This window comes from Epinephelus fuscoguttatus, linkage group LG1 (assembly GCF_011397635.1).
Source record: "Epinephelus fuscoguttatus linkage group LG1, E.fuscoguttatus.final_Chr_v1".
Taxonomy (NCBI): domain Eukaryota; kingdom Metazoa; phylum Chordata; class Actinopteri; order Perciformes; family Serranidae; genus Epinephelus; species Epinephelus fuscoguttatus.
Window position 1 is genome coordinate 8680263 of NC_064752.1, and position 249110 is coordinate 8929372.

The window sequence follows — 249110 nt, forward strand, 5'->3', positions numbered from 1 at the left end:
TGTTTTCTGTAAATGTTAATCTCTGGTTACACAATGAGTTAATCTCTCATTGTGTAACCAGACTCTTCAGTGCGTTTCCACTAAAACAGTGAATTCCTGACGTGTAATGACTTCCCTGCGTAACCTTTTATGTGGTCCTGTTTGGTTGTAATTCACCACTTTGGTGGAGTAAAGACTCTGATCGATATGGGGCTTGAGGGCTTTAGGACTTGAGGCTTTTCAGCGAAACGTTAGCTCCACAATCTGCTGCTGTCCTGGTTTATCCTGTCCATCATGCTTTGTTTAACTTGGGATTCAGTATAAGGTCGTGTTTAGGATTCTGGATGGCTAGCGGTGCAGAGTCAGGGTGAAAGCACTGTTTCAAATATTCAGTCATGTTTTCTTCGTATGAAAAAAGTCTACATTACATGTTCACAAAAACATATAAATGCTCTACAGCAATTTCTTTGTGAAAAATTGACATTCATGTGGTGACCATGTGTGAATTACTGTGAACCTAATGCATTAAAACGTGCGATATTATGGTGCAAACCAATATATGAGATGATATTATGGTGCAAACAAATAATAATGTCAGTGACAGCGATGTCATTAAGAGATCTGATACAGGAAAGTAGGTTTATGGGGCATCAAAGGCATTTTCATTGTTGCTTTCCCAGTGGTGGAAGAAGTACTCAGCTCTTTGTTTTTATGTAAGGCGGGAGACAGAGATGGGATGACATGCAGCACAGGGCCCTTGGTGGGACTCAAACCTGAGCCACTGCAGTAAGGAATATCACCATACACAACACCAACCTATCACCATGTACAAAGAAATGTGTATCTACTTATGGATGAGAGGCTTGGGACCAGGCCCCAAGGAAGTGCACTGGGCTTTAAAGCCAATTTTTGTAGTGGCCAAACAATCAAATTACAACTTTTGAGTCCATCACATGATGCCTTTGGGTTTTCTCCCATTGACTTACATGGAAAAAGAGATGTCTGTAAATCAGTAGATACATTTTTCTGAGTGTTACATCCACCGCAAATTGACTTGCTTCACTATCAGGATTTAATCCATCCAGTCTGACAACAACTGAAAAGTCTAAGAAGACGCACATGATTGAATAATTGTATCCTCAGTCAAGTTAGCAGAGGGCCAAACCAGAAGTAGCCAGCTCAGCCAGTGGAAGTCTCTAGTGCGCCTGCGCTACGGGCCACACAGTGTGGGAGCAGTGCCGATCATGTGGGTAATTCTATACGCCGCAGTTGAATGTTTTTGGCTTCATCCGCCGCTGTGCAACTATCACTGGTATGAACAGGGTCCTGCTGTATCCAGGTCTCTTCACACATCCATGCTCGTGACAGTGCGAGATGTAAATCTTGATGGCGTCCTCCGCCTAGCAGTAGACGCACACTTCCCTCTACGTGGTGACAGAGTTGGCAGGAGTGGTTAGGCGTCTTCTTTTTCCATGATTTTTGGTGTCAGTGAAGGAGATATGGATTTTATGCCGTGCTGTGTATATTGTATGTACTGGTGTTGTGACTATTGTCTGTAAAGCAAATGGCCCCTAAGAGACATTACATTTTTTTTAAAACTCGACAGGAAATAGTTCCTACATGAAACTGCTCACAACAAGATCTGTGGACTATCTTGAATAACCAGGTCGTGATTTCTGCAAAGAGACATTGCTGTTGAGTTTTTCAGATCTATTTTTGATGCTTTGAGCACCACGAGCCAAATGCCATCTAGTATCTTCACGAAAAGTCAGACATCTCTACAGGCGACATCTCCAACACTCGGACACTCACACCAAAACAATCTAGACTGCCAAATAGCTCCACAGGTAGGAGTTAAAATGTTTATTTTTGATTATGGAGTGAAGTGACCCTTTAGGTAAAGTAGCAGAACACTGTCACCACTGTTAAATCAGAAAATAAAACAGCCTTCTAAAGTATGTTACTGCTGTTATTACATACCTGTTACATGTTGCATTACCTGTAGTTTCAAATAGGCTAGTTTTTTTAAAAGTAATTTTATATACAGTCAATAACAGGCATCAAATAACATTTGAATACAGATTACAGTAAAAATATAACTGAGCAATTTTACTTTTATACAATTTTATTTTTTCAGTTTTTCAGCATTTTACACATTTTGATCTGCTTTTATTGGTTGTTATTTTAACAGTCCATTTTTTATATTTGTTTTACATGTGTTTTAAATGTGAATCCTGTATTGTTGAGTCTTGTCAAAGCAGAATATCTGTCACTGCTGGGACAGATAATAAAGTTTATCTATCTTTCTATTTGTTTGTGTAGAATTATCTCATTTAGAAATGCAGGAAATATTTGGTTAGTCTTTCAAATACGACAACTGTGAATAACATATGTTGCCAAAATAATTAAATTATTAATCCCAAACTCTGCTTTCTCGCCCTCATGCAGCTTAGCAGTTTCAAATGTTAAAATGGCTGTTACTACGGTGACCAAGCTCATTTTGATGTGTCCTGTTAGCCGCTTAGCTAGTTAACATTAGTTGTCAAAAACAACTATTTTCTGTATTTTTTTGTGTCATGTTATTAAAATTACAGTGGTTGGTATCCCAACTAGATTTTAAAACCAACATGTTTTTAAACCGTACATGTGTTGTACAGATATCTAGCTAAAGTGTGTACTTGTCGCTAGCTGCTAACGTTAGCTACTTAGCTAGCTCCTTCATTGAAACATAAGTTGAGTTACGTCAGATTTAAACGTCGGTGGGTTCAAACGGTTTATCGGCGGCCATTTTATCATTCGAGGCAGACTACAGACATTATTATTATTATTATTATTATTATTATTATTATGTGAGATCACAAAAATACCAATAAATCCAACCATGTGCTGTCAAACTGCGGGACATGACCTTTATACAGTCTATGGACATGACTCACCTTGCTGTTGCCTGACGTTGATGGCGGACATGCCGCGGACACAGTCGCCCCCTGCTGGTGGTGCTCGTGCTCCTCGTCCTGCTGGTACGAGGCGTTCTCGAAGCCCCGGGCGGCGCAGCACGCTGTAGCCGCTGTCCAGGGCACTGAGGCCGGCGTCGGAGACAAACCTCGCTGGCCTCCTCCGCCCCGCAGCTCCCGGAGCTCTACGGCGTTAAAAGAGGACTCCATCGGTGTCTGCTGGATGCGCTCATGTCTTCACCATCCCTCCGCTCGGCGTTATCATCACTGAACAAAGACAAAGTAATGATTGAAGCGAGCAGAAATAATGCATAATATTCATGCATATGCATAATAGCCTGAAATAATATTCCTTTAAGGGCATGTGGTGACCAATATACTGTACTATATTTAAGGCATCACTCTTTAAACATTAATACTGGAGACTACATTGACATATTAGTAACCTGCAGACTTTCAGTTTATAAACAGTGCAAGCAGGCTACTCCTATAATATTTCCCTGGGTTATAGTAGCCTAATTTAGGTTAGGGACTGTTGTTACTTATGAGGGGGGCAGGGGGTGGTGCAAAAAGGGTGTGACAAGTCAAATATTTTTAAGCACTAGGTAGGGCCTTATGTTTTATATTTTGGCTTAGAGGAGGGGCATGCAAATTTAAATGGTTGTATTTATTTTACCAGCACAGGTTTGAAAGGCGTGTTCTCACCATTATCACCATTTACGATAGCAAGAAACTGTTAAAACAGAAATCATTATTGGATTTTCAAATTTCCGATGGCTGTTGGACACATAAATTGCGCCAAATGCTTCCCATTTCATTTAAAATTTGGCCAAAAATAAACCTTTTGTACAAACTTACCAGCACAACACAACAATCGTAGAAAAAACACATCTTTTTTCAATTCCTGGATTTCATCTTTAACTTTTAATGTTTAACTTTCAAAGGGTAAGTTTTCAAAATCTCTTAACTTTTCCCATTTTCCCAAAGTCACTCAGGGAGGCTCGAGGAAAAATATTTGTCACTTTTGGGAGGGTCGAAAAACAAAACAAACAAAAACAAAAAAAGTAACACCCCAGCCACCACCCTCCTCTTATAAGATAAGAGCCCAGTCCCTTATATAGTGTTCTACATAAGGGCTATACAAATAAAGTTATAATTAGTAGTACTGGTGGTAGTGTTACCTTTTTATTTCTGGATTATAAATGTGTTTACAGTGAAATGTTGTACTTTTTACTCCACTACATTTACTTCACGGCTATATTTACTTTTCAGACCAAGATGCAGAAATCAAAACACATGATCAGGTCATAAAGCATGTGCTGAACCCAACAATATATTAATAAGTTCATAATTTTTCACTGAAAAAACTTGAAAACATTAGATCTCACACCATCAGCAGTCGACCCCATTATTCACTTGTCCCGGAACCGCCAACTCACCAATCTTACTCTATATCAGTCCTCTGCTCATTTAGTTCAGTGTCACTAACTGATCTCAATACAATGATGATGCGCATGAAATCCTCCTCTTGCCCTCTGGATGTGGTCCCTACCAGACTACTGAAGGAGATTATGCCCACTGTTGGTCCCTTCATTTTATCTATTATCAATCACTCTCTGACCTCAGGTGTGGTTCCTGCTTATTTTAAATCTGCTCTAATTGAACCTCTGCTCAAAAAAAACAATCTAGACCCATCCATTCTGAACAACTACAGACCAGTCTCAAAGCTTCCTTTTTTATCAAAGATCCTGGAAAAAACTGTATTCAAACAATTAATAAATCATCTATCAGTCAATAACTTATTCGAAAAATTCCAGTCCGGCTTTCGATCACTTCATAGCACAGAATCAGCTCTCCTTAAAGTTTGCAATGATCTCCTGTTGACTCAGGATGCCGGCGACTGTTCCATTTTAGTTCTTTTGGACCTTAGCGCAGCATTTGACACGGTAGACCATGACATTTTAATTGACAGGTTAGAGAAGTGGGCAGGAATCACTGACGTGGCCCTGAATTGGTTCAGGTCTTACCTTTTTAACAGATACTCTTCAGTATCTATAGCTGGCTCTGTTTCTTCCCCCACTAATCTCTCCTGTGGTGTCCCCCAGGGGTCGATCCTGGGCCCTATTATCTTTTCCATTTACATGCTCCTTCTAGGTGACATCATCCGTAAATACAATGTCCATTTTCATTGTTATGCAGACGACACACAGTTGTACATCCCAATCAAGCCCGGCGATCAGTCTAATATAGCAGCCCTCCACAACTGTATCACAGAAATAAAATACTGGATGTCAAACAATTTTTTCCAACTCAATCAGTCAAAATCCGATGTCATTGTTATAGGTCCATCCACAACAAGAAAACTAATTTTGGAAAGCCTTGGTGATTTAAAACCTCCTGTAAAACCCTGAGCCAGAAACCTCGGCGTCATTTTTGACCAGGACTTGAACTTTGAACTTTTATGTAAAAAAAAAGTGGTAGACAGACATGTTTTTATGATTTGAGAAACATAGCCAAAGTCAGGTCTTTTATCTCAGCCACAGATTTGGAGAAACTCATCCATGCTTTTATTTTTTCACGCCTCGACTACTGTAATAGCTTATACCTGTCTCAGCCAGAAATCACTTCACCATCTACAGTTAGTACAAAATGCTGCAGCTCGGCTTTTAACTAGGTCTAAAAAATGTGACCACATCACCCCTGTTTTAGCATCCCTGCACTGGCTGCCTGTTAATTTTAGGATTGATTTTAAAATTCTTTTATTTGTTTTTAAGGCCAGACTTGGGCTGGCCCCTGCCTATATTTCAGACCTTTTAATCTTCACACAAACCAGCTCGCAGTCTGAGATCTGCTGATAAGGCCCTGCTAGCTGTTCCAAGCTCTAGGCTGAAAACAAAAGGCGACAGGGCCTTTGCAATCAGGGCCCCTAGACTCTGGAACGATTTGCCTGAGGAAATCAGGTTTTCAGAGTCCGTTCCTCGTTTTACATCGCTCCTCAAGACACACTTTTACAGGAAGGCTTTTATGAAGTAATGTTTAAGTTGATGTAATGTTTAATTTGTATATATTTTGTGTTGATATAGTGTGTGCTGATATTTTATGCTGTAAAGCACTTTATTTAAATTGAAAAGTGCTATACAAATAAAGTTATTATTATTATTATTATTATCATTATTATTATTGTTATCATTATTATTATTATTGTTATAATTTCCTCTTGACACCATCAATCAGTCAGTAATTACCATAAAACTTCAATAACAGCCCGGGCTTGTATTTGTTTAAATCACTGAAATCAACAGGCCTCTATTTGGGACCAGCCTTTAATTCCTTTCACACAAAACTGTTGTTCAGCAAAAATGAGAAATAAAATCAAATTGTTTATTTAAAACCAGTATGAATATCACTTGTTTAAAGCCTCAGATAATATATCAATAATAACTTGTTCATTTGATCCAGCTCCGACAGACAGCACATCACAGACAGAGAATTACGGCACTCAAGGATTACAGCACCAAGCACACTGACACAGCACCACTTGATCCTGTTAAAACAATCCTCACAACTTGGATTAATTTCTATGAAAATCCATTTTGATTCTTTTCATCTAAGGACCTGTTGTTTCTTAAATAGTGATGATGTGAAGGTGATGAAGCAGACTCCGATGACACTGTCTTGCTTGCATAAAGAAAAGGTTTATTACAAGAAGTACAGCATCTATCAAGCATCTAGAATGCTTGGAGAGGTTCTCGGCCAATGTGAACTGCTCTGTAAAACAGCTCCAAATTACCCCCATTATATAAACTCGCTGTTTCTGTGAAATGTGAGACAAAGTCAAACAGACAACAGAAAGTCACCCTAGTTGGACTTCACCAAACCTTGACCCTGGGCCATAAATATCTTCTTGACCCTGACCATACATGCTTTTGACCCTGGGCCCCTTACTGGTCATCTGTTCCAAAGCTTCAGAGTAAATGATAATACACTACAGACCCTTACAGACTAAAGGAATACGAATAACTTACAGGGTAATCGAGGAATGGACACATAACTGGAGTCAGCCAACAACATGGTTTTATACATCCGAAGAACATCTATTTAAAAATAGAACTGCTTGGCAACCAGACCAGGCGTCTAATTGAGACAGGCATTTATTTGTCAGAATATTTGGCCACACCAGGCTAGCAAAAGGGACTAGGCGTTTAATTAGGATGCAGCTTTTAACTGAAGTTTTAGGGTACATATGGATAAAAAATCCCCTCGGAATCGGACCACTATGCACAATGACTACCTTTACTTTTGACTGATGACTTTTTGTTTCCAATGTATATATTTTTTTCTCAATAGGTTACATCTTAACTGACTGGTTCATGAGATCATGTCAATAAAACCATTAAATTATTACGAATCAAGCAGTCCTGCTGCAACAGAGAGGTTTATCCTGCAGGCCTGGTTCCTCCAGAGAAACACGCACACACATACACACACATCACCTGAATCACCTGCATGTCACCTTGATAGTTATTTATTTCCATTTCTTCTCATCGCCACTATTGCTGTCACTTCCTGATGAGTCCTATGGAGAGTTAAAATCAGATCCTAAGTCCTAAACAGATCTGTAACACACACACACACGAGCACACACACACTGCATAAAACCACTAAACACATATATCTTCAACACGGTAAGTGATTTATTCATTTTTTTTTTTAAAACAATGAACTCGCAGTCTGTGCATGTTAACACCTCTGAGCTCTGGGTGTGAACCCTGTTCATGCGCATTTCAGGCGCCTATCTGTGTTCAAACAAAGGTTTCACACCCGGCTATTATGATCAGAAGCAATGTGAATATTAAAAGCAGGATGACAGCTGAAGTGCACATTACAAAGCTATAGCCGAATATATCCACCTTACACATTTATAATTTCCCATTTCATTAAATCAAACCTGAGGTGTAATTTCACCCATAAAACGTGACATTTGTGTTTGTTTGTTTAAAATGTATCCTCCCGGAAAACCTTATTTGTGTGTGTCTACAGCCGGTTGATCTCCGGGGAGCTCCAGGCTAAAGTAGCCCACTGACACAGTTCCCATTTATCAGCACATCAAGCCCCGTGGCCCGCAGAGAAGAGCCTGAGCGCCCGTGGGCAAGGTGTCCGGCCGTCACCACCACCGTGACCTTGTGATGCGCCAAACAGCCAAAAACCTGGACCACTACGGTCCGCCTGTGTGTGTGTGTGTGTGTGTGTGTGTGTGTGTGTGTGTAGGAGAGATAATATCAGCCGGGACTGATAAGCACCACACCGACTAACACGTTATTCATTATCCCGATCTAACGGCAGATAACCCGGACTGAGAGAGGAGGGAGAGTCCGAGTCAAAGAAGGATCTTATTCTGGGTGAAATTATGCAACCGAGCAACATAAGTGCCGATTTCTCCCCGGAGGGAAACACCGGGGATGGATTCAGTATCCAGGCTAGGCAGCATCCACCCCAGCTCCCAGCTCCTCCGAGCTGAATCCGAATTAACACCGCGGATAGCGTCGACCATCTGCAGGAGGGTCGATGAGAGGTGTTTGCGTAAAGCGACCGGGATGACAGCGCGGGGTCTTACCTGGTGCTGAAGCCGCGACCAGGCGGGAATCCAGACGGCTGTGGGGCATCGCATCCGGAGAGATGGATGCTGCTGGATCATGTGTGAGGAGGGTGCAGAGGGAGGGAGGGAGGGAGGGAGACAGAGAGAGAGGACCGGGGTGAGACTGACCATGCGCAAAACCAGCCTGTGGTTCTCTCTGCTGGTGTCTGAAGAGCTGGTGGAGTCACAGGAGAGTCACTCAGAGAGGTGTGGTGGAGAAACATTAATATATAAATAAATAAATAAATAGTGCAAGGCAAGTGTGACATCAATCAACACGAAGATAACATTTAAAGGGACAGTTCACCCCAAAATCAAAAATACATCATATTTTCCATCTTACCTGTAGTGGTCTTTATCAGTCTAGGTTGTTTTGGAGTGTTGGAGATATCAGCCATATAGATGTCTGCCTTCTCTCAAATATAATGGAACTACTGTAAATATTCAATTAAAAGCCTGGTCCCTTGTACTAGCCTGGTGTGGCTACACCTCTTGACAAACAAACCAACACATTCTCACTCCAACGTTGTCACATTTGACGTCTGGTCATTGACTTTCCACGTCCACATACAAGGTGTAAGGCACCCTGGGTGTGTTGGTTTTTGACGTTCTGGGACACTGTGTCAAGTTCTGCCTGTTACATGCATTGTCTTCTTTCAAAGTAAACTTCCGTTTTCACAGGAAATGTAATGTTTACATACAGCCTCTTTCAAAATAAACGCACTAAGTCGGAACAACACGTTTTTTCCCCAACAACAAACACACATGGTTAGGTTTAGGAAAAAAGAACAGGATTTGGAATTAGAATCTTACGGGTTGCAAACACTGCTCTCTTGGGTGAAGGTCAGTGTTGGTTGCCACGTTTCCCTCTGACGCTGCCGGGCGCTGAAACTATATCGGCAACCGGACACGTATCATGCTGACGTTAAAGGACACCTTTTATCGTTGACTTCTGATGCCTCAAGTCACTGCCCAAGCGCTAGATTTCGACGACTTAGGAGTGAGACCGGAGTCTATTTGTCAACCTAGATTGTTTTGGTGCGAGTTGGAGTGCTGGAGATATAAGCCAGAGAGCCGTCTGTCTCCTCTCAAATATAATGGAACTACCATAAAACTTAAATTAAACACCTAGTCCCTTGTACTGGCCTGGTGTGGCTACACATTTTAACAAACAAACCAACACATTCTCACTCTGAAAGTCGTCGAAATCCGGCACTTGGGCAGTGACTTGTGGCATCAGAAACCACGAATAAAGGCAGCCTTTAACGTTGGCATGATCTGCAGCCAGTTGCTGTTATGGTTTAATGGTGCTTGGCGGCATCAGGAGGAAACGTGGCGGGACAAGGACGAAAGTTAAGGTGATTATAAAGCCAAATCATGTTCTTTCTTCCTAAACCTTACCACGTCAGTTGTTGAAGGAAAAAAATATGTCAATATGCGGTGTTGTACCGACATAGTGCATTTATTTTGAAAGAGCCTGTATGTAAAAGTTAAATTTCCTGTGAAAACAGAAGTGTATTTTGAAGAAGACAATGACTGTAAGAGATATAGCTTTACACAGCGTCCCAGTCCCAGAACATCAGCAACCAACACACCCAGGGTACCTTTCATGTCGTATCTGGACGTGGAAGACTCCATCACCAAATGCCAGTTTGTGACGAGGTCGGGGTTGAGAATGTATTGCCATGACATCACCCACTGATTTGAGGACTGCCATTTATAAACCTTGAGGTTGCCATTTCGGCAAAGCAACTGTTGTGGAAAAGTGCAAATAGATTAGCCTATAATTAAAACAAGGATTTCAATATGCATTGCATAAGCATATTATTATCTCTCTTCTTTTTTTTTTTTTTTAATCGAAAAAGTAAATAACTATAAGTGTCAAATAATCGTGCAGTAAAAAGTACAATATGCACCTGAAGTAGAAGCCTTGATTAGTGCTAACTGGAAATAATTTCATGAAATACATTAAAGGAGGTTAAAGGTTAAATAACAACAAAGTGTGACATCATCTTCTCATGTCTTTTAAAATAATATTTTGCAAATAAAAAAGAAATTTAATTGTTTATCTTTAACACAGGAGGCAAGATTTGTCATTGGAATAAACTTAAACATATTATGCTTTGAATTCCACATTAAACTTTTTGATTTAATCTAATTTAATTTAATTGCGCCCATTGAATCTCCTTCAGATTGTCTAAGATTTTGGAAGATGAACTGAAAAACCTGCTCCGTGCTGGTGTGTGAAAAAAGATTATAATCTTCACAGAGAGCAAGAAACCGTGCCCGTTACCATGGCAACACATATCTAGTGCAGACATGACCAAGCCATCATCAAAAAAACATCCATTTTTCATCTCCTCTCATTCCAAAAAAATCTTTTCACCTGAATAAATTATTCTCTCTTTTTTTTTAATTTTTTTTTTTTTACAATGTATTGATCAGATCTGTTGCTTTAAAACACTCTTCTTCTTCCTATTCTTCTTCTTCATCCTCACGGTTTTAATCCGCAGCTGAACACTGATGAGGTTCATGACTGCAGCAGCATGAACAAGTTTGTCTGTTGTGAATACAACACTGTTTGATTGTCATACAGAATGAAATCCATCATCGAAGGGAACAGATAGTTTCTCCAAAGAACAGAATGCACTGCAGCTACATGGTATGGTGTTGAGTAGATGTTCCTCTCGGGTTCATTATGATGTTGACTTTTTATAGGTCACGCATGAGGTGATAAAAGTCCAGGAAACATTCAAGATGGAAACTTTCAATGGAAATGAACATGGGGATTAAAATGGAGATACAGGGGTAATTTGCTGAGACTGTGTTTACCATGTTATATGAAGATAGAAACAAATCTTTTACACATCAAGAGCAGACATAATTGTTAAGATGAGCAGAACGATTTTTTTCACAGTATGTTTCCTTGAGTTGATGCATGTAAATGAATTGAAGCTTTTGAGTGTTGATACTTTATGTAAAAATTTGGTGTCCGTTTCTGCAGGACTCTCTGGTACAGTGCATACACATTATACAGCTAGTGCTGCCCACCCAACCTGGCCTCATTCAGAGGTTGTTGAATACTGGCGCTTGGGAAGTGACGTCCAGCATCAAACACTGACTAAGAAATCCATCCTTTCACATCGGCCTGATACGCAGCCGGTCACCATTATTGTGTAACGGCACCGTCATGGCGAAGAGGGAGCTGAACCAGAAGGCGAAGCTTTTGATTTACTGGTCCATCATGTCCCAACCCTCATCTATGGTCATGAGCTCTGGGTAGTGACCGAAAGAATGAGACTGCGGATACAAGCTGCCAAAATGAGTTTCCTCCGTGGGGTGTCTGGGCTCAGCCTTAGAGATAGGGTAAGGAGCTTGGACATCCAGAAGGAGCTCGGAGTAGAGCCGCTGCTCCTTCGTGTCGAAAGGGGTCAGTTATTTGGTTCGGGCATCTGATCAGGATCCTCCTGGGCCCTGGGGCAGACCCAGAACATGCTGGATGGATTATATATCTCATTTGGCTTGGAAATGCTTTGAGGTCACCCAGTAGGAGCTGGAAAGTGTTGTTGGGGAGAGGGATGTCTGGGGTGCTTTGCTTGGCCTGCTGCCCCCACTACCCCGCCCCGGATAAGTGGATGAAAATGGACAGATGGTGCCTGGTGGTAACAGGGGGAAACACGTCCGGACAACAACAAAAATTAAGGGGACAAAAAGCTTTACATTATAGTTTGGCTTAAATAAGTTTGTTTGTCACTAACGCAATGTAATGTCATGTGACAAACACCACATGCTTCATGCGACACAGGTCATGAGCACAGTATGCCACAAAACCCCCCAAAAAGGCTGGAGGAGACGCCACAGGACACCAAAGTTTTTAAGGATTCATCCTCTAGGAAACCCTGAATGTCACAACAATCCATCAGACAGTTGTCAAGTCATATTACCAAATTAAAACGTTGACCTGCTGGTGGTGCTGCATGGAGGGAAAGTCAAAGGATCATCGAAGTCATTAGGACTCAGCTTCAAAGGATTTTGAATATCTGCACCAAATGTCATGAAAATTGTCAAAGTTTTGTATGAAATGTATAGTATTGCATATAGGGTTTGGCCAACGCTGGGATTTGAGGTTTAGCTTGTGGGAAAGTGGTTTACATTGATAGGAAGGACCTGAGACCCCAGGCAAACATTTATCTCGGGCCCCAGATAGTGTGCGAGTGAGATTTTCTCTGTATTGGAGGAACAGATATTGAACTCACTGCTCCGTCTCTCTCTCAGAGAAGGAAACATCGGCTGTCTGCGAGAAGTCATCCATGTAAAAAGGCAGCCGCCCGTGAAATGTTAAATAATCTCATGTCACGGCGGCTGGAATCACGTTCTCTCCAGCCTCGGGCAGATTATCAGCCGCTCACCTTGTGGAGACGTAAGGTCAGAGGAAGCGAAGTCAGAGTCACTGCACAGAGAAACCACTGAGAGCTGCTCACAGAGGTGGCCTCAATACTTAGCTGGGCTAATTTTAGATCAGGCCATTGTATTCAGTCTAACAGCATGGAGAAAGGATATTGTGTTCACAAGGATATGAAGCATTATGGGTTTCTTTTATTCCTAACAGTGTTCAATTACTAAAAACCCGCGGCAGGGATCTGAGTCTTTTCACTTTCTTATTACACTCAAGGATTTTTAGGCTTCTTTGTCACATGCACACCACAGGAAGTGACAAGCATCACAAACTGAATGTGCAAAACTCTGTGCTGACGATAGAGGTGTGGACTCAAGTCACAGATTTAATGACTGTACTCTCGACTTGACAAAAATCAAAAAAAGGTTTGAAACTCAACCTGGACTTCGTGACTTCATTTAGACTTGAGCCTTTTGACTTGAAAATACTTGAAGATTAAAAAGTATGTGATTTAAAAAGTGCCACAATCAATTCATTTCCCTCTTCCTGAATCAACTACCATTAACACTGTTCATTCTCAGCAAGTCTACACTTAATCTAAATAACTCAGATCCACTTTGCTTGCTATGCTTGCTAATAGCAAATACATTTTTCCCAAAGATGGTTTTTGTCTCTTTAGGTCGTTTTTAATCACGATGCTGTATTTTAAAGTGTTTTTCTAATAAGTTTGTTTTTTTTTTTTTTTTTAAACTTTTTATTTTGCTTTTTTCAAGTGACACAGGAAGGAAAGAGAAAAAATGAAATGGAAAATAAAAAATAAAAATAAAAATAAAGAATGATAATAACAATAATAACATCATAACAACCTGGGGGAGACGTTGTATATTGTCATTCTTTTCTTTTTTCCCCTTTCTTCTTCTTCTTCTTCTTTAAGGGCGTGGCTGGGATTTGGCCTTAAATGTAGTCCATTTTTGCCACTTTTGATTAAAATCCCTTCCTTTAATTCTCAGACAAAAAGTCAATTTTTCCATGGCATATATTTCTTCAACAATGTCCAGCCATTGTCTTGGCCCTGGGGGATCGCTTCTCATCCAGTTTCTTGTCAGGGCCTTTTTAGCAGCAATAGTCAATATTTTAAAGAGGTAAATGTCTCTCTTTTCAATTACTTCAACAGGGATAAGTCCTAGATATACAGTCCGTGGGTCTTTGGGCACTCTTAGATTTAAAATTTCCTCCATTGTTTGGATAACATTATTCCAGAATAATTGTATTTTTGCACATGTCCAGAAGATATGAGAATGATTGGCTACTACATGATCACACCCTCTCCAACATTTCTGTTGTTGTTGTATTTGTTTAGTCTTAATGTGTGGAGTGATGAAAAAGCGTATAAGATTTTTCCAGCCAATTCTTGCCATCTTCTCGAACTAGTTGAAGATTGTTGTGTGTTGCACATGGAAAACCAATCATTCTCTGACAATATGACATTGAATTCTTGTTCCCATTTTGATTTGATATATAATGAGTTTCTTCCATTACAGTTTTGGAGGCTGCTATACAGTTTTGATACAATCTTTGAGGGGGTTCTTTTATATGCGCCCATCAAAAATACAATCATCTCATTAGTCTCCGCTGATAAGTGCCTATTCACTTCCTTATCATAAAAGTTACGTAGCTGTAAATAACGGTACAGGTCTCCGTTTACAAGATTAAACTCCCCTTTGAGTTTATCAAAGTTCTTAAAAGTTTTCCCTTCAACAAGTGTACATATTGCTGTTCTGCCCCTCTCCGTCCACCTAATAAACGTGTCATCTAATACTCTGGGGCCAAAGTCAGGTGAATGAGAGGGCCACATCAACAACCTACTGTCACCTTCCATTTTGTTTTTCTTAACAATCTCAAACCATGTTTTCAAAGTGTTTCTCAAAATCGTGTTATCTTCCTTATGATCTATACATTTTTTCCCCCCTAATCTAGCAGGGGGTGGCACTTTATCTAAATTGAGTTCAATATTTTTCCACTTGGCTTGATATTCTGGGAACACCAGTAGACAATGTATCGCAGTTGAGCCGCATAATAATACTGTCTAAAGTCAGGCAGGGCAAGACCTCCTCGCTCTTTATCTAGCTGGAGCGTTGTGAGTTTTACCCTTGGTTTTGCGCCTGCCCAAATAAATCTAGATATTAATTTGTTCCACGCAGAGAACTGGAATTCTGGGATCCTAATGGGTGTGAGAGGAAGACGTATAATAGCCTAGGCAGTACATTCATTTTTATCACCTCTATCCTCGAACTGAAATCTAAAATTAATGTTGACCAACGTGTTATATCTTTCTGAATTTTGTTGGTCAAAGTACGGTAATTAAATTCAAACAGGTTATTTAAATTCTGTGTAATTATTACACCGAGATACTTAATCCATTTTGTGTCCCACTTTAGTTTATATTTACTCCTAATTTTACTGTTCGGTAGGTAATTTAAGCAAAGTACCTGTGTTTTTGATGTTCAGTTTGTATCCTGACATCTTGCCATAATTTTCCAAGGTGGTTAGAAGTCTGGGGATTGTTACGTTTGGATTCCTTAGATAGGTGATAATGTCGTCAGCAAACAGGCCTATTTTATGCTCCTCTGTTGCTATGTTAATCCCTTCCAGTTCATCATTTTGTCTGATATTCTGAGCAAGCGGCTCTATAAATAACGCAAAGAGGGAGGGGCTGAGGCAGCATCCCTGCCTTGTACCTCTGTTAAGATTAAAATTGTCTGTCAGAGAGCCATTGATCCTCAGCCTGGCAATAGGGCTACTGTAGAGAGCTTTTATACAACTAATAAATTGGTCATTAAAGCCAAATCTCTCCAGAACTTTATAAAGAAAAGGCCAACTAACTCTATCAAATGCCTTCTCATCGAGGCTAATCAAGGCTGTACTGAGTTGTCTATTATTAATATGTTCTATAATATGTAGTGTGCGTCTGATATTATCCTGCGTTTGTCTGCCCTTTATAAATCCAGTTTGGTCTTCATCTATTAAGTAAGGAAGAAGATGTTCCAGCCTTCTAGAAATGATGGATGTGAATAGTTTATAATCTCGTTTAATATGGAAATCGGTCGGTAAGATTCACACAACTCTTTGTCTTTGCCTTCCTTTAGTATCACTGAAATCACCGCTTCCTTCCATGATGGGGGTATTTTACCATATTTAAGAGTCCAATTCAAAGATTTAAGTAATGTGGGTGCAAGGTCCTCCCCAAAGATCTTGTACCACTCGTTTGGGAAGCCATCACTCCCTGGGCATTTATTATTTTTCAAATTGCTGATAGCTCTGTCTAGTTCTTTCTTTGTAATTGGAGCGGATAAAGATTCATTTTGTACCTTACCTATGGAGGGGAGATCCAGTGATAGTAAGTATTTTTTAATCATCTCATCATCCAGTGGATCTGGTTCTGAGTATAGTGACATGTAATATTTTTTGAAGCAATTTTCAATTTCCAGAGGTTTAGAAGTTATAACGTTATTCAATGGGTCTCTAATCTTAGATATGCAGCTTTTAATTTGTTGTTTTCTAAGGCGTCGTGCCAGGATCTTTGTTGCTTTAGGGCCAGATTCGTAAAAGGTTTGTTTTGTGAATCTAATTTTCTTTTCAAGTTCATCAGTCAGGATTGCATCTATTTGTTTCCTGATTTCTTTTAACTGGTTCGTCAGTGTTACATCTATATTCGTTTGTTTTTGTTTCTCTAATTTTTTCAATTCTTCCTGTAATTTTTCATATCTTAGCCTCTTCACTTTATTCATGTAAGCTGTCCGTGATATCAAATTCCCTCTCATAATTGCTTTAATCGTATCCCATACCATCGTTGGTTCCACTTCACTATTAGTGTTATTTTCAATACAGTCCTTAATTTCTCTTTTATATCCTTAACAGTTGTTGTGTTATTCAGAATCCCAATATTCATTCTCCACAGTGTGCTTTTATGTCTGTCATTTAATTGTATAGTTAAGTAAACTGCGTTATGGTCTGAAACATCCGAGGTTCCTATTGAGCATTCTTTCACCCTATGTCTATCTGTGATATACATCAGAAAGAAATCTATTCTTGAGTGAATCTGGTGTGTGGCTGAGAAATGGGTAAAGTCCTTCTCTGAAGCATGGAGATTCCTCCAGACATCGAACATACCAGTCTCTTTGATTAAGATGTTAAGGTTTTTTGACATATGCAGTTTGTGTTGTTTTTTACTTGTCGTGTCTAATGAGTAATTCAGGATTGTATTCCAGTCACCAGCACAGATTAATATACCCTCACTGAAAGTGACAATTTTATCAAAGAGCTGAGTAAAAAATTTTTTATCACTTTCTGGAGGAATATAGATACAAGCAAATGTGACCAATATGTTATCAAGTTTTCCTTTGACTAAAACATATCTGCCTTCCTTATCTCCTTCTGCTTTAATTAAGTCAAAATTCAGAGAGTTAGACACCATGATAGCCACTCCTCTTTTCCTGCTATTTTTGCATGCACTGAAAAAGGAATTCGAATACCCAAACCTCTTCAACTTATTATGTTCTTCATTAGACATATGCGTTTCTTGAAGCATTACAACATGTGTTTTATCTTTTTTAAACTTAGCCAACACTTTGCTTCTCTTAATCGGATTTCTTAGGCCATTTACATTCAAAGTTGTGATCTTTAAGCTATCCAATCTTGACATAAGCATCACATGTGACAATAATCTCCCAGAAAGAACACAGAACAGTAATAACGGTAACTATTTTACAGAAAAGAGATAAGAGAACCTGGGCTTCCAAAGGGGAGCTGTCTCCCCCTGAGTGACCCAGTTGGAGGGTCGTGGGTTAAGCCTCTCATCTTGAGAGGGCCCGATATTAGAGATGGTTATTAATTCTAACAGAAGAACTGTCCCCATCCTGAGTCCAACTAAAATGTAACAGTAGTGGAGACCACACTACCCGATGATAATCAAGTCATTAGGCCAAAAATAAATGATTTAGTAAAATATAGTAGTAATAATAATAATAATGAATTTTTCTTTCCCCCCAAAAGGCAGGGTCGAACCATGAAAAATTACAACCCAATTGTGAGAGTAGCATGTAGCCAAAAAAAAAAACTCAGGCGTCCTCCGCTGTGTTGTCCCTCTGGAACTCCGCAGTTTCTCCCTCGCTCTCTGTGAAGTGGAGTTACCTTTCTCCCGGCGGTCTGCTCTCCGCCTCCCGTCCGAGAAGCTCCGAGAGATATGAATTCAGCACAGACTCTCTCTCACGCGCCTGCGGCGGGTCCACTTTGTAGCCCCGTCTGTGTAACTCTTGCCATGCTGCGTCTGCGCTGCTGTATGTTCTGACTCCGGTGTCCCAGTGGATCCTCATGTTGGTATAGGGGGTTTGGAAACGTACTCCCTTCTCCCTTAAAGCTCTCTTGATCGGGTTGTATTCCTTGCGCTTCTTGACAATCTCAGCGGCGTAGTCATGGTCAAAGTAGATCACCCGCTTGCCCAGTGATATTTTGCCCTTTCTCCAAGCCTCCTTCAGTACCAGTTCCTTAGTTGTAAACTCCTGGAAATTGACAATAATGGGTCTTGGAGGGTCTTCGGGTGGAGGTTTCTGCGTCAAGGAGCGGTGTGCCCGTTGGATTTTCAGGTCGAGGTCCTGCGGTAGCGGTAGCTCACGTTTAAGGAGAGTAGTGATGAAATGGGGTACCGAATCTCCCTCCTCACCTTCTGCCACTCCAAATATGCGGATGTTGTTTCTTCTAGATCGGGACTCCAGGTCCGTCACTTTAGCTTGAAGAATCTTTTGCTGTTTGGCAAAGGCAGAGAGCACCACATTTACCTCCGCGCCCAGTCCTCCATCGCCCCACTCGGGTCTCCGCTCAGCAAGCGGCCGGACAAACTTTGCACCTCTTTTGTTAAGTTATCAAGTTTGCCATTAATTTCTTGGCTCATGTGGTTGATTTCTTGCCGCAGGGAGTCGTTACCTTTCGTCAAATCAGATTTAAGGTCCTTAATCGCCGCCATCAAGTCGTTCGAGTTCACACTGGTTTCACCCTCCGGGGTGTCCTCCATGCCGCTGCTAACACACCGTGCCTCCAGGTTGCTAACATTAGCTTTCGCCTTCACCCCTATGCTGCCTTTTTCTTGATTTTTAGACATTTCTTCTTCTCTTTTTTGGCCTCTTGTGAGTCTCTTCCCACTCATCTAACAAAGGTGCCACTCAAAATTTAGTAAACGAGTTTTTAGTGGGAAAATAATAACTTTTCTCGGGAGCGTGGTCTCAGGTGCGTCTGACTACTCCATGAGCTGTACCGGAAGTCCAATAAGTTTGGTTTTAATTAGTTATTTGTTGCTATAAAACATCATGACTGACAACTGTAGATGCTAGTCACTGTGCTCGAAATCAATGGTGCTCCTCACGATTGGTCAGATGGGTTTATCAGTGGGAACGCGATATAGCTGGGATTGCTACTGCACAGACTGTGGCTCCAAATGATGTCACCAGCACAAGATGGCAGCAGGCGTACCTGCGATATTTGTTTGTTAATTAAAGTGCTACGACAGCAAGTATTAGTACCTTAATTCCATAAAGTCAGGGGGCTGGTAAGAGACAGGTTTGGCAAGACATCTGGAGTGCTCTGCTCTGCTTCCATAGACCCTTTTACACTGCCAGATTTTCGGCAAATGTTGGGCTGTTTTGCCGGCAAGCTGCGAGCGTTTATACACACAGCGCCGGATTGGCGAGTTGATCCGAAGTGCCCAATTTTCTGCCTCGTAGGGTAGTCATACTGGTGGAACCCTTTTAGTTTAAACAGTCCGAGGCGCCCTTCCACCACGGGAGGGGCTGTTGAAGACTTGTGGGAGGGGCTGTTGATGACGCTGCATGTGCGACCCACTGGCGGTGGATAAACGGGAAACAGCTGATAGCAGGAATTAGTGAGCAGCTAGTAGCAAGAGGGAAACACAAACCTGACAGACACTGTAAAGATGAGCAACTGGGGAGACAAGGAATTGTGCGCCCTCTGACGGCCATTAACCGTCAGATGGCAGGGACGATGAAGGATGGGCCGACTTTTGAGAGACTCGCAGGACTGACCAGCCGCGGCTTCCCTCCCACGTCACTGTTTACGTCACACGCTGAGCTACATGGATTGTTACTTGCTCACGCCCCCCATTGCCAGGAAAAAGGCGCATTCTTTTTATACTGCCAATGCTGAAAAAAGACTGATTGGGCTTTCCTGCAAATTTGCACAACTCTTGTCTAAAAAGGGCTCATGATTTGTCATGATTTATAATCACTTACGTTTCTCTCTGTGGGTCAGAAACACTAACATGTTCATTTTCATGTATCTAAAAAAGTTAACATGTCCTTAGTCACACAATATGCCACTTTGCCTGAACTCAACCTGAATAAAATGGTAATTAAATTTAATTAAACCTTATTTTAAGGGCTGTCAAAATAACACGTTAATGGCAATTCATTAATCAAAGAAAAAATAATGTGTTAAAAAATTATGATTAATCACCTTCTGTGGTGCCCTGCGACCAGATGGGTCACTGAAGGCCACAGTGGCTTTGTCACATGATGGAGGCAAATGAGTCAATGCTGTTTGGCCCCATGAATGGAACATTTGCATTTAAAAAATGCCCAGATGGAACTGTTGAGCGCTTCAAGCCTGAAATATCATGTCAACGCAAAGCATTTAGCAGTGAACCTGGAAGTCAGAGCTCTGACGCTAGCGTTAGCAGCCAGCCTCGTCAAGTCACACTCGACCAGGCATTCAGAAGCAAACTGAGTAAGTCTAACTGTGACTGACTAATTAACTGCCTTGCAAAATGGACTGCGGACCAGTTTCAATGGTAGAGGACAGAGGGGACATTGAATTATGTGCAAAATCCAGCAGCTTTATGACACATCTGCCAAAATTCATTGGAATTGACATTTTTTAAATACTGTGTATGTATGCGATTCATTTAGATTCATTAGTCACAGAGCATGTAATTAATTAGATTAATTTTTTAACTGCTTGACAGCCCTACTTATTTTCATTTATGATCTCACTCTGGAGTTCTCTAAAAAAAACAAAGACCCCTGGAGGTCCCCGTGTTGGGAATGGACAGACTCAAATAATAAGGCCACTGCTGAAATACAAAACATCTCTGTTATTCATCAGCAGCCAGAGAAAAACACTTTGCACCTCCACATGTTGCTGCGTCCCTGAGTGAGTCATCATAAGAGGGACACATTACTTTTATTCACTGAGACAGTTTAAAGAGGCGTGTCGTCATGGTAATAAATGAGTGTGGAACCAACGGGAATTTGACGTACCAGTGTCCAGTCACACACTCACACCAAACAGAGAGGAAACACAGAATCTGTAACACAAGTAGCCTGCAGGTACATTTTAGACAGCAAACAGGAGAGCTGATTATGATATTGATGTTATAAGAAAATAAGAATGAAATAAAAAGAGCTGAGGTCTGATCTTCAATATTATTAACATTGCCTGAAATTAGTTTTTCGGCAAAATACTGAGAATTAAATGTGATATTTCATATTCACATTTTACCATGTAATGTATGTGGGGGTCAGACTCATTAATAAAAACTGTCCTGGTATCTTTAGGGAAAATAAAATGTCAACAGAGAGAGGAGCTCAGTGAGATTCAGGTGGCAGGGATGGAGACTGACAGGATTGCCATGGTAACCGGGTGATAAAAGCCAAAGAGGATGTATTATGTATGGGACCTCTCTCTCTGTGAGAGTCCTCAGCAGGAGGATCACATATAATCAATATTTTTTATAAAAACAAGGGATGAAATGACTTTTTATGATGTGAAAGGTGTCTCTGATGTCGATGTGCGCATACAGGTGACCATTTCCTAACATGATCGCCATAGTAACTTAATGAGGCGACAGATAATACGTCACGTAATATATCATATACGTTGCTGCACTGCCAAGAAGTGGCCACATCCCAACCCTCACCTATGGTCATGAGCTCTGGGTAGTGACCGAAAGAATGAGGTTGCAGATACAAGCGGTCGAAATGAGTTTCCTCCGTGGGGTGGCTGGGCTCAGCCTTAGAGATAGGAGGAGGAGCTCGGAGTAGAGCCGCTGCTCCTTCGTGGGTCAGTTGAGGTGGTTTGGGCATCTGATCAGGATCCTCCTGTTAGAGGTGTCCCGGGCATGTCCCACTGGTAGGAGATCAAAAAATCAATTAGTGCAGGTTTTAAACGACATAATCTGCTCATTTAAAGGTCCAGTGTGTCGGATTTACGGGGATACATTAGTAGAAGTGGAATATAATATTCATAATTATTTTTACATTAGTGTACAAACACCTGAAAATAAGAATCATTGTGTTTTTGTTACCGTAAAATGAGCACTTTACATCTACACACCGAGCGAGCTATCGTCCATCTTCCACGGAGTCCACCATGTTTCGGACAGATCGGACAAACACACACAAAATATACAAAATGTACAAGACACATTAAAATGATTAAAGTGAAACAAGCTTTAAGTAATGAGTGGAATATTTTGTCCAGAACATCTGTTTTAGAAGTACAAAAAAATAATAATCCACAAATCAGTAAAGGCAGTAACTGTTTCATAACATTTTTCAAAGGATATTACTTTGTTAAAGTTATCTTATCTAATTAAAACTTACACATGGTGAGTATATAATATCCCACCCTTCAGTTTTTTAAGACAAAACACGAATAATTTTAGGCCAACAAAAAGTCAATATACAAAGTTGAGAAAACAAACGATCTCACCTCGTGGTCCATTCAGTGGGGTTGTAAATTGATAAATATGTCGATTGATGTGATGTTATATCGGGTCTTTGGTCAACATGATACTTGCTGATATCACAAAGTCCGCCACAACATGATTTCGATTCAATTCAATTCAGGGACATGAGATCAATATGAGACAATATCAGGAAATATCCTCATTATCTTTATCTTGGCTGCCTGGTGCGAGGCCGCCAGGGGAAAGGTGACACAGGAGTGCCACGGCAAAATCAAGGCATATCTTGAAGACAAGATTTCAAAACTTTTCCACGAATTTTCAAGAACTCATACATTTTTCCCCCAACATATCAGATTTAAAATATTCAAACAGAAATTGAAGAAACGTATGATGGTAAACAAAACGACACGTCAACTCATATAACAGCGACGATGACAATATGTTTATGTTTTCACTTTGCATCGATGATGTTGGATAATTGACCGCTGAATTAATATATCGATCCAGGTCGACCATCTAGTGGATTTTTTAAGACTGAACTTCAAATCTGAAATATAAAACTGATTCAATATTTTTTGACCTAAACTCTAATCCTACGTTGGAGCTTTGAAACAGCAAATACAATAAATACAATAAAGAGAAATTTGTGCAGACACAAGGAACACAAATGAACACAAAGTGCTCAAAGTACATTTTATTTTACAAAACTTTTGACAGTTTGTAGAAAATACAAATATACTGGTTGGAAAGAGTTCAGAAAAGTTACAAAAATGACACAAATGCTTTCCCTGCTTTCAGATTCATTTCCATTACTGTACTTTTTTAAGCCATCTGGGAACAAAAGCTACAACTTTAATTTGCATTTTACAACAAGTGGTTAGTTTTTCTCTGTCTCCTTTGCTACTGTGCTTTTAGCAAACCAGGTGCGAACAAAACAGAAGATGTTAAATTGTTAGATTGTTTTCTAAAATGTTAAATTCAATAAAACTGATGTGTAGATGCTACACACTGAACATACAAAAATGCTGCTTCAATCAAGCACTCTTATTGCCTTTTATTACAGCATTTTACAACAATCAATGGTTCATAACCACAAAAATGAAAGTTAAAAGGAAACAGTAAGAAGTAGTGAGTAAAAGAATTATTCTCCCTCAGCAATACAATCTCTATAAAAACTAGAGACCTCTGAAAATATAGTAGTGGAAGACGTGTTTATACTAGAAAATGTACAATACAGCTTGATTTGGCAAATCCTGTTAAAGGAAACTATTTACACAAGTTTAAGGTTGAAAACTTTACATTTTTTCTTTCAAATATATTTCGACCTGACGAAGAGCAACAAGCTTCAACTTCTGTTTGAGAACGAGAATCGAACCATCGACCTCAGGCTTCTCAGTCTCTGATATATGATCCTCAGCATCAGGTTAAAACTCCACTGTGAGTTTTTACTTTTTACAACTTGAACTTTAAATTTTTAATACTGTATATGTATTTATTTATTTGTGTTGGCAGGAAACAGCGAACACTGCCAGGGGCAAGATGTTTGATTTTCACCCTGGCTAAAAAAAAACAAACAAAAAAAAAAAAAAAATTAAAAAAACAAAAAACAAAAAACAAAAACGTGCGCTGAACTGTTGTTATAGCAACCTAAATTCTGGTTTCACATCAGTAAAATGAAAGAAGATGAAAATGCCTGCTGAAGGTCATCAGACGCAAAGCTTAAAATAAAATTAAAGTGTTGAGTGTTTTCTTCTTTGTGGGAAACATCAGTACCACTGTGAAATATCTCCTTTCAACGCTGGGTTTTAATAAAAGTTTCTACCACACTGGCCTGAATAACAGACATGACATTATATTTCACTGGAAACTATGTTATAAAACAGTGGGTTGTATTATACTGTAAAACATTTTTGTAATCAACAGGAGCAGATATCCGACTGAATAGACGGAGTACCTTCTGCTGAATTATGGGCTGTTTGTAGCTACAAGCCTAATTTATGATAGGGCAGTCAAAACTATCGCTCCACAGAAATTAAATCATCGTACATCATTTTATGCTTCTGCGATTGGTTTTAAGTCATCTCCGTGGTAACCAGGGACACTTTGAGTGTATTTCTGTCTCGTTTAGTGAAGCACAATCTACACAGACAGCTGTTTGAATCACCTAAATATCCAGCTGTATCTGTGCTTTGACGTTTTTACCATGTAAGTCTGGTTTGATCAGCCCCCAGTCTGTGCGCTGCAGATTTCAAAGAATAAGTAAATACAAACACTGCTGATTTCCTCCTGTGGCACTGCCATGAGAATATTTTGGTTGAGTAAATGTCTGCTGTCAGTCAGCCTGGTGAAAACACAGCCAGCCGTGGGTCATGTCGATGAAGTAAGTAAGTGCTATATCATAGGCAGCTGGACTTGCTTGAGTTTCTTGAAGACGTTTCATCTCTCATCCAAGAAGCTTCTCGAGTTCTTAATGACTGACGATGCCTTTGGGACCGTACACATGCCGCGTCTTTTGCGCCTTCAAATTAATTATTTTCAATGAATATGCACGGGATGCATACACAAACACCAGAGCCACTCCGTTGTGGCACGTAGGCGTTCCTGAGCACCTGTTTTTCAAGGCGTGACGGCTGCGCCCTGAGATAAACCGAATTCAACATGCAGCAGCACGCATTGCATGTCATGTGATGAGGAACAACCAATCACAGCCGACAGTTGTCTCTCTCTTCTTCCGTAAATATCAGTCTGTGATAAATATGGAAGAGAAGTTGATAATTTTGGTGCAGGGCTGCCACAGCTTTTCATCTGTCTGACAGACGATATATCAACACACTTATAAACAGCTCCTGGAAGAAGATCAGCTTTGCACTCAGGATTTCAGGTAAATAGGATATGACCTCACGTTTTCAAGGCGGTTAATGTACATCCCCGTAGAACTGAAGAGGCCTCTTGGATGAGAGGCGAAATGTCTTCAAGAAACTCAAGGAAGTCCAGTTGCCTACGATATAGCACTGATGACAGATGTAGGATGCTGAGCGCAGCTCAGAGTCTGTGTGGATTTAAAACTACTATCTCTATGGCGATGTTAGTAACACTACCAATCACATCGCACAACAAAATATGAAGGTGGTCACGACATAAAATTCTTCAAGCGCGCGACATGAAAGGAAGCTGACACTTTATTGCTAAGACAGAGAGTTTCTTAATGTCAGTTCACAGAGGGCTGTAGGAGCTCAGCTAGTTTAGCCTAACCTATGAAAGTTTCTGTGTTTTGCTACCAAAGAGTGGAAATAAAATTCCTGCAAAGTGAAATCGAGTCAAAAGTGTCTCCTGACATCCTCACGGCAGAAACAGTCCATCAAGCTGCCAACAATCACAGCTGAATTTGATAATGAGGAGCTCAGAAAGTCTGAAAAATTTCCAGAGTAAATAGTTGAGACAGCTTCAAGAGTCCGACAGGAGAGAGACTGAGTATGTGACAAGATTCACGACTGTGGGATTTACATTCTGCTGTAATGTAAGTATTTCATGTTTCACAGGAGGACAGCTCTCTTTACAGTATCCCCTGAAAACCTTCCTATTTTCAATAACTATATTTCAACAAAAAATGATCTCATAATCAGTCTTATTATATTCAGGCCACTGTGGTATTTTTAACTTTTCAACATAAAAAATGAAAAAAATGTGAAACCATCCTTTAAAGAGTAACAGAAGTCTGAAAAACCTGCCTGTGCTGCCACCTAGCAGCTGCAACCAGTGAGTTATGACACTCTTGACTGTGTAACAATGGCACAACATTTGCATTTGTGGGATAAAAGTTAAAGATACTTTTATAAAAGACTTTTACAAAACTTAAAAAAGACCTCTAAAGAGTCAAACGGTTCATCTAAAGTCAACAAGTCTTCTAAGGTGAAAAGGTGAAACAGGTGTGGTGTGTCACGGATTGCGTTTTGATTCCTGATATGGTTCAAATATCACATTGTAGATATTATTATTGGTGCCAAAGTCCAATTTGTGAGGTTGTGACAACTCTACAAGAGGAATTACAGGGATAAAATAAAATGGCATGAATTGTGCCATTATGTTCTGCTCAGGTTCTCTGACCCTCAGGTCATAATATATAAAATGTCACAATCAAACGGACATCAGTGATGAAAAAAGACTCTTAATGTCTTGTTTCATCAGTAACTGTTCTGTGATGAAAGTTACTTGAATGTTTCACGCGTTTCTCCTTCTGTCAGCCCGTCAGTGACTCTGCCGCTCGGACACGACGTCCTGCAGACGCTTCAGTAGCACGTCTGGACTGCTGCCATTCTCCGGACACGCCCTCTTACTGGGGGAGTCGCAGGATGACGACATCATCACATCCCCCTCCATGGTGAAGGCCCTCTTCCTGCTCACAGAGCCCTGACGGATCATCCGGTTTATGTCGGATAACTCCTGGATGGAGGGACAAGACAGAAGAGGAAGAAAGACATGGTTAATTAATAACATATATTTTAGATTTATGGCACCTTATTTATATATTTTGGATTCAGGGTGTCCCACACATTCATTTATTAGTAGCAGCCTGATATGATGTCACCATTTGCTGCCACATGCTGATTTTCCATTTCTGGAGCTGGACCTTTTATGTGGAGCCTGTGGGAACAGTTCAGTTCAGAGCTCCAAACTCTCAGAGTGCAAAGGGAACTCTGAGCACAGATGGATCAGAGTTGAAACAGGCAACTACTTGCAACGTATCGTTCTATAAACCTGCTGGTTCACACCAATGCAACTAGATGAGACAGTGTATCATCTCTATGCAACAACTCTGTACTTCTGCTCTGATTTTCAGATTTTCAGACTTATTTTGTGGCTGAATATAATTTGTAGCTTCTTAAAATATGAATGAGGATAGTGATAGTGAGATACTGGCTGCAGCTGCATCTGTAGTGGTGATGAAAGGACGAAAAACTTAAAACAAGCAACAGATTGACTGTATTCATGATAAATAGGCCTCAATAATATAAGTAAGCAGTGCCAATTACTTTGTCAATGAGGGGGCGGGGTGCGAGAGGGGGCATAAGCACATACAGCGAGCAGCAGCAGCGCTCCACCGTCCGACACCAGCCCACTTGAGACAGAAACAGAGGGCTCGGCAGGGACTGAGCACCTGCCGCAGCAAGTGAACACGCCGTCTGCAGTCATTTTAACTTGACCAGCGGACTTCACTACAAGCTGATTGGCTGTTGAAACAGGTGACGTGTTTTAAAACCAGCCTCTGATAATCTGACCAGCTGAGTTGCGAGTGACACCATCAGCTGGCCTGAGTCGAGCTCAGATGGCCAGTTCACACTGCTGCAAACCTTCTCTGCAACGTTCTAAAATGGTTTCATCTCGTCGCAAATCTTTGGTCTGAACTGGGCTTAAGAGTTTGCTCTTCTTGCCTCTCAGGAGCTGCTCCTCTAATCCATGCTCTAATAAGCTCTGATCAATCAATCCACAAACTGATCGACTGAGCAGAGTGACTGTTGAAACGAAAAACATGGAGGAAGTGCTGAGTGTTGCATTAACTAGGGAAAACACAAACAAAACAAAAGCTTTTATTCCTAATAAAAAAGCTGCTTCTCTCTGGTGTTGAGGTAAATATATTCCTGCTAACTTTAATTTCTCACCTTGAAGCTTGAAGCCCAATTCAACAACTCAAATGTTACACTTCAGTATTCACAACAATGACATTTACAGCCTCGAGACAAAGAGGCTTATCCAGAACTTGCAGGCACTAATTTTTAAAATACAAAAAGCAGTTTCCAAAAAACCCTCCACTGTATTCAGATGTGTGTGTGTGTGTGTGTGTGTGTATGTTCTTGCCTTAGATGGGCTGCTGTTGATCCTGTACGTGTAGGAGTTGGGTGTGAGGCAGGCTGCAGAGTTCTTGTGAGGGGAAACATACAGCGAGTGTCTCTGAGAAATCCGGCGAGGGGAGAGAGGCTGAGCCCGGACAGACGGGAACGGAGACAGAGGGGGAGCGTCCGCCTGGAGGATCAAACACACACACACACACACACACACACACGTTCACAGTCAAATTATGTAAGTGCATCGTATTAATTTCATTATAGTGAACCCAGTTTTCTGCTGTGGGTTATCGTGTCGTACCCGGTTGTCATGGGTGGCGTATCGCAATGCAAAGCCCTTCATCTTCAGGACGAAGACATTGTTGTAGAACTGGATAAGGTCACCACGTTCCTCCTCCCCTGATTGGTCAGAGTTCGCTTCTCCTGAGACCTGATTGGTTTTCTCTGCAGCTGAAGACAAAGATGGATCAACTGTTATTAGTTATTAATCAGATGAAACTACCAAACGCGTCGGCTCCAGCTTCTCTGATGCCAGGACATCACCATACTGGATCCTGTTGGGTTTTTCTGATTAGCCAATTAATCCACTGCATTAAGTTCATCTGTGACTATTTCAATAATATGAATTTAACACTTTTTGGGCAAAAAATATGACATAAACATAACACTGGCAAAAACATAATAGTAAGATAGATAATGAAAATAATTGTAAATTGAATCTCACTGTTCAGTGGATTTAATTAATCTAAATATCAACATTTTTAAATTGAAAGTCGTTATGTGTGACCAACGTTTAACAACAGACCATCATCTTTACATTCAATGTGTTTATGAAGGATGTGTGTCTGTTTCTTACATTCGCCACCTGAAACAGGATCCACCTCCATGTTCTCATCAGTCACCTGCTCTCTGGGAGTGTGACGCAGCAACACGCTGCGGTATACCTACACACACACACACACACACACACACACAAAGTAAAGTAAAGTAAAGTAAGTTGGTTTGTAAATTGTTGTTGTATCATGGTATACAGTGGTGTGTCCCTGTGAAGTGCAGTGTGTGTGTGTCTCTCACATGGCTGCTGGCTTGTGGTTGGCTGCGATAACACTTCATGATGTCATGGAAGGTGTGCGTCTCTTTGGTGATCTGCAAGGAAGGAAAAAAATGACAGGAAATTAAAATATTTACATGCACAGGTCAACTTCACCCAGCCAGCTGATTTCTGAAAGCAACAGTTCAGTCTACATTGTTTTGGTCTGAGTGGCTGAGTGTTGGAGATATCGATCTTTTCCCCGATATAATGAACCCAGATAACACTCGGCTTGTGGTGCCCAAAGCAGCAAAAAAAATATGTTTGATAAACTTGACAGCAATGCTTCTTTCCAGAAATCATGAAGCATGCATCTACTGCTAGCTCACCTAGCACCATCAAACTTTGTCTGCTCATGTAGCACCGATTTTGCATCTTTCTACTTTATAGACAGACCCATTTTATGAAAAGACCATCTTTCAAGCAGTGAAATACTTCTTTACTGACACAGTGAGGTTTTCTGCTCAACAGAGAAAGAGTATTCAGGGAAACTGCCAAAAAATTATTTCCCTCCAAGGAAAACATTTCTGATTCATAAATTAAAAACTGTGTTACGCTGCCAGAAACATGTTTCCCTGTGAGGCAACACTGTTCTTTAAAACATGGTCACATATGTTCTTTATTAAATGTGAAGCTTTCTCACTTTGGATATGATGTAAACGCTGCACAGCAACAGCTGGTCCAGATGTCTGTCCTTCATCAGACTGGTGCAGTGGACCAGAGAGTGTTCGAAACACGTCCAGATTTTCCCTCGCAGCTCCGACGGGACATCCATCTTCGCACACAGATCCCTCAGACGTACACTGGCCAGGTGATACACCTGGAGACAGATACAGAGGAGACGAGCTGGTCAGAAAGACGAAACAAGTGCAGGAAAACACCACCGGACGTTTTTGTATTTTATGTGTGGAAATATTTTTTGCATTCATTCAATAACACAAAACATACTAAAGATATTCACAGAACCAGAGAAAAAATAAGAAAACAAAAAATTACTGAGTCTTGAAAGTCCTGAACTCCATGTCAGTACATGTCAATCATGAGCCCATGAATTTCCCTTTACAGGGCTTTAAAATCTGATCCTTACAACATACAACAACCTCTATTTATGCTACGCCAAGTCAATGAAATCACATCCACAATAAACGATGATGTTGATAAAGGTTTTCTACCTTCCTAAAAAACAGCGCGAGTGATCCAGTGCGACGCGGCCGTCCCATTCCTGTCTGGGCATCGGAGGTTGCGGGTGCGGTGGCGGCGCGGCTCGGGGAGGCGGTCAGCAGGAACTGAGCGGTGATGGTGCCAGAGGAGTCACACGGCTGAACCGGGATCAGTGTGATGGTGCGGTCGTTATTCATACCTGGAAACATTCCCACACAACTGTCAACAAGATAAACTTGTTTTATGAGCACTTGATTCAGTGTGTCAGGGTGAGAGTCTGATTCATGTACAGCTTCAGAGAAAGGCACTAACTCTGGAACTCGTTATTTGCAGGCCTTTGTTGAATGCTCTGATCTGATCTGACGATCATTAAAACACAGATACACTTGACTTTAATGCAGAGAGCACAAACAGTTCTGCCAGTTAGAGGCTGCATGACAAACTTTCAGGTTTATCCAGACAGTTCCAGTGTTGATATACATCAAGTTTCATGTTTCATCTTTATTTAAAAAAAATCCTGATAATGTGACAAAGCGATGGTCATCACATACATGCAGTTGGTGTTCATGGGAACGCCCACAAAACATCTTTTTATGGCGAGGGGGAAAACAAAGCTACTACATTGAAGAGTAGCTGAGTGGCTTTCTGCACGTTGGAAAATCTTTAAAGTCCTGAGTTTGTGAATATTTTTCAACCTGGACCCTATTCTTCCATGTTTTTTCTTCCAAGCTGGCACAAAAAAGGCAAATGAGTAGCACCCAACGCATGACCTTGTGTTTTCCAGGTGGTTAAAGACGCGGCATGTGTACGACCCCTAATCTCCAGGGCTGGTACCTGCGGTTATTCCACAGGCTAGTTAATAACATGTCGGGCAGGAAATCCAAAGTGTGGGATCATTTTGAGAAGGTGAAGGACGAACCCAAGGTGATATGTAAACTCATCTTCATTGGTCGACTACAAACATGACGTATCATCTGAAACATGGAAGTAGCTACATGCCCATTAGCCCACAGTGTCATTAACAGGCGGCTCGCTCAGTGTGTGACGTGCACACATTAATATCGTAAACATGTGGGTGACTACTCGACTAATGGCCCTAAATGACGAATATTGGTTGAGTAGAAAAATTCTTAGTCTCGGGCAGCCCTAATACTTGACAGCTTCAGTTCAGCTTTTGTTATGTTCAAAGTGATATGGAAATGTCACCAGGTGTGACTGACATCATGACTTTTACCTAAAGGTGACAGCGCGCTTATTCAGACATGAGCCAGAGAAATTAAACGGCCATCACAATAACATAAAGTCTCTTTGTTTGCAGTCATGTTTGCTGAAGGCATCTCCTTCATATTCTGTGTTCAGTGATGTAAAACGTGTAAATGTGTCATCTACCTTGCAGTGGGAAACTCAAGACGGTGGCCTGGGAGCCCTGACTGATCTTCAGGGTGCTGCTTGAGCCAAATGTCAACCTCTTGGCTGGTGACGACATTGGACTCAAGCTTGGAGCCACTCCTGATGTCGTGGCCGGAGGGTCGTCGCCAAACAGACGCCGCTTAGCGCTGCCAGCTGCTGGGGAGCTGTACCTGTCGTGGACCGACAGCGGGGAGGGAGGCACATCTGGAAGATAGAAACGGGTAACAAAGTTGATCGAAGCTCATTTGTAACAACAAAAAACATGTACCTTCACACCTGAACACTCACCTTTACGTGCGCTGCCCAGGCCTGACCTGAACTCTCTGATGCGGGGGTGGATGATGGGGGAGAGGGCGACCAGAGGCAGGTGGGACTGACCTCCACTGGTAGAACCAGGACCAGAACCAGGACCAGAACCAGTGTCAAGACTGGAGGAAAAATTCACCTTAAGAGAAAGATGACGAGAGAAAGTTAATGAGAGGTCAGAAAGTAGGACAAGATGAAATAATCAAAACAAAAACAAAGAAATGAAGTAGCAAGAAAAGGAGGAAAGTTTGTGTGTTTCCTGCTGACCTCCTCCACTGTGGGGACTTTGTTCCCAGCAGCCTGCAGGGCGCTCCACAGGGCAGAGTCTGCGCTCCACGCTCTGCTCTCCAGAACTTGCTCCTCGATCAGGTTCAAATGCTTCACCATGTCTCTGGACAGGCCTTCCTCAGAGCGGATAAACACCTCAATCACCTGCACACAGATAAAGAAATACAGTTATATTCTTATTCAAACTACTCCATGAACGGAGGCAAACAGACACAGGAGAGAAGGACATGAGAATTTGAAAGGATTTCAATGGTTGTTTTAAGTTGTAAAAGTGTGTATGTTATGAGTGTGTGTTACCTTAAAAAAGTAGAATGGGGAGAGTTTGAAGATGTTGATGATCCAGGGGAAGGTTCTCTGGGAGCTGTAGGAGAACAACACCACCTCCAGACAACACGCCATCAGGGAACAGTGGAAGATATCCTGCTCCAATAACACCTAAACACACAGATTTATATTTACCTAAAGTACCAAAAAGCCTATAGTACAATTACAAAAAAACTTCATGTGGCAACAAACAAATAAAACACATCTGGAGACGTCTGATGAAACGAGAAGGAAAGCAGAGTTTGGGGCTTTTTTAAATTTTTTATAACGATTAAATAAAATACAGTGAGGACTGGACGGAGCAGTGATTGACAACAACTTCGCCCACATGTAAGAGGACTGTCTGCAGTGGAAACGCTAGGGTCTAGGTACCATGTCTGAAGTGTCACTTTTGGTTCCAATGGTATCATACAGAAACTGTTTGGTGGAAACGGGGCTTTAGAAAGCTTATATAGGCTCGTAAATGGTAAGTGGACCTTGAGTTTAAACTGTGACACACATGTGGCTGCTGCTTACACTCATGTCTTTGCCTTGCAGCCGTTTGGTCTCCTGCACCATGACATTCTCAAGGATCTTGTAGTAAAGGATCTCAGCCAGCTTCAGTCGGTTCTCTGCAAAGTCTGAAACAAAAGACAAAAGGTAAAACACACGTTAAGTTACGTACTGTAATTTAATTTAAATTTCATATTGCAGTCGGAGCATTCAGTGAGAGAAGTAAATCTTCTCATGAGCTGACTTAGGTAGGTTGAAGCAGTTATATGTGTGTGTGTGTTGTGTGTTACCTATATGAGAGCCAGGCATGTCCTCTGAGTCGTTTGTGTAATGTTCTTTGAATGTTTGTCCCAGTGTCTTCACTCTGCCCAGTATAGACTCTGTGGGATCTCTGGAGCACGACCTTCAATCACAGCACAGGACACACTGTCACCATGGAGGGTAATGTTTCACTGTTACTACTTAAAAAACTACTAAAACAATTATATGATTACCAAAATAGATTCTGTCACTCAACTATCTGATTGAATCATTGCAGCTTAAATTGTGACAATCATATAAGTATAATCAATGTTTTTTTCGTCTAATCTTTCACTACAGTTTTTCAGAATTCAAATCAAACGCAGTCTCATCTGCTCCACTCCACTGTTTTCCTACTCCATCATAATTTCCTCCACTTTACTTGACTTCATCCTGCTCCGGTGACGCTCGACGCTGCTGAACTACAACAAACGAGACAAGAAGCACAAAGAGGCACAAAGAGGAACTGACTTGAAGATCTGCATCAGGTGGTCACTGGGCGCCGCCCTCAACCCGGCCACCATGCTCTGCAGCCGGCTGACGCTCTGTGTCGCCGAGGAGACGGGCGTGACGAGCAGGTCCTTCTCCTTCAGGTAAACTCGTCCGGTCAGAGGGGTGGAGGGGGCGAGAGAGCCTGACTGCAGACACAGTGGGAGAGTTTATACCATCAGTGTGTCTCTATAAAGCTGTTTTGTTTTTTTTTGTATTTCTTCTCCACAAGTTGTTGACTGTGTCTGAGACTTTTAAAAAATGTAAACTATGTATTGTGTTTTCAGCAGGGAACAATGGGCTTGGAGTGAAGAGCCACAGGCAGACAGAAAACAGTGCTGGTTTTGACACTTTTGTGGAATTTGTTGACAATAACCTTCTGTGCATGTTGTTACCAGATCTATGTGTGTGTGTGTGTGTGTGTGTGTGTGTGTGTGTGTGTGTGTGTGTGTGTGGTTGGCGCAGGGCTTCCCACATATTTATTTGTGATGACTTGCCATGATAACAGCTGCTGCCACATATTGATTTTTTTAATATTTTATTTTTGGAGCTGGACCATTCATTAGGAGCACTTTTAAAAAACACACTTTTTTGTTTTTCATTGCACCACACTTTTCGAGAGCGGAGCGTACTCCTGGCACAGAAAGCAGAAGACCGCCAGGTGCAGTGAAAGTGAAACTTAACCACACAGTGAGCTAGGTCTAAAGGTTTGCTTTAATTTGCCTCTGCAGCAGCTGCTCCTCTCATCCATCAATCTGATCTGATGAGCTCTGATCAGATCGACTGACACCACAAAGTGCTGCTGTGGATAAACTCGTGTGTGTGTGCCTGTGTGTGTACCTTCTCTACATGTTGTTGCAGCTGGTTCTGAGTAGACGTCTGGCTGGCAGATGGCTCCTGAACAATCTTCCTGGGAGTCCCGATTTCTTCGTCCGCATCGGCTCCCAGAAACACTCGCTCATCGAAATCTCCCACCGTCAGCACGTACTCCTCGTACTCCCGGTTTATGGCTTTACTGTAAACATCACACACAAAGACGTAACATTAACCACTGCAATATCTCAGAGAATTAACTTTAATTCAGCCGCACAGATTTACAGACAGAGTGGAAAAAAGTGACTTTTCCTGATAAGTGACATCTACCTCTGGTCCCTGATGAGCTTACTTGTTATCAATGAAGTTCTGAGGATCCAACATTTCTGTCAAGTGGTCCTCGTCGCCTTTCAGGATCTGAGAGGAAGAGGGGTTAAGCAAACAAGACTTTACAAAACAGGTAAATGAAAATTAGCCTGTTTGCTTTGAAAAACATAAGTAAAACCTGGATTGGAGATCAGAAAAACAGTAAGTACACCTGTATATGCGCAGATTTGTCAACCAAAGAAAAAAGCAAAGGAAGAATGAGGACTGAAGGAGGAAAGTCAGGAGGGTACAAACCTGTGTTTGTGTGTATGTGTGTGTACCTGTTTCTGGAACAGTTTCAGTATGTAGGGTTTGAAGTAGTGCTGTTTGATGCCCTTTGCCTCCACCACCAGTCCGTCGTGCAGCTCGCATAACCTCTCCAACACACACGGAGGAGGTTCATCTGGTGAAACGTGTCCGTCAACACGGTACAGAGCAGGCAGACCTACAGACACACACACACACACACATTTATTTACATGCCAATACACAGACTTGTGTGTACCGTGTGCTTTTAAACTAACAAGCAGAGTGTACACGTTATAATGAACCCGCCTATGTAGTTGCATCTTACTATCTGAATAATGTGCCCTTTAAATTACAGGAAAACCAATGACATTAAACTTGTTTTTTGTTGGTCAGTGGTGCGATCACTGTCTGCAGCCATAAAACAGCAATATGTCAGCAATGCGCCTGAACACACCTCATTTTAAGACTTGACACAGATGGGCTCAAGAACATTTGTTCCTTACACTTGGGCCCTGGCTGTGATAATGGCAACTGTGTCATTTAAAACTAGACTCACCCTCACACACATCTTAAAGCCTACCTCTAAACGTTGGGTTGATGAGGTCCCTCCTGTTGGCACACAGCAAAGCGTTGCCAAACACCAAGTCCAGACAGCAAAGCAGCAGGTGATACGAGTTCACCAGGTCATCACCAATCATACGGAAGTTACCTTCACAAATACACAAACATCACAAGTCACACACTGGTAATCTGCATCTTTACAGGAGCTATGACAATTAGCTGTAGTAGTAGCATTAGTGGTTGTCCGTCCATCTATTGCATTCTCATGATTGTGATATCTTAAAATACCTTGCAGGAATTTCTTAAAATTCTTCAGTTTTGAGAAAATAATCAACAGATTAATCAAGAATGTAAATAACCATTAGTTTCAGCTCTAGACTAAACAATTCAAATATCATTTAGAGGTATGAAGGGGTCTGTTAGGTCTATTATTAAAAGTAAAAACTAAAGCAAAGCGTCACTTTGAACATCTTTACTGACGTCAGTAAAATCATGACAGAGTTTAGAGTTGCTCAGCAGTGTGTTTTTGTTTCTTGGTACCTTTGGTGTAGACAAACAGAGTCCAGCAGAACTTGAACACATCGCTGATGTGACAGGGCAGTCGCCTACAGGGCCAGAGGACACACACACTTGGTTAGACTGCACTGGGTTGACTGTGTGTGTGTGTGTGTGTGTGGTGGCTCATCTCTGCAGGAGCAGCAATTTCAGAAACAATGACTTAATGTGACAGAGAGAATAAAATCTTTGTTCTTGTGTTTCTTGCTTCAGGGTTAGCAGCATGTGTGTGTGCGTGTGTATGGTCAGAGATCAAACAAAGACGAATATTGTATCTGACGAGAGGAAGAGTAAGAAGCAAGTTTAAAAGTGTGTGTGTGTGTGTGTGTGTCGTGCCTGTGTTTCCTGCTGCGTGGCTGTCGTGGCGGCTCCCCACCCTGAGGGTTCTGAAACATGTCCATGAAGATGGGCTCAAACTTGCGGAAAATCACTGTGGAGACCTCAAAATTGCGCTCCAGCCGCTCCACGCGCAGCCTGAAGTCCTGCGACAGGTTGGACATATCGGACCACTTCCTCATCTTGGAGAAGAACTGGATCAGACTGGGAGGACAGGGAGAGACGTGTGAAGGGCAACATAAAAAAGCCAAATTATTATCGCTAAACTTAAACAACATAAACAAGCTCCAGAAACAAAAAATATATCACACTAAAACACCCTTTAGTGAAACCTGGAAAGGCCAGTTCCAGTTCACCATAAAATTAGTTGGTTGACAGAAAAATAATCTGCAACTATCTTGATAATCAATTAATCGCTTTGGGGTGTTTTCAAGAAAAAAAGGTCATTTTGTGGGTGAAGTTTTTCTTTAAAGGTTTATTTGGTGTGTTGTGATTTGCCAGATGGTTTTTTTGTATTGCCGTGGCAACAGAGACTGACCTGAGTTTGGCGGTGCGAAGGATCCTGGTGAGGGAGACACAGTTTCCCTCCATCAACCCTTTACCCACTGTGGGAGTGGAGCCCTTCCTGCAGGCTGCATACAGAGAACACGCCAACCAGTGGACCACCTCTCCCTGCACAAACACAGGAGCGCACAATTCATTCAGCATAAACAGAAAGCTCACAGGCCAAAGATCCACTTCAAACACACAAACAAAAACGTGTACACATCAACAACAGCATGAAACGCTGCAGGCAGTAACAACAAAACATCACAAATACACAATTACGGAGCTGCAGAGTATGTATCTGGTTATTTTTTGATGAGGCTGTATAAGGGTCTAGTGAGTCATCACTCAGCTGTATTTGACTAATGAAATAAAAATAAATATCTTAATATAAAAGACCATAAGACGACCTGTCAGGCTGCACAATGTACCGTCACATCAGCATATTATTAGTATCTGTTCGCCACCACTTTGAAAAGGAAATATTATTCAGATACACCTTATTTTATTGGCTGCAAACTGAAATTTATATGTATCACCTGATCTTTCCTGAAACAATTACTCAATTCATTTTGTATTTATAAATCCACAGTAAACTAACTGACGGCTAACTTGATAATAGATTTTCTAAAATACAAAACGAGTTCAAGAGAAGCACAACTATCGAGCACTTTAAACAAGATGTACAAATTAAGTATTTATAAGAGGTATGCAGATGAAGAGGGGGTTGTTTATTTATTTATTTGGGCTTGGATGAGATTGGGTTTGTGTATTTAATATCTAAGACTGTTGTTTATTTATCTTTATTAATGGTGTAAAGTTTGGGACAGTTGTTGACCATTTCCTTTTCAAATGAGACATGATTAGTGAGAAGGGGGAAGGCTTACATAAGTGTGCACTTCCTGCTCCATTTTAGCATGTCTGTTTATTTTGTTTTTGTTTTTTATTTTGCTCAAAATAAAGCCACTCATCATTATACGACTTTGGGTGAAGTCCACATGCCTTAAAAGTTGTACTTAAGTACAGTACTGTAGTAAATGTACTTAGTTACTTTCCAGCACTGAAGGTAAACAATCCTAGGTGATCATGTTGGGCTCTGTGAACCTGTGATTGTTACAGGTGATATAAATACGTCACTGAGTGATACATAATTTCACGTGATTAAGTAGGTTAAATTAAAAATATGAGACAATAGGAACACGTCAGTTGAAGCCCTTCAAACAGTGTTTGTGTTCCACAGTTCCCTCCACAGCAAGTTTACAGCACGATGAAAGTTAGTGATGTTTCAGTGAGTCTGTATCTGAGCATCATGTTGGATCATTGAACAGAGGATAGATAGAGGACATGATTCACCTCCAGTGTGTATGTGTTCCAGATGGCAGTGAAGTTCTCCATGGCTTCAGTGGCAGTCTGCTCGTCCATGTTCAGCTCCTGACACAACGTCTCCAGACTCCTCCGCACCGAGCTCTCCTCCATCCTGCCCGACTCTGAATCCGACGACTCTTCGCCCCGCATCCGTACAAAATGTCCGCTTTTATAAAAACTTTACAGAAAAGAAAAATCCTCCTGAGTTTAAAATCCAAAACATCAACACACAACGACAGCTTCCCCCACGACCCGGCGGACTTCCGCTAACCCTCCCCACAATGCAGCGCGTTGGCGCGAAAACCGCCGAGTAGTAACCAATCAGAAGCGAGGGGAGCGTCATGTCCACGTGAGCTGTTCGCCCAACCCCCTTCCCCTGCTCGCGTGCTTCTTCCAGCCGGCCGACCGTTACTAAGCAACCGCTCCCTTCACGACCAGACACGATTCAACGGTGACTAACGTTTAAAACGTTGGTTTGAGCGATTTTTAAATAATTTTCGGCGAGTTTTATCGACATAAAATGGACAAAAGCAAGTAACAGTAGTACTTAGATCATTTTCTACGGAAGCTTATTACTGCCACACCAGGAAAAAAATAATGGGTCAGTATTACCTTATAACCTGAAAAGTTTATCGTACTAACAAGAAGTTTTTCACATTAAAACAATATATTTTCACGTTATAACAACATATTTTCACATTAAAATGTGATAACTTATATTGTAAAAATATGACAAGTTTCACGTTATGTAAGGGATAATGTATAATGAGCCGGAGAATACTGGGAAAATTATTTTCCCAGTATTCTCCAGCTCATTATACATTATCCCGCTTATTACACAGCTAATTATAAGTTAAATAAATAATTTGAGACAGAATATTGATTAATTATACGATTTTTATTGATTTATAAATTAATTTCCTGATGTTAAATTCAGACAAAACTGAAGTTATTGTTCTTGGCCCCAAACAACTCAGAGACTCTTTATCTGATGACATAGTTTCTCTAGATGGCATTGCTCTGGCCTCTAGCACTACCTAAAGAAACCTCGGAGTAACATTTGATCAAGATTTGTCTTTTAATTCTCATTTAAAACAAACCTCACGGACTGCATTTTTTCATCTGTGTAATATTGCGAAAATTAGGCCTATCCTGACCCGAAAAGATGCAGAAAAATTGGTCCACGCTTTTGTTACCTCTAGACTGGATTACTGTAACTCTCTGTTATCAGGTAGCTCTAGTAAGTCCTTAAAAACTCTCCAGCTAATTCAGAATGCAGCAGCACGTGTACTAACAGGAACTAAGAAACGAGATCATATCTCTCCTGTTTTAGCTTCTCTGCACTGGCTCCCTGTAAAATCCAGAATTGAATTTAAAATCCTCCTGTTAACTTATAAAGCTCTAAATGGTCAAGCTCCGTCATATCTTAGAGAGCTCATAGTGCCATATTATCCCACCAGAACACTGCGCTCTGAGAACGCAGGGTTACTCGTGGTCCCTAAAGTCTCCAAAAGTAGATCAGGAGCCAGAGCCTTTAGCTATCAGGCTCCTCTCCTGTGGAATCATCTTCCTGTTGCGGTCCGGGAGGCAGACACCGTCTCCACATTTAAGACTAGACTTAAGACTTTCCTCTTTGATAAAGCTTATAGTTAGGGCTGGCTCAGGCTTGCCCTGTACCAGCCCCTAGTTAGGCTGACTTAGGCCTAGTCTGCCGGAGGACCCCCCTATAATACACCAGGCCCCTTCTCTCCTTCTCTCTCTCTCTCTCTCTCTCTCTCTCGTGTCCTATTACTGCATCTCCATTACTCCACTGTCTCTCAGATTAACTCATATCACAGCGGTGCCTGGACAGCGTGATCTGTGTGGTTGTGCTGCTGCCGTGGTCCCGCCAGATGCCTCCTGCTGCTGCTGCCATCATTAGTCATTAGTCATACTTCTACTGTTATTATACACACATGATTATTGTCACACATGTATACTGCCAGATACTAATATATACTTTCAACATATTGTACCGCAGTAGCCAGAACTATAACTATAATATTATTACTTTCATTAATGTTGTTGTAAGCTACTGTCATTACCTGCATCTCTCTCTCTCTTTCTGTCTCATTGTACGGATTACTGTTAATTTATTATGTTGATCTGTTCTGTACGACATCTATTGGGATCCCTCCTCAGTTGCTCTTCCTGAGGTTTCTACCGTTTTTTTTCCCCGTTAAAGGGTTTTTTTGGGGGAGTTTTTCCTTATCTGCTGCGAGGGTCCTAAGGACAGAGGGATGTCGTATGCTGATTTGTGATATTGGGCTTTATAAATAAAATTGATTGATTAATTGATTGAATCTATGCCATGAAGAATGAAAGCAGTTCTGAAGGTAAAAGGGGTTTAACCCAGTACTAGCAAGGTGTGCCTAATAAAGTGGCTGGTGAGTGTGTATGTAGAATAAATGCAAAATAACCAAATAATACCTCCAAAATGATTTTTTTATTCATTAGAAGTGTTCCAGATTTCATATTTATGTATAATTTACATGCAGTCTGGGCCGTCTGACATTGACCTTGTTTTACATGAATAAAGTACTCAATTACATGTAGTTACGTTCCTCCATGTTTGTTCAGTATGAGGCGATCAAACAACAGAAAATACTTTAACTTAACATTCCTGCAGTTGAGCTGCAACACTAAAACACCTCTTGCACATAACAACTTAACACTCTGAAATCATCTCTTCTTCAGTACGATTACTTTTATCTCTAATGTCAGTCACACCCATCTGCAGCCTCCATGAACAGAATTTTAGTCCTCAGGGTGAATCTGGAATTATTAAATCATCAACATAAAAAGCTTGTTTGTTAGAATACATACATGAGATCAGAAAACACCATTGCGTTGCCCAGCAGGCTGATTCACTGACAGCACCATGTGGTATATAAGCCACAATTTGTGTTTGTGTCACTTTAAAAATCTAAAAAAACAAAAACTGTGTCGCGTCAACATAATCACAAAATACATCAAAATACAGATGCCACGCTGCGGACAAAAACAATAATTACAGCCTTGCAGTTTTCTGCCTCTGCAGACCAGTCGAGCTACAGTCACAGTTTATATCCATGTCTGTAAAAACATGCATTCAAAGCTTCACACACATCTTCTTCAGAGACGATCTATACAATCAGCAGTTACAAGATTAGTGTCACAAATTCAGTATCTGAGCAAATGTCTCTCCATCTGTTCCTGAGATAAGACGTTGAATAACGGCAGAAATGGTGTTTTTGCAGAACATTATGATGTCACAGTGAAGTTAACCGTTGACCTTTTGGACATAAAACATCATCGCTTTATCATTTTATCCCATTAGACATTTATGTGAAATTTGGTCATATTGGCATCAAAATTACTGAGATGTTTTGTGAGGTCACAGATACCTTTGACCGGTGGTTCCCAACTGGTGGGTCCCAGTCCAAAAGTGGGTCGTGGGTCGATTCTGAATGGACCTTAAGTGACTCACAAACGTGTCAAGTTTGTAAAAAACACATTATTTTTAAGTATAGCGAATTTCCGGCACAGAGCTTTTATTTTGTGCCATTTCCTGCTGTAGATTGAGTGACTTAGCAAACAGCTTCTCAACAGACACAGCAAACTAGCTTGATGAAAAGGCTGAACGTTGAATGTCTTAAAATGTGTGGACCTTGAACTAATGACTGAGGAGAAATCTGCACCCTGGGGCCAGACCAGTTGAGAACCACTGCCTGTGACTACTAATTCTAGTCAGTTAATTCTTGAGTCAAAGTGGACATTTGTACCAAATCTGAAGAAATCTCAAGGTTTTCTTGAGATAACACGTTCACAACAATGAGACAGACGAGGTCAAAGTAACCTTTAAGCAATAAAATCTAATCAGTTCATTGTTAGTCAAAGTAGACGGTTGTGCCAAATTTAAGTTAGCTCCCTCAAGGCCATTGAGGGATTGTGTTTACAAATATGGACGCACGAGGTCACACTGACCTTGACCTTTGATCACAAATTCTAATCAGTTCATCCTTGAGTCCAAGTGGACATGTTCACAAGAACAGGACGTGTGTTCATACAAACAGATGGACGGACAAACTGCAAACATAATGCCTCCGGCCACGGCCAGCGCAGAGGCATAATGAAGTCTACAGTTGGCAGGTTGAATATATGAGTGATCCAGTGACAAGCAGAGAGAGGATTTCACAGCCTCAACTTCAACATCTGAGAGTTCACAGTCCACTCATGTAACTGAGGTAGTGTAGAAAAATTATACACGTATATAAAAAGTCAGAAGAAAGACAGAAAGGATTCATTTAACTGTAGAAATGATGCACACTATGCGGAACAGTTTTTTTCAGATAGATTATAACTGTTTCAATTAAATAATGTTGCAAATAGAAATAAGGGTTAGTTTAGCAAAAGTTGATGGCATATTTGGAAATTTACTGCTTCAAAAATATTGTGACCTCCTCTCAATGAGGAAGCGTATATATCTAGTTCGTGAAAATGTCTCCACAGCAGTGTCAGCTCGATGGTTCCTCCTGTGTATTTTGATCTTCAGGTGCTCTTTCAGGTATGTTTCTCCTCACTTCATGAGTTCTTGTGTCTTGACCATGAACCAGCTCTGAATCGTCTCCCACATCTTACACGCCTTGCCAACTGAAACACATCAAAGCGTCTTTTCCTGCATGTCTTGCAAAGTTTCGTCTTCTCTCCTGTGTGAATACTCGTGGACGGTCAGCTGACCTTTACGTCCGAAAGCTTTCCCACACGTTATGCAAGCAAAAGGCTTCTCACCTGTGTGGATTATAATGTGCCTTTTCAATGCGGACATCTCATAGAATCTGTTCCCGCAGATTTTGCACAGGTACGGCTTCTCACCCGTGTGCATTCTCATGTGGACTTTCAGGCGATTGCTGTGTCTGAAATCTTTTCCGCATATTTCGCAGGAGTACGGCTTCTCACCCGTGTGTGTCGTCATGTGGACAATCAAGTGACTGTTGTATCTGAAATCTTTCCCGCATATTGTGCAACAGTACGGCTTATCATCTGTGTGCGTTGTCATGTGGACTCTCAGGTGACTGTTATATCGGAAATCTTTCCCACATGTTTTGCAAGAAAATGGCTTCTCACCTGTGTGGATTCTCAGGTGTATGTGTAACTGGGACTTAAACTTGAAAGCTTTCCCACAAGTGTCACATTTGAAAGACTTTTCACCCATGTGAGTATTATCTGACATGGTAGAGTTGTACACATTGTTGCTGTGGCTGTTACTTTCATGATGTCTTGGTTGAAGCTCTGCATTCCCAGGTGAGTCTCCATGCTCGCCTCCAACCTGATCTCGGCTCTCAGAGACATGAGAGCTGTGAGAGAGCAGCCGGTGGTCGCTGTTTGATTCTGAAGCTGGAGAGTTCACAACTATTACTTTCACTACATTTCCTGCTGAACTGTTATCGGAATTGAAGCTGGTAGTGTGATCTTCACTGTGGTTACTTTCCTCATATGGAGGAATCAACATGAAGCCATCAGTCTCCTGCTTCAGTACAAGCTGTTCTCCCTCCTGACTGCTGCACAGTTCCTCCTGTTCCTCTTTAATCAGTGAAGGCTCTGGGTCATCTTGGTCCACACTGGAATTCCTCTCTTGAATGCGGAGCTGCTGGTCAGCATGACCCTCCTCCTCCTCTTCCCTGTCCTCCTCCCCCTCCTCCTCCGCACAGATATGTTGCTGTGGGAGCTCTGGGGGGACAAAGAACAAAAGGAAACATCTGTGATGGCAGAGAAGAAGAACAATGCCTACACGCGAGCACATTAGCAGGACTACCGGTGTATATTTTCATTTGTGGGATTAAATACATGAATCAAATCAATCTGTTTTAGGTTATTAAACAAATTAGGTTTCACATACCTATTCTGTTAACCTCTATGTCGGGTTTCCAAACGACATCCAACAGTTTGCGCTGACGGTCGATCACTTCTTCATACTCGACGATGGTTCTTTTAAAAACTCCGAATATTTCTTCAGCAGCAGCAGTTAGTCGGACGTTGACAAACTCTCTCAGATACTCCACTGAAGACATGGTTGCCCGATTATGACTGAAACATTTAACTACGCAACAACTACACCATCACCTCCCTGCTAGGTCCAAACATCCACTGAGCTAACGCAGCCTGCGAGTGCTTATCGTACTTCCGCTGGATGTGTCACCGTGTTTAAGTTCCGACAGTGGAATTGAGTTACTTTATCTTTCCGCGGGAAAATTTTTAATCCACGATTTATCTCCCTAAAAAACAATGAATACATAAACAGAATAAATTATTACATTTGCCACATTGGCTTCACAGGAAGATAATATTTCTCAAAGACTTACAAAATGATCCTTCCTGCAGTGGCGTACGGTAGTTTGGAGGGGCCTGAGTGCACGCTATCATGACGGGCCCCAGGGCTGGATTTACTCTGTGTCCTAATGTCCATGCTATCATACTATGTAGTAAGTGAGAAGAAGATTTAGTATATCTGAATGCATAGTATGTCAAAGGCAGTATGCCGACAATACCAGGATGTTCTTCTACATCAGGTCTGATGCGCAGTGGACAACACATCACATCGACTGAGCCGCAAACAGATGACAGCTTGACACCTCACTGACAGCTGTTTGACAGTGCCTTCAAGTACCTGATGACCAGTCGAACAATAGTAATAGGAATATTAATTAAGTGAATTAAATCATCATAAATACTACAAACAACAAAAAGACGTAAGGAGGTGGGACCACACTGGTCGATGAAGGTAGCGATGGGATCCCACAGGAGGATAAATACAATGATGGGACCTCTCTGGAGGACAGCGACAAAAATGGGTCTAAACCAAAGGATAACCACAGAAGTTCACATCAGGAATGATAGCTGGCAACTGACAATCTGGCTTCAGGTTGGACTCTTGGAGATCCCAGCAGGAAGCCAGCAACAAGACAGCTGAGGTGAAGGCCAGTGACGGGACAGCGAGGCAGGAGTCCGGTGAACCAGGGAACCAGGAGACCGCAGCAGCTGGGCAGAGACGTGATAGTTCTGTGGTTTAACAGGAACAACAGCAGATCGGCAGGATCGGATATCGACTGGGCATGGGGAACAGGTGTCAGCCAGCTTGCCTGTGTGTATGTAGCCTTTTTGTAGCAGCTAATCGAGGTGAAGCCATTTCATTTTTTACCTGATACACAAACTGATGTATGCCTATTTCAAGCCTCTGTATGTAAAAATCTTAATCACCAGAATAACTCTAGCTGTAAAGTAAATGTAGTGGCCTAAAACGTAAAATTTTTGCCTGTAAAATGTTGTGATGTCGAACTAGATGTAGAATGGAAGGCTAGTAATCAAAGAATAACTCAAAACGGATATTTTTTTAAAAAATTTATTAAAAGTTTCAAGATTTAACATCAGTGCATTTAAATTCAATCTTGGCCATCTGAAGACAATCAGTGTTGTACATAAATACAGTACTGAAGTACCTGAAGTTACATTTCTCCACTGCATACATGTTTTTTAAATATGAGGAAGTTTCACTGATCAAACTACCAAAGAGTATCAAATTATACTTTGGAGGGTTACATTGGTGTTTCCCCATGCTTTTGTTTCTTCAAGTGCTTTCACACCTGCTAGGTTTAGTTCTGTTTAATCAAACTCAAGTTCATTTGCCCCCTTCGTGCGGTTCGTTTGGGCAGGTGTGAACACAGCAATCACACTCAGGTGTGCACCAAAACAACCGGACTGAGACCTTCTTGAAGAGGTGGTCTCAGTCTGGTTCCAAAGGAACTCTGGTGCGGTTGTTTTGTGGTGAGAAGGTGTTCCGACCTGGATGTGAAGCAACTGCAGTCACATGACACATTGTTTGGGTTAAACATGAGCATGTTACAGTCCTGGAGGATTATTAATGTGCACCTCCTCCTGTACTGCCTTAATATGCACATTCAGCACATCCAATGCATCAAAACATTGTTTTCTAGTTGGAGCCACGCCTCGTTTTCAAACTGTATGGTTTGACTAAAATGAACAGTGACAGCAATATAGTCCACGATGAGCAGCGCTAAAATCAACCTGCGTAGTTGTCCCTCCATTGTGACATTAGAAAGTGTCACATTTATCTTGCAAGTGTACTCTTCTTCAACGTTTGCTTTACTTCCTGGATTTTTCCCACATGGAAATTCTGACCAATCAAGAGCAGCTTTCTCACACAAGGCATTTGATCTGGTCCTCTTGTAAATGCTGCCGTGAGAACACAAACCAACTCTAGGCAATAATGCAACTTTGGAACAAAATTAGTCCCTGATTCAGACCAAAGGAGACCACTCTAGGTCTGAAAGCAGCCTAAATGAATAATGGGGGCACATTTGTTTTAAAAATCAGTCTCATCTTAAGCCACTGACAGACTCAAATAATTATTTTAAGTGCCTGACAACATTATGGAAAGGATCTCTACAGAGATGGAGCTTTTTGTTCGATCAGAAATAGCCCAAAATCTCTATCAACAAACCCACTAGACTACATTTGAATAAACAGTCATTTAAGTGTGTAATTCTAGTTGTGTCTTAATTAAAACTAAGACTAAGAAAAGTAAAACTTTCCCCACAAGTGCTGCAATTAAATGGCTCCTCACTTCTGTGTGTTCTGCCTATAAAGCACTACAAATGAATCATCTCCCACATATTTTACAAACACAAGGCCACTTGTTTGTATGAGATCTTATAAGCTTATAAGCTTCTAAGTGTCTTCTCTCGGAGAATTTGCAAAATTACTGCTTCTCATCTGTGTGACTTCTCACGTGGACTTTCAAGTGAGCACTACGTCCGAAAGCTCTCCCACATATTTTACATGTATATGGCCTCTCACCTGTGTGGACTCTTACATGAGCGTGCAATACAGATATCTGAGAAAACCTTTTCCCACAGACTTGGCAAGAATGTGGCTTCTCACCTGTGTGGATTCTTACATGCCTTTTCAATGTGGACAAGTCACAGAAACTTACGCCGCAGGTCTTGCAAAGGTACGGCTTCTCACCTGTGTGGATTCTCATGTGGCTTTTCAAGTTACTGCTCGATCTAAAAGCTCCCCCACATGTTTTACATGTAAACGGCTTCTCGCCCGTGTGGATTTTTAGATGGTACAACAAGCCACTATAATACAGGAAATCTTTTCCACAGGTTGTGCAAGAATACGGCTTCTCACCTGTGTGGATTTTTTCATGAGTGTTCAAAACTGACTTGTCACTGAATCTTTTCCCACATGTTTTGCATGAAAACGGCTTCTCACCTGTGTGTTGTCTCATGTGTGCATGCAACTGGGACTTAAATTTAAAAGCTTTCCCACATGTCTCACACTTAAACCTTTTACCTGTGTGAGTGTCACACTGAGTCTTTGAGTTGTTTACATTGTTACTGTGACAACTACTTTCAAGATGTGTTTTCTTTGGTTGAAGCTCTGTATTCCCAGGTGATCCTGAGTCTTCTTGCTTGCCTCCAACCTGATATCGGCTCTCAGTGACATGAGAGTTGTGAGAGAGGAGCTGGTAGTTAGTGTTTGGTTCTGCTTCACTGTGGTCACTTTCCTCATAAGGAGGAATCAACATGAAGCCATCAGTCTCCTGCTTCAGTACAAGCTGCTCTCCCTCCTGACTGCTGCACACTTCCTCCTCTTCCTCTTTAATCAATGGAGGCTCTGGCTCCTCTTGGTCCACACTGGAGTTCATCTCCTGAATAAAGATCTGCTGCTCAGCAAGGTCTTCCTCATCCTCCTTCTCCTCCTCCTCCTTACAGACATGTTGCTGTGGGAGCTCTGGAGGGACAGAGAACAAAAGGAAAATGCTACTAGTATGATGGTAAAGAAGGAAGTGCAATACACATAAAAACACAATAAAAAACAAACAATACAAAGATAACAGTGTCCAAAAAGCAGTAGGTAGAAGTAGAGCTTAGACGTCCCAACCCCTGACTTACATTTCTTCTTTTAACTCATATCTTATTTCAACAAATTCCCAAATTTATTTACAACTAATATAAAACTGTCCCCGGTCTATTTACCCCCCCAATTATATAAATAAGTAATACCCAGTTTATTTACAGTCCAAGTACCACCCTGTGATACAAAATAAATATGAACTTGTCAAACACAACTTTTCCTCATCTATACAACTTTTTCATATAGTTGTAAAAGATGATTTATATTTGTTCCACACGTCCACCCACACACTGAAACACACAGACTCCTCATAGCTGTACAAACACATTGTTTTTAAAATTAAATTCTCCTCTTAAATCATACCCCCCCTCCCCGTCCTGTCACAAAACATTTTTGCATATTGCCCAGAGGTAAATTATTTCTCGCTTTAAATATGTTTATTGCAGTTTTTAATTTGACAAGATCTAAATATGTCCATGCATGTGACTTTAAAAACAGTGTGATGGTGTGTTCCCTGTACTCTGTAATGGTTGTAGGTTGCGTAGTAGTACCAGTATATGTTTAAACATTCCCAGTTATATAAACCATAATCCCTGTTCTCTGTTATTAAACTGAAAACATAATACACACCTGTCCTGTGTAACTTTAATTCAGGTTTCCAAACGACATCCAACAGTTTGCGCTGACGGTCGATCACTTCTTCATACTCGACGATGGTTCTTTTAAAAACTCCGAATATTTCTTCAGCAGCAGCAGTTAGTCGCTCGTTGACAAACTCTCTCAGATACTCCACTGAAGACATGGTTGCCCGATTATGACTGAAACATTTAACTACGCAACAAAAACACCATCATCATCATCCAGCTAACTCCACCAGAGCTAACGCAGCTAGCTAACGTTTGGTTTGTTTACTTCCGCTGGATGTGTCACAGTGTTTAAGTTCCGGCAGTGGAATTGAGCTACTTTTTCTTTCCGCTCATCAACAAGGATCAGTCGTTTCCTCCTTAAGTATGACAGTTAAGACTTAATTTCTCCTTTCCTTCTCACAAACACGGCTCATAGTTAGGTGAACAAATGGCAGAAGAAAAAAAGGCAAGAAAACCATATTGGTCAGAGGAGGAAAAGATTAAACCTCTGGAGGAAACAATCATAGACAGCACAAACTACAAAGTATTTGAGCCCAAATACTACAAACCAGAAAAGGATTGGAGGAAGAAATTGCAACAGATATTATTTTAAATCTATAGAATAAAAACAAAAGTGTAGACACTGGGCTGTCCTGGTCACAGAAGACCTTCTGTGTGTGTTAGTTTCTTTCATTTATCACCATAATCCCGGTCATGTTGCAGTTAATATAGAGTCAAAGGTACCTTAATATTTGTTTTTATTTTATTTATTTATTTTTTTTTACCATGCTTTGGTTGCAAAGGCCTTCTGTCAAAACTGAAACAAATTCACATCTTGTATAAATGGGATGCTGCTTGTCATCATGAAAGAATACAAACAAATAGTTTTACATTTTATTGTATATTAAAACATTTTCCTTATTATTATTAATAAACAGTATATAAATATATATAAATATGTATATATACATGTAGACGGATGTATAAATAAACATATATAGATGAACATACATATAAAGACAATATAGTTGATGATTGCTGCTTTAAAGTATCTTTAAAGTGTCTCTTTAATGCAGATCTCTCAAAATTATGACTTCCCACTAGAGTGGACTCTCATGTGTGTTTTCAAGTCACTGTTCTGTATGAAACCTCTCCCACATGTCTCACATGCAAATGGCTTTTCACCTGTGTGGATTCTTAAATGTCTTTTCAACGTGGACATGTCGAGGAGTCTTTTCCCGCAGGTCTTACAATCGTACGGCTTCTCTCCTGTGTGGATTCTCATGTGGACCGTTAACTGACCATTACGTCTGAAAGTTTTACCACACGTTTTGCACAAAAACGGCTTCTCGCCCGAGTGGATCCTCATGTGGACTGTCAAGTCACTTTTCTGTCTGAAAGTTCCCCCACATGTTTTACATGTAAACGGTTTCTCGCCTGAGTGGATTCTCATGTGCACCGACAAGCCACTGTTAAATTGGAAATGTTTTCCACATATGTCACATGAATACCGCTTCACACCTGTGTGGACTCTCTGGTGTCTGTACAGTTTTGAACTATACTTAAAAACTTTCTCACACGTGTCACATTTAAAAGACTTCTTGCCCGTGTGAGTGTCACAGTGAGTCTTTGACATGGTACAGTTGTTATCATCGTTCCTGTGTCTGCTACTTTCAAGATGTCTTTTCTTCGGTTGAAGCTCTGTATTTCTAGTTGATTCTGAGTCTTCGTGCTCGCCTCCAACCTGATATCGGCTCTCAGTGACATAAGAGCTGTGAGAGAGCGGCTGGTGGTCACTGTTTGTTTCTGGTTCACTGTGGTCACTTTCCTCATAAGGAGGAATCAACATGAAGCCATCAGTCTCCTGCTTCAGTACAAGCTGCTCTTCCTCCTGACTGCTGCACACTTCCTCCTCTTCCTCTTTAATCTGTGGAGGCTCTGAGTCATCTTGGTCCACACTGGAGTTCATCTCCTGAATACAGAGCTGCTGCTCAGCAAGGTCTTCCTCCTCCTCCTTACAGACATGTCGCCGTGGGAGCTCTGGAGGGACAAAAAGGCTAGGATACTACTGTGATGGTAAAGACGGAAATGCAGACATGCGAGCAAATTAGGAACAATATACACTCACCGGCCACTTTATTAAGTACACCTTACTAGTACCAGGTTGGACCCCTTTTGCCTCCAGAACCGCCTTAATTCTTGGTGTCACAGATTCAACAAGGTGCTGGAAACATTCCTCAGAGATTTTGGTCCATATTGACATGATGACATCACACAGTTGCTGCAGATTTGTCGGCTGCACATCCATGATGAGAATCTCCCGTTCCACCACGTCCCAAAGGTGCTCTATCGGACTGAGATCTGGTGACTGTGGAGGCCATTGGAGTACTGTGGACTCATTGTCATGTTCAAGAAACCAGTTTGAGATGATGTGAGCTTTGTGACATGGGGCATTGTCCTGCTGGAAGTAGCCATCAGAAGATGGGTACACTGTGGTCATAAAGGGATGGACACGCTCAGCAACAATACTCAGGTAGGCTGTGGTGTTTAAACCATGCTCAGTTGGTACTAAGAAAATCTCCCCCACACCATTACACCACCAGCAGCAGCCTGAAGCGTTGATACAAGGCAGGATGGATCCATGACACCAAATTCTGACCCTACCACCTGAATGTGGCAGCAGAAATCCAGACTCATCAGACCAGGCAACGTTTTTCCAATCTTCTATTGTCCAGTTTTGGTGAGAAAACCCATGTGAACTGTAGCCTCAGTTTCCTGTTGTTAGCTGACAGGAGTGGCACCTGGTGTGGTCTTCTGCTGCTGTAGCCCATCTGCTTCAAGGTTGGACAAGGTGTTGTTGCTTCAGAGATGGTCTTCTGCACACCTTGGTTGGAACCAGTGCTTATTTGACTTCCTGTTGCCTTTCTATCATCTTGAACCAGTCTGGCCATTCTCCTCTGACCTCTGGCATCAACAAGGCGTTTTGGCTCACTGGATATTTTCTCTGTCTGGGACCATCCTCTGTAAACCCTAGAGATGGTTGTGGCACCAACAACCATGCCACGTTCAAAGTCACTTAAATCACCTTTCTTCATCATTCTGATGCTTCGTTAGAACTTCAGCAGGTCGTCTTCACCATGTCTACATGACTAAATGCATTGAGCTGCTGCCACGTGATTGTCTGATTAGCTAATTGTGTTAAGGAGCAGTTGAACAGGTGTACCTAATAAAGTGGCCGGTGAGGGTCTGTTTAAACAATCTATTTTGTGTCATTAAACTAGTCAGTGTAACACACCTGTCCTGTGTAGCTGCTGCTGATCAGAGAGAACCTCCTCCTCCTCTTTGCAGACATACTGCTGCGGGAGCTCTGAAGGAACAGAGACCAAAAGAAATACGACACTATTGTGATGGTAAAAAAGGAGATGCAGACATGGAAGCAAATTAATACCATTGATTAAGCTTACACACCTATCCTGTGAAGCTTTATATCGGGTTTCCAAACGATATCCAACAGTCTGCGCTGACGGTCGATCACTTCTTCGTACTCGACGATGGTTCTTTTAAAAACTCCGAATATTTCTTCAGCAGCAGCAGTTAGTCGGACGTTGACAAACTCTCTCAGATACTCCACTGAAGACATGGTTGTTTAATTATGACTGAAACATTTAACTACGCAACAACTACACCATCACCTCCCTGCTGATTCCAAACATCCACTGAGCTAACGCAGCCAGCGCTTGTTTTGTTTACTTCCGGTGGATGTGTCACAGTGTTAATGTCCCCCTAGAGGAATTTCCGGTCATCAAAAGTTTCTGACAGCATAAAATTATGTTTTATCCACAGTTGGCCTCCCTTTTTCTTGTTTAGCATCCGTAATGCATTTTTTTCTTTTTTAAAAGGGAGGTATTGATGTTTTTGTGATGTGATAACGCTTTATACAAACTGCCCGTGATTTCCACCGGCAATTTCTCCTTCGCTGGAAGTTATTATATCCTCCTAAGACCCTGTGTCCCCATATGAGGACGTCACATTTTGGGTTTACTTGACCTTATACTTCATTCTACTTCATTCTACCGACAAGAAGTCCAGTGTAGTTTTTTAATCCACAAAACTCGGTATCGGAGGCTAACAACTAGCCAGAATAACAGCTACTTTTGAAATGCACGGAACCCACATTTTGAAACTGTAATAAAACTCCGCTAATGCATTTCAAAAACATCAGAACGGTTCGCCCGTCGTAATCCAAGTGCCCTGAAGCCGCGCGAGACTAGCTGATGGCTAGTGGTGGTGGTGCCAGTTCTCGAGTCTCGCGCGAGTTGCCATGTAAACACAGCACTCCTGCAGGGCGGTGAGAAATGATGCTATTAAAGTGGAATAAATTAAGTCTTTTCAAGTCAATTTTGCATGCCATGGCTTCAGGGCACTTGGATTACGACAGACCAGCTGTTCTGACGGTTTTTTAAAAAATACATTAGCGAAGTTTTATTACAGTTTCAAAATGTGGGTTCCATGCACTTCAAGTGTAGCTGTTATCCTCCGATACCCCGAATGAGTTTTGTGGATTAAAAAACTACACTGGACTTCTCATCGGCATGAGGGTCAGTAAGTACTGTCTGTATTTTCATTCGAAAGTGGCCATTTCCTTTAACTAAGACCTGTTGTCCTTGTTCATGGACACTTTTTTGTGCCATCTAGTGGTAGTAAGAGCACAATACACTAATCCATGTACAAAGAAGATGGCGGCCATCTCTGCCAAGTCAGTCTGCAGCCGATCCCGACACAAAAGTGGACAAGGCAACAAGCTAAGACGCTGTTAATTAGAAAGTACTCATTTGAAGACATTGGGATTTTATTATTGTCTCGTTTGAGGACATTGGGATTTTGTTATTGTTGACAATGTTTAGCTTTTTATATCTATCAGGTATGACTGATTCCAAATAGCTAGACCCCCACTCTTTGTTAATGTAAGAACTCTGTATTTGAAGACCTGGATTCATCATCCTCCTTCAATCATACCATCTGGAAGGTAAACACCAAAGACTTTGCACATTTTTCATTCTCATGTGCACATGCAAATAAAAATGAGTCTTTGATAATTGAAATGAAACTTGAGGAAGTGAACAGTGAGTCCACTGTGAAGCACTCGCTGTGAGATGGCAGTAACACTCAGCATTTAGCAGATGCCTTTTTCCAAGAGTGATAAATACAAGCTCAGTGGAGGAAGTGAATTTCTAAGATTTCTAACTTGACTAGCAACCAACTGAATGAGTGCAAAAATCTCAATAAAGTAGAGTGACACAGTACAATATAGTAGAAGAGAAGGAAAAGCTGCACCAAATACCAACAACACTGCAGTCCACAAGCTGTGTCTTTATCCGAAGACTGTGATCAGGCTCATTATTGTCCAGTTTTTTTTCTTCCCTACAGTTTAAACCTGGGGATAAAAATGTGTCTTACGTGAGGGTAAAATTACATATTGAATAATACATTATAAATATTTCAAATACACAAATACAAGCTCTTAAAATGTTTTATTACAAATGAGATTTTTTGTTATGTCCAGCAGAATACAAATTACAAAATACTCAAAATTAATCCCAGCTGGCCACCAGCGTTGTTAGACGTTCATATTTGAATTTAGGTTGATGTGATGTCACGTGAACAAAATCCAACATCTTTCAAATGTCTCACGCCAGCATCATCTTGACGTAGATTAACGTAGTTGTAAGGTTTGGTGAACAAAACCCAATGTCTGCAGAACATCATAATGTTAACAAACACCTGACCTGAAATTCTTAAAGTCATTGGACATTTAAAATATTGTCAGCCTGATTTTCATTACAACCTAAATTTTACATCTGTCCAACATCAGAGTCCAGCGTCTTCTGACACCATTCTGTCGGCAGGTGCCAGCTGGGATTTTACACACAATGTAAAATAACTACATTTAATTCAAATACTGCTCAACTATGGTCACCACAAACATTCAAAACAATAATCACATCACGTTGATGCACTCACTAAATACATTAAAATATAAATGACTGCAGACAAAAACCGCTGTAGTTGGCAGGATGAACACATCAGTGACACAAGTGTGAGTATGTGGCTTCTCACTTCTGTGAGTTCTTCCATGTTTGACCGTGAACCAGGACTGAATCGTCTCTCACATATTTTACAAACACAAGGCTCCTCGCCTGTATGTGATCTTATGTGCAGGGTTACCAATCCTATAATCCTATACAGTGATTCAGCCACACATCTTCCAAGGCATATGCAAACTACGAGCACTTGCTCCTCACTCGTTAGGCACCAACAGACTGGTACTTGACAAAGGCTGCGCAACTTCTGGGGGACAGACAGCCAAAGATCATGTTGTTGTCTGTGCAATTTGACGTGTTTGGATTCAATTCAATTCTTGTTAAACAAATGTCTGTTCTATGGACATGTCTAATAACTGTTTTGCTTATGTTTTGTAAAAGTGAGGTTTCGCTTCAACAATGGGATTCTTGGTAAATTGAGAGCTGAACCCAAAATCAAATGAGCATATTACAAAAATGTGAAGAGGTAGCACATCCCAAATTTTCAAATAAAGGACAAAATACTCACATTTCACTTGTTAAACTGGCTCACATCACAACATGCTTACACATTTTGGGACACAACCTTCATCAGAGCTTTTTGGCATTTTCCTGCTTTTCTCATCATGTGATAGCACACCTCTTTCCGAGTAGGTAAAGCTGCAGCTGGAGCAGCTACATGACCCGGCCACCACAATCAGCCCTCTTCACCCATTGGCCTGGAAGTTAACGATTAGCTAGCCATGGAATATGAAGTCAAAAGAGAGGCAGCTGAGGTTAAGGTAAGGGTTACATGAGTGAATCATATCTTCATGTATTAAATCATAAAGTGGATTATTGCGACTTGTCACGCTGTAGCAGAGTTCAGATAACCATGGCGTTGGTGGGTTTATCTTGTACAAGCGATGGGCGCGGCCTGTAGCAGCATGTCATGTACACTATAAAGGGTGTGTGTCTGCAGCCACACGTCTCTGTCTTTCCACTGAAAGGGGGCGCAGCCATGGCAATGACGTGATGCAGTCCTGTGTGTGTACCACGTGATACTAGGGACATTTCATTGCTCATGCAGCGCAGCACTATATTTTAAATTAGCAATACAAGGAATGTATGTCACGTGACGTTAGACATGTTTTGGGATAATTATCGGGAAGCACAACTGGATTTTTTGCAAACTACTCATTTAGCCGATAACCGATACCGATATATCCGCTTTTTCCCCCCCAACTTATTTTAGTGATCATCAAGTCTCTGCTTTTGTGGAATTATGATCATATTTTACATGCATACTCTTATCATGATGGACCACCAGCAGACGGAGACATGAAATACAATACTTTTCAGTGTATGCGATATTCATTCATTGTGCAAAGTAATATAAAGCATGTTGGGTGATTCTGATAGCTCATGTTAAAGCCGACATTGGCCGATCCCGCTGATGTGCCGATATTACCGTGCATCCCGAGAATATTATGAACAATAGCTAAAGCAATGCATATAGACCAAATCACAATGTTTATTTACAATAACCTGCGGGTAGAAAATCCTCGTGTCACGCACATGAAGTCAAACGGTGCTGTTTTCAGCCACAAAAAAGGCCCACCAAATATAATCCATATCAGTTGAAGTGTGTGCTAAATTAAGAATATTTTCTCTGGTTTACCTTTCCATCAAACAGTCTTTTCAAATATTCAAACATGGCGCACACTTCCACTGATACTGATTTTTTTAGGTGGCTAAAACATGTTTTACTGCGGCCCTGTCCACATCAGCACACTGAGTAGCTTCCGTGCTGGTAGAGTTGGTTCATCAGAGACACTAGCAAAGCAACAAAGCGCATAAAATAAGCACAGCAGAAGCGTCAGATCGGTGGGACCACTGTGTATAGCTATACATCTTTAAACATTACAGTTACGGCTGAAAGTGACAACAAAAATCAACAAGTCTGCCAGCTTTACGTCTCCACAAGTATAATCGACTGCCAGTTTTGCACCCAGAAATGATTGCTGAGGTTAGCACGATGTAAAGGTGAGTCTTATGTATAATGTTTCCAGGAATTTCATAACCGCAGGGACCCTGTATGCCTCGCCAGTTGAGACACTTTAAAGCAGTGGCTCCCAACTGGTCCAGATGTCTCCTTTACGGGCCACACAGTTTAATATATTTAGCGTCATACTGGTGTTTGGCCGTGTCGTTGAGCTAGTTTACGGTCTCTGTCAAGTAGCTGTCCATTCGTCACTCACTCTACAGCAGGAAACGACACTTCAAAGTAAAACCTCTTTGCTGGAAATTCATTGTACTTCAAAATAAAGTGTGTTTTGACCGACCAGGAGGGAACCACTGCTTTAAAGTATCTTTAAAGTGTCTCAAAATTATGACTTGTCACTCGAGTGGATTCTCATGTGGGCTTTTAAGTCATTATTCTGTATGAAACCTCTCCCACATATTGGACACGTATATGGCTTCTCACCTGTGTGGATTCTTACATGCCTGTTCAACGTGGACGTGTCACGGAGTCTTTTCCCGCAGGTGTTGCAAACGTACGGCTTCTCACCTGTGTGGATTCTCGTGTGGACTGTCAACTGACTGTTGTGTCTGAAAGCTTTTCCACACGTTTTGCACGAGAATGGCTTCTCGCCCGAGTGGATCCTCATGTGGACTGTCAAGTCGCTGTTCTGTCTGAAAGTTCTCCCGCATGTTTTACATGTGAACGGCCTCTCGCCCGAGTGGATTCTCATGTGCACCAACAAGGCGTTGTTATATCGGAAATGTTTTCCACAGGTTTCGCAGCGATACGGCTTCACACCTGAGTGGCCTCGTATGTGAGTGTTCAACGCTGATTTCTCGATGAAGCTTTTCCCACAGATGTTGCAAGAATACGGCTTCTCACCTGTGTGGACTCTCTGGTGTATGAACAGCTTTGAGTTATACTTAAAAACCTTCCCACATGTGTCACATTTGAAAGGCTTGTCATCTGCATGAGTGTTATGGAGCATATCTGACACAGTAGAGTTGTAGACATTGTTGCTGTGGCTATTACTCTCAAGGTGTCTTGGGAGAAGCTCTGCATTCCCAGGTGATCCCGAGTCTTCCTGCTCGCCTCCAACCTGATCTCGGCTCTCAGTGACATCATAGCTGTGAGAGAGCAGTCGGTGGTCGCTGTGTTCGTCTGATATCACAAAGCTCGTCACTGGTATGTCGTCGACAGACTCTTTCTCTGCTGCACTCAGAGCATCGTAAGGTCTGATGTTCAGAGTCTGATCTTCGCTTCCGTCATAAGGAGGAATCAACATGAAGCCATCAGTCTCCTGCTTCAGTACAAGCTGCTCTCCCTCCTGACTGCTGCACACTTCCTCCTCTTCCTCTTTAATCTGTGGAGGCTCTGGGTCATCTTCGTCCATACTGGAGTTCATCTCCTGAATGCGGAGCTGCAGCTCAGCCAGACCCTCCTCATCATCATCATCCTCCTCCTCCTCCTCCTTACAGACATATTGCTGCGGGAGCTCTGGAGGAACAAAGAACAAAAGGAGTACAATTGTGATTTTAAAGAAGGAGATGCAGACATGGAGGCAAGTTAACACCAGTGTAAACACGTTAGGATTACATATTAACTTAGTTTTACGCACCTATTCTGTGAAGCTTTATCTCAGGCTTCAAAACCACATCCAACAGTTTGCGCTGTCGGTCCAGCTCCTCTTCATACTCGACGATGGTTCTTTTAAAAACTCCGAATATTTCCTCGGCAGCAGCAGTTAGTCGGATGTTGACAAACTCTCTCAGATACTCGACTGAAGACATGGTTGGTTAGTCATGAATAAAGTGTCTCGAGGTTTTACTGAGAGAATAAATCCCCAGAATTCACTCAATGGCTCGATGTAGGTACGGCAACTGGCGCATGTCTTCTGTTTACTTCCGCTGATGTCACACGGTAAAGTTCCGACGCTGGAGTGGTTCTGTTTTTATCTGTTCCGCTTTCAAGTGTTGCCATTAAAAAGAATATTCACCCCTTTTGGTTTCTTGTCCCCAAAAAATGGGAGGAATAGACATTTTACTACGCTGTGATTATGAGTGTAACTTGCTACCAGTAACTATTAAGTTCAATAAAGAATTAAAAATAAAATGAAATGACATAAATAAATAAATAAAAAAAATTTGAAATTTTATTTACTCAATTATTGTACTCGTGAAAATATGTACAGATATGTAATATTATTTTTTATAATATATTTATATTTTTTCCAATCATTTTTTATATTTTATTTGTAATTTTTATCATTTTTGATTTTATTTTTATAATTATTTTATTATTATGTACAAATATTAGATATTATTTTTGCAAACAAATGTTATAAATCCCAAAAATTGAAACACTGCCTGCACCTTGTAGTTGAACAGTAAAAAAGATACCATTCTCTATTATTATTATTTAATATAACTGTATATCATGTCAGTATATTTTGCTGCTAAAAAAAAATTCTGAACATATTTTTAATGTTTATACATTGTTTTGCTGTTGAGATTTGATATTTATTTCGAACATGTGAACAAAAGACATGAATAAGGAGACAGACAGACAATAACTTTCACAAATAATGAAAAGCATAATGTAAAAGCAATTGTCAGTGTATAATTACTTTGATTTACACATTTGAAAAGGAGTGAGACGAAGTATAAACTTATTAAATTCACCCCTTCTCCATCACTCGAGTGAAATGGAACAGCTTCCTCATATAGATAAACCTACACCTTAAACTTTTTCTAAATAAACAATTACCATTTAACTTTCTCATACAAAAGTAATCAATATATAAAATAAGCCATATGTACATAAATGACCAAATATCTACCTCACAAAATATGAATTAACATATCTTAGTATACAATATATATTACCAATTATCTTTTCCTTACAAAACATAAATATAAACATTAATATTACACATATATCTTCATCAACTTGTTCTGCTGTCTTTTTATATTTGAATAAGAGAAAAAGGGAATTATACAAGGTATGAATAGACCGCAGAGGAGACAGCTGCACACCAATGCAAGTGGGCTGGACAGCCACAAAAAGATTCACAGGCGAAAAGATAATTTATTTAGGACATCTGTGCACAAAAAGAAGGTGCTCAAAGTGCAAAAAATATTAATAAAAATAATTTTATCCTTTTTTGCACTTTGAGCAGCCTTCTTTTTGTCCTTTCTTGGATGCCCATTGTTCCGACACACCCAAAATAAACTGTTTCGTTGTCCCAAGTAGGCGCAGTCTCCCTAAGACAAAATATGAATATACATAATTCTTCCAGTTTATTCATTTTGTACACCCACATGCTCATCAATCAATAACTGCTTATTTACATATTAATACTGGATGCTGTCCCCATGAAAATTCCACAAATAAATCATATATAAAAAACAATATCTTCACATTGTAGTATTGCTGTTTGGTTCAGTTGCTCTCATGGATTCAACCACTTCTGCTACTGCTGCACACACAGCTCATTGTCAGTCATGCCCATCGGCGTCTGCAGTGAAAGGCCGCATTAGTGTCAGCAGCTGCAGAGAGAACAGACAGGAGGGAGGAACGCTGTGTGCCAGTGATGCACTGACAGTTCCAGAGCAGCCTTTTTCGCCAGGGGCCACACCTTGATTTAAGGAAGTCTGGATTCTCAGGTGACTCTGCAGTTTGCTTTACACTACAAAGTTTTCCTATGTGTCACAGTTGAAAGGCTTTTTGGTATAAAAACAGTGTTTGATCCAAAACTTGTACAGAATATAAAACTTTAGTTGAGATATTTCTTGCTCGATGCACACAGCTCACACCGATACCTTTTGTTCATGTAAGTGTTCATGTTTGGACAGAATGACAAAGACAAAACAAGACAAAATCATCCACACCTAATCAATAATACGGTCAGAAAACCGTGGCTCCACTCTGCATCTGCAGCTACTAACTGCACTGAAGTGTCAGCAGGCAGCTCTGAATGGACATTAGTGAATTTCTAAGTGTGTCACAGGTGAAGAAAAATACAATAAATATTAACAAAGAAGCAAATATGACTAAACAGAAACATACAGACGATAATACATAATATTCAACCTCAAAACTGTGTTTGGCACATACAAATAACCAAACAAAGGCGTGTTCACATTCAGTCGGATTTCTTCTATAATGTCAATCTCAAATGTTAAATCTCACTTGTGCAGGGGGCTTCATGTAGAACTGTCAAAAACTAAGGAACATGGATTTTAAATACTTGTCAGACTTCAGAGGCCAACCATAGACCCATTTTGTCTTTTTAAACGGGAGACAGGGGATGTTTAGGAGGAGACGGCAGGTCAACAGTAATTGCTGTATAGAAGTGGTTTACATCGTCTGAACGCTGGAACCTGAAGATATATTTGAGATGGAGCTCAGCACTGTGTGTCGAGTGTTTGTCGCCATAAATATGTAATTTAGATCGTGTTTTGGTTCAGTGCCGACTCAAACTTTGAGAGTTCAGAGTGTGTAGGGGCTGATAGCGTCATGATGGACGTATGTGACTATGTCTTATAAGTTGTTGCTGCACGTTTTTGGGTTGATACCGTTTGTTACATACTTGATGCGGCGGCAGTAGCTCAGTCCTGGCATGGGAACTGGAGTGTTGCCAGTCTCTTGGGCACTGAGGCCTGAGGTGCCCTTGAGCAAGGCACTGAGCCCCCAACTGCTAGGGGGCAACCCTGTCTCACTCCAAAGTCATCAACATTCTGCACTTGAGCAGTGACTTGCAGTCAGACACTGACGAAAAAGCCTTCCTTAAATGTCGGCATGATACACGGCCGGTCGCTGTTATGGTTTAATGGTGCTCGGTGGTGTCATGGGGAAGTGCGGTGGGACATGAACGAAAGTTAAGGTGACCAAAGTCCTAGTGGGGTGGGTGGGAGTGCTGCTAAACCACCTTATTGTTCAAATACTTATGAAAGCCATCCATTCTCTGCCCGAGGTCTCTTGTTTGTGGTTGTAAAGTTTCATGAGGCTGTGATTATCCTGAAAGGTCACAACAGGTCATTTTATACAGTGTGTGAAGGAATTTTGACTATATTGAAACCTCCATTCTGAGTCTGGTAAAAGTCATGTAGGACAGCTAAGCTTAAAGTCATGGTCAGGTCAGTAGCAAGCCTGAAAGGGGCCCCGGGGTCAGGCTTCCCTGTGGTCTCCCAACTCTGACGGGGGGCACATAGCTGCCCAGGTAAGGCAGCGCTGGCTGGCTCCAATGCTGAGGATCAGAGGAGGAGGGGTTGTACCGTGCCCCTGACTCAATGGACTTAATGTCTCTTCCTAGATATGTGCTGTGCCTAACTGGTAGGACAGGCAAGGTGCTGTCAGGGAGCATATTACACCTGCCCTGGCGTCAGAGCACTGGCTTCCTCTCCATTTTAGAATTGATTCTAAAATTTTATTCCACACAAAGTTTAGTTTTAGTTTTAGTTTAGTTTTATTAACACATTCTTAAAGAAAATTCAAATATAAAAGCAACAGATACATGACATGTGCAGGTGAGGTAGAAACCCATTACGGGCTTATCTAAAAACCCCACCTAGGAAAATTAAAATAAAATTAAAATACTAACAGTAATAATACTAACAATGCATCAACAAAATATCTTCTACCTAATTAATATTGAATTCAAACATTGAGAAAAAACATAAAATCACAAAACAGCACACATGTTGAAAACACAAGTCCGTCAAGCTTCTACAATACCAAATCTCTTTGACATCAAAGCTTCCTTGAGTTTCATTTTATATCTAGATAGAGACATAGAATCGGTTAATAAATGCAAATTTGTATTCCATAATTGGACTCCACGGTATCTTAATGAAAACTGTCCTCGAGATGTATGATACATTGGTAGGTACAAGTTACTGATTTGTCTGGTTGAATAATAATTGACTTGAGAATTACAAATGAAAAGTGTTTGGAAACTCTGTGGCAAGTCTGTACCCATGTACTTCAATTTAAAAATAAATGTACATATTTGAAGAATATTTAAGTCAAAAATAGCCAGTACATTACATTTCAAAAAAAGTGGAGCGGTTGGGGCACATGACTTGGAAAAAGTAGCCATTCTGACAAAACGCTTTTGCAGCAGTAGAATTTTATGAAGATATGTGGGGAAAGTACTGGCCCATACAATATGACAGTAGGTGAGATATGGATATACCAGACTATAATATAATGTTAAAAAACAAGATGAATGTACAAAAGCGCTAATTTTTCTAATAGGTCCAGGTCAAAGTACGACCTGGACGAGCACCTGAGTATATCATGGATCTCTTAACACCCTATTAGCCTGAACGTGCCCGAGATCATCTAGTCAGTTACTTTTTGCTGTTCCCAGGACACATTTTGTAACTCAGTTACTCACTTTCCTCAGTTCGAATTCTTTAAAGGAGCTATATGTAAGAAATCTAAAGCAAATAGTCGTAAAATCATCCTAATATGTCACAGAGACTAAGGAATAATGTTCATATAACATACTGATCTCACCGACAACAATAGTACGGCCAGAATATTCACATTTAAAAAAATATTTTTAAAGTCTGCAAATCATGTTTATGTTTTGAATTTGTGTTTTGGCCTGTTGCGCCACCCACCGCCGTCTACCAGTCATGCAGTTAGTAGAGTCTCAACATCAGTTACAGTTACGACTGAGCTACAGCAGCACGGCAAACAGCATTAGCAGTGTCCCGGTACATAGCATTAGCAGCCGGCTCCTCCTCAGCTGTATCCTGGCAGCAGCGTTAGCAGTGTCCCAGTACATAGCATTAGCAGCCGGCTCCTCCTCAGCTGTATCCTGGTGTACTTATCCACCATCTTTGACAGAACACTGGCAGCAGCGTTAGCAGTGTCCCGGTACATAGCATTAGCAGCCGGCTCCTCCTCAGCTGTATCCTGGCAGCAGCGTTAGCAGTGTCCCAGTACATAGCATTAGCAGCCGGCTCCTCCTCAGCTGTATCCTGGTGTACTTATCCACCATCTTTGACAGAACACTGGCAGCAGCGTTAGCAGTGTCCCGGTACATAGCATTAGCAGCCGGCTCCTCCTCAGCTGTATCCTGGCAGCAGCGTTAGCAGCAGAGAAGCCGGACTTGCTCGAACGGTCCGCTGGAAATCTGAAGATCAAGGATGCGGTGACGCGGCCCTGCCACGGCAGCCGCCTGTGGGCAAACAAATCAGTCTCCAGCGTGCCGCTGTCCAGCAACCTCAAATCTGTAGGGGGGGCGCGGACACAACTCGCGGCAGTATTTTGAATTTGAGTGCAGTAACCGTTTTGGCCACATTCTTACATACAGCGCCTTTAACCAGATGCCGAAATATTGGCAGAGGCCTCTTTGTCTCCAAATAAACGGACCCGGTGATTAAACCGGATAAATCACTGAATAAAGCAGCTTCTTGTTAAAAATCTGTGTCTTTCCAACACAGTTTGGCATGTAGGAGACGGGCAGCTTGCCCACCACATGCTATTGTCTGCTAAACTTTATTCTCTGATAACTTAAGATCCAGATGTTCAGGAGGTTTTAACGAGAGCTGAATCATCCACAGAGGTCTCTTCCTCTCCAAAACAAACCGACCCTGTGATTTAAACCGGTAAAAACACTGAATAAAGCAGTTTAATGTTGCAAATCAGTGTTTTACTGATGATGCTTGTTGCAGATGGGCTTCTCACTACGGTGGCTGACGCAAAAGATGCAAATGGCCCTACCTGGAGCCAGTGTTTAGTTTGTCCGTACTGGACTACTGTAGAAACATGGCGGTGCAAAATGGCTATCTCCATAAACGAGGTCTTGCTCCTAATGTCGATATAAACGTCTCATTCTGAGGTAACGAAAACAAGAACATTCTTATTTTCAGGTGAATATACACTACAGCAAACTTACTTATCTTATTATATTCCATTTTTTCAGTATACCCCCTAAATCCTCAACACTGGACCTTTAAAATTCTTCCATGTCATTTCGAATGACACACCTTCTCACCTGGATGGGTGTGACCACAACTGGAACCTCTGTGTTTTACTGATACGGCTTCTCACATACATGCTTTCTCATGTGGCTTTTCAAGTTACTGCTAGATCTGAAATCTCTCCTGCATGTTTCGCACATATACGGCCTCTCACCCGAGTGAGTTCTCAAGTGGACCCTCACGTCATCACGACGCCTGAAAGCTTTTCCGCATATTTTACAGGTATGTGGCTTCTCACCTGTGTGGGTTTTCATGTGCCTCGTCAATGCGGACATCTCACAGAATCTTTTCCCGCAGGTCTTGCAGCCGTACGGCTTCTCACCTGTGTGGATTCTCACATGGACTTTCAAGTCACCGTTACGTCTGAAAGCTTTCCCACATATTTTGCACAAAAACGGCTTCTCACCTGTGTGTTGTCTTATGTGTGCATACAGCTGGGACTTAAACTTGAAAACTCTCTCACATGTGTCACATTGGAAATAATTTCTACCTCTGTGAGTGGTACTGTGGATCTTTGACATGGTAAAGTTGTTATCATTGTTCCTGTGAATACTGCTTTCATGATGTCTTTTATTTGGTTGAAGCTCTGTATTTCTAGTAAATCCCGAGTCTTCCTGCTCGCCTCCAACCTGATCTTGGCTCTCAGTGACATGAGAGCTGTAAGAGAGGAGCTGGTGATCACTGTTTGTTTCTGGTTCACTCTGCTCACTTTCCTCATAAGGAGGAATCAACATGAAGCCATCAGTCTCCTGCTTCAGTACAAGCTGCTCTCCCTCCTGACTGCTGCACACTTCCTCCTGTTCCTCTTTTATCTGTGGAGGCTCTGGCTCCTCTTGGTCCACGCTGGGGTTCATCTCCTGAATACGGAGCTGCTGCTCAGCCAGACGCTCCTCCTCCATCTCCTTACAGACATGTTGCTGTGGGAGCTCTGGAGGGACAGAGAACAAAAGGGAAAGGCTACTACTGTGATGGTAAAGAAGGAAATGCAGAAATGGAAGAAGTTTTAGGCAGAACAGAAGAAAAGTCTAAACCATATCAATATTTGGTGTGACCACCTTTTGCCTTCAAAACAGCTTCAATTCTTCTAGGTACACTTGCACACAGTTTTTGAAGGAACTCAGCAGGTAGGTTGTTCCGAACATCTTGGAGAAATAACTACAGATCTTCTGTGGATGTAGGCTGTCTAAAATCCTACTGTCTCCTCATGTGATCCTAGACAGACTCAGGGCTCTGTGGGGGCCGTACCACCACTTCCAGGACTCCTTGTTCTTCTTCACGCTGACGACAGCTCATAATGACACTGGCTGTATGTTTGGAGTCGTTCCTATGCGTTTGTGCACGGTTGAATCACTCTTTTTGGCCACCATTTTTCCGTGAAGACCACCTCTGGCCAGACTACTGCGGACAGTAGATGGGTGTATCTGGGCCCCACTGGTTTCTGCTAGTTCTGAGTTAATGGCACTATTGGACATCTTACAGTTTCGCAGAGAAGTAATGTGTCTTTCACTGACTGCACTAAGTTTCCTTAGCCGACCACTGCGTCTACTACCCTCAACGTTGCCTGTTTCTTTGTGCATCTTCGAAAGAGCTAAAACAGCACATCTTGAAACCCCAGTCTAGGGAGAGACCCTGCTGATGCAGTGTAACGACCCTCAGGCTTGTCATGGTGTGTGACCTGTGACATCTAGCTAACTGTCTTCCACAACCTCACCTGAGTAGCACAGTTTGGCTGCTCCTCACCCAGTCTTAAGCCTCCTGCGCAGCTGTTTCTATTTCACTTAACGACTGTGTTTCAACCTACATATAATATTGATGATCATTAGCACCTGTTTGGTATAGTTGGTTAATCATACACCTGACTATGATCCTGCAAACCCCTGACTTTGTGCAAATGTAGGCCTACTTACAAGAATTGATGCTGTTTTCTTCGGAGTAAAACGTTTACACAGTACTGTATGTTTAAACAACCCGGATTATATAAATCAAACTGATCTGTTCTGAGTTATTAAACTGATTAAATTTTACATACCTATCCTGATAAGCTCTATATTGGGTTTCCAAACGACATCCAACAGTTTGCGCTGACGGTCGATCACGTCCTCGTACTCGACGATGGTTCTTTTAAAAACTCCGAATATTTCTTCAGCAGCAGCAGTTAGTCGCTCGTTGACAAACTCTCTCAGATACTCCACTGAAGACATGGTTGTTTAATTATGAGTAAAACAATAATTAACGCGACAACTACACTCTCATCTCCCCGCCAATTCCACTGAGCTAACGCAGCTACTTCCGCTCGATGTGTCACAGTGTTTAAGTTCCGGCAGTGGAATTGAGCTACTTTTTCTTTCCGCTCATCAACAGCAAAATTTCCCTTTATCCACGTATTCTCCCTGAAAATAAGAACATAACCAGACAGAATAAATCACTATATATATATATATATATATATATATATATATATATGGTTATGTGACGCCATAAGCAAGTGGCTGGCATAGTGTACAGGAACATCTGCACTGAGTATGGGCTGGAAGTCCCAAGGTCACAATGGAAGACACCTCCTAAGGTGGAGAATGACCGAGCTAAGATCGAGACTGACAAACTGGTGATGGCTAACCAACTGGATATCACGTTAATGGACAAACAACAGAACAAGACAGTGGTGATGGATGTTAGCAACATCAGGAAGAAGGAACATGAGAAGCTGGAAAAAATACCAAGGGCTGATAGAGGAGCTCGAAAAGATGTGGAGAGTAAAGGCAACAGTCAGTGGGAGCACTGGGAACTGTGACCCCCCAATCTGGGAGAGTGGCTCCAGCAGATTCCAGGTGCAATACCTGAGGTCTCTGTCCAGATGAGTGCGGACCTAGGAACAGCTAAGATGCATATACATGCATTAAATAAAGAGATGTCAGGGTGAGGGGGGCTGCCCATGGACAGGTGCCCCGAGCTGTTGGGGGTTAATGCCTTGCTCAAGAGCACTTTTGCAGTGCCCAGGAGGCAAACTGGCACCTCCCCTGCTACCAGTCTATGCTCCAATTTGGTCCAGACAGGGACTTGAACTGGCACCCTCTGGTTCCCAAGCCAAGTCCCTATGGACTGAGCTACTGCTGTCCCAAAATTACAGCCAGCAAGTCTGAACACATTTCCTTCTTGACATCATTGTTTATTGTTTTACAGAATGAGATCATCAAAACAAACACAGCAGGTTGCAGATTAAAGGGCTGTAAAACAGATTAAATAACAAAGTGTAACTGTACAGAATATAAATTACCCACACTGCCTCAACCATAAAGAACATTATGAAGTACTGAAGTTACTCCAACTGCAATACTTGTATTCTTATGTTGATAAGAAAATTACTGACACATAATGATCTTGAACTGTTAAACAGTATTTCATAACTAATAACTACATAAAAAGCCCTTAAATTAACTTGAATGAACATATTCTACAATAGGCCCACAGCTGTAAACTGCTGTGTATTCTCAGTATCATTTCAGAAATATTTCAAAAATACGACCCACTTTAACTTTTAAAGACACAGAGACAATTTTACACGCCTTCACCTCTTCACATCTGGATCACTGCAACAGCCGCTCTTCTTGCCTGAATCAAAAATCTGTTAATCTGTTAGATATACACAAGTAAAAATCCTACATTCAAAATTGTACGAAAGCAAAAGAATGTGAGTATTAGCGTACAAATAAACTGTATAATTTCAGAATAATAAAATTGGATTATACTTATTGATGCATTAATGTGTTCATCACTTTAATGTTGCAGCTGGAAAAGATGGAGCTCACGATAATTACTTTGTTGACCACCAAGAAGTTTGTTAATTTAGATTTGTTGATTTCCTTTGTGTTATTAATCTGAATCTACTGAGTAACTAGTTATCAGATAAATGTAATGGAGTAAAAAGTACAGTATTTGCCTCTGAAGTGCAGCAATGAAAAATAAGTAAGTACATTTATTCAAGTATTGTGCTTAAGTAAATTTTTGAGGTGCTTGTACTTTACTAAGTATTTGCACTTTATGCTACTTTAAGCTTCTACTCCACATCTTGAAGGGAAATATTGTACTTTGTACTTCACTACTTCTATTTGATAACTTTTCACATTTAGATTATTAATACAAAATATAAACTGAAAAATTGTGACATACTCTCATAAATAAATCTACCCTCTACCTTCATCGCTTCACACCTGGATCACAGCAACAGCCTCTTTTCTTGCCTGAATCGAAAATCTATTCATCGACTCCAGACTGTACAGAAATCAGCTGCCAGAGACATGATGACATCACTCCAGTTTCAGCCTCTTTACACTGGCTCCCAGTTTATTTCAGAATAGATTTTAAAATTTATCTGATTACTTTTAAGGCTCTCATGGTCTCTCTCCCAGTTATATCTCTGACCTCTTAGTGACATACACCCCAGGACGTATGAGGTCCTCGGGCAGAGGTCTTCTGTCTGTTCCAGAGGTCCGGCCGAAAACTAAAGGGGACAGAGTGTTTGCTGTTTGCTGGAACAGTCTGCCCGAGGTAATCAGGTCGGCCGAGTCAGTGATCTCTTTTAAGTCCCTTCTTAAAACTCATCCTCATCCTCATCCTCCTCTGGTAAAATCATAATCCCGAATTTATTGCTATTGCTGAAGAATGGAAACAGCTTCTCCTTGAAAGTGTGTGTGAGGGTGTGTATGTGTGTGTTAGTATCAGGATCAGAGAATGACAGCTCTCCTCTGTTCCAGTCCAGATTAACTCTGATCCTCTGGAACTTCTTCACTGGCAAAATTACTGGTCTGGCTGATGGGGCGAAGGCTTTATATGTACCATTACAGAATCCTATTCTCCATATTCCACACCATGTTATGCTTTTCCTCAAGACAGACTGTGCTGCCACGCCCAGAAACCAGGTTGTACTGTCTCCAACCTCAACGTCCCAGCTGTGAGTCCCTGAGTTAAAGCCCTCAGAGCCCAGGACAGAGTGAAAGGAGTCAAACCTCTCTGGATTATCAGGGAGCTGCTGTTTCTCTCCACATCTCAGACTGGTCAGATCTTCAGACAGGATGAGTTTTGGATGAGCAGTGTTTGGATCCAGAATCACAGGAGTGTAGGAGACCATGTCCTCCATCTTGTTCCAGATGTTGAAGCTCAGGTTGCCCAGGTGTTTGGCCTCGTCTATCAGAGCTCTTGAGGGCAGCTGTGGATCATCCAGCAGGGGGCGCTGCTGGACTCTGTCCACTGCAGCCTTGCAGTTGAGCAGGAATGAGACGTCTTCAGCTCTCAGCTCGTCCTCTGTGGCTCTGACTGTGTCTGAAAGAGCTGCTATCTCTCTGCTCAGAGCCTCAGTCTTCTCCTTCATCATCTGACTCTTCTTCTCCTCTTCCTTCCTCAGTGCAGCCATCCTGGCCTCCTCTTCCTCTTCTAGAAACTGGTGAAGCTTCTCAAACTGCTTCTTAATCTGCCTCTCTGTGCGTCGGGCCTGGACCTTAATGTGCTCTGCTGTTTGATCAAACTTTACTTTAACTTGTTCACACAGCTTCAGTTTCTCCTGTAAAGGCTTCAGAGATTTCTGGAGCTCCTCTTTGTGCTCCTGTGCAGCTTCATCGATGGGTCTGAATCTGTGGTTGTTGTGTGTTTTTGAATCTCTGCAGACGACACACACCGGCTGCTGATGGTCCAGACAGAAGAGTTTGAGTTTCTCAGAGTGCAGACTGCAGACAGTCTTTGCAGCTTTCCGATCTCTCGTCAGTAAGAAGGTCTCACACAGGTTCCTTAATGCCAGATTACCAGGTGGTTGACTTCTTGATGTCTTTCTCTTACAAACTGGACACTCCTGTATTTGTTTCCCTTCCCACCACTTCTGCAGACAGTCTTTACAGAAGCTGTGACTACATGACAGGACTACAGGATCTTTGAAGATGTCCTGACAGACAGGACAGGAGAGATCTTCATCTGATATGGCAGCCATTGTGTTTGTAAAATGCTGAAACAAAAAGCAGACAGCACACTGCAAATCAATCAGTCGCTGTTTTCATCTATCAGATAGATTTGACTGTTTTCTCTTTGTGCAGTGGCAAACTCACGTTTAGTGCGTGAAGCCGGCAGTTTGTTGGAGCAGCAGTATTCCAGTTTTCACCTCTGTGCTCGTCCTCTCTCAGTGGATGTTTCCAGTTTGCTGCGAGGGCAAATCTGTCATTGTCTGTCTCTCGCCGTCTTTGTCTTTCACTGGAAAATGATACACAGTGCTTACTTCCCTGACTCAGGTGAGTCAAGCAAAGGGAGGAGCTTCATCAGTGCACTTCTTGTAAATGCTCAGCTGTTAACTGTAATAGACCAGGAGCCATATTCACAAACACTCTGAGAACACTCTCACAGAGCTCCTGACTTAGCTTAAGACTTTCTAGTTAGGAGTCCGAGCTGAGGAGTGATTTTAGAAAGTTCTCAGAGCAACTCTGGGCGAGGGGCCTGAGACTTAAAGGTCGACTGTATTGTCTAAATGTGACCTGCCTGGTTTAAATCCAGCCAGATATTTGTTGCGTTTAATCTGCTTTGTGTGTAAAAAAATAATAATAAATAAATCAATACTTCAGCATCAAACATTTTCTGGACAGTCGGCTTCAGATCAGTTCTTCTCTTCTTGCGACATACTGTGAAGTTAGCTCTTTAATCCTTTCAAACTTTTCTTGTGCTGCTTTCAGATGCCTTTCACAAGTATTCAAACCTATGAGCCTTGAGAAAATTGGTGCAATTTCTTTTAAAAACACTGGGAAAAAGGCAATGAGCAACTTGGTGAGAAATGTTCCACAAAGTGCAAAGAATTTATAGATTTAGAAAAGTATGTTAAAAAGCTAGGGAAGAATGATATTTATAATAATTCTTATTATATATTTAAGATAATGTCACAGTATTAATACAATGTTTAGGCTTGTTTCCAGGTAATTTCCTTGTTTGCTTCTTTAATTTTAACTTTCTTTTCTTATTTTTTTCAATTTTCTTTTTTTTAATATTTTTTTTTTTTTGCTAATTTCTTGCTAATTATTTGGGTTGTTTCTTCTTTGTTGCTCATGTTTTTGAAAGAACCCAAGTCAATTTGCTCAGGTTTCAAAGGATTAACTGAAGCCGGAATTTGGTGTTTCGCAGACAACTGACACTCCTCGTTGCGTGACTTAGTCCAGAGAATGTTAGGCTATGTGTTTGGTGACGTGTAAAAACCTGTCAAACCAAAAGTTATTGTTCTGACATTTGGATGCCACAAGTGGAGTTATGCTGCTGAACCGGTTCTGTTCATTAAAGTTCATACTGTTCTGTTCAGTCCTCCACTGAAGCAATCACAACCTTGTTAAAAAAATCTCCCTGATCAAGAGTCTCTTATTCAGAGGAGAAAAAGGTGGAGACACAAAGAGGTCAGAGCAGGGGCGAAAATCCCATTTCATAGCTGGGGGGGACAATAAACAGTAAATAGGGGGGGGACCAGGAAAAAAAGTTGCAGCCTGTCTTTTAATTGCCTTTTAATTTGATGGATGGTGACCTTTGACCTCCACCTCCAAATGACACCCCCCCCCCCCCAAATTACCCATCATCCATCTGTGAGCACCGTGGACCGACAGCAAGCATGCTGATGGAGTAAACAGGGAGGTTAAAAAAAGGGTACAATAACGATGTTCAGGTATTCACATCATTTCTTCCTCAGGGGTGAAGTCTCTTTGTCACACACACACACACACACACACACACAGCAATTAAATATTCAGTTTATTTAAACTTTTTTTTGACATGAAAAAGTTTCAACACGTTAATTATATTAGTTACAGAGGGTGAAAAGATGAGTTCTAACGAGTGAAAAGATTAACGGTTAAACATTATTAATGAATGAATGAATGAATTTATTTCGGTCTTACATCTCAAAATATGCATAGTTGGTTCACAGTAATATGTACATATTGACCGAAAAGGTGTAGGCTGAAGCTGAAGCTTATTTAGCCCACCCTCTTTACACACACACGCACACGTACTCAAAAAACAAACAAAAACAAAAAACAAAAACAAACAAACAAACAAAAAAAAAAAACGGCTCACAACGCAGCCAACAAAAGGCTGATAACTGAGAAATAAGAACAATTCAAAACCACAAAACAAAAAAATGAAGCCAAATCAGATTTCTGTCATGTATCTTTGAATTGCTGACTTTTTATATAATGTTTTTAATTGTAATAAAGAAGTGCTAAGATTTAATTCATCAGTGGAACTATTCCACAGAAGTGCTCCTTTAATGGAAATACACTTTATTTTAGTGTTTGTTCTAACTGTTGGTTTTCTAAACATCTCCGTTCCTCTGAGCTCACAGTGTCTATCTCTACTTTCAAAAAGAGTCTGTATAGTGTTTGGAACAAGGTTATTTTTAACTTTATATATAAACTTTATTGTGTTCAATTAAACTAAATCATAAAATTTTAGTATTTGCAATTTAATAAAAATGGATTTGTTGAGTCTTTATATGCAGCATGATTGATTATTCTCATAGCTTTTTTCTGTGACATGAATATGGGTTTTATATTGGTTATATACGTATTGCCCCATACTTCAACACAATATGTAAGGCAGAAAAAGAGCACAATACAATATGTATAGAGCATGTTTATGTAATATATATATTTGTATCTATATAGTATTGCTATTGTTTTAGATATTTTGTTTTTAACATTGCTTATGTGTGATTTCCAGGTGAGCTCATAATCAATAATCACACCAAGAAATTTATGAAAAAAGTACAAGCAGTTCTCACCAAACCCAAAGCGTGAACCACACACACACACACACACACACACACACACACACACACACACACACACACACACACAAATTCACCCTACATTAGTTTCTCCAAACACTTTACCAGATGTACACCAAAACTAGATAAGACAGCCTTTTGTTTATACAAGCGTTTTTTTTTTTAATCTTGACCGCTGTTTACTAATCTAGACCACATGGGGTGACCTTTAAACTACAAACAAGGCATCAACCAGGGGCCTGTATCACGAAGCGAGATCAACCTTTCCTGGGTTACCCAGACCTATCCTGGGTTGACTAACCCCAACAATGGCAATCAGGATAATCGGTATCACGACGCTGGATATCAACTCGATAACTCAACCCAGGGCTGCTTTATCAAGAGCCATGAACGCGCACGCAGAGGACCAATCACAATCATGAGAGAAGCGCAGCGTCACTGAGCGTCACTGAGCGTCCTCACAGAGCGCCGTATGTGAGGGGGAAAGTATTTCTCGTGAGGATCAGAGATTAATTCTACTAAAATATGAGGAGGAGAAAAGCAACATTAGAGAAAAGGCCAACACCGTGGCAGCTGCAGGAGGAGGAAACACGCGTGGCAACGCATAACAGGATGAATAATGTTTAGTTTTAGTTTAGATTAGTTTATTTGCACATAATGTTAAAAACAGACAGTATAACATTTACAAGATTAAAAAAAGAAAAGTGCCGGAGAGGTTAGAAGCCACTAAAAGCTTATCAAAGAAATTCCCCTGTCAAAACATCAATGAAATCACATAATAGACAAGAAAAAAAACGGGTGAGGAAAGAAGAAATAGAGGAGGAGAGAGGGAAAAATCAAGACAAAACAAGGCAGCAAATAAAATGATGTGTAGGTTAAATTATTCATCACTGGTTCAAGTAGCTACAGTACCTGTACCTGTACATCTGACACTGATCACACCCTTGAATCCCATGAAATCAGTGCTGCGCAGATGAATTGCGTGTATTACAATTATCGTCTAACATCACTGCGTCTGATAAACTGGTCTTCCTTGTCATAACGTTATATATGCTACAATAAAGCTTAAAGCTGACGCCACAATTAAATCATATCAACACCAAATTGATAGTCTGAATAAAATCATCCTGATATTGAGCTGTGTGAGAAATTAACAGCTGCACAGAAATATACCGCAATATTACGCAGATGAAAAAATGCAGTCCGTGAGGTTTGTTTTAAATGAGAATTAAAAGACAAATCTTGATCAAATATTACTCCGAGGTTTCTTACGGCAGTGCTAGAGGCCAGAGCAATGCCATCTAGAGAAACTATGTCATCAGATAGAGAGTCTCTGAGTTGTTTGGGGCCAAGAACAATAACTTCAGTTTTGTCTGAATTTATAGTCACAAACAGACACAGAGCTCACCTGGATCCAATCACTGGGGGAGGGTGATGTCCGTTCTGTGCACAAAGTGAGACACTTGAGCACTCAGTGGTATCTTGTCTTCGGTTAGCGGGCTTATTTAGGGTACTGCAGGAATGGGTGGAAGCTTTGAGAGAGACTTTCTCTGTCCCCTGTTTTGTATTTGGGCCTAAATATGTATCCAGTAAGAGATCAACTTTGGTTCTAATCAATTCCCTGTTTGGAACTGCAAAGTTAGCTATCTGTAAGACCAGGAAGAACCAGATGTTAGGTCAGGGGTGGACCGACGTAGTGCAGAGTCTGAAGGGTCTGGTGGCGGCTCGTCTAAAAATAGAGCACGCTTTCTATACCCTGACCAATAATCTGGGCTCTTTCAAGGCTCTGTGGGGGATCAGACAGGCTTTATGTTCACTGACAGAAGATGGTTCACTGGCCCTTAATTTTTAACCCAATACTGTGTGTGTGTGTGTGTGTGTGTGTGTGTGTGTGTGTGTGTGTGTGTGTGTGTAGATAAGATACTGTAGCCTACATGAATAAATAGAATGCCGAGGAATACATGTCGTAAAAGAAATAAAATCATTATAAAGAATTCTAAAGAATTTAAGAGACGAATAGCAGAGGGAATAAAAGATTTCAAAAAACGGTTAGTCTTACAGACAGGTGAGACATAGCGGCGACCTGAGGGCAACTTAGAAAATTCATCTGCAAGCACATGACCAGGAGAAGACAAAATACTCTTTGCCTTCCTCAAAGTTTGTTGGTCACAGAAGCTGGACAAGTCCCTAAGTTTCACTCCTGTGATCTTGGAACATGTTTTAATAATGCTGTACAAGCTGTTTTTATCTCTCAGCGTAAGGCTGGGGAACCAGCAGATAAAGGAGAAACACAGGAGACTCTCCATAAAAGACTGATAAAAACGACAAAGAATAGCAGGACTGACAGAAAAAGAGTTCAGTTTGCGGAGAAGGTGAATTCTCTGTTGCCCTCGCTTCACAGTGCCTGCAGGGATCACATCAAATTGCAGCTTCTCATCAAAAAAGGTGCCTAGATATTTATATGAAGGCACCCTTTCCACAGTTTTACCATGGATGGCGCTATCTGCAGCTGGGTTTTTGTTGATTCAGATCCTTGAAGAAAAGACAGAAGCACAGTGTCATCAGAGAATTTGACTCGGTAGCTGCCTCCCTTGGCACTCCTGCATTCATCTGTATATAAAATAAAGAGTAAAGGGGAGAGGACGCACCCTTGTGGTGAACCGATGGACCAAGCTAAGGAGCCTAAGACCTTCTGCTTTCTGTTAGTTAAAAAGTCTGACAACCATAAGACAACCTGGTGGGGCAGATTAAAATCATTTATCAGCCTCCTAAGTAAAAGATGCGGCTGCATCAAGTTAAAAGCTGAAGAAAAGTCAGCGAATAAGAGCCGGGCGCGGGCTTGAGGTTTTTCCAAGTGTCTATAGAGGCAGTTAAGAATAAAAAGCTTGGCGTCCTCCACGCCTTTCCCTGCCTGGTAGGCAAACTGAAGTGGGTCGATTCTCTCCTCTATATGTGAAAGAATGATGCTCTTCATAATTTTCTCAAAGACCTTCACACACAGTGATGTGAGTGCTACTGGTCTAAAATCATTGAGTTGTTTGGGGGATGAGTTTTTTGGAACAGGGATTATGATGGAGGATTTCCATAAGTCAGGGACTTGACTGCAGTTGAGTGACATCTGAAAGATGTGGTGGAGGACACTGCGAAGTTGGTCAGCACAATACTTTAATGTACGTTCACAAATTCCATCTGGGCCGGAGGCCTTTCTTACATTCACCTTCTTCAGAAGGTTATTTGCACACTCCTGACTAATGACTATATTGCAGTCAGCGCCAGAGGAGATACCCCGCTTAAGAAGGGAAAGACTGTCTGAGAGGTCATGGTTTTCAAACCGTGAGTAAAAGAGGTTAAAAGCGTTTGGCAGATCTTCATTGCTTCCCTCTATTCTAATTGGTGTTCTGTTGTTTTCATCTTGGATGTTAGTGGCTGAGGACGCCCGCAGATCACCACTGCTATACTTGTGTTCTACCTTGTCCTTATAAGCTCTTTTGGCTTTCCGAATTTCATTCTTAACCTCTTTGTTGATGTCTTTCCTTTCCTGGTTGTTCCCTGTATAAAAGATTTTTTTCTTCTTATTTATGACATTTTTCAAGTCTTTCGTGACCCACGGTTTGTTGTTAGGATAGACAGTGATGTTCTTCTGGGAGATATTAATGTCAACACAGAAGGATATGTAGGAGGAGACCGTCTGTGTCAGTTCATTCAGGTCAGAACATGAATCATAAAAAACATCCCAAGCTGTACATTCAAAACAGGCTTTCAAATTGTCAATACTGTCCTCTGACCAGCATTTCACTGTCTTTATAGTCCGCTCTCCTCATTTACAGACTGGCCTGTAGGTCGGTAGAAGTAGGACACTGCTATGATAGGAAGCTCCCAAGGAAGGCATGCGGATGGACCTGGAGGCATTGGCTACTGAACCATAGCACAGGTCAGTAGTGGAGTTCCTCATAGTTGTTGCACAGGTGACATACTGTTCATATGTTCTCAGTGTTTTGTCAATTCGACAAATCCCCTAAAATAAATTTAGGAGCATCAGGAGAGAGCGCGTTCAGCTTGTTGCTCACTTCTTCAATCAGCTGACAGGCTGCCGTGCCGTCAGCTCTTGGATGAATGTACACAAGAGAAAAGAACAGCTGAGGGAACTCCCTCGGCAAGTACAAGGGGCGAAGCGAAATTCACAAAAGTTCAATGTCAGAGGTACATATTCTCTCCTGCACCACGACAGTATTGCAGTATCTCTCATTTATATAGAAGTATACTCCGCCTCCCTTGGATTTGTTTGTTATGAGAGGAGAGCGGTCCAGATGGATAGGGTGACCAAGGGAATACTTCACCCACAAAATGACCATTTGTAAATCAGTTAGTTGTGAGTGGCAAAAAAAAAAATCTACACACTTAAATTCATGCAGTCTTTGCCCTCCATTACCCATAACACCACAGTATTTAGTATTAAAAGCACAACAGCCTTCGATGCTGTGGAATTGCAGAGAGAAGATTTTGTGTGAAAATGTAATGAATTGATGGGCAACAGGATAGTTCACATGACTGTGTCTGATTGAGCTGGTGTGATGATGTGAACAATCCTGTTTCCCATCATTTCAATGAAGAAGCGGGACTTGAAGCACAAGAACAGAGAAGCGAGCCCCATCCAGTTTTACTGAACAAGCTTTAAGGCTACAGGGCCGGGAAGCTGTGTTGAATCAAATGAAGAGGAATTGGGACCGTCTAAAAGTTGATTTGGGTAATGACCGCCTGGTGACATCAAAATGAGGTGAGATTTGAGGTCTTTGTCACATTCCTTGGGCCATCCCTAAGCAGCTTTTGGGATGTGAAATGGTGCACTGCCCTGCTGGGGGGGCCACTGCTGTCAGGGAATGTTGTGACAATGAATATAAACGGAAACTTTGCTCATATTGAACCAGCTGTGTGGCATCGCAGTGTGTGCAGATGATGATATTTGGCTTCCCCCCGTGCTGCAGCCAGCAACTGGACCTCCACTGCTGGACAGGCAGGGATCTCTGGGGGAAGTCAAACAACATTCATCTGCACACACTGTGATGACACACAGCTGGTTGAATATGAGCAAAGTCTCCCTGCTTCCCTTCACTGGTTCCTGTACAGCAGGGTCGGTCTTTGTTTCACTGTTATAGTCATTAAGGAGCAAAAGCAGCATGTGTATACATTCAGTAGGCTATATCTTCAGTAGCTAGCTAGCTAACCTTACACTTTTCAGGGTTTGGTTTTGGAACAGGGAAGAAACGTATATCTTTTTCCAACCTCTCCAGGTAATGAGTGTCATTAACACACGACGTGCCCCAGGCACAACACTTAGCTCCAACTTAGATCCAACTTTTTAATTTTCATTTCCCCCAAAAAGTTAAAAGAAAAGAAAGATCCTTCCCGTTAAACACTAAATAATAAGTGTTTGAGTTGTGCAGTGGCTGTAAAAACAGGACACACAAAAACAGAACCACCAGACTTGATGAATCAATTATTATTATTATCATTGATCCCACAGCGAACGTCAAAAGATGAAGGACAAAAACATTTCTACATTCTGTTGGTTCATGTCGTCCATACGTCTGTTTAGTCCTTCGTCTGCTTCTCGACAGTCGGACATCCAATCAGGCTTCAGATCCTCAAACATCAGGAAGTTCACTGGGTTTCCTCCTTTAAAGCTTTTCTACAAAAATATGACGAGTGACGACCGACGTGTCACATCTGATCACACCGTCTGATCCATAAATCAACAAAAATACAATCAGGATATGTATACATACATTTTTTATATATAGATTTAGATCTCTCCCAGGAATAGAAGCACTAATATATACACACACACACACAACTGCTGTGGGGCGAATTGGGTCCAATCAATCAATCAATCAATTGAATCATCAGAAGGCAGCTTTTCTGTCTCATCAGCAATATAAACACTTGATTCAGCGACAGGAAATCTCTCAATACACAAAAGCTTCTCTGAGAACAGACCAGAAAAGACGAGGCTACATTTCCCAGAATGCAGCTGGTCCCTGCCTGGCAGCTTCCCAGCAGGGCCGTAACCAGGATTAAAGAAATACTGAGGTCTTGAGCCAAAATCCCTACGGCAGAGCTCCACACACCCGTTAATGTTTGATAGGCCACAAACCAAACTACCAATCTTTTATGTGTAATAAATGTGTGCGTAAAATGTCACATTTGGTTTGCTGGCTGTCTTCTATGTAAACTTTGGGTTTTGGACTGTTGATCCGACAAGAGGAGACATATATCTCGGGCTCTGGAGTTTTTTTCTTTACTACTCCTTGATATTTGATGGACTAAATTGCCACATTGATCAATAATAAAAACAGTTATTAGTGTCAGCTCTATCAAACTCCACCTCATGTCATTTAAAACATTAACAGAGGGCATGACCTCAGTCTTCAGTGAAAGCTACGGCCCCGCTTCCCAGCATGCTCTGACAGCTCATCGTATGAAGTCGACACTCGACGGGCAACTTTTAGAGGCAACACGTCTTCTAACGGATCTGAACCACGTCATTATTCAGTCTGAAATCTTTTTAATGTTCAGGAGAGGGAGACCTAAAAAGCTGTGCTGATTGAATTCATGCTTGTTGCTAATTTTCTAGAAGATAACGTCCCCAATTTTTGGAAATATATTAATGGACACAACACCAAAACATCAACTGAAAGTTTCTGAGATATGAGCAGCGACTCAGAGGTCTGTAACGAGATCACTGTACGTGTGATCTGAGCCGAAATAAAGAACAAAGAGAAAAGCTAAAAATAAAAAATAAAAAGCTAAAATATCAATGAGGAGATTTATGAGAATTCCAGGTGAACAAATTAACAGACCTAAATATTTTACCAACTAGGAACAGGATCCAAATAGAACCAGCTACTGGAGCCCGACCAAACTCTGTACATAAATAGTTTAATTTAACGTTAAAAGTTGAACGCAAACACTACGGCTCATCACAGTCCTGCACTCTGATTGGCTGCTCATGTCATTTAAAGAAAATAAAGCTGCTGAGTTACAAGATTTTAGATCAAATGTAAACTTAACAGAATTTCATTGATCCTTCAGCTGAATTCAAACACTCAAATTCTACCTGTGTCTTTATTAAATGTATCAGTCTTTCAATGTGAACTTTTTAAACTAAGAAGAGGGACAGCTTTTTGCCTTTGAAGGGTAAATCGGAGACTGGTACGTAAAGGTTTGATTTCTTACAGTAAAGATGGAAACAGCGCCATGTTGGAGGAGTGACAATGAGGGTTTGGTACCATTCACATTTGTACCGCTTCCTGTACCCCACAGTACCTTCTCCTGGTACTTTGCTCTCTCTGTAATAACAAAAAATGAGTCTTAGTTTAAATAAAACAAGTCCAAACTTTTAGCTGTTGGCCAAAGTGAAAGGAGAGTCTGTGGGATTACAGACTGCAGCAGAATGAGCTACTCTTTGGCTCTGTCAGAGATGACTCACTCTGCTACGACCAGGTGGCAAAATGTAGATAAATATATTTATTCAGTGCCTTTTTTATTGAAGTTTGACACCGATTGATGTAACGTGAATCAGTACATGGTAGTACTGACGTAATTTGGGCAGTACCTTTAAAAGTACCGAGCTCAACACCCAACTCTCTCAGTGACAACAGATTTAAAACCGCAGAAACATGAGAAAAACGATGTTTTGTCAAATGTGAAAATCTGTTTAAACTGGTAAAATAAATAATTACAATTAAAACAATCAATTGATCAACAGAAAATTAATCAGCAATAAATTAGTTGTAATTTTTCAAGCAGAAGTTAGAGCCGAAAATATCCATCTTTAAATTTTAAGAATATGTGATAATGATCACTCGCTCTAAAACTAAAGTTGAGACGCATCAGCTGCCTTATATTATTAAAAGATTATAATTATCACATTTAACAACATTTACTGTCATTTGATCAGGGAAAGATTATTAAATGTTTCTGTGGAGAACTTGTAAAGACAATTGTTAATCAGTGTCATTTAGGGCCCGACTGATACTGGACTATTGTATAAGTTTTTATTATAAAACATAACATAAATATTTTGATAAGTAACCTTTAAATTCAGTTATGGAAGAATTGTGACCAAGAAATGTCCTAAACAGTGCAAAAATAAATTGTCAGTGCTCTCTGATGGACAAACTTTGTAATGTGCTGACATTTCGTGTTACTTATTGGCAATTTAATGTATTCGTACCGCTGTATATTTCAGCCAATAAGTAACAAAAACGTGCCAAAAATATGTACGTAGTAATTCAGAAACAGTTTAACATAGTTTATCCACTCAGTACAAGTCACAATGCAACTACATTTAAGGTATTTTTAAATCAAAATAACTGCGTATGTTTAAAAGTGTCAGCCTCAAAACTCTTTTTAGATTAAATGTTATCTAAGAAGTTTATTTCCTGTGTTAGAGGGTTCAGATACATCTTCCAACATGGCGTTGTGTCCCCTTAACAGCTGACTGTCACAGATCTGTACGTCACCAGCAGCTTCTACTTCTCTTGATAGTTCTGCTTCTCATAGCCCGCGATGTTCTCAGCAATAATGTTGCCAATCTGCATCTTCCAAAACAATGTTGCCTCTAAAAGTTGCCGACAAATCCCTGTCTTCTTCCTCTTCTTATTATTCCTCCATAACCAACTAATTATTTACACAGTAAACCAAACATTCGCACACAGTAACATTTTTAATCCTTTTCCACAAACAGAAACCCTCAGTGGCACCATTTGGCATCCCTGGGCACTGCTGCCACTTAAAGGTGAAATCCTGACTCATTTTCAGTTCAAATTTCTGTACGGTCAAAGAAAGCGAGTGACCTCTGACAACACGCTGTTAAGCAAAACATCCGACCTCCCCAGGTGCTCCCAAAGCTGTTTTTGTTCTCACATATTTACAAACTACAGAGCCAGTTTTATTCCAGAGTCATGAGCGTCCCAGGCTGTGTTTGACTCTTTGAGATGATCAGGAACAAACCAGTCACTCACTGTTCAGATACACTGACTCACAGCCAGCTAAAATCTGCGCTCATCATGGTTCAACCATGTGACACATTGGAGCTACAGGACTAATCACTAAACCCCACCCGTCTGGGAGTCTAGGCAAAAAGGCAAATCAAGCACACCCAGGACTGAAAAGGATCTGAGACACTAACAGCTTCCTGTCTGGCTAATTAGCAAGCCAAATACCGATCATTAAAAAAAAAAATCAATAGTTCTATTGGTAAGACTGGGTCAGACAAAAACTTTATCCACAATCAAAATGCAAAAAAACAAAGGGCGAGAGACGGTCGCTGCAGCAACAGGAAATGACGAGAAAGTCTCAAAAAAATGTTTAAAACAAATCTAGACGGACTAAAAGGAAGCAGATCTTTAGAAAATAAAATAAGACACACGTCGAGTTCCAGCGATTGATCGGTCCACAGTCGATGTTCAACAGGAAGTCAGAGTTTGATTTGTGCCGACACACTCAGGTGCCGTTAAACTAAAGAGTCAACCAGCAGGGAAGCAAAACAATCAGCCTTAGTTGTGACTGGGCGGAGGGGGCAGGAGAGGGGCGGAGCGATCGTTGGTGAGGGTCCGTTTAAGCTTTACTGATCTGAGCTGGGACAGCATGCTCCCTCCTCCCTCTGGGGGCGGCGGCTCTGGGTACTGGTCCTGGCTGAAGGGTGGAGGAACCTGGGGCTGGTAGAGAGCGCTGTGGCCCAGACTGGAGGGCGCTCCCTGGGCAGCGGAGGTCTGGAGCGTGGCCTGGTGCTGCTGCTGGTACAGCCTCTGTCTCTGCTGCTGGTTAAGTGGCTCTGCATACTGGTCTTGTTGGTGTTGCAGCTGCTGGGGTTGCTGGGGCAGTGACTGTTGATGGTGAAGCTGTTGCTGTGGTTGCTGCTGATATTGAAACTGTTGCTGTGGTTGCTCCTGCTGATGATATTGCTGCTGCTGCTGAATCTGGAGTTGCTGGTTGTGTGGCTGTAGTTGAGTGCGTTGCTGCTGATGATTTAGTTGTTGGTTGAATTGCTGCTGTTGCTGGTACTGTCTCTGTTGCTGCTGTTTGGCGTTGCTGCCCTCTGGTGGCAGGGCGGGTACAGTGGGTACAGGCACCGGTATTGGCATCTGACCTGGGACCAGCTGGTAGTATGGAGAGGAGGAGGAGGAGGGAGGTAAGGCACTGAGGCTCTGCGTGGAGGTGCAGAGTTTACTGTAACCTAAACCTCCTCCAGCTGAGGGCGCTGAGAAAACATTCTCATCACTCCCGCCATTTCCTGCAAGCGCTTTAAGAGGAACCTGCGGGGTGCTGATGGGGATGGGAACCCCCCCGCTGATCGTGCCCCTGCGGAACTGCGGCTTTGATGACGGTTTGCGTCTGATGGTTGCCGTGTGGGACGGCAGCTGGCGGGCGGACCTGCCGAGCAATTCAGGCTCGGCCAGTAGGCTGACGGTGGAGGCGGGGCGCTTAGACTGGGCATACTTCCTGTACTGGAAACTGAGGTCGGAGTTTCTCGGGATGGTCGAAGACTTGTCGAAGTCTGACTGGCTGTTGCCGTGGGAAAGGTGATGTAAGGAGATGGAGTCGGCGTCTCCGTGGAGAGAGATGGACTCGTAGTCGACTAGAAAGAGAGAGACAAGGACAGTGTTAGTTGTTGCTCTGCTTTCTGGATCATCTTGAAGACATTTGAGTGTTCATCTTCTGATCTGACAGACAGATGACAGCAGGAACACCATTACATCAGTGTTATAAAAGGTCAAAAACACACACAAGGCGAGGAAGTGTTTCCAACTGGTCAAAGTAACCTTCATTTAAACTCTACATTATTGTGTATTTTGAAAGGCACTCTAATAAAGGACTCTGATAACACTAATGACAATAAGTGACAACAACTTTGACTTTAGATAAACGTCAAATATGAGCATTTGATGCTTTTCTGTTTTATGTAATTAACCCTTCGCTGAGCCCCGCCCCTTTGTGATGGTCCAGCAAGCTGTCAGAGTAAGCATGGAGCCCACACTGTAACTAACTGCACTCACTGAAGAAATATTATCATATTTTTGGAGAAATGAAAGAGTGATTCCAGAGAGAAGCAGACAGAGGGGTCTACAGTCTGTGTTTGAAGGATATATCCAGGATGTCAAACTGACTCAGCAGCAACAACAGGTTAAAAAGACAAAGATAGTTAGAAGCTAAAGCCGAACTATAGGCTACAGATCACAGTGTAAAAGTGAACCACCACATCACTGCTGATCGCCACACAAGACAATGAATATAAAGGGAAACTTTGCTGATACTGAACCAGCTGTGTGGCATCACAGTGTGTGCAGATGAACAGTGTTTTGCTTCCCCCCGTGCTGCTGCCAGCACCTGGACCTCTGACGCCGGACAGGCAGGGATCTCCAGCGGAAGTCAAACAGCGTTCATCTGCGCACTCTGTGATGACACACAGCTGGTTGAATATGAGCAAAGTCTCCCTGCTTCCCTTCACTGGTTCCTGTACAGCAGGGTCGGTCTTTGTTTCACTGTTATGGTCATTAAGGAGCAAAAGCAGCATGTGTATACATTCAGTAGGCTATATCTTCAGTAGCTAGCTAGCTAACCCAACACTTTTCAGGGTTTGGTTTTGGAACAGGGAAGAAACGTATATCTTTTTCCAACCTCTCCAGGTAACGAGTATCATTAATACACGACGTGCCCCAGGCACAACATTTAGCTCCAAATCCACAAAACCAGCCTGAAAATGAAGGAAATCTGAAACAATGGAGCACAGCTGTGTTGTTGTCGGACCCTGGTCTGATCCTGATGCTACATTATGATTGGCCCGTCTGCATCTGGGGGCGGGGCTTGGCAAAGGGTCAATTGTAAATTAAATATCATTGGATTTCAAACTAAATGAGGTATACAACTTTAATTATTTCTGGAAAACCAGACCTAATTCGATTTGATAAGTGGATGCAAAATTTTATGCAGATGTGATGACGTGCAGTCGAAAATAAAGCAGACAGACAGGCAGACAGACAGGCACATAAACAGACAGGTAGTTAGAGACCTACCATAGAGTGGAGGATCTCTCTTTACAGCTGGAAGAGAAGGAAGGAAGTTTAGCCAAGAAAACACAAAACTACTTAAAGAACAACAGAGAACCGGAGAGGACAGAGAACACCAGTAACACACAGCCACACAGAAGGAACTAGAGAATAACTGAGAGGACAGACAGGTCAACAGAGTTCATCCAAACAACAACAGGAAATATGAATAAAAGACATCGGAGAGCTGAGAGGTTCAGTCGTACAGATGATACACCAGAGTTAGAGGTCACTGAGTGAGTGTAAAAACAGCTTATGGTTTCTAGTCGACAGAGCATCATCTGAAGCTCGTTCACATTTCTCTTGTTTTTCTCTGAAACCTGAATGAAAATCTTTTTTTCCCCCCAAAACACGATGAGCCTTATTAAGTCAAAAACGGTTTTGGTGCTTTATGGTTGTGTCGGTTGTGTGTTTGTGTGTGTTGTGTACTCACTGTGTGTGTGTATGGTGTCCTCAGAGCAGGACGGGGTGGTGGTCTGAGTGCTGTAGCCACTGGAGCAGTGCAGAGAGTCCCTGCTGCTCCTCGGAGCGTCCGAATTCAACGCTCCCAGCGTCAACGCAAGCTGATCCCGGGCCGAGCAAGACTGAGAGAGACAGAGAGGATGGTGAGGTTACAGAGTTAGGTATAATAAAGTTTAATATTTAATATTTGATAAGAGGAGAGGAGAGGAGAGGAGAGGTGGTGTGTCTTTGTGTGTGTGTGTGTGTGTGTGTGTGTGTGTGTGTGTGTTACCTTCCCAGACGCAGACATGGCTCGAGCTCTCTCTCCATGGTGTGAGTAAGCGTTGTGTGGGGGGGCCAACAGGCCGTTCTCTGCCCCTCCGCTCCCACCAGCAGCAAGCTGATTGGTGGAGCCAACCGAATCCTGTCACCAATAAAACCAGTCAGAGTCATTTTAATGAACATGTACTGTCATTAATACACAGATTATAATCCCATGGAGCCATCATAGAAGTCCCTCATTAGACTGTTCAGGTACAAAGCAGTCGCCTGGTTAATTACACATTATTAAATAAAACGTCACATATTTGTTTCCAAATCTGCAGATCATAAAAAAGTATGTTTTTGTTAAAATGAATACTTTTGAGTTACATGCAGTGGACTTCTACGTTGGCTGCTGGTCTGAACATCAACACAACACGTCAGTAGTTTAGTCTGTACTCTTTAAAAGCTCATCATTTTTAATCTAAGTCATTTCTAATTGTCAATTCTTGTAAAATGTTTTCCATGTGTCTCTTTAAAGTAAATGGCTCTGTTGTGTCAGTTAAGCCCCGTTTCCACCGAACACTTTTGGTAACTTTGGAAGCCTAACGTTTCCACCATAAGCAGTACTCTTAAAGGGACATTGTGTAGTGTTTTCAGTTGTTTATTGGCAAAAATCAATGTCTGAATTCATAAATATGTCATCACTGGTGTATTATTACCTCCACCAATAATCTGACTTATTCTCGTAAAAAGAGAACTCTGATTTGTTTGTATATTTTTTGGGGGTTCCATAACGTTTCGCCATCTTGAAAATACATCCGCCAGCAAGGGACATACAGCCTCAGCTTTGGCGTTTTTGTTGAGAGCCAGGCCAGCACTGCGTGACTGAGAAGCCGAAGGAGAGGAGCAAAAGACGCTTTGCTACTACCCCGTCACTACTGCAGCATAACAAAGTCCCACTCTTTGAGCATAATGCAGGATCATGCATATGCAGCATCACGGGAGACAGAATCCTTGTCACCAAGAAAGTGCAAAAGGGAATCAAAAAGGCAACGTGACCGGCGAATTCAAAAAACGATGGTCAACATTGGGGTCGCCTTTTCCCAGGTGGAAAAAGCTGCTGAAGGAGAAAGGTTTTAAAAGGGATGCTGTGATTGGCCTGCTTGTTATTTTTTCCCCGTTAGGCAGGCCAGGCCAATGCAATCACACTGATGTGAGGAGAGGGATGAGGTGTGTGAGGTTGAGCCGTTTGTTTCGATTTACACCCGCCCCAACAGTTCTACGTTGTAAACACAGCCAGCATGGTGAGGAGGGGGTTTGTCAACTCGCGTCGCGTGTGTCTGCGTAGGAGCCTGAATGAATACTCCACGAACTATCGGACGACATGGTTTCATCAATGTTATCATAGCTTTTTGGTACACAGCGGCTACCGTCGTTGCAATTCGCGTATATAACAGTGAGGCGTGAGACTGCGTGTTGTCACTCACTGCTCCACCCAGCACTCACTGTATTTCCTCATTATCTGTGACACAGATGGAAGTCTGCACCTGGTTTATCGTCCACAGAACGAGGCTGTGCGCCAACATTTTCAGAACAAAATAAAACAGGCTGCAGTGAGAGTCTCTCTCCATGGGATATTCAAAAACAGCGGGTTTGTGCATTTAGTCCTCCTCAGGCAAGCTCAGGGGTTTAGTGTTGCTGTAGCCAACAGGAACGATGCTCTGAGGCGCTTTTTTTCTCTGAGTGAGGATTAGAATATATGCAGTTCACATAACCCGATCAAAATTGACATATAATGCTTGAAGATCCACTCATTACTAAAAGTGTTTGTCGTATAAAAACTCAAGTGATGGTCGAAGCTTCGTTTCCACTGAGCTGAGGTCTGCGTCGCCTCGATGTGTAATTATATTTCTGGGGAGGTGCAAGTCAGGCTATGGTGTAGGTACGGCGTCGATTAGCACAGAAGTATAAATCCCGCATTATGGTTAAGTGCCTGGCTTTGGGGCACTACCTCAGCGAGTACTGATGGAGGGAAATATGGCTGATATTACTAACTTAACAAAATAAGACGCATCTCACAGCCTGATGTAAGATTGACTTGAATGACTGTAAAGGAGTACTGCGTCATTTGGAAACTGGCTTTGCAGCTGAAAGTATTTCCAAAAATTAAAAAATCTGTTAAACTGTTGGTCCAATATGTACTGAGAGACAAACACAGTGTTTCAAAAGAGTCAAAGACACAAAGAGACGGATTCATATAGATACAAACAACATGTTATAAGAGGACAAATACACAGAGGTTAAATACACACACGGCCAGGCAAACACACAAAACCAAATCACTGTACATGTGAAAGCGCACAAATGTTCAAAGTTTTATGGAGCAGAGGTTTAAAATGACTCCAGATTTTATGGGATGAAACCAGCTGGATTAAAGATATATGAGGCTGACCCCGAGACATCTGAAGTGGATAAAATCTGAGACACAGAAAGGTGAATCAAAGGGTATAAAATCAGTGTGGGCTGATGAACATGAGGAATAAAACAGCGGGAGATAATGTGACCGATGGAGGACAGACGGTAAAAACACAGGACGGTACTCGGGTTGGGAGGAATGGAATAGTTTTAGTTTTTTCTCACGGTGGTCATATCCCTGCGGCTAACGCGGCAGCTCAGCGCGGGGTGGTGCCCATGGCCGGCAGTGTAACCGTAGCGACCACGGCTGCCCTGACGCCCGAGGCGAGAGGGGGAGTTCCCTTCGCTGAGGGACCGCCCGGTTTCATCACAGCCAATCAGCAGATAGGGGGAGGAGCAGCGCTACACACAGGAGAGGGTTAGAGCGCTGTGTAGTCTTCGTCACGGTGAAAAGCTTTTATTTTGTAGATCCTCAAAGCTAACATTGTCATTTCAAAGTGTGTGTATGCGGGGGTGGGAGTTAGCAGATGGTTAGAGTGTGTGGGGTTGTTGGAGTGTTACATTTGAGTGAAGTGTACCTTTTATATATTAAACATGTTGAAACCGAAATTCCATTTTAGTGGAATTTAAGTTGAAAAGCATACATTTATCTACTCTGGCTGAAATTAGATAATTCTCTGTAGTGATGTTACAGACAGTACATGGCCAAAAGTATGTGGACACCTGACCATTCGAACCACAAGTGTTGTAAGAACATGCGATTCCACAACTGGGCATTAATCTGCTGCTGTGACAGTGTGACAGCCTCCACTGTTCTGGTGTCAAGGCTTTGTCACCATTAAGCCACAAGAGCATTAGTGAGGTCCAACACTGATGTTGGGTGATCAGGTCCGGCTCACAGTCGGCAATCCCGTTCATCCCAAATGTGTTGGATGGGATTAAGGTCAGAGCTCTGTGCAAGCCAGTCTAATTCTTCCACACCAAACTGGGAAAACCAGACGGAGCTGTCTTTGTGCAAACTGCTGCCATGAAGTTTGAAGCGCACTATTTTCCAAAATGTTACTGTACGCTGTAGCCTAAAGATTTTGCAATCCAGAAAAACAGCCCCGGACCAAAGGTGCTCCAAGGTGTCCACATACTTTTGACCATATGTTGTACATAAAAAAGTACGTGACAAGTTCTATCAAACATTTTAAAGGTCATCAGAACTATTCTGGAGATGAAAATCATTTTGAGATATCGACAGATGGATTTTGTGTCTGAGCCAAAAGTTAATAAACTGTATAAAATGCAACTGCTCCGGTGAAGCAACTCTGTGTCTGTGGTGTGTGTGTGTGTGTGTGTGTGTGTGTTACCTGGATGTGTACTCCATCGACAGCACAGCTGATGGAGTCCAAGGAGGGAACATGTCTCACTGATCCGGACTGGTAGTTACTAGAAAAGCACATACCAAAAAAACGTTGGTTACGTACTGTAACCCCAGATTCTATGAGTATAGGCGCAGCCCTCTAAGAGCTGTCGCTATTGGGTTTATCCCCGCGCGCATGCGGGGCCTACACGAAATAGAACAAAGTTTACAGTGAAACAGCACCGACAGACTTTGATCTGCCAAACACATAAAAATGCAGCTAAAATCTGGAATGTCAAAATCAGTGCATGACGAGGAATCATGTTTGTACATGCCATGTCCACTATGGCAAGGACACTGCCTTTATACATGGGACACCCACTCTACCCACTGACCTACAAGACGCCCATTATGTGATCTTATAACACAAATAACCATCCAAGATAACATTAGTTATTACTACTGTTAGAAACACTGTTGGTAGAAGTACAGCATGCATTAATCTAGAGGTGGTGTGAGGTTTGTGTGTTTGTGTGTGTGTTACCTGCTGATGCTGCTCTTCCTGGACAGAGTGTTACTGGGAGAAGCTGGAGGTGTCTGATAGGTGTAATTAAAATCAGAGCCTTTCAGGTCCAAAATCACCTGAGACACAAAAAGAAAACACACCAACAATGTAAATGAATGTGTAATTCTGCCTCTCAGTACTCTCTAACCTCACTCCCAAAACTCACTGGTTACTACTGAAGACTTTAATCTATATTAGCGCTCACAAATATGTGGTTTAATTTAAAAAAAAGTCTAAGTAATTTCCTCAGCTGGTCACTGTAGTTTTATGAAATGTTACTCAATCGGGAGGAAATAGTTCATTTGTATGGGACTGTTTTTCATGGCAGATTAATCCACATTTTGTGTTCTCCTGAGTATTTGGGGCAGCAGGGTGGTGTATGTGAGACTGAGTTCAAATAAACCACAGTGTGTTTGTTAATGGTGATGAAGGAACATGTCACTCAGTGCAGCAGAAGCTCACTGATGTGCCTTTAACAGTTTTTGGATAACAGTAGAGCTCTGTGGCACAGAGAGAGATGATAAATCAGACTTTAGATACACTCACAATACTTGTTCAGTAGGATTAAGGAAGTTTAAAAAATATATAGAATATGACCCTTCTTGACCTGGTAAAAATGAAATATTTGGCCTGAGGGTGGCGCTAGAGGAAATGTCAGAGGAAGAGGAGGGTACCTGCTCACTGGCTGGTGGGAGTTTATTGGGCTCAGCTGTCAGGTTGGTCAGATCTTCTAGGATGGTCTGCAGGTGGGTCACCTCACCCAGCATGTTGATCTCATGGTCCTACACACACCCACACACACACGTTAATAATTATTCTGATTAAACAGGTTGTAAAGGCTGCCACAGTCCTGTACACACACACACACACGCAGCACTGACCAGTACAGGCTTCAGCATGCTGACGAAGCTGCAGTAACGCGCTCTTTCTTCAATCAGCGCTCTGCACACGGCACGTTTCTCCGTCTCCTCCAGGACGGCGTAACGCACGTTGACGTCCTGCAACGCGCTGTCCAGCTGTCCCCGTGCCTCGTCCTTCCCTGCAGAAACACACACACAGGAGGAGCTGATGATGAAAATCCAACAACATGAGGGTAAGTTTCTTTATTGAAGGAGCACCTACATTTTCTCCTTGGAGCAGGATGCAAATATTTTTGGGTTCATGAAAACAAAAAGCGACTGACTTTCTAAAACTAGCCAGTTTATTAAATGTATATTATTGTGGAGATGAAGACTTTTTTCACAGTACAGTAACCATCTCAGGAACTATTGTGGTTTTACGGTAATACAGAATCTATATTATTATCAATCAGAATGACCCTTAAAGGAATCAATGAAACAGAAGGGTTATTGTTGGTTGAACAAATGTGTTATTACTATAATTGAAACTTGAAACCATTTTGTTAATGGAAGAATGTGTAAAAAGCCTTCCCTTTTTTCAATATCGTAGATAAACACATGTATGATAACCGTTAGCTGTTATATCATGCTATACCTTAAAACCGGTAAGTCGCTGCAAGCCTAGTCTCAGAGTTATGAGTACAGACTGATATTACTGGTATATAAATACCATATATCCAAAACTCTCATTTTTTATTATTATTTTCAGTATTAATTTAGGCTTTTATCAAGGTAAATAAAATAAAACAATATTTCTTTGCTTATTTTTTTTGTTGCAAAAACTGTAAACACTCCACTGACATATAACATTTGAAAACAGTTAAGTACAAATTCGTCAGTGCTGTGTCAGCGCTAGAGAAAGGTCTGAAAGCACTCGTTTTATTTCTGGTATGGGGGCAAAAAAACAACGACGACGGGTTGTTCGTATTTCACTAAACCAATCACAATCACTGTGATGGCGCTCTTGCAAAATGGTAGGACGCAGACAGTGGATGGGGAGTTGAATGTTGTCTGAAATACTCCACCAATGGCAGGCTTACACACACAGTACACATCCACTGAGTCAGGCTAAGTGTGTTTATTGTGAAGTGTCTTTGGCCTCACTGAAATCAAACTGAGCCTGACGTTTTACTTCAACCAAACAGAACAGACATGAGACTGGATTAAAAATAAATAAAACAATAAATTAGAGTCATAATGCCATCATATGCTGTTGATAATAAATCTCTGAGACAGTGACAACAGAGTTACAGCATCATCAGTAACTCCTCACACACTCAGGCTGTGATACCAAGCTCCTACCAGCAGGGGTCAGCAACATATTACAGAGCAGCTGGACATGAGGTAAGGACATAGAGACACACACACACACACACACACACACACAGTGCAGAGCGTCAGCTGTTTGTCACATACATGCAGCCTGATCTTTGAGTCTGAGCTCCAGTGTGTAATTGTTCGATTATTAGAAACGTAGATGATGTCCAACCACCTGATCTATTGATGTATTGACATATCTAATACATATCAATAGCTCATCAACAATTTCGCACCAGTAAAGCAACTAAGAAGTTGCAATGATAGTGATGCTGAAGAGAGGGAAATCATTTGACCTTGAGAGAGAGAGACACAGAGATGAGACCTCTCTGTCTCTGATGTGATTTACGATAGTGTTTACTGGACTTCACCACTGGCATGTGATCCAGACCAGCCTCATCGTGTGATCCAGTCCTGAAACCAGCACATGAAAACCTCTGAAACCCACTTCACCACCCCCTAAAAAAAAACAAAAAAAACATAACTGTTTCTTAGACAGAAACCACTTTTACAAAGCGGATAACCAGAGGGTGGTTCTGGAGTCGTCTGACTTCAAGATGAAAAACATTTTGAGGCTCTTTAATCACAAATATAAGACGACCCTTATCACTCCAATTAGAACATGATCTCTTTCAGAAATAAGATGTAAAATACTCAAACTATATGCTACTAGAATCTATGCCAATATTTTTCATTTCAATTGTTTAACTGCTGGACCCAAGAGGTCTTCTACTTCAGTGAGTCCATTATCGGCCTAATTGCAAGCTTCCACACCATCGTAGTCCACGATATGCAACTGACCCTTCGCTAAGTCCTGCCCCTGGACGCAGACTGGCCAGTCACAACGTAGCATCGGGCCGGCTCAGACCAGGGTCCGACAACAACACAGCTGTGCTCCATTGGCTCTAATGCAGTCTGCATTATTCTGCACAGTGAAGCTGAAACATCTAACTGATACAACACGAAGCAAAACTGAGGAGAAACTGTGAGGAGGTGGGCATTAATTAACCAGCACTCATGTTTTCTAACCACATGCAGAGACACTAACAGTAGCTGATCTGTGACTGTGTGGTGCTGGTGTGGCCTGAGCTGGGTGGGTTCAGACCTGCAGGTAGAGACAGACAGACAGACGGGGCTCTGACCTGCAGACCACCCAGCTGTGGAAACACACCCACTGAATGTAAAAATAAGTGCAGCAACGGTGGAGGGAGCGCAGAGCTCCACCAACACAGAGGAGTTTAAGTACAACTCACAGAGCTGCAGCCTCCGTCAGGGTTTCATTTACTCATTTAATTACATACATTCACTCCATCTTCAGAGGAATCATTGTGCCTTTTACTCTGCGACATTTTTTGACAGTGACAGCTACGAGTTACAATTCAGATTAAGATTCTACATACAAAACCCACCATGAGTTTAAAACATGTGATGCACTGTTAAAGATAATCTACCAAAAAGTGTATTTTTATTAAAATTAGCGCCCTTTTGATCGGCTACAACAACAAAATACGTCATCATTATGACACTGGCAGGAGCCACTTTTACTTTTGATACTGTGATTACATTTTACACATTTTTTTTTACTTTGCTTGAATACAATTTTAAGTGCAGGATTTTTATGCAAGATGTGAACACTTCTTTCACCGCTGTTTCTCACTGTCATATGAATACAGAGGTTTTGTTTTCGAATAAAAAACCTACACCCATCTTATTTGTGAAACCCCAGCTCTCTGGCAAAATCTCAGGAACTGATCTTTTGATATTTTGAGATATTTTTCAAGCAAAGGCGGTAAAAACAAAACCTCTTTCTAACTTCAAGAAAGAAAAACAGAGACAGTAAATCCTGTGGAAAACAGTGAGAAGCAGTTTCCAAATCCAAACACACACACACACACACTGCAGACTTTGTGTCATAAAGCTCAACCTAAACACGACCTGTTCACTCAGGTGTGTGTGAGTGTGAGGACAGAGGATAATTTCCATGTTGCCAACAGAAGCTCAGTGTCGGCGTGCTGTTAGTCTGCCTGACGTCTGGCCTCTGTGGAAACACACAGACAGGCTGCGTGTTGTCAGACTGTGTTTCTACAAGGCTCTGGCTCGCCACCCACAAAAACACAAAGACCTGAACTCAGAAGCTCCGCTCTGCACAGAGTCAACTCATTCGCTCTGTTAAAAAGGTGAAGCACAGTTCAGACGAAGCCGACTTCCACCGGCTGGGAAATGTGCTGTAATAACACCTCTTGTTTGTCTCCAAACAGGTTCGGAGTTACTTTAATGATCACTCTCTGACTCGGAGAAAGAGATCATGTGGTGATTTAAACATTGATGGGTATTTTTCTCAAAGCTCTGATGTGTCTGACTTGGCAGTAAATATTACAAAAGTGACTGAAAGCTAACAAACAAGATGCCTCATGCTAACCAGAGTCTCAGTAACTTAATCTGAATTTAATTCTATTTAAGTCAGACACAGCACTTCTCAGTGGTGATCTGTCAATCAAACAGTGTGGGCAGGACCAAGTTTGTGTGTCCTCACATGCAACTTTATGTCATCATCTATGACCCCGGCGGCTCTCTGCGAAATTACACACACCTCCTCTTTTGTTTCTTCCAAGAAAAGTCTGAATATGTTGTCAAATTGTCTTTATGTCAAAGAATCCAATGAAAAGGCCAAAACCTAACAAGTATTGTGTGTGTATCCGGAGTCTGATATTTCTACTTCCTCTGTACTGTAGTGCTCCATTGTTGCCCAGAAAGTATTCAAAACACAACAATGAGCCACACTGTTCCTTCATTACCATGAACACACACTGTAGTTTATTTTGATTCAGTCCCACACACACACTGTCCTGCTGCTTCAAACACTCTCTAGAACATTGGTTTTCAGACTTTTTGTGTCCAAGGCTCACCAAAGGGCAAGCCAAAGTCTCAAGGCACGCCTGTATTTACATCTGTGCACAATAGCTTCTCTAATGTGTGTGTTATCACTCTTAACACGACATAAGACAATAAAAAGAAGACAAAATAAGACTTAAGAGAGTTTTCGTGATACTGTTGTGATATTGTCTACCTTTTAATGGTAGGTCGTCTTCACTGGTACTTTGTTGTAATTTGCTCCGTACAATAAAGTGATCCATTGTCCCAGTCACGGCTTTCTCCTTTTAACTGTTATCATCCCTCACACTGGCTCCCAATCAGAGCTTTTGATGAGTCATACTTAAAATTCCCACGCAACAAATCAGCTTTCTGTGAAGGTTTTTTAAATCAATTTAAACTGAATTACATTTTTAGCCTCTTTATTTGGAAATACTGCAATAATTTTGTATGGTTATCACAAAATCCCATGGCACGCCATTTGAGAACCACTGCTCTAGAGCACCGAATGTGGATTAATCTGCTGCTAAAAATAGTCCCCAAGAGATGCACCATTTTCCCGTTTGAGTGATATTTGATCATGACTACTGTTTTAGGAAGTTCTTCATAGTCTTCATAGAAAACTAAACCATTCATTTGTAACAGGTTTTTAAAGCATACTATGAAAAAACATAAACAAAACATTGTACACAGGACTTCATAAAAAGGCAGGGGTGGGAATCACCAGTGGCCCCATGAGACAATATTATCACGATACTTCAGTCATGATACAATATTATTATGATTTTTAAGGTTTCACCTGCAAGTTATATCCCCAGAGGAAAACTTTGTCTATATCTGTTTTATCGAACAAGATAGAATCAAAAATGAGACTTGGCGTCCATGTATTGATACCATATTGCCAAGCTATTGCTGCACAGATTTTGTCCCCCAACCCTTTAAAAAGTTAGGTGCTAGACTTGACACCAGCACACATCAAAGAGGAGGCTATGAAAATCACAGACACAAAAATAAATAAATAAAAAAAGCAACTATAGCAAACGAGAGTGAATCTGGGGTCTGCGTTCACTTTCATTTTCGCTGATACCGTTTACAAAACAGCAATCGACAAACACTAGATAGTATACCTTTAAAATGTACATCCCAATGAGCACTACCGTAAGAAACCTCGGAGTAATATTTGATCAAGATTTGTCTTTTAATTCTCATTTAAAACAAACCTCACGGACTGCATTTTTTCATCTGCGTAATATTGCAAAAATTAGGCCTATCCTGACCCGAAAAGATGCAGAAAAATTGGTCCACACTTTTGTTACCTCTAGACTGGATTACTGTAACTCTCTATTAGTCATTAGTCATACTTCTACTGTTATTATACACATATGATTATTGTCACACATGTATACTGCCAGGTATTAATACATACTTTCAACATATTGTACCACAGTAGCCAGAACTATAACTATAATATTATTACCTTCATTAACGTTGTTGTAAGCTATTACCGTTACCTTCTGTCCTGCATCTCTCTCTGTCTCATTGTGTCATACAGATTACTGTTAATTTAGTACGACATCTACATCTCCTCAGTTGCTCTTCCTGAGGTTTCTACCGTGTTTTTCCCCGTTAAAGTGTAACGATATTGGGCTTTATAAGTAAAATTGATTGATTGACTGATTGATCCTCACAGCTGAGAAGTCACAGACAGATTAACACACTGTTGATTTTAGTCTGTTTATGGGATTTATTGATAAGAATAAAACTACAGAATGTCTCCAGACCTCAAGTTTTAACACACAAAATATAAGCTGACAGAGAGGAGAGGAACACACCTATTACTGTGAAAATAATTATCATAATATTAATGACCATAACAGAGGGACTGCAGACTGACTTGAGGTGTTCAGAGTGAACACAACAGTTACAACCCTTCAATACTGTCAGAGCCTCATTAGTGGCACTTTCTTTAGCCATAAACCAGTCTGTTAGCATTCCTCAGTCACACGCGTACTGTTAGCCTCAGGCTGGGTTAAACGAGGAATCACCAACAGTGATAACGAGCTGCTGCTGAGACGGAGACGGGTGGTGTGTGGGCTGGTGGGTATTTCTGACTACAGATGCTTTAGATGGTGACTGCAGTGTTTTTCAGCATGTGGACTCAGAGGGGCTGTTTATACTGTATTAATATACACAGAGGTTAGATTAAGTCATCAGATCTGGTCCAGTATGATGATTTGCACAAGAATCAATTCACTTTGAACAATTATTCAATAACTTATCTTGTCTGAATTCATTTTAATTACACATATTGAACACAATTTGATAAAAAGAGCACATACACCAATCAGCCAAAACATTAAAGCCACTACCACCTGACATGTTCCACCCACTCAAACACCGCTGCAGACTAAAGCTTTATACTCCAGGTCTTCACAAAAAGGGAATTTTATCCTAAAAAGGCTGTTAAGACCTCTATCCCCCGATCACCATCTCCCATTTTAACCCTTTCTACACAGTTTGTACATGTCTTTCTTCTAGACATCTGTTGGTCATCTTCATGAGGTAACAGATGATGGTAAACAGTCTGTACTGACACATGTGCACATGACCAATGTGCCGTCTGCTGATGTCTGCAATATACAGCATGTTCTTAATTATGATGATTCATTCTCAGCAGTCTTAATGTTTAAACTGCTGATTTCAAACGCTTATTCATCCAACCGTCTAGACCATCTGCATCACACACTGATGATGTCATCAATGTCAGACAGGTGGGCCAGGTAGGTCAGTTCAGGTGATCAATGTGTTTCTGAAGCGAGTTGAGACACAATGAAGCTCTATGCAAAAAAAAAACAAAAACCTTTCTTATTTCCCTATCTTCCAAACTCTTTCTCCCTCAACTTCTTTATACTTTAACTTCTCTCATTTCTCCTTTTACTCATTCAAGTGCTACCTCTCAACTTCTCCTCATCCTCCTCTACCCTCTCTATTCTGTGTTCAACACTGCATCTGTCTCATTCATCTCTTCCCCTTTTCCTCTCTGCACAGTTCACACACCTAAAACATTAAATTCAAGAACTTTTCCAGGACTTTCAGGCCCATTTGCCTCAAACTCAAGGACCCAACACGGCACAGTTTGAGACTTGAATCAAGACAGAGGGGCTTCAGAGTGTGAACACGTCTCTGCTGTGTTACAGTGATGGCAGATGATATCAAAAGAACCTCCATCTCTCTTCTTTTCTTGGACCAAATATATGAATTCAAGCACTTTCAATGACCCATGTCCATTTATGTCCATTTCAAAAAACTTCCAAGGCCTTGTTGTCCCTTTAATTCAAAACTTTCAAGGATTTCAAGGATCCATGGGAACGCTTTCTCTGTTTTTCATCTCTCTCTGCTTGAAAGGCACATGACATCATCCCTTTCCTCCTCCTCCTCCTGCACTCCCCCCCCGTTCTTTAATGCAACCACTTGAGAAATAGATAATTACATCATCCGTCCATCTTTAACCTCCTCTTCTCTCTGCTCGGAGTTGGGGATTCCCATTTTTATTGTCTCTGTCACCATAAACATTTGCTTGTCTCTTTGTTTGCTCTTTACTAACCTCTCTCCTCTTCCTCTCCCTCGATGTTCCTCCTCCTATCTTTCTAACCGCAGTGACCGCTGTGGAGTCATAGAGAGGATGACTCCAACCCCTCCCTTTAACCTTGTCTTGTCCTCCCTCGTCTTTTCTGTACATGGAGGGGAAGGTCAGCGGCCATCTTTAAGAGTTTCATCCTCTGCTCATGTTTCCCACAATCACCACAAAACTCGACTGGTGCTGCCAAAACTAGAACCTGAACATGACTCTTCTTCTCTTCTATTCCAAGCCATAATAGTCTACTACGACTCCTACTTGTAGTTCTACCCCTAAGCATGGTTCTACAAGTCCTACTGCTACTCCTAGTCCTACAATTCCGTCTTCTAGTCCTACTACTCCTTGTCCTAATACCACTACTCATACGACTACACCTAATTGTACTACTATTATTTCTAGTCTTACTACTACTCCCACTATGACTAGTCCTAGTCCTGCTACCTCTACTCCTACCACTCCCAAACCTAATCATACTACTCCTATTTCTAGTCTTACTACTACTCCTACTACTATTACTCCTAGTCTTGCAACTCCTAGTCCTACAAGTACTACTACACCTAATTGTACTGCTCCTATTTCTAGTCTTACTACTACTCTACTACTGTTACTCCTAGTCTTGCCACTCATAGTACTACTCCTTGTCCTTCTACCTCTACTCCTACCACTTCCACACCTAATCATACTACTCCTATTCCTAGTCTTGGTACTACTCCTACTCTTATTACTACTAATAATCCTACTAGTCATATTTCTAGTCCTACTACGACTCCTGGTCGTCCTACTACTTGTACTCCTACTGCTACGTCTAGTCATATTACTCCTACTCCTAGTCATACTACTCCTACTCCTTATCTTACAACCCCTCCTATTCCTCCTACTATTATTCCTTGGCCTACTAGTCCTTTTCCTAGTCCTACTACTCATAGTTCTACTAGTTCCATTCTTAGTCCTACTTCTATTCCTAGTCCCACTACTCTTTTGTCCTAATACTACTACTTGCAGTTCTACTTCCCTTTGTCCTACTCCTAGTCTAGTTTAGTGTAATCCTTCATATAACACCAACATTAAGGCGAGAGAAATTATTATGAAAAGACTGCGAGGGGAACATGTCATAATGAGACAATCACTACAGGGACTGGGGCAGCATGTGTGTTCTTGCAAGTCCATTCATTTCAGTGACCAGAGGTCAGTGTTTACATACATTTGTGGTACACGAGTCGCATTCAAACCTTAATTTTTGGATAAAGTAGCAACCTGAGTGTATGTGTGTGAAGAAGAATGGGATAACAAACAGCATCCTTATGTCTGTCTTTCAATTTCCTCGACTCTTCTCTCATCTGCCTCTCTCTCTCTCTCTAGGCAGTTGGAGATATCTGAAGTGGTTACACACCACATAATGACAGAGCAAACACACACAGACACACACACACACACACAGGATCATATGGAGTGATTACTGATGAAACAGATGTTTACTGTTATAAAGTTTTTCTTTTCATTCAAACACTCTCTATTACACGATGTGTTTTTGAACAAACCAAACAAAGGAGAATGAACTAAAGTGAACTGAGAAAAGATGGCCTTGAGACGCGAGACAAAGAAAACTAGAGAGCTAAACATAGTTTAAGTAAGTGAAACTGGTGGAGCGTAATGTAAGAGCTGCAGACTGAATAGAAAACAATATTTAAAACAGCTAAAACAAAAGTTAACAAAGAGTCCCTGAAAATAACTGGACCTTTGCTTTGAGTAGTTTTCTCCTACCAACAACAGCTACAGCAGTTTAGTCCTTATTATATGGTGTCTAAACACAGCCACACACACACACACACAGCACTGTACAGCAGAGATAATTATAACGTGAAGCCCTGATTGGTGAGTGTACAGAAACCATTTTGGTACAGTATGCAGGAAAATGTTGCGTTCTTGTGCGTGTGTGTGTGTGCATGCTGTGTCATTACGTGGTGACAACATGTGAAGCTGTGGCTGTGTGTTTGAATTTCTTCTGCTTACTTGTTTACTTGTTGTCTCTCTGAGCCTCACAGTCCTCATACAGAGAACACAGATGATAATCAGATAGCTATTCGACTCGGATTATTCCGGTTAATACAGCTTTTATTTTTGTAGTTTTGTCCATTATTTATATGAGTGATGATAATATTGTGCTCACCAAGTTAATAGCTGAGATCTGCTTAGGCAAATTTAATCAAACAATAAAAAAAATTGACCAAAAAGTCAGATGCTCCCACTTCCAAAGTAGCTTGGACCATCTGGATAAACTGCTGGCTTGTTTCCATCCTGTCAGATTGTCTAAATGCTTGTATTTTTTCACCTGTCAGACATTTTGTTTTACTTCTAACATAGGCTACTGTTAAATGAAACTTGTCCCACATAGCAGCAGCAGACGTTAAGGGTAGATGCTTAAGATCAGTCAATTTAAGTCCTGACTACAGTTTTATCTCTTAACCAAGAGAAAGCCAAAACTATGAAAATAATAAGTTGAACTAAACCAAATTTTTCCATCAAATGTTATAACTTTTTTCTGATCACTAACTGTTCTTGTGATTTAATGCTAAAGCGCAAAAAAAGTATTGTGACTGAACTGAAGGAGAAAAATAAATGTTGTAGAAAAAGAGATGGAAAGCAGAAAGAAAAAAAAATAAGGCACGTAGCAGAAAACATGTTCAGAGATGTTAAAGCCACATCAGACATCACTCTGTTTACCATGGGCGGGTCTGCACTGAGACTCAGTGTATGTGTGTGTGTGTGTGTGTGTGTGTGTGTGTGTGTACGGGCTATTTCTGTGTCTGTGCATTTGCGTATTGGATTTGTTGAGAGGGACGACAGAGAGGGTATTTGTACAAAGGCCTCGAGGTTTCATTTTGATTGTGGTGTGTCTGCGCACGTGTTCTGGGCGTTTCTGTTCTATTTCCACCATTACAGTCCATCTGCAGTCGTTCCTGGCGAACCTTCAGTCTCTTTGATTATGGGATGGTGGGGAGGCCAGGTGCAGCCATGGCAACCACAGGGTGTGTCCCTTTGATAGCAGGGCACAGGGTGTGGCCCAGGTGACTGCCTGGCAGTCTGTCTGGGTTGCCGTGGCAACACGCCGACCGACAGGCTTGAAGTCAGTGCAGGCCTCACAGCACAGCAACCGCTCAGCCTGAACTGAGTAAATTTAGACATTCAAAATAAGAAATACTCAGGAATCAGCAGCTCCAGTGCAGATTTCAGATGTAAAAACCAAACCAAACTCAGTCTAATGTGTTGAGAGTTGAGAGTCCCTCATTTAACAAGATAAAATAGTGACACCTACACAATGACGAGAGAGATAAACACGACAACCTTCTGGAAACTGTTCAAATAACACAGGTGGGATGAAGTCATTGTTTTATGAGTCACAAAGTAGTCTCAAGTGTCTGCTATGAAGTTCAGCGTTAAGTCGAACAACTCCCAGAGCAAGACTAAGTCCTGAAGTTTGTTTTTCTCTGCATCATTTGTCTGTCTGCCGCTCTGTGCTGACAAATGAAAATCATTGGCTGCAGGTGTATTGAGGACGCTTTTAATGGCATTACTCACTTGACCCTTGAGCACGTGGAGGACCCAAAGGCCTATATATGTCTCTTATTTATTGATTTTAGCTCTGCCTTTAATAAACTTCTGCCCCATCTTTTACTTTAAAAACTTGGACAGATGAATGTCAATCCCTTTTTAATTAAGTGGTATTTTAATTTTTAACCAGCTGTACTCATGAATGGCTGATGTGCAATACTGTTTTGTGTAGTATGTGTTTTTTTTTATTAATTTTTTTACGGTGTATGCTGAATTTCTTCTGGACTATTATTGCAAGGCAGAAATACTGTACAGCTCCTGAGTCCAAGAAAAATTTCCCTATGGGGATAATAAAGTATACCGTATAGTATCGTATCGTATTGAAGATCAACAAGTAATTTCTATAAACAGATATCTGTATATGAATGCAGTATCTGTAAGCAATGGGATAACATTTGGGCTATCAGAAGCATCCTGGTTTCCGTTTGTAGTTCACGCACTATTAAAGTCCGGGTAAAGCAAAACTATGTCATGCCACAGAAAAAAGTGTTATTAAGCACCAAGCCAAATTTGAATGATTAAAAAAGTCACCAAGCACATGAAATTACATTTCAATATCATGAAACAATAGGCAGTGTTCTCTGCTCTGAGACACTGGGGGCGTGTACGCCGAATGTGCCACACAGTTCCCAGTCTTTTCACGTTTTCAACAAGTGTTTTCTCACATATACAATATGTTAAGATGTAAATCTCAGATTTTACTTTATTCCAACTTTAAGACCAACAAGCCCCAAGTCAAGTTATGTCTATAAACAGATATCTGCACATGTATGCAGAATCTCTAAGTAACAGAACAAGATTTTGGTATCAGAAACATCCTGGTTTCCGTCTGTAAACCTAGAGTATTATTAACCAGCAAAATCTGAGCAGGCTTTAGTTGCATGCAGGTTAACAGTAAGGGTGGAGAGCAAAAGAGGCGGAACGCATTGGTCGAAATACAATATACTGACAATCTTATATCGATTAACTCCAACTACATTCTTGCTTCTCAAGATGCTAACTGGAATGCAAACAATGACTGGTGCATGGAGGAGGAAGTCTTAGCCCGGATATCTGTTATTCGAACATCCATTGGCTCCACCAAAACCCCCAAAATACTAGCTGTTGCCCAAAAAGGCTAAATCTTCTCTGATTGGTAGCTGATGGGTTCAGAGATTTTAAGAGCAAGAGGAAGAAGTCCCAAGTTAAGACTAACAAAAAGGGTCAGTCATAAGTCAAGTCCAAGCAGTACAAATCATGTCCAACAAGTTCCAATTCAAGACCATCAAGTCCCAAGTGAAGACCTAAAAGGATCTAACAAGTCCCAAATTAAGATAGGTAAACCCTAAGTCAAACTAAAGAAGTACAAGTCAAGTCCAACAAGTCCTGAGTTAATGCTAACAAGTCCCAGGTAAAGATCAGCAAGGTAAGTTTAGATTTTGATCTCTGAGTTTGAGGTGATCTGTCAAAACCCAGCAAGACAAAATTACCCACTTTCGCGGTGTTTAACCAGACTAAATAAAACATGGAAGGCTGCAGCTTATTTTAGAGAAAACATGTTTAAGAGGGATTATTTCTTCCCTCAGGGTGTCAGGTGACTGACAGAAGGCAGAGCGTAGCGTAACAGCAGCAGAGATCAGAAAACACTTATCTCAGCACAGTGAGGGCAGGATCAAACAGACTCCTCATGTTTACTGTGACGGATTATCTCACTCTGTGAAAGACGGTTCTCATATTCAGCAAGTGCCTTCTTCCTCTGAAGTAAACAAGCTCTGATGTCTGCTGCGTCACCACTCAAGTAAAAGCATTAATGCTAACCTTATTTTTGCTTTTGACTGTGTGATAATGTAACTTGACAGAGGATTTTATTGTTGCAGTGTTTATTTCAGTGCTGCTGAAAACCTGATGGATGTGATGCAGACATTTGTTGTTCTTACCTTTCTTCACCTTCTTCTGCAGTTTGATGGTGTCTGATGATTTCTTCTTGATGTCCGCTCTAGCCTTTTTGTACTCTAAACAATAAGAGGAAACCGGCAGTGAGGGAGAGTTTATGTCTGTGCAGGTCTGTGTGTGTTTGCAATTTAGCATACCTTTAGCATGGTCCTTGTCCAGCTGACTGGCCACTTTTTTCCACTCCTCCATCTTCAACTCCAGCGGAGTGACGAGACCCTCTGAGAGAGCTCTAAAAGAAAGAGATGTAAAGTCTCATTTAATCATTGTGTTTAAATGAGTTTTACTTGAATTAATCCTAAAAACAAAAAAAACTTAATTGCCTTTAAGTGAGTCTGAGATTGGTAGGTTGGATTTCCATAATTATTTTTCATTCATTCATTCAAACCTTTACTTAAGACTCAGTGAAGATAATTTGGCGGCAGGACACATCCGCAACAAGAGAGGAACTGGTGGGACAGTATCCTTTCATAACCTAGAGTGGTCTCCTTTGGTCTGAATCAGGGACTCATGTTGTTCCAAAGTTGTATAATTGCCTAGAGTTGGTTCGTGTTCTCACGGCAGCATTTACAAGAGGACCAGATCAAATGCCTTGTGTGAGAAAGCTGCTCTTGATTGGTCAGAATTTCCATGTGGGAAAAATCCAGGAAGTAAAGCAAACGTTGAAGAAGAGTACACTTGCAAGATAAATGTGACACTTTCTAATGTCACAATGGAGGGACAACTACGCAGGTTGATTTTAGCGCTGCTCATCGTGGACTATATTGCTGTCATTGTTCATTTTAGTCAAAGCATACAGTTTGAAAACGAGGCGCGGCTCCAACTAGAAAACAATGTTTTGATGCATTGGATGTGCTGAATGTGCATATTAAGGCAGTACAGGAGGAGGTGCACATTAATAATCCTCCAGGACTGTAACATGCTCATGTTAAACCCAAACAATGTGTCATGTGACTGCAGTTGCTTCACATCCAGGTCGGAACACCTTCTCACCACAAACCAACCGCACCAGAGTTCGGTTGTTTTGGTGCACACCTGAGTGTGATTGCTGTGTTCACACCTGCCCAAATGAACCGCACTTAAAGGGCAAATGAACTTGAGTTCGATTGAACTGAACCCAACAGGGTAGTTGTGAAAGCACCCTTGGCTCTGTTGTTGGGCTGAGGGAAACACTTGTCTATTTAGCTGCTAAATGCTCCACTATGTTCACCAGCTAGTCTCATTCTGTCTTTCTGTGTCTGTGTGGTGTTTGCTGCCAAGCAGGTTGTGTACAGTGGGTTTGTAGAGATTTCTCTCTAAAAAATAACACCATGAGAACAGTGAGATTGAACCAAGAGTAACACTGTCGGTCGGCCAAATAAACATTAGTTGAACCTCTCTATAAAGCTCCATAAAGCCAAGCGGAGCTGCAGAGTCAGCTGATAATTCTCTGTAGATACATTCCTACAAGCGACGCCTTTCACGCTTTCATCTGATTCTTTGTTATTACACACAAAATAGTGATTATAGCCCCGTTAATGTAAAGCTGTGTGGTGTTGTGTTGAGTTAAGAGACAAAAACTGTAAAAAATGAAGACTGTAACAAAGACAAAACCCTATTGTCATCCATGAATGGACCAACATTATTTAACCCGAGAGCTACAAGACATATGTGTGTGCATGTGTGTGTGAATCATCTGACTGATGGCTTCTCTAATGACAGCAGACAGCAATGACAGAAACCTCTCTCTCTCTTTCTCTCTCTCTCTCTCTCACTCACACACACACACACACACACACATCTATATGAGCATATGTCAGTTGAGAGTAATTAGTCTAGTTCCCACACTGTCTGATCAGAGCTGTCATCACACCATCAATCACACCCTCACCTGCCCTCCTCCCTATCTGGTAAATAACACAAGTGATACTACTCTGTGTGTGAGTGTGAGAGTGTGTGTTTCGTGTCTTACGTGGTGAACAGTTTCAACTTGGACTCGATGCTGCGGTGTCTCATACACATCCTGGTTAGCGCTGAGCCAATCTCCTTGGTGGCACCTGGAAGGCAAAACAACATCAGATTAGTTTTATTTTGAAAGGAAGCTGACAGGGTTGAAAACAAAAAATGTTTCAAAATCAGAGTCTGGGGTACTGAAACTACGAAATAAAATGCCAGCTGATAACGTATAGAAACTGTCGTGAAACAGAGAGAGCCTGAGGCAACGTCTCAATCATTTAGAGTGATATATTTCTCTTACAATCAACATTAAACAGGAAACTGAAGACTGTTAAATAAAGAGTTGATGTACCGCAGGAAAGCTGAGCAGTGTGTCTGTGTGTGTGTGTGTGTGTGTGTGTGTGTGTGTGTGGCTATAATTGCTTCATCAAGTGGTACTGAGGAAAATCCATCTGATTAAAGTCTTACGACGAGTGTTGTAACGTGTTGAAATGATTGGTGTGTGTGTGTGTGTGTGCGTCTCATTTTGTTAATGAATTATGTAAGGCAGAAACTACCTCCTTTCACAATTAGGCTCTGGGAGCTGAATGTGACGATATCAGGTTTCTCTCTCTTTCACTCACACACACACACACACACACACACACACACACACACACACACTCTTACGACAGTAGTCCTCCATAATATCCGTCTAATGCCACTTAATGAGGCAGTGATAGATCATGTGTACAAACACACAATGCCAGGGATTTTTAAACCAAACACACGACAGCACCTCCGCACACAATCATACAGACGCAACAATGCTGATCACCTCTTTCTCTCTCATGCACACGCAGACACACTCACACATTTCAATCCTCATACTGTGCTAAACATTTTTGAATCCATGCATGAGACATTAAAAACAAGTTTTTACACTTGACTTTTGTGGTAAAGTTTGTGCGTCTGCAAATAAAAAATGTGATTAATTAATAGTGAAGAAAACCTTAACAAATTATGATATTTCAGGATCTTTTTTTAACACTAAGTTCTTGTCATATTTCCAGCTCTGCACTCACAGTATATTAATGCCACCTACTGTGACATAAAGCTCCAAATTAATTAATGGATGTAAAATAAATGCCACATTAAGTCAGAGGCAGGGCTGGGCGATACTCCCTATAAATCAGATTTACCTTGATAGCTTTAAATATAGCAATACTTACTTTTTAATACATTAGTGCATGATTCGTCTTTATCGAATTGAAAAATTGTGATGAGAAAATTTAGGTCTAAGTTTGGTTTATTGTACAACCTGAGTCGTAAGCAGTAACAATATGTTTTACAGGAGAACAGAAACTTTTTTAAACTATGGATGTTGATGTTGAACGTTAACTAATGTAACAGAAGATGATTCATATAAAGCTGCTGGAAATAAACTGTGATTTACATTTTGTTTTCCCGACTTTTAGAACATTTATTCAGATTTGTGCAGCATTTCAGAGGAAACATAAATGTTGACACAGACACAAGACGACGGATTGAGCTGCTGAACTTCCACAGTGGGTCTACTGTCACGCACACACACACACACACACACACACACACACACACACACACACACACACACACACACACACACAGTCAGGCCCATCATAATGGTTTCTTTGTGGCACCCAGTCTGTGTGTGGACACAACACTTCCTGTTAAATTGACCTCTTTCTGTCTCAAACACACACACACACACACACACACACACACACACACCATACTTGGTATATATTTTGCAAATAATCTAATTATTTCAAATTCTATGAAAAAACCTTGTAAATTTAAAAGGAAAATCAAAATTCATTTGAGTCCACGAGCAGTTTCCGAAAACAATTATTTCTCACCGGTCAAATGGACTGTTGGATAAAAAAAATCAGCTGGCCAAGCATAATTTTTTATCAGCAAAAATAATAAAATGCATTTCTGTGTCACATATATATTTATTTTAGTACATTTCACTGAGATAATAAGTTACGTTTAATACAAACCTTAAAAAATTATTTTACTATATTGAACATCACTACAGCCTCAGCATGTGAATAAGTTCCCTCTGGTAAGCAGTGTATATGTCTAGGGCTTTTATTGTGAAAGGTAAGAATGGATGGAGTGAGCTGTATTATGCTGTCGTTGACATTGTGGGATGACTAAAGAGTTTGCTGTCTTGGTTTAGACAACAGAGCCTCCGTGTTATTATTTAATTACCTTCATAAGTATCGGCACAGATCACTACACCTTAGCATCACAGTGGCTCAAGGCAGACCGGCCTCTGGTGATAGTTTAGCTGAGTAGCAGTGCCGCAAAACTAGGGGAGCTCAAGGAGGTCAGTTTCGTGGCACTGTTTAGACGTGTGTAAAAAGTATCTGTAGTCTGGCTGCCCCCTGAAAGGCGACTGAGATTCAGTCAGTGTGCATTGTACTGCTGTGGATGTTTTGGTTTTTGCTTTCTGGTACAGACAGCTGCAGACACAGAGGCAGCTGCCTGCTCAGGGTCCGAGATAACGTAATCTTCTGCCTTGTGCTTACATACTTGAAGTGGTGAATTTACAGCTCACGGCAACTTAATACGATACAGTCTCTGGCTTTTGTTTGGTATCTCGTGTCGGCAATAAATGCTGTTGCCTATTTCCAAACCATTGTTACCATAGTTAGCTTGTCTACTATATTACCTGAATGTTACTGTCACACTGAACGTCCCGCTGACCCCCGTTCAAACATTCAAACTCTTCATGTCAAAAAAGCTACGAATAGTGAATATTTATATTGAACAGCTAAATCTTATCTGACTGACATAACACTGAGTTGGGTACAGCCCTAATCCATAGTGTGTGTCTCTGAAACTGACAGCACAGCAGCAAATGATGTACCATTGTTAGGTTTTTGATTTTCCTGTAACAAAACTGTTGTACTTGTACAATGACAATAAAGATTCTGATTCTTAACTGAGAGCTGTACCTAGGCTAATATGTGACCTATGATCAAATGGGATTGATCATTCAGCGCACCTGGGTGAGAGCAGATTCGGGAGGTTAAGAATGTTTGGTGCATCTGGAGGTGACTTCTCTTATTCTTTCTTTTGACAGGAAATTAAGAGAAAACACGCGAGAAATTAAAAAGAATGTCGTTGCATGAGGCCCAGCCTATGCCTTAGGATGCAAGACACACTGCAGAAAACATTATGATCATAAAGTGATAATAACAAAAATAAAAAAAAGTGTTTGTCAGTGCTTTTATACTGTCTGTTTTCTTATACAAAAAAGGTCTGATACAACCCTACCTACTTAACCACGTGATAATGCTGAGAGTATATTGATATTGTCATATGAGACTGGATTACACCTGAAGCTATGAGTTGGGTAATCGATGAGTCAGTCAATAGGAAATTCTGCAACTATTCTGATTATCACCTTATTGTTTCAGTCACATTTCAAGCACAAGTGCTGAACATTCTGTGGTTTCAGAAACACACGTGAGGATTTCCTGCTTTTCTCGGTTTTATAATCACTGTGGCCCAAATATATTTGGGGTTTGGACTCTTGGTCCCACAAAACAAAGCAAGACAATGACCTCAGCACGAGCTCTGGCAAATTGTGATGAGTTAACAATTGAATGATTAATCATGAAAACAACCGGAGTCAGAGGCTTAGACCGGTAACTTTCTGTCCTCTTGATTATCGTACTGAGTCAAACATAAAGTTTGTTTTTATCACTCAGCTCGATCCTGCGATGGAACAAAGTGACACAGCAGCTTTACACTGAAGAGTCTGAACTGTGAGTTCACGCTGACTCATTTCATGTCATTTGAATATCAAAATCTGAGAGCTGCACCAGAAGGAAGCAGGCAGTCTCTCACACACACACACACACACACACACACACACACACACACACACACACACACACACACACACAGGCTGCAACGCTGAGTCACAGCTGAGTTACATAAAAAAAAAGAAGACAAAAAAAAAAGAACAATCACAGTGAAAAGATCACTTTATTCAAACAGCTCCAGCACTAACAGGAAGTTATGTCAGACTGAAACCTGGACTGTACACACTTGACATTCATGTAGAGCACTCATTCCTTCAATCCTTCCTGTGTGTCATCTAGCCTCCATTAACCTCCACTCTTCCCTCTCTCCTTCCTCTGTTTCTTATCCGTCTTTCCCTCATTGTCCTCTACCCGTCCTCCCGCCTCTCTCTCTCTCGCTCTCCATCCTTCCCTCTCTGCCTCCTTCCTCTCCTCCTCCGTTCTACCGCGACAGCTATGAAACACAACATTATTTATCAGCCACATGTACACACAACGTTGCAGAGGGCGGGTGCACCCACACGCACACACACAGGCGCTCAGGTATGAGGCGTGGGTTAAACGTTAAAAGGTGTGGCGAGGTGTGTTTGCTTTATTTGCCTTTCCCTCCCTGTTGCAGCTCTGAGCTCAGAGAACATTAAAGTCTCGAGGAACCGCAGCAGTGACACTGAAATTATCTTAATGCTGCTAAAGTAGATGTTTCAAAAGTCTGACATGCAATGTTTAGATGGACTGTGTGAGTGTGTCTGTGTCTTAAAGGGATAGTTCACCTCAAACATCCTCTTTTTTTCTTAATACCTGTTGCACTAGTTATCAGACTAGATTGTTTTCATGTGAGCTCGAGTGTTGGAGATATCAGCCATGACAACATGGGTTTCACGAGCTGGCTCCCAAATCAAAAATACATATTTTCCTCTCAGCATTAGCGCTATGTATAAGTCAAGATTGATTTGGCGTGAGTTGCCAAGTGTTGGAAATAAGGTTGTAGTGATGTCTGCCTTTTCACAAATAAAAAGGAACTCAATGGGTCGCGTTAACTGGATATTCTCGGTCATTGACCGTTTTTTTACAGCAATGACCGGAAAATCTGAAGGCCGTCGGCCATTTTGACCGGTTGCAATTACCACCCCTGCCCACATGGCGGCGGAGTGCACAGTCAGTGGCTGCCGTTTTCACACTGTAGAGAAAAAGTCATTCATCTGCTTCATGTAGCGTTGCTGAGCTCTGGACACACCAGACGCGTAGTGCCGTGGAAGTCCGCTTGACTGTCCACACAGGCAGCGCATTTCTCCTGCGCTCTCCACGCCGGTTAAACATCGGCTCCACTCGTCTGTTCCCGTGATTACTCGTTTTTCATTTCAACAGGTCATTTTAAACATGGGTAAGTCCATATTTCAATCGTTTTTTATAACGTAATAAGTTAATAACAATTTGTCATTGCATGTCCATGTATTAAGCGTGTTGGATAAACACTGAATGAATAGGGCATATTGTTCTGACCATTTTATTTATGTAGTTATGCCTGTAGGCTCTGTGACACAAAATTAAAATTGTAATGAAGTGATTATGGTATTGAAAAATGTGTTCGGTTATGCACTGTTGTGTTATTTTAAATTATAAACACTGTATTTTCTCCTCACGTTCCACAGTGCGTGCTGTTATTTTATTTTGAAAATTGGCCGGATTCTCTCATCTTTTCTGTGTCCGACTTCCTGTTTGGTACGATCTGCCCTATCCAGCTTGACAGAAGCGCTCGTGGCTCACGGCTCGCGTGAAAAATAGACCCGGCACCGAACTGAAGCGCTGCCTCCGCGGGCGCTCCGCTCTGCTCAGCGGCCTGTGTGGACAGTCAGATAGGTTAACATGGGCGCCGACTGAAAACTACCTCCGCTGCTGGGCGCTGCGCTTCGGTTCCGCGTCCAGTGTGTCCAGAATGGCACGGGTGTGTGGATGTCTGTTCATCTTTTCGTTCATGTCCTTATTAATGCATACTTTATAACTTGCTTGTTGAATTTATTAAAAACAAACGAATGAAAACTAAATATCTTTGAATATCTTAAAGGAAAATTAAAATGACCGGATTTTTATGACCCTGTTGGTCAAAATGACCGGCGACGAAAAAGTCTAGCGCAACGTCTGACTCTATGGCACTTGGCTTGTGGTGCTCAACGTGCCAAAAAACATATTTCAAAATCTCAACAGCAACATCTCTTTCCACAAATCATGACCTGGTAACTCAAGATAATCCACAGACAGCAGTTTTATGTAGGAACTTTTCTCTACCAAACTACACCCGCCAACCATATCAGTCCTCATGGATGAGAGGCTCGTGCTAATGACACATCAAGATGTAAACATAATTGCCGTCCTCCTCGGCTGAGCTGTGACGTTAGCTTGTTCATTGGTGCTAGGTGAGCTAGCAGCAGATGCACACTTTCTTCTGCGGGGTGATATGGTTGGTGAGTGCATTTTTTAAATGTATTTTTGGCACTCTGGTACAAGCCGAGTGCCATCTAGTTCCATTATGTTGAAGAGAACGCAGACATCTCTACAGCTGATATCTCCAACACTCGGCAACTCACATCAAAACAATCTAGACTGATAAACAGCACTACAGGTAAGAGATAAATGTATGTATCTTTGATTTTGAGGTGAACTGTGCCTTCAAATCCTGTCTGGTTTAAAAGCCAGCTTTAACAAGTTAAAATAAAACATAACATTATTTCAGTTTCAGGTCAAAGTGAAGAAAAGCACAAATGAAATGTTAGCAATAATGCTTGCCAGTAAAGCTGGTCCAAAAACTGTGATGTTTACGGCAGACAGCAGGGGTACTAATTTCACTGTTACCTTTCATTTTCTTTTCCAAATAACTTTCACTGATGTCCCCAGCATGGTGACACCAAAACTGTCACCATCTCTGTCAATAAAACTACAACTACAATACAGAAAGTCCAACTACAACAATAAGTATCCTTTGATTTCCAGGTGTAACACGTATCTGATGGTTTTCATTTGAAACTGCACTGATACTGTTCTGCATGTTATATTTCAAAATCTTTAGTATCTCAGTACACTGCCCAGTCCTGTTTAATGGTGTAAGTGTTCTTTAAGCAACACATGAATTACAGCGTGCGACAGAGCCAGGTGTTAAACTCTGAAGGTGTTTGCACCGTTTGTGTTTAGACATGTCTAATAGGGCTCAGAGCTGATTGGAGATGACTTCACAAAAATGCAACCTGACAAGATCAGACAAACTCAGTGGGGGAGTGAGTTCGTTTCTGATTCTCACATTTTTTTTCTTGTTCTGGTGTTAATGTGCTGTTGATTCGAAGCTCTGAATACATTAGATCAACTATTAGTTGGGGATTATTGGCCTAGGATCAAAGAATAGTGTGACATTCGATCAAGTAAGATGGAGATTCTGAGTGTGTGGAGTCACCTGTACGAACACTATGTGGTAAAGAAGTATGCAGATGCCTGAAAGCTCTATTAAAATTTATTGTTTCACAATGAAACACATTGCGTGTATTGTTGAGTCACAAAATTCGTGTTGTGCAACTGCATTTACTTCCTTATGAAACATTTGCAAAGCAGATTTTTTTTTGTGTCCATCACGTTTGCAAACTTGCAGGTGGACTTTGCCACACCAGCACAAAGAACTTTAAATATATTTACACTCTTTTCTCCTCTTGTAAGCTTTTTGCACTTTTCCAGGTTGGCCCAGGTAGTTTTTTCTCACACCTGCATCTGTCCTGACACTGGGATTATGTAGCTGTCGTTACTGCTCAGGTGCTGTGACCTGGTTACCTGAAATAAGTGAATGACAGACATGAGACCGCTCCGTAGTTCAGACGAAAAGAATGCAGATTGGAGATGGCTCTGAAAAACAAAGATACTGCACAGCTGTTTGAGGAATAAAATAAAATAAAATGGCCGATATGCAGGACAGCTTACTAAAGTAGCTCAGCAGTGTGATGGACGATATGCATAGTGCATATGCGAAACAGATGAGTAGCAAGATTGACCGCATTAAACCATTAGCATAAATGTGCAGCATGTCACCTGCGTGATCGTACATGGGCTTCCACAAGCTTGTGCACAAAATACAAACAAGAAAGGGACCCACTCCCCAAGCCACTGCCCCATGGTGCTACTAGTGGTCAAAATCTCCACAGAGTACATTTACTCTGCTGCCATAACAGTCTCCACTCTTCTCAGAAGTCTTTCCACCAGATTTTGGAACCTGCTACAAGGGATTGCTCCCATTCAGCCATAAGAGCATCAGTGAGGTCGAACACTGATGTTGGGTGATAAGGTCTGGCTTCAGTCGGTATTCCAGTTCATCCCTGAGGTGTTGGATGGGTTGAGGTCAGAGGTCTGTGCAGCCTAGTCAAGTTCTTCCACACCAAACTGGGAAGAAATGTTCTTTATGGGCCTGTTTTTGTGCACAGGGACACTGACATGTTTAAACAGGAGAGGACCTTCCTCAAACTGTTGTCTAAAATGTCATTGTATGCTGTAACATTAGTGTTTGGCCCTTCATTAGGAACTGAGGGGTGTGCACAAACCTTGGGCCGCATAACATGTTAAAAAATATCTGAGTTTCAATGTTTTGGATCAAGTTAGACACTTATTCTTGTAAAGTAGACTAAACTATTGTGTAAAATGTGATGATGATATGAAATGTGAATGATTCGACTAAAATCAGTCATCAGCTCCTCAGGGTGGAAAAAGAAGAGGAGGAAAATAAAAAGCTGCTCCAGTCATTTATAATTTCCCTCCGTTTTCCAACGACACAACGCCAGAGAGACAGAGAGAGAACTGTTCACCCTCCTACTAAACCCAGATTTTCCAGCTTCACTCTCCTCCTCATGGCTCATAATGTGGCCCTTTTAGAAAAGTTTGACAGAGAGAGGAGAGTGTGTGTGTATTAATTCCTGCTGATTTCTCAAAGACTCCACAACGATAAGTTTTCAGTGTTTCCTCTTCTTCTGAATCAAATCTTCTTCTTCAAACAGAAATATATCACTTTGTGACCTCGTCACTTTTGATTAAATTAATTTTTTTCCTTCATGTTGACATGTATGACAGCGTGTTTGAACGTGGTTTTATGAACCAGAATGATCAACCATTGAGGGGGCAGGGGCCCTTAAATTTGCCCTATATTGGATGACAATCCCTCCCAAAGACACAGATATCTTCTTCAAAAATAATCTTAACAGTGTGGTTGTCTAATTACCAAAATATCTGACAAATGTATCCTCAGTTTCAGTACTTTCAGGCAAAAATAAATAAGCATGCACATGAAAAATGGTAATAAAAAGACACAAACATGCCACTGTCCACTACTTGAAATGTTATACTGCATTAAAATCCTTTTAACTACTCTGCCAGGTATTTGATTTTTGTCCTCAAAACTTTAGATGCAATAGAAACACAATATTCTGTTTAATATTTCATAAACAAACGGGAAAACTGAAGTAATATTTGAAGTGAAACAGAAAATCATAGACCAGTATAAAGGCCAAAACACACTGCCGCCAAAAGGCGTGCGTCCAAACAGCTGGTGCTGTTATTTTTACTGATCAACCCCACACCAGTGGCAGCTAGACGCGCATTGCCGGTCGTGGTCGCGCCGCCCACGACACTTCATGCCACTGTCCTATTTCCAGCATCAAAGCCCCTGAACAGACACATTTTTTTAACCCACTTGCTCCAGGCTTGTACATCCCAGCTCCCATAGCAGCTCTTCTTCTCTGCTACTGTGACACACGCGAAAGAGAGACGCCTGAGGCGAGGAGAGAAGTTGAGCCGCCAAAGAATGGACAACAAGTACCAGTCTTTAAACTTCCACACTGCCCCTTATCCTGCATCACAACTAGACTGGTCACCACGGCAACATCTCTGGTCTGTAACAGTAACAGCCCTAAACTCACTCCTTCACTCTTTGTCTCTCTGTGTATTGATCCAGCTATTGATTAACTGACCAGTTGACCAGTCAATCAGGACGGAGCAACCGTCTCCTTGCCTCTGCAATCCGAAACACACACACACACACACACACACACACACACACACACACAGAGTTGACCTTAAGAAACCTCCATTATAACTAGTCAGCACTCAGTGGGCCGTCTTGTGATCTGTGTGTGTGTGTGTGTGTGTGTGAGCGCGCGCATGTGTTTCTGTCTGTGTGCTTTGAAAGCCCCATGATGCCAAAGACGTCAACTGTTCCTCGGTTGCCGGGGAAACCAGTCATGAGGAATCACCAGAGAACGAGACAAGAGGAACCTGCTTTCAAAATCAGCTGATTGTGACGAGATTTATGTCAAGTCTTTAGCTCTGATGCTGTTCTTATCATCACTCCTAAACATTATCACCGATGCCTGCAGTCATCTACAGATACAAGATATCTGTGTTTGAGTGCTACAAGTACATTCTGTCAGTGCAATCACAGTCTGTGCTCTAGAGAAGCAGGAGCCAGAAATATGGCAAAACTTTTGCACTCTAATTCTGAAGGGTGAACCTACAAACCGAAGTCTTTGAGTTAAACTATTTGTGTGAACAGGAGGAAAAAAAGAGGACAAGATTTAGAGAGGAGAAACCCTAAAACGCATCACAGGGACAGAAGGAGGGAGGGATGGGAGCAGAGAGCAATCAGAGCTATCAGACAGTGTCGAGCCTTCGTCTCTGTTTACTGAAATATAACAGAATGAAGTCATCACATGAGATTTAATTTGATGCAAACTCAAGCTTGGGTAACCCAAAACACACAAACACACAGCCAGACAAAAGAACTTAGATCAGCAGCAGCAGTGAAAAGCAGAGAGAGAGAGACAGAGAGACACACTGACGCCTCACAACGGCTATTTACGGACGCTCGGATTGATCAGGAGTTGATCTGTATCAGGCAATCAATGCTCTCGTGGCTCGACAGATGGTGCTGAAATTTGGCACTTTGAAAAACTGATTATATAAGAGATAAAGCACACGAATATATCTTTCAAACAGCCACTGAAATAGCTTTTTAATTTCCAGATTAATTCCAAACGTGCAAGATATTTGCACAATTTACAGTTTATGCTACTTCTTACACACCAAAGATGTGACTTTGTAGGATGCAAAAAAACTTGATGTAATGAGATTAAAATCAAGAGGGACGAGTTTGTCATCTCTTCTCCAGCTAACTGGTCTGTATCCTATTCAGTGAATTATCGGAGTCGTCACCAGAGGCTGAAGTCACTCATACCAACAAAGGGCTTCAGATAAAGGTGGATTACAAGGACTGGACAGAACATTCATGTCATGAAAAACAAAATATCATCATCACTGCTGGAGCTCAGAGACTTCATTTTTGACCAGCAGTGCAACAACATATATATACACCTATCAGCCAAAACATTAAAGCCACTGACAGGTGAAGTGAATAACTTTGATTATTTTGTTCCAATGCATTGTTCTGTTGGGAAACCTTTGGTTCTGGCATTCATCTGGATACCACCTGACATGTTCCACCCACTCAAACTGCAAACATGACTCATGAATGGCCCAAGGAATGTGACAAAGACCTCAAAGTGTCAACCTGGCCTCCAAATTCTCCACATCCCAATCTGAATGAGCATCTGTGGCACGTGCCATTAACCCACCTCACAACCCACTGGACTAAATGGATCTGTTGCCAATGCACTGGTGCCAGACACCGCAGGACACTCCCAGAGATCCTGTGTCCATGTCTCCACAGGTCAGAGCCAAGTCCGATCCAAGGAGGCCCCACCTTGGATTAGCGGTACATCTGGGGTACCGGCACATCACAAGAATCCTTGAGCAGATTGGGACCTGGGAAATTAAGAGGCCAGGTCGACACCTTGAGCTTTATGTCACGCTCCTCAGGTCATTTCTCAAGTGTTTCTGTAGTGCGGCATGCTGCTTTTTTCTGCTGGGGGCCACTGCCATTGGGGAGTACTGCTGCCATGAGGGAGGGTATTTGGTCTGCAACGGTGTTTGAGTGGGTGGAACATGTCAGGTGGTATCCACATCAATACCAGAACCAAAGGTTTCCCAGCAGAACAATGCATTGGAACAAAATTATCAAAGTTATTCACTTCACCTGTCAGTGGTTTGAATGATTTGGCTGATCAGTGTATATCTAAATTACAAAGTGCTGTGATAGTCACTGCTGTTTTTAATGGCTAATTTCACATCAGGACAGGGGAAAACAGTTGAAAATTAGCATTTTGTTTAACACTGGCATGTTTGCAGTGATGTTGGCCAATGTGCATTGTCCCTAAAAATAATTAAATAACATAATATCTGTAGTTAGCTGCTTGTGAGCATGTTTATTCAATGATATTTAGTTATTCATCCATCTATTTTCACGTGCTTATCCAGGGCCAAGTTGTGGGGGAAGCAGGTTGACCAAAGATCCTGAGGCATTCCAGGTTTCGATGAGATATATAATCCCTCCAATGTGTTTTGAGTCTACCCTGGAGCCTCCTGCCAGTTGCACGTGCATGGACGCACCTCTGACGGAAGGTGTTTAAGAGGCCATCTGATCAGGTGCTCGAACCTCAGACTTGAAGGTACTGACTTTAATCCTGACCACTTTGCACTTGGCTGGAAACCACCACAGTGCATGCTGGGGGTCAAACCGGACACTTTCCTCCCCCCAGCTGTGCCTTAAGATCCCGTCCATGAAAATTACAAAAGGAATGGGTGACAAAGGATAACCCTGATGGAGGCCAACACCCACTGAATATGTGTTACACTTGAGGGCTGTACAGTCCAATAGAAAGAGGTATTAGGAGACACCGATTAGGAATTTCTCTTTAATTTCAGTAGTTTACCTGTTTGGCATTTTTTAGGTGCAATATGGTTCTGGGTGAGTTCAAGTACCAATGATACCGTGCTGACACACAATGAGGACACTTTCAGAGTCAATAAGGCATACTCACTGATAAACTACAGCCGAAAGCCAGCAGACACTGAAATAGGTTCTGGCATGTTCACATAGAGAAACTCCCACGTTAGGGGTGTACTGTATCACCACTGAGATGCCTTTGAGCAAGGCTTTAGCATCCCAGCTGTCCCCCTGTCAGTCTGTTTATCCTGGTAAACAATCTTCAAACACAAAGTGTTTTCCACTGCCCAGATCACAGAAAGATGAGAACTTGAGCATTACCGTGGCAACCAACCACAAAATCCACACATAAACCCACCAGACCAGTTCTGACACACACACACACACACACACACACACACACACAGAATGTCACCTGCTCACTTTGACCTGGTAGTGAAGGGTGTTCCTGTTGGACACCTTCTTTTACTTTCAAAATAAAAGCTGGGATAGGGCGTTTTTTTTTCAATCCCCGATCAGTTTCAAAATGATTTAAAAGTAGTTATTCGCTATAAATATAATCCAACTCTGTTGTCCAGATGTGTCCTGTTGCACCTTGCTAGACTAAAGCGGTTGACCATAAGTACCAGGAAGCTGCAACAGCTGACCGAAATCCAGAGAGCTGACTCAGAAACGAGCTCACATGCGATCAGGAATGCACGCAATTACGAATCTGTGCCTGTGCACTCAGATTTTGTTTTGTGCTCTCTCAAATCTTCTGTCATCAATATACATCCATAGATAGAGGAGGAGACAGCTGTCAAAACACACCACACAGGTGCACACAAACACACACACAGAGGGAGAACAGTGGAATGAGCTCGGTCAACCAGCCTAATTTGCTTTACACTGAGCTAACTGCTAACAGATGGTAACAGTCCCAAGTGAGGTTAACCTAGACACGGTGCCAAATAGGACAAAACCAGGCCAGAACCAAGCAGGCTGAATCACAATGATCAAATCTGTTTTCTACCAATACTCAATCAATGATATCAAAGAATCAAGTTATGTAAATTAGACACAAAGACTTAAGACAGTGTGCCACAGCCTGGACGCACTACCCACATTCAAATGAATGGGAATGGCATTTCAACTCTGGTCATCCCACGTCAACCCTTGGTTAAAACGATGGGACATCTACAGGTTGCTGGAAATGATACTAACGGCTGCATCTTACAGTTGTTTTAACAGGTTTATCTGTAAATAAATAAATGCAAGTATCTAATTAAGTGATAAAAAATAGTGAAAAATACTGAGAACCCAAGCTGACATCTTAAAATGTCTTTTTTTTGTCCAGCCAGCAGCTTGAAACTGAAAAGTATTCAATTTATAGCTACTGTATATACAACAAAGAAAGGCAGCAAGTTCTCGTTTGAGAGGCTGGAACCAAAGAATGATTGTCCAGTTTGCTTCACAAATGGCTTCTTCTGTCGGCTGATTGATAACTGACAAACAGTCTCAGCAGAATTTGACTCCCTGCAGCAGCCAACGCTCACATCAACAGCTGGGTTATCAGTGACCTTTGCGATCTTTATTGAATGTCATTTGTGATGGTGGTGATTTAGAAATATTCTGTCTAGATTTCCTTTTGAAGGCTGTGGATCAATTTTCTGTTGACTTGTAAAATGATTGTTTAACAATTTGTTTTAAGAGCCACATGACACAAAGGAGAAAGGGGTTTGAGAGGTTCTACACTTCGGGAAAAAAAGGACACAATAAATCTGGCAATCTTACATTTTCTCCTCCCATACACACTCATTTTGGGAGCAAATTGGGATTCAGTGTCTTTCTCACAAACACTCTGACATGAAGACTGGATTTTAACCACCAATATAAGAAATTATGACCAATCCGCTCTACCACCTGAGCAGCAGCATCTTAAAGACCCCCTCGAGTGAAAATCTAGTTTATAACTTTGTTAAAATGACCATAAGGTGTTTTTATATGCTACAGGACACATTGTGAGCAAACTAAGTAGTACATGCCACAGCTGAGCATTTCCCCCTTGGAACTGCAGTGTCCCAATGACAGGCTCAGTCTCTTTAGACATTTAATCGATGCCTACAGAGGTTTGAATCTCGCTTTTGGCACCATAACCAGCTGTCAAATTTGATCTTGTTTGCAAAAAAGTCTTTCTCCATTCTGACTAAGAGCAGGATGTACTCTGAACGAACAGAACGGACATATTCACACTTTTGTTGTATGTATTTTAAATTGGGCTGTCAAACTAACATTTTAATTTCAATTAATTAATGACAGAAAAAATATCACGTTAAAAAAATTAACGCTGATTAATGGCCTTTTTGGTGACCTCAAGCGTTATTGAAGGCCACAGTGGCTTTGTCACATGATGGAGGCAGACGAGACAACGCTGCTTGGCCCCATGAACGGAACATTTATATTCAAAAAATGCCCAAATGGAACTGTTGATAGGCGCACTGTTCCATGCAATTTCTGCAGGAAGGAATTTTTGTACCACTGGAGAACTTCAAGCCCGAAATATCACCTCAACGCAAAGCATTTAGCAACGAACCACGAGGTCTGAGCTAGCACAGCCTCTGATGCTAGCGCTAGCAGCCAGCCTCGTCAAGCATTACTCAGCCAGGCGTTCAGAGGCAAACTGAGTCTACCTGTTACCAGCTAACTAACTCCCCGAAACAATGGATTGCAATAGACTGCAGACCAGTTTGGGTGGTAGAGGACAGGGGGACAATTGTGTCCAAAATCTAGCAGCTTTACTCAAACACATCTGCCAAAACTCATTTGAATTGAAATTTGTTAAATACTTCCACAGCAAAAATTGATGCACAAGCATGTGATTAATTAGATTTTTTTTTTTAAATCGCTTGACAGGCCTGATTTTAATACATCCAGGATGCAGGTACATGCTAGTCCAGCCCCTTGCAAACATGAACAAATTCAAAATTGACATTAGTGGACCCTCACTGTTACACAGACACAGAGAATGTAAATTCAGCTTTAATAAGACACAGCAGGCAGGTGAAGGGTTACAGTGCCTTGCTTGGGAGACACGTTGACAGTAAAGGACACTGTGGCTGCAGCAGACGTTAAGCCCGTGGACTTTCAACATCACTTTATATATTTTAGCAACTATGACCTGCTGTCATTCACACACACAGGGAGCACATATTATGTAGTTATGAGACACTGTCAGTGCAGGTTTAACTGAGAGATAAACACATGCTGTGAGCGCTGACTGCTCTGTGTCTACGGCTGTACACTGCACAAACTTTCTCCTCTTGTTCAGCTATACTGTACGTCTTGTGACATTCATGGTGATACCTTATGATGGTGAAACGTTTGCAGGCTTTGTTTATGCAGTGCCATGTGCTGCAGAATGTGATCTGCCTGAAGCCGTTTTGTTTCCACATTAATCTCGGTATGTAAAGGACTGTACGGTTATTGATCTGCAGTCTGCTCAGTCTCGGCCATTCACAGTCTATGGGGCCAGTACAGGGTGTGTTTTATGTTTCTGTTTTTTTGGTGTTGTTTGCTAATGTGCATTACCTCTTTTTTTGGGAAACAAACAAGAATACTGAGACATGACAGAGCAGGTCTGCAGAGCCTTCCATGGAGGGGAGCGGCCATGATTCACCTCCAACACACACACACACACGCACACATGCACGCACACACACACGTTACTGGATTTCCTTTAAATACCAACTGACTTCTGTGTTACATAATCATACTGGCAGCTGATTGTCTTAACAAAGCCCCAGCACACAGGCACTAGAGCTTAAAACACACGGGTATTCCCTTTCCCTCTCCTGCAGTGTTTTAGGAGTGCAATGCTAAATTCATGGAGTACTCTATTTATGTCCAAGGTTTTGGAATTGACCTTTCCCCTCAGACACACCCCTTAGTGACGATCCATCAAGCTGTCTGAGCTAGCACGGAGTCACTAACTACACCCTACCCTGCTTCTTTCAGGTTACCCTGCAGGCAGAAGGGTCTACAGTATGTGTTTGGAGGATATATCCAGAATGTCAAACTGACTCATCAGCAAAAACAGGTTAAAAAGATTAAGACAGAAGCTAAAGCCTAACGCACAGATCATGTGAACCCTGTCATCACCTGGTGACTGAAACAAAAGACAATTACATTAAAGAGAAAAATTGCTTCCCTTTACTGTTCCTGTAAAGCAGAGTAGGTCTTCATTCACTGTTACAATCACTAAAAAGCAAAAGCAGCACTTCTATTACAATCAGTATACTTTCAGTAGCTATCTAGCTAACCCTACTCTTTTCAGGGTTTGATTTTGGAACGAGACAAAACATATATCTCCTTCCAACCTCTCCGGGTAACGAGTATCACGACTACACCTGCCCCAGACACAACGCTAAGCTTAAAATCCACAAGCCAGCCTGAAAATAAAGGAAATCTGAAATGATTGCATGAGAGTTTACGAAGCATGGCTGAATAGACGTAGTCGAAGCTCGTTGATACTGCGCTGTGATTGTTTGGACTGTGTTCAATGGGTGGGACTTAGTGAAGATCAATTACATGTTCAACTTTCATACATGGGTGTAATGTTTGTCATAACCATGAGGTGTACCTCCATACTTGTGGTTACTCTGATTGTTCGATTCTGAACACAAAATTAAACAAGCGCATTTCCCACATTGTTGGAGTGCTCCTTCAGCCCTGAGACTGCCCTGCTCTATGAAGTGTGTATGTGTGAATGTGAGTAACTTAATCCAGGGTAAAACGAGGCAGCTGCATGAGGTCTCACTCTGTTGCTTCACAGAGAGAGACAGGAAGACCAAGAGAAAGAAAAAAAAAAAAAGGAGAAAAATGAGACCCTGAACGAGCCACAGTAACTTAGCATGGAGGCACAGAAAAGACAAACTGACAACAAGGAGAGAAAATAAGAAGACAGATTGGCCGGGCAATTTTCCTGGCCTATTTCATCCTCCAGTAGCACAATGTTTAATGGTTTCAACATTATAATGTCTCACACACACACACACTGCTCTACAGAGATCTAAGAGATGGAGCTAATTAGTTCCCTCATGATCTTGCTATTTATAATAAAAAGAGAGACCCAGTGAAATATCACACTGTAGGAAGGAAGAAACAGATAAAGAGGGAAAACATTTCCCTTGGTTCACTTACGTGTCATCACACATCTACACACAAACGCATATATATTGAAACACACACACACAGATGGATTTTCCTCTTCGTGTGTTTGGCCCACAGGTCAGATGCATACTGCATGTGTCTGTATGTGTCTGTATGTGTCTGTATGTGTCTGTATGTTACTGTGTGTACCTGCGTTTCTGTGTGTGTGTGTGTGTGTGTACCTCTGGTCCCTGTCGCCATGTCTGCCACCTTCTGAAAAGCATCCAGGAAGGCTCCGGTCACCACGATGGTCGTCCTGAATCAAACACAATCACCACACACGTTAACTGAATCCATCCAAACAAGATGTACGCTTTTGTACAAAACACACACCAAATACTGCAAATGTATTTAACATGCTACATAATACATATGATAAATATGCTATATGGTCCTGTTGATGAGGTGAACTGGAGGTGTCACATTATGCGTGTCATTAATAGGGTTTTTCCGACGGCCAAAGTCAGTCCACTTTAGCTGTGCCAAGCCAAGTCGTGCTGACATGCATTTCGACTAAAGCCTCACAGCTGGGGGCAGTCGCTCTGCTGTGGTCCTGTTTGCTGGCCGGTCTGACAAGGGCTAACCCCCCCTCAAGAGCCCTGTCGTTGCAGGCAACAGATTGTCTCAAGTGCTGCATCATCACAGTCTGAAGCTCAGGAATATGTCGTCATACACAAGCCAGAGAGAGATGGGGATTTAAAGAGTTACAGCATCAGCGTCAGCAGTTCTGATGTTGTTTGTTCTGCTATTTGATGCTTAGAAAGGTTGACAAAAGAAATAGGAGTGTGCAAAACATCTGATCAATACAGCAAAACTGATAAAAAAAGAACTGCAAGCACTGATAGCTCCATGCTGAATGTGTTGTTTACACCAACAGAGGGGGGAAATACGTCGCCCTGATTACATCAGGGTCTGAAAACCCTCCACATATGATTGAGATGAGCAAGGTATGATAACTGTCTCAGAAAATATCGCGGTTTCACAGTATCATGGTATAACAGAACTTATATTATCATCAGTCACAATGACCCTTAAAAAAATTAAAACAGAAGGGATACTTTTGGTTGAACAAACATTTTAATACTCTAATTGAAACCTGAAACCATTTTGTTAGTGGAAGTAAAAAGTGTAAAAAGCCTCGTCTTTGCAAATAACTAAAATTAAGGGGAGATTCTTTGTCCAGTTGCATTTTTTTAACCAATACTGTAGATAAGCAAATGTACACAGTATGATAAACATCTCAACTTTTCTATCACGGCTTCCCTTAAAACTAGTTCATCACTGCAGCCCTACTATTACAGTATATACACCAATGAGCCAAAACATTAAGCCACTGACAGGTGAAGTGAACAACACTGATCATCTTGTTACAGCGCAATGTTCTGTTGGGAAACCCTGGGTTCTGACATTCATGTGGACGCCACCTGACATGTTCCACCCACTTCAACACCAGTGCAGACCAGGCACCCCCCATTATGGCAACAGCACCCCTCAGTAGCAGTGGCCCTTCAGCAGGGCAATGCACCATGCCACACCACAGAAACTGCTCAGGAATGCCCCGAGGAACGTGACAAAGAGCTCAAGGCATCAACCTGGCTTCCAATTTCCCCAGATCCCAGTCTGATCCAACATCTGTGTGACATGTTGGTACCCCACCTCACAACCCACAGGACCCAAAAGATCTGAAGGTGCCAGACACCAAAGGACACCCTCCAGAGGTCCTTTGTCCATGCCTTAACATGTCAGAGCCAAGTCCGGTCCAAGGAGCACCCACTGTAGATCGGGGGTGTCCTGGGGTACCAGCACATCCCTCAAATGTTCGATCAGGTTGGGATCTGGGGTATTTGGAGGCCAGGTCGACGCCTTGAGCTCTTTGTCCCGTTCCTCGGGTCATGCCTGAGCAGTTTTTGTGATGTTACGTGGTGCATGATGCATTTTCCTGCTGGGGGGCCACTGCCATCGATAAGTGCCGTTGCCTTGAGGGGGTTTACTTTGTCTGCAACGGTGTTCGGATGGATGGAGCGCATCAAGTAGCATCCACATGAATGCCAGGACCAAAGGTTTCCCAATGGAATATTGCACTGTAACAAGATGATCAATGTTATTCACTTCACCTACCTATGGTTTTAATGTTTTGGCTGATTGGTGTATAAATTATATCGGAAGCACTCTGGTTTCTATTTGTAGTCTGAGTAGTATTGACCAATCACATTTGAGTGGCAGGTAAATGGTCCGTGTGGAGAGGCGAAGCGCATTGGCCGAAATACAATCTCGATACCTATCAGCTATCGTCAGACGATGATTTAGCTTTATATTAGCTTCTTTTTTTTATTGATCTGTGCAGACGAGGTATCCATTATAGAGAGAAGTCGAAAAGACTGGCACATGGAGGAGGAAGTCTTGTTTTAGACTGAGCCTATAGTGACAAAAAGTGCAATGCTGAAGCAACTGGAAACTCCAAATTAAGAGATAATGATGCAAGAAAAATAAAGTACCAAGCCCCTTACCAACAAGTCGTAGTATTAATTTTATTTCAATTACACCCATCCCTGTTAAGTGGTATGAGCACCAGAGAAAAAGAAACAGATAAACTGAAATTACATCAACTGAATCAGATCTGGATGGCAGGTTGCCAAGTGAGTCATGTGACTTTGGTTAATTATAACTGGGCGGTGCGGTCTGCTGCAGAGGACACATCATAAACAAACCTCTGCTTGGTTTAAAAAAAGAAAAATAGGTCTTTTATTTTGGAAGGAGGATTGATGGAGCCACATGAGAGGCCAGTCGCCCTCAAAGGCCAGTGTGAGGAGTGCAACTGGAGACCTTCTGACACACACATCATCATCGTCATCAATGGACCTTTTGTCTGTGTGTGTGTGTGTGTGTGTGTGTGTGTGTGTTGTCCATTACCAGCCAGGTCTATGTTTCTATAGCTACACACACACACAGGCACGCACACACACAGACACAGTCATTATCCCTGAAAACCTAACTAAGGAGATCATATGACACTGCTGTCAATAGTTTTTGTGTGTGTGTGTGTGTGTGAGTGTGTGTCTGTCTGACCTCAGTGGAAATTCTCTTTCATATTAATACCAAAGACTCGAGACACACACGCGCACACACACACACACACACACACCATGTGCATCATCTTCTATAAGTCACTAAAATGCTTAAAAGCTACCATGAAGTCCTGATACCAGAAAAATAAAATTAAAACACACTACTGCAGCTTCGTGTGTGCTCAGACATGTTTGATCTGCCGTCCCATGATCCCCAGCTGCCTGAACACTCTGGTGGCGCTGCGGGAAAACTCACAGTCCCACATTCCTCAACGAGACACTAGAAACCCCGCTGGAGTCTGACAGAAGCTCTGGTTTGTCTTTGTTCAGCTGGTACACACTGCTTTAAAATCGGGGTGGAGTAGAGCTGTTTTTCAAAATCCCACACAAGACTGAACAAGCACAATTTCTAATCAGTCCCACTGCGAGCAATATTACCTCGTAAAGATCACTCTGTCTCATCCTGCAAGGGAAATAAGCTACCAGGATGCTAATACAGCAATCATGCTGCTTAATAAGTCAGCTTTAGAAGATATGAAGTTAAACTAGTCTTATCAAATGCTTAAAATCATCTTCAGCTTGAGGCAGTGGTAAGAGAATAAGGCTGTTATGTGTCTTAAAGGTCCAGAGTGAAGGATTAAATGGGATATATTGGCAGAAATGGAATACATTATAATAATTATGTTTTCTATAATGTGTAATCACATGAAAACAAGAATCGTTGTGTTTCTGTTACCTAAGAACGAGCGATTTATATCTCCATTAAGTCCGCCATGTTTCTACGGTGGCCCTGACCAAACAAACTCAACACTGGCTCTAGACAAGGCAATTCATGTTTTTGCGTCTGCCACCCTAGTTATAAGTCCTTTTGCGTCAAGCTGCATTGGAAAAACACTGATTTTGTTTAATGTGAAATTGATTCATTCAGTTTAAATCACCTAGTCCGTTTGTATCAGAGAGGAAGAGACTTCTGCGGATAATTCAGCGACAGGTAAAAAACTCCTTAACATCTGGAACTTAAGTTATCAGAGAAAAAAGGTGAGCACACATTAGCAGGTGCCGGGCTAGCTGCGCATCTGCGATAAGCTAAACAGCATCAAAGAAACACTTATTTGCAATGTGACACTGCTTTATGCAGTGTTTTTACTGGTTGACATCACCTGGTCCGTTTGTTTTGGAGAGGAGGAGATCTTTACTGGTAATTGAGCTCTGGGTAAAAACCTCCTAGACAAAGAACACGGAGGAATCTTAACCGTGGGTTCACATTTGGCACATGGGAGAAGTTTCAGCTGTTTGCAATCTGCAATCCTCACTGCTAGATGCCACTAAATCCTGCACACTGCTCCTTTAAAATGTAAGATAAGCAGTGACACTATTCCAAATATTACTGATGTTTCAATTAAATTCATGTATCCAATCACACAACTACACAGTCTGTAACTACGCTGTTTTATCACTCTCTTCAAAGCCAGACTCCACTGAGAAAAACAGTGATTTAACACTGATGAACACAGGAGCTGTTTGTCTACCACTGGCTCGGTCAGTTAGTTTGTTTGTATTATTTTGTGACTCTGGCATTTAAATGGGTTAGTCTGGATTCACTGAGGTCACACAATAACACAAACTAACTAACTGATCCAGGCAGCAATAGATCAGCAGCTCCTGTGTTCAGCAAGCTGAAGTTATTGTTTTTGTTGATGGATTCTGGTGGCTTTTAGAGAGCATAGATGGAGAACTAAAGCCGCTGATGGCCTCCCTGTATGAACAGGCTGTTTAACAGAAAGGTAAAGTGGTGAAAAAACTCTCAATATAGCGTACACTTAAACTGATGTTGACTGTTTGTTAGGTGGGACTCTTTTTGGAGGCTAATATGTCTTGCTGCTGCCCTCTTCCACAGCAGTACCTTGTGTAACTTCCATGTCTTTACTCCTGCTGCTTCTCCAAACTGGCAATAATGGTAAAGATTTGGGTTGTATGAGGCTCAGAGGTGTGGGATTAGAGGCTGGAAAATCATGTTCCTGGTGATCTCCACTGAATTTAACATAAAACTTAACTATTCATTTCCTTTTTTATGTTCTGCATTTGTGACGCATTTGTTTTTTTTTTTATGGCAGTTTGATGAACAAACACAATTGTGGAGTTAAATGTGTGTTAAAGCTTAATGTGTGCAAATTATCCACAGCAGATCTTTTAAGTAGCATTAACATTAGAGCGGTTTGAACAGAGTGGATGTCCTATTTGTGCCTGTCTCTGTGTGTGTGTGTGTGTGTGTGTGTGTGTGTGGGTGTGTGGATGTGTGTGCGTGTGTGTAGCTGGCTGACTGGCAGGGCTAATGGACTGCGACTGGCTGCAGCAGGCGGAGCGATGCTTATCAAAGTAAACTGGCCTACTGGGAAACACAGTCATTATACTGTTATTATACTGAGCCAGCTACTGGGTCACTGTGTGACACACAGTGGTCACACAGAATCAGAGTCATAACACATGCAGCTTTCATATAAAGTACTGTACATGACAATAAACAGTATGTTTGGTGGCAGCATTTTGCAGGATTCAAGAATGAGTCAACAACTGGCCACGGGCCAATAGAAAGCTAAGAGGCAGAAATGTGAGCTGCTGTTATTTGAAATGTTTTGATAAAGTTGCCTGAGTTTTGGTACCAAAGACAAACTATTAACATTCTGCAGTTATTTTAAAACAAAGAGCTGTTAAAATTTGCTTAAAAATATAATAGGAAATTCAAAAAATGAGATTTAAATCAGGCAAAATCTGACTGGTAAAGAAGTAAAAAAAATGAGTCAAACGGTGTCTCCCCACTTTGAATTGAAGGTACTCTGGTACCATTTCCTCTTCACGAGCAGGAGAGATGCTCTGTAGTGTGTGAGGATTTTATTACTGAACTCTGACTAGATTCATTGATAAAACCCTTTTTTATTTCTTTGACTCGGTACAAATCTGAACACTGATGATGACCAAAGGCACTAAACATTAGACTCACAGCTACGAGACTTGACCTGTAGGTTATTACAACAGTTGGTGGCTGCTCTGCATGAAATGAAATGAAATAATACATGATATATTCTTCTTTAATGTGTGTGTGCATGTGTGGACGTGTGTTTTACCTGAGCTGTGATTGTAGCTTGGCTCCTTTGGTTACAAAGTCCTCCCATGTTGGATAACTGGCCTGCAGCAAACACAGAGAACATCAAACATTAAACATCATACAAGTCTGGCCACAACAGGAGTCACTGAGTTTAACTGAGACATTAAACACAAAGCTTTGACAAAGTGGACTTTATATGAATAATCTTGACGAGCTTATGACCTTACTGAGGGAGATAGAGCTATTATTAAAGTATTAGTACTGCACCTGTCAGGTATTTCTCTGCGCAGGACTGGCGTATGTGAATTAGAGCTGCAACAATTAGTAGAACAACAGAATAATAATAGCAGAAAATGCTGTTTTAAGCCTCTCAAATATGGGGGTTTCCTGCTTTTCTCTGTTTTATATCATAAACTTAACATCTTTGGATTTTGGACTGACAAAACAAGGTAGATGTTGCAGGACCACCACAAAAATGTCTTGTTTTGTCACAAAAAATCCCAAACACTTTAGATCTTAAATAGCTGATGTGCATATTTTTCTGACTGCAATATATTCTGACATTTTATTGACCAAATGATTCATCAATTAATCTACAAAATAATCAGCAGATTAACTGATAGTGAAAATAATCGTTAGTTGCAGCCCTACTGTAGATACAATACTGACAACACTGAACTGACAGACGCACAATACACAGAAATATTTAATGTTAATCTCATTTTAATCTCACTGGTACTACGCCTGTCATGATAATTATGTTACTGACTTATCAAGGTCAGCAGAAATGACCAAGGTCATGTCCATATATCAAAAGATAGTGCCCCTAAAAAAACTATGTTGAGACACATTTTGCCATAATTTCTGGTTGAATTAAAAGTTTGTTGCTCCACTAGAGGGTCTACTCATTGTTATGCTACTATAATATCAATACATCAGTGACGTAAAATGGTCTTAAAATGGCAATAATGTTGTTTATTCCAATTATTTCTGGGACAATACATTGTCTATTAAAAGCACAACAGAGCTATGGGGTACACTTAACATAAACACTTCATGAAAAGGGACATTATATGAGAATATGAGAGTAAAAATGAGGTATATATGTGGTTTACTTTGCTATATTATAACATCTTAATGCTTACTGCTTTATTCTAACTACCAATAGAGGTGGTGTGTACAAGCTTGGCAGCACTAAAATTAACAAATGTTCGAGCCAGTGAGGATTAATGGACTGAATTGAGATGAATTAGAGAGTGAATCTAAATGAAAATGAGAATAAAGAGGATATGGGGAATAAAATGCAAAACAAGCAAGACAAAATCATCAGGGCGTAAAGACAGGACAGGAAGGAAGCGGAAAGTATGCAAAAAGAAAAGAGACAGCATGGCAGAATTAAAAGATTTGATTATTATATTCAGTTTAAAGAGGTCTGCTAATTGAAGTGCTGCTGAGAAATCAGTTATTCTCTGTTGACGAACCGATCGATCCAATAGTTGCAGCTTTTTCTGTGACCTTTTGTTATCTCTGAATGTCAAATACACTTTACAGTTTTCATATTGAGTTCCTGTGAACAGCAGCAGCAGCTCTGAACAGTGTAAAACAAATCAACAGCTGACTGAGCCGTGTTATTTTTGGATTCTCTGGGTTTCACACGAGGACAGAGGCAGGCCGACCATCAGGGCCAAAAACAAGCAAACCGATGTCGTGCAGCCGAGATTGATTCTCCATGAAGCTGCAGCTTTTTTTCTGAGCTCAAGATTGAACTTCATCACCAATGAGCCGTGAATCCTGTTTCAAGCCCACACTGACATGAATTTCATACACGTGTGAAATTCAGACCACCAGAAACTCAAAAGCCAAAATGTTAGAAAAGCAGCAAATAATCACAAGTTATATTAAACAGCCACAAATGTTCAACACACTGAGATTTTTTAAACTACTTTGCTGATATCACAGCACATCACTGAAAGTTGTTCAAAAGATCTACTTTCTCTAGAGAGAAATGTATTTCTTCCTTCTGCAGAATTAGGGAGTAAAAACAGTTTCTTTAGCTGCATTTTGCACCAGCAGCTGATTGATTATGCAATCTAAGGCTGCTTCGTGCTGCAGGCTCTGACCTTGGGTTACATCTGTGACCAACAGCTGCTGGTGCCGTGCTCTGGTTATTCAATTAAAAATGCAGGGAAGCCCTGTTGGAACGGAGGGCTGAATCCCACTTTCTCTCTCCTAAACCCGGTCACCCTGTCTGTCCTCTGTCTCCGCTGGTCCACCAGAGAGAGAGGATAATACCGATTTAACCCCTAACACCATGCCTTTAGCCTCTTAGCTCCACACCGCTAAAGCTGTTAGCCGGCCCCAGCTTCACAGCTAGCCAGGCATGCACACGGCATGGGGCTGACAGGTTTACTAGCTACAGGGATTTAGCACTGTGTGATGAAATACTGCAGGTGACCGGCCGAAAGCCTCTGGCAAACAACTAACAGTGAACCTGGGATAACTGGAAGAGGAAGGAAAATGGATTTCACTCCGAAAACTTTATTGATCCCTGCAGGGACAAAATACGTTAAGCCTCGGACAAAATTTATACTAGGATTAAGAGGGGAAAAAAGAACACAAGCTCAAGTGAAATTTAAGATAAACACATTTCGGATAAGCTGAACTTAGAAGTCATTTTACAGCATTTGTTAGAAAAGTGGTGTTTTTTTGTAGCTGAAATTACTGATGGTTATTGAATAGGTACATGTCAGCCTGCAAGTCACTCTAGATATGATGACATAGTGTGTTTTGAATTGAGAGCATTTATAATGTATTGTAATCTTTCCAAAAACATCATCTTATGCAAGGGTTTTTTCCCCCATCGCATTAATCTTTCAGATTTATCCATGCGTATAAAATTGCCTCACGGATAAATCTGCCTGGACCTGTATGGAACAAAATCTCTAGTGACTCGCAGCTGTGCCGCTGACATCTAATCACATTTATGTACATTTTTATCTGCTTCGTGTTGCTGTGCTCACAAGGCATAATGGTGTACGCATGTTCGCCTGGTATCATTCAGTGCAACCTGTAATCAAACAATTAGCCCTAATACACTTAGGCTTACATCTTCGCATGTGAAGATAAAATTGAAAGTGCAGGCGGGTCAGGCGTTGTCTGTTAGCAAATCGAACCAGAGGAGGGATGACACGCCATGCCAAAGTGACAATGAATAAAGAGCATTACTGGCATATTTTGACAGCTTATTTTATTTTATTATTTGACCATACTGTATGCATGTGTTGCAATGCCTTAATTTTTTACAGCAAGAGTAATGGCCAGTCATTTAATTCGGAGATATCTTTATCTCATTCACTTCTTTTGTATTTCCTTTGGCACAGAAAACACAGTCAAACCCCTACTGTTCACATGAATAACATTACACCTCCGTAGCTCTGACCCTGACTTCCTTCATGTAATGCTGGTTATCTAAGAAATGACGTCTATTCTACTTCAGCAGTCACTGAAGGTCACTCTGGTCGAGAGTGTCGAGCTACAAACAAAGAACGTACAACACTAAAATGTCCCTGCTGCTTGTATTTCAGTCTGTGCAGCTCCCGGAGGGCCCTCCTTGTTCCCACTGCCACTTCTCACCTAAACCTTAAATTCTGTCAGGATTTGTTGTGACTGTCAGGAATGTCACAGTCAGTCAGCAGACAAAATATTCCAGCAGCGGTTTTGCAGCGAGCAGGGCTGAAAACACCACGAGCAGACAGAGTATCAGGGTCCACTGCAGCCCGATACTGAGAGCTTTGGAGCAGTTGTGGCTAAATTAGGGACCTGGGGCCCACAAGGGTCAATGACTGTGTCCAGAGGGTTCCCCGAGACAGCTGCCAAATAAACAGCTGCGTACTCTCAGAAGAAGGAAATGTAACAAAAGGCAGTGACTGAACAGAGAGCAGAGCTGTCCCCAAATCAGGACTGTCAGAGTGGCAGCGAAGTTGGCACTTCAGAGTCATTAGGGACGCCCAGACTGTTCAGCTGTTGTGTTGTTATTGGCTGAAGAGATACGTGATCGGGAGATTTAAATTAATGCTCTCTGGTCGCTGATTGCATTTTGTGTGTGTGTGTGTGTGTGTGTGTGTGTGTTTATTGAGTTTCTAGGTACTCCACAGGTACTCTGTTTTGCGAATATCTCATCACACTTAAGTCCCACTCCTGTCTGCCCCACATGCCACATATACACCCACTGTCTGCCTGTATAGCACAAGTGAGGGGGAGAGAGATTACATTACGTACTTCAGTTGTCCTTCTAGACTTAAACCCATGTTCCACCAAAATTAGCATGTGTACACTGATTTTTTAAACACTAGAAAACACGCTACAAATAGGACCAGAGCTGTGTACATGGCTCTGCAGCAGACAAGTGCGCCTATTGGCTTTTTGTATTCTTTTTTTTCCCTGGTGTGTTACGTTTGACATCACAGATGGGCCGGAAAACAGGTTAGTAAACAGTTGAAAGCAGCATAGAGGTGAGTGGAAACAATGGTTACTTCTTTTTTTATATCACTTACTTATTAAGTCTTTCTTTCAAACTCGGTGCAGACTGATTTGGAACGATTTTTCGAGCACTACTTGGACAGAGATGGTTTAAGTTTAAGTTTGTGGCGGCCTGTCACTGCATCGCACCAGGAAAGGGGCTAAAATTAGTGCTTACACACAGGTGTTGTTTTTCCATCACTGCCAATTGGAGCCAGAGCTGATTAATCCCTGTGACTGTGAGTTATCTGACCCGGGAGAGAATGATGATTGTAACCTGTTCCATTAAAGTAAAAAAAAAAAACCAGATACTGGCGGGTGTTGCTGTTTTTTTTGTGCGGTGGGAAAGGGGCTTGAATATAGGCTACTTGTTGCATTGCTTCTTGGGAGTCCTTTGTACTGCTCCATTGACTGAATTAAGGCATGTTGTTCATAGAGAGGAGTCTGAGCGTACTGACTGAATTACGTTGGTATCACTTAGCACTGATTTATGTTAAATCCATAAGGTGCCAATTGTCGGTACTTGAGAACGCATCTGGGTGAGACTGCAGGGTTTAGACAAGAGGCAAAAGTGCTACAAAGCGCCCTGCAACCCAGAAGCTAGCCATGGAGCTACGGTGAGCCGCCAGGTTTAACTTTAGACAAGAAGCGTAAGCACCTTGAAACCAGGAAGCCAGTCAGTCATTCGTCTACAGCTCCGTTGGCTTACCATCGAGCCAAAACTATCACTGCAGCACCATTCTGCTGTGACAGTTTCACCGTCTGGTCCATTTACTTTTCTATATTACTTCAGTAATATCCTAGTATGACTGTTAGATGAAAACACATGCAAGCAGACAGACAGAAAGACACCTAAAAAGATGGTTCATTATATGTCGTGCTGAAATCGTAACGTACAGAAAATCAACTGACGACAAATTTGATAAACTGAAAAATCATTTGAGTCATTTTCATGATGTTAAAACACCAAACATTTATGACACAAATAAATCCTTGGTTGTTCAGAGTAAGCACTGGTTTCTTTTATCTGTGTTGGGATCTTCAGATCGCACCTGCTTTAATTTTAGACTTCTATAAACTCCACCAGCCTTAGAAGCTGCCAAAAACGCTTGTTTTAAGACGAGTGGGAACAGCCTACATGCTCCACTGGTACTGACACAGTAAACTCTATTCACTCCATGTATAGAAGATATGCAGAGCTGTTATCCTATCTGCTTAGTCAACCAGACAGCATGACCAGGTATACAGTTACTTTGGTCTGTGTGTGTGTGTAGTCACCTGCCATCAGCAGCTAATCCTACCATGATAATCCTGACTTGCTCTACTGACCGACAGAGCGAAAAGAGACAGAGCGCTGGGGAGGAACTGGCGTGACATCTCAGGAAAGTGCACGGCTGACCTGACTGAGTCTCGAAAGACCTTATTTAGTTACTCATTCAACTATGAGGCAGCTACTGAGATGGTAATTCATTCGTTTAAGCTATTAGTCAGCCAGAAAGGCAGTTAACACAGCTGTGATTGGATGTTTGAATATCAGTGAAGTGGGATGCAACAAACAATCAGTCTTAATTTATCTGAAGAGCATTTTCTCCATTAAAAAATGAACTGCTTCGTCTACGAAAATGAAGTCAATCACAATTGCTATTAAGAAATTTGTCCAACCAAACATTGTCAGCTAGGCTCGTAGCAGTTCCCTAATAGAGTCATTATAAACTATCATAGGTGCATTTTCCACAATAACACACACTGCACACTGTGTTGGCTAAAACTTGAAGCTGAGAGTAGCACGACAGGGTGAAACACACAGTACTAACTGATGATACTGGACAGAACCAAGCTCCCAGGAACAGCACCGGGCTCTGAAGTCCATCTGACCTGTAGACCGATCTGGGGAATTGCAACTTCCGGGTCCGTCACACAACCACGAGGCCAAAAAAGGCGTTACCCCCTAGACTTACACTGTGAAAGTCACGTGTGTAATTCAGCAGGAGGTACATCACCATCCTGGTAAGAACACTTAAATAGCCCTGCTTTAAATCATTACATCGCAAAAGTTGTAAAACTCACTGAAAGCCAAATCCAGGGTTACTTTTCTACTGTCATTCATTATAGCAAGCCTGACACAGAGTGGTTGGGAGGCGGGGTTAAAGGAAACGCTAGTGAGCTTGCACTATATGCCCACAGTTGCAATAGACCAAGGTAATCTTATATCTAGAAATCAAACTTTTGGCTCCATGCAACACTGAGCAACTTCAGTATGAATGAACGGGGCCCCACATCTAAAGCTATATCAATCTCTTTATACACTCATGGATAAAACACAAACTAGCTCACTGGAACTGTTGAAAACTACTGATAAAAAGAAGATTTATGCAAAAGAGCGTTCAAAAACCCTGCTATATGTAACTAACATTTACCTGGAGCAGTGTTTCCTTCTCTGTTTGGTGCCTACAGCATCCAACATGTAACTTTAAGTTGTGAGAAAGATGAGCCCTGGACACAGCCTCAGACACACTACCCCCACTGCAACTGTGCGTTGATACGTAGGATGTTAGCATGTGTCTTTTACAACAGCTGACAGACAACAAACTGATCTGCTTTTAAATTTTTCTTGTTTCTCTGCATGTACTTTGGTTTACAAACAAACAAAAACACCTTTGTTCATTCAGCTTCCTGCTTTACCTTTTCATGTGCAGCCACGCATGCTGCTGACTGCCAAGTAACTGCTGCATGTGCATGTTTGTTTGTGTGTTGATGACTTCCAGATAATGTGCCAACAGTTTGGAGAAATGTGGGTATTACAGAGGAAGAGAAAAGCTATGAAGTATTTTTCAGTGGAAACAGGTTCAACGCAGAGGAGTTCAACCTCAGGAAAAGACTTGAGACTTGAAGGCTGGAAGATGCTGGTCTTGCTCGTCTGTAGGTCACGAAAGGTGCACATCTGACATTCAGGAACATTTACACTCGTACAGTTTGGGTTGAACATGCTCCAGTCAGCTCCAGTATTTCACGTTCAACCTGCCTCTCGACAGGACGTTGGATCAACCAATCAGCTTCTGCAACCCTCAGTGACCTGTGACACCCTTGTCTACATAAATCTGTAGAAACCTTTGCAGAAGTATAACTCTTACATGATTCGCCTGCCACTTTCGCTTTGCAGCAGCCAAACAGATGATAAGAATATGCTGGGACGACAAATTTCAGCCTGTAAACACTTTTACTTCCTCATTAGAAACAAATCTCCTTTACTGTGTCCTTGCGTCAACTACTGCTTTGAGAAGAAAAAAGCTCTGGTGTTATTAGGGGATAATTGTGACTCTGTTTTCAATGCAGCTTACAGAACTAAAACTCTGTTAAAGTGGAAACAAGCTGATATCCAGAGGAAATTCAGCCATCTACCATTTTGTCATACACTTCTGACTAAGTGGTTGCAGGAGGGGAAATATGCTGGTTTGTGATGTATGGGAATATTAATGATCCACTTATCATAAATCGTTAAGTGTCACAGAGCGTAGAAAGCATTTGTCAGAAGAATGTGACGCTGAAAATTCCTCTGAAACCAGTTTGAGAGTGAAACCTGACTGTTACACACCACAGAGGATTGTTATTACCATCACTTTTGTTTTACCTTCTGCTTATCAAGAGAAAACACTATTCAAGCTTTGTGTGTGCATTTTATTCCCACCATGTCTGCGTCAGGCTGGTGTTATCCTTTATCATTCTCACTGTGAATAAATCCAGTGAGCGTCTTTTAATACTTTACAACTTCCCTACTCTGTCTGTGGCTCTCAGCCCAAAGCCCATTGGTTCCTACTGAAGACATAAATCTCACACACAACATATAGTTACGTTTCAGCGAAAAAGGCTCGGTATATACGCGCTACGTAGCCCAAAATACACCGGACATTTTGTCCACTGCCCTGGCAATTATGTCTCAGACAAAGAGTCGCCATAATAACGCAACTCTGCTGAAGCAACAGTGAGAGAAAGAGGTTGAGAGACTGTTCAAACAGCAGGTCGATGGTTTGTTTGACGTTGTGTTTGAGCAACTCTGGTTGACTCAGAGAGAGAAAAAAAGAGAACGAGGGGAAGGTAGACAGGTAGGGTGTGTCAATATCAGGCTAATGGTTTGTTCAGAGAAGTCCAACATGTGCAACACAACAGACTGTCTGGAGCTTTATCTGTGAAACAATGAGGTTTTTATTAAGTGACATAAATAGACAGAGGAGAGCATGGACTTTCTATTCCTCTTATCATTCTTGCATAAATCACGATCTTCTATTTCTTCAATACCAGCAGCAGGCAGATCACTCCCATTCACATCATGGTGTAGGAGCTGCTATAGACCACTCTTTTCTCTTTTCAATACTTAATTTCTTCTCAAAGTTAAGTGTATCTGAGAGGCAGAAAGTCACCTCTTAGCTCTCCCAGCTGCCCGGCTCAGTCAATCGATTTCCAGACCAAAATCTTGTGGTGAAAGCTGAAGTCGTGCAGCCTGCAGTGAGGCTGAGTAAAGAAATTAAAGATTTATCTCTACACTGCTTTCTCCCTCTTTCTCTCTACAACAGCAACTGTCTACGGAGGACAGGTCAACTGGACCTCAGGTCTGCATTACGCTGGCTGTTGTTCCGTCATCAGGCTGACAGGTTAGCAGCAGAACGACAGACATAAAGTACCATCGGCAAATTCCTCAAACAACTAGACTGCTAAAAGACAGCCAGACTTTGTGGAACTGTAGCATGATAACCTAGACACACAAAGGAAGATGATAGAGATGGCCATCCACAAACACAAGAGTAAGAGCTTCTTCTAAATGGAATGGTCAAAAAGGCACTTAGCTGGGAAAACAAGACTGTTTTCGGGATAATTTCAGTCTGTAACAGTTTTCAAAAATGTATTTTATTCTTGTTTTAAATGAAGAAAGCTCTAAAATATCCACGATGAGTTGAGTTTGTCACCAGTATGTGAACTGTCAGTGACTCTTTCAAGTCTCCAAATTCCACCAATATTACTTTTGTTCGTTTGGCTTCAGGATCAGAGGTCAGGTAGAAGAGGCTGAATCACTCCCTCATGGATAACTTGCTTGTTGCCTGCGTGTTACCCCCAGTTTCCACATACTCCATCTGTGCTGCACTACGCAGCGCCATGGATCTGGAGCGGCGCGTACCCTTGCCTACTGGATGCGTTTCTGGAGCACCGCACCGTGTAACTGCGAAATCACGCGATAAAAAGGCGGCGCAAATTAGGGGGTAAAGGACTGCAGGTCTTATCTACGAATTGTGAGCAGAATTCTTCAGTCGTGGGAGATGTCTCTTTCCACTGTTAGTATTTTAAGTATTTTCAGGACACATCATGCCTTTATTACAGAGATGACAAGAGAGTAGGCCTATCACAAGAACTACTTTTTTTGACGATATATATAGTCCCAGAAATTGTGATAAAAAGTACTGTCATTTCTAGACCATTTTATGTCACTGATATCATGATGATATAAAAGCATAATAATGCAAGTACACTTTTCTGCTTGTTGCTGAAGTATGTCCTACTCTGCTATGATAGGTGGTGATATGTCTGCTGTCAGCTTGTTAGCATTGGGCCTTTTTCCAGTTGACCTACATCACAGACCAAACAATCAACAAAGAAGTTCGCTACGATTAGCTAGCAGCAAACTGGTATGAGGGTGGACAACTTTACAGCTCTGAACATGGAGACACAGCATAAACTGTGTTGCCTCGTCTGTCCAGTGATGCACGGTTCTGGATGTAGATTTCTTCATGTTGTTACCAGCTTCTTCTTCTTCTGCTATACATTTAATGCTATTCGACTTCCAAGTCTAAGCCCGGGATGGAAACTGTGGAGCATGAGCTGAGCGCCTCGGCCAGTTAAGGTATGATTAAATAAATACATACAGGAGTAATTCAGCGCCCAGCATAGTCTGGCTTTGAGAAATTATATTTAGTACGATTTCAGTCGGACTAACATGTTTACATGTTTCAAAAATCCGGTTTTAGTTGGACTGACACAATAAATCGAATTCTCTAATGCCATGTAAACATACTGACTGATATTCATGCTCAACCTCCAACCGACAGTCCTAAGAAGTCCATTTCTGTAGACTCATCAGCATAGTCACTGAGTTGTTCAAGTCAGGGATGATATCACTGTCAACATCTGAAACACCAACAGATGAGTAACACATTTTTGGGAATGTGCATCTATGACACCATGGTGGTGACCTCAAGTTTCTGAGGTTGATTGCCGGTTTATGAAGTTGAACTCGGGTAACTGTCTTGCAACTTCCCACATGGTTCTCTGTGAAGAATCAGACTCAAAGTGATGTCAGTGAATGTGTGCTGAATGTGGAGTCTGTAGTAGTTTCATGTCCAAACCATGAAACTACTACGAATTAAGTGTTTGTTTCTTTTCTTCCGTTCTCCTTCCCTCTTCTCTATCATCTATCTTTCTGCCACAGTGTTGCCATGGGTTCCTGTTGGTGTAGAGAAGAGGAAGTAGATAGCAGCTGATCTCCATGTGACTTTTGTCTATTTCGGTTTCTTTGCATACCATTTGTGTATCTCCTCTGTCTCCGGTCGTGTCACTCAGTCTCTTACTCGTCATACATCTGAACCTCCATTTAATATAATTCTTAGATCAGCATGAGAAAACACTGCCACTACAATAAAGCAAGTCAAATATGTCACATCCTGAAGCTCAAGTGATAAATACCTCCGTTTTTAAGGGCAAACTTATTTCCAGCATATCTCTAAATTTTCAACGACCACATTTTGCCTTTAAAAGCTCAAACTTCCTTTTTACATTCGTTCATAAAACCTCCACCTGAAACAACCCTCATGGTCCTCAAACTGCAGCTCCTGCTGGTAGCTCCATCAGTGGGTAATGATGTTGTAAATCCACACCCTCCATTGAGCTGCAGTCATCCATACTGTCTCATCACCTCCATCTCACTCTACCTGTTGACTCACGTTCATCCATCACTCTGCCTTCCTTCCAAACTTTCCACACACAGCTCAAGTCTCTGGCTGTGTCTCCAAAGTCGTATTTCTAGACTGAACACGTCGGGGCGGATCTGTCTGATCTAAAAGGCCCCTTCAAATGAAGCTGAAAGAAGCAGCCATCTTTAACTGAGTTTGAGGGGCACAAGCAGTGTGCTCCTTATTTATTTATTTGATAGTGACAGCGGCACAGAGCCCGAGTCCTGATATCAGCAGCCTCCTTTCTGTGAGCTTTGGCAATAAAATGTCTAAATAGGGGTTTAATTCATCCGAAAAAGTGAAATGTTGAGCTTTACTATTCATCATATCCCAATTTATCCTAAGACTGCTACAGCCTGTAATATTAGAAGTGGCAACCTCCCTGATTACAGTAAAGTTAAACAATATATTTGTTGTTTGCATTTAAAAAAACTCCAACTCCTATGATTTTTTTTCAGCTCAGCAATGTACGTACTATACATCATCCTAGCTGTTTTTACCTTCATGCCTTGCTCACACTACACAACTTCATCCCTGATTTTCCAGTCATCTACAGTTTTTGGAGCTCTTTAACAAAAGCCCAAATCAGAGGCAGATTGGCTCTTGAGCGCTACACATGAACGTGATTGGTCACAGATGCACCTAGCAGGCTAAATATCTGGACCTGTTAGGGACCTTGTCGGCAGACTACAGGCAATGAGAGAGCAAGACACAGGACTGCGTGCGGCGGTTGTCTCCAAGGTGTGAGTGTAAAAGAGAGAGAGGTGGAAGAGAATGTGGAAGGTGGACTATTGCATGCAATCTTTCTGGAACTCATTAATAACTTCAATAAAAATGCTGCTTTGATCACTTGATATTTTCTAGGAACCCGCCTGACGCACAGTGTGAGTGTAAAAGAGAGAGGTGGAAGAGAATATGGAAGGTGGACTATTGCATGCCCGCCTGTCGCACGGCGTGAGTGTAAAAAAGAGGTGGAAGAGAATGTGGAAGGTGGACTATTGCATGCCCGCCTGACACACGGTATGGGTCAACTTGCACCTGACAAAGTCATCTGGGATTCCTCATGGTTTAAGATCTTGATCTTGCTGCTTATTCATGTAGTGTGAAAACTACAACTTCAAGACTCCCGATTACAAGACAGCAAGTTGTGTAGTCTGAACAATACATCGATCTCAGCTTAGCTTTAACTATCATCCACCCATGCTATTTAGCTACTCAACTGGCCTTAGTTGGTCAGTCCTATGACCTGTCATAGTCTCAAGTTAAATGGTGATAAAAACAGATATAATACAATAATAAGGATTAAACAAGAATAAACAACCTTACATATTTTTTAAACTTACTATCCCTATCAGAACTAGTGGAGTAAATCACACTACATAATGTTGAGTAAGACTACGGATGCTTAATAATGTGCATTATTACAAATACAGTCATTTTAAAATACAGATATGTTTAACAGAGATGTCCAAATCAAGTTATTTCAGCCCAATCCCAATCAGAGACATTCAAATTTCACACTGACGGTAACGAGTTCGATAATATAGTACATCTTACATAACAGTTGATTAAATATGTATGACACATTGCAATAAGTGCTTGTTCTTCAGGAGCTGCTTGACCCAAATCTCAGTTGGATCGGCTTTCTTTTAACCAATACTTGATTCATTAAAAACATGAACAAACTACATGATTTTAAAAGGTACAGCTCTTTTATTTTGAAAACAAATATACTGTACATATTTCTAAAATATTCTTATTGTAAAATATTCTATTTTATTTATGTTTCTTAACTTCTGCTTTTTATATTTTTCATTCACTCTTACTCTGTTTATTGTAATGCCCCAAAACACCAAGGTAAATTCCTTGTATGTGAAAATCTACTTGGAAATAAACCTGACACTAATTCTGATTAAAATATTCCCAGATCGGCCCCAATTAATAATCCTTGTGAGGTTTTCTCTTCTCGTTTTTTTTCCTAACTCATCATTTCCTCCCTTCTGCCTCATCTTTTCATCCTGTCTCAAGTTCTTCCTCCTGTCTTGTATTTCCTCAAATGTTCCCTTATTTCCTTTTATAACTCATCCCTCCTTCCTCTTGTCCTTATCAGACACACCTCTGCATGTGTGTGTTGCCATGTGTGTATTTCTGTAATATGTGTTTGTTGGCCAGATTTGAAGTGCGTGCCTTCTGTGTGTGTGTGTCCGTCCACGCCTACATTCACCTCAGGCTGCCTATTTTCCTGTCAGCAGTGAGACTTCTCTGAAATCAACCACTCCCACACACACACACACACACACACACACACACTATCAGGAACTATAAAGTATATCACTGATGTGACTAAGCCTTGGTAACATCACATCACATCACATTATGGCCTGTAGTTGCAGGGTGTGTTTTTGTATATATGTGTGTAAGTGCACAGTTGTGTGTGGGAAAAGCCTGCATTTTACCACACACACACACACACACACACACACACACACAGTAAATTATATATAGACAAGACTGATTATAAAACACAGTAACACAGTCATAACCACTGTTTACTACAGTGTGAGTGTGTCCATGAAGAAATCGAACACGGCTGCAGCTCAGTGTTGAAAGCTATTTGCTATTCTCCACACACACGTACACTTACACACACACTGCTGCCATCTCATTCTCAGTTCACCTTCAGTACACAGCACAGGACAGATTACACACACACACGCGCGTGTGCACGCACACAAATGCATTCACATAACCACGCACACATTTTTACCTAATACACTCTGGAGGAAGGAGGGCACAGCAACGGTTGTTTTGAGCGACAATTTCCTTTGAAGTCAAGTTAACGAGGAGAATAAATCTAATACTCAAACATTCATGAAATCCTCGTGAACAGTGAATTTTATCAGGAGGAGCTGGTGAGGCTAGTGAGGGATAAATGGAGAGAAGGAATCAAGGAGGAATTGGAGAAGAAGTGGAGCACACATGGAACAGAAAATGCAGACATCATGACACAGACAGAGTGAGAGTGAAGGAGCGTACTGAGCATGTCAGGATGGAGGAGTGGGGAAGGTCGATGGCTCATAATGTCACACCTGATATCGCTGAGACGGAAATCAATAAGCTGTCTGTCTCTCTCTACTAAAACTTAAAGGTCCCGTGGAGCTGCTTCAGGACGGGGAATTTTCAGCTGAGCTGTGACGTGCTCCATACATCAAACAGGAAGTTGGACAGGATGCAATAAGGCCAAGGATTAGAATCTACATTTTAATCAGTTTTACTAATGCAGAAAGACGACACATCATAACATTACTGACCACTTGGGAATCTTTCTTTGTCTATTTAAATTTAAAATTAATTATAAATATTTATTATAATAACAATATAAAACATAACTTAATTATAGAGCTACTGGATTGTCACATATTCTTTAATTAAATAGAGCACAGACATCTGATTTAAAGGGACAGTTCACTCTTACCTGTAGTGCTGTTTATTAGGGATGCACTCGATGACTGATAACCGATACCAGTGTTTTATATTGTTGTTTTGTTGTTTTTTTATTACCCACTTTATTGCCAGGGAAATAAAGAAATCGACATTATAACAAAAAATGGACTCTTTTAAAGTCATTCAGTCCTTCATTACACTACCTTTGAATAAACACAAATTCAATTATACAAATTTATGATACAGCCTTTAAAATAACCCTTTTTTCACATTAAAAAAACTGCTTCAAAAGCCCTTTTTTTATATATATGTAATAGATTATAATTGCCTCTGTAATATAAAATTTCTCTGTCAAAATATCTGTATTTTTCTGTCTTGCCAAAAAGTACATTTCACAAGATTACACTGAACACATCATGAGAACATTTTCATTTACCATCGCTCAATACTCATCTTTACTGAACAGAGCTTAAACGTATCATAATGTAACTCAATGCTACCTCTATGAGCTGTAAGTTGTGGCCACTGGCTGCTAACAGCTAACCTTAACTAGCTCTCCTCCTGCTGATGTTAACACAGATAACAGACATCTCTACAGTCGGTATCTCCAACACGCGGCAACTCACACCAGAACAATCTCGCCTGATAAACAGCACCACAGGTAAGAGGCATTTTAGGATGAACAGACAGAAACTGAAAATCATCTGCACCTACAGTTTCTGTTCTTGACCAGTGTAACCTTTCTTCGCATGTTATGATAACTCCATATTTACGATGTCGACATTTTTCACACTGTGTAACAACAAAACCAAACATATTGGTCCCTTGAATGTGATCCAACAGATGCTGCAGGGTTAAACAAGCCCACACTCACAGCTCTGGGGGTGCGTTCACACTAAGCCAGCTAAATCGGAAATATTTTTCACAGTGTTTTGACCTTCCATCCACACTCCACCAACACTTTCTTACACAAACACTGAGCCTCCTAAAAATTCTCCAAAGCGGATGAATCTAAAAAAAACCCCTTTGGTTTAACAGCCTGCTCAGACGGTCAGGGGCTGTGTGGGAAACCGTTGTTCTGGGCGACATTTTTAAGTTTCCTTTGTCACCCCTGACCTTCTCCATCATTATAGCCTTTAACACGATGCAGCTGTTCTAACATATCAGCATACTGGATATCTGCAAAAATTCAATATCGTGCATTCCTAATTGTCACTGTATTGTAGGTTGTGCTAATTTCCGGGGTGACTGCTCATAACACCATCTCAATCCACGATGGCAAGACAATACAAAAGTGTACCGCCGATCCTCTCTCTCTGAATACTGTCAAATAGTCACCTGAATGTGGGTGAAAAAACAAATTGATGTTGTTTGTGATATCGTATTTTGTTGGGTGTTGACGACACAATTTCAGTGAACAAAATGAGCCAAACTTAAACTAGTAGTCGTGTAAACAGATAGTTAAGCAATGCCGTCTTGAGCAGATAATTAACTCACCCTAGCTCGTGTGTTTGTTGTAATCTGAGTTTCTCTGTTTGTTGTTATGGAAGACAGTCCGGCAACACATGCATGTTAGGACGTATTCACACTGGCGCTATTTGGTCCGCTTAAAACAAACCCTGGTCCACTTCCACAGATAGTTAAGTTCGTTTGGCGTGGTGTAAATGCTCATTTGAACTCTGGTGTGGACCAAACGAGCGAACCCTGGTCCGCTTGAAAACTGGGGGTCTCGGTTCACTTGCAAGTGAACCCTGGTGCAGTTTGCTTACAGGGGGAATGCAAACAGACTATCCAGCGAACCAAAGAGAGGAAGTGACATAGAGCGCAATGCATTCTGGGTAGAAAAAACAAAACATAGCCATCAACGCGAACCAGGAGAAGCCGTTTTTAAATAGTTTAGCGAGAGGATGACGGTAACAGATTTAAGCAGTCGGCAGCTCAGTGTCGCATCAAGGTAAAAAAAACTGAGACAGCAATATATTAAGGTCCGTGACAGAAGGGGCTGGATTTCCGTTTTCGGTCCTGGCCAATCAATGAGCCAGGTTTTCTTCTTCCTCATGCTTTTTTTCTTCCTGGTCAGTGGTCGTTTTGGACAATACCGCCCTCAAACGAGCAGCTGTTGTAACAGTGCGACGTTGTCCAGGCGGTTTGGTCCGCTTTAAAAAGTGCAGTGTGAAAGTGAACCGAACCAAATGGAAAGGTGCAAAATTTTTCGACATTCCCCGCCCAGTCGAACCGAGTCCCCCGGACTACCCTGGTGTGAATGCGCCCTTAGTGTTTGTGTGTGTATCCCACTGGGTGGCTGACTGCCGGCATTTTGCACAGCGCTCATATACCGCTGATACAGCATCCCGACCAACATCGGCATCGCAAAAGCATGGCACCCGCCCTCTGGTTTCCCCCCAGGTTAATACTGTTAGCTCTGTCCACATTGTGCTGTTTGACTGTTAGATGTTATCTGTCATCTGTTAGCTGCAGATGATCTTAACAAATAATCTGTTTTCATCACTTGGTGCTTTGACACACCTCAGTCTGCTGAAATGTATTTAAGCTGGTTATCTTGTGGAAACTTGTATCACAACAATACGAAAATATCTTCTTAAGCTTTCCTTTAAATGGCTGCTTGGTTAATTCATGAAATGACCTATAATCTGGAACAGGCCTCTGTGCCTTCACGTCCACAGGCTGATTCAGAGTTTGAGCTCTTCACAGGCGTGTTATGATACCCTGAGGAGAGATTTATCTGAACAGTAACTCTCTACTTAATTAGACATGACTTCTCTCTGTGCGTGTGTGTGTGTGTGTGCGTGTGCATGTGGCAGATGGAAGGAGTGCCCCCGTTGGTTTTGTGCCATGTTGGTGAAATACCAGGATGTGATGCCACAAGCTCTGAATCACACACACACTCCACCATAACCATCCCTCTTTCTTCCCTGTTATCTGACAGCAGAAGTGACTCATGTGCTACTGCTCGCTGGCTTCACCACAGGATGTCAGCAAGTTCCATCACGTTACATCCAAGAACAGAACGAGAACTGCCTCATGTTCCTTAAACTCTTCATCTTGTGGAGCTCTAACCTCTCAGGTAACTCAGGTACCTTTCCATCTGCTTGGATGTTCTGTTTAACAGACAACTTTAACCTTCATCCTGATTCAGTCACATAAATTGGCAAACTCTGAGTCATCTGAAGATCCTCTCTTACACAATATTCCTGTCTTTGTGACGGCTGAATCATCATCATCTGTGGTTTGATAAGTTGCATTTCCAAATAATAGGACATTTGGCCTCACGCAAGAACCACTTGAACAAACAGAGCTGTTGTTAAACTGACTGATTTAAGAGAATTTGTGGCATTTAACATTTTTTTCTTCGGTATGAATGAAATTTAGGAGAGGTCCAGACCTGTTGTACAAGTCAGCAACAGCAGTCTTTCTTTCTCCTCATACTGCCTTGATCTAAATGAATTTTGAGTTTAATAGGGGGCCAAAATGAACTAAAATTAGGCATAAGTAAGACAAACTTAATGCAAAATTACTGTTCTGCCATCACCGTGACTTGTCAGGTTAATGAGTTTCTTTTTTTGGCATATCAGTAACTTCTACAGTTCAGTAATAGCTGAAATATGTTGTCACTTTGACAGCTGCCTCAGGGTCTTTCTGCAGGTCACTCTCTAGTATCATCCTCTGCTGCACCCAACAGTTAACAGTTTTAAACCCCACAGTAGGTTGAACAGTCTCTCATCTTTTTCTCAGTTGATGTCTTTTTGCATCCAACGCTACATCACATGATTCCCTCTTTATGACTGTAACAGTACAGCACACTGCTCCAATGACACATCACCAGCAGCTGTGCTATTAATATTTAATAGTTTTGGGTTCTCTAATACGACACTGTAAAACTTGTCATCTTTTTGAATACTAATTTCCAGCTCTGCAGTATCAAACCCCCCCTTTTACACTTCCTGTTCAAGGCAGAAATGTCGTGCTGTCATTCCGCCTTGGCGTTCTGTATAAAAGGTACGATCACAGAATTAGGGGACAGACTTGTTTCACCTCTAGGCCAGCAGTGGTGGGAATAACAGCGCCAAATTGATCGTGTAAATAGCTAGATAGCTGGCAGGACAGAACATGTGTTATGTTATGTGTTCAACCCACTGCAGGGGGATTTAAAAGGCAGCTAATAACAGTCATATTTGTCATGTCATTCCATTAGTATTGTTTAGAAAGTACTGCCCGACACATGTTACATGTCACACTGGAGGCTGACACCATTGTGTTACACATCACACCCTTTACGCTTCTTTTGCCTCCGTAACGCCGGCATGCTGTTTAAAAATCACAAACTGGGATGGTGCGTAGTCAAGGGTCTTTGTTGCGGCCATACTGCAGGATCTCTGTGTGAAAAGGGCGACAGTCTTCTTTTTACACTTCCCAACAAAAACGGAGGGGAGCAGGAAGGCGATATATGGCGATCCTAGCGACCAAGTGTCATGAACACAAAACATTCATCAGGCAACTTTACGATGGGTTTTTCCAGTTAAGAGAGTTTGGTGAATCTGAATTGTAAAACTGGTGCAAGAGAGCCTCACAGAAGAAGAAGTGGAGGATGAGAATACGATTTCTGAAGAGAAATTCTTGCAGGAGGCCGGATGTGGTAAATAATAAAAGCACATGATTCCACCTAAATCAGATCCAAAGTGGTTTATACGTCGAATGTTACACCATGTGGAAAAAGAGGACTACCACAGAAGCAGCTACACATGCGATGCAGGAGTATTGATGCGTCCATATTTTTTTTATCTTGACAGAAACACAGTGTGTGCAGTATTCCAGACAGCAAGTCAACACTCAGCCACGATCTGTCCAATCTGAAGATTACCTTCATTACTCATTAATCTGCACTATTTACTCCATTAATCTACAAGTTGCTAGGTCTGTAAAACATCAGAAGATATTACCATCATTACTGCAGAAATCCCTAAGTGATGTCTTAAAGGAAGACTTTACCCACAAAATGACCGTGTGTACATCAGTAAATGTATGCTGTGTTACCTTGAATTCATGAAGACAACCTTGCCATATAAAACTGAAAATGAAACTTCATCTATACTCCAGCCTGACTCCAATACTAAGGTTTTTTTCCAGCAAAAACACGTGTTTGGGAAGCTCTGAGCACACAACTGAATAAATGAGACTTGGATTATACTGCATGAGTTGTGTGAGAGTTTGTAAGTGGATAATTTGGGTGTTGTTAAACGTGGTCCCTGATCAATCAATAAGTCAATACATTTGCTGTTTTCTGTGGAGGCCTGTGAGAAAAACAATTTCATCATGAATTCAAGGTAACAAGGCAAACTGTCATTTTGTGGGTGAAATATTCCTTTAAAATTGCTGTGTGTTGGACTTAAAGTGAATTAAATAAAGATATCCAAAGTACTGTAATGTCAGACTGAGGAAGCGACATGTCTTTACATTAGAGAAGCTGGAAAAATGGACTAAAACACCTCTCAAAATAAATGCTGATTCATTTTCCGAAATGACGAATTGATTAACTACCAAACTGTTGTAGCTTTAAAATCAGATAAGGGTCCCTGAAATGTGTTTGTGAAGAATTATTAACAAACTATTTGGACTGTGAAGGACATTATAGCTGAAAAATACATTTGACAGTAAATACATCAGTAAACGGTATAACAAATTGAACCAACTGAACTGTAACAAACTTTAAATAAAGTACTGCATTGGTAGATGTTTTCCCAGGCTGAGGTTTTGACAATCAGCAAATCACCAGTGATTAATGTGCCTTTATTTGTTTATTTATCCTTTGTTTACCACTATTTGTTTGACATCACTCAACTGCACTGTGGTTTCTTGTTAGCTTTTGTCAGATACATGCACAATCAGATGGCAAATATATTTGTGAAAAGCTACGAACAGACAGTAAGATTGGTCACGCCGTCTCATCCATCAGGCTCCACACACACCAGAACCTTTCCTGCCTATGTTGGACAAAAAAGATGCATTCGGGGCCGACTGGAAAAGTCAAATCTGCTAACGATGAACATCTGAGAGCAGTGAAACACAGACAGACAGACAGACAGACATACAGACAGACAGGCAGCAAAGGGCAGCCTGCTTAACAAACATCAAAGAGCACACAGCTGGTAAAATCCACCCCCATCCAGCTCTGTTACCCTCTCAGATGGCCCACTTCCAGTTTTAACCTCTGCTCATTCATTACCCAATCAACATCACCAGCACTCACATCCACTCAGTCTAAATCCAGACAATAATAACCTATGTTTTATAAGTATCTCAAGCATTCATTTATGGGAATCTTTATTTTAAATTCCACCTAGTTTTAGCATTATAATTGCATTTTACTTTTACATTTCCAGCACTTGATGACTCAACCAGTCTGAAGTATGGGGTTATGACAGCCATTATAGAAGGAAGAAATGTACATATGACTATTATATATAAGGAAGTGCACATATTAAGTGAAGCAATGCAGGAAAATCTCCATTAAGAATGTATGGAGCAGTCATACACCCACTCTCTCATCAAGTCTGCTTTATTTTGGATTTAAAAACTGTGGTGCTGCCTACATAAGACTCAGAATAAAGTAAATGACTTTTATAGAAGAAATAAACAAATATAATAATTACATTGTGAAAAGAAAGGTGTGATTGCGGGATGCCAAAAGTAGTGGCACAGAAAAATTGGAAAGACTGAGAGAAAGATGTAAAATATTGTCCAAATTAATAAAAAAAAAACTGCACTGCAGACACACTAAATTTTAAATATAACATGCAAAGGTGAAAGAGAAAATGAAAACCAAGCAGCTGGGATGATTTGAAAGGAATAAAAATCTTATTAAATCAGATTTTCTTTTACCTTCATGTCGTTCATGATGAGTTGGAAGAGCCCTCCCAAGGCGCTGCATTCCTTCTCTATACCCGCATCCATTTTTCCACAGGCTCGGAAAAATCCTCCTCAACTTCCCAAACTTTTTTTTACCTCCCCCCCAAAAAACTTGCAGCCAACTTTAGAAATACTCCAACTCAAGACTCAATGGAGGCTTTTTTTTCGATTTAATACAGGGGAGAGTTACAACACCCCGAGGGCAAAGTCCACCTTTAAAAAAACAGCCAAAAACAGCAGTGGAAAAAAAGGAGGAAAAAAACATAGAGGAGTAAAATCCAGGTCGAGAGGAGAGAGAGAGAGAGAGAGAGAGAGAGACTATCGCTAGGCTTCAGTCAGCCGATGCTTCCAGCCGGCCAACTTGATAAACGTCCCAAAAAACACCACATCGTGCCTGAATCATTCAGCAGACTGTCTGGAAAATGTCTCACAGTTGTTTTAAGTTCACCCCGGCTGGTTGGAGTCCCGGGTGAAGGGAGAACACAGCTAACCGCAGCTAGCTAACTCGGCTAGCTAGGTTAGCGTTAACTCCGCTAGCAACCTGTGACTGTGTGTGCGTGCGTTTCCAAAACACGCAGTCCGTGATCAATCACTTCGCCGAAAATAAATCAATACGGATCTTATCTGGTGTCCAGCGTGGATTCAGACTCCCACAGCCGCTGTTTCCTGAATGTATCCGAGAGATTTCACGTTGTTTTCCAGCGAGTTTTTAGACGAGAGGCAGCCGTTCTCCTCCGGTTACTCCAATGGGAGTCCGACCCTAAAGTGAATGAGTGTGTCTCCGAGCACCGCGGCAAGTTAGCCACAGTGATGCTAGCACACATCCGGTCAAGACTTTCACAATAAAAGCCTCCATATATGTATATCTCTATTGAATTTGTATTAAGTGAGGGTGCCTCCATGTCGTTAATGTCTGCTTGCAAATAACAGAAAAACACCCAAAGGCAATACTAACATGATAAAGAATCCATAATTAAGTTTTTACAAACTTGAAAAACTGAGCTCTTAAGCAGAGGGGCCCCACTACAGCTACTATGATGGGCCCTTCTTACTGTCGCATGACCAAACTTTACATTGGATAACATCAACATACATATTACCCAGACTCATCATTGTATATATATGTATATATATACATACATACATACATATATATATATATACACATACACAATGATGAGATGACAATGACAAAAATACCATCGGAAAGAAGAGGTCATTCATATCATTGTGTAGTTTTTTAAAAAATAGTTTATTTATAGTTTATGTAGCATAAGCATACACAAGCAAACACATTTTGTTATAGATTGCTACTGGCTATTTACACAATAAAAAATAAGGAAAATAGAAACACGATGGAGATTCTTTGTATGACCGTGCTAACATTTAGCCAATAAAGTTGTTTCTGATTCTAGAGAACAGAAAAAAATATAGTAAACAAAAAAAAAAACAACAACTGTAAGCCTAAAGTGGACTACAAAATATAATAATAATAATAATAATAATAATAATAATAACAATAATAATAATTTAAGACAATTAAAAACATGTTAATTTAGGAGGACTTGGATGAGACCCCCGCAGGCATAGTAACGGTGATGTGCTGACTGAAGAAAAAAACAATTATAAAACTTTATTGTGAGTGGTTTTTTTATAAAATTATATCCACATTTAAATATCTGTAGTTATGACAAAAGAAATAAGCAAACCAAATTTAAGTTACCAAGTTGATAATAAGTGTGTTTGCCATCAAATGCAGGAAGAAAAAAAAACACACACACACACACACACACACACACACACACACACACACACACATCAGGCTTTTCAATTTTGAGAATTTTACATTCACACTGAGTAACAGCAGTTTGCAGATAAAAGATGTAATTTTCATCATTTTTGCTGTAATGCTGTTTTATTTGATCTATTAATATGAACAAACATTTTAAATCATTTATCTTTTGTTTGTCTCGTACTGTGTTTATGTGCACATTTCACAAATCATACTTTTTATACATTGAAATAATAAAATACTTGCATTTCATACACTCTGTGTATTTTAACGTACATTGAAAGAACCTGTATAGGTTCATTTGTATAGATAAACTGGTGAACGAATGTTAAAACTCGGTGCCTTTATTTTGAAGGCCCTTGAATTTCCGTTCGACGCTGAGTTCGCTTCGCTTGGCGCAGCTGCGTGTCTGTGAATGGAGAAGGTTTGTTTGTATGGAAGAAGCGGCGGTCCGGCGGGGCGGAGCTAGGTGAAAGATGTTGCCCAAATTTTGACTCTGCTGTGTCTTTACTGACATTTTATTGGCGGGTTAAAAGAAATACAACTTGTACATAAACACATTTTAACTCTAATGTTCAGCTAATACAACAAAACTATCTTTACATAATTAAAACACTCACGACAACATTTTCAAGGTCTAGGTTCAGTATTCAGTTCAGAAGTGAGTAGGACTCTCTTGCACAGAGCGATAGCATTTTACAGGGGCAGACCATACCACAACATTTGCTTTCGATCCAATACCAAGTAGCCTACAGGGCCAGAATCACAGATATCTACACCAATACCTTACTTTTATTATTAAAAAAGGCTTTTTGTTTTTTCAGAATTGATCTTCAAATGAAAACTTAGTATGCAGTATCAATATCACGGTGTCCATCCGCCCACTCCTATATTTTATACTTTCCAATTGTATTTATTGTGTATGCCGCTGACTTCATTGTAGTCATGCTCTGACTGTTTATTGTGGAAGATTTGGGGAATATAGTGGCATCTAGTGGTGACGACCTCAGACTGCAACCAGCTGAAAATTATCCAGGTTAGAATTCTTTCAGTGTTCATTGTTCAGAAGGTTTATCGGGAGCAAAATTATCTGCAGAGGTGTCTTCCTCTCCAAAAGGAGAAAATGCAGCGAAATAAGGTGGGCGGCATGAAAACCAAATGGCCCTGTACAGAGCCAGTGTTTGGTTTGTCTGCTCTGGGTTGCTCCCTATGTAGATATAAACAGCTCCAATTGTATTTATCAGTAATAAAGCCATTTGGTATCCAAGTAGTATGCATGTTGGATCACCTTCTAGATTAATGGCTGAGATTTTATTAATTTCCTGCCCTACAAAATCCCCAAACCTCTGTATTTTCCAGCAACACAGCAGGTAAGGCGACTTGATTCTATTACCTGAAGCATAGAGGATTCATGTCAGCATCAAACTTATGGTGTTGGGAAGAGGATATATAAGCTGTGTGTAAAGTCTTGACCTGAATAGCTTTTATTTTATTATAGGCACTGTCTGAGATGTGGACCAGTACAGGCTTATGGAACATTTGCGACAAGGCCACAGAAAACAGTATAATCTGAAGAAAAGGAAGAATGACATTTATATAATTTCTCAGCCTATTTTTGCTGTAATTATCTCCTACATTCCTCATTTCTCCTGAGTTTGAGCATGTCATCAGTGTGCAGGTAAGCAGTCTGTCATCACCAACACTGAATGGTCAGCAGGAGTCGGACCAGCCTCTCAGCTTCGTCGGTACTCAGGTCTGTACGACACGTTTTCAGGTCTGCTGCATGATGCATCTAAAATGACAATGTCACAAATGGTTACAACTGTTATAACTATTGTAACGTCCTTAAACAGACAATTAAAGTCACTTCATGCAACAATCGACCAGGAAGGTGAGGTAGACAAAGTAAGCCTGGTTCGCTCTCCCTCTTAAGGTCTCTTTTTCATTCCTCACAAAAATACTTCACTACTTAGTCACTTTTCATGCGATCACCTGATTGCAACACTTTTGCCTTTGAGGAAAGACTGACCCCATTCTCAGACAGAAAGCGTTTTGCTTTCATGTGCGACTGCTCAGGATGGGTGTTAACACTTTCACCTTCAGACCTTGTCGCATGACACATTGTAAGAGATCTTCATAGTTTGTTTCAAGCATACCTCAGCCTTTAGTCAGAGCAAGACAAGAGTGCTTACACTAAGTGGCTCCTTAGGGCTCCTCAGGCACCAGGGGCCCCCATACTATTTGAAAATGTGAACTCTGTGTGCCCCTGACTTCATTTTAGCCATATTTTGACTATTTATTGGTTGAGTGTTAGATTTAGTGGGATTTAGTGGCATCTAGTGGTGATGATGGCAGAGTGCAACCAGATGAATATTCCCGCTAAAGGAGGTTTTTAGCAGGAGCTGAGTTATCCGCAGTTTCTCTTCCTCTCCAAAACAAACAGACCTGGTGAATCAAAGCGCTGAAAAACTGAATAAAGCAGTCTGATGTTACAAACGTGTGCTTTTTTGACGCTGCTCACAAATGTGCTTCTAACTACAGAGACCAACCAGGTGATTAAAACAGCTGAAAACCCTGAATAAAGCAGTTTCATGTTGGGAAAATTCTTTTATGCTGTTTGGAGTTTCAGAGATATGCTGCTAGCCCAGCACCTGCTAATGTCTGCTCACTTTTTTCTCTGATAACTTAATTTCCAGATGTTCAGGGGGGTTTTATCGGGAGCCAAATTATCCTCTCTAGAAACGGTAAAAATGCGGAATAAAGCAGTTTCAGGGGAATATATTAGTGTTTTTCCAACACTTTTGTCAAAATGCAGCTGCAAACTCCCGTGATTGATGCAAAAACGTAAATGGCCCTACCTAAAGCAAGTGTTTGGTTCATCTGTTGTGGACTGCTGTTGTTGGCTTCAGAATGCTGCAGCTCGTGTTTTAACTGGGACAAATCGTAGGTCCCATATCACCCCAATATTTGCCTCCCTCCACTGGTTGCTGGTTAACTTCAGAATTGATTTTAAGATTCTTTTAATAACTTTGTAAAGCTTGTCATGGTTTAGCGCTGAGCTATTTAGCTGAGCTTTTGACCACCTGTGCTCCATAATGTGACCTGAGATCCTTAAGTGTGGCACAGGTCATAGAGCTAGCGGATGGGACATGGGCTAAACTGAAACCTCACCCTGGTGTGTATTTAAGTGTTTGTTCTTCTGGTAACTTTGGTTTTAATTAATTATTTGTTGCTACAAAAGGGAGTTGAGTGATCACCGTCATCTGATGTAACATTTCCATCCTCGTGCGGGCGATCACTTTCAGGATGGCGAGCCCCGAGCCACAGGGCATGAGGGGTTTAGCTACTGTAGTCTTGTGAGTATGGAAATGATCTGAATTATATGCTGCGGCCTGGTCTGTCAACAGATCTTGATTCAGTTGAACACTGTGGAAGATTTTGGACTGACGTGTTGCACAGCGCTCTCCACCATTATCAGATGAGGGAATAGCCTTTGGAAGAACGGTGTTCATCTCTCAGTAGAGTTCAGTGACTTGTAGAATAAATGCCAAGCTCCTCTGGTGGCTTGTAGCAACCTTTTCAAGACACTTAATGTTGGTTTTCCTTTAATTTGCACACACTGATTATATAATACATATACATACTGTTGTAACTGACCTCCACTTTATCGAACAGCGCGGCTGCTCATGTTCAGTTTATATTCATGACTCTATTATGTAGCAACCAGCAGATAGTAAACACAAAGTCATGGTGTATTTAACTGATTCACCCAGCAACAAGCTGAGTCACAGTGCCTGCAGGCTGGTTACTGTGGCAACCAGCATACATGTGTTGTGTTTTGCTGAATCATGAGACCACCATATCCACCCATCAAACACCAGGCTGGTCTCCATGTATACAGAATGATATAACAACAATAAAAAGGTGGAAAAATAATAAAACTTAATTGTTCTATTTTTACACTGGGGTCTGGTCCACGCAGTGATGTGATTACACGCAGCTGCAGCATAATCCTGCATTGTTTCAATCAATTGATACACAAGATGTGCAGTTCAAGTGTTTTATGTTACAAAGAACACAAAATAGACTTTAGAAATTAAAGGTCTCATTAAATTGGAAGAAATTAAACTTTTAATTGAGCTCTTAAGAAATGTGTGTGATGGCCACCTTTAACAAGTTTGTGTCACATCTGAACAGGTGGCCAGTGCAATGAAATAAAAAAGCTTATTAGGACTTAATGTCCGATGCTTCAGAGAGATAAAGATGGACTGTGAGCCCAGTCAGACTCTCTACCCCAACTCAGAGCTAAGTGCTGTGTTTCCAGTATAACAACAGTGACACCTGCTGACCAGAGGCACAAAGTAACTGGCAATAAAAAAAAAAGGCTGCTCATGCTTTACATACACCGATTAGAACATCAAACAGATCATCAACGGATGTTATTCTGTCTGTTTCTTCCTTCTTGGTCTGTCAGCCTGTGCTGCAATATTGTCTGTCGTTCCAGTGATTAAAGGAGTGCATCCTCTACCTCTATGTTCCAGCTTTCTATCTTGGCTGTTCTCTGTTTGGCTCATGGTTTGTGATGCTAGCTCTGTCATTGTGTCTGAGGTTTTGGTAAATATCGGTCTTAAAGTCATCGAGCTCTACCTTCATTTGTTTTCCAATTTGCTCTTTAACTGTGATGAACTCTATTTTTAGTTCACTCTTAAAGTCCTGAATTTGCTGAATGAGATCTTTCAGGACTGAATGTATCACGTCAGCTGCTTCAGGCTCCATGTGTCCATGTTCTTTGTAACCCTCTGTGTCTGTCATGTCTCCTCTGTTGTCATCGGTCAATTTGAGTTGTTGGGGGAACTTGAAAGGAGGTGTCTGACACGAATATGGCCAGTGTTCTCAGCACAGACATCGACCCCTGATTCAAGCATTAAAGTGGCAGTCTGAAGAGGAAAGAAACAGGTAAGACAAACTGCGGAGAGTTATCCACAGCTGACAGTTAACCCAAAGCGTTCTGAGTCAGTAGCCCCTTTTACGCTGCCTGTTCAAGGTTGCACTGTTATGCTGACTCGCCGTACTGCACATGAAGGTACGATCGTGGAATGGGGGGGCAGAGTAGTCTCGCCTCTGAGCCAAGAATCTAGGTGCCAAGACGATGTCTGTATAAAAAGCACAGCCAGCAGGACTGGATCATGGACAGTATGGGTGTGACATACTGATGATGTGGTACAGGTGACCCACTGCGGGAGACTTAAAAAGTAATCCATAGCTGTTAGCAGCTAACTCAAAGAAGAACAGCCGCTGAAAATGTCCACAAATTGGGAAAACAATGAGGTCTGGGAGCTCCTTACCCTCCGAGCAGAGGACGAGATCAGCTGCCATATAACAGGGATGGTAAATAATTGTTTTTGTTTATGAAGCCCTGCCGAAATGATAGGGTACATTTATGTTACAACCCAGCTCATAAGGGGGAGAGTGATGTAACATAAATCAGATGTTTTTGGTAAAATTACAGTTATATATTAACAAAGGAAATTAGGATTACCCTGACATGGTTTGAGGGTGCTGTTCAAATGATGAAATCATAATCATTTGTATAATGAAGACCAAAGTGGAAGATAAAAACCTGTTATAAAATCATTGGTAAAAAATTAAACAAATGAAATAGCACCCCATTTACCTAGTATGTCTAACAAAAGAAATCCTGTGTGTAGTCAGTTTTTCTTTTTTAAACTAATGCCTTATTCCAGTTTCAGAGACAGTTATACTAGTACAGAGATACCAGCAGGTTGATCCATCAAATGTAGAACCTTGAACCTCTGACAAACCCATCCCACTGGGGGAGCCTTATGAGTCCAATCATGATCTCGATAAAAGCCCACACCTTCCCCAGAGCCAATCCAAGGCAGGAGGTGTGATTTGGTTTTTGTTTCTTTGCTTGTGCCAAAGATACAAATAGATCTGCAACTAGACCTTAACTGACCTGATGCAAGCAACATAAACACTTCTGCACACTGGCTTGCTCTTTATGTAAGTCGACAAAGCTTGAATCCAAAAGAAAGAAATACAAAATTAGAACTTCAGTCAAAATAAACAAATGTCCATCTTAATAAAGTCAAATAATGCTCAGTTAAACTAATCATACACAGGATGAACCAAAGAGAAAGAAACTGCTCACGAACACTGCTGCCCCCATGTGACAATGGGAAATGGTGTTCAGGGATTAGATCGAGGTAAACAGATGAACTCAGTCAGGTTAATGAGTGAACAAAGAATCAAAGGAACCAATCAGTGCTGAGGAAAGGTGAGGAAAGGAAGTGAGAAAAATAGAAATCTTTACTACAAGTGAACATAAGACCATCTGATCATAGCTGAAGATTTGCAGTGAAGTGTCCAGGCTTCTTTGCGCCCCTTCGTCCTTTTCTGAAAACCACTACTTATTTAACTAAAATGTTATTTGTGGGAATATGTTTAAGCGATATCACACGAGAGGGAGTGATGTTGTACTGTATATAGTCACAGCTGTGATTCGGTCATAGAAGACAATTACAGCCATGATGATATACATTACAATGTCACGACCTCGAGTGTGATATTGCTTTTATACAACAGGTCAACAACAGCTTAAACAGCAATACTGAGTGCACTCTTTGGAGCCAAAATGCACGCTAAAGTGCACTCTTGGGAGCCAAAACGCGCGCTAAAGTGCACTCTTTGGAGCCAAAACACACACTAAAGTGCACTCTTGGGAGCCAAAACGCACACTAAAGTGCACTCTTTGGAGCCAAAACGTTCGCTAAAGTGCCCTCTTGGGAGCCAAAACACACGCTAAAGTGCACTCTTGGGAGCCAAAACGCACGCTAAAGTGCACTCTTGGGAGCCAAAATGCACACTAAAGTGCACTCTTTGGAGCCAAAACGTTCGCTAAAGTGCCCTCTTGGGAGCCAAAACACACGCTAAAGTGCACTCTTTGGAGCCAAAACACACGCTAAAGTGCCCTCTTGGGAGCCAAAACGTTCGCTAAAGTGGCCTCTTCGGAGCCAAAACGCACGCTAAAGTGCCCTCTTCGGAGCCAAAACGTTCACTAAAGTGCCCTCTTGGGAGCCAAAATGCTCGCTAAAGTGCCCTCCTGGGAACCAAAATGCATGCTAAAGTGGCCTCTTGGGAGCCAAAATGCTCGCCAAAGTGCACTCTTTGGAGCCAAAACACACACTAAAGTGCCCTCTTGGGAGCCAAAACGCACACTAAAGTGCACTCTTTGGAGCCAAAACGTTCGCTAAAGTGGCCTCTTGGGAGCCAAAACGCGCGCTAAAGTGCCCTCTTCGGAGCCAAAACGCGCGCTAAAGTGCCCTCTTGGGAGCCAAAATGCTCGCTAAAGTGCCCTCCTGGGAACCAAAATGCATGCTAAAGTGCCCTCCTGGGAACCAAAATGCATGCCAAAGTGCCCTCTTGGGAGCCAAAACGCTCTCTGAAATGCCCTCCTGGGAGCCAAAACGCTCTCTAAAGTGCCCTCCTGGGAGCCAAAATGTTCGCAAAAGTGCCCTCCTGGGAGCCAAAACACACGCTAAAGTGCCCTCTTAGGAGCCAAAACGCGCGCTAAAGTGCACTCTTTGGAGCCAAAACGCACGCTAAAGTGCACTCTTTGGAGACAAAACGCACGCTAAAGTGCCCTCCTGGTTGGCAAAACACACTAAACTCCAGAAGACTATTAGGACCAAGAAATACTGTGAAACATTACTGTTGCAATGACTTTTATGTTGGGCCCTTTTTTGATCTATACTGAGCCAGAACTATATCTCACAGAACCAGTTTGGATTATCTGGTGCTAATATGGTGTTAAAATGCACTAGAATACAGGAAATGGCATCTACTTAATTGAAAATGTTCTGGGGGAGGACCCCCAGACCCATCCAGGGATTTATTTCCTTCATACATCCATGTCTCTGTGTGTTCTTCACAGTCCAATGTTGAATCTACACAGTTCTCATGGATGCTGATCCTAACTACAAACTAACTTGAGTAGTCTGTCTAGTTAGTCTGTTTTAAGGCTATCCACCTTATTTTTCACGGAAACACGGAGGCAAAACAGAACACAGCCAGCTTCCGTTTTTTTGTGCGACACTTCCGGTCCAGCACTCTTACCACTGTGTAAATGGGAATCGCCTTGTTGTTTACCTTGCTGAGTTTAGCTATATATATGTATATATCACATTTTTCACTATATCACCGTTTAGACTAATCTGATGTTTGTAAAGTCTATAAACACAATGACTGAACAAACATTAGTATTTTCTCTGTGTGTAATTAATAACATGGTTATCGTAGATTAGCTGGGCTAACCGTTAGCTGTTAGCCGTGTCTGTAATAACTCACTAAACTCACAAAGTGGCTCGTGAAAAAAATATTTTCTCCAGCGGATGTCTTAGTTACAACATGATTGAACTAACTGGAGTAGTTTCATGTCATGTCCGACAACGGGAGGCTTTTAAAACATGACGTCCTGATGTTAGCTTTGCTGCTAGTGTTAACGTTAGCTGTCCCTGTCAGCTGCAGCCACTGATGCTTTCTAGACATCGTCATTTCCCAAAACTGAATAAATACCACACATATCAACACAAAACTGCTTTGCTAGCTCAATCATGTTGTAATGGCTGGATGGTTGATGCGTACATGCTGATTCAGGTGCTATCAGAGCCGATCTGCGCATCACTATGGCTTAATGATCAACTCAGTCAATAAAAACAACCCGTCCTGTGTTAGGAGTGTATGTCGCTGACAGAAAGAAAGAAAGAAAGAAAAGGGAAAAAAAAGATAGAGAAGCAGCGTACACCTCACATATTTATTTCTCACAGTTGCGCACACGTTTGGCTGGCATGCAGAAGCACCGTCTGTGTGTCTGTGTGTCGAGGGTGCGAGCCGCAGCTTCAGCTGCTCAGGTAGAGAGGCTGTGTAGCCCGGTGTGTTTTTTCACTGATTCAGTGCCGCAGGTTCTCTGCTGGTACACTGGAGACGGGGATCAAGCAGTTTGTCTCACTCGGGATAGATTGTGCTTTTTTGGTTCATAGTTTATGACTGACGTGTGATTTATTCGCGTTTAGAGGGAATAAATTTCCGTTATAACGGAAACGTGGGCACAGTTATCTAACGTTATACAAAATGCACAGACTAACTAACTAACTAACTGATTGACTAACATAAACAACTGAAAATTGAAAAAAGAATTAGCTTGCACCGTTAGCTCCGGTAAGGGAAAGCATGAGGGAAAGCGGCTGACCGGAAGTCACGCACAAAAAAACGGAAGTTGATCGCTATGTAATAAATGTAGGTATTTATGGAGAAACTTGTCAGATGCCCAAGAACAACACTCAACCAGGAGGTACCAGATACAATAACAATCTTTATTTCGATAACGCAATCAAAGAGCTTTGAGTTAAAAGTGTGGGGGCCTGAAGCAGACACAGAGGGCCTGGACCATTATACTGGCAGGGAAAACTGGAGCTAGACTACATCCCAAGAAAAAGGGTGCACATCACTATTAAAGAAAGGTAATGCACACCATCCCACAAGATGTATAACACACTTCAACTTCCGCACACAAATAAGAGATGCAAGACACACATCACTGAGAGCAATCACTACAAACTGGGAATGCACTGCAACCAACACAACACACAGTGAGTTACCCTCTGACGCAGGTGCAACCAACTAAAGTGCCCCCGCCTGTCTAGATCCCTCCCGTTCTCTCCCCTGCTCCCCTGTACCCTCACACAAACAATATGTATAAATAGGCCTACCACAACATAACAAATACAATAATAATTCATAACAATTAATAAAAAGAACCGACGTAACTTGCGTGACCATCGAGACCCGGGGTCTAAGCTTGTGGCACCGTCCAACTCCCCGGGGGAACCACGGCTTCGTCGGACGGCACAACGGAAGAGGAAGAGATGCCCACTGAAGCAGGAGCAGCAGGTAATGCCAACAGCGGCGTGCTGGAGGCGGCAACTAAGCTGGAGAGCGGCTGGCGGCTAACACTCCTATCAACCCGGCCCTAACTATCTAAAGGAGGCGCAGGCCTCCCCTCCTAACTCAGGAACGGTTAAACCTACTCAGCTGTCTTCGTCGCCGGCGGCCCTACCAGCCGCGAACGACACCCTCCCTCCCAGGATGAACGCAGCCGCACATGCAACAGGTCGCTCCCCAGACACACAGACAATCAATGGTGCTCTGCTTTTCAGTCTTAGAGTCCAGCCCACACAATCAGCCGCAGCTGCAACTCATCAGTTCACAGCAGCGGTATGCTCAACAGTTCAATCACACCACAACTATTTACTTCCGTGTTTGAAAATAAGGTGGATATAATGTACCATTTGTATAACATATAAACATGTCTAAAGTGCCCTTGAAAACACGCAGAACTTAGTGCCCTCTTCAGTGGCGAGAACGCGCTGTATGTGCCCTTTTTTTTTCTTTTCACCCCTGCCCTTCAAAAAGTCTGTGCACGCCACTGGAGCGGAGTGATTTTACTGTTACAAGTCCCAGTGATGTTATACTCTATATCAGCACTCACGGAATGCCTCTCGTCCAATCAAATTACTCGGTCGGAACTAACTGTTGTATAATCATCTTTGCAATGCAAAGTTTATCAGGACGATCCTTGTAGGCCAATGAACGAGTAGGCTGATGTAAATAAGGGCTCAGAACTCCTTGTAAAGCACACTGACAGTTTAAAAGTCCCAGTGTTGTTATATATCAATGGGTTATTGTTATAATTTTATCATATAATAATGTATTTCAACATATGAAAATGGAAACTAAATTGTTTTAATCAACCTTTGAGGCCATTCGAGTGGAGATTGACTAGTTTACGGGGGTGTATGAATGCACCATGAACAGTCAGAACAGACAGTAGGCCAATTTCCAGTTGTCCCCGTGTTCGCGTGTCCGTGAGGATCTGTTTTAGTCTACTATATGCATTAGACATACCTTACCATAAAAAGAGATGAAGTCGCGCAAACGATTCTTGAAGAGCAGATCACGTTTCTCTAAAGAGCAGATGACCACAGTCTCTTGGAGCTCAGAGCTGGGAGGTATCAAAGTGCTGCAAAATGAATTTCAACAGGATGATACGAACTGCGTATAGGCCTTTTCTTTTTGCACATATGGAGAGAAAAGGTGTGGGAGCATCGTTCAGGTTCACTCAGACAACACGACACCTGATGGAACTGACCGGAGAGCAGCTGAAACTGACTGAGATCCATCTGAAAAGATATTTACCTCAGTCACAGCAGGTGTGTCCCCTCACACAACTTTAACACAGCATTTATATTTTAATTGAGGACTAATATTAGCCTGTTATTATTTTTTGTTTGCTTTCTAACAAACACATTCACTGTTTTAATACCTGATTAAATATACTTTGGATTACAGTTGAACTATTTCTTTCATCTTTAAGGCTTATGGCTGTCTGGTCCTCAGAAACAGAGTCACATCAGACCCTGTGAGGGTTTTAGTGGACAGATGGCCAGAGTTCAATGTCATTGTCTGCAAACCAAAATATGAACAGGTAACTACTCATCTGTGTGTATTATATAAATGCAAATAACTACATATATCTGTATGTATCGGTATATATACACACATATATCTTCACATATTTCTTACAGAAGGGTGATCTCTTTAAAACTACGGTGGTTTTTGCAAAAGATGAAGCTGTTCTAGAGGAAACTTTAAGGAAGTCCTCTGTTATTGACTGGACCCAGTACCTTTGTGTTGGTAAGAGCAATAATAACGTTTGTTCTTTTCACTTCTTGAATAATGAGACTCTCTTTTCTAATATGATGTCATATACATCAACATTCTGACAGACTGAAATCTTTCATTATTTTATATCATTCATTTTCTCAGAACTCAGGAAGATGTATAAATACAAAATTAAGTTTCTCACATTTATTAAAAGCTTTTTTTCATAACTTCTGTCCAAGATATCAATCTCCGCCATGTGGAGGTATTCAAAGCAGTCGCAAGAGAAAAAGGCGTGTTCAGCAGCAGCCTGACAGTGAGTCACATGACAATACCAGATGTATCCAACCTTCCCTCTGTAGACAGGTAACACCAGTGATATCTTTAGTGTCTACTGTATAATCATTATCTTAGGTTTAGTAGTTCATTAATAAAGCAGGATTCTGCTCTGTAAAGCCATCTGCTCTGTTCTGCATCAGCTCAGGGATCTCATTAGGCTCTCTGGATGAATCACACGTCGACTTGGTGAATCAGATGTGGAGGTATGGGAGGAACGAGCGGACTGTCAGGATGATCAGAAACATGGTCGCAAACTTTCCCTCCTGCTGCGTGCTGGACGCAGAGGGAAAGCCCGTGTCCTGGATCCTCACCTTTGCATCCTGTGCAATGGGCGTGTTGCACACTCTGCCAGAGCACAGAGGAAAAGGCTACGCCAAGGTTGTGATCAACACCCTGGCCAAGAGACTCCACGCTCAGGGCTACCCAGTCTACGGCTTCAGAGAAGAGGAGAACGAGGTGACCAACAGGCTCTTAAAAAGCATGGGTTTCGGTGAAGTCCCCTCACACCGGGAAGCCTGTATTGTATTCAATGAATTTTAAATGTGTCAACGAAGAAGTCCCTTAAAATCACAGGCTGCTCTCAACATAGAAAAAGGGAAGGGGGAAATGCTAGTCAGAAATTAGGGGTAAAAAGCTTCTGTTTTTAAGCCTCCTAGTGCATGGGAACATGTTGTATTTCCAGTTCAGGTTCAGTTGCCTCAATCTGAAATAACTTGTTTCATGAACATACCCAGGCCAGCCTTTGGGACTTCTGCGACCCTTCTCGTGTAATCCATCTACTGTTTTTTATCTCACAATAATCAGTTTCTAGTTCCTAAAATGTTGAGGCAGAGGGTGTTGTCTGTAGCTCTGGTTTAGGGTCAGAGGCTGTTAGCAGATAGTTTGTTGAGCACGATAAACAGAGATCTGTGTGAGTACATGATCATGATCATGGGGAGTACCACCAGTTGGTCCAGGAGCTTCTCCTCCATGATGGCTGTTTCCAGACACATTTTAGGATGACTCAGGGGCAGTTCGACAACCTGCTGTCTATCATCAGGTCGTACAGCTCTGGGTATCCAGCAACCGCTACCACCAGTTTCTCCTCCATTGTTTACCGACTCTAAACTTCTAGCTGCTGAATGGCTTTCTGTGTGATCAGGGCCTTTCCTGAGCCTGTTCTCTGGCCAACACGATGTTGGAGGACCTGCTCTCTCCACAGGCCCTCTCGTCCCATGGGCCCCAGTGCAACCGCAATGCCCGCACTGTCTATATTTATGCCCCTGTTCCCCACAGTTTATTGAAATTTCTTAATCTATAAGCAACATAGACAACATGTTTTATACATCCTGTAAATCAAATCCAGTGAATCATATTTCTGTGTGTATTTTACATACTCATATCTTATTTTGAAAAGCAGAGGTCATCACATCCAGGGCTGAAAAAAAGCCTTCTATTTAACGATTAAAGAAAAGTGAACTCAAACATTGATGAAGGAAACTATTGCCAGGTATTATAAGATCAAATCATAAGCACATTTATTCTTTATTTATTCATTTAACCTTGAAATATTGGTCAAATTGTGTATGCAGAACTGAAAGTGTATAGAGAATATGGCTGTTAGCTCTCTGTTCTCCAGGCATACCCAATTAATGCAACTCCAAGACTGTTGAGGGACCCCACTATTTAGAAATATTCAAATACAACGCCACTTTTTCCCTTGCTAGGATTTAATGTAACTTTGGAGCATTATTTAGCCCCCTTCCAGACAAGGTAGCATGACATGGTAATGGATAGCAAATACCTTGGCATTGATGGAAACACAACATCCAGGTGAACACACTAATTTTAGCTCCTTTACCGGCGAGGTGCAATGATGCCCCGCCACAAAATAGCATCAGTCTCCACCCAAGTAGCACTCAAACATCAATCCAAATAAGTATGTAACGCGTTTGAAACAGAGACTGAGTAACTAAGAGCTATATGAAAAGAAGTAACCATCTTTAAGTTTTCGTAGGCCTCGTGCTCCTCTCTGCTGTTCACCTGTCCTACAGCCAGTTCATGACTTTTGAGACACCAAACAAAAACAAAACCCAACACAGAAAGGCATTCCCATCTGCTGCAGAGCCAACCCCGTCTCACTCCAAGGTCGAAATCCGGCGCTTGGGCAGTGACTTCAGACACTCACAAAAAAGCCATCCTTTAACATCGGCACGATACCTGGCCATTCGCCGTTATAGTTTAAAATATAACAGCAACTGGCTGGTTGTGTTAAGGGTTTCTTTTTCAACACGGCTAGATTACCCTGTGGAGTCCCGCAGGAGTCCAAATTTTTTTAATTTTATTTATAAAGCCCAATATCACAAATCACAATTTGCCTCACAGGGCTTTACAGCATACGACATCCCTCTATCCTTATGACCCTCACAGCGGATAAGGAAAAACTCCCCAAAAAAACCCTTTAACGGGGAAAAAAAACGGTAGAAACCTCAGGAAGAGCAACTGAGGAGGGATCCCTCTTTCAGGACGGACAGACGTGCAATAGATGTCGTACAGAACAGATCAGCATAACAAATTAACAGTAATCCACATGACACAATGAGACAGAGAAAGAAAGAGAGAGAGAGAGAGAGAGAGAGAGAGAGAGATGCAGGTAATGACAGTAGCTTACAACAACATTATTGAAAGTAATAATATTATAGTTATAGTTCTGGCTACTGCGGTACAATATGTTGAAAGTATGAATATCTGGCAGTATACATGTGTGACAATAGTCATATGTGTATAATAACAGTAGAAGTATGACTAATGACTAATGATGGCAGCAGCAGCAGGAGGCATCTGGCAGGACCACGGCAGCAGCACAACCACACACGTCACGCTGTCCAGGCACCGCTGTGATATGAGTTAATCTGAGAGACAGTGGAGCACAAAGGCTCCGGAGAAGAAGCCGAGTTAGTGACATCCAGAATGGCCGAGTTAGCAAGATGCAGTAATAGAATACCAGAGAGAGAGAGAGAGAGAGAGAGAGAGAAGGTGCCCGGTGTATTATAGGGGGGTCCTCTGGCAGACTAGGCCTAAGTCAGCCTAACTAGGGGCTGGTACAGGGCAAGCCTGAGCCAGCCCTAACTATAAGCTTTATCAGAGAGGAAAGTCTTAAGTCTAGTCTTAAATGTGGAGACGGTGTCTGCCTCCCGGACCGTAACAGGAAGATGATTCCACAGGAGAGGAGCCTGATAGCTGAAGGCTCTGGCTCCTGATCTACTTTTGGAGACTTTAGGGACCACGAGTAACCCTGCGTTCTCAGAGAGCAGAGTTCTGGTGGGATAATAAGGCACTATGAGCTCTCTAAGATATGATGGAGCTTGACCATTTAGAGCTTTATAAGTTAACAGTAGGATTTTAAATTCAATTCTGGATTTTACAGGGAGCCAGTGCAGAGAAGCTAAAACAGGAGAAATATGATCTCGTTTCTTAGTTCCTGTTAGTACACGTGCTGCTGCATTCTGAATTAGCTGGAGAGTTTTTAAGGACTTACTAGAGCTACCTGATAATAGAGAGTTACAGTAATCCAGCCTTGAGGTAACAAAAGCGTGGACCAATTTTTCTGCATCTTTTTGGGTCAGGATAGGCCTAATTTTCGCAATATTACGCAGATGAAAAAATGCAGTCCGTGAGGTTTGTTTTAAATGAGAATTAAAAGACAAATCTTGATCAAATATTACTCCAAGGTTTCTTACGGTAGTGCTAGAGGCCAGAGCAATGCCATCTAGAGAAACTATGTCATCAGATAAAGAGTCTCTGAGTTGTTTGGGGCCAAGAACAATAACTTCAGTTTTGTCTGAATTTAACATCAGGAAATTGGTGCTCATCCAGGTTTTTATGTCTTTAAGGCAGTTATGGAGTTTAGTTAATTGATTACTTTCTTCTGGCTTCATCGATAAATACAACTGTGTATCATCCGCATAACAATGGAAATTTATAGAGTGATTTCTAATGATGTTACCTAAAGGAAGCATATATAGAGTAAATAGGATTGGTCCGAGCACAGAACCTTGTGGAACTCCAAAACAAACTTTGGTACGTAAGGACGATTCATTATGAACGTGAACAAACTGAAAACGATCAGATAAATAAGATTTAAACCAGCTCAGTGCAGAACCTTTTAGGCCAATTAAGTGATCCAGTCTCTGCAGTAGAATTTGATGGTCAATTGTGTCAAACGCCGCACTAAGATCTAATAAAACAAGTACAGAGACAAGTCCTTTGTCTGAAGCAATCAGAAGGTCATTTGTAATTTTAACTAGTGCTGTCTCAGTGCTATGATGCACTCTAACTCCTGACTGAAATTCCTCAAATAGATTATTATCATGGAGAAAATCACACAGCTGGTCTGCGACTACTTTCTCAAGGATCTTTGACATAAAGGGAAGATTAGATATTGGTCTATAGTTGGCTAACACCTCTGGATCCAGGGTGGGCTTTTTAGTAGAGGTTTAATTACAGCTACCTTAAAAGACTGTGGTACATAGCCTGTTAATAAGGATATATTGATCATATCTAATATATGAGTGTTAACTAAAGGAAAGACCTCCTTAAGTAGCCTAGTTGGGATGGGGTCTAAGAGACACGTTGATGATTTAGATGAAGAAATCAATGCGGTCAATTCTTGAAGAGAAATTGGGGAGAAGCAATCTAAATATATTTTAGGTTTTACAGCTGTGTTTGAGGTTAGATAGGTACTGTCTGAGGACAGGAGGTTATGAATTTTGCCTCTAATAGTTAGAATTTTGTCATTAAAAAAGCTCATAAAATCATTACTGCTAAGGGCTAAGGGAATACAAGGCTCAATAGAGCTCTGACTCTCAGTCAGCCTGGCTACAGTGCTGAAAAGAAACCTGGGGTTGTTCTTATTGTCTTCTATTAATGCTGAGTAATAGTTTGCTCTGGCATTGCAGAGGCCCCTCTTATACGTTTTGAGACTTTCTGTCCAGATTAAACGAGATTCTTCCAGTTTGGTTAATCGCCAATTCCTTTCAAATTTTCGCGATATTTGTTTTAACTTACGGGTTTGAGAGTTATACCAAGGAGCGAACTTTCTTTGCTTTTTTAACTTCTTTTTAAGAGGAGCTACAGAGTCAAGTGTTGTTCGCAGCGAGCCTAAGGCGCTATCGACAAAATGATCAAAGTCGCAGGAAACCTCTGTTACTGAGGGACTTGGTATTGAATTTAATGACGGAGTAATCTTTTCCTTAAATTTTGCGACAGCACTATCTGATAAACATCTAGTATAGTAACTGTTGCTGAGTGGCTTGTAATCGAGTAAAAAGAAATCAAAAGTAATCAGATAATGATCCGATAGCAAGGGATTCTGTGGAAAGACTTTTAGATTATCAATTTCCATTCCATACGTCAGAACTAGATCGAGGGTATGGTTAAAACAGTGAGTGGGTTCATGTACACCCTGACTGAAGCCAGTGGAATCTAATAATGAGATAAACGCGGTAGCCAGGGAGTCATTATCAACGTCGACATGAATGTTAAAATCGCCTACAATAATAACTTTATCTGATTTAAGAACTAAACTGGATAAAAACTCTGAGAATTCAGATACAAATTCAGAATACGGGCCAGGAGCACGGTACACTATAACAAATAAAAGTGGCTGCGAGGTTTTCCAGGTCGGATGTAAAAGACTAAGAACGAGGCTTTCAAATGAATTATAATCTAGTTTAGGTTTAGGGCTGATTAACAGGCTAGAGTTAAAAATGGCTGCAACTCCCCCTCCTCGGCCGCTGCCTCGAGGAATGTGGGTATTATTGTGACTGGGAGGAGTGGACTCATTTAGACTGACATATTCATCTGGACACAGCCAGGTTTCAGTGAGACTGAGTAAATCAATATGATTATCTGATATTAATTCGTTTACTAACACTGCTTTAGACGATAGAGACCTGATATTTAACAGTCCGCATTTAATTCTCCTGTTTTGTCTTTCTGTCACAGAAGAGGTTTTAATTTTTATGAGGTTGTTATGCACAACTCCTCTTTGTTTAATTTTAGATTTAAATAATTTAGGTGGTCGGGGGACAGACACCGTTTGTATAAAACTATGAAAACTATGGCTGGGTAACTGAACTAGAAGCTCAGAGAAGCGTGCAGGACTGCGACTCTGAGTCCTGGTCTCAACTCTGGGTTGTCAGGGATTTAAATTACTAATAAAGTTTGCCAGGTTCCTAGAAATGAGAGCAGCTCCATCCAAAGTGGGATGAATGCCGTCTCTCCTAATGAGACCAGGTTTTCCTCAGAAAGTTTGCCAATTATTAACGAAACCCACATCGTTTGCTGGACACCACCTGGACAGCCAGCGGTTAAATGATGACATGCGGCTAAACATGTCATCACTGGTCAGATTTGGGAGGGATCCAGAGAAAACTACGGAGTCCGACATCGTTTTTGCATATTCACACACCGAGGCAATATTAATTTTAGTGACCTCCGATTGGCGTAACGGGTGTCATTGCGGCGTGAATAACAATCTTACTGAATCTGCATTTAGCTTTAGCCAGCAGCTTTAAATTTGATTCAATGTCGCCCGCTCTGGCCCCAGGGATACATTTGACTATGGCCGCTGGTGTTGCTAACTTCACGTTTCTCAGAATAGAGCTGCCAATAACCAGAGTTTTATCCTCAGCGGGTGTGTCGCTGAGTGGGGAAAAGCGGTTGGAAACGTGAACAGGCTGGTGGTGAGCCGTGGGCTTCGGCTTGGAGCTGTGCTTCTGGTGAACTGTAACCCAACCTCCCGGCTGAACGGGAGTTACCGGAGGACAGTTAGCAGAGGCTAAGGCTATGCTATGTGGCTCCGCACCGGCTACAGGGGGCTGGCTAACTACCGCAGCTACTGAATGGTTTTCCATGGTGCGGAGACGCGCTTCTACTTCACTAAGCCTCGCCTCCAACGCAGCAAATAAGCTACACTTGTTACAATTACCACTGTCGCTAAAGGAGGCAGAGGCATAACTGAACATTTGGCACACCGAGCAAGAAAGAGCAGAGGGAGAAGCCATCGCTAACTTTAAAGCTAATGTAGCTACCAAGGCTAGTAATGTGCAAACAACAGCTAAGAGATTAGCGAGAAAGTCGTAGAAAGGAGGAGAGCTATAAGTGCTTAAACAGAACCAGTGTGGGTTAAGACTTGAAGTAGACATTAAAGCAACGTTAAAGCAACTGAAGTGAGAAAACAGGCTACTAGAATTCACCAGAGCAGTACAGAGACGCTGTCACAGAAACACCCGAAATGACACAACTCGCTTACCGCAATACGTCAGCACGTCAGGCCAACGACGTGCCAGGTATGACCATGACACAACCCTTGTTCTTTCTGATTCAATTTTTGATTGACTGATGACAGATGCTAAAGCTGGTTTAACTGCCTGTGCTATATGGTTCACATTAAATAAATTATCTTTGAATGTATGAAAATCTCCCGGGGGTGACACAGTGGTGCAGTGGTTCGCACTGAAGAAAGGTCTGGTTTGAACCTGCCAGCAGGCTGAGGCCCGTGTGTGGAGTTTCCATGTTCGGCATGTGTCAAAGGGGTTTCCTCCAGGTACTCCAGCTTCCTCCCACAGTCCAAAGACATGCAGGTTAATTGGTGACTCTAAATTGCTGTAGGTGTGAATCTGAGTGTGAATGTTTGTCTGTGTCCATGTCTCAGCCCTGTGATAGTTTGGCGGCCTGTCCAGGGCACACCCTGCCTTTCAAGCAGTGCTAGCCAGGATAAATCTTCCCCGTAATGGCCACTTGCAACAATAATAATTTCTCCTCCTCCTTTAGTAAGACAACATACAGCAAACAACAACAACAACTGCGGAGGAAACAGTCCAAAAACAGAGAAAACACAACAGAAAAGCTGAAAATATCCTTTTAATAGACACCCACAGACGAATGAAGATAGAAAACATAGATTTGATACAGATGGAAACTTATTCTGATATATAAACCACCCCATTTATACAAACAAGACAAAACATGTTGCGAAAAAAAAAAGACCAGACATGATATTTACTGCAAAACAAAAGAGACATTCAGATGGAGCCATTCTCATTCGGCTGTGAAACAAAATCTGTGAATGATGTGTCTGAAGGCACAGCTGGCTCTTGCAGATCACAGTTCTCTGTTGGCATTCAGGCAAAAAGTTGAATAAAAAAAATACACATATCAAATAATAACTATGTAAGATGTTTATTTTAACAGCTTCAACTGATGGAAACTCCAGCCCTGCCTGTGACTGAGCTGAAACGACTAACCAATTAATGAGTCACAAAGACAAGAGATTTATAAGAATCAGTTTTGATAATCATTTGGTTGTTTTAGTCATTTTTCCGCAAAATCGTCTAATTACAGCTTCTCAAATGTAGTTATTCAGCGAGTCGTTTGTCATAGTAAACTGAATACCTTTTGGTTTTGGACGATCTGAATATGTCGGCTTGTGCTCTGGAAACTTGTGATGGAAAAATTTACTGTTCAGACCAATTATTGGGAATTAACTGAGAAAATGAAAAATCAGAAAACGGATCAATATTGATAGAACTGTGAACTGCAATCGCTCTCACTTCCAACTTGTCAAATACTGACGCTTGGTCAGTGGCCCGTCATGACTAGGCATCCATCTGGTGTCAGATTTGGATGTTCATAACTACACTTGTTACATGAATTTTGTCCTTTCAAAGTAAACTTCCACTTTCACAGGAAATGTACAGTTTCTGCTCGTTAAATGTCTACAGACTTTAAAAAATAAACTTAGAGCACGGGTAAAAGGTTCACTTCCTTTGGTTTCGGCAACAAGAGTACATGGTTAGGTTTAGAACAAAACATCCTGGTTTGGCTTAAATAAGTATGTTTGTTTCTAATATAAAGTCACGTGATATGCTACACATTCTAGCACACTACATTGTTATTAAATATGCTCGGTTGACTTTTGGTTTCACACAAGACGTGAACAGCGGTGTCAGGTGAAAGTCTGCGGTTTGTTTGACCCATCGACCTCCCCTCCCTCCCTACATGTCATCAAATGCTGCCACCCTGAGTGTCTCATACTGCTGCTGAAGGGTGTCTCTGTGCGTTGGCGTCTGAAGCCGATGGGCCACTCACCAAGCCCCAGTACCTGACAAGACTAGGATTGAGACCAGGCTGGTTTGTTGCAGCCCGAGTTCTTCTATGTATTAAATACAGAGTACAGAATACTGTTTGTCTCACTATTGTTTTGTTTTTTTATACTTTTATTTTGAAATTTGGTATTTAATAGTGGAAACAATAGTGTTTTTCAACACTACTGTTATATATTATTATATTTAAATGCCATAAAGTTGCTGTTAACTTAAGACCAGAGTAATGATTTAATGTGTCAGATTGAAGTAAGAAAAATGCACAAAGCTGCCAACATGTTAAAGTCTGGTGATATGCTTCTTATTGTCACAAATCCCATAAAAAGGCCAAAACAACACTTAATTTATCTGCAAGTTTCTATCCGAAGTCTGATATTTCCTCTTCCTCTGTGCCACAGAGCTCCATTTTTGTCCCAAGATTATTAAAAAATACTTTAATGAGTTGCACTGTTGCACTGGGTGACGTGTTCCTTCATCACCATGAACACACACACTTTAATTTATTATGACTCAGTCCCACATACATCGTCCTGCTGCCCCAGATACTCACTCGTACACTCGCATGTGGATTAATCTGCCGCTGAAAACAGTCCCCAACAAAATGCTCTGTTCCCTCCTGTTTGAGACTCGTTTTTAAGGATTTGCGTCTTCAGTGGGAACCAGTGGGCTCGGAGCTGAGTGCCACAGACAGGAAGTATTGTGAGTGAAATATCAAACTGGGTCAAAATCAAACTCGATCCATCAACTTATCACTTTAGGTACTCTCTCTTTTTTTTTTTTTCGTTAGCAGGTTGGAGGTTAAAGTATCCACAGAAGGAACTGATTTTAGTTTTGACTCTTTCGATATTCAGGGTTTAGTATCCTGCTCAATCAAACTAAAGGACATCATCAGCTCTTTAAATGTCTGACCACAAACTCTGGAAGCAGTTTAGCCTTGACATGCATAAACAGCTGTGCTAAAGTTAAGTTTGAAAAAATAGATAGATTATTATTTCTGATTTTAAAAGCATAATAATTCAGTTATTTTCTTAAATAAATGCAAAAACATATGTTTTATCTATTTTAAGAGCTATTTGTCAAAAATAAAGCGCACAAGTGAATTACTGGCATCATGTAAATGCAACTGAATATGTAACACTATGTTTACAATCTAAAGATGAATTACAATTAACCTTCTTTGCATTGGGACTAAATAGTCAATGAATTACTGTCAGACGCTATCACCATCTTGTGAAATTACAACTTGTAGTTTGAAGTAATAAAACTTTTAAAAATGTACGTCATGAAGTAGAAGGAAAATCAACATTATGGAGAAAAATGTATTTTATGGCTGAAATCATCATGATTTCAGTTTGAACTGCATGTGACTTCTTTTACACAAAAACATAAGATAATTTATATTATTATTACAAGTTACAGAAGTGGTAGATTAATGTGGAAATAACATCCATTGGTAACAATACACCGATGCAAATAGGGATTAAAACCAGTGCTGGTTTTCTGTCATTCATTCAACATTATATTAATGTTCAATCTCTGATGTGAGAGGAATCATAAAAAATATATATATATATTTCTCATGTTTTGTAAAGTATACAACCTTTTCATAATCATACAGATTTACAAAGATATCAGGTAGGTACAGTTGCCTGTTACATGACTAAAAATCATACAAACATAGCAAAATAAAGCACCATAGATTCACAAAATCCATAATATACAAACACGTACATGGAGAATGATATAAAAACAAAGAAGCAGGAATAAACTAGTGTGTTTTGTGAAGACCTGCAACAGTGTAGTGTTGCAAGATTAGACACTTAAACTACAGATACATGTTAATCATCCCTATTGTACATTGTTAAAAAAAGAGTGAGGCTGTTTTGGTCAAGTGTGATGCTGAGTGGTTAAACTTTAACCAGGAAGTTGCTGTAGTGATCGAGGCTCTCTGAGTGATAAGAAGCCTCAGCAGAACTACTGTAAGGATTGTTTTTCTCATCCTTCTTTATAAATCCTCTTTTCATTTCTATTCTCTCTGTCTGCTAAATCTCCACCATCTCTGTTTGTGTCCATCCTCATCAACTCATAAAGTATGAAATATCATGTGTCATGTTTACAGGTTATACACACATATTTTGGTTGTGTGAGCCTGAACATGATCAGCAGTGTTATAAAAGTAATACAGACAAACAGTGTAAAACTTGCAACTTGCAGTATAATCTATTGATTTTATCTTATAATGATATATTGTTGAGTTATGCAAAACTGCTTTGCAGAAATGTCAAAAGTATCTGCATTACATCTTTTGACCACCAGATGGCACTGACAAAGTAGTTTTCGTGCTGTAATGTCAGTTCATTGATCGGCAAATTTAAGGGATCATCAGAAATCTTTATGTTGTGTGTTTAAGTTCAAATTAGGATATTGGCCAATATATCGATATCAGACTTTTGAAATACTCAAATGCAGATACTGGTATCCATTATTAGTGTGAAACATACAGCACATAAAGTGATGATGGTGCCTTCCAGAACAATTTGGTGGTATTAAATATGAACATTTCAAGCTTTATATGATTGATGAGGATGACCTGAACGCATTGTCACATCCTTTGTGTCTCTTTCTCATTCTTACTCCAACTTACATATGACTGACCTGTGTTTCTGTTGGAGCACAACTGTTGGTATGTCTCAAGCTGCTCTTCAGGATGCCTGAAATCTGGAGGGTTTTTTGCCACACCAGAACTACAGTTGATCTGATAACATATCAGACCCATCCACATCAGTGCAAGTCCAGTTGTACAGTCGACTTGTTGCCTGTTTCATGCCTTGACACAAGTTAGCAGCGTGTTTGAGTTCCCTACTTTGTGATTTCTGGAAACGTGGCCTCGATCGATCACTTCAGATCAGATCAGAGTATTTCTGTTTGCTTCAGTCCACTGAACCTTCATGTCCCAGGAAACCTGTGACAATCCAGAACACAAACCTCCGCCTATGTCTGTGCAGTCACCTGTCTGTCCACCCATCTGTCTGTGGTCATATCCCCTCCCTCTCCCTCCCTCTGTGTCTTGGCGAGGTCGCTAGCAATAGCCAGGGCTCCTCCTTTCAGGAACCTGACAAAGTTCTCGCCGACTAACGGCCCCATGGCGTACAGGCCCGGCCCCTCTGCTGCAACAACTTTGTTCGTGAAGGGGTCCACCTCAATGGGGTTCCTCCGGCACGTGATTGGCTCATCGGGGTTGATGCCAAGTGAACGGCCATTGTCACCCAGAAAGGAAAGGTTGGGGTGGGCGCCGATCAGAACTAGCGCCTTGGAGATCTGGACCACCGTCTGCTGGCCGGATTCTGACTCCAGAATGCACTTCCGGTCGGGTCGGAACGCCACAACCCTGTGGCGTGGGAAGCTCAGGTAACCTGGGTAGGAGGAGGGGGATGAAGGGGTGGTGACAGAGGAGGGAGTGGAGTGGTCATGGAGGTTTTGGGCATTTTCCAGTGGTGGAGGGCTCGGCCGGTACTGCTGCTGAGTCATCATCTGGTGAACCTGGAGGCCAAAGATAGGAAAGAGTTGGTTAGATGTTACATGAGTCTTTAGCTCTGACAGCTCAAAATGTCACACTTTAGTCAAATTATCATTGACCAATCAATCAATTAAGCTTTTCATCACTCATTTATCAAGCATGTGGATTTTCTGCAAGATGTATAAAGACTAAATAAGAAATACAGGCTGCAATCTTCTCCTTACTGGACATACTGGTGCAAAAATTGAAAACTTGATACATGGAATTTCTTTATTTTTGTTAGGAAATGTGAACCTTTTACTTAAGCTATTGAATATTACAAATGTTACTGTTAATATCTGAAAACTATCAGCAGCTCCAGGTAAACCCTCCTCACCTTGTGGTACTCTGGGTAGAGCAGTTTGGGAAGCTGGTTAAAGATGAGGCCGGGGTCGGTGACTGAGCGTCTGAAGGCGTGGTAGACAGGTGTGTTGAGATGGTGGGCAGCCAGTACAGCATCAGCTGCTGTAAGCCCCGCCCCCACCACCAGCACTGGATCTGATGATTGGTCAAGCTCGCCGCGGGAGATGGCTGCCTCCAGCTCCCAGAAAGAATGGCAGACGTAGGGCAGGGACTCGCCCTCCACGCCGAGCCTGGCTGGAATGTCGTGGGTTCCCGTCGCCAACACCACGTTGTGGGCCAACAGGGAGAAAGGTACTTCCTCTGACACAGCAGAGCCATCTAGCAGAGGGAGATACAAGGGTTAATATGTGTCACTTCTCTTTATATTTGCATGCTACAGCACTATTTAGGAGTGTATTCATTCACTGTACCTCCCAGCTCTTCCCCCTCTCTACGCTGCAGTCCCATCACTCTCCAGCAGGGTGGAGATCCCTCCTGGTTGCCAGGCTGTCTGGTTACCGTGGTGACAGTGGTTCCACATGCAAAGCTTTGCTCCAGAGACATCTGGGAAACATAGTGCTGGTAGTAGGAGGCTATCTCTGCTGGTGTGGCACGGTCATTTCTAACATTTCTGGAATAAAATGAACATGAAAATACCTTTAAATACAAAACGCACACACAGATTTGTATAAATAAAATACAACAAAGGAGAGTTCTCAGACACAGAGACTATTAATTCTATTTACAGAATATTTACTGAAATCTATTCAGTTTTATTCAGTTGGTTTTATTAATTAAACACATGTATATAACAGTTTTGAAGACTACTGGGTGTTACTGTAAGTAAAACAAGTCTGAACAAGCTGAACAGGAAGTGTATGGGTTCCCACAAGGAAAAACGCTTATCAAGTCAACTGTGATGTCAGCAGCATTTTATGTCGATCAAATGGAGCTCAGCGGGAAGTCATTTGAAAAACAAACTAAGGACAGAGTAACGCATGAACACACACTATTTGCTCTGTGGCTCATGTTTCTTTATGTAGTACTTCACTATTTTGTCTGGTGATCCTGGTGGTGTACTGAGAGAGGGCTTTAATCCATGTAGTACAATCACAATATTCTTTCTGTGGCCGCTAACTGGCTTTAACATGAGCGCAAACTTAACTTTTCAAAATGGTAAATTTAGGATGAGTGGGGTATTTACGGACATATTTTATTTAATTTTTTGGGGGGGCATTTTTGCCTTTATTGGACAGGACAGGCAAGCGTGAAGGAGGGAGAGAGAGGGGGGATGACATGCAGCAAAGGGCCACAGGCTGGATTCAAACCCGGGCCGCTGCGGCAACAGCCTTGTACATGGGGCGCTTGCTTTAACCACTAAGCCACTGACGCCCCATTTACTGACATATTTTATGTCGTAGAACAAAACGTGAAAGTCTCTTAAGCCTCTGTTAACGACAGACCTTATTTCAGGCATCTAACCAAAAACCAGTTTTAAAAAAAGCAGTTGACTTTGAGATGAAATGTTTTAGCTAACAACTTTATGTTCAAGTTGCCAATTATCTAACAACTCTGTTCAAGCTGTCAGTTAGCTAACAACTTTTAACTTCAAGATGCGAGCTAACAAACAAATTTAGGTTGCCAGCTAGCAAACAACTTTTTTTGCAGGTTGTCAGTTAGCCAATAACTTTGTTAACGCTTTCACAACCAAATAGCTTTCAGGTAGTTAGTTAGCTAGTAACTTAACGTTCAGATTGTCAGCTCGCTAACAAACTTGTTCAAGGTTTCAGTTAGCTAACAGCTTTTGTTCAGAATGTCAGCGAGTAAACAACTTTTAAGTTTAACTTGCGAGCTAACAAAAAACTTAAGGTTGCCAGCTAGCAAACACCTTTTAGCTTCAGGTAGTTAGCGAGCTAGTAACGGATTGTCAGCTAGCTAACAACTTCTTGTTGTTGTCAGCCAGCTAACAATTCTGTTCAAGTTGTCAGTAAGCAAACAACTTTTAACTTAACGTTGATGTTAACATATTGTTAGCTAGCTAACAACTTTCAAGTCCAAGTTGTCGAGGTCAAGGTTTCAGTTAGCTAACAACTTTTGTTCAGGATGTCAGCCAGTAAACAACTTTTAAGTTCAACTTGCGAGCTAACTAAAAACTTGAGGTTGCCAGCTAGCGAAAAGACTTTTTGTCCAGGTTGTCAGTTAGCCAACAACTGTGTTAATGCTGTTGCAACCAAACACCGTTTAGCCTCAGGTAGTTATCTAGCTAGTAACTTAACGTTCAGATTGTCAGCTAGCTAACAACTTTTAAGTCCGGGTGGTTGACTAGCAAACACATTTTTTTCCAAGTTGTCAGCTAGCTAACAAACTTGTTCAAGGTTTCCGTTAGCTAACAACTTTTGTTCAGGATGTCAGCCAGTAAACAACTTTTAAGTCTAACCTGCGAGCTAACTAAAGACTTTTAGGTTGTCGGCTATAATTTCTTGTTGTAGTTTCTTGTTGTTAGTTGAAGTTGTTAATGAGCTTACAATTTTTTGTTTGGGTCATCAGTTAGTTGACAAGTTGTTTTTTTATTTATTTTTGGGAGTTTAACCCTGCTGTGTATTTCACACATATGAGGAGAGGTTCAGACATGTACGGTTAACTGTGGACCGACCTTCGTTTCTCTCTCATCCAGTCCTTCAGTTTGAGTCCAGGAAGCTCCATCCAGTTAGCCAGGCTCAGAGTTAGCATGGAGCCCTCCATAGCCTGAGAACAACAGACACACAAAATCACCCAACTGCTATAATGTTTTCAATGTATTGTATGAAAGACTTAAGTCGTAAAGATGTCAGTTGTTAGACTGAATCAAATTCTTGTGTTCATACAAATGTAGAGCTGCAGTCATGTTTGCATTGTGCATATGGCAGCGTTAGTGTGTGCAGAAACAGCAGCTGACGGGGAAAGCAGAGCTTATTTGCACATATCACCATGTCTGCTTCACATTCATATTTAAAGACAAGGATCCTGTTGTTTAACGGGTTTTGGCACATCAGTACATTTATGAAAGATAAACATAAAACTTTAAAAGGTATTAACTGCCAATTAAAAAAAAAGATATATATTCTTGAAGCCCTACATTTTAAGTGGATCATATTATTTCTGTTCTGTGCTGTAATCTGAGGGTAAACCCATAACTATTAATGCAACCATTTTGAAACACAGATAATTGACTTAACAAAATAAAATAAGTGCTTTTGGAGTTTAACAAGACTATCACTTCATCTATGCTGTTTTAAACTCAGTTAATACCACGCTGCTTTCACTAAAAATAATTCTGAAATACTACAAATAGACAAATAATCAATGATCTATAGACAACCAGTACTAGCTACATACATGCCAGGCTCCTCCGGGCGGACCCTTCCCCAGCACCAGGTGAGGGATTGCACGCTCTGGCTCATAACGCCATTCCAACGGAGAAGTGTGGTCCAATCCAAAGTCACTGTCGGGGAGCAGCAGTGAGTCAAAGAGCACAGCCACGGGATTGGATGATCGGCCCTCCAACCCTTCGCACAGGTACTCCAGATCCTGAAGAGACAGAGGGCAACAGACACTGTGAGGCAGTGTTCACATTGTAAACAACCTACTGTATATGTGCGTGCTTGTGTGTTACCTGCTCCAACAGTGACAGGTGAGGCTGCTCCTCCAGTTTGCTGTGCAGCAGTGGGTTGGGGTGCGATGCCTCAGGTGACAGGTAGGGGGTGTAACCTGACAACAGGTATGACAGACAGATCCCCGATGGGCCATTACCTGAGAAACAGAGGGAGAGGGAGACAAGTCAGATTCAGTGGGACTGCTAGGCTGTTGTAGCTACGCAATGTGATTGGTTTCCAGTTGCCCTAGTAACCCACACAATGCTTTAACAGCTGTGTTACTGTGTGCACAGCGTTTTTGTACTTTGTTGCTGTTGTTGCACCTGCAGTAATCAGTGAGTTTGTTTATGGTCTGTCTCTTTTTATGAAACTCTATCTGAAGGAACAGATACTGTAGAAAACAGAAACAGCCACAGCTAAAAAAAAATCTCGCTATTGCACAGTCACTGACTAAGCATGATATAAAACTCATTCAGACTGCAGTGTGACACAGCAAGTTGAAGTACCACGAATTAATCTGCACAATGACTCAGCGAAAAGCACGCACACAGAAGCCAAATGCAAAGCTGTAAAAACTCTTAGTCGCCTGCTCATGATGACTAATGGATATCACGCTTTCACTTCTTCAGAGGCCAGCTGACTGTTAAACAGCAAATTAAATGCTGACGTCATTTGCACACACAAAAAACATTTAAGTTTTTTTTTTTAACAAAATAGTAATCTAACTTTATATTTTAAAGACATACTTTACATTTTGTAGGTTTACATAGTAACCCTGAATTCTGTCGGTGAGTCTTTAATCCGTTCAAAAACTAACAGTCATCATCTCTCTGCTGGTGAGCTGCAACCTCATAATTTTGTCAAACATTGCCTCATCCACTTCCTGCGGCAGCCAATGCCAACACCCTCTATGTAGTAATTATTAGCAATCACTGTGTGAACTTGCATCTCACCCTTTTCTTTAAAATCTGTTGCTTGACTCCAACTGCTGTTTTACTATGTTGTAATAATGAATCTTTTATGACAGCTGGACAAAAAAAAAACCCTTTTTTCATCTTCTTTATCATCTTTTGGCAAATCAAAATGACTGATGTTTTATTGGTGGGTTTAGGTGTTTAGGTGAAGGTAGTACAAAGGGAGTTGTGCTGTTTCATAGTTGGCTACACATACTGTAAGCTATCAACCACCTAAGCAAATCTAGTGTGTCTCCTTTAAGGTTTCCCACTGCATGATCAAAATGATGAAGTACGGTTTTGCATGTGTACACGTGATGTGTGTGTTTCTTACCAATGATCACCACAGGCAAAATCTCTCCAGGGAGAATTTCTTTATCATGAAGATCCATTTTGACTGAGGAGAAAAAAAAAAAGTTATTATTATTATTATTACTCTGGCAACATCATTACCAAGTTTTATCACCACTATTATCTAAGACTGAGAAAGTGGAATAAGGGGGAACTAGTTAATCATTGCTAAGCCTGTCACCAACCACAATGACCAGCCAGTACATTTCCACTGACCTCTGACACACACACACGCACACACGCAGACACGCACACTTCCCCTGTCTAACCCCATAGTTTAACATAGCAACATGACCTCGAGTAAACAAAGACACTCAGATATGGCGGTTCCTCAGACACTTAAAAGCCATGTGCGTGACCTGAGGCAGAGATGAAAGACGAAAATAACACAAACTACTACTACTACACTACTAATACAGATGTAGAAATATTTTCAGATTTGAAAACAAAAAAATCCTGAAGGTCTTGCTGTTAGGAGGTTATATAACTTGTCTCTGTGCATGCAAATGTTTATTTTTTCTGCTCTTTCTGAGTTTAGATATGGACCTTGTTTGGACTCGGTCTTCATTCAACAGCTTATAAATATGACTGATAATAACTCATCGACGCATCACATGATTTATACCAGCCAGGGTCGGACACACGGTACAGTTTATTCAACTAATCCCAGGATGACAACAGCTCAGTCGGCATGCAGGCTGCAGTGCGATCATATTCCACCACAATCTGCATGTGCACAATGAAGTGCTCCTCCTCTTCTGAGGTTAAGTTTCACCCAGTTAAGAAGGTTCACGTGTATTAAAGGTTCTGTATGTAACTTTTTACATGTATTAAATGTTTCTATTACCAATAGGTGAACTGGTTGTAATGTAACTTCAGAACTGAGACGCTTACAGTGTGCAACGGTGGCTAACATTAGCTAAAAAAATTGAGTATCCTGACGTCAACAAACGACTGGCGGCCATCACAACACAGAGTCCACACATGCTGTTGCATAATTTCAGTGCCATCTGCTGCTGAGAAGAAATACTAACGGTAGAGGAATGGCTGACATCTGAAATATGTAGTGATATTGTGGTTTTCATGGCTAATAGGGTTGCAATATTATACTGGTTTCAAGGTTTGCCAGGATACTAAAATTGACGGTTATCGTACATTTACTTATCTACGATATTGGGAAAAAAAATGCAACTGGAAAGGAAATCTCAACTTTATTTCAGTTATCCTCAAGAGGGAGAGCTACACATAGCTCTATCAAAAATGGTTTCAGGTTTCAAATATAGTACTACGTATGTTTTACCAAAAATAACCGGTTTTAATTTCTTTAAGTGTCATTCTGACTGATAATAATGATTTTGTCATACGTGATACCATTAAACCAGGATATTTTCAGCGGGGGGTTATCGTTCCGTGAAAATCTCATACCGTTGCAACCTTAATGGCTAATGTTAGCTAACATTAGCTTGCTCACTGATGTGGCCCAATTGCAAGCTAGCTTAAGTAGCAAAATCCTTGTCTTGGGTGATACATGTTATCAACTTCATTCAGACTGATCTGGCTGATAAATTGTCTCGTTTGCAGTTTGCAAGCTTCTTTATCAGCCTACATTACGAGGCAGCCGACACCAGATCCATTTGGTGTAGCTTATTTACAGTTAGCTGGCTAACCTCAGCTTGCACGATTGCTAATGCTGTTGCAAGCAAAATACTAAGTGGCTATGTGAGTAGGCTAGTTTGCCAAATTACGTACTTCTCTGGCTGATGTGATATATGATACTAACTTATGTGTTATGACAAATGGTATTAGTTTAGGAAACAATAAATGGTGTAACGGTACCTGAGCTAATGTTAGCTAGTTTGCTGTACCTTAGCTTGTCTACATGGTTGCTCTTACCATCAGCTAATAATGTAATTTGCCAATGGAAAGCTAGTTCGTATCATGGAGCCTATGGTCCAAATGAAATATAGGAACACTGCACATGCCCAGTTGAGCGCGAGCATCCGAGCACAAACAACAGGATGCTTTTTGCAGAGATGGTCTCAGAAAGTAGTGTTGCTATTAACAAGGATTTTCTTTAAGTTACACATATCCTTTAAAATAACACATCAGCAGCTGGATGAAACTTTGGGGCCTGCTGTGTTTGCAGCAGAGAAACACGACTGGACAGCTTGAATCTGACATTGAAGGCTGAACCTGGATCTTCTTTCTTTTCTACAAAAACTCAGCGATGATTCACTGAATAAAAGCATCCTGGCAACTGTCACAAAGATTTCACAGGGTCAGCAGAAAGGATGCCCACTCTTTCCCTCGCTTTGTCTTGCTTTCACCACCCGCCATAAAAGAGGACTGCTGATGAAGATAAAGAAAGATAAAAGAGCTTTACAGTAATAATAGTGTCTGAAATGAAAATGTTGCTTTTACTGAGGAACTACCTAATCAAAGGAGAAGTAAAAAAAGATAAATAATCTGTCAGACATTGGATGCCAACTTTTGGTGCATGGCAGTTATTGATATGATACGCTGTGGTCTCATAACCAGCCCAAGGGACAAGTTGACCGGCAACATTCAGAGCAACAATTTGTATTTTTCTTGTGCACAAACGCTGAATACTCTTAAAGCTCATTGTTTAATGATTCTTTTTGCACAGAAAGAAACTCTTTGTCTCTCCTCCTACATATCAAAATCCAGCTGAATGCAACACGTTGTAGGGAGTGTTTGCGGTGGCAGGAGGGGTTAAAACATCGACAACTGAGAGGGTGGAACATTAATATAAACCGTGATGTCAACCGTGATCTCGTGCACACACTTGCAGAAGGACAGGGGCGGGTTGGGCAGAGGGCAGTGGTGCGTGGCGGCAGCTTTTCAGAATCTGCAGAGTCATGCTTACACAGACAGACAGAGAGTACAACATGAAGTCAGATAGTGAAATGAATGAAAGAAAAAGATGAGGTGGGGAAAGTGAAGAGAAGAAGGAATGAACCGGATCCAGTGGGAGACAGAGGGGGGGAAAGGAGAGAAGTTTGGAGAGCGATAAAGAGTGTTACATAAGAGCAGTGCAGGGGTTGGCAGCAAGTCAGGACCAGAGTGTGTTTCACTGCCAAAGGCTTTACAGGACAGCGCCCCCCCCCCTCCCCACACACACATACTGTACATGACTACGTGCAGCCCTACTGGCCCAGTTTCCTCATGGAACTGATTTGACAGGCTAATAGGTTTTCCTTTGTTTTTTGGCAGAAAAAGCAAAAGACGTTGCCCAAGAAAAGGTGACTAACATCAGCCTTACAACAAAGAGACACAGTCATCAGAGTCACTGTGGCCCATTGTTGTCTGTGTTTATTATATTTTAAAAAAAATGGGCTAAATTTTAAGCATCTGTCTTCAATTTTCGATTACTGGAGACATATCAGTAGTTTAATGGCTACTGCAAAATTGACGATGCATTGTGTTTGTTACCTTTGGTCTTCCTGCCCTTAAGGTTTTTTTCCTCTCCCTGCAGCAATCGTTGTTTAGAGTGCAGAAAATCCAGAACTTTCACGTGTCTGTATGTTGGTTAAAGCACCAGTTCACTTAAATCACCAGTCATCTTTTCCCAGTTCATTTCCCACCACACCTTCCTCACAAAACTTTCATGATAAGATTTATGAACACCATTTTTTCAATGCCTTGAGCACCGAGAAAGGAATTCCAGTCAGCGTCACTGTAATCTCAAAAACAAAATGTCTTCCTGAAAATTCACTGTTAGGTAACAAATTTGTTTTGTGTCCGTGCAAAGGGCTTGTCAGCAGACACTGAAATATGTCCTCAAATAATACCTCATCTAGCTACCATCTAGATGCCAAACGCAGATGAGGAACCACAGTAAGCTTCGGTTTTACCTCTTAGTAACAAGCTTACAATACCTGTAACAACGACACAGCACTTCTTCCTTCACACACATTTGTGGGCGGACACACGTGCGATTGCTCCAGTCAGTATTTTGTAACACCATCGAGACAAGTCATTACAAAACAATCACAAACACACGTGACTTCTTCAGATGATGATGTAAGTCTTTATATCAGATACTTGCACTTAAATACTGTCATCAGCACATAATAAAAAAAGTTTGATTAAGAAATCAAACCACCGACTCAAGACCTCAAAAGCAGGTGTTGAATTTAAATAAAGACCTTTCACAGAGATTTTGCAGTTCGAGACACACCTAATGACTGTACGTTTCATCAAACGCCTGGAGATTTATTTTCTCCTTTACGGAAAACCTGTTTAGGCAACATATTTTGTGCACTTCTGAAGATTATGACACATCTTTATGACACAGTATTTTTTATTCAGTGAATGGACATTCATTCACAGTGAATGTGACTCTCACAGGAGTCATATTCCTCTGCTGCAAATATAGCAGAGCCCAAAGTCATATTCAGCTGCTGGTGTTATTTTAATACACAGACACATCTTCAATCATAGTCATCTTTTATTCTATGAAACGCCCTCTTTGACTCTGTCTCCATATGGCACCTGCACTGACGCTCTCCTGAAGTCATCCTGCGGCTGGACGGCCCATCTGCCACCTGCACTGGCCAGACGGCTAATGAGATTTTAATTATCTGCCCACTGAACGAGAAACCGCCTGCTGGAATCTACGGAGGCTGTCGGAGTCCAGTTGTAAACCTAATAAAATCCTGTGTGGTGATACAGACTGTCTAGCAAAGATAACTGACCATTAAATATACTGGTCTGGAGAGATTACCCCATTAGCAAATATTAAATGATTTAAAAATACTTGTTTTTATCAAGCACTAATGACAAACATTCCCTGAGGGCTCATCGGATGATTTAAGTGGCAGACAATCGGAAAAATGTTTCTGTTCAGGAATTTTATTTCATTTTTCTGAATTTTGCCTTTTCTCATAGAATACTAAGTAATTTGAAGTCTTCAGGCCTGAAAAAAAATCCTTCAAGTCATAAGATCTGGGGCGTAGAATAACACTGAACTGCTCACAACTCATATCCAGTACAATACAGGACTCTGACTTGTAAGGGCAGTGGTGGAATGCAACCAAGTGCATTTACTCAAGCACATTTTTAAGGTACTTGTACTTTACTTGTACATCCATTTTCTGCTACTTTGCACTAGTACTCCACTGTATTTTGGAAGTTTAAAATGGTTCCTTTGGCTCCACTAAGTTAGATCTATTTGACCAAAGTTACTTTTCAGATTCCGATAATTAAAACAAAATATAAATAAGCTTATAAATTACTAAAATCTGCTCCATTTTTAGCTGCTACAACATTAGAGTGATGGAAACATTAATGAATAATTAACTATAATACAGGAGTCCACTGTAGTACTGCTGCTTTGACTTGAAAAAGATCTGAGTACAAGTATTCATTAGTAATAGGATAATATGGAAATGCTCCACACTCAAAATCCTTCTTAAATTAAAGTACACAAGCAAAATGCACTTAAAATATCCAAAGTTAAATAATTTATTATGATGCTTATTCATGATTATATGATTATTTAGTGGACTCTCCTGTTACTCTGTATAGTTAGAATGCATGACTGTATTTACATTGCTGTATTAATACTTATACTTCTTCCACCATCACTGACTATTGGCTGAATGCATCAGGAGACACTGGGAGAACTGCAGTGTGTCACTGGAATGACTGGTAATGTAACCAGTCTGTCTGTCTGTCTGTCTGTCTGTGCAGAGACCACCCACCCACCGGTCACATCACGTCAGTGTGAGCTGAGGACACTGACCCACACACTCCTCGTTAACGCACGTTTTGATGAATAAGTCAAGCTTAATAACGCGGCCCTGACTCATCTGTAGCACACTCCCCCGTGCCCCTATCGCACGCGCCGGCTTATATGAATTCAAGATGGTTACTCACAGATATTTCCTAGTGATGCGGCTCTCAGCGTCCTCTTCCAGGTATCACTTGAAAAGAATATTTTAGTCTTTCCCCTCTTCTTCTTCTTCTTCTTCCTCTTCTTCTTCTCCTCACTCACTCACTCATGTCGCAGTTTTGTCTCACGCTCTTTATTCGGTTTCTTCCGTTAACATGTGCGAGGCGACCTGCAGCTGCCGCTCAGAGCTGCACATTCACACATTATATACCGCTACACGCAGTCCGGCCCGCCAGCCAATCAGCAGCGACCTCCGCTCCCGGCACTTCAGCCCCGCCTCCTGCAGCAGCCGCTACGTCACTGGAGCAAAGATCGTCGATGAGCGCGAGATGGAGAAAGCACCAGAAAGACGAGGGTGATGTAATCGACGGAAACAGCCGAGTGCTCCTGTTCGGTGAATTCCGGAGGAGGAAGAAGTACTGAAGTATTTAAAAGTACCACAGTGTATTAATACTTCGTTACAACTAACAGTCCTGCATTAAAAGATTTTATTAGAGTTTTGGTGTTAATAATACAAGTGAGAGTATCGAAATATATTTATATTAGTTATGCAGAATGGCTCAAAATAATATATATTGCTGATTATAATTATTATATTATAATAAATTATTAGAATAATTATTTATAATTATTGCATCAATGTTTTTATCATTTTAATTTTGCATCTAGTAAAGCTGGAGCTAATTTGATTATTTAATATACTGCTGTAATGATAGGTGCCAGCATAATTCATTAGGTAATTTATATTTTGTTTTAATAATTTAAATCTGCATTGTAACTAATAAAAATCTTAAAAATCTGTCACTGCGCAAAACAATAAAATAAAATAAAGATGCTTCTGGATCAAAGTTGTTGTTAATTATTGACCTTTACCAGACTGTGATAAATCCTCACAAAAAAATTCACTTCACTTCACAATAAGTATTTTATTTCTTATTCACTTATTGTGTTTGTTACTTATAAGAAAAACACTGGCATATGGCAAAAAAAAAAGAACAGGTTAAAATCCTCAAACTGATGATGGAAATGTTTCTTTATGATCAAGAATGCAGTTGGAGAAAGAAAAAAAGAATTGGGACAATATATTCCTAAAATATTCATATTAAAATGAAATTCACAAAAATGTGTATGAGGATATCAAACGGGATTATTACCACATATAGAGGAGGTGATAAATGTAGTGAAGTAAATAAAGCAATATTGGCTTTTAAAATGTAGTGGAGTGGTATAGAGTAGTATAAAATGGAAATACTAATATTAATAGAGATATTGAGTTGAAATGAAATTTGAAAAATGTTGTTTCCTCAAAAGGAATTAATAAACTACATCTTATAAAAGTACAAGTAGCTCAAAATTGTACTTAAGTACAGTACTTGTGTAAATTACCTGGTTAATTCCATCACTGGTAACTAAGTGCATTTACTCATTTATTGTACTTAAGAACAATAATTCAAAATTCAACTTAACTATTTAAATTCCTTGCCACTTTACATTTTAGAGGTAAATATTGTTCTTTTTTACTGCACATTCTTCAAACATCTTTAGTTACTGCAGATTAAGATTTTATGTACAAAACACATGATGAACCTGATAACAATGGGATATGATTTGTATGTTTAATATATTAAACTACCCAGCAGTGTATAAAATAGGTCATATCAGCTCCACCTTGACCAGCTGTAACACTCAAATACTAACTGCACATGGATCAGTTACAATAACATGAAGTTTAATACTGAAACACACACAAGAGTCTTTGTGTCATTTTCATCATTATGAGTACTTTTACTTTTGATGTTTTAAGGACATTTTGTTGATAATACTTACTGTACATACATGTACTTAAATGACATTTTCAGTGCAGGACTTTTACTTGTAATGGAAAATTTTCAGTGGTGGATCCAGTTTGTGGTATTCTAATTATTATAGTAAGTGTTTGTTACAACTGATGATGACCATGATGACGTATTATTTAGCTAGAGGGTTGTTCAGGCCGATTCAAAATTTGGACAGAGTGAGAGCTCCTTCTTTTTCTGCCCTCTCAGATGGTCAGACTGGCCCTGAGGCAGAGCACTTCATAATAAGAGTTGGGTCAATTTTCCCCTGTGGTCACTTTGGTCCAGACTGAAATATCTCAACAACTGTGCGATGGATTGCCATGAAGTTTCGTACAGATGTTCACTGTCCCCAGAGGATGAATCTTACTGAGTCTGGTGTTTCTCTAAATTCTGTTTTAGTGACACCAGCTGGTCAAAGTGCTCAACTATCCAGTAATGTCTCAAGATCTGCAGAGCGGATTGGCACAAAATTTAGTCCAGACTTTCATGGTTCCTGGATAATGTATCCTCATGACTTTGATGACCCCCTGACTCTCCATCTCGTGGCAGCAACAAGGTGAAATTTTGGTTTGATTTTGGTTAGTTTTTGAGTGAAATGTCTCAACTAAGATGGATTATTGTGAAATTTGGTGCAGATATTCGTGTTCCCCGTCAGGGTGAATTGTAATAACTTTACTGATCCCTTCACTTTTCATTATTAGGTCAAGATCTGGGATTTTTTAACATTTTATTTATTTATTGCTAACAAACATTTTCCCCTATTCTTTTTCATAAATTGTCATTTATTAATTGATGTACTGTTATTGTCATAAGAGTTTTTACACGCCTGACAGCAGCATACGCCTCCGCTGTCCTCTTGTCACAACTCTTGTTTCTCTCTGGCTCTGGTTCCTGGCTCTTCCCATCGTGATGCAACAGGCTGACTGCTGCCTGCTGCTGTTGCTTTTCTCATCACTCTTGTTGCTCATTGGGTGAAATCACCACAGCAAAACGTAGGCAGCCAATCCATGATCAGAACACATGAGACCATCACAGGCTGGATGTATATGTAAGAGACACGTTAATAAACTCCACCATGATGACATACCCTGCAGGGTTGTGTTATGTATTTTAAAGCTGACCTCATTTAACTGACTGATGTGCTTGTATATATGTATTCAGGTTAAGAGTTTAACTCAATTGTGCATACTTAATTATTAATTATTAAATAAAACTAGTGACCTGACTGTTGATCATTAAGATTAGGAGCATGATTGTATTTAATTTCATGGCAGACTAACAGGAAATTGATAGTTCTTTAGTCTCTGTTTAAACAGAAATTTTAGTGACTTGTTGGTGCTAAAAGAACAGATCAGGGCATCCCAGAAATAATTAGTCTTCTTTACTATCCTTTGGGGGCCATTAACACCATGCTCACAATGACAGTGCTAACATGCTGATGCTACGCAGGTGTAATGTTTTCTTTTGTCATCATCTTCAGCCCTGTTTAGATGGGGCTAGTATTACCCGTGGACCTCTGGTATTTTCTCATAACTGCTGAGATCGTCTGTGATCTTAATCCCTTGTGAATCTGCCATGTCTGTAATTTTTCAAGTAACCACCTCAAATTACCTATTATACTTTGCCAGACACAGATTGTGAGGAAATATTAGTCTTGTGGGCATTGGCATCTCTGTGATTTGGTGTCACATTTCGTTTTTTTGTATTCTCCCCTCCTTCTTTCTGCCTCTATTTTGGTCAAGACTTATGGAAGGTGTTTTGGCAGTTATAAATGAAAGTTCTAACAGCATCTTTGGGTCCGATCACAGAAAAAGCAACCTGATGTGGTGCCCTTTAGTGTTCCTGTGTTGTGTAGAGTGAAATTACAAATGACTGAACACATCATATGTGTGGGATAGTTTCAGTAAATTCAAGTAAAATGCAGACTTTACTCATCCCGTGCTAATGTGCTGCATCAGGGGGTGGGGGGATTTCTAAATCCTGTGAGGTCCCCTGGTACTTCTAGGTCTGTGTCAATAGGGCTTTAATTTAATATTGCACCAGGTTTCGGTACCCATCCTCACTTGGCATACGGGAGAAGTTTCAGTCCTGCAACCTCACCTCTAGATGCCACTAAATCCAACACACTGGACCTCTAACACAAAGAACAGCGGAGGCTAACAGGAATGTGATTATTTTTGCAGGTATGTGGACATAAACCAAAGTACTGGACAAATTAAAAAACTCATCATAGTGGTTGTTATTCATCCTGAGGGGAAACATGAACACACGTACAACATGTTATGGCAATCCATCAAATAACTGTGGCTATATTTTATTGAAAACCATAAATGTGAACCTCACGGTGGCGCAGGAGTAAAAGTCAGAATATCACGAAAATCCATGAATGTCTGAGCAAAATGTAATTTCAAAGACCAGCAGTATCATCCATAGATCCATATGAAACAATAGAACTATTGTGAGAAACCCTCAACAGTCTGCATCAGTGAGGCAGTTGTGGTTCTGGGAAAATAAAATGAAAGAACAAAATGTGCGACTGTACATATGGTATAGCCTACAGATGTGTCGTGGCACGCAGAAGAGCTGTACACTTATATAAGTTGCAGATGAGTACATTAAATTGTGTGGAATGTACTGTGCTGACGGCACTCTACCCACACTCACAGCCTCTAATTTGTTCCATATATCTGCCAGAATGAATAAAAGCTCTCCGTAATGACACTTTCATTTCCGCAGAAGTGACAACGATTCTAAATTCAGGAGCAACCTGAAGCTGTGTGATCACCTCAATGAAATACAAATTAATCAAACATGCCAACTGTATAAATGTGCTTATGATGTGGTGTCACTTGTGCAGACAGGGCACGCAGCTGATCAGTCAACATGTTTTCACCACATTGGTGAGCTTACTAAGTGTTGTGAAAACAAAACTCTCTTTATCAGCTAAAGTAAGACAAAGGAGCTGGTTATTAATGATCAGCCTGTTAAAGCAGTGGAGGAGTTCAAATATGTTTTTTTTTTAATTGCACTGTAGGTTTTACTGCCAACACAGAAAACATGTTTTAAAAAGCAATGCAGTGCTTGTATCTAATCAGGAAATTAGATTAATACATTATGAGCAAGAGCATCTTAGGGCGCATTCACACCAGGATGGCCTGGGGGACTCTGTTCGATTGGGTGGGGAATGCTGAAAAATTTCATACCTTCATTTGGTATGGTTCACTATCACACTGCGCTTTTTAAAGCGGACCAAACCACCTGGACAATGTCACACAGTTACAACAGCTGCTTATCCGGGGGGCAGTATTGCCTGAAACGACCACTGGCCAGGAAGAAAAAAAACATGAAGAAGAAGAAAACCCAGCTCATCGATTGGCCACAAGCAACTGCGATATATAGTCCTCTGACCATATATCAATAAGCACCTGCACCTCCTCACTACTCTACGTCTGCCCACGAGACATTTTCCAATTTTTTCTTTTTTTTACCTCTGCTTCTCTCTGTTCACGCTGTTGGCTTTGGGTTTTTTTCTACCCAAAATGCACTGCGCTCTACGTCACTTCCTCTCTTAGGTTCACTTCCTCTCTTTGGTTCGCTGGACAGTCCATTTGCACTTCCCACTGTAAGCGAACTGCACCAGGGTTCAATTGCAAGTGAACCAACACCCCCAGTTTTCAAGCGGACCAGGGTACGCACCAGAGTTCAAATGAGGGTTCGCACTACTCCAAACGAACCGAACTATGTTTGGAAGCGGACCAGGGTTTGTTTATAGCGGACCAAATAGCGCCAGCGTGAATGCGTCCTTAGAGATTCTTGTTGAAAGTTTCTTTAACATGTGTGCCTGGTACGGACACCTGTGAGGCTGAGAACGAAGACAGATGGTCCAGAATTACATACAAACATGGACAGTAAAATTATTTGGAAAGAGCAGAAACAGCTGGGATGTGCACATGAAACACGGGTAGAACAAAAAGCCACAAAAATTGTTGCTGATCCTGTTCATCCTCTTTTTTAGGAATTTAGAAAATTGGCCTCGGGAGGACACTCCAGAACCACTGCAGCAACAAGAAACATTTACAGATAGTCTGTCATAATAGGGCTAGGCGATATGGACAAAAATTCCTATCTCTGTATTCACAGGCTGACTGGCAATACATGACACATATCTTGGTGTTTTCTACGAAATGGGCTACATGTTTTCAGTTGCAAGTCAAAGCCACATTTGAGATGTCACAAGCACTTTTATAAAAACAGACTGTGGTCATGATAAAATGCGAAGACAGGGATTTTTCACCATATTTGAAAATTTACAGCTGCACAACATGTAAATGAAGGTTTGCAGCACAGGACACAAACTATAACATGAGTGAAAATGTATCAGGTAGGTCTAAATCCACTGTAGTTTCGCCGCCTTAACTTTCATTCTTGTCCTGCTGCGTTTCCCCCTGATGCCACCTGGTGCCATAAAACTGTAACAGCAACCAGCTGCGTTTCATGCCGTTGTTAAAGGACAGCTTTTTTTAGTCTGTGTCTGACACCAAAAACACTGCCCAAGTGCTGGATTGCGACAAATCCGTTGTGAGACTGGGTTAACATATCGAACATACAAATTCATAAATAACAATATCTCTGAAATTACGTTAAATCTATCTTCAACTACCAGTTGTGTGATGAAGCTAAGAAGCCCCAAGTTATTTTTTATGAATGTGTATTGCATGAACAGTGCAGTTGATTTGGCTGTTAACAAGACCAAGCGGCTGAACAACCTTTTTACGAAGTGTATTGAAAAGTCAGAGAGGGTCCTGACATTCTTGCGGATGCCAAGTGAAACACAATTACAGCCCAAGTAACGCCCCCATGGCAACACGCTCACTGATGACAGTGCCCCCACTAGCAGGACAATGAACCATGTCACACTGCATAAACTGCTGAGGAATGGCCCAAGGAATGTGACAAAGAGCTCAAGGTGTCGACCTGGGGCCTGTTGTTCGAAAGTAGAATTAACCAATCCAGGATATGTGGAGTGAGCAGCGTGTCATCATGGGCACTTATGAGGAGGTTAAACACATAATAACTAAAAAAGGAAACAGCAGCAATTATTAAGCAGAGAGAAAATGTGTGGCAGACACTTGCGGACCGACTGAATGCATAAGTATGCTAATCTAAAAATATACACTTGCTGCGCAAATGAATCTGTCATAATCACAATTAAAGTTCCCTTCACAAATTAACAGTTGTACACACTACATAATGTATAAGAAGTCAGTGATGTGGTGCTCATAGAAAATACATTTGTAGCATGGCACAGATGCTGAACAGCCTGACAGCCTGCCTGGAAATATAGTGAGTATTGCCAATTGCTGTGCTAATAGATATGTGTTTTACAGAATTCACAAACTGTCAGACAGCTATATGCAAGTCATCTGAGGAAGCAGATAGGGCTGGCAGATGTCAAGCTCCAGTGTGAAAAGAGAATGCTGCAGAACATGGAGCTTGACAGACAAAAAAAATTAAGGAAACTGGATATTCATTACTGATATCTGCAACATAATTTTGCCTAGTCAAAACTCTAATTACAGATATCTGTAATTCAGTTTTGACTAGTAAGATTCAAACTATTTTTGCCATTCATGTGTATGGGGTTTGTCATTATAGATATCTCCAATGTAGTTGTGGATATCTGCAGTTCTTATTGCAGGTATCTGTAACTGAATTGTGGATATCTGTAATTCCAGTTTGAGAAGTTCAAGTTCAAGATATCTTTAATTATCATCAATTGAAGATATCTACATGGTCCTTTCTAGATATCTTGAATTGAGTTTCAGATAGTCAGAATGACGTTGTAGATATCTATAATGGTAATTCCAGACTTAGCGATTAAATGTTTAAATGGCTTGCCATACTTATTGTGCGCAGAGCATTTAGATGCGAGCGAGTGCTGCGGAACAGGTTGGACCCGTTGCTCCACCGTGACGACCACCTGTATGAGCGGTACCACTTTTCAGGGGGTGGGATCCGCTACCTGTGCAGACTGCTGGGTCCACAAACCCAGCGCCGCACAGCAGGGAGCCCTGCAATGACCGTCATACTGATGGTTTTACAGCTGTTTTTTGTTTCTCATTCTTTAAATAGCTGCTTTTATAGCAGGGGGTTGTTAAAATAGCTGATTTGTTGCAGTTTTTATTAAATAGCTGCTTGTAGCAGGATTTTATTTTAATTCTTTATTTTTACATAGTAGCTATAAAGCGCTTAAGATAAAAGTGCTAAGCAGTGTGCAGCTGCTCACTCACCCATTCCAAGACACACACTAATGCCGTCAGTCTACCACACAGGGTGCATACACTATTGGGAGTAATCTGGGGTTCAGCATCTTGCACAAGGATACTTTGACATGCACATATCCTCACCAGTAAAACGATTAATAGTTGGAATACACATACAAGGAGGTGTATTTGGCATAGCACACAATTAGTGGTTATTAGGTTTCATGACTGTATGACCTTCCCAAATTACATTCCCAGTTAACTGGACCAATAACTCCAGTGTACTTTACATCAATGAATGAAAACATGAAGATGAAACCACAATATTCTTTGACCTCATTTTATTTAGATGAAAAATACTGTAATCAGTCAGCGTCTGCTTTGAGCTGTGGAGAGAAAGAAAGAAATAACATTGATTAATACATTGCATCAAAGTCATGCTTACAGTGTGCATTAAAGTCACTTACTTCTTTCTGTAGTTTCTTAATTTCCAAGTCCAGTTTCCTTAATTTTTTTTTTAATTTGTCTGTCAAGCTCCATGTTCTGCAGCTTTCTCTTTTCACACTGGAGCTTGACATCTGCCAGCCCTATCTGCTTCCTCAGATGACTTGCATATAGCTGTCTGACAGTTTGTGAATTCTGTAAAACACATATCTATTAGCACAGCAATTGGCAATACTCACTATATTTCCAGGCAGGCTGTCAGGCTGTTCAGCATCTGTGTCATGCTACAAATGTATTTTCTACTACATTATGTAGTGTGTACAATGGTTAATTTGTGAAGGGAACTTTAATTGTAATTATGACAGATTCATTTGCGCAGCAAGTGTATATTTTTAGATTAGCATATTTATGCATTCAGTCGGTCTGCAAGTGTCTGCCACACATTTTCTCTCTGCTTAATAGTTGCTGCTGTTTCCTTTTTTAGTTATTATGTGTTTAACCTCCTCATAAGTGTCCATGATGACATGCTGCTCACTGGGCGAGAAGTAAGCCACACGTGTCCTCTCCATTGGTGCATCAGTGAAACTGTGATCGACCCATGTGGTCTATTTAAGAAAGCTGTGGATGCGCGCTCACCTGAATAAGTTACACCTGGCTTGACATAGCCGCTCCTCCTCAGCCTAGCTTGCCGTTCGAACAACCAATTAAGCCAGGATGGACTTATGAGACTTTGTCCAGCCTCGCTTTTCCACATATCCTGGATTGGTTAATTCTACTTTCGAACAACAGGCCCCAGGGCTCTGGTCTCTAATATCCACAGATCCCAATGTGATTGAGGATTCGAGAGACATGTTGGTATCTCACCTCACAACCCACAAGACTCAAAGGACCCACCACCAACGCCCCAATGCCAGACACCACAGGGCACCGTCCAGAAGTCCTGTGTCCATGCCTCAACAAATCAGAGCCAAGTTCAATAGTTTTAAAGTTTTGGCTGATTGGCATAGTTGATTTTGCTGAACAAGACAAGTAGCTAAACAACCATTTTACAAAGTGCACTCATCTTTCATGCAGAAGGCCAAGGGTTCAAATCCTGCTGGGGTCAACGTCAGCAAAGGCATGCGTTCGCAAGAGGTTCCCACCACTGAATCAAACAGGATCAGATTCATTAAGGAGGCTTCAAGAGAGTAACTCCGGAATCTGAGTCAAGTCCTCAACAAAGGCGCGTCTCAAGCCCGTTGTAGACGGGAGGTTCCAGACATAAAAGCATAGAAAAGTGTTGGCTACATGATTCACACAACTCATTCTTAAATTTCCAAATAAGTCTTTCCACAAACAGTGTGTGAGATTTATTATCCCTTATTTGATGTTTTGAAAACAAGCTTTCTCTGAAGTGTTAAATGTGCAAATGTCACGTTTTGGAGAGCAGGTAGCAGGACAGGACCCAAATGCATCCAAACAGAACTGCAAACAAAATATGAAGATTCAGACAAAGAAAAAGAAACTGGGCAGGTATTAGTTAGAAGAGACTGGAGGTGGAGCAAGAACAGGAGAGCATGAGGTGAGTAGGCTGCAGGACCAGTGAGGGACAGGTGAGACTAATCAGGGCGGGGCAGACATTCAGAACTGGTAGGAAAACCTAAGGGCAAGGAGGTTAAAAAGAGGAAAGTCATAGTGTCATATCCAGCCATATCAATGGGTTACAACGCAGTGAAATCTAGTGTGCACTTACTAAAAGGCTCAATAACTGGCGCATTATCACAGAAAATGGGGGATGACTGACACTAAGGCTTCCCATAAAATAAAGACATGGGTGAGAATTACAACTCTGTAATTATTGGGAAAAAGTTCATAAAAAAAGACCAGAGACATATGATAGATACAGGTGTGAACAGCTGTGTGTCTCAGCTGTCCACTTGTGTCTGGATCACTGAAACATGTTAAACAGTCTCAAAGAGAGTGTCCCACCCCGCTGAAGGGCAGGAAGTGACCTTAAACGAGAGGAGCTGTGAGTGACAAAATGAAACAGGAAACACGAACCTTTAGTGAAGAATCGAATCAAACAACGTAACGCCAGGAGCAGATCATGAGCAAAAGCTTTAGTTGTATCATCGCTATCATTTTGTGGATTAAATAACACTATATTATATTTGCATTTATTTATTTTTCTCATCGTAAGCCTTTTTATAAGCTTGTCAAATTTGGGCAAAATTGTCTGCGTGTGTGTATTTATGTGTGTACATTGGTTTGTATATGTATGTATGAAGCACATATTCACAGAGATGGGGACTTGAGTCATTGTGACTTCGACACGACTCGAGTCGCTGTTTTGATGACTGGTGACTTGACTTGACAAAAAATAAAAGACTTGAGACTTGACTCGGACTTGGAAGTTAAAGACTCAGGACCTGACTTGACTTGAGACACGATGATTTGAATGACTTGAGTGTTATTCACATCATGTTTTTGGTTAGAATATAAAATTAATAAATTAATTTAAAAAATAATGTCGATTACCCGGTAGGAGCGCAGGCTGAGAATGGCGTTGTCATGATTGGATCACTACCCTGTCAATCAGTCATGCGCTCTCTACGTACCTTACGTGTTTATTGGAGAAACACGCCCTCTTATATCAGATGGGCATCAACATGTCAGCAGGAGGAGGTACTGAGAGTCATCGTCTTCGGCTTTCGGAATTAACATTATTAAGGCAAAAGACAAACAGCACAGTGCAAGACATGCGGCATAAACATCTCGGACAACCAGGCGACAGCTTCAAACTTTGTTCGTCATTTGAAGAGCCATTCTGCCCAGTGCTTGTCAATTAGCTAATATTATCTGGTTAGTCAGTAGTTAGCTAACCTTAGCTTGATACGATACGGGGGTGGGGTGGGTAGGTGGGTGGGTTTGGTGGAACTTGTTTTTTAATTTATTTGCTAACATTAACCCCAGAAAACATGAGCGAACATTCCGACCAGTTCATCACAAGACCGGCTGTACGTTTTATGAACGAGCAACACAGGGTTAAATGAGCTAAATGGGTGATTTTGGCTGCTGCCTTGGTTAGTGTGTGTGTGTGTGTGTGTGGTGCGCGCACACATGGGGGTCGTCCCTGCAAAGTAAACATTGCAGCGATGAAGTCAATGTTTACTGACAGTTACTTATATCTTGTCTTTTCACTTTATTAAGATCAGATTCTGCAGGTAAAATTACAATAATAAGGTGACTTGACTCGACTTGACTTGACATAACCTGTGACTTGACTTGACTTGACTTGCCCAAGAAGAAATGACTTGGGACTTACTTGAGACTTGAAGGTTAAGACTTGAGACTTACCTGAGACTTGCACATGTGTGACTTGGTCCCATCTCTGCATATTCATATTTCTTATATTGTGTTTACTTTTTTGTTTCATTTTTCCCTTTAAAAGAACTTTGCGGTTTTTCATATTTTGCTTTTGAATGGATATAATTTCTGTAATGATGTAATAAGACAATATGTAGATACCACTGAGCATAACGTCCCTGACAGCTCTAGATTACTAAAGGAAGGACAAGTTTTAGAGGTTGAACTTGAGTGCATCAGTTTTAAAATGTAAATTGTAAGTTGATTCTGAATTTAAACATTACCAATGGTTTGGGTGATTTAAATGGCTGCTGAGTTTACTGTGTGGGGTGAAGTTGAAAACTGGGTGAGGCTGCATATCTGAAGCGCTCTTATCAGCTCTGCCGTGAAGCGTGTTTGACATTCATTCCCTCGAGGCAAGTGCCATCAGGTCCTCATGTTAAAATGCTTTTAGAGGCGAGTTTGAACTGAACAGAATGTGATATAACACTCGGAACTAGGTCATGTCTTGATGATGCATTCACTTCCTGACATAGCCTACGTGCATTCAAAAGGTGATACATGTGCTTTAAAAGTGAACAGACCAGAAAGACAGTGAGTATAAATCTGACAATTTCCACCTCTACTGACGGTTTAATAATGAATAATGAGTACGTACCAACGGTGGTGGAAAGTACCTATACGTTTACTCAAGTTCTAGTTCAAGTTCTGTGCTTTGGTAAAATTGACCTATGGCTAAGCCCCGCCCTCAAACGCGATGAGCCAATCACAGTGCGTATAGCCATTCCCATACACTCGGACATTCTCTGCCTGGACGTCCATTGAAATGCATTACAGAAAGTCAGTTTGTTCAGTTTTATGAGCTTTTTCTGAGATTTGAAGTTTAAAAATGGTCAAACGGTGTGCATGGGGTACATGCAACTCTGACACAAGGTATCCTGAGAGGCTGGGCGACCAGGTGTATTTTTTACACTTTAAACCACATCTCAACCGAGAAAAGTGTCTCCTTTGGATAAAGTTGTGTGGTAACGTTAGACCACAACATCAACTCAACGTGAATAAGATTAACAATGATGTCTACATCTGTTCTAAGGTAAGTCAACATTGTGTTTGAGGCAACATATTGTCACTTTGCTGGAAAGAAATATAAAGTTATCTTTAACATCTCTAGCTAACGTTAGCTAAAGTTAGCCTAACGTTAGCTCCTAGCTGCGTTGTTCATCATGTCACCTTGTTTGCTGGGAGTTCATTAGCCTATTTTGTTCTAGTTTTGTACTTTGGTGATGGTACATCATTGTTAGCTGTTGTCCAAAGGGCTCTAGTTAAGCTAACGTTAACTTCTGGAGCTTAGCTTCATTAACTTATCTGTAATGGCAGAGATAACAAAGGTTGGCAAACGTTATGCTGAATGATTCAGTGTAAATACTGTAGCACCAAACTAACGGAGAGACACTCTTGGTAAAGATGGTAAAAAGGCTGTTATCCTTTTCTCATATTCTGAGCCAAAAACCTTAACTTCAGTGGCACTTTAACTTGTTGTCTTTGATGGTGACGGCAACCAGATGCGGTTCACAAGCGTACACTGTGACCTGTAAATTTTGGCTTGTAATTTAAGCTTTTCATCGACCTTCTCAACAATAAAATGATGAATATATCCCTCCAATGTGTAGTTTAGGCCCTTTTGGTTTCTTCTCAATGACATCTGATCGTTATGTCAAAAATCACCAATTGCCTCCTGTGAAATGCCGTGTACTGTGACACCTGCCATAGCGTCGGTCACTGAATGTTGATAGTTTGTCTGAGTGAGTGGAGGGGGGCGGGGCTTAGCCATAGGTCAATTATTGAGCTACTTTTACTGGACTTGAATAAAGTAAATTGAGCACATTTAAGAGGGAAATATTGTACTTTTTACTGCACTACATTTATTTGACAGCTATAAAGACTTTAGTTACTTTTTATTTTAATATTCTACAAACAAAACAAGCAATCACTTTTCAAATGAAGATGCTTTTCTTTTATAGATTTAATAATGCGGAAGTAAATAAAGCATTTATATTGTTAGCTCCCTCTCTACAAGCTATAATATTAATAGACTGCTGATATGTTAATGCATCAATAATAACGGACCTTTCATATAGTATCACAGTAATGTTTACTTGTGACTGAGTATTTCTATAAAGTGGTATCACTACTTTTACTTAAGCAGTATTTGACTACTTCTTCTTAGAAACTCATTCATTAATCAGACGTGTAAACATCAGGATCAGTATAACAGCTTAGTCACAGTTTGGACTGGTGAATTGAGACTTGTTGGCCTGTTGCCTGGTTTGTGGTTTTTGGAATGTGACAGAGTTTTTAATGAGACAATAAAGTGGTCTAATTAGACACTTATAATGATATATAGTGTCATGTATATCCTGCAAATCAGTCACTCTAAAACCAACCAAAGCACCTGGATCATCAAACAATGAGTAAAATTAAACCAGAGACAGTGAGTTCATCATATCTCCTGTTATGTCGTCTGTGGGCGGCTATTTTTGAACTTATTTGGAAGCTGCAATATGTATAATGATATTTATATAACATTCATTTCTGCAAATCTTCTTTCTAACATCTTTTCTGAAGTCACACAGCAGCTTAAATTTTTGTAGTATCAAAACAGTTTAATGAGTGGTGTCGAACAAAGCTGGGGCCTTTTAATCCTTCGTGGTGGATAAATTGGAAATGGCCACATGCATTCACTGACGACCCTTTAATCCCTAATATGGTTCATGGGAATAATTGGAATATGTTTATGAAACAGCACCTAAAGTGACTTCATACCTAAAGTAAGTAGATTCAGGTTTCAAACAAGCTGCTCCGACAGCTTTTGGTGTGAAAGCAGAGCGGTGTGAGTCTAAAGATGCCTTTGGGAAACCCAACGCCAGCCTGTGAGTCACAGTGTAATCCTGTCCAGGAAGCTTCCCTTTGTGTGTGTGAGCCGACGTCATCGGGATCTGCTTTCAACAGCAGAGATCACAGGCAGAGGATGAACAGCTCAGAGCCAGACAAAAGGGCCTGTGAAGGGTTAAAAGTACACAAAGCATTCCTCCGCTGTCTTCTTTTCCAGGAACAGAGAGAACATTTGAACAGGACAGAGACACAGTGAGGTACTGTGGTGGTCACACACCGAGCGGGGTTTTAAACTTCACACGGACCAAAGAAAACAGTGACGGGTGGGATGTGCCATGTAAGACATTTTACATGAATGTGACCAGGGTATGAAATTAACAAAATATTTTGGGGGCAATTTTGGCCCCCATGGTCTAAAAAATGGGGGCATTTTCAAAATGTTTGGGGGCCATCAAAAAATTGTAATTATGTATATTCTAACAATAAGCACATGAAAAGGAAAACCAACTAAGATAGTGTCTTCACTCTTCAGTAGAAACCACTATAAATGAAATAAATTATGGGTGACATAAAGTTATGGTTGCAAAATATCACTCAGATTTCCTATAATTCAACCAGTTTAAATGTGATGATTTAACCATTAATCTACTGATATCAGTACTAATGTTTCACCACATTACAGTTACTTTTACTGTTAAAAAGGCCAAATTACTATAAATTTCTTAGATGCAATCCTGGAAGTAAGTTAATTTAAAATTTAACATTCATTCTACCTTAATTTTTCATTAATTTGTCATTGTGTAGACACAGATCACCCAAGAAATGGTTAATTTATACTTATGGTACAGTAAAGCCCCCTCCCCTTCTCTGTCAGATTACTCTCACGTAATCAGTGCAATCTCGTTAATTATGTCTGGAAAATGAGTTGTAGACGTGACGGTAAATTAATTTAATGAAAATAAAATTATACTTTAATGTCAGATTGTAATACTGTTAAAAATATAAATACATATAGTTGTTTCGAAAATTTGGGGGCAATTTTGGCCCCCGGAATATGGCTTCTGGGAGCATTCTTGGATAAAATGCGGGCCAAATGGCCCGTGGTCCTTGCTAATTTCTGACACTGAATGTGACTCTCGAGCCACTCGTGACAATGGTCACACTGTGAGATCCATTTCAAGAGACATAACCTTTAAATTATTAGGTCTCATTCATTGAATAGAATTCATTGTCACTCTTTTGTCAGGAGAACAAGGATTTCTTAGTCATATTGATGACACTTACAGAGAGGCAGTCACTGGTAATTAAAGCTCTCAGGCTCCTTCCAACAATGCTGATACATATATGTATAAGAATAAAATAAAGTCACATGAGTAAAATCAGAATCTAAGACATAAAGATGACAGGCTACAACATGGCCAGAGGCTAGAGGTAACAACTTCATGAATGCAGTTTTTGAATGGATGTAGCTACCGTGACGTCACTCATTAGATTGTGGACTGCCGTTTTGAAGCCTCGAGTTTGGGTTTTTGGAGCCAGAAGTGACCATATTTGGACAAGAGGCTGGAGCAGTGAAGGAGTGAAGGGTGGATCTGACTCACTGACAGCCTGTCACTCAAGCGGCCTGTGTAACTTATAGCCTTGAAAAAATGAAAACAGGTGAGTTATAAGTTGCTGCTTGGGCCTGCCTCAGTTCACAAGTTACAGAGCACATCTTAAGCAAGCAGCTGGCCCGATGGCTTAGGGGCCATCTTTAACTGCCTGGAAAACGCAAGATTGAGCACTGTGTGGGACTCTTGTGCCTACTCTGTGGTAGCTTTCAAGAGCGCGGAGACAGGTTGTGTCTGAAGTTGCTAAGCAACCACAACAAGCACTGTATCATGGCCTACTTATCAGAAATCCTGAGTGCAGAGCTGATCTTCTTCTAGGCGCTGTTTTTAAGTGTGTATTGGGCTCTGGGTAGCCCTGCACTAAAATGATCAACTTTTTCTCCATATTTACCCCAGACTGAACTACGGCAGAAGGGAAGGATATCAGTGGGCTGTGATTGGTTGTTTGACGTCACATGACATGCGGTGTGCGCTGCTGTGTTCCAAAAGCTGAACTTGGTGTATCTCAGAGCGCAGTCGTTGCACCCTGAAAAATAGTTGCTCAGGAAACTGCTGCAACAGTGTCGCTCTGGTATTTGAGTGCGTCTGCTGTGCGTCTACACTGAAAACAAAGAATTTGAGGCTGCAAAAAATGTGGCATGTGTACAGCCCTTTATGGGTCTTGTAGTCAATGACACTCCTCACCTCCAGGCGAGTTCTTAACTCTTTTATGGTATTGTAGACAATCAGCCTTTAAATGTACATAAATGAAAAACAAATGGCTCCTCGAATGTCTTCAGGGTGACAACAGTCTTTCTTATCAATTTAGGTTTTCCAGAGGTGTGTTTTTTAAACAGTCACCTCCTAAATAGATATTTCTGTCTGTGTTGACCTGTTTTTCATTCGTGATCAAGCATGCAGTACATTGTTTTACCCTCTTTTTAGAATTGGAGAAAACCTCAGAAAATCATGTGTAACTATTTTATGTGGTATTGTTGTCTAATTGATCCCATTATGTTTCCCAGGTAATAATTCCCAGTTCTAGTCATCTGCAGCATTTTTTTTTTCAATAAAATATTCAGATTAATATTAAAAAACCCTTTTTTGGACAGTGTTACCTCTCGTGAGAGATACCTACTTCGGATTCTAAGTGCTCAAAGTGGCTACAGCAGCTTTACCCATTGAAACACACTTTTATGTTACTTTCTGATGTCATGGTGTCCTATGGAAGGCCTGGCAAGACAGGGCTATAAGATCTTTGAGTAAGATGAACCTGCCTGACTGGACCTTGAAATAACTAAATAAAAAGAGAATTAAAAAAAACAACAAAAAACTTTTATTTCAGCTAAATGAAACTTATATAACTCAATAACAAAAGCACTTGTAGTGATTCTGACTGTTCAGAAATAAAACTTCTGAGTGTTTCCTTTCAAATGAGACCATGCATGTATATGTACTAAAAATGGAATAAGAACAGCTTTCACTTTGCTTTGGGTACGCCTTGGATAAGCACATTTTTCTGTCATAACTACTGCAATACTACTGCAATACTTGCTGTGGGTCTAGAGATTCATGATTTGACACCCAGTAATGTAAGAGCAAAAGGGTTAAAACACAATTTTAGTATTTACACACATATTAAAACCAGAGTTAATCTAATGCTGGGGAGGAATGGTCAGTTCTTTGGTTCCAAAGGAGCTGAGGAATGTCAGTTTTTTACTCGCTGAGGTGAACAAGGGGAGCAGGCCAAGGTCCACTTTTGTCGCACGTTGGTTGCTTCTGTAGTTGTCCTTCGTTGTCACACATAACGGTTACTTGATGGCTGACTTCAGACTGCTGCCATACACTAGCATGTCGGCCATACACTTGTCCTGCAGAAACACACAGAGATTGAGATGGAGAGCAGTGTTTGCAGCCTGCATCTTAAATACCCCAGGGAGTGAAGCACCTGAATCACACCTGTCCTCAATCAGTAACTGCCCCAAGCATATAACTCCAACTGTTTGTTTTTAGATTTAAACATGATGCCACGTGTTAATTAGTGCTTTAGAAGTATTGTTGGTGTATCTCTGAACGATGGACAGAACCAGGCTAACTGGTTCCCCCTGCTTTCAGTCATTATGCTTAGCTATGCTCGCCACGTCTGACGTCAGCTCTGTGCTTAACGCACAGACCTGAGAGTGAAATCTTCTCCACTCTCACTCTCACACGTGTTTCCCAAACTGTGTGTCTGCTCCTTTTAGATCCATATGACCCTGTTCCTCTGCTCACACGGTGGGAATAAAAGACGGCTTTGGGAAAATGTGTGGGGGTCGACCGCCCTTCCCCCGCCTCATCCCCCCCCAGTCTAGCCTCAGTCTGGTTCACCCTTTCCTATATGGCCTGCCGAGTTTGTTGACAATTGGATTAAAATATTACATAAATAAGATTATGTAATACTTTGTGTTTGTGCAGAGAGGCTGACTGATTGGTGGTGACGTAACACTTTGCTGTCGGGACTGAAACAGTATTACAGTGACCTCTGGGATTATCAGACACAGGCTCCTGGTGCCTTGCTCAGCAGAGCTCCGAACAGTAGCTGCAGAGTTTAAGACAACTGAGACAGCTGGGATTTAGTGTTTGTTTGTTTGTTTTTAGATATAACACGTTTGTTTCTGATTTTAAAATCTCTTTGTACACCAGATATCCATATTCTTATATTTCTACGTCAAAGAGAAATAAATTTGAAAAAAATGGGTTTTGAAAAGTTTAAAAAAGCCTTTGAGGCGGTGTCGACGCTGCCTCAGCAGAATTAAAGTTACAGTCTGTTCAGTACAAACTCCCTCTTTGTGTTTCTGTTCTTCCTCTGCAGCTCAACACTGTCCAGGGAAATAATATTAAGATACCCACTTAACAACTTCACTTCAGACTCACTTTGGAATTAACTTTCACACAAAACAAAGACTGTCTGTCTCCTTCAACTTGAAGTGCACGAGGAAGGATCTTAAATACTGAGTATGAACAGAGGGAATGATTACTGCAAGTAAAACCTGTTTCAATGTGCAAACTTGAAATTTTTTTCTTTACTACTTGTCTAAAGGTGCACACCCACTACACATGTCGTCTCTGTATGTGATACAGACAGAATGTTGAACTCACGCCAAGTAAATTCTAGTGAGATGGCAACCCAATCACTGATGTTCTGCTGTTGCTTGTTTCTTTGCATGGCTTCTGTTCTACCTTGAAAATTTCTGTTGTAGTTAATGCTGTCTTTATGTCTTAATGCTGTCTTTGTCCTGTGAGTTTGACCTGTTAATTTCATCCTTTTATTGGTTTCAAAACATCTTGCCAAAGGACTGCAGATGGCACATTTACAGACACACTGATAAATGTGTGTTGTCCTTACAAATAAAATAAATTAAATGGTGCCATATGTTCATGCAAACCGATTCGTTACATTTGCATGTTATCATGTGGTGGATATGTTGAAACCTAATGTTTTGGCAACACTGTGCCTAGCATGTAGTTAAGTTAGTCCAAAAAACACTTGGTTATGGTGAGGAAAAGATCATGTTTTGGCTTAAAGTACCAGTTTCGGGGGCATAATGCAGGAATAGCAGCGATGTCTTGGTAAAAAAAAACAGCTTTTGTGGCTCTATCCCCGCTGACATCACTACAAAACACCTGGGTTTGGAGCTCAAAAGCTGCTGGAAACACAGCAAAACCTGTTTCAATGTACATACTGGGTGTGCAGACTTGAAGAAAACTACATTGCTTGTCTAATGGTGCACACACACTATACATGACCTGGCTCTCTGTATGTGATACAGACAGTGAGACAGAATGTTGAGCTCACGTCATCAGGATGGTCTAACCAAAGTATACAGTACGCAACCAGAAATTTGCACCTGTTTATTATGTATTGGAAGCAACTGATTCGCTGCACAAAGCACGCTGGGAATTAAGCTGCAGCCACAAGCCACCAGCAGTGCAGGGCGGATATGATTTTAGGCAAATTGGTACCATATAGTGAGCATGCACCAACTCCTACGATGTAGAGTTAAGGTTTGACACTGTGTATTCAGAGAATTTGAAAATGAAATATTCACACTGTCTGAACAGGGTTGGTTATTACTATTAGAATATTTAGGTTTATACAGCGAGTCAGTGGCATCCAGGTGATTAAGTCATATTATCATACAAACAAACTGCTGAATCATATTCTTACTCCCCACTCGTCACATATCGCCACTTGTTCAGTGAACTTTTGACGTCTACATATGACATGCTACGTATGTGTCTTTTCAAAATCCACATCTGTTTTCACAGGAACTGTACAGTTTCTGCTTGTTAGATGCATAGCTACAGTTTTTTCAAAATAAATATAGGTTGGTAAAACTATTTATGTTTATTTCCTTGTGCAACAATGCATGTGCTTAAGTTTAGAAAAAAGCATCATGCTTTGGCTCAACATTCATATGGCAAGCAAACACGAGGCTCTGGGTCGAAAGTCCGGTGTTTGTTGGACCCATCCATGTCCTCTCCCGCCACTTGTTCTGTAGACTTTTGATGTGTACAGTATAGGGTCTTTCCAGCTCCTTAAATTATGTTGTTTTCTGGCAGCGTATCACATCACTGCCAAAGGATGGCTTTTCTCATTGATGTCTGATGCAAAAGTCATTGACTAAGCAGTGACATTTGACGACGGTTAGCTTAGCTTAGTGTGTGTGTGTGTGTGTGTGTGTGTGTGTGTGTGTGTGGGTGGGTGAGGACGGGTGTGTAATAACTTCCACAGAGAAACAAAAATAACAGGGTGTTTCTCACCAAGTTCCAAACTTCTGAATCACCATCACATCAAACAGGTTGAATAAGAATACATTCGATGTGTCTTGATTAACCATCTCCTTTATCACTTTGGATTTTGTCCTGCCTGTCTGTGATTTTATTGTAATTGTTTTGCTCTTGTTTTTACCTTTTATTTGACAATATGTGGAAGAGACAGGGAACTTCAGACGACTTTACATTTGCAGTTCAGTGACTGAACGTTTGATCACTCTGAGGCTCGATTCTTGTGAGATTGAAAGTCTTTGAACAAATTTCTACCAAAGTGACAAGTATATAAAATCAGTTTATTTACAATTTGTGTGGGGTTTTCAAAGACCCACATTACCATTTTTTTCTTACTTCTATTTGTTTAATAATCCTGCTCTAAAGTGTTTTGGTTTTTTTTGTATATTGTATGACGTTGCTATGGATTCAGTGAGTTATGACGTGGATGGGCTACAACTTGAGCTCTTTTTTTTTCTTTTTTTTCTTTGTGTATATTTGTTAACCTTTTTGTAAATTTGCATAATTAAAAGTATGCTGAATTAGCTATTGGTATCACCTGTTTGCAGTATGTAGAGACAGCTATTACTGCCTTTGGCAACTACAAGACATTGTCATTCAGACCTCGTCACATATCGACATTAGGTCATGGACTTTCCACGTCCACATACGACCTGCAAGGTACCCTGGGTGTGTTGGTTGTTGACATTCTGGGACGCCGTGTCAAGTTCTACCTGTTACATGCATTGTCTTCTTTCAAAATACACTTCTGTTTTCACAGGAAATTTACCATTTGCATACAGTCTCTTTCAAAATAAATGCACTACGTCTGTACAACAACGTGAATTGAAGTCCTTTTTTCTTCAGCAACTACTGCACGTGGTTGGGTCTGGGAAAAAAGAACAGGGTTTAGCTTTACAATCTCACGGGATGCGAGCACCACTCTCCTGGGTGAAAATCAGTGCCTGTTGGACCCATCTACTGCAGTATGCACACAATCAGGACATACTTCTTCATAACATCGCACCCTAAACTTTGACCCTCTTGCTCATATATCTGTTGCCAGTAATCCAGCACCTGCTAATGTGTGCTCACCTATTTTCTCCGGCAAATTACAGTAAGATCCAGACATTCAAGAGGTTTTCACTGGCAGCTGAATTATCCACAGAGGTCTCTTCCTCTCCAAAACTAACACATTCTCACTCTGACCCCATCACATATCGCTGTTTGATCATGGATTTTCCACATCCACATACGACCCTAGGTGCATTGGTTTTTGACGTTCTGGGACGCTGTGTCAGGTTCTGCCTGTTACATGCATTGTCTTCTTTCATAATACACTTCTGTTTTCACAGGAAATTTACCATTTGCATACAGTCCCTTTCAAAATAAATGCACTACATGAGTACAACACATCAAATTTCCCTTTTTTTCCTACAACAACAAACACGTGGTTTGGTTTAGGAAAGAAGAACAGGGTTTGGCTTTATAATCTCAGGGACACAAACACCGCTCTCCCGGGTGAAAGTTGTTTGTTTGTTGGACTTTTGCCACCTTAACCATCGTTCTTGTCCTGCCGTGTTTCCCCCTAATTCCGCCAAGCGCCGTTAAACTATAACGGTGACTGGCCACGTATCATGCTGACGTTAAGGGACCGCTTTTTTTGTCAGTGTCTGACGTGCAAGTCACTGCCCAAGTGCTGGATTTAAACGACTTGGGAGTGAGCTCCCAAAACAAACGGACCTGATGATTTATTGTTGTAAAAAAACACAGAATAGAGCATGCTGCTAACTAAGCGAAAACATAAATTGTCCTGTTCAGAGCCAGTGTTTGGTTTGTCCATTCTGGGCTGCTGTAGAAACGTGGCGGTGCAACATAGTGATCTTTGTAGACAAGGACCCGCTCCCTGTGTAGATATAAACGGCTCATTCTAAGGTAAGAAAAACATGATTCTTATTTTCAGGAGATTATACACTAAAGAAAACAAACATATTATATCACATTTCTGCCAGTATATCCCCCTAAATCCTACACACTGGAACTTTAACACCAGTGGTATCTGGCCATGTGGGTAGTTTTGGTTTTTCTCAGAATTTTAATCCCCCTCATTAATCCATTGAAGATTAATGGAATTTAGTTCATGCTGCTATTTCTGTCTCACCACAGTAACTTCATTTACAAACAGTATAAAACACTCTTTGTCCATGAATTGCCCAAACTAATACAACATTATATATACGAGCTGAAAATGCAGTGGCTTTAAAATGTTATTAATGCACAAGAGGTGTGAACACGACACGCAAAGGAGGGCTGTGAACTTTCGCCTCCCTGTAGGCTGAAACTTACAACCTCTAAAACAAACCTGAGTGTGTTCATGTGAATAAATCCCATATTGCAAGTCCCTTGAAGTTATTTAATGTCAGTGTTTATCTAAGGTGCGCAAACACACACCTTGAATTATAAAATGACCAAAGTTGGGTTAAATAATTTTAGATAAGCTAAGTGCCAGTTGATATTTGTTCAAAGATATGTAGCGTTCAAAGGTGCAAAAATATCAAACAATCCAAAACCAGGAGATAAGATGTCAAGGAATCAAAATATTTTCTTTGTTTCATACTCCCTCACGTTGTTTAATATCTACTGAATCTAATGAACTTGATGTATTGTGGGAAAAGAAAGTTTCATCACTGGATTTAGATCTGTTTCTGACATTTTCATCTCGCTTCTGTCAGTGTTCAGTCCCGTCTTTAACCCACATTTCCCCCCAGTTTCCTCTTATCTCTGCAGTAAATTTCCCTTTGTCACTCAGCGTGCTTTTATGTCTCTGCTCTGTCGTTAACATTTCAGTCTAAAGTACACTTTTCTCTCCTTTTTTTTTTTTTTTTTTACAACCCTTTTGTTTATTTCCCTCTGATAATGTGTAGTTATTGATTAAGAGGCTTTTCTTCTGGTATTCTTCCATTCAAGGACACATTTTTTGTTACGGCGTGTTCACCAAACAAAATATGAAGGCCATTGAAATGTGTATTGATTTTTCTATATTGTGGCAAAGACAAAGTTCCTTCCTGCAATCTCTGAGTTCAGATCATAAACTGTGATGTGCAGATATTTTTATAGTGTCAGTGTCCATGGCAGTTTCCTTTAATTTCTTCAATGCTCGTCCTTTTTTCCCATCTAATTATGTCGTTCCTCTGAGACATTCTGCAATCTACAATTACACAAAGCACTCATCTCTGAGGAGCTTTGTGTCTTTCATGCTGAATCCCAGCTTGGAAGGCAGAAAGCATTCCTTTAGTAGTCCCTTCAGGGCGCAGGTGTAGATTTCAGGGAGGACGCAGGGGACAAGTTCCCCTCAATATCTAGAACATGTCTATTTGTTACCCCTAGCAACAACATGAAAGTAGCAGAGGACAAAATTTAACAGTTACACCATAAACTGATGCAGAAAAGAGACAAATTGGTGCGTAAAAATTCACCAGAATGCAGGAAGTTAGGAGTTTGAAGCTCACAATTATCTGGCGGAGGATCTCCAAAACAAAGACTGCCATTTTAGGGGGTCAAAGGGTACAGATAATCCAGGCCCAAGGCCAAGGAGGGGCCCATGAAAAGGTCTATGGTTGAATGGTTGACCCTTAAATGGGATCAAGTGCAACAATTTACTGCGCTATATCACTGACAATACAAATTATATGTATTTACATGATAAATGAATGTAATATTATAATTGCAGATATTGTGAATGGTGCAGTCAATGTGACATAGGTCAGGTGAGTGATGTGCAGAACTTAAAAGTGTCGCAAATGTTGGCGAGACTGACTGTTGTCTGCCTGAGCTATGTCAGGATGCCTCACCAAAAATCAGTGGCTCCTAAAGGAAAAGTCAAGGTACAGAGAGAACAAGAAAATGAAAGGAGCAGAGAGGTGATGGACAAATATCAGGCAAAAAAAATCTGAAGAAGCAGAAGGTATGACAGGCAGAGGTGAATGTGAGAAGTGAAGCAGAATTTTTAGCAAATAAAACCTGCTGTATCACACTCAGTTTGAGAGTGAAGACATCATATCATCATATCATATTAAACTAAACGACCTGAGGCATCCATTGGTACTATGTTATGCTATCTTATCGGAGAGGGGGCCAAATAATGCTCAAAGTTATGCTGAATTTTGACGAGGGAATGTTGACACAAAACCTACGCCCTTGCTCAAGGATAAACTGTCAGTCCAGACAACTTGAGTGATATCCCTTCTTGACCAGAGAGGTCAAGCTACGACATCGACACCTGCAGCCAATCAACATGCAACGGACCAAGTGGATTCAGGTGATGGCCCCAAGCAGAAAAGATGTCAGGAGTGCCCTTGTCAACAAGACAGTAAAACCAGCACGCTAAAACACAACTCACTATAAACCACAATCATCCTATAATCTTCAGACCAGGCGAGGCGGAGGCGCAGCGCAACTGGGTGTGGCCAGGCGGATTTTGCAAGTTTGGCACACCATGCATGCTGGCGCAGCTACTCCTCTTTCCCAACAGCAACGGCAATGGCAACGTCATACAATATACAAAAAAACAATACACAGAGCATTATTAAACAAATAGAAGTAAGAAAAAAATGGTAATGTGGGTCTTTGAAAACCCCACACAAATTGTAAATAAACTGATTTTATATACTTGTCACTTTGGTAGAAATTTGTTCAAAGACTTTCAATCTCACAAGAATCGAGCCTCAGAGTGATCAAACGTTCAGTCACTGAACTGCAAATGTAAAGTCGTCTGAAGTTCCCTGTCTCTTCCACATATTGTCAAATAAAAGGTAAAAACAAGAACAAAACAATTACAATAAAATCACAGACAGGCAGGACAAAATCCAAAGTGATAAAGGAGGTGTGGAACTTGGTGAGAAACACCCTGTTATTTTGTTTTTTCAGTGAAAGTTATTAATTGCATCACACACACACACACACACACACACACACCCGTCCCCACCCACCCACACACCCACACACACACACACACACACCCACACACACACACACACACACACACACAGTGCATATTTCAAGACAAAAGACAAGTCACGTACACAACTCAGTTCTTTCAAACTCTTTCGGCTGTAAACTGATACTAGGCTAACCGTCGTCAAATGTCACTGCTTAGTCAGTGACTTTTGCATCAGACATCAATGAGAAAAGCCATCCTTTGGCAGTGATGTGATACGCTGCCAGAAAACAACATAATTTAAGGAGCTGGAAAGACCCTATACTGTACACATCAAAAGTCTACAGAACAAGTGGCGGGAGAGGACATGGATGGGTCCAACAAACACCAGACTTTCGACCCAGAGCCTCGTGTTTGCTTGCCATATGAATGTTGAGCCAAAGCATGATGTTTTTTTCTAAACTTAAGCACATGCATTTGTTGCACAAGGAAATAAACATAAATAGTTTTACCAACCTATATTTATTTTGAAAAAACTGTAGCTATGCATCTAACAAGCAGAAACTGTACAGTTCCTGTGAAAACAGATGTGGATTTTGAAAAGACACATACGTAGCATGTCATATGTAGACGTCAAAAGTTCACTGAACAAGTGGCGATATGTGACGAGTGGGGAGTAAGAATATGATTCAGCAGTTTGTTTGTATGATAATATGACTTAATCACCTGGATGCCACTGACTCGCTGTATAAACCTAAATATTCTAATAGTAATAACCAACCCTGTTCAGACAGTGTGAATATTTCATTTTCAAATTCTCTGAATACACAGTGTCAAACCTTAACTCTACATTGTAGGAGTTGGTGCATGCTCACTATATGGTACCAATTTGCCTAAAATCATATCCGCCCTGCACTGCTGGTGGCTTGTGGCTGCAGCTTAATTCCCAGCGTGCTTTGTGCAGCGAATCAGTTGCTTCTAATACATAATAAACAGGTGCAAATTTCTGGTTGCGTACTGTATACTTTGGTTAGACCATCCTGATGACGTGAGCTCAACATTCTGTCTCACTGTCTGTATCACATACAGAGAGCCAGGTCATGTATAGTGTGTGTGCACCATTAGACAAGCAATGTAGTTTTCTTCAAGTCTGCACACCCAGTATGTACATTGAAACAGGTTTTGCTGTGTTTCCAGCAGCTTTTGAGCTCCAAACCCAGGTGTTTTGTAGTGATGTCAGCGGGGATAGAGCCACAAAAGCTGTTTTTTTTTTTACCAAGACATCGCTGCTATTCCTGCATTATGCCCCCGAAGCTGGTACTTTAAGCCAAAACATGATCTTTTCCTCACCATAACCAAGTGTTTTTTGGACTAACTTAACTACATGTTAGGCACAGTGTTGCTAAAACATTCAGGCCTCTAGTTTTGCAGACCGGGCAAGGCGGAGGCACAGCACACCTGTGCTTCGCCAACTGGGTGTGGCCAGGCGGATTTAGCAAGTTTGGCACACTGTGTGCGCTGGCGCAGCTACTCCTCTTTCCCACCTCCGTCCCTCCTACCTGCGCAAGTCAGAAAGAGGGAGGAGAGAAGGCGTGGAGTGGGTTTTACACAGCCCATTCACATCATACCAATCAAATGAGCCCCTCTCCTTGCCCTTAAATACGCCGCGCAAAGGCGTAATGAGAGTTTACTCAATTCGCCATGGCAGAAGAGAGCAGCAGCGTCAGACAGCCAAACTTCTCCCAGGAGGAAACTGATGTTTTGGTTCGGAAGGTCCAAGCTCACAGTATCCGAATGTATGGAACTGCGAGCAGACCTCCACGGGCTGATGATGCAAAGGTAGCCTGGGAGGAGGTCACCACAATTGTAAATCAATGTTGCGTTTCTCTCGTGCGCGCGCTCTCTCTTTCTCTCTCGCAGTCTCACTCTGTTTCTTTTCTTTTGACTTTTCTAAGATGACAGATGCTGAATATATACTCCCTATCTGATGCTGTGGCTGTTTGTGGTTGGCTGAGAGGGATGTGAACTCATTAGTTTGCAGCTGTTTAATCAAATCAGGTTGGGTTTCCATTACGCGTGTCAGACGTGCCAAATGGTGCCAATCCCCTTTGATCTGACATCAGATGTGACGGGACAGTCGATATAGAGATACATTTATGTGCTGATTGCAGATAGTTGCATTGAATAGTGGGTATTTATTGCATCGTTAATGTGCCTGATATTCTGGAAACTTGCCTGTGAGGTTTTGGTGACGTGTGCGCACTGTCCGCCGGTCAGCCCAACTTCGGCTTACACCGGCTGCGCTCCGCCTGCGCTGACAGGAGACCTGGTTTCAGCTGGCGAGCTTTTAGCACACCTTGGGCGAAGCCTTTTGGCACAAAACTGTCACTGCGCCAAGCTGGATCTGTCGACACCTCCCCCTGCTGCGCTGCCACACCCATCTCAGCGCACCTCAGTCTGCCAAACTACCAAACTGAGCGCGCCTCGGGTTGCGCTGCTCGAAACTAGCTCTGCGCAGGGTTCACCACCCTGCGCTGCACCAGGAAACAAGAGAAACAAGAGGCCTTTGTTTCTCCAAACAAGAAAAAAAACAGAGAGAAGAACTGAAAATGAACATTTTAAAGTCGTACAGCTCATATTATTTAATGACAGAAGAAATGTGAACATGACTCAGAGAGTGAGGTGAGTGGGTGAACTGAAACTCTTCTTCCTTTGAGGTGGAATGTAGAGGTAGATTAAGATAATGGATGTTGAAGTGCTTGAAGTATCTTTGTGTAAATCTGTCATTCTGCATGTTTCAGACCCAACTGGTAACCGGCCGGACGACTGTTTTGTCCTGTCCTGTCTTGTTAGGACAGTGTTGCTAAGGGAGTTACCGAGGCTTCCTAAAAGTGCTCGAGGTAAAATCTGTCCCAGTCTGCTGCTGGTTCAATTAATCCTGTAGTGTTTGATTAAGCATGTGATTCAAGCTTTGATGATAATTCAACATGAACATACAAACCCCAACAAAAATCCCAACCCAAAACTCAACCCAACCAAAACAAACACTCACACACACACACACACACACACACACACACACACACACACACACACACACAAGAGGGATCTTGACACCTAAATTCAACAAGCGCAAGAGTTAATAACACAAAAGCATACAGTAATATCATCCTTGTCGGATTATCAGACACAGCCCATCACAGACGAGAGTACGCAAGAACAAGACAACCATAAACGATAAAAATGAATTCCCTGTACAGCTGGGCCCAATGAGGTGAAAGATCTGGATAATTTTACAAACAGAAGTCAAACTTTTTTGGCTTCATGCAACACTGAGCAACGTTCACAAGAAAGAAAGGGGTCCCTCTTACAACGCTGTAACCAGTTCTCTTTATAGATTTGTTAAATGGTAATAAATCCACCTTCTAGCTATGCTAAAGCTCACTGATTACCACTTCATATCTAGTTGGTTTAATCTGTACAAACACCAAAGTATTACAATGCCAATATGCCATTTTAGTTTTTTCATTTATTTATGAAGGGACAGTGCAAATTAATAAATACACCATCCATCCATCCATTTTGAGCCACTTATCCAGGGCCAGGTCGTGGGGGCAGCAGGCCAAGCAAAGCACTCCAGATGTCCCTCTCCCCAGCAACACTTTCCAGCTCCTCCTGGGGGACCCCAAGGTGTTTCCAGGCCAGATGAGATATGTAATCCCTCCAGCATGTTCTGGGTCTGCCCCGGGGCCTCCTACCAGTGGGACGTGCCCGGAACACCTCCAAAAGGAGGTGCTCAGGAGGATCCTGATCAGATGCTTGAACCATCTCAACTGACCCCTTTCAGTGCGAATGAGCAGCCGCTCTACTCCGAGCTCCGAGCTCCAAGCTCTTCCGAGAATTGCCACCTTAACACGGTGGAGAGGTTTGCGTATACCTGTGAACCTGGGAGCTGTGTTGTCCGGGGCTAATAGTCTCTAGTAGGGTCCCCCAAAGCAAAGTGGTCCCAGGGGAGGGGCCAGACTAAGAGCAATTTAAGAAGACCTTGATGAAACAGACAGTTCGGGCTTTGAACATCTCGCCTGGGACACTGGGGGCCCCCCCTGGAGCCAGACCTGTGGGGGGAGCTTGCCAGCGAGTGTCTGGCGGCAGGACTTTGGTCCATGGGGCCCGGTTGGGCTCAGCTCAGAAAAAAATAACATGGTGCTGGGTGGTAGGCAGGGGCAGGGGCCCGGGCAGCATAAAAATACCAGGATTAACCAAAAGGCTTTTTTTCATCTGTTTACGGGAGGTTATGTACTGGACTAATTCTTGGCTGGGACCAGGAACTCCCTGACTTTTCTACCTGCTCAAAAGCAAGAAATTGTTTCCTGTTTTTATGCTAAGATAAGCTAACCGGCTGCTTGTAGTAGCTTCATATTTACAATACAGGGAAGAGAGTAATATCAATCTGACAGAAAAAGAAAAATGTCTGACTCTTAAACACTAAAGCCAGGTCAAAGCAGGGATTCATACAGAGAATCGCATTAAGACAACTCAGGAGGCAGCATTGTTGGTGTTTAGTTTAAAGTACCAGTGAAGCATTAAATACAGTCCAGGAAGTTCAGACTGAGCAACAGGTTAATAAGTTTAAACATTTCTCAGAAACACTGAGAACAGCAGAACTGCAGAACAGTTTTACAAGTGATTTTATCTCACACAACAACCATCCAGAGGACAACAGTAGAAATTTTCCTTTCAAAAAGTAATTAACCAGGAATGTGCACTTGTGTGTTTCTCTTAAATGACGGACGTTGCATTGCAGCAAAAGTTGAAAAAAAGTTTTGAAGTTCTCAAAGACAGAGGTACGAACACATTCACACACACACACACACACACATACACACACACACACACACACAGAGCAAGCAAGCACACACACATGGACATGTCTAGACACACTCACCCTCATGTTTGACCCTGTGACCCTGTGTGAGTATGAGTAGGTCTACACACAAGTCAAACACACACACACACACACACACACACACACACACACACACACACACACACACACACACACACAGGCTACTTCTCTAATCCATCAGCCTGCTGAACTTGCTAACCCCTGCACTCCAGCAGAGCTCGACTTCACATAGAATAGAAACGACTTTCCTTTATGTTTTTGTTCCTCAGTCTTTTTCATTAACGCTCCCTGAATCTGCTTCTTCCTGTGAGCCGATTGTTTTGTTCCAAACTTTTATCACGAGCTGTAAAGTTAAGACATAAAAAAGAAGTCTGCAGATTTTAGAAAATCTTATTTATTTATTCATAAATCTTCTGCATCTTAATGAACACTGAAACTTGTTCTGCAGGTTTTTCATACGACCTGTTTTCGTCAGTGTAAGCTGCTTTGTGTCTCTCACAGATTTATACCGATGAATGAGGAAACTTCCTGCAGAATTAGACCTCTTGTTTCACGCCGTTGTGCACGGCTTCAGGGAGAATTACAGGGTCAGTAAGGTCCAGCAGACACAACATCACATTTTTGATAAAATGGGACAGAAGTTGCCTTTTGAACTGTAGAGTTTCAAATAAGACATGCTGTTGAAAATACTGAGTTTGTTTTATGTAAATTTAGGTAAGTGTTGTCACACTTTGCTGATTGATGCATGTCTAACACTGAAACAAAGTGAGACTGAAAACTCAAACTTGCTTTGTTTTCTTGATGTAGATCCTTATATCTACTATATCCTTCGCATTTAATTTAAGTGGCAGCATCTGGGGCCGAAAAATGAAGCCAACATGGAAGTGTCAAAAACTGCAGTTCTTTAAATGGCCACTTGAGGCTGACTCATGGAGCCCGTCAGAACCCCATGGTGACATGCCCCAATTTCACAGCAGGAATAAACATGTTTACAGCCTGGTACAAAAACAGTTTTGGTCTCTATAGCTAATTTCAACATTTATGACAACTGTAGAGAGTGTGGATTTTTATATAACTCACCTGTTTCCACTTTATTAAGACCTAAAGTTATGCCCTTCAACTGACTGCCGATCGTTTCCTCAGCTTCTCAGTCAGATTTTTTTGTTGTACTTTGTATTTTCTTAAAATTGCCTCATTTTATTTGCTTGAATCCTGCACTGTTTTAAATCTGGGATCAACCATTTATTGTAAAGCACTTTGTAACTTTGTTTTGAAAAGCGTTTATAAATAAAGTTTATTATTATTATTATTATTATTATTATTGTTTGTATTGCATAATATCGTACAAATACAATGTATTTGTGGTTTGCATAAACATACAATGCCAATCTTTTTTTTCCTGTGATTGGGGACTGCGCTATAGTCAATGGCATAAGATGAAGAAGAAGAATGGCGGATCCCGAAGCAGCAAGTACTAACTCTAACATTAGTAGAGTAAACACAGCAACAAGTGAAGCTATTGCAAAAATAGAGTCAATTATAACAATTAATAAACAAGAACAAGAGTATGCATTGGTGGAATTTCTTGGAGGAAAAGACGTTTTTGTTGTTCTCACGACTGGATTTTGCAAAAGCTTGATTTATCAAATGGCATGAATGTAAAGTTCAGTATCGTGTCAACTTTAAAACAGTGGACACAAAAGAAAAAAAGACAGAAAATCAAACTGTGCAGCTTCTGTTGGAAATGTACCAGCTAATAATAAAATCTACCTGTAGATGAATGAACCTCACTTCATAATAAACTTAAGTGTGTAAATATTATGTTTGCATAACATGGATGTTAGTCAGGTCCATCAGCCCCTTCTCCTTATCACAGAGTAAATAACATCACCTGACATGACTAAACAGAAGTTACATCCTGTAATAAAGTCTCAGTCATCAATAGTGTTGTGTGCATATGTGAAGTTACTGAGTAATGGCGGCAACCTGAAGGTCAAAGAAACACGCGTGTAAACTCGACACCAGGTGGAAAAAAACTGGGCAGAGCTCCTCAGGAACGTGGACCTGATAAAGGTTTACACGAAACGTGACCAATGTGTGCTGTTTGTATTTACAGACGACGCTTTCTAAACTTTTCCACAGTGAATGAAGTTATCAGTGAGGAATTCAAATCTACAAGGTAGGGGTCAAAGATTAGATGTTTACAACCAAGGGCTGTAAAACTTTTCCACAACAGTGTTGTTGGTGTTATCAAATTATCAAACAAACAAAACAGTGTAAACCACAGATTCACAGTTTAAACAAACATCACTTTATGTTCTTTACTTGGTTATTTTTTGTCAAAATCGTGTCATTTTCGCCAACCAGTTTTACTACTGGTGATACTTCTTCAGTCGACAGCTGCTGAGTCATCTAACAAGCACAAAAAAAATCACAACTGACCTAATTTGAGTGTCCCTCCTTGAACACTCACAGACTTTGACCCCTGCTCTCACTACCTCCATGTGATCTCAGCACTGTCTCACTGTGAGTCAGCAGGTCTTTGAGGGCTCTCTCATTGACCTCTCTGCTGACTTTGCTTAAGGGGAATAACCCACAATGCACAACACAACACTGTGACGTCAGAGAATGACAGTAGCATTGCACATATGATTTCCAGGCCCCAAGGAAGAGGTCAAACAGTGGTACTGCAATTTCTGGGGTCCGTCATGTGACGCCCTGCAGTCCACAACGACTTTTTCCCATGGACTTAGATTGGTAAAGAGACCAGCATCACAGCCCTCGGAAAATGATGGGTTTAATTATCAGGATTTGATCTGATCGGGCTAATAACATTTTAAAAGTCGAGCAGAGCTGCACGATTAAATAATTTTATCTCCATTCAAGTTAGAGGAGCACTAAACTGGAAGTTAGGCATTAGGCCAGTGGAGATAAGACACTCGGCTGCACTCTATGACACTTGGCCACTCTAAGTAAGGGTGCTTTCACACCTGCCCTGTTTGGCTCGGTTCAATTGAACTCAAGTTTCTTTGCCCCCTCAGTGCGGTTCTTTTAAGCAGGTGTGATCACAGCTGTGCTAATCTCTCTGTTTACTAATGAATTTAAGATCAATGAGGAATATTTTAGATTGTTTCAATATGCTGATGACATGGCCTTAGTTGGTCTTTTACAGCAAAGGGATGCATCAGCAAGTCAGAAATTAATGTGACCAAGACTAAAGAATTGATTATTTGCACAATACAAGATCTGAAGACAGAGTCAGTTCACTCAAAGGTCAACATGTTGAAACTGTGGAAAATTCAAGAGATGCTCAGAGCGACTTTATCTTCTTAGGAAACTCAGTGGCTTTGGCATTAGTCAGCAGATCTTAGAACTGGTGTACAAAACCATGTTTGAGAGTGTTTTAACTTCTCACCTTCCTCCCTGGTACGGTCTTCCTAACTGTACATCCAAGAGTAAACTCTCAAGGATTGTGACACTGGCAAGTAAAATAGTTCGCAAGCCACAAAAGCCCTTGACCCAACTCTTTACTGAAAGGATGAGGAAGAAAGCAAGGAGTATGTTAGCAGATAGTTCTCACCCTCTCTTTGACCAGTTTGAACTCTTAAGCTCTGGAAGGTGCTATAGAGTCTCATCGGCAACCAAAAATGTATTTAGGAAGTCCTTCATCCTGAGTGATTGATGAGTTTTAAACCACAGACAGACAATGTGCTGATTTAATGTGTTAGGTGTTTTGTAATGACTCTATTTGCTCGTCTTACTGACTGTTTGTCTACTTTTACAATGTTGACTCTTGTGTTTGGTTAGCCGAAGGCAAATTTCTACCCAGGGTAGACAATAAAGATTTATTCTATTCTACTTATGTTTTTTCACAGTGTTCACTGGTGAAAAGAAGATTTTGTTGATACTGGTCATCAGTTGGAGCGTAGCTCATCTGTACCAGAAGAAAACTTTTGGGAGCAGTACAAATGTAGCGTATACATAGTTTGCAGGATTGCACAATATCAGCATTTTTTCATTTCATTAACGAAATACAGATAGCACTTTGAAGTATGTAGTCAGTCTGTTTGTCAGTGACCTTTATTTCCATGACACAGACGAGATGATAACAAGACGATGACGACATTAAACACTAACTAAAAAAGAGCAGATGAAATATTGACTGATCAGCGAATGTTGGTAAAGTGGTTGGTTATTCATCGACTAAAAGCGATACCAAAAGAGTTACTGGTTTCTGTGTCTAAGATAAAGGTCCAGACACACCAACTTGAGAGGACTAGTGGCAACAAAGGCCCCCTGCTGCGTTGCTTCGTGTCGCCTGTGTCTCAGCCAGAAAACTGCACATGAACACACTGCAAAGACTACAGCCGACGGCCAGGCAGCAATAAAGTGAACCTACTTGATGAATGAATGACAGCCTGTGAATAAACACACTCACACACACACACACACACACACACACTGCATATCACAGCATAGTGAAGTGGGTGACCTGGATACCACTGTCATGTGAAGAGATGTGTTAACTGCCTCCTTCCTGTCTGCCCCCCTCTGTGTCCCCTTCACACTCTGTCTCTCTCTCTGCGTCTCTTTTCCTCTGTCAGGGTCTCTCTGTTCCTCTTATGTTTCTTTATTCCTCTATCTCACTTTCTATCTGTTTTTTTCATATAAGATAAGATAAGATAAGATAAGAGCATTTAAGATAAGATAAAACTTTATTTATCCTGAGGGAAATTGTTGTGCAGCAGTTGCAGTACAGATTAGTGATATCAAAATATCAAATCTAAAATATACTCAATGCCAAAAATATAAACAGGTTAATGGTAAGAATGATTCTTGGATGTGTTGCAGATATGTATATATAATATGTCTATGTACAGTATCACATCTAAAGTACTTACTGGAGATCACATGCAGTATATTAAAGGTTCCTTGTGCAGGATTTAGAGGCTTCTGCTGGCAGAAATTGAACATAATATCCCTAGCCATGTTTTATTTTAACATCATCTGAAATTAGATTTATGTTGTGGTCGCCTAAGACAGGGCTGAGCCATGCTACATAGGTTGGGTGAATAGTTCACCTTCAGGTTACTTCAGTGAGCTCCAACATTGTTAGAAACAACAACTCAGGAATTCGAAGGCCTCAGAAATTACCAGGCAGAAACCCTGAAGAAGCTTCTACATTACCAAACAGATTTTCCCAGTTACATTGCTGTGAAACACGGATCGCTGGCTGCATTATGTTCACAGGCCGTATTTTGTGAGTGAATAAAACTGTGGCAAGCTTTAATCTTTAATGCAGCCAAATCCAGCTGGAAAAACTGCAAAAACATAGTTTCCTCCGAGAAACTCCACTAGTGCTTACTCTTGTTCTTGTGTAATTGTTGTTATTGACTCTGTTCTTACAACAACTGCACTTATCACCGTGTTTACTGACATCAGAGGAAGCGCTTGTTGCTTCAGGAGTTTGGCAGGAAATGCTTGAAATATGACGTCAGTGTGTATTTTACTGATGAGTTCAGCATCAACATTTCATGGGATTTGTTAAATAACGTATCCTCATTATGTAGATCATAATCTGGTCTGCACTACAGTATGTTTCTTTCAAAACAGATCTGCAAATTAGTTGTATATAAACGTAATTTCTCAGAGACAAAGTTACAATATCACATCTGCTGAAGCTCATTCAAGCCGATGGATGAAGATTAAGGAAGGACGAAGTAAAAATACTCCCAATTAATTCCAATTATAAGATACAAAGTCATTAATTTAGTTCATTCAATATAAGAAATTCACATGTTACAGCAGCATGTGAAGAAACAATCTGAAGTTGTACAGAGTATTTATTATTGGAAATAGGAAATACAACAAAACAAGACAAAGTAAACAACATTTAAAATCTATATATATGTAATATACTGTATATAATCTGTGTGTGTGTGTGTGTGTGTGTGTGTGTGTGTGTGTGTGTGTGTGTGTCAAAAGTCAAAATGCTGATCCGTTGACAGAGTCATCATTTTGAATCATAATTTTGATTTAGTGTCACCAGTCGAGAGGTTTTAGAGACATTTTAGTTTTAAATGAAATTAGATCTACTGTGTTTTTAAAACTGTGTCATTTGTCCGTTCTCCAGGTGTCTCAGTTCACTGACACACCTGATCACATGACTGACACAACGTCTACTTGTTGAGCTGGAAAAACTGACCTTTGCCTGAGGGAAGAGGGGGAGGTGTGAAACGGTGTCATCAGGTTGATCACATGACAATAACCAGCAACCAGGTCATTCAGTCTAGTGTGTGTGTGTGTGTGTGTGTGTGTGTGTGTGTGTGTGTGCTGTTGTACTTAAGTTTCAGATCAAAGAAAGAGGACATTTTGTCAGCTCATCTCTGCGCACGGCTGTTCGAAGGTTCAGGTTAGAATGAGGTTACAGTTTGGGTGAGACATGGAGCTGTGATGGTTACAATTAGAGGTTCAGTCAACTTTGAATGAAACAGCTTGTTCCTGTTTTAAATCTACACACTGGAAGACACGTCTTCTTTCTGGCTGCATCCCACTGCTTAAAATATAAAAGTAGACATTAAAATAACATAGAATAAAATATTAAAGTAGACAATAAAATAAAATAAAATATTAAAGTAGACATTAAAATAAAATAAAATAAAATATTAAAGTAGACAATAAAATAAAATAAATAATAAAATAGTAGACAATCTGAAATATATACAATATACAATGAAATGGTTGTAGCGTTATAAATGAAATAAGAATGAGTAATTATATTGCTTGTGTTGTTTAATAAATAGCCAAATGAGTCCGATCATCAGAGATAATTAAAGCTACACGTGTAATTGTTGTGAACTTCTGCAGTGTTTGTTTTGCACCTGACATTTCCCAACTCATTCTCATGCCCAGGTTGTCAAATACAGATGCTTTGTCACGCCTCTCTGCGTCTAGCGACACACAGGGCACCCTTCAGGGCAGTGGTTCCCAATCTTCTTCCTGAGGGACCCATGTTTTTACCATTGTGGACTTTGGTCTGATGGGTCTGATTCTGTGTTGTCCCACACGAAAGATGACCAACGTGAATCTTTGGTCTAAACCCAAACAAACAGACAGACAGCAGCTCGCCATGGAGACAAAACACGCTAAAAGAAATGTGTGTGATTCCAGCAAAGAGGAAAACCTTGTGGAGTTGTGGCAGCAGAAGCCTTGCCTGTATGATGTGTCCTCCAGCTCTGACTATGATCACGTAAAGAAGGACAAAGCGTGGAAGGAAATAGAGGCGGAGTTACAGCTGCCAGGTGAGACACACACACACACACACACCCCCACAGTATATAGTGCCCACAAAACTTTGGTTATTTAATAATGTGAGCCTCTATGTTGTTGTTTTAATAGAGCTGACAAAAACACCCAGATAAAGCAGGCAACCGAAAGTCCAAATGAAAGCTGAACAATAACCAAACTGAAAACCATCCGGGAAAAACATGATGAACTCAGGCAAAAAAATCCAAACACAAGATATCAGGTAGGATACAGAGCATGGACCACATCAGGAACACAGGGATCAGCGCAGGAATAACGCAGGGACGAATGCAGCACGAATGCAAGAGAACACAGGAATGACCACGGACAAACTGACAAAGGACAAAGGCAAACACACACAGGTATATTTACGCAGAGAACTTATCACAAGAACAAGACACAGCTGGGTTGGGAAGACATGGGCATAAAGAGGGAAATGGAGATTGGCTAACAACAAGGGTGTGGAGGGGAACACTAGGGTGGAGCAAACAACACTAATACAGAACAGGTGTGAAGGGAAGACTCTGGGAACAGGGAGGGACTAACGAGACAGGTGTGATAAGGTTTTTTAACTTTTCTTGCACACATAGTCGTACTCCTAAAAACCTGAACAGACTGCGATGTGTAAAATCGGTGCAGTTCCCCTTTAACCATCACAGACTGACAGGCAACAAGCTCCACATACATGCACTGGATTAAACAGTCGGCTATAATTGAGTATTATAGTGTGTGTGTGTGTGTGTGTGTGTGTGTGTGTGTGCTGATAGCCATCCGTTCATCATTGTGCTAAGTAAAGACCCAACACCTGCTGCAGTGGATTTACCAGCACAGAGAAACACTGGAGAGAGACATGGCCAAAAGTATATGGACACCAGAACACCCAAATTGTTGAACATCATCCAGAAAGCAAGCTCATTATCCCTGTGGAGTCCACGGACGCGCTGGTGTGCACAAATCACGTGACCGATTTCAGATGACGTAGCAGCAAGATGCAGCCTCGCTGCGTCTCCGTTTCAACTTGTGTCGAAAGTGCGAACTTCAAACTATATACCAGTGTTAAATTGTGTTGATAAGCCAAGTAAAACCAGACTTATGATAAATAATTTACGCCATGCTTTTTCCTATATATAGTGCCCGTTTGGTGCAGGAAGAAACAGGCTATTCTAAGGAAAGTGCTTGCAAGCAAAAAAAAAAAATCCACATGACACCCCCTTTCCTATTAGTGGTGTTTTTGTGTGATTTTAAGTCCAATGTGTTAACACAGTATGTCAAAATGAAAAAATAACTATAAAGTGACACAGGTGAGATTGTGCTGAAAAAAAATGACACCAAACAAACAAGGTAAACAGTTTTCAAGGTGAAATGTTAAGGTAAAATTAAAAGTAGTCCCCAAAGGGTTATGACGATGGAAACGCTTCCCTTAGCAGCTGGAAATATTCCCATTACTTTTTCCCCATTTTGTCAGGAGGAAAGACGACAAGAACAGAGTTTCTGCAGGTACTAAAACTCTTTCCAGTGCAAACAACACATCCTCAAACCTCCGGTCTGAAACACCTCAGCTACTACGGCTGACAGCACAGCAACATGAAGCTCCAGGAAATACACCCTGCCAAAGGTGAGCCCTCCTTGGCCTCGGAGGTCGGCTGTAGTGTCACACTGGCTACACAACTGTAAGTGGATTTTACTCGTCTGCAGCTGCAGGCTACAAAGAAATAATGAATCTTGTGGTCTGATATGATGTGGATAAAATGTTGCTCCACCAGTGACTCTCTGACACACGCAACATAAGGCCCCAGGTAAAAAACAAAAAAAAATCATTTGCAAGCTGTCTCGCCTTACATGACACATAACAGTGATTACCCTGACATTCACACAGAGGCGAATTACTGTTGGCAGGGAGTTAAGAAGAGTAATAGTGTTACCCTTGAAAAGAATAATGAGTAATGTATTCCATTTTTAGAGTAACAAGCCCGACACTGGCCACCACTTGGCTGCTATTTGCAACCTCGCCACTAGATGCCACCAAAGCCTACACACTGCACCTTTAATGGCTCTGAAATAGTTCCTGTTTATATTTAGTCTTAGTCTGTACATACTTATTTCTTTACCCCTATGTTTCTGTTCTTATGCTGCTTGATCTTAACTTACATAATGACATGTTGTAGCATTAAGATGACCCTTCACTGTACACACAAAAGTACGGTATGTTGAGTATATGTATATGTATTTTTCTGTTTCTGTTCAGTTGCAGCTTTTTGAATTTTTGAACCCGCCCCAGAATGTGTTCTTTCCAGCTTCTTAAATGTGCAGCTTTCCTGTTTTTCCTTTTCTTGTATGACGATAAACTGAATACCTTCAGGTTTAGAATCGTCGTTCAGACATAACAAACATTTAAAAGGCAAAAGTAGATGTAGCAGATATATCAATAATCAAAACAATCGTCAGGAAGAAGCCCTAAATTTTGTTACCCAGTACATTAATAAGCAGAAATAAACATATTAGTGTTTGTAAAATCAGTCTTTTATCAGGCACAGTGATTTTATTGGTTGACAATTATACAACAGTCAGCAGAACAGACAGTTTAATACAAAGTGAGTCAACAACGTGACGAACATCAAGAGTCAGAGTACTGGAGGAGGTTCTGCAAAACTTCACTCATATTTTTCTACATTGTCACATGTAGTCAGAGAGCTGTACTCATTCTAGTTTTTATCCAAATAAAAATGAGGACGGCAGTGATTAGAGGCAGGTAGAGGTCATTTCAGAGCTTTGTAAGAGACTATTTAACTAGTCTTTTTATTTTGTCAGTTCACCTGACAGTATTTTCTGATATAAATTAAAACTGAGGTCTTTTTTTCTCATTGCTCCTTCAGGTGTTTATACTGATCTTGTGCACAATTTCCTGTCTTGTAAAATTACTAAAATTAACATATCATGGGTTCTCTTTACATGTTTGGCAACATATACTTAAGTGCAACTTCATCATCCAGCATCTGCTGTCTGAGTTTTACAGTGTTTTAGCTCGGAGCAGACTGGAGATTAATCCCAGAGGACAGGGGCCGTATTCACAAAGCTTCCTACTGCTAAGAGTCGCTCCTCGTGATGAAATTCTAAGAAAATTCTTAGAATTGTAACGTTTTCTTAGAATTTCCCCTTAAAGTTAAGACCAGGTCCTTGTAAAGATAAAAGTCATTCACAAAGTATCTTAGACCTTAAAAGAGCTCCTAAGGTGAAAAAATGTTAGGAGCAGGGAGGAGGACTTTTCCTAAGCCGAGGAGAAAATGGTGGAAACACAAAGAGGTCGGAGAAACGGTCTCTAAACACAAAATGACAGTGAGTAAATGAAATGCTACAGATGAGCCTGTGCAGGGATAATGTTTGTGGTAGATCTCGTTTGGGATATGCACGCATTTCCCAGCTAACAAAATGGCGCTATAACACCGGAGATAAAATGATCACAACACTAAGATAACTGAAAAACTGTAAAAAAGCAACAGTGCAGCAGTGATGACTTGAGTCTGTCTCAACCTTCCATCAGCAGAGTGATCACACTAACAATGACAACACTTTCACAGTCAGCAGTTCATCTCATTTCCACTAGGTGTCCTCACAACTTACAGGCACACAAAAGGGTACAGTATGTCTGTGACAACCAATCACGTCTGTTAAAAGAAAGCATCACACCTAGCAGCAGGGTCAACCACACCCACCCAGTAAGATAAAAGTTTCTGTCCCTTCTTTGCTCAGAGTTGTTCTAACAACTTTCCTAAATCACTCCTCAACTACGACTCCTTACTAAAAGTTTTTAGTCTAAGTTTATGACTATGGACCCTGGTCTGTTTGTTCTGGAGAGGAAGAGACCTCTGTGGATAATTCAGCTCTAGGTTCAAACCTCCTGAACACTGAATTCTAACCTGGACAAGTGTAAGCTGCTTGCAATCTGCAATCCTCACTGCTAGGTGCTAAAATCTCCCCAAATCATACACTCTGTTCCCTTAAATCTAATTTTAAATTGTCAAGAAATGTCAGTCATTGGGATAAATAGTAGACTGTCCTGTCTTAGAACTGAGGTGTCTTTGATGCTCGTCTGCAGCTCACGCAGCTCCTGGTGCAGCAAACAAAACACAAATGAGACATCCTGTGTGTCCACATGTGATGAGCCAAATATAAATTATATTTTGGATTAACAGGATCAAATTAGTTCAAATGTATGTATGTTTTGTTTTGTTTTTCAATTCAGTTTTAAATTGGAAATTATTGTGTGGTTCTGTCAACAGAAACAAAGATAGGTTGATTACGATGTCACATTTAAACTGTAAATTGACAGTTTCAGTTCACTACTTGTCTGATTTTTCAAACATGTGTTAGCTCTTACTGCATTATAACAATGAACAAAAGGAACAAGAGACTATTAAATCTCTTTTGTCCCCGTAGATTCATCTGGAACTCATTCAAGAGCCTCAAAACATAATTTTAAGATCATGAAATATATAAAATTGTGGCTTCATGTTTCATGCAATGCCACTATTTGGAGTTAACATTTATTATAATTCAATTTACGATCAGCACTGCAGACACTCACTTAACATTTCTGCAGTTAACTTTAATCTTGAAATTATCGAGTCAAGCATTATTTTCATAACTTTTCAATTTGCCAGTTATGTTTTTATTCATCTTACTTCGAAGTGCCTTTCTCAGATTTTGTTTTGTACAATTAACGGTGCAAAACTCCAAAATAATCTGATTACTTCAATGTAAAATATGTCGAGGCACCAAAAAGTCCAGTCGGCAAAATAAAATGTATGATACATTTCATTTGTACGTGTCATGCGTAACATTTCTAAAGTAGCTTTGTGTATGAGCTGACTTTGCCCTCTGAAGTTGAATGGTAGATGGTAGATGGTGTTACACCGAGGCGAGACCAATGCCAAGCTGCAGATCTCTATTTGAGACCAACAACCAACAGAACTAGTTGTGATTTAACGAGTCATTGCTGTTTTTTTCAGCTGCGTTTTAGGCACTAAGAGTGGTTGTTTTGTTACCAGGACATCGCCACGTTTCCAGTAGAGACTGTGCCCCCCAAACGGGGCACAGCTTTATTGAAATGTAAAGTTTAAGCGTATTCGCTAATGACATGCAAATCATCGCTGTCTGATGAAAACCACGTATCTCCACTTTTGACGATTTTGACTTTCTACAGTGCATGGAGTGTCTATAATATTCCCTAGCAACCGTTAGCGTTGGGTATCCAAATGACCAATGGAAAGATGTTTTATTACTTATTACTTTATTGGGTGTCAGAAGTGTCCATCAAAGCGCTTAGAAAGTCAAAATCGTCAAAAGTGGAGAGTGTTTTTCATCGGACAGCGACGAAATGTTACGTATCTGTGGTTTGTAGAAACGTACATTTTTTTCTGATGCTTGGTTGCATATTATCACATTTGACAAACTGGAACCATCAAATGTTTGACTTTTTTTTTAAAATTACTTTGATAATTAATAAGTTAGTATTCGTTTTCTGTAGACAGATTAATCAGCTAATTGTTGCAGCTCCAGTCAGAGGTATGATAAAAGCCACAGTGGTTAAAGGAAATGACCGCTTTAGAATGAAAATACAGACAGTACTTACTGACCCTCATGCCAAGAAGTCCAGTGTAGTTTTTTAATTCACAAAACTCAGACTTGGATTACTACAGACGAGCCGTTCTGAAGTTTTGGAAATACATTAGCGGAGTTTTGTTACATTTTCAAAATGTGGGTTCCATGCACTTCAAGTGTAGCTGTTATTCCGGCTAGCTGTTATCCTCCGATACCCCGAATGAGTTTTGTGGATTAACAAACTACACTGGACTTCTTGTCGGCATGAGGGTCAGTAAGTACTGTCTGTATTTTCATTCTAAAGTGGCCATTTCCTTTAAGAAAGGTCAACCCACAGCAACTTAATTAAACACGTAAAAATACAAAATGTCTGAAATAAATCACACAGGGGAATTAAACATATCAAACAAACTGAAAACATACATGATGAACACAGTAGTATTTAGTGAAAGCACAATCTGACATCTTTAACCAGTGTCTCCAGCAATATGCAATCACACATTAAAACTAAAATGATTATTTTTAGCTCATCACCAAGTTACATGTCCAGACGTGTTTCTGTGAAGCTGCAGTGTGTTAAGCTCTTCAGGGGATAATATAAATATTTTTTCCGGTGTTGAACTGTTTTTGGGCGGCTCCAGGGAGACAGTAAGTAACAACAACAACAAAAGAAAAAAGATTTCCTTTGGCTGGTATAAAAAGATAACTTCCAGAAGCAGTACTGTTTGATGTTGAGTCCCCAATGAGTCATGAGACGGAAGCAGAACAATGACCCAAAGGAAAGTGTGACAGTTGGAGGGAAATAACTGGAGCGAAATACAGGGAGATGACAAAGACATTTGATCATTCTGAACCGTTTTCACAATTAAAAAATGTTTTAAAGCCTAAAAAATGTCCAGGTCCATGTCATTGGTTCGACAGCCCATTAGTCTGACTGTCTGCGGTGCTGAACAGCTCGCGGCGTGCGTATGGGCCACGACCGGCTTGAGGCGGAGCAGGCTCACGGCTTATGTGTTTGTCACTTTCTTTTTGATTTTAACCCACACCATGATCTTTTCCTGACCCTAACCAAGTGGTTTTTGTGCCTAAACCTAACCAGACCTTAACCACAGGGCATCAGGAGGATTTCGGAACGGACTTAGGAACAATGAGTTTAATATGGTCGGAACAATGGGCTGTCGAACCAATGGGCGGTTCCCAAAATGTCCATCCCTCCCCAGAGACATTGTGGAGGAAGTTGATTTCATCAGTCAGAGCTCCCACTTTATCCTCCAGACCAGCCTTTACCAGGTTGGCTGAGTCTACGTCCTGAACACAGACACAAAAACCACACAGATTTTAATGGAAAAAGTCAGAGGAGGCCCAAAGTTATTACAGTTCATCCTGAGAGGAACATGAAGGTCTTCATCAAATTCAACAGAAATCCATCCAATAGTTGGTGAGAAATTTCACTCAACCTCAAAAATGTGAACCTCCTGGTGACGCTAAAGGAAAAGAGAGGAGATAACCGAGGTCAGTATGATTCATCCTCTGAGAACCACGAAGGAGAGGACGATATACTTTAGTAATTTGTCATATATACACACAGGCCCGAAACACACACACATGCACAAACATCACCTTATATATGCCCCCGTCTGCACAACATTTTATGGCAATCCAACTGATAATGATTGAGATATTTCAGTGTGGACAAAGCTGGTGGGCTCACAGACATCTTTAATCTCACAGTTGCAGCTTCATGTTTGGGACACAACAGACAAAAGCTCTGTTCACGCACAACACCTGAGACATTCTGTGGTTCACTCAGGTCCTCCACAAACAGCAACCCTAGAAGGCACATTATTATGTTCCCAAACTGCTTTGTTATTTATATTGCTGTGGTAATGTATTTGCCACCTTCATTCAAATTCTGTGTAGGCTTCATAAGGAGGACTTTGACACTAGAACCCTGGGTTAATGAAAACGTACCTCTTTCCACACCGATCCAGGAAATGGTACAACCGCATTTTCAGTGCGGTTCTTGGCATCAGTGTGGTCAATGCCCACATCATTTACAGCCAGTGTAGTCCTGGTTCATACAAACCACTGAAGGCCTTCAATCAGGACGTTGTAACCGGCTTGCTTGAGGGCTACTCTAAGAAGGAAGGCAGAAAAGGAGGAAGGCCTTCAGTGGAAAGGGGAGAAATGCCGCAGAGGCTCACTGAGCGCCACTGGCTCCGCAATACTGATGATCGTCCAGATTGTGTGGTTTGTTCAGATCGCACCCGTCCTAAAGGCTGTCGCCAGACACAGTTCAGGTGCAGTCAGTGTGGAGCTGGTCTGTGTGCTGTGCCTTGCAATGAGAGATACCACACCGAAAAACTACAAACAATGCCATCTTGATAGATAGACTGACATGCTTCTGTGCTACTTAGCTGATGGGCTACTAGAAAACTACATTTTATCACTGCCCGTTTTACCTTTTACTGATTCCTGTTCCTTTATTTTGGGGATGAGATAACAAAAACGAAAAAAGACAACGACAAACAAAAATCTACTGGGTAAATATGTTCAAAATTTAGTCTAGTGACACCGCCTAGTGACATCACAATATGCAAATTAGATGAGTACATTTGCTCCCATCAAAAACTTTTGGTCACAATGAATATTTTTCTCATTAACAGTAAGACTTTATCTCTCACCACTTTCAAACTACAGCCTTTTGAAATCTTGAAATGAAAATTGAATATTTTCCTGAATTAACTCCGGCACCTAAAGGGTTAAGTCCGTAATCAGCCCATTAAAGGTCTATTACAACCTGGAAATCCAGATGCTCTGCCCCTAGCAAATTCGAATTTGCTCTGCATGGGGATCTGGCCCCGATGAGCAGAGCCCGATGAATCGCCATCGGACCAATCAGATCAGTCTATCTCACAGAGGCGGGCTGCGCAGTAGGAGTCTAAAAGTAAACAGCCAAGATGGCAGCTGCTGAAGGACCGCGTCCATTCAATTTAGCTTTGGAAGAAACGCTAAGCCAACTACTCTTTTTCCTTGAGAGAGGAACAGAAGACTGCCCTAGAAGCCTTCATTTCCAGGAAGGACGTTTTTGCCGTTTTGCCGATAGGATACGGCAAAAGCATTATCTATCAGTTAGCCCCACTGGTCGCCAAACAAATGGGGCTTACTGCAATGATTACGTCACCTTGTTTTTTGCTCTGATTGGCTATCGTGCTATCCAATTGCGTTCAGCGGCATTTATATGCCTCAGTTAGTGCTGCCCTTGGGTAGGAAGGGTGTATCGGCGAGGGCCAGATTCAAAATCTTTCTAGACTTGAGTCTGGATTTCCAGGATAGGTCTATTAGGCTCATGCCCACCTTCAGTAACTTGTAGACAGGTGCAGAGGAAACTGTACATAGGTGAAGAGAAGAGAATTTCCACACACTGTCCTTTTACTTGCAATAAACTTTATTTAAATACACAAAGTTCCGGTCCGTAGACCTCGAAGGTTGTAAGATAACACTTTTTTTATCCTGAGCTAAACTGTCGTGCAGCAGCTGCAAAACAAAGTTGGAAAGAGTGAAAATATATAGAGGGCAAATAAAACATAAAAATATAACGAGTGAAACTTGAACATTACCTAAAATCATTTGACATTAAGATACAGTTGTCATATATAATGCAAGGTTTTTGTTGTTCTTGTGACATTACGCACACACAAAGAAATTCAAGAATGTCAGTCATCAGTTCAAAGCTGGTGATGTGTACAGATGGAGACTGTCTTTGTCTGCTGATGAAAATAACTCACAGTATCCTGATCAGTCAAAGTGACAGATTCTAAAATCACTTTAAAATTACTGAGTGAGGCAAGATGTTGAAAGTCTCTGACTGACATTTTTCCAAACGTCTTCTTTTGGCTGGTGTGTCTGATGACGGTCCTCTCGTCCTTTTTCCTGTCATATTCTTTGTTTTTTGTAATGCTGCTGCCTCAGTCTTCTTCTTCTTCTCTGCTCCTGCTGCCTCAGTCTTCTTCTTCTCTGCTCCTGCTGGCTTGGCCTTCACCTTCTTCTTCTTCTTCTTCTTCTTCTCTGCTCCTGCCACCTCAATCTTCTTCCTCTTCTCTGCTCCTGCTGGCTTGGCCTTCGTCTTCTTCTGTGCTCCTGCTGACTCAGATTTCTTCTTCTTCTGTAGTGCTGCTGGCGTTGTCTTCTTCTTTTCTGCTCCTGTCAGTTCAGCCTTTGTGATCTTCTCTGCTCCTGCTGGTTTCGCCCTCCTCTTCTTCTGTGCTCCTGTTTGTGTTAAATTTAAATCAACAAGGAGGACTGTTTTTAAGATATACTTGAAAAAATGATCCTTTAAACACCTAAACATGTACAGTATGTTGCCTTGCTCTTCTCCTTGTGACTGTTATTGTTACTTTGGAAAAGCAAAATCACTGCTGTAAACTACTGATGCATTGCAGTGCACTAGTTTGACATGCTGAAAACCATTAAAAATGAACAATTAAAGATGGGAATATGGTTGAATTGTGGTCAGAATGTGAGATTTATGGTGCATTAAACCCTTTGATTTAATAAGTCTACTCCTATATAAAACAGTACAAGGTGAAAGCAAAACAAAATGTGTCTCTGATGTCAGTAAACAAATGACAGCCTACCTTTCTTCTGAGTTTGTCTTTTGATGGATGTTGTCTTTGTTGTTCGGGGCAGAGCCATCAGCCCTTGTGCCGGTGCTTTGGTCCTCAGCTCCACCTCCACAGGGTAGTGGTCACTGATACTCAGAGTCTGGGAAACCAAATAAAGTTCAAATAGTGACACATCCACTTTAAAATAGAGTAAAACTATCCGTGATGAAGAGGTTTGAATATGTGCTGATCAACACAAACATGAGTCTCACTTGTTCATCCGTCAGGTTGAACTCTTTCTGGAAGTTGAAGGGCTTGGCTGACCCGGGGACGACGGCGTCAAGCATGGTCTTTCTGTACACAACGATCCTGTTGGCAGGACATGCATCACAATCTTATAAAACAAATAAACAAGACAAAAATCAACTTAGATAACAGCCCTGAGATGTGAGCTACCTGTCGTAGGTGTGGTCATTACAGTTGCTAGTCGTCGTGTCGACATCATCCTTTATCAGCCAGTGATAAGGAGAAGAGGAGATGCGGATCTTCTTCTTCTTCCTCTTGGAGAGATAACGTCCATCTGCATTAAAATCCCCTAAAATCATAATTTTCTGCAAAAGAATAACAAAACAACCACAATTACGATGTAATTTTTTTTTTACTCTAACCCCACTGTGGATATCCAAAGATATAAAAATGAAGTTAGTTGGCTTACATATTCCTCACATGACATATGACTCATTAAAAGTCCATAAGTATTATCAGCAAAATGTTAGATCTGTAATTTAAACCTCTACAAATGGGAGCAAAAACAAGTGTATTTAAATTTTTGTTCAGTCTTTACTCTGTTATGTGCCTTTGGTAGTAAAGACATTATGGACAAACAAAACAGCCTTTGCATTTTTTTAATCACACCAGGCATAAGTAACATATCTGTAATTATTTAAATATGAAACAGTCATAAACTGATAAAAGGCTGAAGTGTCAGAGAGCAGAACAGTTAAAAATGTATGCAGTAAAGACAGAAAACATTTCTGTGTCATATTAACTAAAGTTTAACAGAAAATTATCATTAAAATTAATGTTAAAACAGTGTTTGCTGCAATGTTTTAAATACTTCTGTTGTCCATTAAAATTGTTTTCCAAATCGGATTTGAATATCGTAAAATGGTGTAACCATTGGCAAACCATTGGCTCATCTGTGTCAGGCAGTAAATTCAGAGTTGGGAAGTCAACAAACACCCTCACGTATATGATTTACTTGACACTCTCTAAAAGAGTCAAACAAGTGAACCTACATTAGTCCTCCACTTCTTCCTGACAGCATCGACTACGTCATGCAGCTCGTCCAGCTCCTTCAAAGAGTCCTTTGGTTTGGTGTGGACCGGGATCAGAACCAGATCTTTCACCTCTGTAATACACCGGTCCAGACAGTTCAAACATATTTTTTTAAAAAATACAATGCTTATAGAAACATAACACATACTTGTAGATGGACACCTGAAGCGCAGGATGAAGGGCTCTCTGGCGAAGGCGTCCACATCTCCAACCTGATTATCTTCATACTGGTGACATGCTTTCAGTTTCACATCATCCTCTCTGAGACACACACACACATACACGAGGCAGGATATAAGCACAAGCATATGTTGTAGGACACTGATGTGTTTTGTGCATGTTACATGAATCCATGCACTCTTTCTGAGTCTGTGTGCTACCACGAACTGTATGTAAATCCCACACATTGGAATCATAATTTGGGAGTGACAGTGCACCTGAGCTCTCCTACCTGTAGAAACAAACAAAGCGCTCCTTGTAGGTGTCTCGTCCCAGTCAGGAGCTGGCGGTCATGGAGTAGGGACGGTTTTTGTTGGAGCTGAATAAAACAGATAAACATGAAAGTTAAATTACGTGAAGTGTGTGTTTCAGATATGTAATAATTCAGTTTGGGTTTTGTCCCGTCAGCATCTCTGTGAGGATATATTTAGGCACAGCTTACTAGCCGTCCCTCACCCAACCACTCGCTCACTGTTTGGTTCATTTAACCATGACCATGATCTTTGTCATGTCAAGCACCTGAATACTTTCTGTCACCTAAATCTGTACAGTAGGGATAAAAGATCAGAGAATGCTTGTAGAAGTCATTTTTGTTACACCCAGGCTGATATGGAGCCCACTAAGAAATAACTTGGTTATTCAAGAGTGACAGTTTGCAGTGAATTAAATACAAAAACAAAATCATATAGTTGTTCTTTTTCAGTATAACCTGGCCTTTTCCTCTCATGACACCATATTCCACAAGTGCACAACAAATACTGGAATCTCTTGGGCAGATTTTCAATTTTTCTTCAGAACTGTAAACTCTTGTCATTATAGTTTTCCACATGCATCAACACATGCAACTAACTGTCCAATAAACAGATTGGTTTACCATTTCATTTGCTAAACTCATCATGATTTTAATAATTTCATGTCTTATGTCGTAGTTCCAACTCACAAACGAAACTTTATACTACAGGTGAGGCTCTGAAAGTAAAGGCTAAACCATCAGAATGTCCTTTGTTACATCCAAACTGTTTTTTAATTAAGGGCTGTCGTCTGTAACGGATGTGATTGATGACCTTTATTTAAGCACAGAATAAACAGAAACTTGAGCCGACGAAGATATTGAATTAATAGTTCATTATTTGGGCTCAGAATTGGTGTGGTGTCTCCCAGATAGCCTCTGAGCTGCAGCAGGCAACTGACAAACAGGTGGGAACACTCGCTGAAACGTCATGGAAGGAAAACACCACACAGCCACAGGCAGACGTAAACCACAGACGCGGAGGCAGAACTCATGGTCGGGGACAGAAGGCTGGTGAGTTTACCAGGAAACAGATGAAGTAGACAGGTCAGAGGTAGGCAGGGTCAGTAACAGGAGACCAGGCAGGTAAGAAGTGCTGGAAAGTCTTGCATGAGGCTCAAAAACACTGTGGCACTGAGAGGAAGACAGCAGCTGCTTATATGCAGAGAGTGCTGATGAGAAGCAGCTGTGTGCACAGGTGAGTGGAGCTGTCTTGATGAGGGGGCGTGGCTGGCTGGCAAATTTACCAGGAGCAGGTGAGGGAGAGAAGGGGAGCAGAATGCAGGCTGTGACAGTTGTCAACATCAAACCTCCTTGTCTGCCATATTTATCTTACTGAAGGTCCAGTGTTTAAGATTTAAGGGGATTTAGTGGCGTCTAGCAGTGAGGATTGCAGATTGCAACCAGTTGAAACTTGTCCTGGTTAGAATTCCTTCAGTGTTCAGGAGGTTTTTACAGGGGGCTGAATTATCGGCAGAGGTCTCCTCCTCTCCAAAACAAACAGACCAGGCAATTTAAACCGGTAAAACACTGAATAAAGCAGTTTCAGGGTACAAATCAATGTTTCTCTGATGCCATTTGGCATGCCAGAGACAGGCTTTTAGCCCAGCACCTGCTGATCTGTGCTCATATTTTTTCTGTGATAACTTCAGATCCAGATGTTCATGACCCAGTGATTTAAAGCAGTATAAACACTGAATAAAACAGTTTCTCATCCGTCAGAATTGGTGTTTTTCCAATGTTGCTCATCGTGGAGGGGCTTCTAACGACTGTGGCTGACATGAAAATGCGATAAGACAAGTCTCCCTACCTAGAGCTAGTGTTTGCTTTGTTGGTTCTGAGCTACTGTAGAAACATGGCAGTGCAACATGGCGATCTCCGTAGACGAGGACCCTCCCTATGTAGATATAATGATTCTTATAATCAGGTGATCACACACTAAAGAAAACATATATTAAATTTCTGCCACTATATGTCACTAAATCCTTCACACTGAACCTTTGACAAATCAACTGCATGTTTAGGCTCTTCGCCCTTCATTATAGTATGAAGAGAAAATTAAATTGCAGAAAATGGAAGTATTCTACACATGCAAGAAAGAGCTTCTCCGTCCCCATGACATTATCTTTATAACAGGTTGCACAGTGCAGAGAACTCACCTGTTGTTGTTGAGCTCTTTAAGTAACTTCTGCATGGCCTTACCGCTCTTATCCATCACCTCCAGTATCACCACCACACTGTACTGAGACATGATCTGCAGGAAACACAGTCAACACAAGGTGTTGTGTAAATAACGTACTGTTATTATCAGTGGTGTATTGTCAATAAAGTCATTATAGTGGAGGACTTACCTTGGTGAGGTAGTGGACCACCGTCTTGTTTGTGACTTTTTTCCATCCCAGGTTTTTTGCATTGAAGGCTGCGATCTTCATTTTGACTCAAACTGTAGGTGTGAGAAGAAAAAAAAATCTTTCAGGTCCAGTTCTGTGTCGGGTTCAGAAGAGTTTTTAGTCACTGTGCAGTGGAGACAGAAGCTGTGGAGCTCGCTCTGAGGAACAATACTCAGAGGAAGGGATTGTGGGCTGGGTCTGAGTGACAACTAAGGTGAATACGACTCAGAAAACCCTGGATAGGCTAATTAACCTACCAGCAGAGTCTAATTCAATCTGCCCTAACACCCTCAACATCTCAGAGACTGTCTTCCTGGATAAGAGGTTCATTAATAACACACAGAGATCTGTTAATCAACGTTTAACAGTTTGTCTCAGCACAAAGGAACAGGAATGACAACATGATAAAACAAAACTATTAGGTTACACATTTTACTCTACAGATTAAACAAAATACACCAGGGAAGACAATAGGGAACTTGATACATAAAAAAGAAGAAATTGAGGTAAATGTAACGTGTGAAACCAAAAAATGAGCCCTCAAGAGAATGAAAATAGCTGCAGGGCAAAAACACTACAGTTGGTTTTGTTGAGACACGTCAGTTGACAGCCGGCTGTCTTCAGCGAAGCAGCTACATTATAATCTAGTGATCTTCGTCTCAACATGCAGCACAGAGGTGACTATAATTAAAAAGAGTCAAGAGTTCATAGTAAGTAAAAACGGCTGTGAGAAAAAATGTGTTTTATGATGAACCTGATATTCACACTGAGAGTATTATTCATGTGAAGTCATTTCCCTGCTTCCAGGCATTTTAAAAGACTTTACTTAGACTAAATGTTTCACTTCTGTGTGAAAAGATCACAGTTTATTAAATATCTTTTATGTATCTCAAAGAACTTTTGGTAAGAATGGGCTGAATAGCTTTGTATATTTCCTACTTTAAAAGACAGTACAGAAGTATGAACAACAAAATGTCTACATAAAGAAACAAAATTTACACTACTCACGCAGAACAGCACAACACAGAGGTTAGCATTATTGTATATGTTATATTTTATTATTATTATATGCATTAACATGTAAACAACATTTTAATGTTGCAGCAAGTTGAGCTGGTGCAAATTTTACCTTCTTTATTTTGATCTGTAAAAATGCATCATATTTTTTAAGATGGTAACATGTTATGTATGAAGTGTTTTAACCTGTAAAGTAACTACAGCTGTCAAATAAATGTTGAAGATTAAAAAAAACTATTTTCATCTGTAATATGATGGAGTTTTTTTTTTACCTCCAAACAAACACAATTTAAACATCTAGTGCTCCCACAAACTAAAATGCTTCATATATTACACATTAATAAATGCTCAGCTCCTCGTCCTGTCTCTGACAATGTACATTTCAAAATGTAAGTAGGTTGCTTCCTCAGTAATGTCAGCATATTGTCATTCATTTTGGAGTCTTTAAAATGAAAATGAATTAACTTCCTTAAAGTATTCATGCAAGAGCATCAGTTTTGGTGCTGTAGAGGAGTTCTCAGTCCAGAAAAGTGGGACAGTAAAACAAAGAGAAGAACAACTCACCGGTCTGGTTCAAATATGCAAAGTTGTGGCAACATCAGCAGACAGACGGAGACTGAGTTCTGCAGAATACAGAACTGTCAAACCTCTGAGACAGGAAGTGTCTAGCAGAGGCCACAAAGCCAGCTCACACACAGACACACACACACACAATGAACATACAGCAGATGCATGCAAACCATTACAAACCTACAGTCTATCTGTTATCTGGGCCAGTAAGTGTTTCCTGTCTGTGAGAAACAGACACCACAGAGCTCAGTCGACTGCCATATTAAAAATATGTTGTTTTTTTCTTTTTCTTTTTTTTTCTGAGAGTGAGATGAAAGATCAATAATAACCTCATGTCGGTGTGATTAGTGCAGAGCTGTGGTCTGGATTAGTGCAGAGCTGTGGTCTGGATGTTGTTAGTTGTTAACTTTAAAAATACACCTACCAACACCAATAAAGCTCCCTCTTTGAACTATGATTCAAGAGAAGGAACAAAGAAATAAAGTAAAAAAAAAAAAAAAAAAAGAAAAAGTAACATTATATGCTTAGTTAGACCCTATTTTAACAATGATATGGTAAAGTAACAAAAAAAGACGGATTAACAGACATGTGGGATAACTGTCAAATTAGTGACATTGCTCTTTAAAGGAACAATGAACTAACAACACTAAGACTGATTAACAGTTGTATGTAAGGAGTCATGCTGTAGCTTGCCCTCACACATTGCAAAGGCCATGTGGGAACCGCAATGAGCTCCTTTATGTACAAAATGTATGAACATGAACAACGTTCCACTGATAAGTGGGGGCTGGGACAGTAAACTGGGAGAGTTTGGCATGACGGATGTCTGGGATGATGATGTTGAACGCCAAACTGACGTCCATGAATAGGATCCTTGCATGTCCTCAGGGGGCTGAGGTGTTCCAGGATGTACCGCAGGCCCAGTTTGACTGCATCATCCACTGATATGTTTGTCCAGTAGGGTCCATCAGGGGACCTGTGATGACCCTCAAGTGGGTCAACACCAAGCAGCAACTGCTGGGGCTGAAAAATGAAGCCAGCTCCCAAGTGCCAAAAGCTGCAGTTCTTTGAATGGCCACTTGAGGCTGGCTCCAGACGCCAGTCAATCCTACAAAAATGTTTACAGCCTGTTACAAAAAAGAAACAAAAAAAAACAGTTATGGTCTCAAATTCCAACATTCATGTCAATTTATTATGGCTTAAAGTTACACATATATAAGAGCAGGACCGCTTGAGTAATAGGCTGTCTGCAAAGTGTTACTACAGTCAGTTCTCTCCTTCCATCATCCACAGTGCAGCCTCTCATCCAAATATGGTCACTTCTGGCTCCAAAGAAATCAAGATGGCGATGGCCAAAACGGATGATGAGGTTTCCAGGAATGCTGCTCAGCCTTGCAACCAGTTTTTTCAGTGGTCACTTGCAGTACTGCAGCAAAAAAATCCCCTGTGGCCGAAATAAGCATTCTACCCATAGCCCACCATCATGAAAGAGATGTCCATAGGCCCGTTTCCACCGCAGGAACTTCGGGGTAATTTTACGGGGCCGGGGCCGTTGGTGCGTGTCTCCACCGCAGGAACCACCCCCGAAGGACAGAGTTCCGGAACTTTTACGGGGGCTAAACAAGTCCCTGCCTCGGAGTAGGTACTCAGAACGGCCCCAAAAGACTCCTGGCTGGGGCTTGGGGGTTACTTGGTGCTGATTGGATATACTCAAGGAGGGATGTGATGTCAACAGAAAGCAACAAAATAGCCGGTATTTTTAAAACTCAGCAGACGAGGGTTAGCTCGTTCATATAGCTTCTGCTGCCATCTAAAAAAAACTCACTGAATGGCCCGTGAAAAAAATATTCTTTCCAACGGATATCTTAGTTACAACATGACTGAGCTAGCAAAGCAGTTTTGTGTTGATATGTGTGGTATTTATTCAGTTTTGGGAAATCACGATGTCTAGAAAGCATCAGCTAGCAGCAGCAGCAAAGCTAACATCAGGATGTCATCTGTTAAAAGCCTCCCGTTGTCGGATACGACATGAAACTGCTCCAGTTAGCTCAATCATGTTGTAACTAAGACATCCGCTGGAAAAAATATTTTTTTCACAGGCCATTTAGTGAGTTATTACAGACACCGCTATCGGCTAACGGCGTCCCTACGTCGCCCCGGTCAAAATGATTGTGCAACGATTACGTCACATCCAGAGGCAGCCCATAACTTCACAGGAACCTTCCTCGTACTCCACTCAGTGGAGACACGGCGGTTGAGAGGGCCGAACGAGAGGACGTTCCTGTAGTAGTTCCTGCCCCCCAAATAGTACCAGGAAATTCTTCAGTGGAAACGGGCCTTATAAAGCTGTTGACAGGTAACGTTGAACTAAAAACAAGGTACATTATTACTTTTTTTATTACAAATTTTTGATCCATGGAGTTTTATATTTGTAAAACTTTCCTCAAGCTGAAAAAAAAGCTTGCAGGCAGAGCCCATGGGAGAAACACTATTGCACAAATTCATGACACGAAAGTGAATCCGGAAGCTAGAAACTTTTTTAACATATGCACCAGGCGGGCAACTCCTCTGGAATGCATTGGCGCCATCTTGCCATCCAGTATCTATGTACCAATGGGTGACGTTACAGTAGCTATGTCCAATTATTTTTACAGTCTATGGTCAACACCAGTCCCTCGAAGGATTTCATGACCACAGATGTCGGGCAATGGGCCTGTCAGGCACATGCACAGAGACTACAGGTCTTTTTGGCCTCTGACTAGATAAGTACCCTTTTTGCAAGACATGTCGTTTGAATGAGTTTTTCAAATTTTATATCTTAGTTTTTTTCAAATTTGGCTCATGATATCAATTCTCAATGAAAAGCTGTTGTAACGTTCAACAACTGCATTTGAGTTCTACTTCTGTGAGGCCGCATGAGCCACCCTCAACTGCCATTATCACAACCACCACAGTTAACGTACACAAATCAAGCATCTTGCGGAGCAGCATCCACATCTCTCTCACCTGCCGTCATTGGTCACAGCCAGCCATGCAACGATAGTGTTTGCCCTAAAA

General features: G+C 41.2%; 9 protein-coding genes and 1 pseudogene across 13 annotated transcripts in view; 1 reads left to right on the forward strand and 9 right to left on the reverse strand.

Moving 5' to 3' along the window:
- tmem74b (transmembrane protein 74B) overlaps window positions 1-8698 on the reverse strand; it is a 10745-nt gene extending 2047 nt beyond the window's left edge. The window contains exons 1-2 of the mRNA XM_049599554.1: window positions 8548-8698; window positions 2916-3200 (exon numbers count right to left, since the gene is read on the reverse strand). Coding sequence (XP_049455511.1) covers window positions 2916-3143 — 228 coding nt within the window. The 5' untranslated portion in view covers window positions 3144-3200; window positions 8548-8698. The remainder of the gene's footprint in view (window positions 1-2915; window positions 3201-8547) is intronic.
- A 14707-nt stretch (window positions 8699-23405) lies between these two features.
- Window positions 23406-39471, reverse strand: rbl1 (retinoblastoma-like 1 (p107)). The gene is made up of 22 exons (XM_049584441.1): window positions 39198-39471; window positions 37837-37970; window positions 37299-37502; window positions 36948-37012; window positions 36427-36555; window positions 35879-36042; window positions 35584-35648; window positions 35259-35433; window positions 34401-34567; window positions 33920-34032; window positions 33654-33757; window positions 33111-33248; window positions 32793-32957; window positions 32508-32664; window positions 32199-32423; window positions 30821-31008; window positions 30292-30468; window positions 29633-29704; window positions 29415-29502; window positions 28860-29008; window positions 28572-28736; window positions 23406-27158 (listed from the first exon to the last, which is right to left on the reverse strand). Exons 1-22 carry the CDS (start codon window positions 39357-39359, stop codon window positions 26964-26966), a joined length of 3201 nt encoding a protein of 1066 aa, XP_049440398.1. The 5' UTR covers window positions 39360-39471; the 3' UTR covers window positions 23406-26963.
- Window positions 39472-41685: 2214 nt separating this feature from the next.
- Window positions 41686-49998, reverse strand: LOC125887981 (zinc finger protein 699-like). The gene is made up of 5 exons (XM_049575137.1): window positions 49797-49998; window positions 48008-49043; window positions 46137-46286; window positions 45127-45338; window positions 41686-44957 (listed from the first exon to the last, which is right to left on the reverse strand). Exons 1-5 carry the CDS (start codon window positions 49966-49968, stop codon window positions 43891-43893), a joined length of 2637 nt encoding a protein of 878 aa, XP_049431094.1. The 5' UTR covers window positions 49969-49998; the 3' UTR covers window positions 41686-43890.
- A 620-nt stretch (window positions 49999-50618) lies between these two features.
- On the reverse strand, window positions 50619-59771 carry LOC125887990 (zinc finger protein 3-like). Its single transcript, XM_049575148.1, has 5 exons — window positions 59496-59771; window positions 58249-59374; window positions 53261-53436; window positions 53088-53159; window positions 50619-51832 (listed from the first exon to the last, which is right to left on the reverse strand). Exons 1-5 carry the CDS (start codon window positions 59665-59667, stop codon window positions 50880-50882), a joined length of 2499 nt encoding a protein of 832 aa, XP_049431105.1. The 5' UTR covers window positions 59668-59771; the 3' UTR covers window positions 50619-50879.
- Window positions 59772-63328: 3557 nt separating this feature from the next.
- Window positions 63329-68163, reverse strand: LOC125890188 (histone-lysine N-methyltransferase PRDM9-like). The gene is made up of 2 exons (XM_049578704.1): window positions 67904-68163; window positions 63329-66802 (listed from the first exon to the last, which is right to left on the reverse strand). Exons 1-2 carry the CDS (start codon window positions 68073-68075, stop codon window positions 65925-65927), a joined length of 1050 nt encoding a protein of 349 aa, XP_049434661.1. The 5' UTR covers window positions 68076-68163; the 3' UTR covers window positions 63329-65924.
- An 856-nt stretch (window positions 68164-69019) lies between these two features.
- On the reverse strand, window positions 69020-72093 carry LOC125890117 (nuclear factor 7, brain-like). 2 transcript variants are annotated; one of them, XM_049578610.1, is made up of 2 exons: window positions 71964-72093; window positions 69020-71863 (listed from the first exon to the last, which is right to left on the reverse strand). In XM_049578610.1, exon 2 carries the CDS (start codon window positions 71846-71848, stop codon window positions 70463-70465), a length of 1386 nt encoding a protein of 461 aa, XP_049434567.1. In that variant the 5' UTR covers window positions 71849-71863; window positions 71964-72093; the 3' UTR covers window positions 69020-70462. The 2 variants fall into 2 exon arrangements, with proteins under 2 accessions (XP_049434567.1, XP_049434559.1); XM_049578602.1 differs by having other exon boundaries at window positions 69020-71887.
- Window positions 72094-80150: 8057 nt separating this feature from the next.
- On the reverse strand, window positions 80151-154690 carry mtss1 (MTSS I-BAR domain containing 1). 2 transcript variants are annotated; one of them, XM_049578289.1, is made up of 14 exons: window positions 153911-154690; window positions 132079-132140; window positions 126074-126147; window positions 108022-108106; window positions 106211-106302; window positions 106058-106132; window positions 92690-92847; window positions 92483-92590; window positions 91788-91885; window positions 91251-91329; window positions 87509-87640; window positions 87209-87359; window positions 86743-86769; window positions 80151-85307 (listed from the first exon to the last, which is right to left on the reverse strand). In XM_049578289.1, exons 1-14 carry the CDS (start codon window positions 153980-153982, stop codon window positions 84226-84228), a joined length of 2295 nt encoding a protein of 764 aa, XP_049434246.1. In that variant the 5' UTR covers window positions 153983-154690; the 3' UTR covers window positions 80151-84225. The 2 variants fall into 2 exon arrangements, with proteins under 2 accessions (XP_049434246.1, XP_049434255.1); XM_049578298.1 differs by lacking the exon at window positions 86743-86769.
- A 12107-nt stretch (window positions 154691-166797) lies between these two features.
- On the forward strand, window positions 166798-211151 carry LOC125890207 (glycine N-acyltransferase-like). Of its 3 annotated transcripts, none has more exons than XM_049578727.1 (6): window positions 166798-167017; window positions 167182-167292; window positions 167393-167501; window positions 167711-167834; window positions 167948-168263; window positions 210319-211151. In XM_049578727.1, exons 1-6 carry the CDS (start codon window positions 166835-166837, stop codon window positions 210424-210426), a joined length of 951 nt encoding a protein of 316 aa, XP_049434684.1. In that variant the 5' UTR covers window positions 166798-166834; the 3' UTR covers window positions 210427-211151. The 3 variants fall into 3 exon arrangements, with proteins under 3 accessions (XP_049434684.1, XP_049434701.1, XP_049434693.1); XM_049578744.1 differs by lacking the exon at window positions 210319-211151 and adding an exon at window positions 193942-194607; XM_049578736.1 differs by lacking the exon at window positions 210319-211151 and having other exon boundaries at window positions 167948-170818.
- On the reverse strand, window positions 175697-192065 carry osgn1 (oxidative stress induced growth inhibitor 1). The gene is made up of 8 exons (XM_049578590.1): window positions 191689-192065; window positions 185771-185833; window positions 184504-184640; window positions 184227-184418; window positions 183505-183596; window positions 181283-181482; window positions 180847-181190; window positions 175697-180493 (listed from the first exon to the last, which is right to left on the reverse strand). Exons 2-8 carry the CDS (start codon window positions 185826-185828, stop codon window positions 179945-179947), a joined length of 1572 nt encoding a protein of 523 aa, XP_049434547.1. The 5' UTR covers window positions 185829-185833; window positions 191689-192065; the 3' UTR covers window positions 175697-179944.
- Window positions 211152-239068: 27917 nt separating the features above from the next.
- LOC125890144 (deoxyribonuclease-1-like) lies at window positions 239069-246090 on the reverse strand (annotated as a pseudogene).
- Window positions 246091-249110: the final 3020 nt, after the last annotated feature.

Coding starts and splice junctions, on each gene's coding strand:
- rbl1 (XM_049584441.1), bottom strand. CDS start 39,359: ATGCGGGGCGAAGAGTCGTCGGATTCAGAGTCGGGCAGGATGGAGGAG. Junction 36,556..36,947: donor TCTGTTTGTCTACACCAAAG/GTACCAAGAAAC, acceptor GTATTTGTGAAG/GTAACTTCCGTATGATTGGT. Junction 27,159..28,571: donor TCAACAGCAGCCCATCTAAG/GCAAGAACATAC, acceptor CCCTCCATCCAG/GAGTTATCCGACATAAACCG.
- LOC125887981 (XM_049575137.1), bottom strand. CDS start 49,968: ATGTCTTCAGTGGAGTATCTGAGAGAGTTTGTCAACGAGCGACTAACT. Junction 49,044..49,796: donor ATTAAAGTTACACAGGACAG/GTGTGTATTATG, acceptor CTGTCCCTCCAG/AGCTCCCACAGCAACATGTC. Junction 44,958..45,126: donor CATAGAGGTTAACAGAATAG/GTATGTGAAACC, acceptor TTGTCCCCCCAG/AGCTCCCACAGCAACATATC.
- LOC125887990 (XM_049575148.1), bottom strand. CDS start 59,667: ATGTCTTCAGTCGAGTATCTGAGAGAGTTTGTCAACATCCGACTAACT. Junction 59,375..59,495: donor GATAAAGCTTCACAGAATAG/GTGCGTAAAACT, acceptor TTGTTCCTCCAG/AGCTCCCGCAGCAATATGTC. Junction 53,437..58,248: donor AGAATCCACTCGAGTGACAA/GTCATAATTTTG, acceptor TCATAATTAAAC/AACCATGTCTTCAGTGGAGT.
- LOC125890188 (XM_049578704.1), bottom strand. CDS start 68,075: ATGTCTTCAGTGGAGTATCTGAGAGAGTTTGTCAACGAGCGACTAACT. Junction 66,803..67,903: donor TATAGAGCTTATCAGGATAG/GTATGTAAAATT, acceptor CTGTCCCTCCAG/AGCTCCCACAGCAACATGTC.
- LOC125890117 (XM_049578610.1), bottom strand. CDS start 71,848: ATGGCTGCCATATCAGATGAAGATCTCTCCTGTCCTGTCTGTCAGGAC.
- mtss1 (XM_049578289.1), bottom strand. CDS start 153,982: ATGGATGCGGGTATAGAGAAGGAATGCAGCGCCTTGGGAGGGCTCTTC. Junction 87,360..87,508: donor CCATGTCTGCGTCTGGGAAG/GTAACACACACA, acceptor TGTCTCTCTCAG/TCTTGCTCGGCCCGGGATCA. Junction 86,770..87,208: donor GGACACCATACACACACACA/GTGAGTACACAA, acceptor CTTCTCTTCCAG/CTGTAAAGAGAGATCCTCCA.
- LOC125890207 (XM_049578727.1), top strand. CDS start 166,835: ATGAATTTCAACAGGATGATACGAACTGCGTATAGGCCTTTTCTTTTT. Junction 167,293..167,392: donor GCAAACCAAAATATGAACAG/GTAACTACTCAT, acceptor TATTTCTTACAG/AAGGGTGATCTCTTTAAAAC. Junction 167,835..167,947: donor AACCTTCCCTCTGTAGACAG/GTAACACCAGTG, acceptor GTTCTGCATCAG/CTCAGGGATCTCATTAGGCT.
- osgn1 (XM_049578590.1), bottom strand. CDS start 185,828: ATGGATCTTCATGATAAAGAAATTCTCCCTGGAGAGATTTTGCCTGTG. Junction 184,419..184,503: donor ACCTGTCACTGTTGGAGCAG/GTAACACACAAG, acceptor CTGTCTCTTCAG/GATCTGGAGTACCTGTGCGA. Junction 181,191..181,282: donor AGAGGGGGAAGAGCTGGGAG/GTACAGTGAATG, acceptor TCCCTCTGCTAG/ATGGCTCTGCTGTGTCAGAG.